This window comes from Balaenoptera acutorostrata, chromosome 8 (assembly GCF_949987535.1).
Source record: "Balaenoptera acutorostrata chromosome 8, mBalAcu1.1, whole genome shotgun sequence".
Taxonomy (NCBI): domain Eukaryota; kingdom Metazoa; phylum Chordata; class Mammalia; order Artiodactyla; family Balaenopteridae; genus Balaenoptera; species Balaenoptera acutorostrata.
The window spans coordinates 22852201-23097741 of NC_080071.1; the positions used below are offsets into that span (position 1 = coordinate 22852201).

Consider the following 245541-nt stretch of genomic DNA (forward strand, 5'->3'; position numbering starts at 1 on the left):
AACTACAGGCCAACATCACTGATGAACATAGATGCAAAAATCCTCAACAAAATACTAGCAAACAGAATCCAGCAGCACATTAAAAGGATCATACACCACGATCAAGTGGGGTTTATCCCAGGAATGCAAGGATTCGTCAATATATGAAAATCAATCAATGTGATACACCATATTAACAATTTGAAGGGTAAAAACCATATGATCATCTCAATAGATGCAGAAAAAGCTTTCGTCAAAATTCAGAACCCATTTATGATAAAAACCCTCCAGAAAGTAGGCATAGAGGGAACTTACCTCAACATAATAAAGGCCATATATGACAAACCCACAGCCAACATCGTTCTCAATGGTGAAAAACTGAAACCATTTCCTCTAAGATCAGGAACAAGACAAGGTTTTCCACTCTCACCACTATCATTCAACATAGTTTTGGAAGTTTTAGCCACAACAATCAGAGAAAAAAAAGAAATAAAAGGAATCCAAATCAGAAAAGAAGAAGTAAAGCTGTCACTGTTTGCAGATGACATGATACTATACATAGAGAATCCTAAAGATGCTACCAGAAAACTACTAGAGCTAATCAATGAATTTAGTAAAGTAGCAGGATACAAAATTAATGCACAGAAATCTCTTGCATTCCTATACACTAATGGTGAAAAATGTGAAAAAGAAATTAAGAAAGCACTCCAATTTACCACTGCAACAAAAAGAATAAAATACCTAGGAATAAACCTACCTAAGAAGACAAAAGACCTGTATGCAGAAAACTATAAGACACTGATGAAAGAAATTAAAGATGATACAAACAGATGGAGAGCTATACCATGTTCTTGGATTGGAAGAATCAACATTGTGAAAATGACTATACTACCCAAAGCAATCTACAGATTCAATTCAATCCCTATCAAACTACCAATGCCATTTTTCACAGAACTAGAACAAAATATTTCACAATTTGCATGGAAACACAAAAGACCCCAAATAGCCAAAGCAATTTTGAGAAGGGAAAATGGAGCTGGAAGAATCAGGCTCCCTGACTTCAGACTATACTACAAAGCTATAGTAATCAAGACAGTATGGTAATGGCACGAAAACAGAAATATAGATCAATGCAACAGGATAGAAAGCCCAGAGATAAACCTACGCACATATGGTCACCTTATTTTTGATGAAGGAGGCAAGAATATACAATGGAGAAAAGACAGCCTCTTCAATAAGTGGTGTTGGGAACACTGGACAGCCACATGTAAAAGAATGAAATTAGAACACTCCCTAACACCATACAGAAAAATAAACTCAAAATGGATTAAAGACCTCAATGTAAGGCCAGACACTATAAAACTCTTAGAGGAAAACATAGGCAGAATACTCTATGACATAAATCACAGCAAGATCCTTTTTGACCCACCTCTTAGAGAAATGGAAATAAGAACAAAAATAAACAAATGGGACCTAATGAAACTTAAAAGCTTTTTCACAGCAAAGGAAACCATAAACAAGACGAAAAGACTACCCTCAGAATGGGAGAAAATGTTTGCAAATGAAGCAACTTACAAAGGATTAATCTCCAAAATTTACAAGCAGCTCATGCAGCTCAATATCAAAAAAACAAACAACCCAATCCGAAACCGGGCAGAAGACCTAAATAGACATTTCTCTGAAGAAGATGTACAGATTGCCAACAAACACATGAAAGGATGCTCAACATCACTAATCGTTAGAGAAATGCAAATCAAAACTACAATCAGGTATCACCTCACACAGATCGGAATGGCCATCATCAAAAAATCTACAAACAATAAATGCTGGAGGGTGTGGAGAAAAGGGAACCCTCTTGTACTGTTCGTGGGAATGTAAATCAATACAGCCACTATGGAGAACAGTATGGAGTTTCCTTAAAAAACTAAAAATAGAACTGCCATACAACCCAGCAATCCCACTACTGGGCATATACCCTGAGAAAACCATAATTGAAAAAGAGTCATGTACCACAACAGTCACTGCAGCTCTATTTCCAATAGCCAGGACATGGAAGCAACCTAAGTGTCCATCGACAGATGAATGGATAAAGAAGATGTGGCACATATATACGATGGAATATTACTCAGCCATAAAAGAAACTAAATTGAGTTATTTATAGTGAGGTAGATGGACGTAGAGTCTGTCATACAGAGTGAAGTAAGTCAGAAAGTTAAAAACATATACGGTATGTTAACACAGTTTACATATGGAATCTAAAAAAAAAAATGGTTCTGAAGAACCTAGGGGCAGGGCAGGAATAAAGACGCAGACGTAGAGAATGGACTTGAGGACACGGGGAGGGGGAAGGGTTAGCTGGGACAAAGTGAGAGAGTGGCATGGACATATATACACTACCAAATGTAAAATAGATGACTAGTGGGAAGCAGCCGCACAGCACAGGGAGATCAGCTCGGTGCTTTGTGACCACCTAGAGGGGTGGATAGGGAGGGCGGGAGGGAGACGCAAGAGGGAGGAGATATGGGGATATATGTGTATGTGTAGCTGATTCACTTTGTTATAGAGCAGAAACTAACATACCATTGTAAAGCAATTATACTCCAATAAAGATGTTAAAAAAAAAAAAGAGTCTAACATCCAGAATACATACAGAACTCTGACAACTCAACAACAGGAAGGCAATCCAATTAAAATATAGGTAAAGGACTTGAATAGACAATCCTCCAAAGAAGATATACAAATGGTCAACAAGCACATGAAAAGATGTTCAACATCACTAATCACTAGGGAAATACAAATCAAAACTGTAATAAGACACCACTTCACACCCAGTAGGATGGTTATAATATTTTTTTAAATGGAAAATAACAAGTGTTGGAGTGGCTGTGGAAAAAATTGGAACCTACTTACATTGCTGGTGGAATGTCAAATAGTGCAATCATTGTGGAAAACGGTTTGGCAATTCCTCAAAAATTAAGCATAGAATTACTGTATGACCCAGGGATTCCACTCTTAATTATATACTCAAAGAATTGAAAACAGGTATTCAGACAAAAACTTGTACATAAGTGTTCATTGCAGCACTATTCACAATAGCCAAAAGGTGGAAATAACCCAAACTTCCATGAAGTCATGAATGAATAATTATGTTGTGATATATCTGTACAATGGAATATTATTCATCCATAAAAAGAATGAGGTACTGATACTTACTACAACATGGATGAGCCTCAAAAACATTATACTAAGTGGAAGAAGCTGGACACATAAGATCCCATAATAAATGATTTCATTTAAATCAAATATCCAGAATAGGTAGATCTTTAGAGACAGAAAATAGATTAGTGGTTGCCAGGGGCTGGGGGAAAGGCGAATAGAGAGTGACTGCTTAATGGGTACACGGTTTCTTTTTTGGATGATGATATGTTTTGGAACTAAATAGAGGTGCCAGTGCACAACACTAAATGTACTAAATGCCACTGAATTGTACGTACACTTTAAAATGGTTAGTTTTGTATTATGTGAATTTTGTCTCAATTAAAAACAAAACCTGAAATAGCTTTCCCTTATCTGGTCTGCAGAATAAAGTACAAACTCCTTAGTTAATCTGGTATTCACTACTTTTCATTATCTGGTCTCTCCAGCCTCATCTCCTTCCACATCCCAAGCTCACCAGGGATGTACCAATTACCTGAATCTCCTACGCCCTCACTCACCTCCTTGTCTTTTTAGGTGAAATGCCCTTTCTTCCCCTTTCTTTTGCTTGATTAACTCCTACTTCTACTTCAAGATTCTGCTCAAGACTTACCTTCTCTGGGAAGCATTTCCTAATTCCCTCCCCCAGTCTTGTTCCTTAGCTCCAGCTGGAGTATGGATTTCTAACCGTGGGCTCCCATAACATCCTCTGCATACTGCATTTGTCACACTGTCTTCTAATTATCTCCCCTTCCAAACTGTGAGATTCTCAAGAGCAGAAATTGTGCCAGAAATAGCTCCTGGCAGTGGTCCTGGCACGCAGCACATGCTCAAAAGTGTTGAATTGTTAAACTGGATCACAACTTTCTCCAGCATGATTTTTGCTCATGTGCTTCCTTGTTTGGGCACCAATCTTCCTCTGCTTCTTTACTTCAGACCACGGTCTAACATAGTCAGTGCCCTCACCCCTGTGGACCATTGGTTACCAGGAGCCCCAGGAGACTGTGCGACTGCGTTCTGACAAATACATAACCTCTAGAGCAATAGCTCAGCATTCACACCCTTTTTCTGGTGGATCAGAAATTCCATCTTTATTCAATGACATACAAGGGGAAGAACATGAGGGCCTTGGAGTCAAAAGAACAATGTTCAAGTTCCTACCGCACTATTCACTTGTGCAACCTTGGCCAAGTCACTTACGCCCTATGGGATTCATTTTCCTCATCTATAAAATGGGGATAAACATAACTGCCAGGATATATTACAAAACGTTTTGAGGATTAAAATGAAATCTAACAATGTATTCACATAGATTTTGTTTTTTAAATGGTACAGGCCTCAAAGCTTTTCAAATCCATTCATAATAGAAATTTAGAGTCAACCAAAATTGATCACCTTCCCAGTCATGGCCAGCAATTTTTCACAGAATACATATAAGTAAATAAAAATTCTGATGTGATATAGCAATGTGAGTGATTGTATATTCATCATTTCCCTAAAGCAGCATTATTGAGGCTTATTCTTAGAAAGAGTAATGTTATGGGGAGTCTCTATCCCACATACTTGAGTAACTGGGTCTATTGGAACAAGCTGGATTCTGGTTAATCATGATATACTGGTACCTGATCTATGACATCATTGTTAGGAAACAAGACGGTGTGGGGCACTCATGTCCATGTTCAGCACAATGGAAGCTGCTTAAACTCTTGCCCAGACTTGACCATATTTTTTAAACGTCCCAATAAATAGCTCCCTGAATTGAGATTGGAATTAAAATTCTTTAGAAATGGAGTTGTTTGATTTTACCAAATTGGGGAAATATTGCTATATAATTTTCCAATGAGCTATATTTTCTAAATGTTATTCTTGCACTGAAATACCTTATGACCCCATTTTGTAACTTCCACTAGTGATGATTCAAGGGTCACTTTAACCTGTCCCTTCATCACAGAAACTTAGAGTCAACTAGAACTTATCACCTTTCCCAGCCATTGTTGGTAATTTTTTTCCTCCCTATTCATGGCTAGCCAATAACTATAGTAAAATGGATAAATAAGGACAATAATTAAGTAAGTACTTTAGGCTCCTTTTGTATTTGCTTGCTATGAAATAAAATTGAATCCAGTTTAAATAAAGTTATTCTTATCATACCTATCATAGAGCTTGAAATGGTCTAAGAAAAAGTTATAGGCCATGTGATTCACAAAAGCCTAATAAAGTGAAAAGGCTAAAAAATAGCAGAAATATTGCCTTCTACTTTCAGGTACAAAACAAAAATCTGAAAGTTGTTCTCTTTTTCATCAAAATTATGAGCTGCTTATATAGCTTCCCTCTTCCCTCAGCCTGTCCCTATAGACAAAGCAAAGCGTAACCAGAGAGAGAAAAGTAAAAGCGACCTAGAGACAAACCTTTCCTGGGCAGGAGCAGCTTACAATTTACAGGGAATATTCTGAAAAAAAGCAAACTTGCTTAAGTTCCAGCTTTGCTTGAATCTGTGCAATAGTAAATTGGAGACAGCAATAGCTTGAGCAAGGGAAAGATGATTCATGAAGGCTTAACTAAGCCTAATCTTAGATCCAAGTCTAAACATTGAGCAGTTACTGACTCTCTGCAAAATTAACACTAAATTCTTATGCAAACTGGCATGGAGCACAGAAGAATGATGGACTAGTATGACCAAAGAAGATGAAAGATATTTATTTCCTAAATGAGAAGAGATTGGAGGTTAACATTAAAAATGCATTATGTATTATGTTTAAATTAAATGTTCAAGATACTCCAAAATAATGGCAGATAAGGAAGCCTTTTCCCACTAGTCCCAATTGCTTGGTCTCTGGCCTTCTCTCCTAGCGCCCCACCCCAACCAATCACAGCCACACTAGCCCAAAACATGCCTTTACCCAGGCCCTTCCCTTAGCAAATCCCTACTCTTTTTCCATGACCCAGTTCATTTATCATCTCTTCTGTGAATCCTTCTTTGGTTCCCCAGGTGCTCCACTTCCTAATATCACAGGGCATTATTCAGTTCTCTATTAGAGCACTAATCGCATTAAGTTGCAATTCCTTGGAGGACTTGTCTGTTTCCCTTGTCTTATATCTTTGTGTTCCTTGGACTTAGCAAACTGTCCAGCATTGAGCAGGGGTTCATGAATGTTTGTTGAACAGTTAGTGACTCTCTCATTCCTCTTCCAGCCAGCCAGCTATTTACCTCCACAGTAGCCTTGAAATCCCAGTTCCTATTTCCTACACAAAGTCCAAGATTATAATCCTCTCTGAGATACTAACATAAAGGACCAATGAATAAGTTTTGGTTGCAAGATCTTAGCATCGTTAACAGTCACTATAGAGTACATGCTTATTGTCTAGAAAAGACCAGAATGGGCAGCTTTGCAGTCTTTGCTCGCAGTGAATTCATATCAAAGGAGACCAACAGGTAGACAGGGAGGTCTGAAAATGTGCTCATGCATGTCGTGCTCTGCTCATGTGTGGTAGAAGAAAGTAAAGCAACTGGAAGAGAAGTTCTACCCTGAGTGCTTTAGGATTCTTTGGCAGGGTTGTTAGTGAAGATGTATTATGAGGATTTATAGTGAAGAAAGGGAATAAATATCTGATTTAAGTTGCTTTTTTAAAAAAATAGCACATATACACTGTACTCTGCTGTCAGGGTTTGTTGTTCCAAAGTGTGAGAACAACAGTTAGTTTTTCCTCATCCCTGTTCTACCCTGTTCTCTGCTTTGCTCTCTGCTCTGGGAGGCTGACTTGGATTGACTGCATCATCAGCTGCTGGCCCGCTGGCTTCCAGGGGGTTCTGACCCATAGGAGTCACCGGCTGGGCTCAGAGGGCAGGGATAGAGACTGATGTCTATTCCCCTGCCCCTCTCCCCACTCAGGGCTCTGGCAGTGGCTTCAGCCGTGGCAGCCCCTCTTCCATGCCTACAGCTCTCCCCAGACTCATAATCCTGTTCCCGGCTGAGGGTGCCTTCTGTTTCCTGGGAGGAGCCTGACTGATACAATAGTCACCCACCCACAACTGAAAAAAATATGTGAATAAAAGAAATGCTGCTTGGGTGTCTCCATTTCTTGCTCTTGTGTGTGTTCCACTGAGCAATTCCTCTACTAAGACTTGTAATAGTGAGGGAAGAGTGTAAAGTTTGAGAAGGGCAATGCTAAAATTTCAGTTATAATCTCATTGATTTTCGCCCATTTCAGAAAGATCACAAGTTTCCGTGGAACAACAGATGCTTCCTCCCGGTGACTGTTTTGCACACTGACAACTAGACTTCACCAGGAACAAACGTCTGAAGCTGCCCCTCTCCTTACTCCTACAAATGACCTCCTTGGGAAAGAGCTGTGCAGCCATGGCTCACTTCCATTCAATTCAATAAACTTGTTTTAAGCATCTTCAATGGTTCATTGGTGTCATTTTTCTTAAAAAAAGTGAATTTCTAGGGAGGCTTGTATGGCCATGTGCTATGTGTTATCTGTGTAGGTTTTACTTGTGTTCTTTTGTTTTAAAACCCTCTGGATTCCCTTGAGATGATAACTGATGCAGAACCGCATTTTCAAAAAGATTCTTTAATTCTTGGCAGTAAAAGTAGCTCAGCTGATCTTTGCACATTTTTCAAAATGGTTTGAGTTTCCTGATTACTTGCACCACCTCATCCTTCCCTTTCCAGTTGCTGAATGCTCCTAGCAGATCCCACAGGCCTGAGGATGATGTCGTCTGTCACTTCTAAGTGACAATTCTAAGTGCCTTTCTCTAGAAAGGCAGATTCTTCTGGGAGTTAAAGGTAATGAATGCCAAAAATTGTTTTTCAGATGTTCAGGGTTTAATAAAACACAGGATGTGCACTGCCAGGTAGCACCAATGTTCATTTTTTAAGCTGTCCTTATGTTATCATATATTTGCCGAAAACACTGCCGTATGTTCCTTTGCCTTTCTGTTTGGCTACATTTCTGTGCAGAATTCCTAGGACTCCAGACTTTTTAAAGCCCATTTTAAAAATAGCCACCAACAAAAGAAGGATCTAAAAATTTTTTTAAAGTCCTCAGGCAATTGCATTCAGGTAGGAGCAAAGAATTTCATTTGAGGTTCAGAAGTAATGAGGTTTATAGGAATTTCAAACATGGCCCAGTACTACATGCTTGAGAATTTTTTTGTATAAATGTCCCTCATGTCCTTCTCATTGTATTAAAATAGCAGTTTGAAGAGAAATGGGTGAACTGTTTTGGGTTTTGTTTTTTTAGTTTAAATAAATTGAATTAAAAAAAAAAAAAAAAAGAGCAGAGGAGCCTGTAGCCTTAGCTCAGCATCATTGTGCTGGCCTGGGAGACACCCGCCCAAGTGTGGGCCTTGGTGGTGGGTGCTCCATGTAGCTCAAGGATATTCCTACAGGGCTTCCCTGGTGGCGCAGTGGTTGAGAGTCTGCCTGCCAATGCAGGGGACATGGGTTCGAGCCCTGGTCTGGGAAGATCCCACATGCCGCGGGGCAACTAGGCCCGTGAGTCACAACTACTGAGCCTGCACGTCTGGAGCCTGTGCTCCGCAACAAGAGAGGCCGCGATAGTGAGAGGCCCGCGCACCGCGATCAAGAGTGGCCCCCGCTCGCCACAACTGGAGAAAGCCCTCGCACAGAAACGAAGACCCAACACAGCCAAAAATAAATGTAAATAAATAAATTAATTTAAAAAAAATTCTTACAAAGAGGCCTCTACCACAGGAGGACACTGGGTAGAGAGGAATATGGGTGACAAAAAAAGGGGCTCATTTGACAGTGACTCTAAAAAATAAAAACAGTTTGAGATAAAAATAATCTCTATAATATCAGTTGTATCCAGAGCCACAAACACTGGTGTTATGGAGGTGAATATCTGGTCTCATTTCTGGGCCCTGAAAACCTGGTTTTTGGAGGCTGATGGCTTTGAGTCAGCAGATGCTCTCTGGGTTTCTGCACTAACCAGGGAGGCCATTGTCCCCCACCTGCCTCAGGGGGCCAGAAGACAACATTTCCTCAGCCCTCGCTCTGTCTTGAGTTCGCCATTAACATTGCCGACGGTGTAACAAGAGGGAAGGAAGAGGCACCACCCCTGCCCTTGGGAACATCCAAGAAGTCACGAACAATCCAGACAAAGTGAGCCCACAAAAACTAGGTCCATATAAAGAGAATGTTTGCCAACACTATTAGAATGGCCAGCGATGCAGCCTAAACGAGTTTGTTTTCACCCTCTGTATTGTGTGTCTAGGAGAGGAGTGTAATCAAATGATTTTGAGTTCACTCTACCACGAAGCCCTTCTCCATGGCCATGCCTAGAAGCATGTTACTTACAGTCATGAAATCCATGTTATTGCCTTTCAACCGTAGTATAGTGTAAGTTAATTTAGCAGTTAGTGAGCCTATAAAACTTATCAACTGAGCACTCTACCAGGTATCTAGGTGGAGGAATACAGATAAATAATCAAGTATGGTTCCTTACCTCAAGTTTGCCACCTGGCTGAGAAAAGCAATCATAATCAGATAATATGGTTGGAGGAAATAAATAAGTTCATGTCCCAAAATACAAGATAACACAGTACATGTCAACTTTATTGGAGTCAAGATAGGCAGCCATGGTAGTAACGAGAATGGGATTGAGGTCACCAAAATGCCTGTCATCTAATCTTTTGGTGATATGACTTGTGTCTCTCAAGCAAAACCTCCTACCAGACCCTTCCAGAGAGCTGCAGTTTTATTCCTCTCTTTCATTCCTCTTCTAAACTAACTGGAATGCTTAGTTTAGATAAATAGTGTATTGAGGTTTAAGATATAAACAATTTCTTTTTCTTTTTTTTAAATAATTTTACTTTAGTCCGGACCCAATGTCTTTCAGACCTGATACAAATTCATCCAAAAGTCAGGAAATAGTTTTCAAAGTGTGCTTTAAGGGCCTCCTACATCAAAATCAACTGGGTGCCTGTTAAAATTCAGTTTTCTGGGCTTAGTAAGCCTAAGACAACTAAAATACCTGGTGGGACAGCCCAAGGATCTTAATTTTAATAAGCATCCAGGTTATTATTCTGCCTCCACCACCAACAGTTTGAGAACCACGGGTTAAGGGCACGTACTGATTTTTTTGGCATCTTCCTAACCCTATTCTTACTGATGAAATCTCTATTAAGAATCATCCCTTCCAGTTATATTCTTCTGTATATTGCAGGAATTCTTAGTCCCCTGCCCTCCCACCCCCACCCAGGGCTCATGGATTTCTATGGAATCCCTAGATGGGCTTTAAGACAGGCTTAAAAGCCTCTGAATGTGTAGGCAATATGGTGGGCAGGTATATGCTTTTTTCTGGGGTAGGAATCCATAGATATCTTCAGATGATCAAAGAGGCTCCAGAACATAAAATGATTGACCCACTGCTTTGTAGGAATGATTATATGTAAACTCTAGGTCCCCATTACTGAAATTAGTTTTCCCTCTGACACACATGGATACTAAGCATGTATCAGGATTATCAAGCTAAGTAATAAAATGAATAGGCATTTATTGAGCACCCTGGGGGACGATGATGCAGTAAATACATGTGCATTCCTCACACAACTCTATAGCTCTTGTTTGTTTTTTAACATCTTTATCGGAGTAAAATTGCTTTACAACATTGTGTTAGTTTCTGCTGTATAACAAAGTTAATCAGCTATATGTATACATATATCCCCATGTCCCCTCCCTCTTGCACCTCCCTCCCACCCTCCCTATCCCACCCCTCTAGGTGGTCACAAAGCACCGAGCTGATCTCCCTGTGCTATGCAGCTGCTTCCCACTAGCTATTTTACATTTGTTAGTGTATATATGTCCATGCCACTCTCTCACGTCGTCCCAGCTTACCCTTCCCCCTCCCCATGTCCTCAAGTCCACTCTCTATGTCTGAATAGCTCTTTAGGGTGAAAAGTAGCGTTATCTCCATCCAGGTTTCTAGTAACAATGACAATACTTTATTGAGCCCTTACTAGTTGCCAAGTACTATTCTAAGCGCTTCACATATAGTAGCTTATTTAAATCTTACAACACCTCTATAAAGTGCGTTCTACTGTTACCCCCATTTTACAGCTGGGGAAACTGACACTTTTCATGAAGTCCTCTTCCCTCATCTCTGCACCCTAATAACAATAATATAACATCAATAATAATAATAGCTAACTTTCATTGAAACTCATTACATGCCGGGCACTATTCTAAGCATTCATTTTATAGAAAAAGAACCTGAGGCGCAAAGAAGTTAAGTAACTTTCCCAAAGTCATCCAGCCAGTAGTAGACAGAGCTAGGATTCAAACTCTGGTCTGGCTAGAGAGCCCACACCCGTCATGCTCTCTAACTGCCACAAGTTCTAGCCTCCAGCTTACTGAAAAATTACCGATTCTGTGGGCCTTAGTTTCTGTGGATGCCCACCTCTAATCTAATGAATTCCTTTTCTTTTCTCGTCTTAAAGCTCCATTTCCAACACAGGCTTCTGGGAGTGGCCCCCAAGTTTCCACAAGCATCCCTAAGGCCAGCTTATGCTGCCTGAGGACCCTGGGTGACAGTGTGCCTGGCCACCCTAGCTCTGTCCCGGTTCCCAGACCACACAAGGTCACACCAGTTGCTCAGGGGTATCAGGGCCCTCAGATGCCTTTACAATCACAGACACAATAGGACCCGCAGCTCTGCTGGCTGCAGAGGAACTGGGCAGTATCACATTTCAAGTATCGCCTCTGCGTAATGCTGAGACCATTCAGAACCCGGTTAAAAAAACACAGTCACGACTCTCCTCGGGACCTGGGCTGTTGATTTTGTTAGGTGAGATCACTTGAGGAATATAAAACGCAAGAGAAAGAGTAGCGAAGAGGAAAAACAATAGGTGGGTAGAAAGGGTCATATAAAAGTCACGAAGTGGTAGAGCAGTAGCCTGGCCGCAGCGTTCCGCTCGGTTTAAACCTGGGGTTCAAGAGGTGAAGGAATAATCAATCCTTGTTTGAATTCCTTCCCAACTGTAAAATGTTTACTTGCACAGTGGCTTTTAATTCAGTGTGCGTGTGCGCGTGTGTGTGTATCTATAAAAGAGGCTAAACTATGACCCTCTTAAAACTCCTGACAGCTGCCAATGCTCAGCACACACACAGCAAAGGTTTTGTGTTCAAAGCACACACTGTCCATACAGCTAAGCATCTATTGATGCTGGGCTTTTAATGTTATGCAAGACTTTTTCCTTCCTTTACTTGCCACTGAGTGACTGTGCTGATGCAACATTTTATAGACGCATAAATTTCCCTTTAGAGGCTGTACCCAGAACGTGTGCCTCCCTGGTCCAGTTCCTTACTGCAATCAGACGATGCAGAAAGTATCCTCTTGCATTTCAGTGAGAGGCTGCCCCCTAGTGAAAAATTTCAGCTACACATGCAACTGACAAATTTATTGTTGAAAATACTGCAAAGGTTTCTTGACACAAAGGAGAAACGTCCTTCAGTTGCCAAGGAAGTGACAGCATTGTGTAATTTAACCATCAGTCAGATGTTTCTTTCCTTTCAACTTCCCCCCAGCCTATTTTTGGTATGTTTCAGTGTTCTGTAAAGTTTTCTTTGATAATTCAAGATGGCTCTGATTTTTAAATATACACACAAGATATATTCTTTTCTCAGCCAATAAAAATATTTTCAGGGAACTAAGGGTAAGATGCTGATGACCAGACTCCATTCCTTGTTGCTTTGACATTGAATTGTATGTGTATTTCCACTTCCACTTATTTTATTTGACTATTTTTTGGTATTTTTTCCTATCTAGGATTACTACCCAAAGTAAACAATTTTTGGTTCTAGAAGGTGAGTGTATGAGTATTCTAAATACTTTTTAGTGTTGAATGCCTCAATTTTAAATTAATGTCTAATATTTATTCTCATGCAGATCTAAGAGATAATTCAGATGAAGCGTTTTGAATAGTGCCTTACATGATAAGCCTTAAAAGTAGTTCATTACTACTATTATTACAGAATTATCCATTTTAGACAAAAATTATTTTGAACGTTAAACAAGAATACAGTTAGTATTTTGTCTACAAGTTTTTTCTCCATTGTCGTACAGAAGTGAAATAGTTACCTTGACAAAGATAAACAGTCTCTCCATTGAAAGCTGGTATTTAGAAACTTGAAAATAGTGGCAAATTTGTGCTTCTTTGCTATTTTATTTCTCCATCTCCCACCCCTCCCATCCATCTAACATCACTAGAAGGTATAGTATGTTGTCTGAATTAACCTTTTCGAAACTTGTAAGACTTAAAGGTGAAAATTCAATGACTGTGAACAATTGTTATAACATCTGGGTGTTTGGAAACTGACTTCTCTCTGCTCTTCTTCTCATTTTGGAGAGATGTCATTCGAGATTAGAATGAAAGAGTGCTCTTCATTTTATTCTGGTGATTCATCCACGGATTTCAAATTCTCTAGAATCAAAGTTCTTTTCGTTTCTCCTACTCGTGAAAACCAATGAGTACCCTCCATTTTGCAGGTAGCTGAGAACTAATCTGTGTGAGACTAACGACAACGCTGTGAGAGAGGTAGTAGTATATTCTCGTTAGGGATTTGGCTCAGAGAAGTTGTGTCACTTTTCCAAGGATACACAGCTTGTTATTGGCCTCCAAATTCAAACCTTAGCCAACTTAGGCCAAGCCCTGTGCTCTTTCTCATCAAGGTTGTTCCACATCCTGCCCTTGGCTTGTTGTTTATTAAATCTTAAAGACACGGGCCATGTTGTCCCCATTTTAAGAGAGAAAATTACCTCAAGAAAGAATCAAAAGCCAGGAAGTACATACAAACGTCAGCATTTCTCCACTAAATCTATTCAGATGTTCTAAATTAAGGAGAGCTACTCTCATTGATCCTTGGGAAGAATGAACGAGAGCTGTCCCTAAGGAAGTGAGAACGACTGGTAATGCTGCTTTGCAGTGATTCTCACCAAGGTTGGACCCTTATCCCAGCCATGAATAAGTTATGAAGGTGAAATTTCTCTACTTACACAAAGATGCTGCCATAATGGGAAAGAAGGGGACTTTAGGTAGACATTGCTAAGAGCAGATGGTATGATCTGGAATGACAAACAAACAAACTGCCCCTTGTGGGATTACCGCACCATGAGAGCTCAAGAAAGCTGTTTGACAACAATATCCATAAACTGTGATTCAGAATTGGATTTGAAATTTCATGGCTGAGGGAATATTGGCAATATTTTTTCCTTCAGTTATTAAACTGAGTTTGTTTTTTTTCCTTTTCTTTTTGTTTTGTTTTGGGGTTTTTTTTCCTTTGTTTCTGTTTGGTTTGGGGTTTTGGGGTTTTTTTTTTTGGTCCATTATCTACACTCTTAGGATGAACAACAGCAAAGAATTCCTCCTCTGGAGGTTTTGGAATCTTACTAGGATGCTTAATCTGCCTTTTTTAAAATGATAGCAAGGTGATCTGTAGTTATTTTTCTTTTTTAAAAAATATGAATTCACTTATAAGAAGGGGCAGCTTGGGGTCAATTAAGTAATTGTTAAGCAAATATTCACTTGCTTTCTTTGGGAGGATATATATATTTACTACCCTTCCCCATTGTTGTTGACCTTGACCATGTGGTTTGCTGTGGCCAATGGAAGGTGGGTGGAAGTAAGAATATGTCAGGGCCACGCCTAAGCCATAAGAGGCATCCTGCATCTATGTTCATCCCTCTTGTCCTCTTATCTTTGGGTTCAAATAGCTCCTGGACCAAGAAGAAATATTAGGGGAGTCCTGTATCCAATCCAGAGTTTTGAACCAAGCCCAACTAAACCCACCTGGATTAACAAAGCTCCAGCTGACCTGCAAACAAAGAAAAACAAATGCCTATTGTTGTGTGTCACTTAGTTGTGGGATGGTTTGTTATGCAGTATTATTGTGGCAATAGTTGACTAATACAAAGCCTAATAACATCCTACTGAACTCTATATTGTATAAACAATATATTTACCTACCTCTCAAGAGTCAGGTAATCATTAACTGGTCAACTTGGTCATCTAGACCACAAGTAAAGAATGGGAAAAATGCAAAGCTGGTCCCTGACTTAAAAAAAGAGGTGCCCCATAGTCTGTGCACCAACACCTGCACACTTTATTCACAGGAGAGACTTTCACTAAAAGCCTATTTAGTATTATTCTAACAAACTCTGTTGTCTAATTTCCCAGCACTTTGCAGTAGGCTGGGAGAAATTCCTGGAAGCCCACTTTTTGGTAACAAGAAAAAGGTAACTGATGCATCAGGGAATAAGGAGACAGAAATACCATTAAAAAGCAAGGATAAATTAATAGAAGAACAATATCTCTAAATGTGTCATTTTCCCAATAGTTAGCAAATAAAATAGGAAAGTTAGATCAATTTGAAAACTTTTACTTCAAGAATTGCTTAAAACAGTAGTTCCTAGGGTTTTTTGGATTACAGTCCATTTTGGGGGGTTTTTTGTTGTTGTTTGTTTGTTTTTATTTCGCTATTTTATTAGCAAACCAGTATTACAACAAATCATTACACTCAGAATATCACACTTCAATTTTCCTAGCTGTGAAAAGACTTTGCTAAAAGAAAACTTTGTGAAAAGATTATCTTCAAATAGTTGCTGTATACAAAAGCTGGGGAAGGGGGTGTTTCTGTCCTATCAGTTTTGAAGAACTTGTAAAAATTATGGATTCTCTCTTCAGAAAAATGCATGTGAGGGAAAAACACCACAAAATCTTCTATATAATTTCAGGCAGTTCAAAAACTCCCTAGAACTGATTTATGAACCCTGGGTTATAAACCACTATTTTAAAATAAAAAATAGTCTTACTTCCAGGTGGGGTATAATTTAATTATCTGAAATTTTTTATTTCTGTGAAACAGCTTATTCCTGTGAAACATAATTCCAGATAAATGGGGTGTCCTGGAATTCATAAACCTATAAGAGGGCTTTGCCAAGCACCACCCTATTACTGACAAGACTGGCCTTGGAAGAGATGAATGATCTTTATATCTCCTAAGACTCCATGATATCCTTTAGAGATACATTTCCTCATCTCTATTTTGTTTTATGAACTTGAAGTTTACGAGAGCTTAGTAATTAGATCATTGTTCTATATTCTTGCAATCCTAGCCTTCATGTCACTGGTCCACTGCTTGTTAGAAAAACAGAAAACCATCGGATCCATTTTATTCTTTTTAGTGAATCAGTAAGGGATTTTTTCTATATCTGCCCCTTAACTGTAATTCCTTCTGTGAAATATGAGGCATCCATCTTGCCTTTGCTTATAGAAAGTACCACTGTATGAGTAGTTATCAAGTTTTCCATCTCAGGTTCCTGAACATTTATTTCTACAACCCCTTATTCTCTCTTTCAAGAAAAAAAAGGAGCCCCAAACTGGCAGTTATTGTTATAGATACCAAAACAGTTCAGGGTTCTGCAGCTACAACTGGTAGCTCTTAGGATCAAATTTACAGACTTTAAAAACCAAGGTGGAAGTCCAGCAATGATTCTTAAAATTATTGATGTCGTGGTGCTGTTATGACTAATAATACCTTATTATTGCCATATTTTCAGAATACATTTATATCCTGAGAGAAATTATGAGCAATTATGACATTTTCCAAAAAGGAAGAGAAGTAACATTTATTGTATGCCTACTATGTGCTTAATTTGATTCTTTAAACACATATATCATTAAATTCCCCAAACACCTTATGAGGTAAGAATTATTATCCTTATATTACTCAGCCATAAAAAAGAATGAAATAATGCCATTTGCAGCAACATGGATGGATGTAGAGATTGTCATACTGAGTGAAGCAAGTCAGGCGGAGAAAGACAAATATCGTATGATATCACTCATATGTGGAATTTTTAAAAATGGTACAAATGAACCTATTTACAAAACAGAAATAGAGTCACAGATGTAGAAAACAAACTTATGGTTACCAAGGGGGAAAGGGGGGGAGGGATAAATTGGGAGATTGAGATTGACATATACACACTACTATATATAAAATAGATAACTAATAAGAACATACTGTATAGCACAGGGAACTCTACTTAATACTCTGTAATGACCTATATGGGAATAGACTCTAAAAAAGAGTAGATATATGTATATGTATAACTGATTCACTTTGCTGTACAGCAGAAACTAACAGAACATTGTAAATCAACTATACTCCAATAAAAATTAATTTAAAAAAAAGAATTATTATCCTTATTTTACAGATGATTAACCCGAAATCAAAGAAATGAAGTGACTTGCCCAAGGTCACAATGCAAACACTTACACCCAAGTCTGTCTCATTCCTATCATATCATGTTTTTGGAGAATAGAAGTGACAGAGAGGTTTTGATACACCTTTTGAAAAGGACTTTTATGTAGAAAAGTCCTTCTACATAAAGGACTTTTATGTAGAAAAGAAAATGGGATTGTTCTTTTTAAATCTGAAAGATGAGAGTGATACCAATGTGTGAATATAGTGAGAAGTAGATTTGGGTTCAGTATTAGAATATTGATGAGTGTCCCTGAGAGGGTATAGGATGCCCACCAAGTACTGAAATTGATAAAAAAAAACAAACAAACAAACCAAAGAATGCACTCATACACAAAGCTGGGGATCTGAGAGTTGGTAAGACTGCCTTTTAATGACCTATCTACACAGCGTTCCTGCACTACAACAGCAACAAAGGAACAGAGACTGTACCAGGAGGAGCCTGATTCCTAGTGTCCCCGTCAAAACATGGGGTACAAGCCAACACCTTCCCCCGAGGCCGAGCATTTGAACACAGCTCAGGAGGCTGAAAAACCTATGGGAGCCTCAGTAAGAATGAAGAGAACTCTGTGTCTAGGCCAGTAGCTATCAAAGTGTAGTCCACAGATTCCTGGAGGTCACTGAGACCCTTTCAGGGCATCCGTGAGGTTAAGACTATTTTCATAATAATTCTAAGATATTGTTTGCCTTTTTAACTGTGTTGACATTAGCACTAATGATGCAAAAGCTATAGTGAGTTAAATTCCTGGTGCCTTAGCACGAGTCGTGGCAGTGGCATCAAATGGTACTAGCTGTCTTTGTAGTCTTCATCACCGCACACTTGTATTTTTTAATGCCAATTTCACTGAAGAATGTCCTTGATGAGACAGCACAAGTTGTTAACTTTATCAAGTCTAGTCCCTTGAGTATAAGTATTTTTAATATCCCATGTAGTAAAATGGAAATTATGCATAAAGCCCCTCTGCTGCATTTCAAAGTGCAATGGTTGTGTCAGGAACAGCATAGGTGCAACTGAGTTGCCAGCTGAACTAGCTGCCTTTTTCATGGAACATCGTTTCTATTTCCTTGAAAGACTGAAAGATAAATTATGATTATTCAGACTTGAGCATTTAACAGACTTGAGTATTTTCTTGGAAATGAACCAAGTGAGTCTGGTACTTCAAAAAGAAAAATTAACAGAATGTGTTGCCCATCATACAATTCAAGAAAAAATTAGAATTTTGGAAAACTTGTATCTACCACTGTGAGCTTGACGGCTTTCCAGGAATTTGAGTTTTCTTATTAAATAAGTCATGATATCATTGAATCTGAGTTTTTGATGTTGTATATTAAAATATATCAACATTTAGAAGATCTGATTAACTCAGTTGATCAGTTTTCCAAATGACCAATGCATGATGTTATGAAATCATACAGAGGTAGAAGATCCATTCAGAGTGCAAATAGAAAAATGGATTTTTAATCTGGAAGAATATGAAAAGCTCATTGCTATAGTTTCAGATTCCACATTGCAACTAACCTTTGAGAAACTACCACTTGTTGAGTTTTGGTATAGTACTAAAAAGAATATGGATGGTTATCTGAAAAAGCTGTTAGATACTCCTCTCTTCATCAACTACATATATCTGAATGAGGCCAGATTGTCTTTACATGGTTCAACCAAAATAGCATATCACAATAGGTTGAATGCAGTAAGAGATGAAAATCCAGCTCTCTTCTATGAAGCCAGATATTAAAGAGATTTGCAGAAATGTTTTTAAAAGCTACTCTTCTCACTATTTTTTTATTTTGCAAAATGTGGTTATTTTCATAAACAGTATGTCATTTAGGTTAATATGGAATGACTTCTAGTTTTTGAATGAAGAAATAAATACTTCCAAATTTTCTGTTTTAATTACCAGTATAAATATTGATAGACATGACCCACAAGAACAAAATTATTTGGGGTTTCAATCATTTTTAAGAATATAAATGGCTTCTGAGACCAAAAAGTTTGAGAACCACTGGTCCAGGTTGATGACCTGAGATAAATGGGGACTCGGATATTGTAGTGGGTACCAATGTGAAAAGAGGCTCCGCCCAAGAAGCAGGCAGGATTGTATATTGCAACAGATGCCAACACAGTGCATCCTCCAGAACCAGATGCTTCTCAGATGTCTTGATATTATGGCGTTAAAGCCTGCCACCAGAGAGATGAATTTGACTGAAATGCTGAGTTTAAAGCCTGAAATGACTAAGACCCTGCAATTAACTAGGTTAATTTTTCTGTCACTAGGTAGAATGGGGACTTGAAATACCCTCCTGTTCAATCATTGAGAAACAAACAAAAAAAAACTTACATTGTTTGCAGACCTAACTTTATGGCTTTGAAACAGCTTGGCCACTGGGACCACTAGCAGCCCCTCAGGAGAAGCCAAATTACTACCGGGCAGAGATGATGTAAGGGGCTTTCAGCTTGCGGGAAACTTAGGACTACATACAAGTGCTCAAAGTCCTTTCCCAAATCTTCAGAATTCTACGTGTTCTCATATTTGATGTTACAAGAAAGCCTGTTAAATAGAGAAGGTGTGATTATTCCCTACAGAAAGAGAGACCCAGACCCAGGAGGCACAAGGGTACCAGAGGTAGCCAAGGTAGGAATCCATCAAAGGCCCTATTAACTAAAGAGAAAATGTGTGATCAGCTGGGGGACCGTAAAGTCTGTGAAATAACTTAATTCCTTCTCACTTCAACTGAACAGATGTTCACTCTGCACCTATGAAGAACAGAGAGAATATTAAGATGAACCAGGATGGCCTCTACACCCCCAGGGACTCTCAGTTGAGGCTGGATGGAGAGCGTGTTCCACTAAAAGTAGAATAATGTGTTACAGGAACGTGGAGCAAAGAGGAATTAATTCTGACATTAAGAGTTAATGTCAAGACCTCCAACCCTCAGTTCTAGGTCAAGTAGAAACATTCGATCACTTCTCCTTAAGTCTCCTCCCAGAGGGGGAGGCTGGCCACTGAGCTGGTTTGAAGATGCACACCAGTTTGGATGGAATCTAGCAGAACACAGATCTTTCCACTGTGTGTCCCGGGGTGGTGGTGGTGGGGCGCTCCACAGGACTTCACTGCCACCCATCATTCACAGCCCACGATGACATTGGTGCCCAAAGTTATTGGGCAAGTGGTTATTTTTCTTTACATGCTCATGAGATTTGGCAGCAAGGCCATGTATTTTGCATGAGGAAATAACAAGTTTATTAAACCAAATTGCCCCAGCAGTAGTCTGTTTTCCAGGAGGACTCCTGGCTTTGTGACCTTGGCTGGTGAGTGGAGTGTATTCTTTTCCTGGGATAAGTTGTTTCTCAGATCCATCTCTCTACACACACCAAGGGTAACCGGTGGCTTTGTGTTCTGAAAATACGCCTCCCAGCTGCTCTGTTCCACCCGAAGGTTGCTATTCTGCTGCTTTTCCAAGTGCAATTAATATTAAAGCCATGAGTGCTATAGATGACTGATTATGCTAAGCTTTATGTTTGGGTCCTAGACACAATAAATAAATCATGAATTTTTCTTTTGTTCACTCAGGCATAATTTGTGTTAGGAATTTCAGTCAGTCATCTAAAACACATATATATTTTGCAACAGCTGTTATATTTTATATATTGATTGTCCCTACCAATCCAGCCCTCCCCTCCCTTGGAAGAAAAATAAAACCCTGAGTGTCAGCAACGTAGTAAAATGAAAAACATATGTCCATGGTTAATAGTATACCAAAAGAAAACTATGTACATCTGTAAAGAAAAGAAATAAAAAAGAGAACACAAGCCTTAGTATTTGGCTTTAAATGAATATTTGATTCCCCAAAAGTGTGAACTATGGTTTAACAAATGGAAAGAAAGCACTTCTGGGAATGGTGCCCTCTTTCTCCTTCAGATGTGTGAGAACCTAAATGGTTCATTTATACACAGTGCTATGTATTGATTACATTATGTTAAATAATACGTGATACAGTAACAATTAAATGCATTCTGATTTCTCCGGTTCTGTATGGTTTTAAAATAACCTCATTTTTCAGATTGTGAAGTAATGCTATCAAAATTGAATTATATAGTTGAGCTATAATTGAATATTTGGTTCCAACCCAGAAAGAAGTAGTCCAGAAAGACTGTGGTAAATGACAGTTGTGTGTGAGAGAAGAGAAACTGGGGGTCTTATTCGTCTAGGTTGAGGTGCTACCACTCTAACACCCTCTCAGGGTATCACTGGGCAAAACGTCAGAAATAGAGAACTCCCTTGAGAGGTTCTGGAAGTACTACTTCAGTTAGGGAGAGTGGGAGCTCTAGGAAGGTGGACACCATGATTGTATTGTTCATCATTTTAACCCCAGAGACTAACACAATAGTTTATAAGAGTTTCTCTATAACTGTCTGTTGAGTGAATGAATGAAAGGAACAATTTAAATGATGGGGCAACAAACTCTAGCAGATCATTGACTCCGACGGTTCTGGGAGAGTGGCAGGTAAGGCAGGCAAGGTGCAGATGAGCTCTGAACAAAGGAGGCACACCAGTGGCATCCTGGAGTTGGCTCCCACCAACTCTCAAGCCTCAGATGTGTGTATTTTTTCCCAACTCCACATTCAGTGACTTTAAGCTGGTAGCTTGAAATTGGCCACGGTGGAAGGGAAATCAGCAAACACCACAAATCAGGCTTTTTTCCCCTTTTTGAAGAGAACCAGTTTACCAGCACACTGCTGGCATAGCTACTAAACTTGTGTTAGCTCAGAATTCTAACACAGAAAGTCCTCTAATTCCTGACCAAAACAGGGAGTGGAAGAAGGAAGCTTAGCCAGAGGGGATGATGTATCTTCCTTACAAGGTTGTGGTTGTCCTCTGATTTATAATTAGAGAAGTTAGAATCATCTGAGAAGTTCTCAAATACCTCAAGGAATCCTGTGTTCCTTTTCCTTCCAGTCTGTGAAATCTCATAATCTCAGATGTCAAATTGGGACCCCAGCTCCTCTTCCAGCCTAAATTCAATGACTTATTCATTAATTGAACAAATACTTGTTGAGTACTCACCAAGTGCCAGGCATAAGGATAAAATCTATGGTTGCAAAATAGCCCAGATTCTCCACTCCCTCTATATCCATACCCCTTGTACTTTGACTTTTCAGTCTCCACCAAACGATAGTTCATTTCCCCACCCCTTGAGTCTGAGCTGGCCTTGAAATTTGCTTTGACCAACTGAATGCAGAGGAAATGAATGTGCTAATTCTGAGCTTAGGTCTCAAGAGGTCTTGCTCCCCTCACCTCTGTCTCTGCCTTGAGAATAAGCCCAGGGTAACCTGATGAAGAATGAGAGACCACATGGAGCACAGCCAAGTCATCCAAGCCAAAGTCAAGAGATCATCCAATCCCCAATCGACCCCCCAACTAACTGAAGACACACCCATGAGCCCATCTGAAATCAGTAAGCCTCATCCAGATTAATAGAACTGAGTCTAGCCGACCATGCAGATTCTTGTGAAATAATAAATGATTAATGTTGTTTTTTAAAATAATTTTTTGAGGTGAAATTCACATAACATAAAAGTAACCAGTTCAAAGTGAACAATTCAGTAGTATTTAGAATATTCACGATGCTGTGCAACCACCACCTCTATCTAGTTCTAAAACATTTTTGTCACCCCAAAAGGAAACTCTGTACCCATTAAGGAATTTCTACCCCAATTTCCCCCTTCCTGCAGCCCCTGGCAACCACCAATCTGCATTCTGTCTCTATGGATTTACCTATTCTAGATATTTCACATAAATGGAATCATATAATAAGTGCCATTTTTGTGTCTGGCTTCTTTCACTCAGCCTGATGTTTTCAAGTTCATCCTTAATCAGTAGTATTCATCAGTACTTCATTCCTCTTTGTGGCTGAGTATTATTCCATTGTATGTATATACCACAGTGTGTTTACCCATTTATCTGTTGATGGACATTTGAGCTGTTTCCACATTTTGACTGCTGTGAATGCTGTGAACATGTGTGTACATGTACTTGTACAGCTCTTTTGTGTATATTCCTAGGTGTGGAATTGTAGGGTTATATATATTATATGCTTAACTTTTTGAGAAAACATCAAACTGTTTTCCACAGTGGTTGAACCATTTTACATTTCCACAATCAATGTACAAATGTTCCAACTTCTCTACTAGAGGTTGACACCTGGGTTTCTACTGCTTGCCAACACCTATTTTCCATTTTTTTAAATTATAGTCATGTTAATGTTTATAAAGTGGTATCTCATTGTGATCTTGATTTTCATCTCCCAAATGGCTAGTGATGTTGAGCATTTTTTCATGCAGTGATTAAACGTTGGAGTGGTTTATTATGTAGCATTACCTAATTGATGAACCAAAAAAAAAAGTAAGCAAAGTCAGATTGCCATCAGATTGCCCTGCCCTCATGGGGCAAACAGTCTAGTAGAAGTGACAGACTATAATCTAATAATTGTACAAATAAAGGTAAAGTTAGAACTGCAGTTAGTGCTGTAAAGGAGGGGTCCTTAGCACTATGAGAACACACAGGAGACCTAGGATGGAATGTCATAGAAGACTCCCCTGAAGAAATGACCACTAGAATAAGATCTAAAAAATGAGTGGAACTTAACAGTATCAAGGAGGGAGTGAAAGGAGCACATAAAAATGCCTATACTGGGAAGAAGCATGGCAACAGGGTTGAATGAGGGCCAGTATGACCTAAAAAAGAGAAAGCTAGAGAAACCAAAAGATGCAGGTACAGATAAGGTAGGAAATACAGGTAGAGGCCAGACCATGTAAGGTCTTTAGGTTAAGTTAAACAATCTTAACCGTTGTCCAAGAGCAATGAGATGTCATTAAAGGCTTTTAAACAGAGTTCTTACACAAAACAAATTTATGTTTTGAAAAGATCACTATCATTACAGGGTGGAAAAAAGATTGGAGGGGGGAAGGAGTGTAAGCTGGGAGATTATTTAGGAGACTCTTTTAGTAGGGGAAAAAGTAAATATGGGTAGATGAGAAGATTCAAACACTATTCCTATAAATTCAACTGGATTGAATATCAGGGAGAACAAGATATCAAAGATGACACCTGGGTTTCTAGCTTGAATAAATGGATGTACTATGGCACTCCTCATCGAGACTGGGAACACAGATTGAGGACTAAGTTTGAGACAGAAGAACTAGAGTTTGGTTTTAGCCATGTTGAGTTTGAAGTGTCATCTAAGTAGAGCTATTAAGTAACAATTATACATAAAAGTCTGATGCTTAAGAGAAAAGTTGGGTTAGCGACACAAATTCACGAGACACGTACTTGGTGGGAAAAAATGAAGCCTTGGATGTGGATGAGATCTTGGAGGTAGAAAATGGAAAATATCAACAGAGGAAGGTCAGGACTGAGGCTTGAGTGTCCAATTGTCTGTGTAAAGGGATATGAACCTGAAAAAGAGTCTGAAACAAGGCACCTGGAAAAGTAAATGTAAAGCTGGGAGTCACAGAAGACAAGATTGTTTGAGATAGGCAGCAGTAGTCAGCATTGCAAATGCTGATGAGAATGCAAGTCAAACGAGGACCAAAATATGTCTATGGATTTGTGGCAATCATGTATTGATGAACTCAGCAACAGCTGTCTGTGTGGAGGTGGAAGGGGCCAGTGGGAGTGGATTGAAAATGAGTGGGAGGTGAATACCTCTCTAGAAGTACTGTGTTCATCATAACATTATCTTCCTGAACTCATCAAATCCAACCACTCCCAAGCCAACTGATCAAGGTCCACTCTGAGATTTCCTGCCAGCAACTCACTCTGAGTCCGTCCTAGCTTAAACCCGTCTGGAGGCTAATGCGGACTCCCACACCCAGACTTACTGCGCAGAAAACTATGTCCTGGGGAGGAAGTAATTTTAATATAATAGAGTATTAGGGCATCTGGATATTTGAAAGGGCATTTGCTCTAGATGGTATCCGGACTAGAGAAAATTTCAGCCAAGTACGAGCTGTATCTATTTATTCAACAAGCATTTATTGCATCTCCTAAGAAGTAGGGATGCACAGTAAAATAAGATATAGTCCCTTTCCTTAGGAAATCTTGAACCGAAAAAGGAAGACAGAAATAGACCAGTGGTTACAGTGTGGAGTGATAAGTGTTCTGAGAGAGCAAACACTGGGAAGGAGCAACTAGATCAGACTGGGATTTCAGAAGAGACTTCTGAGAAGATATCGTTCTCCAGTGGTATTTTGAATGGTGACTAGAATGAGATAAGAGGATGAAGAAGAAGAGTAGGACAGTGAAAGTCATTCTAGGTAGAGGGTACAGCCCAGACCATAAAGCACTTTGTATGTTAGTGTGTTAGTCAAGAATCTTCTTAAGTCATAGAAAAATAATTCAAAAAGCTTAAATAACAAAATTTGGAATAGAATGACTCCAGTTACTAGGAAGTTCAAAAGGCAATTGAGTTTGAGTTTGTTACAGGTCTTAGCTGATGTCATCATCTTGTCATCAATGAAGGAATTTCTCTTCAGCTCTCCTTGGCTTGGATCCTATGTCCATCCCTAAACCAGTCTCTACAATTTCTGATTAGCCAGGCCTGGGTCATGTACCCACTCTTAGTTCTGTGTAATTTAGTCAAGTCCACCCAAGTTATGTGGAATGAGAGTGGGGCAGGAAAAAATAGTAGATGTCTACCCCACCACGCAGAGGGTTTTAAACTTCATCCTAAGGACAAGGGAGGTCACTGAAGGATTGTAAGTAGGGCTGTGTAATAATCAGATTTTCATTTCAGAAAAATCTATATAGCGGCTGTAAAGGAAACGGGTTAGAGGAGTTCAAACTCGAGGCAATTAGAACTCCTGTAGTTGTCCAGAGAATGGTGGTTAGACATGAGCAATGGCCCTGAGGACAGGAAATCATCTTCTCTTCGTGGGATCATTAAGTAGCCCATCAGCCAGCGACAATGACATGGGTTTTTTTCCACTTTCCACCTACGTTTTAGTCAGCAGGAGTCTAAGAAATCAGTGACACAAATCAGAAATGGTTCTCCTTTGCTGGCAGTCACTTCCAAAGGAATAGAACAGATCTTAAGTCCTGTGGATCCCTTGACACTATATGACTCTATGTGTATCCGGGACAATTCAACCACACACACTTATGTTTCATGTTACCAGTGTGAGGATCCTTGATATATAAGACTACGCTGTGTTTCTCTACACACAGTGTTGGAAGTGTGAGCTTCCAATTTATTCAACTGGAGATAGAAATCGGAATAACTGAAAGTTGTTGCCTGTCCCACACTATGCCCACCAACTTCCTATTTAGGGCATCAGCCCACGCAATGCCGCCTTAGATTTATGGAAAAAGCCCACAGATGATGGTCTTAATTATGTACCGCATCTTCAGCTTACAAAAGCCCTTTCTTATGTGTTAATTCATTGAATACTTCCAACAACTCTATGAGATAGGCAGTAGCACCTCCATTTTATACATAAAGAATCAGAGGCTCAGAGAGGGAAAGTGAATTGCCCAAGGTTACATTCTAGTGAAGTAGCTGGGAGAGGGGGGCAGATCTTTGGTCTAGAATCCTATATCTTCCGTGAAACCTACTTTTGAGTAATGGTTGTGAGCAAAAACTCTGGAGCCAGATTCCCAAGTTTGAAATCCTGGCTTGCTACTGATTAGCTAAGTGCTTTAAACAACATGTTACTGTATGTAACAGTTTTCTCAACTGTAAATAGAAAAAAATTTTTTAATCTACTTCAGAGTGTTATTGTGAAGATTAAATAGTAAATACAAATAAAGAAGGTAACCTTATAATTTGTCTTAAAAAATATATTTCTGGAAGTGAAAAGGAGCCCTAAAAATAAGTAAAATATATATTATTTTTGAAATACTTATTTACTGACCAACATATTTTTTAATTTATTGGTGGATCTATAAAATAGTTCTATTCAAAACCTATTTCAGAAATCATTTTTTCCACAAAAATAAAATAATATAATTCAGTATACATTAAAGCTAAAAAATTTTTTGAACCTTATTATATTGTTTTCCCAAACATTTGAAAAAACAATATAAGCATAATAATCATTCTTGGTACCTATTCAGATACTTTAATCAGTTTCTTACCCGTATTTGTCCCCAAAGGCTGTCTTGCAGGCTGTGTCTCACAGGCCTCGGCACAGCTGGCTGGTCATCAAGCAGCCAGCAGGGACAGCAAATGGACTCCTCTTCCTAACTCCACCCAGCCTGGAAGGAGTTAGCTGTCCCACGTTGCTCCTGCCCAGGGGCACTTCTTTCTAACAGCATTCTGAATGCAGATCATGAAAAGTAAGTGTTACTTACATTGTATCTTGAAGGGATTGCAAAACAGAAATGGGTTATCATGGTTGATTCTATCGTAGGGTGGGCAAAGCAATAAGAGAAACTTACTCCGACTTATTTTAATGCAACTATTAATAAAATTCTGCTAAAAAAAGAAAAATTGAAGATCAAGGTTAAATGAACAGGATACCCCAGCGCTCTTCTGGGCCAGCTGGCCATATAGTCACCCTAAGAATAAAGCACCAGAATATAGTCTGGCTCACAGAAAGCACTAGCTATTTTTATTGCTGTAGCCCTCCTTCTTGTTATTACTATGATACCACTTTTGTACATTTACTATAAACAATACACTGTGCTTTATAAACATCATCTCATATAATTTTCTCCAAACTCCCACCTGCGGCATTCGTTTACTTACTGGCATGGCCCTTAAAGTCATCTGAATTGGGACTTTCCAAATCTAATCTGGAGCCTAAATCATTACATTAGACTTTCTCTCCTATTCTCTATTCCTATAGTATTTTAAGTATAAAGCACAAGGTAGTGGACATAATCTGAGGCATTATCTTATATATTCCAGATGTTTCACGTGTGTTAGTCACCTTGGACCCAACAAAGACTATAAATTCCTGAGGGCATGGGCCAATGAATCAATGGTGGTTTTCAGATGCAAGCATAGAAACCAACTCTGGCTAATGAAAGCAGAAAAATAATTTATTTGAATGTATTATGTGGCTCACAGAATCTCCAGGAGGGCTGGAAAACTAGGTTCAGAGGCTCTGCAGGCAAGATCAAGGCCCTGTTCACACCACAGAACTGGCTGCTCCTGTGAAGACAAACTAGCAGCATCACTGAACCTAGACCTCCCAACTTACACCTCCAACAGCCCCACAGCTGGACACTGAACACTGCAAATAGAACAGTTGCCAGAACCACTGCAGAGACCCCTGCATACTTGCTGCTGTGACCACCATCCCCCTTAGGGTAAAACGGGAGTATTCTTGAGTTTCTTTGTTTCATCAGTTTCTCAGGAAGGGGTGAGTGCACCCAGCTGGTAGGTATCTATGTCTGCTTAGGCTGCTTTAAGAAAATACCATGGACAGGGTAGCTTAAACATCAACATTTATTTCTTACCATTTGGAAGTTGGAGAATCCAAAACCAAAGTGCTGGCAAATCTGGTCTCTGTTGAGGGCTTTCTTCCTGGCTTTCAAACAGCTGTCTTCTTGCTGTGACCTCACAAGGTGGAGAGGGAGAGAGAACAAGCTCTCTGGTCTCTTCTTATAAGGGCGCTTATAAGATCCCATCATGAGAACCTCACCCTCAGGACCTCATCTCAACCTAATTACCTCCCAAAGACCCCACCTCCAAATACCATCACATTGGGAGTTAGGGCTTCAACATACGTTTTTGCAGGAGATACATTCAGTCCAAAGCACCATGTCACTTGCCCATGCTCTGCTGCAAGGAAGGCCAGGAAAGCAAATATTTGACATTTTCACCTTCTTTGATAATAGAGACTTTACCTCATAGGATGAAAATTCCCCCAAACATAGACACAGTGTCCAGGTACTGGGCAGTCAAAAATCATGACAAATGTCTACTCCAGCCAGAGCTTGCATTTCTTTAGTATCCTTCTCAAAGCTGAGCAGCATTGAACCCTGAGGTCTTGCTCCCCACTGATGTCATCCATGATCAAAGTGATGCCATGGGGACAAATTTAAACAGCAGGACTTCAGACAGTTGGGAGAATGAGAATGTGAATATTAGCATTCCAGAGCTCCTTCCACTTAAGGTCTCTTTAGCCATACAGGGGTTCAAAGTAGGCAACAAATTCACTGATAAACTTAGAACAAAAGGAGAGGACTGTACCTACTATAAATTGCTTTGGTCTCTTGACTTTAAAGCAGAGTAGGAAACAATAGAAGAGAAAATGTGTCTCTCTATCTATTAATCAAGTGATGGCTTCCCAGGAAAACACTTGACACCTTAATAGTCATTGTTCAGTTAAACCTCAAATCTTTGCTACCAAATCCCCCTAATTTCAAGACTGCTGAGTTTATAGCAGTCAGTGTGTGGTACTTTAGTACCATAGTGCTGGGCAAAAAAATACGAGGAAAATGTTGATTAAAAAAAAAAATCCCAGGACCATAATCCAAGGAAAAGCTGAAGAACACAAAACATACAAGTTGACCCCGCACAACCTGAAATGAAAGATTTCATCTATTACTCATCAGACCACCCAAGGCTGCAATACTGACTGAGACATGTGACCTTAACAGAGAGCTGGGAATCATTCCCAGGCACCAGGCACTTGCCTTGATGGGGACAGTGTTGGCTTTTCGTGACCCCTACGCTGGACACTGAGAACCCACGAAGAATTTACGTGCCAGGCACTTTGCTTAGTACTTTGATGAAAAATCAAGGTGAGAAAAAATGCCATCTCTGATACCGCCAAGTTTATAATCTATAGGAAACTAGACAGCAAGAATTCAAATTGCTGTAAGGTAGAACGTGATAAATGTCCTGAGGGCGGTGTCAAGTGCATGAGGATTCCGCGGAGGGAGACAGCAGGGAACTCAAAAAAGGCAAAGGGCAGGAAAGAGTAAATGCAACGTCTAAAGCCTCCTTCATGACTGCAAGTCATTTTCACAGATTATTAAATATAGTTAAGGCTGCAACAGACCCTGCAGGTCATCCAGAACAATCTGTTCTTTTTGTGCTTAAAGAAAATGAGGCTCTCAAGAAGGTGAGAAGCAGAGTCCAAATTAGAACCCAAGTTTCCTGACTCTGAAACCCATTTGATTCCTCTATAGTCATGAGATATTTATGAAAAGAAAAATTTCCTATCCATTCTTGTGCCCTGAACACCGCTATGCCCTTATACCCTAAACATTGAGAGAGGCCATTTGATCTTGTCGCTTGGTGGTGTGTCACTGAGGTGCACATGTCTGGGGAGGAGGGCGATCACAGGGACCCAGCAGAGACGCCTACTTAGCTTAGCTGAGGCGCTGATAGACCCACTGTTCCATGAAAGCCCTTCAGCACATAGCCTCCTGGAGACAACCGGGAGAGGCACAGAGATTGCCAATATCTGATCCAGGGGACTGAGGCTCTGAAGGGACAATTGAAAATTCAGTCTAGATTGAGCCGGTTTGGCTGTAGTCGTGTCTGAGCAGGTGTGAACTCAGATGTCTCAGGTTCAGGATGTCATCAGGTGACACCTAAGGACACAGTGCAGAGCACACTTGGCAGCGGCAGGGAAGAGAATGTGAACACTGCACAACTTGTCCACAGCCAAGAAATCAGAGCCAAGGGGGCCTAATTAAGCTTTGAAATGATCGCTTCACAAAGAGGAGGTTGATTCCTCCTTGGTTCTGTCCCCTCCCCCAACTCTGGCAAAAGATTCCACCTAGTAATTCGTTGGTAATATTCCACATCATTTCCTTTCCAGGAAGCTCCAGAGTTTCATATAGCCTTGATACACCCACGTTAATTTTTCTTTTTCTCTATTTTCTGGGTTTCGTGCTTTTGTTCTTGTTTTGTTTTGTTTACTGTTTGGTTCTGGTCCCCAAAGGAGACCTCATTATCTAATCTAGGGGATACCCCTCTTGATTTTCAGATATTTTCTTCCCTTTAATGTCAGGACCATGAACCAGCTATGAGCAAATATCTTGACCACAGGCTGGAGTCTCTGGGTCTTCATGGAATGAAGTAGACATAGAAATGCTCATGATTGTCACCCTAATGGCACTGAGGCTTTCTTGTGGGAACTTATTTCCTGCAAAAAAATGGACCCTCTGGAGTTAGCTGTGACTGGTTTGGTCTCACTAGCATTTTTGCTGCCACCAAAAGCAAAACGATTCTTGGTACATTATAACCTGCTCCAATTACCCCACCTGCCAGCTCCCAAATCCTTAACTATTACAAACTTTGTGACGATGACTCTATAATAACCTCTGCCACGCGCTGAAGTCTGCATGGCGTGTCTTTTCATGGAGGATTTCCTTAACTGGGCATCACGGGCAAGTTTTCTCTCCTATTGACCAGATCAAGCGAGTTGCGGCTGGGTTCAGAATCAAGACGAGAATGATGAGAAGCACTTCACCTCCCTCTGCCAGCCCTGCCAACAAACGTAGTTTATCTTGCTACCAAAAGAAAGTGCACCAACTAGGCTTCACTCTGCATGAGCTTTATGTTTTCAGCCCCGACATCTAAGCCTTGGGGAGGCAGCCTGATCAGCATAAGAATCAGTTTTTTTCACATTTTACAGAATAAATTAAAACAGGAAATACTTGGATTAGATAACAAGTTAGCGTAAGGAAGAATTTCCTAGTTGGGAGTTTGAATGCTGAAACATTAATGGGATGTTCCTCTGGACTCCTTTCAGATTAAGGTTGCTAACATCCCGTCATGTGCAATGAAACTAGATAATAGAAGGAAGAGAAACTCACATTTCTTGCTTAGATATTCCTAATGGCTCATGTCACTTATACCCTCTGCACTGTGAGGGAGGTATTAAGGTACCTACATTTTACAGATGAAGAAACAGTAACTTTCTCAAATTCATACATTTTAAAACAGAAAGTCAAAGCTCTACCTAAAGCTGTCAGATATCAAAGTTCATAATTTTTCCAGTACAGCAATTCATCCAAAGAGGGCCACGTTATCATTTCATTATAGCCCTCTGATTCCACAATTCCATTCTTTAAGCCCCTTGTCTAGCACCATCAGACCCTTTAATTCTTTGTCAGTAAGTCAGTATTTGCCTGTAGAAAGACTTTGCCTTGAAGAAAAATATCAGATATTCTAAAATATCTTGGGAGATAGAAACACTTTAAAAAAAATAATAAAGTAAAATAACTGTCCATGTAAAATCCATGGTGTAATAACACCCTATGGCCTGACAAGGGTGACAGGACATGGCGGGGGGCGGGGAGCAACTTCCTGAAAACTGTCTCAGCCCCAGATGCCGGGTCTGTTTCATAAAAATGGGGAAGAAATGAGGAACTGAGCAAGATGTCGAAAGCCCTGATCAATTGGTAATTGTCCTCAGTTCTACACCCATAATAAATGGTGACAAATTCATTCGAGAAATCCTGTCTTGTCAACAGAGATCTTGGGAGGTCAGAAATCGAGTTCACATACCCTGGTGCAGAGAGTTTTCTGATCAGCTGGTCCCGCTATGGCTCTCTTGAGTTCTAGGATTTGGAATAAAGAGCTGTGGTTCAGTTTAAGAAGCCCCCAAGTCCACGCTGGTACAAACAGGACTTTCTCATTGTCATCTCAAAGCAAAGGTACTCTTTTGAAAGTTCGGTAACCCAGTATTTAAGATCTCTGTAAAAGGACTGTTCTTCATTGACTGTCCATCCCCCTCCAACTCCATCCTTGATTGGCTCCGGAGATGGCTGGTAGATAGGATTCTCCCCAGGGCAAATGCAGGTCACAGGATGCTACCTCCCACTCCCTTGCCCCTGGCACCCACCACTAATTGATTATAGTGCTCTTTCCTGCTGAGGCCAGATGCAGCCTCAGAATCCTTCTCAGCACAGCTCCAGGCAACCACTACCAATCATTTGGAGTTGGCACTCAAAAGGAAATCTATTTTGCTAAATTGCCCTAGGCACTTCTCAACAGTGTTTCAAAACCCCTTGTCAAATGTTGTGTGCCCATCCTCCCAGAATCTGAGCCATTGTTCAGAGAAACACCCAATAGGAGATGAAAGAAGAGTTTTGTTAATTACTACCTTAAAAAAAAAAAGACTTGAGAATAATTTACTCAAGCATTTAACAACACCAAAATGTCTGCTTCTATGTTCTAGGCCCTGTACTATTCTTTACAGATACAGAGAAGAGTAAGACATATTTCTTATTCTCAAGATGCTCACTGTCTAGAAAGAGATAGAAACAAGTAAATCCTGATGTGTTCTCTGATAGCTACACCTCAATCAGCAAGGCCAAAAGGAGGCACAACCCTTATCTACTTACACACACACACACACACACACACACACACACACCACCATTCCTTACAGTCACACCTAACTGCCTGAGGAAACTCATCCCTCTTTCTTGTTTCACAAGAACTATTATTCTTGCATCAGAAAGCTACTTGGGCAGACTGAAATATACAGAAGCTGGGGAATGTGTGCTCCTCTGATTAATTAACACATGATCTGGTAAAGAGTTCCACTTGGTTTTCAAGTTTCCAGATTTTTCTCCCAGACTTCTTGAAACTTCAATAAGAAAATTTTTTTTCTCAGCCCAAGTATTTTGGTTTCAGCATCACCAGCTGGGACTAATTACTTAAGCAGTCTTCTTTTTTTTTTTTTTTTTTGGCTGCGTTGGGTCTTTGTTGCTGCACGCCGGCTTTCTCTAGTTGCAGCGAGTGAGGGCTACTCTTCGTTGCGGTGCGTGGGCTTCTCACTGCGGTGGCTTCTCTTGTTGTGGAGCACGGGCTCTAGGCATATGGGCTTCAGTAGTCGTGGCTCACGGGCTCTAGAGCACAGGCTCAGTAGTTGTGGTGCACAGGCTTAGTTGCTCCGTGGCATGTGGGATCTTACCTGACAAGGGATCGAACCGTGTCCCCGGCATTGGCAGGAGGATTCTTAACCACTGCGCCACCAGAGAAGTCCCTTAAGCAGTCTTATCGATCTTTCAAGTGCCCGTGAATCACCGGGGATTTGTTAAAATGCAGAATTTTATTCACAAGGGCTAGGATTTATTCCTTGTCTCTTAACTTTTTTTCCATCTCTTTATCTCTTTGTGCTGTATTTTGAGAAATTTTGAGAGTTGGTATTATAGTGCAGTGATTAAATACAAGGGCTCTCCTTGAATTCAAGACTAGTTGTATGACTTTGGATAAATTACTTATCTTCTCTTTGTCTTGGTTTCCTAATCAGTAAAGTGGGGACATATAATTCTTGTAAGAATTAAATGAGATAATACATGGTAAATGCTTGAATAATACCTGGCACATAGTAAGCACTCAGTATATATTAGATAATATTAGTTTTTCTTCAGCTCAATTTTATGCTTCACTAATTCACTCTTCAGTTATGTCCAGTCCATTATGTTTAGTTTTGTTCTTTCAACAACCTTATTTTTCACTAAATTGGTTCTTTTCCATAATACTCTATTCTGGACTCATAGAATCTTATTCTTACTTCATAAGCTCTTGCTCTTGTTTTATACATACTTTCACTCCTTTATCTCCTCAAGGTTATTAAATATATTTACAGTTTTTGCTACTGCTTCTTTACTTCCTCAGGTGTAAATTCTCTTTTATTATGTTTTCCCTTTATATCTGGAGGGTGTTAGCTATGGACTCATTACGGTCAGGAGATTTTTCAAGGCTCTCTGCTGGATTACCATTTCCACATACAAAGTTTGAGCAGGGCATAGCACCGATACACAAGCTTGCTCAGGTAGCTGTGGAAAGGACACCCTGCCAGGAGGTACGGTTCCAGACCTTGTTCCTGCAGGTGCAACACACTCTAGCGCTAACACAGGTGTTGCTATTCTGACTCCTGGCCTTGTGCTGGCTGCCCAGCTCTAGCTTCAGCTGGTTCCTGTTGGCAGACTGTCAGGGCAGTTCCACCCCAGCAGCCTCTGGCCGCATGCAGACCTACCTTCTTGGACTCTTTTCTTATGTCTTCCAGTTCAGCCATTTATTCATTCAAGTGCTCTGAGCCTGACCTGGCATTTTTCTCTTTGGTTTCATTCTCAGGCTCCTCTCGTATGCTTTACCTCTTCCCACCCTCCCTTGTTCCAAGTTTTCCCCTTAACTCTGTCCTTAACATTATACTTTCATTTAACGAAACAAGATAGTCTTTATCAGAAATACTTAGGGACACATTTGTTTTCCCCTCTTGACCTCCCTAGCCCCAGGTTGCAGCTTACAAACCTGTCATGCCATACGCTCAAAAACCTACAATCTCTCGAAGCCCCTCATTTCCTTCTACAGGAATCCTTGCAAGAGACACCAATACCAGAAGCTATTTGGGCTTTGGCACCACCAATCACTTGGCATGACAGCAAGTCCTGAATCCAGGAAGTGGGGGTGGGGGGCAATAGAAGTGCCAGGAAGTGAAGGAGATTACCATATTCATACAGATCTCAGCTCTCTTCAACCCCTCCCCTTGCTATATGGCTTTCTCTTCATATTTACTGAAGAATTCCCCTACAAGATATAGGTTAGATATAGCGCCACAGAGAACATTAACCATCATCACAACTTCATGGTAGACACATTTTTCCTCCCTCAATAGTATGGACTGGACTTAGAAACTTTTTCTTCCTCCAATCACATATATGTGAAAAAAGTTAACTTGTGTGTGTGCACATATGTGTGTATGTACACACACACACACACACACACAAGTCTCAAGATGAAATAAATTGTACGGTAATACTGGCTGCCTTCTTCCATGATTCATTTCCTCCTTTTCCATATGCTCTCTGCCTACATAAATACCTTTAGCCTGTTCATTAATTCCTTGGTAAATATATTCAATTCTTCCCTCTGTTCCTTTTCTCCAACACTCCAGTTGCTTTTTAGAAGTTTTAGCTCTAACCTTATGCTCTCTGTCTCTCTAACCCCACAGTGATTGTCACTATCTTTCTGTGTTTCTCTTTCCTCAAAGTCTTGTAAAATATAACATACTGCAAAGCAGTGGTGTTCCTGGGATTTAGCATTTGGGGTGGCAGATGGGGTGGTAACGAATCTGCTCATGGGGGCTGGTACATCCCCCAGCAGTCTCAGCCCATTGCATACATTTTGAATTAAAAATATGAACGATAATGGAATTAGAAGCACATTAATGTGGCATTTAATCTATTGAGGAGTAGGTGAGAAAACAAACTCTTTACTAATACTTAATCCAACACAACTAACATATAGCTAAACATAATCTCCTTGATAGCAAACAGCTATGAAGATTTAGCTTCTCTGGTCTCACTACAACTTAGCCATTGGTGGAGAAGGCAAAGGAGTAGCTCCAGCCCAGGAAGTTGAGGTTGGCTGCCAACCATGTTTCCTTTAGACTTTCTTCTTGAACCCTGGTTACCCCCTGCTCTTTCCACCCCAACTAGCCACAGACGCATTTTATGATAAGCCAGGACAGCTGTTGCTTATTCTTAATGTTATAATGATTCCTCTTTATGTATCCCCCATCTAGATTTTGTAAACTCTTTTGAGGACAAGGACTACGTTAATCTCCTGCCATGGGATGCATGGTGTGCATAGTAGGTGGGAAGTAAGCTATGTTTGTCGAGCAATACACTGTGCAAGCATTTCACTTACATATTCTTGGGTATCCATCACAGCAACCTATGTCCATAGATGTCATCATGTCATAGATGTCATAAAGGTGAAGTAATTTTACTGAAATCACAGGGCTAGTAAGAGAACCTGGATGCGAACTCCAATTTTCTTAACTCTAAAACATGTATTCTTTACACCACATTATGCCACAGAGTGCTGAACAAATGCATGCTGAATGATCAATGGATCCATCCATCCTGGATCCAAGGCACTTCAGTTCTGCCAGCTCAACTCTCTGATTGCAAAATAAAGAGTGGTCACTTAACTATGGATATGAAACAACATGAGTGGTCTGTGAAAAGAACAACACTGGGTTCTAATTTAAACTGTCAGCATTTAGATATGGAAAAACCTGCACAGCAACAGTTCTCCCTATAAGGCTAGAAGGCATATCACTTTTATTATCCCATCTGACAATTGACTGAATGGAAACAGAGAGAATTAGAGATGAGAGGCCTGGGTCAATGTCACATGGGCCGTTGTTGTCAATCTAGAATTAGAACCAAGAGCTTTTGCAAGCTGCATCCTCTGCTCAGTCACCCATAATTTTTCAAATACTAATGTACAGTTATTCACCCCAAACACTAATGGAAACTGTGCACCAGGAGGAAACCTTTATTATCAATTAACCAGTATTGAATCCCTATCTAGGACAGACACTGCGCAGGTGCTTTTGGGTTTTCTAGAGTAGAAAAACAGACCTCAGCCCCAGCCTCCTTTGTGATGTAACCATAGTGAAGCTAGAGAATTACATCAAGCACTGCAGATGGTATAGAATATCCTAATTACAATTCCAAATTGCACTAAATGCTTTTCTAAACAGCCAAAACCCCAGATAAATTAATTTGAAAGGACATATAAAATTGCAGTCATAGGGAGATAAAGCTTTCATTAGCAAATCTTTCCATTTCGCCTGACCACTTCCAAGTAACTTTTAGATCACTAAGGACACACACACACACACACACACACACACACACACAATTTTCTATGGCTTATAAAAAAAGAAAAAGCATTTCCATTATGTTCTGTTGCCTTTGAAGAATTCCCTGAGGAATTCTTCTAAAGTTGAGGCAAATCAGCATACACAGATACAGCCATTTACAATCTCCTTGGAAACTAGAATTCCTGGCCAATTCAGGCAGCAAGCAGCAAAATGTTTTCTCCAGGTTTACTTGAAGAGAGAAAAATATTGTGAAAAATGCAAAGGAAGGTGTATGTTGGGTTTCAGGGTCTGATGTGCTCTCCTCCAGGGGCCTACGTTTCCATGCACCAGGAAGACTGCACCAGGAAGCTTCATGCCAAGTCTACCAGCTGTGCCATCAAAATGAAATAAGCTAAAGAAAAATGATGATAATAAAAATGACTACCATTTATAGAGCCCTTAGCAGATGCAGGCACTACACCGAGAAATTTATTTACATTCTCACAACCACCCTAGGATGGCGGCATCATTTCCCTCATTTTACACACTAAGGAATGGAGGCTCAGTGATGTTAAGGAACTCACCTAAGGTCACACAGCTAATATGACTGGATGGCCATCAACCCAGGTCTATCTCTTCCCTGACTCAAAAGCCATGCAACAGTGCCCGTGCTCAGAACACACACTATATTCTCACAGGCACAACAGCGTTGTCAATAAGACCACCTTGACTGTCCCTCCACAGTTCAATGATGTAGTTAATGCCAAGCTTCAGGGGGGATTTTCCACTGAAAATGCTTAAAAGCAACCACGGGTTTTCAGTGCAGACACAGAACCGCTAAAGTAAAGAGAGAGGAACACCCCATTGTAAAGCAATTATACTCCAATAAAGATGTTAAAAAGAAAGACAAAGGAGATGTTTCCCCAGATCGTATGGCCATCTACCTATTTACCTATTCTTCCTGACGCCCTTTGGCACAGATCTATACCATACGGGAAAATCCACAATAAGGAAAGCAACTTATTTGTGCTCTACCTCTAGATGGACACAAAGATTGAGACGTAGTGACACACTCACGCACACACAAATGGGAAACACAGATTTGTTTTGACAATCTATGATACTACAAAAATATTTATGAATATAAGCTGCAGCAAAGTGCATCCATCTTCCAAAAGCACACACACCCCGCCAAAGACTGCTTAGATGTGGGGAAGGTGAGAATACCCCCTCAGAATCAACTGCCCTCGGGCTAAGAGGGTGCATAGGAGGGAAGCCTCCAGTTTTCTATGATCAAGATTTCTCATCATGGCGTTCTTTTCACAGAACACTTGTGTTCTTCACATCCACGGTTAAGTGACCACCCTTTATTTTGCAATCAGAGAGTCGAGCTGGCAGAATTGAAGTGGCTTGGCAGCTGCGGAGATGAAGCTCAACTGAACAAACAGATTCTTAAGTGATGCTTAGACGGGAGAACTTGGACACGGTTCAGATTTTTTTTTAATTCATTTAAATGTGTGATTGAATCCTACTCATTACCCTCTCGGCAGTATATTATATATTCAGCTCTTTATTGTATAATAATGCTGAGGGTGGAAAATAAGAAAGGTACAATATTACCAACTCTTCTTATTATAGAAAGAAGAGCAGCTTTGTTTATGTCATAAACAATAGTCAATAAATGCACATAACAAGTTAATTTTTCACAGCAATCCGTACCCAGAACTTGAAATATGCTATTTTGTTCTTTGGTCCAAATTTCTTGAGACAAATAAATCCTTCTGCACAGTAATCATACTGAAATCTTGGAGTAAACAGCATATAAGAGCGTACAGGCCCGGTTTAGAATGGTGCTTAGTGCAGACGGGTGACAGATGACTTTACCACCGCACCGCTCACACCTCTCTGACCCCCTTTCTCAGCACCCTCCTCTACTCACTCTTGCTGCCGCAGCCATGCGGACCCACCTCCTTCCCGCGAGTGGCCCAAATACGCTGCCTCTGCTTGGCCTCAGGGTCACTGCACTTGCCCTTTCTTCTGCCTGAGACCTTCCTGCCCCAGGTAGCCACGTTAAGCCCTCACTTCTTTCAAGCGTCTGCTCAAATGCCACCTTACATCTTCCTCCAGCATTCTCTCTCCTCCTAACCCACTAGTTACTTTCTGCATATTTTCTGATATATATTCATTTGATTCTTGACTCTCTTTTCCTACTCGAAGATAAGCTGGGGGCGCAAGGGACTTTGTTCACTGCTGTAACCTCAGCACCTGGAATGGTACTCGCACAAGGTAAGTGCTCGGGAGGGAATAAATGAATGGATGGTACCAGAGCCAGTTTAGGGCTAGGGGTACAACAGGGGTGGCTGTCTCAGGTGTCAGCCGATAACAGGTGGCACAGACACCCCTGGAAAAGTAACGAGATGGAGAGTATTTATCTTAGAGCTCTCAAGAAAAATCTTGCAAATTTTTTTCCTTCCACATTTCTTTAATTGAAGTATAGTTGATTCACAATGTTGTGTTAGTTGCAGGTGTACAGCAAAGTGATTCAGTTACACATATACATATATCAAATGAAGAATTGGATTCACCACATGGGGCTGGGGGAGAATGAGCCTCCCCCAATGGAAGCGTTAGATAAACTACCCTCTAAGGAGGGTGAGTACAATTAGCTCTAAGGGCTTTGCTTTCACAGAGTGGATTTCACAAGTTTGGGTCAGAGCAGAATTGCCTGGGTCTAACTAAGAGAGACCAAAAACATCCACCAGTGGTTCTTCTTCCCCTCCCTTCCCCATGTTCTGCTCAGCCCCTCCTCTAAATTAATGCTGCATGAAGAGTTAAATAATGCTGGTTTGAAGGAGTGCCATGTCATCCGCCTGCCCTGTGTACCCACCTACCTCTCCTCTGTTTAAGGACCTATAGTACTTTTCAGTTACCTTTTGGATCCCATTCAAACTCCTCAGCTTTGGCACTCAATTCCTGGAACCCGACTGTATTCCTTTACATGGCACAAGGGACTTTGCATATAGAATTAATATTACAGACCGTAAAATAGGGAGTTTAGGAGATTATCTGATTAGGCCCCATGTAATCAATCATATGGGCCTTTAAAAGAGGAACAGGAAAGCAGAAGAATCAGAGAGACATAGCAGAAAAGGGAGGCATAAGGGTGATTCAAGGTGTGAGAAAGACTCAAACTGCCACTGTCGGCTTTGAAGATGGAGGAAAGGGACCACAAGCAAAGAATGTAGGTGGCCTCTAGAAGCTGAGAACAGCTTCCCTCCAACAGCCAGCAAGGAGAGCGATACCTCAGTCCTAGAACCACAGCAGGTTAACTCTGCTAACAACCTGAGTGAGCCTGGAAGTGGGCTCTCCCCCAGAGTCCAGCCACTCCAGACCTTCACCTTGGCCATATGAGCTCAAAACGGAGAAAGCAGTCGAGCCCACTGGACTTCTGACCTACAAAACCACAAGATAATAACTTTGTGTTCACATAAAACTGCTAAATTTGTGACAGTTTGTTATGACAGCAATAGAAAAATAATTCAAGACCTTTAGCAAACTGTATCCAACTTATACACCCAAAACATCCCATTGCTCTGGAACCTGTATCCACTGCTCTCGCCAACCTGTCTGCCTTCAGTCCATAACATGCTCATTTGTTGTTAATCCGATACTGTCCCTCCACTCAAGATTTCTCTTGCCACACCAACTCAAAGCCAGTCCTTCAAGGCTGAGTCAGACCCAGGTCCCACCTCTTTCATCTTTTAATCTTGTTGTCTAACAGGATTTTCCACTTAGGGACTTCATATAATTATGTATTTTTGTCAAATATCTTATCATTTTCTTTCCCAACAAAACTCTGAGCCCTTCATAAGCTGAAATCGTGTTGTCTTTGTGTCTGGCAAAGCACAAAACAATGGATACATAGTGAACGATTCCCAGGAACGTAATCACTTCACTTTAAAATGACCACTGGGAGATGTTTTCCATGTAGAATATTTCTAATCTACTCATGTGACAGGATTAGCAAATTTTTTGTGTGTGTGACGGTAGTTGATTTCAGCTAGTATCAGAGATCAGATATGCAGATTTGATCCAGTAATAGTAAGCACTTAATTTCATTTATTTCTATCTTGCCAGCACAGCGATCTCACCTGATGCCTATTTTTCCACTCCATCCTGATTCCATGGAATTTGGTACTAACAGCATGTAAGTCACAATCATACCATGTGGGGAGAGCTCATCTACCTTAGTTTGAGCAGTACTGCGTCTCATTGCCTAAACAACATTTCCATCTTTCATTGCAGTAAATAGACAAGATAAACAATGACACCTACTTTCTCTCAAGAATAAGTGCTTATAATAAAGAGAATTTGAAGTTTTTGTTTTGATACTAAGAGGTTTTGAATCAGTACACATACAGTGAACAAACTTACTCTATGGACCTTGTAACAGCAATCTGAAAGTAGCAAGTTGTAAAATATTCATTGTTCTGTCCTATGTTTAAAAACATGTATCTGTACATTTTATTTACCTCATATTTATCCTCACCACATTCTCACACATGATAACGAACAGGTTCAGACAACCATTCAGTAAAAAAAAAAAAAAAAAAGTGTATTTTTCATAGTAATACTAATAGCTTTCATTATATATTGTGTCCATTTTAATATAAAGTCATTCAGGGAACAGCTCCTAAGTACCACCTATATGGTTAAAACCTCCTATCCACTCTGTATGATTTAACTAAGATTAAAACTGTTGGTTTCTCCCCTTCATCTTAGCATATGAAGCCCTCTTTCATCTGGCTTCTCCCGAACTTTCCAGCTTTGGTTCCCACCTACCTCTGACCCCACTGTTTCCAACAGCTCTGTAGTTTCTCACACGTGGACACGTAACATGAAGTATGGCCTCTGTGACCCGGCTCAAATGGTTTTCTTTGCCTAAAGTTTTTATCTCTTAACCCCCCAGCCTAGTTAACCCCAATTCAACTTTCAGAACTCAGTTTAAATGTCACTTCCTCCAAGAAGACTTTTTTACCCCTCTCCCCACTTAGACTTCTTTACCTCCTTAAAATCTATGACTTTCTTGAGGACAAGAATGAGATCTGAATTGTTTTCATAGCCTTGGGATTAAAAACAGTACCTGACACCCAATAGTCTCAATAAATAACTGTTGAATGAAAAAGTTTCAAGTACAGTGGTTGTTAACAACTCCTCAAGTAGCTCATAAGAAAACCGAAACATGGATGCAAATATTAAACATTGATATAAGATGTATCACAGGGGGCTTCCCTGGTGGCGCAGTGGTTGAGAATCTGCCTGCCAATGCAGGGGACACGGGTTCGAGCCCTGGTCTGGGAAGATCCCACATGCCGCGGAGCGGCTGGGCCCGTGAGCCACAACTACTGAGCATGCGCGTCTGGAGCCTGTGCCCCGCAACGGGAGGGGCCGCGATAGTGAGAGGCCCGCGCACCGCGATGAAGAGCGGTCCCTGCACCGCGATGAAGAGTGGCCCCCGCTTGCCGTAACTGGAGAAAGCCCTCGCAAGAACTGAAGACCCAACACAGCCAAAAATAAAGAAATAAATAAATAAAGTAGCTATAAAATTAAAAAAAAAAAAAAAAAGATGTATCACAGGATGGGATAAGTATATTAGCTTCCTATACCTGCCATAAAAATTGCCACAAATGTGGTGTCTTGAAACAGAAATTTATTCTCTCACAGTTCTGGTAACCAGAAGTCCAAAATCAAGGTGCAGCCCACACTCACTCCAGGGCCTCTGGAGGAGAATTCTTTGCCTGGCTCTCTCCTAGCTTCTGATAGCTGCTGGCAATCCTAAGTGTTCCTAGCTTTTAACTACATCACCCCAATCTCTTCCTCCATCATCACATTGACTTCACCTCCGAATGTCTTCTTCTCTGTGTGTCTGTCTTACAAGGATATATGTGATTGAATTTAGTATCCACCAGGTTAACTCAAGGTAAACGTCTCTCTCAAGATCCTTAACATAATCATATTCTTTACCTTATAAGATAACATTTACTCTTTTACCATATAGTGTAATATTCACAGGTTCCAGGGATGAGGATGTGGACCTGTGTTTTCAGAGGTACCATTCAAGTACAACAGGTGTCGGTTAGTGGGGTATCCAAGAAGAGTCATGGAAATTCAGAGGAAGGAGGACAAAGGATTGGAGTGATGGCCACAGAGCCTTAACACTTCAAAGTGTCAAGGTAATTTGCTATCATGCATATGAACCCTTTTGTTTTGGTAATGGCCCCTTTGAGGTAGCACAGTGATGCTGATCTCATTGAAGAAACTAAGGAATGGAAGGAACATGTGCATGTTACAGAAACACTAGTGATGGGGTTGCCATCGAAATTTAACTCTCCTCTCCTCTATCCTTTTTTTTTTTAACATCTTTATTGGAGTATAACTGCTTTACAATGGTGTGTTAGTTTCTGCTGTATAACAAAGTGAATCAGCTATACATATACATATATCCCCATATCTCCTCCCTCTTGCTTCTCCCTCCTACCCTCCCTACCCCACCCCTCTAGGTGGTCACAAAGCACCAAGCTGATCTCCCTGTGCTATGCAACTGCTTCCCACTAGCTATCTATTTCACACTGAGTAGTGTATATATGTCCATGCTACTCTCTCATTTCGTCCCAGCTTACCCTTCCTCCTCCCTGTGTCTGCAGATCCATTCTCTACATCTGCGTCTTTATTCCTGTCCTGCCCCTAGGTTCTTCAGACCCTTTTTTTTTTTTTTAGATTCCGTATATATATGTGTTAGCATATGGTATATGTTTTTCTCTTTCTGACTTACTTCACTCTGTATGACAGACTCTAGGTTCATCCACCTCACTACAAATAACTCAATTTCGTTTCTTTTTATGGCTGAGTAATATTCCATTGTATATATGTGCCACATCTTCTTTATTCATTCATCTGTCGATGAACACTTAGGTTGTTTCCATGTCCTGGCTATGCTTTATTATCTATACTTTGTTATCTTCCAAAATGAATTTGAGAGATTAAATGACAGACACACCACAGAGCTTCTTCCAATTATTTAAGTAACAGTTTTTCATTTCTTCTTTCACTCCTGCTGAAGTTCTCTAGTGCAGATGCTAATGCGACACACTGGACAAAAGGAACAGAGTAAGAAAAGCTGGGTGCTGCCCATAGTCAACAAATATTGACTCAGCATCTGCCCTTTGCAAAATATTTTGAGGAATATGATGAATTAGACATGCATTCATACTCAGGGAGCTAGCATCTCGTAGATGATGCAATCAGGTGACAAATTCAAGGCAGTGTGTCTTTAATGGTCCAGAGAAGATGCTGTGGGGAGTTAGAGCAAGAGAAAGCATTCCTGGCTAAAGGCATCAGGAAAGAATTCATGGAGCAGATGGCATTTGAACGGGGCATTGAAACGAAAGTTCTTTACTAAGTAGAGCTGGAGGTGGAGAAGAGGGGGAACGTGGGCAAAGGTAACGTAAGCAGAAAGGAGAATATATACAAAAGTGTGGAGGGAAAAGACTATGAATTGTATTGGGAAACAACAAGAGATACAGGGTATAGGCAAGAGAACAGTGGAAGATAAAAATGAAAAGGGAAATTGTGATATGTGGTCCTCGACTATCAAGGAAATGATAAGGAATTTATTAAATAGGCATGGAGCTGTTGTTAAAGATATTTTGAATAAAGAAAAGACATAATCAGAGTTGTTTGGGAAGATTACTCCGGCAGGGGTGTGAAAGATGTATTAGAAGGCGGGGGAGGCTAGATGCTCAAAGATCACTGCAATAGTACAGCCAAGAGCTAAATAGGGGTCTTCATTAGGAAGGCAGCCATGTGAAAGCCATGTGAAAGGAACAGAAGAAGTGAGAGCAATTTCAAAGGAAAACTCAATAGGACATAATGACTTACTGGGTATAGGGGACTGGAGATATAGGAGGAGTCAGAGATGAGTTTAAGAAACGATAATGTGATCCAGTGATGCCAGTGGAAGAATTTGGAAAGTCAGGAGGGGGAACAAGTTTAACAGCAAAAATGATTAACTTCGTTTGCAGGTGTTAAATTTCAAGAACCAGCAGGACATAAAATAAAGATGCTAAGAAAAGACATGATTGGAATATAAATGCAAGAAACATTCCATGGAGAAAATAACTGAAGTCATAGAGATTTATGACGTCACAAAGGGAGAGAGAGAGAATATCCTAAAGCTTAAGGAACATCCATAATTAATGAATGGTGGAAGGGTAGAAGCTAGCCAAGAAGACCGGGACCAAGAAGTGATTTCACCAAAGAAGTAAGAAGAGTCCAAATGCTGAAAAAGAACAGAACTCAAGGCAGAAGGAGATATCATGGAAGGGTCATCAATATCAAATATTGCAAATTTCAAAAATGTATTATCAAGGCACAGATTGCATCTGTGTTTAGGAGGTCGTTTTTTTTCAATGGACACAGGGGCCAAATTGCAAGGGGATAAAGACTAATTGGTAATGAATAAGGCTTGTAGATAAATGATCAAGAAGTTTAAGGGTAAAACACCAGAAGCCAATATCCGAGGAGGAATGGAGTCAAAAGAACGTTGATGTGTTTAGGTGTTTATTGCTTTTTTTTTTTTCTTTTTAGAACAAATGGTTATACTCCAATCAGTGTTTAGTATCTAGTGCCTACCTTGTGCCCTTGTGCTCGTTGGTGAAATCCACAGATGATTAGAACTTGATCCTATGCTCAAGCAGTAAACAATTTAGTGGATAAACTAGAAATTTACATACCTTGCTCAACACAGTGTGGTAAGGACGGGGATCAAGGTAGGTGGAAAGCTGTGGGAGCACCGGGGAGAGGCTTAGCCTGGTCTGGGACAAGGGAGGCGATGGTGCCAAAGGACCCCCTGGACAGGGGCTGCCACGTGAGTCTTGAAGGACTAGGAGTTAGATTGGCCCGTTTCAATAAAAGAGTGGGAAAGAGAATACTTCATATGTTTTCTGCAAAGACAAAGAACTTTAACAGGAAAGAAAAGCAGAAGCTGATGAGAAAGAGAGTAAATAAAGGCAGTTGAGTTCTGAGATGGGAAAGGATGAGATCAAGCAGGCCAGTAAAGGAATTTGCCTTTCCTGGGAAAAGACAACAGGGAAGGAGACAGAAATTGATGAAGAAATGGGGTGACGTTCAAGCAGTAAGGAAAGAGGCGGGTGAGCCAGGGATTCTGCCTCGTTCCTCTTTGAACAATGGAAGGTCAACCATCTGCTGAGGGCAGGGTGGGGTCTGGGGAGGGCAGAGAGGTGATGATTACTAGATTAATAGTCTTTCATTCTTTTTAAATAAAAGCATTTATTTAAATCAAAGGTGGTGCGGGGCTCAGTCTCTTCCTAGTGCATATAGGGTGAGAAACAATTCAGCCAGAAGGTGCAGAGCTTGGGGTCTGAAGCCAGAGTACCTGGGTTGTCTTGTCTGTTCCTCATATTAGCAGCAGATGTGCAAAGCTTTATGATATAAATAATCTCTCTGTCTCTAGGTTTGCTCATCTAGAAATAGGACAAATAATAGTACTTAACTCATAGGTCTGTGATGAGGTGTCAAAGAATGAATACCTCTAAGGTGCTGAGAACAGTGTCTGGCACATAACACATACTCAAAAATGTTAATTCTTATTAATATTAGACCAGTGCTATTTACTAGAACTTTCTGAAGTGGTGGAAATGTCCACTGTGCCCTCCCACACGGTAGCCACTAGCCACAGGTGGCCATTGAGCTCTGGAACTGTGGCTAGGGTAACTGAAATATTAATTTTTACTCATTTCAATTAAAAAGCCACCTGTGGCCCTGCAGAAGAAGAGCAACCATTTTAAACAGGGTTTTATGGGTATGAAAAAAGACACTGAAGTCCATCCTCCAAGGACCCTAGTCCTCAAATAGAGTAGAACAGACCCAACCAAATAAAGATACGTTGTAACTCCTAGGACTCAGCCTTATTTTGTTGGTGCTGATGATCTAAGATAGTACGGAGAGAAGATGTGCTCATGGCCCCTGTAATTCCAAAGGAGGTTTTAGTATCTGGTAGGATATTTGTTAGATAAACAAGAGGCAAGTGGCATATCCCCAGGTGAACAGAACAGAGGTTCAGCCAGCTTTCTGCTGAAGTGTGTCAGTTGAGAGCCATTTAGAAGGTCGACTGGAGCTCAAAAAGAAACCGAGAGCTGCTGCCAGATGTAGTCTTGAGCCCCGTTAATATCTGATGACAATGGAGTCATTTCACATCAGAGCCACTAAAAGAACCAGTATCATACTCTGTGCGACAACATAAAACTCCAGTAGTCTGCAGTATTGATAAAACACAAAAGGAGAGAGGAGAAAGGTTATCAATGAATAATGCATTTCCTTTTGTGGAAGCAGGAGGAGAAGAAACAAACGGATCATTAATGGACTAAATGCGATTAGGGTCCACGGTAGAAGGGGGGCCAGCCCCGGCTCCTGCCAGCAAGGTCACCAGCAAAGGAGGTTGCTGTGAAGTGGAAGAGGGGGCGGGGCAGTTTGGGATGGAGCTTTTTTTGAGCTGCTGCTTTTACTTTCCAGTATTTTCAAAGCCTCTTCTTGAATCCAAGATTGGTTGTGTTATCTCTCTGTTTCTAGAATAAAATAGCATAGTGGTGAAAACAGTGGATTCCTAAGAATTTATGAGAAGGTATGATCACATACGAAAAGCTTAATTAAGATGGTCGTGTGGGGAAATGAAGGATAAAGCAACTCAAATAAAAGGACTGGAAGTAATTAAATAAAGAAAAAACATTCTTGAGCGTTGTCAAGAAGACAGACATGCAAAAGTTGCAAGTTGCCATTTGCTTTGTGCAATAAGGCACTTTCCTGTAGAGTGGCATACCTTGATCCTTTCAAAATGAAATGTTTGAAATTCACTAATAGATTTCACTGTTTAGGGGAATTCTGTGTGTTTCATGTGTATGTACATTAAAACAACAACAACAACAAAACAAAAAATCCCTCTTTCTGGTATAAATACTGCTACCCAATCAAGGTCTCATTACAGGAACTTCTCTTCCTGTTCCGTAGAGCAGTTACAGGCTTTGGAGGCCAGCAGACCTGGATTCAAACCAAACTCCACTTCTTATTGCCTATGTGATCTTGGGTGAGTTATTTTACGTCACTGAGCCTCAATTTCCTTAGCAGTAAAATGGTGGTGATAATACATATTCACGCAATGTTGTAGATTTGAATTCGATGAAGCAGCCTGTACAGAATACCTAAGTGTGCCTGCATCCTAGTACGGGCTTAATAAATGCTAGTTGCTCCTTCAGGAAGGGGTCAGGGCGTGCATTCCCCTGAGAGGCATCAGACTCCAAGGAAGCACGACACAGCAAAGAGCTGACTTGACTCCCATTTAGACACAGAAACTAAGAACTCTAGGATTCCTTCTCCCAGGAACCACACTTGTCCTGGAGGTTGTTTTAGGCCTTCAGGATAAGCCAGAGACTGGGAATAAAAGGCTCCTTCTGCCTCAGGCTCCAGATAAAGCCCTAAGTCCTAGGAACTTCCCCTGAGGCTCTTAGGACACTTGCTCAAGGTGGCTAATGCTAGCGTTGAACTGTGACCCACTCTGACCCCACCTGCCATCCCAACCTCCAGCATCAGGCTACTGGTTCACACCTTGGATTCCCAGCTGCTCAGCTAAGCTTATTGTTCCCGCCTAGAACAAGGAGCCCTGCCTAGGCCATCAGATTTTAGGCTTTGATTTTCAAATGTCATCTTTCCTGACATTGAACAAGATGTGTGTGTACCATAGCAAAAGAAAAAGGAGCATGTTTAAGGGAAGCAAACTGCTAGCAAACAGCCTGAGGCAGGCAATGGGTTTAGACAGGAATTGAAGCTGGTTAAGGGTGGCACAGGGGTCTGGCATAAGTCAAAGGAGGTTGGACATAGTTTGAGATGAGTAGTTGCCCTGGAGTTAGTCCAGCCAGGTAGGACATGGGTTGCAGTGGCCTGACCTCAGAGCACACAGAGGCCGGATCTCAGACACTGGCCACCAAGCAGGGAGAGCTCCAGGCTCTGTTCTTGTTCTAGGTTTTTGTTAGAGAAGGTGACCTGGAAGATTCATTAGCTCAGATTCCTCCTGGAACACTCTAGGTCTTAAAGGAACCACCATCTTTGTACCTATGATGTTGGAAAGCATCCCCATACCCCCATGAATCTCTGGTTCCCCCCAGGAGGGAGAACAATCTTCTAGCCTGACAAAAGCCCCCAAAGAAGAATTGTATCTTCATGGAAATATATTCTCATCATCCTTAGAAATTTTGTGAGAACTCAAATTTTCCAGTCTTTCCTCTTCCTGGGGCAGAAACTTAGCATCAGGCTAGAATTCCAAAATATTTAGAAAATAGGTGGTGGAAGGATGCTAAAAACTGGCTTATCAATGCAAAGCAATTGCCAGGATTAATACGGGGAATGTTGGAAAAGATACAGAAAGTGAAGCCCCCTTGAATATACACAAGGTCTCTCTACAGAGCAGCCATCAACATGCATGTGTGGCTGTGATGCTGTAATGGCACAATGGCATGTCCTGATTTTAGGATCTGACCCTCAAGGACAAGCACAGTCTCGGTGATACAGATCCATGGGGAGAAATTCCACTGGCCTGACCCTTGAGGATGAAACCTGGGGTTCTCATAAGAGTTCCATTAGGTAGCTCTCTTCCAGAATAGGACTCACTTTTAGGCCTTGGAATTCAGTTAGAGATGCAAAGATACACTTCCAGTCATCTAGGGCCTCTGTTCCATTTCTATCCTGTGCCTCCGCGCATTCTTCATAAGCAGCCAAGAGGATCATCACCTCCCCAGCGGAGAGAATGAACAAGATGCTGAAGTCTAAGCTGCCTCCCACTCCCCACCTCCCGTCTAGAAAATTAATAAGAATCTGAGCCTTATGGGGATCCCACCACGAGTTATATGAGCGGGAAGAACACACTCATTTCCCTTTTTCTCCAAGTCCTCTTGGAAAAATGCATACAACGTCACAGCTGGCTTATCCTCATCAAGAAGACCTAGAATTTCGAACACTCTTGAGTTCCTTGTAAGAAAGCCCACATTCCCGTGAAATACAAATAACGACAGAGAAATGCCCTGAACTAAAACTTGTTTCCATTTGAAGGGAACTAGAACAAAAGGTCACTTTGAAATGTAACAGCAAGATAAGAAAAACAAAGAGCAGTCCAGATGTTCTATTTCCCTCTCAGTGATGAACGCTTACAGCACTTACAGCAGGTCTGACTGGACCTGACTGCAGGCCAGGGCTGAATCACAATAACAGAAAGCACCTGTTGATTCAAACCACCTGTACTCTAACTCGCTAGCCCTCCGGCCCCAGCTGGGCCTTTATCCCAGAAACACTGCCTCTTCCCCTTTGCTAATAGGATAGCATCATGAACAGCTGTGGTCAGAGTGATCTCCCGAAAAAGGATTAAAATGAAAGCCTCCAGGCTCTTCCAAGGGTGTCTTGCTGTCACCCCACCGTCTCTGTACCCTAATAAACGCTCCTTGCCGCTTCTTCCAATCCTCATCTCCTTTCCCTTGCTTTGCTCTAGGAATTACAGTGGGACTTGTAGGGAGAGGGAAGCCACAGCTCATATTCCAAGGGGTTTGAGCTGGAAGAAGACACCAGCTGCGTCCCACCCACTTTCCCCCAACAGAAATCGTCTCTTTCCTCTACATCTCCGTATTTATTGCAATTAGTATCTGTGATGCACTTCATAAGCGCTCTGTAGTAGAGTTCCCTAAGAACCATCCCCTTGAATTCATTGTTTTAAATACACATTTACAGAGATCTATTATGCCACGTCAGTGTATTAAAATGTTTCCCTCCACATGTAGTTTTCTAGAACATACGCACAGAATCTGCAAAACCTGTTCTCTGAATATTACTCATCTCTGGGCTCTAAGAACTCAAAACAGCCCCAAGGGCGACTGACAATTTCTTACACACAGCTCACCTGCAAAATCATTTTGTTTTAGAAATGAAACAGGGCAGTCTAGCCAGCGATTAGCTCAGAAGTGAATTATGTGTCTCTTGCCAAAGCTTGGCCCAATATCCCCCTTCTTACATTTCTTGGCGTTGTGTTTTTGCTGTTTTCTTTTCTTCTTGAAAATTATAGACATGGTAATTCACTTGCAATGCGCTGAGAATCTGAATCTGGCACCAGCGTTCCCGGTAAATTGCTTCCTTTTAGCGTGAGATAGGGCAGCTCGCACTTGCTGTGATGGATCAAACAGCCATTTTCATGCCTCTCCACAGTAACAAGCGGGAGCTTGAATTTTCTAACAGAACAACCATATTTCTGTCTCAGAGTAACAATTGAAAAGCACAACGGCTTATTTGGGAGCTGGAGGAGACAGAATCCCAGCAAACCACCAAAGAATCCCAACAAATGACTCCAGTTAGCTTGGGTATTTGTGTGGATAGGGGGAAAGGGAAGTACACAAAAGAAATCGTCACCTGTTTATTCTCTCTCCATCAAATTCTACCAATTCACTAGCTGTATGCAGGAGCCCTGAATTCTAATTGACCTCAGATGCTGGGCAGTGAAGGCTGGCCAGGATTGCCATCAGTCAGGACATCAGAAGAAGATGCCATAACTTGTATTAATTCTCTTTTTCCTGTTTCTTAGTTTTTCTAATAAGAATGAGGCTAGTTGAGCAACTTCTTTAGGGTCACTTGATGTTCTCATGTAGGGGGGTTGGCTGTTGTGATGTTCGTCTACTGGGGATGTGATTGTAAGACCCAACCAGTCCTGGTAGACAGGACTCCCCTTGGTCTGCACCCACTTGCCATGTGTTATTTCCCAAGGAAATGAGCAGCCTGTATCTCTCTCATTTAGAGCAAACTTCCTGAGCCAAACAAAGGACAAGCCTCTTGTTAATCAAGGGCTCCACAGTCTGAACAGCTGTGCTGATAAAAAAGAAAACACTTTTTGCATCATACGCCTAGTGTAAGGGCCTATGTGACATCCGTGCAAAGGGGCCTCTTTCCAGCGTGTCCTGTATTTTCAGCAAGGCAATGAGAATCTCAGACAGGACAGGCTGTGCAACAGGCCAGCGCAGTGTATCTCTTACGTCATCCTGAGTTTTTCCAAGCAGCAGCTATTTCTAATGTATGAGAGATAAGCCTTTGACCCTTTCTGCTTGTCATTTATGATGTTTTGATTCTGGTTACCAAATTAGCAATTAGGCCACCTTAGGAGGACCTGCTATTGCTGTGGTCCCCGACTTTTTTTGGCTTGCCTGTTCTCATTATTCTCTAGGTTGCCAGATAGAAAACTGCTGGGGTTTCCTCTGAGCTAGACAATGACCTAACGTGTAGTCACTGCCCATCCTTGTTCCCTCTCCCATGCAATGTTTATTGCTGCCCTGTTGGCACACCCCCAGCCTGCCTCTACTATTACTTATTCTGAAAGCCAGTCAGAATCTTCACATTTCCGAGAGAAATGCCCCCTCTTGTGGTGGCTGCTGAATACTGCAGTTCTAGCTTCCAGCAGGAGCGCGTAAAATATCAGACAACCTCCTGCACATAGACCTGTGAGGATACTAGGAACTCTAGTCAGCCGAGAGTGTAGAAAGTTGTGACATCTTGCTGTGAGAGCTAAATCTTCTCTAACTGCATCAGGCTTTCAGATATATTTTGAACCACATGAAATTGCCGATAGTCAAGCTTTTTTATTCTATAAAATGGCAATTTCATACAGCTCAATGTAATACATAAAGATAAGCCAGGCAGGGAAACTTCTGCCAGCTTCTATGGTTTTAACTGAGCCCTATGAATACCAGCCAAGAATGGAAATCCTTTCTATTCTAGTAACTACAGTGAGAATTTTTAAACACAATAAATAAATACTTTTCAAGCCCTGAATGCTAGATATTTTGCCAAGCTCTGAACGTAACCTTCTCATGTTTCTTGGTCATTTGGCAGTGATTATAAAAAGCAGGCATCCCTAGATCTGTCATTTATTTGTTAAGGAGCATTTGCCAAATAAATGACAAAACTACCTCTACCCCAGCACAAGTAGCTGGTATTCTGAACAGGCTTCTTTACCTGAGGCAGAGCAAATACGGTAATGCTAAATGGAGTGCCACATCTTTCTCATAGATGTGATTATGTTTGTAAGTGCATGATTTATTTAGGCACTTTATTTAGGCTTTTTAATATGAGAAATTAAATAGTGTGTGATGAATTATGTTAAGCAATCTTTTTCATCATGCTAACAAAATCTTAAAATAAAATTTTATGTTTAATTATTCAATATTCAAAATCACTGTTGTCAGTGGAACATCTGTAACCTCATATCAGACAGTCTTTACAATAAATAAAAAGCTTCTAGAAATCAATGAGAAAAAAAGACCAAAAACTCAGTATGGCAAAGAAAATGATCAGACAATTCATGTGTTTTTTAAAAAATGGCTATAACACATGAAAAAAAGCTCAACGTTACTCAAACTTAGAACAATGAAAATTAAACCTACATTGAGATACCATTTCCACTTCTCAGAATGGCAAAAATTAAAAACTTTGTTGACAAACTCTTGGCAAAGTTATGAAGAAACAGGCACTCATAACATTTCTGGTATAAGTATAATTTGGGGTACACTTCCTAGAAAAGTCAAGTAAGCAAAAACTATCAACTGCATAAATATATATACACTCCAGGCCCTGACAACTTTCATGTCTGGTAGATATAGTCTACAGATAGGCTTGCACAAATATAATATAATATGTATAAAAATGATATTATTTGCAGATTACATATAATAGCACAAAATTTCAAACAACATAAAGTCAGGAAGAATACAGTTACATCACTAATCATCAGGGGAAAGCAAATCAAAACCACATTGAGATATCTCACATTTATTAGGATGGCTATTACCAAAAAGACAAGAAATAACAAGTGTTGGTGAGGATGTGGAGAAAAGGGAACACTTGTGTACTGTTGGTGACAATGTAAATTGGCGCAGCCATTGTGGAAACAGTCTGAAGCTTCCTCAAAAAATTAAAAACAGACCTACCAGCAATTTAGAACTAATCAGCAAAATAGATTTAGAACTGATCCAGCAATTCCACTTCTGTGACAAATGAACGGATAAAGAAAATGTGCTATAAATATATGCAATGGAATATTATTCAGCCTTAAAAAATGAAATCTTGCCATTTGTGACAACATGAATAGACCTTGAGGGCATTATGTTAAGTGAAATAAGTCAGAGAAAGGCAAATACAGGCATACCTCATTTTATTGAGCTTCATTGTGCTTTGCAGGTATTGTGGGGGGGGGGTTTGTTTTTTCTTTTCTACAAATTGAAGGTTTGTGGCAACCCTGCGTCGAGCAAGTCTATCCGTGCCATTTTTCTGGCAGCATTTGCTCACTTCATGTCTCTGTGTCATTTTGGTAATTCTTGCAAATTTCAAGCATTTTCATTATTATCATATTTGTTATGGTGATCTGTGATCAGTGAAATTTGATGTTCCTATTGCAAAAAGATTACAACTCTCTGAAGGAAAAAATGTTGGTTAGCATCTTTTTTGCCATAAAGTATTTTTAAATTAAGGTATATACATTGGTTTTTTTAGACATAATGCTATGTCACACTTAATAGACTACAGTATAGCGTAAACATAACTTTTATATGCACTGGGAAACCAAAAAATTTGTGTGACTCCCTTTATTGCAATATTCACTTTATTGTTGTGGTCTGGAATCAAACCCACAATATCTCCAAGGTATGCCTGTATATACAAATATCAAATCATTATGTTGTATACCTGAAACTAATATAATATGTCAGTTATACCTCAATTTTTTAAAACTCTTAAAAAAAAGAATACAGTTAAATAAAAGTACCTCCATATAATGGAATATTATGCAGCTAAGAAAAAAATAGAAAGCTCTCCATGTAGAGCCATGTCCAAGATAAATTACTTGAAAAAACCAAAAACAAGGTAAAAAAATGTGCATAAAATGCCACTTTATAGTTACAGAATTTTTTATTTTTGCTTTATAAACATAAATAAACTCTAGAAGGATACCCAAAAAAGTAATAACATTGGTTAATGAAAAAGGCAGATTGTGGGAAGAAAACATTTCACTACACTCTTATGGGGAAAGGAGGAATATATGAAAGCATCACATATACAAACATTAAATGTAATAAATCATTTATGCCAGTAGGTTCAAAAAGAATCCCTTCTTTTATCTTCAACAAATGTAATGAATTGTGTGTTGATGTGTAGGAAGAGTGTAAGTTAAACTGTTTAAAAGCTGCATTAATACCTATTCCTTACTGCCAAACCCCTTGTTTGAGCCCAACAAGCTAAGGGTGTTGCCTTCCCACACACCGACGATAGCAGAATTTGAGATGAAGTAGAGGCCCTGACCCCAAGATAAGAGCTCTGCTGAGTGCCTGGCTTTTCTTCAAGACCTCGGGCCATGTTTAGCATGAGCCGATGTCCAACAGCAGGCTAATGAGTCAGCATTGCTTCTTTCCGTGTGAAATGAGTTTAACTAATACTTAAATAATTTAAAAGACACACAGTACTCGGTCTTGCTGAGCCTTTTTCTTCCTTTACTGCCAATATCCACACATTCATTCATAATTATGAGTACCTACTGCTAGGTGATATTCTGGGGGTGTCGGAATAGACAGTCCATGAGTACCCCAAAAACACAGTAGCTTGAACGGTGTACATTCTAGGGTCCAGACTTACCCCCGGGGCCAGCTCACTCCTTGTTGACCACCAAGAAGTTGAAATTTAGTTATTTATTGCTTCAGGGTGAGATGGCATAAATAAGCCCACCTACAAACACAGAACGGAATCAAGTCAAAGGGAAGGACATCATAAGGGGATTGTTGAGCTTGGCGGTGTAATAAGTGGTTCTTAGATCTTTTTGTTCCTAAGAACGGTGGATTTTTAAAACTAAACACGTGCACGTACATCACCGACTAGCTGTATGACGGGGCAGCTGTTTTCACTCTCTGACTTCCCTTATCTGTCCTCTGAAAAATGAGGGAGCTTGAGTTAGAGCAGCGTTTCTCAACCTTTTTTCATTATCACCTCCCCACACCTCCCCCCAAGAAGCCTCTTTAGACTCTTTTTTTCTCCAATTACCTTCCACCATAAAATGTTGATACCACACGTATACTGCATATAGTGTATGTACCGTATGTATACCTGTGCATTACATGTAAAAAGTCCCTTTTTGCCCCCTGTGATGATTAGTTTTAATGTGGGAACTTGACTGGGCTAAGGATGCCCAGATAGCTGGTGAAACATTATTTGGGGGTGTATCTGTGAGGGTGTTTCTGCAAAAGGTTAGTACTTGAATCCTTAGGCTGAGTAAAGAAGGTCTCCTCACCAATGCAGGTGGGCGTCCTCCAACTCGCTGAGGGCCCGAATAGAACAAAAAAGGCAGAGGAAGAATGAATGTGTTCCCTTTACTTGAGCTGGGACGTCATCTTCTCCTGCCTCATATGTTTACGCTCCTGGTTCTCAGGCCTTCAAACTAAGACTAAGTTACATCACTAGCTTTCCTGTTTCTCCAGCTTTCAGACAGTAGATGGTGGGACTTCTTGACCTCCATAATCACGTAAAGCAACTCTTGTAATAAATCTCCCTTTATAATTATCTATCTACCTATCTATCTACCTACCTCTCTTTCTATCTATCCATTTGTTCTGTTTCTCTGGAGCACCCTGATTAATACAACCCCTAAGAACCAAATTTTGCCCAGATTGAAAATGCATGAATTATATCCCCAAGAAGGATCCTCAAGATTCCTTCTAATTGTAAAACTGAGGAAGCGGTGCAATGCAGTGGGGAAATGTGTGTACCTAGGCACCAGATCCTGACTCTACCACATCGTATCACATGACCTGAAATAAGTTATGTAACTTATCCTCACTTGTTAAACAAGTGTAATGATATGTCTCATGGGGTATCTCACTGGCTACAGCAAAGTGGGTAAAACCCCTAGCACTGGACCTGGCACACTGGAAGCAACCAATAATTGGCACCTTTTCATTTGTTTGATTAAAACAAATCTAAACAGGACATCTGTATATCTAAAAGATGAAACACTGATCACAGTAACACATGCAATACTTGTAATCAATGAGTCAAAAACCTATAACATGCTTTCGCATGTGCCAGGAATGTAGCCTTACCCCAAATGCTAGCCTTACCATGACTTCAAAATTCTCTCCGGCTTTCAAGACCAACATCAAATGTCACCTACTTCAATGAAACTTTCCCCAGTTTTACCAAATGTAAATCGCCCCATTGTTTCAATTCCTATAGTGTACTCTGTTCACAGCACAATTAAGGTGTTGAAAACATTCTGCTTTGTAGTTTATATAGATTTTAAGTATCTTAAGCATGGGAACTCTGTTTTATTCCTCTGTGTTACACACACACTCACACACACACTCAACATAATAGATTTTCAGTATTTGTTCAATAAATGAACTAATGCTGCAAAGTTGGATCCCAAAGATCAAATGTAACAGTAGCACGTACAGACAAAAGGAAATTAATCGAATTAATATCTATGTTAACACGATGACCTAGAAAAGGAACTAAAATATAGATAGAATTGAGTTTGGTTTTGTCATTATTTATCCCTAAAATCCTAAACATGAATCCCAAGTAAGAGCTCATCTTTTCAAATTGCAGAAATTAGTGAAAAGTCTTTCTGCTAATAGTCAATTTATGAGACACATGAATTAAAACAGGCTATTCCAGGGAGGGTTAGGCTGCTTCTTAATATGTATCGAACTTGATTCCTACTAAAATTGCACAGAGTATCTGTGTAACATGCAGACAGTTTTCTGGATCTCCTATTCTATTACTATTACTAATGGTCATTTTTGATCACACTCCTGCTTCAGGTGGAGGAAATTCTGTGATAAAAGAAGCACATACGTCAAATGTAATAGCAGAAAGCAAAGAGAAGCCAGAAAGAGAGAGTGACTATGTGAAGCATTTGTTTTTTAGACCCTATGATGTTTTAAGCATATACCTAATGCTTTTTACACATGCCGAATAACCAGGCTAATTAAAAAGCCCATACAGTTCTTGTTAAAATCTGTTCAAATTTTTTGGAGCACCTGTTACAACAGAATGCCCACAGACTTGATAGTTTAGAGCCAAGACACCTGCCACCTTATGTCTCACAGTATGTTCAGTTTTATACTGTTAGCAAAAAAAAAAAATAAACACTTTTTGACATTAGCAATCTCATACAAATGATATGAAATAGTCAGGAAAGAGTGATAGTTTAACCCTTCCGGTGCTGCTCTGGGAAACCCTACCCTTTCTCCTCTAGGAAATGGATTGCGATGGTTTGCCCATGAAACTTTTAAAATCATCCCTAATCATGCAAGGTTTTCTAAAGAGTCCAGTATCTTCTTGGACGTATGGAACAGTGGAGCAGGGAATTTTCTAGTTAAAAGAAGTTCTCAGTGAAACCCCCTAAAAAAGCATATCACTGTTTTGACTTTGTAAAATTCCAAGGCAGGTTTTACTATTATTATTCCTGGTGAGAGTTTTACTAGAACATTATTTGAAAATGCATTTCATTTTGAAGGAGAAATATTATAATAATTTTCCACAGTTAAGGAATTTTCTTTTTTGTTCTTTTTAATTAATTTATTTTATTTATTTATTTTTGGCTGTGTTGGGTCTTCGTTGCTGCATGCGGGCTTTCTCTAGTTGCGGCGAGTGGGGGCTACTCTTTGTTGCAGTGTGCGGGCTTCTCATTGCGGTGGCCTCTCTTTGTTGTGGAGCACGGGCTTGTGGCTTGCAGGCTCTAGAGTGCAGTCTCAGTAGTTGTGGAGCATGGGCTTAGCTGTTCTGAGGCATGTGGGATCTTCCCAGACCAGGGCTCGAACCCGTGTCCCCTGCATTGGCAGGCGGATTCTTAACCACTGCACCACCAGGGAAGCCCTAAGGAATTTTCATAGTCCAGACATGTGCATAGGAACATTTAAATATCTCTTTTAGATTCAATTTTATCATTTATAAACAAATCTTATAAGGATAATGTAAGAACGGTTTTCAAGATTCATAATTTCCAAATGCCTGCCATTTCATCTAAAGTATTTAAGTCCCTTGAGGTCCAGAACCGTGTCTCATTTGACTGCTAGCCCAGAGTTGCACAACAGAGTGGACAAATATTTCACCTTGATAGAAAACTTTTTCAATTTTATGCTGTCACAGTTTAGAATTTAATTCACGTTAATTACATTTCCATTAAGAAAATCTGCCTTTGATCTGGCAATGCCACTTCTAGAATTACGTCCTACAGTAAAATCACACATATATAGAAAGACTTAAATACAAGAATATTATTTCCAGGACTGTCCATAAAACAAAAGATTTGAAACAACGTGAACACCCATTGATAGAGAACCAGGTAAATAAATTATGATAGATCAATACAATAGAATACTATGTAGTTGGTTAGTGAATAAAGCAGATCTGTATATAATGATTTGAAACAATCTCCAAGATATACTGTTAAGTGAAAAACAAAGTGTAAAAGCAGACAAATACACTCACAAAAACACATTTGAAAATTCATAGCAATATGGAATATCTTTGGAAGGAAACACAATAAACTGACAAAGGTGGTTATCTCTGGGGGGAGGAATTCAAGGATTAGGGAACAAGGATGGGAGGAACACTTTTCACGAAAACATCCTTTTGTAACTTTAGCTATTTGTATTACATATACATCTTACCTATTCAAAATATCTTAAGATAAAAATTAAAATAATCCATTAAATTTGGGAGAAAAAATGTGATACATCACAGGCATACTTTACTATAACATAATACTTTAAAGTATCAATACTTCTAAATTTCCAGACCGTTACATAGTTAACTCTAAATCAGTATTTAACAATATAAATCACAACTTAATGTCTAATTATCATGACGAAAACTGCTTTTGAATGTTGAATGTGTATAGCTGTGTTCAAATACAGGCTGTGTTGACTTTTACCCAACATACCAGAACTGGGAGTGATTTTGTTGCATAATTAGAAAACAACCTAGAATATATTTTTCTAAGATGTTTTTAAAGATAATGGGAAGCATTCTTAAATGTTCAAGAGAAGAGATGTTTTAGTTCCTGGACATCTATCAGAAGAGAAAAGCAGAATTCTGCTTGTACTGGGCACCATAGTTCAGCACGCACCTTGTCGTTGTGTGCTGGAAACATCCCAAACCAGGGACTCCTGGGGCCCATTTCCTAAAATGGACAGGAATGGATCCTGTGACTTCTCCAAGGCTTGCAACTGCAAAGCCATACGTGGTGCAGAGCCCTGTAAATCCCCATACCCATAGTCAGGACCCGCTCTGGGCAATATATTGAAGCAGATGACTTACCTTCAGCCATCTTTCTTCCCTTCATAGAAAGGGGTTTCAGTCTTTCAAAAACAACTTTTCCACCCTCAAGAGCCCTGCAACAACCAGCTCTCCAAAACCATCAGATGAACACGCTAAAATTATAGTATACTTAATGTCTCTTTACATTTGAAAAGAGAAAATAAAATTATTTGGAATTAGCATAAGAAGTAGATTCTGATGAAGAAATGTCAGGCTTTAGTCAGACAGTTTGAGGAGGATGAATGAGGAAAGACAATCGCACCAAGTCAGCCACCCAGCCTTCTTGGTCAACGAAGGATTGACTTGAAGAATTCACATTACCCTCTCATGCAAGTAGCAATGCCACGCTAGACATCAGTAGTGCTTACCGGACAGTTTCTCTTACCTAGGTGTTTCCACTTTTTAAATTACCCCCCCGGACTATGAGTAGTGTGTATCTCCAACATTAATAGTGATTCAACCTATACACCTGCGTGCCATTCAAACAGTTGAGTTTTGTTTTGAGAACATCCAGGACATTTAGAGAAGCGCTCCTTTGGAGCCGGGATGGTGTTAGTCATGAGAATGATTGTTTAGCATCAGCAAGTGATAGAGGCACCCATGTGCTCTTTAATGACTTTATTTTATGTGTAATACAAGGGGCCCTCTACAGCGTGGAACCTGCACGGAGGCCACTTCTGCCTGGGCTAAGAGCTGTGCTGCTGAAGACCCATTGCAGTGATGCTGAGAGACATTCCAAGAGGGATTAAGCCACTTCTAGAAATTCTTCAGGAGACGTTTTGCCAACCCCCTTTTCACTTTACCTGTTCATCATCAATTATTTATATTGTAAATATAATAAGGTAAACAAAAGAAAATAGTAATAGTACTATTTAGCACATATATTCTCAAGCTTTGATACAAGTATTTTACATGCATTAGCATATTTAATCCTGACAACAACCAATGAGGTAATCTTACTAGTCCCCCTATTATAAATGAGAAAATTGAACAACAAGGTCCTACTGTATAGCACAAGGAACTATATTCAATATCCTGTGATAAACCATAGCTGAGGGCTTCCCTGGCACAGTGGTTAAGAATCCACCTGCCAATGCAGCGAACATGGGTTTGATCCCTGGTCCGGGAAGATCCCACCTGCCGCGGAGCAACTAAGCCCGTGCACCAAAACTACCAACCCCGCAATGAGAAGCCCGCGCACTGCCACGAGGATCCAATGCAGCCAAAAATAAATAAATAAAACAAATAAAATTTTTTTTAAAAGTTATTAAAAAAAAGACATAATGGAAAAGAATGTTAAAAAGAATGCACATATATGTATAACTGAATCACCTTGCTGTACAGCAGAAATTAACACAACATTGTAAATCAACTATCCTTCAATAAAAAAGAAAATCGAGACACACGAAGGTTAAGTAACTTGCTTCAGGTCACAGAGCTGATAAGGTGGAGCCAGTACTTAAAATGAGGACATACTAGAGCATTCACTCACAGGACATAAATTAGTCACGATCTTTTTATTTTACGACGTTCTCCTTCTTCAGTTCTCAATTTTGATTTGCTTTTTGATCACTTATAAAATAATTTTTTAAAGTAAATTTTGAGGAGCATGTAGAGAATGTTGAAAGCGCTTGGGTTCAAATCCTAGCTCTACCACTTACCAACCGCATGACCTTGGAAAGCTCACTCTGTAAAGCAGAGAGAGTCATAGTACGGCTCTTATAGTGTTAGGATAAGGAATAAATGAGTTATTCATGTAAAGCACTCCTAATAGTAAGTGCCATGTAAATATTTGCTTTTGTTGGTATTGTTGTTAGGTACGGTTTATTTTCTGAGCTCTCCAATAGGATAAAAATAGTACCTTCCTCAGAGGTTTACTGAGTATTAGATGAGTTGAAATATGGAAGGCATTGAGCACAATGCCTGACACCAAGTAAATTCTGTTTGCTATTATATCATCACCGTTATTTATTATTCTTATTCTTATTACCTGTGGTGTATTTTCTGAGCCTCCCAACACAGGAGAAAAATCCTTTCATTTCTTTCACTCACGAATAAAAATTCAGCTGAGTATGAACAGTTGGGTTACTGCTTTGCATGCTTCAAAATTTTTACAAACAAGTGGGGCTGGTCCCGACGTTTTGCTTTTGTTTTGCCCCAGCATGCTGAGGCATGAGGCACACCCCCAGGAGTAGCAGCAGGGCCTATTGATATATTTGAGACTATGTAGATGGTGAACAAAAAGAACAAATAGGGGAGAGAGGGGAGAGAGAGTTAAACACGAAAGAGAAATAAAGAAGGATGAAAAGAGTGAGGTTTGGAGGAGCTGTGAGGAATGAAATTCCTAGCAGCTGTTAAGGAATTAACTTTAGCAAGGACGAGGAGCACATCTTCCTCTGTAAAATGAGGTAAGAAAGTGCTGAGAATGTTGGGAAGTTGGCAGGTTTGCTGATGGAATGTGCGGAAATTTCTCTCCCATGACCTCAACTTCCCCTACAAAATAGGAAGTGAAGTCATCTGCTGGTAGTGAGGGTGGAAGTGGGGAAGTCTGGGTTTTGAAGAAGAGAAGAGAGGAAGTTTGAAATAGTGGTTGTGGGGAAGGAGAGAGACGATGGGCAGTGCTGAGGGCCTATATGACTTTACTGTGGCTCAGCAGACACGGTGTGGTTGTGTGGTTTCCTTCAGCCATGCTCAGAAATGCTGTATGGACACGGCCAAGACAGCTGGGTGGGGATTTTGCAAGGCTGTTGCAATGGAAAGAAAATAGAAGTTTGAAGATATTGACAAGACATAGGATGAAGTGATAAACCATCTAGATTAAGTGGAGAAGGAGGAAAAAGGAAGGGAATTGGAGGGAAGGAAGTGGGGTTTATCTGGGAATGTCAGTGTGATTAAACAATGGATTAGGTGGGAATAGCCTAGCATGAAGTTGCAAGGCCATGTAATTACAGTCAGGGATTAGTAAACGGTACAGTTCAGGTTTGAATATAATATTTCAGAAGTTAGCAGTTCTGGATAATGACAACATCGGGGTGCTGACCTGGGGGGTTGGGAGGGAGTGTTGATGAGGAGCAAAAGTGAAGGTTCCTGGAGATGAAAAAATTTTAAAAACCAAGAGTCCAGGCAACTGGATGATGTATTAGTTTCCTAAGCTGCCATTACAAAGCACTAAGACTGGGTGGCTTAAACAGCAGAAATTTATTTCCTCATAGTTCTAGAGGCTAGAAATCCGAGAACAAGGTGTCAGTAGGGTTGGTTTCTTCTGAGGCCTCTCTCCTCAACTTTTATGTGGCTGTTTTTCTCCCAATGCTCTCACATCGTCTTTCTTCTGTGCGTGTCTATGTCCTAATCTCCTCTTCTTGTAAAGACACCAGTCATACTGGATTAGGGCCCATCTCTATGATCTGTATTCACCTTAATTACTCTTTAAAGACCCCATCGTCAAATACAATCATATTCTGACATACCAGAAGTTTGGACTTCAACATATGAATTTTGGGAGGACACAATTCAGCCCATAACAGATGGGCCACCCACAAAAGGCTGAAGGCACTCAAAATGATGGTACACTGCAAGGTAGAGATGAAGAGGGTGAACGAGGTACTAAACTCTTTAGCGATTAAGGGATTGGCTAATCGGTTCTGCTGTTTCATAGAGGCCATGTCTTCTTACGTATTACTTAGGCTTCCAAACCTTTTTCTTCTTGCAGTATTTTTTTCATAGACCCAAAACCCATGTTAATTTTTTTGTTGTAGTGTTCATGCTTGTCTTTTGCCAGAAGACAAGCTGTGTGGCTTGCACAGTCCTATCCACTTGGGCATTGGTATGATCCCCTCATTGACTATGTAGCTAGAGATGTGGCTGATGTGAAGAGTGCCTGGCCATGGCCGATGTCTGACAGATATTCAACTTGTGTGACGGTGCTAGACTGAGCGAGAACCACTCTCATCCCACGGCTAGACTCTCTGACACACTGAACATAGAGAGGGCATAAAACAAAGCCAAATCTACGATGCACACACACATACACACTTGTTAGAACTGTTCAAAATTTCCCATTTTCTGCCCTTCTTGGTCATAATAAAAATAATATCTACCTTCTATTGAACAAAGCATCATACCAGGCCCTGTGCTTTGAGCTCTACATTCATTATCTCATTTAATACATATAGCAACCCCAAATAAGGAAATTGAGTAAAGACAGGTTAAATAACCTGCCCAAAGTCACCCAGCTGGTAAGTGGCAAGTCTGTCTTGCCCTTAAGTACCTTACACAACTACCTTGCTTTATGTGTGAGGGCCGGACCTCCCTAGGTGCAATGACATACCACCAATCCCATTTCCTGCCAGGATGTTTATGAACTGATATAGCAAGTGGGAATGAAGGAAAAATGTATGCCTCAAAAAGCACTTATGCTGTCCTTTTTTTTTTAAAATACTTTGCTTCCAGCATTTCTTTTTTTTTTTTAAAGGAATTCCTTTATTTTTATTATTTATTTATTTATTCATTTATTTTTGGCTGTGTTGGGTCTTCGTTTCTGTGCAAGGGCTTTCTCTAGTTGCGGCAAGCGGGGGCCACTCTTCATCGCGGTGCGCGGGCCTCTCACTATCGCGGCCTCTGTTGTTGCGGAGCACAGGCTCCAGACGCGCAGGCTCAGTAGTTGTGGCTCACGGGCCCAGCTGCTCCGTGGCGTGTGGGATCCTCCCAGACCAGGGCTCGAACCCGTGTCCCCTGCATTGGCAGGCAGATTCTCAACCACTGCGCCACCAGGGAAGCCCTATGCTGTCCATTTTTTCCCAGTTGTTCTAAACCCCAGATCAATTTACCTGAGGTCAGTGGAGAAATACATTGCTTTTTACCTTCTTTCAGCTTAGCTGTAATATTCTATTGCAGGAGGCAAAGATTAGTTAGGTCACAAATTGTTTTTTTCAATTTATTTGGCTTGTGATAATGGGTAAATTCTTCACAGGTTTTAGCAATAGATTATCTGTCAGTTTTAGGTTTTTTGCATGAGGTAATGTGAGGTATTGTCTTTTTGTCAATGTTTCACAGATATTTTAGTGTGAGATTTAGAGAAACTGAATCTGGGGCTAATATTTGCGTGCCAATTTGTCATAGAGTTTATACCCCCCTTTTTAAACTCTTTCTTTATTAAACTTTCTACAGTCTCCAAAAATCACTGAGTCATTGGCAATTCAGTATTTGAAGATGCTAAGCTAAGGCTGGGAGGGACATTTCTGTTAAATTATAATGAGAATCCACCTACCCATTAATTAAGTAGGTTTTTCCTCTCTGCAGACACTTTGGACTTTAGGGATTGGGGATGAAAGGATTCAGGCAGAATACAGAGGATAATTTCTTGCTCTGGTAATTCGCCTTTTCAACACTCACTCTGTTTGACTTGGGTTCAAATTAAAAAACTCATGAGACACAGAAGACTTCACCCATTTCTAAACTTACTTTGTTTTAAGAAAGCATCAGGGGCTTCCCTGGTGGAGCAGTGGTTGAGAGTCTGCCTGCCAATTCAGGGGACACAGGTTTGAGCCCTGGTCTGGGAAGATCCCACATGCCGCGGAGCAGCTGGGCCCGTGAGCCACAACTACTGAGCCTGCGCGTCTGGAGCCTGTGCTCCGCAACAACAGAGGCCGCGATAGTGAGAGGCCCGCACACCGCGATGAAGAGTGGCCCCTGCTTGCCGCAACTAGAGAAAGCCCTCGCACAGAAACGAAGACCCAACACAGCCATAAATAAATAAATAAATAAATAAATAAATAAATAAATAAATAAATAAAAAGAAAGTCTTTCTTTAAAAAAAAAGGAAAGCATCAGAACAAGTAACAGCACAGTATACAAATAACATGTAGCAGAGGTCTCATGGCTCCTGGGGACAGCTCCCAATGTCCCCGTCCCTAGATACTTGGGACAGGCATGGTCACGGTGACAGATGAAGTTGAGTAGACACTGACTCACCCTCTCAGCTCAAGGAAGCCATCAGTTCTGAGGTGGCTTCGGCGTTTATGCCTAGCTAATAATGCAGCCCTCTCAGGGGGTCGGAACTCATGCTCATTCCCCGGTACAACTGCATCTCATCAATACAGGATACCCGCTACTTGAACAATCTCAACCATGAGGTGCAGGTGCCCGGTTTGGTATGTAACAGGATTCTCGTTTACTTGGGATCTGGCAGACGGAAACTCCTAACAGTTTCTTGAGTCGCGTTGCAAGAAGGATAAGACCAAGGGTCCAAACCACAGGCATCCTGAAGTTAATGAGCAAGAACTTTCTGTGAACCCTTTCCCCAAGCCTGCAGAGCCAACAATAAAAACAAGTTCCCATTATCCAAAAGTTAACTTACTTTACAGGAAGCACTTTTCATTTTTCAAAAGACAAATACACCTCTTAAAAAAACAGAGGGAGAGGAGAATTTCAATTCCTGAAATTCATTTTCCTTTTTTTAAATAAATAAATATTGGCTCTCTAACCCAAGACACATTTTATTCTAACTAGTGTTCTCCCTATCAAATGAACATCCAGAAACATTGTAATTGAGATACAGTTTGAGGGAATCTAATTGATCAGAAAAACCTATGAAAAACCAGACACATACATTCATTAACAACTCATTTCTGCTGTTTTGCTAATCTTATATCAAGGAAGATATTGCCCATGATATAGATACTTTTATTTCTATATGCATGTACATGTGGGTATGGGCAAGGAACATTATATTGTTTAATCTATAAAGCATATAATAGCTTTCTTTTATAACCTCTTGTCCTCAACCATCTGTTACAATTATTTATCCTGAAAATAATGTAATAATTATATATAACCTAAATTTTAAAAAAATTCTTGGGGAAAACTTCATTATACCTTAAAATTCTTATTATTTTGACACATTTCATTGCTAAATAAAACTTTTAATTTAAGCTAAGAAAACTAATTGGTATCAGATACTAAAAGTTCTTGTAAGTTGTTGAAAGTGTTAGTTCTGGGAGTAGCATTTTTATATTTTTTGTATTGATTTGCCTTTGAGACAAACTGCAACAAGAAAGCAGGTGATAAGCCTTTGTTAATGCCTCTGGGAGAAAATGCTGTACCTACAGACTACTGTTGATAAACAGATTTTGAATTAATTAGTTCTGCATAATTATGTGAGCCATCAAGTCTCTAAAAGCAAATGTAACTGGTCTTATATTGCTTTATATAGAAAGAAGAAAAGAAAAAAATTCTGTTGCTTTATAATTTACCATTTTTAGAGTGTAGTTCTAATTTTTTTAAAGGAATAATTAAAATTTTAAATGGCATATGTTCCAGGCATATTATATATTTATAAACTCAGAATTATAAAATGAGATAAGAAGGGATTCACTTTTTATTTATTGTTACCGTTAGTGGTAGAACTGGGACTCAGAGCATGCTCTGATTCCTGTCTCATACTTAGTAGAAGTTACATTTTGTTACCAGAAAATACCAAAGTGAACATCTCAGGAAAAATAGCCTGTGGAATTCCCTGGCAGCCCAGTGGTTAGGAATCCGCGCTTTCTCTGTCAAGGGCCCGGGTTCAACCCCTGGTCGGGGAACTAAGGTCCCACAAATTGTGCAGTGTGGCCAAAAGAAAAGAGAAGGAAAAATAGCCTGACAATAAAATGGTAGAGCTTTCAGTAAGATACTTTTAAGGATTTTGTCCACAGATCTACAATTGCAACAAAAAAAATTTTAAAGAAAATCATTTGAAGAAAAATACTTAAAGAGTAATAAGCAGGGGAAAACTGCAGATATTTCTGAGAGACAAAAAAAGAAGCCTCAATAAATGGAGAGATGTATGAGGAAATGAGATAAGAAGATTCAATATTGTGGAGATGTTAATTATCACCAAGTCAATATATAGGTTTAATACAATTTAATCAAAAGTCCAATAAGATTTTTTGGAATTTTGACCAATTTTTAAAAAATTATCTAGAAGAATAAACATGGGAATAAGAAATATACTTAGAAGATTTCTGTGGGGTAACTTGCTCTATTAGAAACTGACATACATTATAAAATAAAATAATTTTTTAAAAGTGATCCTGACTAATGTAAGAGTATGAAGAAAATCAGTGAAACAGAATAGATGGCCCAAAGACAGACCCGTATAAATTAAAATTTACCCTAAAGACATAATCCAACATTTGTACCCAAATTATTGGCTTTCACATTTTCTTAAAAATCTTAAGAAACACTTGAAATAGCCAACCAAAGAGAGTGATGCCATCAAATGATGGCATGTCTGTCTAGGTGATAGAGTATTATATAACCATTTAAAAACATAATTTTGACAAATAAATAATTGCATGAAAAAAATGTTCATAAAAATATTAAGTGCAATATTAATGTTAATGATTCAACTCTATGTATATGCTCATGTATGTTTTCATATATGAGTATACATAAAGAATAAATATATATTCATTTATATTTATATACTTGATTTTTAAAAGATTTGAAGGAATACATCAAAGAATAAAATTAGTTAGCTCTACTCTGGTTTCTCTTCAGAACGCATAAATCTTTCGCCTTTTAAAATTAGTTAGCTCTGTATAAGAAATTTATATGCTACTTTTTACTTTCTCTTTTACATTTGTTGGTATTTTCCAATTTTCCTACAATTGTTGGCATCTAGGAGACTTTCTGGCTACCTTTACCTCAATAAAAGAATGAGATACTAAAATATTTTAAAAGCTGCTTTTCAAATTAAATTAAATTTAATTTTTATAGTCAGGTTATGACTTATCCAACTCTGTTAAGACTGACTTCAGCAACTTAAAATTCAAAGTCTGGTTTCTCTGTCACTTCAAATTCCCCAGACTCAAATGTCATGTTTTCCTTTGGGTACTACAGAAACCACCAATCAACCTGACAAGAGCATGTAAATAAGATATATGCCAATTTATCAACAATAATAATAATAATTTCCCTTTAATAATAATTTGCCATTCCAGATCTGACAATTGTACAATTGTACAATTATATTAAGTCCAGTGTTATACTTCTGAATAGAGCAAAGCTTACTTTTTTTATACCAGGATAATAATTCTTAGTGGGAAGAGGCCTATTTATAATTCATCTTTGAATCATTTCTTGTATACTTGGCTACAAATAACAGGGGTCCCCAACTCAAATTTATTTGAACAATGAGGAAATTTATTGCCCCACGTAAGAAGTCTGGAGCTTGGGGGGCTCCAAGTAGTATGATCAATGGCTCAGTTATGCCAAAAGAAGCTCAAATCCTTCTACTTCTCATGCAGGCATTGCTAATGCGTCAGCTTTGTTCCCAGGCTGGTTCCTTTCATGGGAACACGAGGGCTACAGCGGTTTTAGTCATAAAAATATCAAGAAGAATAAAATGAACTATCTCTTACTGGTCTCTTTCTAAGAAGCAAGGAAACTTTCACAGAAGCTCTCATCAGACTACTCCTCAAACCTCCTTGACCAGAACTGGGTCATGTGGCCATTCTTAAATCAATGGTAAGGAGAAGGAGATTAACATAATTATCATAGACAAATCAGGCATGGAGTTGCTTCCCCTGAAACACTTAGAGGATGGCTATGTGGACACAATCTGGGTTCTGCTGTGATAAAAGGAGATTAGGAGTGGAGACAGGGCAGGGATGAGGGTAAGAGTGGGGTGTGCGGCATGAATGTTGGGTAGGCAATCTTCTCTGCTCCAATTCCCATGTTGTTAATGACATGAGAAGAGGGAGGATTCTTTTTTAATTGAAGATAGTAACAGACACTGTGATCGATGCTGAGGATATAATAGTGGACAGGACCTAACCTCTCTTCTCCAGGAACTTACAGTATTAAGCGAGAAGAAACACAAGTAAACAGGCAATTACAACATAGAGTGTTACGTCATGGTGCCAGGGAAGCTCCTTGGATGGGGCACCCAACCAGCCTTGAGTCCCAAAAAAGGCATCATCGAGCTGGGTCCTAAAAGATGAGAAGGAGCCAGTCCTGTGGCAATTGAGAGCATGGCATGTCTGAGGAACTAGAAAGCATTGAGGGGACTTCCCTGGTGGCGCAGTGGTTAAGAATCCACCTGCCAATGCAGGGGACACGGGTTCAAGCCCTGGTCTGGAAAGATCCCACATGTCGCAGAGCAACTAAGCCCGTGTGCCACAACTACTGAGCCTGAGCTCTAGAGCCCGCAAGCCACAACTACTGAAGCCTGTGTGCCTAGAGCCCGTGCTCCACAAGAGAAGCCACCGCAATGAGAAGCCCACACACTGCAACGAAGAGTAGGCCACACTCACCGCAACTAGAGAAAGCCCGCGCACAGCAATGAAGACCCAACGCAGTCAAAAATAAATAAATAAATAAATTTATAAAAGAAAAAAATGAAAGCATTGAGGCTAAAGATGTAAGCAGAATAGAGATCAGGTAGAGTCTTGAAGGCCAAGCTTACATTTGGACCTGAAGACAACGGGACTCCATAAAAGACTTATAAACAAGAAATAACATAATCTGATTTCCTTTTCAGAGCATTCACTTCATCTGCAGAGTGGAGAATGGATCAGAGGTGGTCAAGCCTAGATTTAGAGAGACCATTTAGATACTTTTAGCGTAATCCAGGCCAGAAACCCAGAAATTAGAGGATAAATTCGTGGTTTAGGTAACTAAATAGATACTGGTAGAGAGATGGAGAACTCAGAGGGTATAAACAATAATGGGGAAGATTATGACTTTAGTTTGGGACATTGTAATCTTGAAGTGCTTATGGGACATCTAAGGGGAAATGTGCAGTAGATAGTGCTATTTGGTTAGGCTGCTTATGATTATAAATAGCATTATTAATTTGCTATTAAATATTCCCATGAAAACCTCATCGAATAATATTAGTAATTGCCAGATTATATCAGGCTTTTATTTTTCTTTCTAGCTCTGACATGATTTGAGTGATATGATGAGAAAAAGTCATAGCAAATGTTTTACACGCTGACAATTTAAACTAATAGATATTTTTAGATGTTGTGTAAGAAAAGAGCTCTGGGCTAAAAATGATGCTGACATTTAAAGGCTCTCTATAAACTTCAGAAATGTGTAGCCTTAGACATCAAGGCTAGTAGTTTAGAAATAATGCTTAGCATCTAAACTTAATGCTTTTCCAACTTGGTTTTCTGTCTTGGGCTCAGATGTTCCCACCCCTATGCACTTTTAAGACGTTTACTCTTCTACGTTGTGACCTAAGAGCCTCACTTATATTGGGTAAGGGCATTTCCATCAGGTCTGTCCAAGGTGCTTTGTCCCTCTTTTCAAGTCCCTCTGGAGGACAGAAAGTCTAGGTATTTTCCCCTGTTTGAGACAAATGTTCCTCTGTCTAAAGAATGTGGCTATAAATCCTTTTAAAGGTCCATCCAAACTATATTTTCAATAAAATTTTTGTTTTGCATATTTATGTTATATAAGTTCATGGTAGAAATTTGGAAAATACAGAAAAGTGTAAAGAAAGTAAAATTGGATCATAATGGTACTACCCAGAAATAACAATGGTTAACATTTCTCTATCTTTATAATCTTCTTTCTATGTCTGTAAATAACAATGGTTAACATTTCTCTATCTTTATAATCTTCTTTCTATGTCTGTATATAGTTTTCTTACAAATTGGGATTATATCATACATAATATTCTGTAGATCTGATTTTTTTTGTTTACCATTTATCATGATGTTCTTTCAATATCTTTAAGTATGCTTCAAGAACATGATTTTTTTAATGACTGGATTATATTCCATCATATTATATGATGGAAACAGTATTTTACCAAGCAGTCCCAGCTTCTGTGGACATTTAGGCAATTTCCAATTTTTTATAATATAAATAAATGCTGGGTGAACATCCATAACCACGTCTTTGTGACGTTCTCTGATTATTAGGAAAATTTCCAAAAGTTGACTTACTGGGTCAAAAGCTGTGAACACTTTTAAAGCTTTTGGTGCCTATTGCCATATGTTTATTTCCAGGAAGTCTAGACAAATCTGCACTCTCACCACTGGTTTATTATACCATCTAGTTCAGAGTAAATGGCCTGTGCTTTTCCCTCTCTAATAAATTCCCAAAGAACAAGTCTTTTTAATATTTTCATAGTTCCTAATCAGCTTTCTTAAGCTGTGAGATTGACCAGTGAGGTTCTTCAATTTATTCTGAAACTACAGCCCTCTGGGAGAAGGAAAGAGCCGTGGATCTGGGGCTAGAGAACCAGGTTCTAGTCTCAGCTTTTTTACAAACTCACAGTTTGATTTTGGCAACTTAACTTCCTTAGGTCTTGGTTATCTCTGCCCAAATGACAAGATGGTACAAAAGGTCTCTATAGTCTCCTTCACTAAGTAGAACAATAACAATAGCAACAAAATGTTTACAAGTAGAGCGAGAATTTGGCAAATACACCAATGGTCTCAGTAAATAATGTTGTAGAATCTGATCTAAGAACATGCCATGATGGTCTTCTCCAAGTAAATTTTCCTTTCTTTGACAAGCTAGTCTCCTTCCTCTGGAAGCAGATTCTGAGGCTTAGGCAGGGCTGAACTTAGAACTAGTGGGGTGGTCAGCCACTCAGGTGATGTGATAGGGAGAGACCCCATAATCTCCAACTCGCTTCATTTATTTTACCTTTACAGCTTAATCCTTACATATTTAGTGAAAATAATCCTAGGAAGAAATTCATAACCATGGCCTTCAAGAGGCTAGGCCTCTACTGGGAGTAGGAACCCCGGGTCCATTTAAACTAGCTGGTAGTGAGAGCCAATGATATAAAAAACACCACCAGGGATTTCCTTGGTGGTCCAGTGGTTAAGACTCTGCCTTTCCACTGCTGGGGGCGTGGGTTCGATCCCTGGTCGGGGAACTAAGATCACACATGCGGCGCGGCAGGCCAAAAATAAATAAATAAAAATAAAAAAGAACACTAAAGTCCCTTAGAAATCACCACAAGATAATGTCTATAAACATTCAAGAGGATTTGATAGCACAACTAAAAGTCACTAGATTCCATTTCTTCTACTTTTTTCCTCTATCACCCAAGGGCAATCGAAAGTGTTTTCCAGCCATTTTTCTTCCTGCCAGATTTTTGAAGCTTTTAGCTCATCCATATTTAAATCCTAAGAGGCAATATATGTGTTGAGCACAATATTTCAGATATGTTTGGTTGACAGATTTTGAACAAAACCTTATTTTTCTGGAAAAGGAAAGGCAAAGCATTAACAACACAAAAACCTTCAAATGATTCAGTGAAGTACCAAATTATCTTACAGATAATAGGGTACCATAGCTATCTTTGGTTCCTAAGAACACTTGCTTTGCCCACTATTTCCTCATCATAAGCAAGCAGATATGCAATTGCCAAGTGTCTTGTGACTCCAGTGAGAGAACATAGGATTACAGCAAGGGTTTGAGGTGAGAGGCAGGCAAGCATCTTCATGCCAAGGCTACCCAGACTGGATCCCAAAGGAACCTGACCCTGGTTTGTTACTACATTTCAAACGTGTGTGACTCAACTCTTAAACCTCGGTAGCTATTGAACCCCAAAATATTAGTGCCAATTAACTTTGATTAAATCAATTTGTTTTACCTTCTTAGAGAAAATGAATTTTAACTTTTTTACCTAAATAGACTAATGAAGGTGCTTTTCAACTTTGGCCGTCCATTAGAATCACCTGGAGAATGTTTAAAATCCGCCCCCCAATCCTGTGCTGCACCCCTAAACAAGTAAATCAATATTCCTAACAGTAGGCCCCAGGCAACAGTGTTTTTTAAGGCTCCCCAGGTGATTCCAAAATGTAGCCAAAGCTGAGACCCACTAATATAAGATTTGCCTCAAGTAATTATGATATACACTTGAGTTTATTGTGCTTACTTGACCAATATAGAGCCAAAAATTATGGGAACAATTAATGAAGAGAGTTCCCCCCTGAGCTCCCCAGCCCTAGGAGATCCAACTACTTTTGGCTCTTACCTTCTTCATAGGGTACCAGCTGTGGTGTTTATCATATCCCAGCCTGAATCCGCAGTCTCCTGCTTGGGAATCCTAAGGTTATCCCAGGAGCTCTGACACACCTTATAACATCTTTCGTCTTCTTCTCAGCCTACTCCCAAACCACTTAGCTCAGAACTCCTGAAAGGTCCCAGAACCACCTCTCCCCTTGAAATGCTAAAGTCAGCTAAGGTGGATGGATGTAAATTGGTATGACTCTTCTGGGTTCTTTTAGTTCTCTGAAGAAAAGTCTAGGACATGGCAGCTTCAAGAAATGATTGGGGGAGAGGGAGGAATGAGGGAGAATCTCTAGACCCTCCTCAGCCTTCACCTCCTCTGTTACCTCTATTCTTTGTGATATGAACAATTCACATTTTCTCTATGTCTCCTATAGCTTATATAAGGTGACGTAAGAACACAGCTTCTAAGTACTAGAAGGATTCTCTTGTCAAAAGGACAAGCACCCACTCAACCCCTCTACTTAGTCACCTGTGCTCTATGCTTGGCTGTACACAGGTTTCCCACTACCAAAAAAATGGTATATTTGAATTATCCTGTTAGGATTTTTACTCATAACCAATTTATAAATATTCAGTATGATTTCTGCACAGTCGGTCTTCCAAACTCGAGGCCAAAATTTTTAAATGTTGTGGGGTGGTTTTTTTTTAACTTAGATTGACTATATTTACACCTACACATTTAGGAAGTAGATAAATGCTGTTTGTGTGCTACAATTGTGATAAGCATATTGAATACAATGATTGTCAAGCAAAATTTCCATGTGCAATTTTAGACAACACTGTCCGAAATGGGACCATATATAACCACCCCTTTCCTACTGAGTTATGACAAATCATGTAGTTAAAAATCATGGTTAGTCCTGTCTCAGACTAAATATAAGAATCTTCTTAGCAAAAATCTGTTTTGCTTAAAGAACAACTTCAGTTTCCTCGGAGAGTCACTGAACCCAAATTTGTGGTTCAAACACAGCAGCTCCCTACTTCTATCAGGCCTTTCATTTTTCCTAGCTTTGTTTGCAGCCTGAGGTTGCTGCAATTAGGTCTCCTCACTTCATCCTATAGTTCTATACATAGTATGTACTCTGAATCATCTGGTAATATAAGACCCAGTTAGTCCAGTTCCTGCCAATTTACCTATTTTGCCTGTGTGTTAAATTTCATTATCTCTGGGACTGCATTGTGCTTCCATGATTATGACTCAATAAAATACAGCTCAGTTCGAATCTCAACAACAGGAAAAGAGGTTTGCAGGGTTTGCTTACAAGTAAGAATGCCATATGCTCCTCTAAGAAAAAAATATGCTAATTACCAAGGAAGAAATCAGATAAGAAAAATACAGAATTGTTGCAGACCTACTACGTAAACAAGCAAGATACTTTCTGTGCAATGGGAATAAATGTGGTAAAGCCACCCCTCATGCTTTCTTGTTCAGCTGAATCTACACTGAATAGGATAAAGAGCAAGAAAAAGCCACTTTCTAGCAGTAATGTAGTATATATGTAGATTGACATATTTCATATTTTAAGTCCAAACTGTCTCACATTCCTTGTTTTGGTCCTGGTAAGGTTAAAGATAAAATAAGATACTGAATCAAAATCTGTGGACAAGTAACCTGAACTGAGTAATTACAACTTACCAAATAAAAGCAGATTCTTTTCCTGTACTTTGTGTTTCTTGAACTTGCTGCCCTTCTCCAACTTCATGTCTTCACCCTAGAACTTGTTGCTGGAAGGAAATGTTAAGTTCAGTCAATCGTTTGTCTCCAAAATAACTGCTGGTGCTTGAATTCAACTCTTCAGGGTTTTTTCTTTCCTCCAGCTGGTTTGTGATTATAGTTAAAGCTTTGTTTAAGGGGAAAAAAAGAAAAAGAAGAAAGAAGGAAACCATACAGCTTTTCCATCCAAAAAACACATGGGCAGGACATTCTGGCACAGTGACCTATGCCTCAAAGCAGAGCTTTCATACCAAGGCACCTTCCTCCATGCCGAACACACTACCCAAGACTCTTCAAACACAAGCGTACACACGGAATTTCCTCCAGAAGAAAACTGAGGCAATGTGTCTAATAACCACTTATAACTTGGTATTTCCAAAGATTAGGATCTGTACTGGCAGTTTAGAACAAAGGCTAGCCCTCAGCAATTTTGTAAAATAGGCAATTAGGTTTGGTCTGTTTTGCTGGCAGAAGTAAAATAAGAAAAATACAGGCAAGCTTTTAGCAAATGACCCCTTAATGAGGCAAAAACTTCGGGGGGCTAACTCCACTTCTCGTCAGGTTAGCCTAACATTACAAGAATTCCAAAGGGGTGAACACGTAACATTTAGCCATGCTGTTTCCCAGGACACAGGAAGATCCCCATCGCCTTAGTTCTCAATATTTTATCCACCAAGGAGTCAGGAAGGTCATAACCACATGGGGAAATCAGATGAGTCTGGACAAAATATCACATCACAGCTAAGAGGTCACAACTGTTGAACAATCCACATGCCACATGCAGGTAACTTTCCACGCAAGACCCTCACAAGAGCTAGAATATGGAAACAGCCCAAAACGGTCTCTCAGCACAGGCTATGGGCGGTGTCCTCTGGATGGCGACAGATTGTCTGCACTGGTAGACTCCCTCAGGGGTCCCCGCTGCCCGAGACTGGCAGTACTCAGCTGTCTGCAATGGTGACTGCTGCTCTCCATATGATTCCCACAAGTCCAGTCCCCTCACCTTAGGTCTCACCAGCATCTTTCAAAGTCCTTTTCCACCCAATTTTCTTCCATTTCTACCATCCCAAGTGAATCTCAGCTGCTCGTGTCCATTGCCTAGTTCTCTATTGGGTTATTCGTCTTTTTCTTATTGATTTATAATCATTCTTTGCATATTAAAGGAATTTGTTCCTTATTTCCACCTTTGCTGAAGTTATTTTTTCCCAGTACTTGTCTCTTAACTTTTTTAATAGTGTTTTTTTTTCTTTTCAGAAGTCTTAAATTTTCACTAGTCCGTCTTTTCCTTTATGATTTCTAGATTTTATGTCATGCTAGAAAAGAAAGTCTTCCCTGCTCCAATTTTTTTTATTACTCACGTTTTTGTCCAGCGTTTCTTACAGTTTTATTTTTCACATTCAATATTTGATTGGTCTGCAACTTATTTCAGCTATGGAGTAAGTTAGTGATACAACTTTATATTTTTCAGATAGCTAGCTAGAACTCCGACATTTTTGCTGAATAATGGATATCTGTTCCTCTAATTTGAAATTCCAACATACTAAATTCCTTACACATTTGGGTCCATTTCTGGACGCTCATTTCTATTCCTTTGGTCTGTCTAGTTTCAAAGTTTTAAAATTGTTACAATCTTATTTATTTTTTTTTTGGTGTGGCTGTTCTCCACTCCTAGCCCCGCCCCCACATTATTACTCTTTTATCTCATAATTTGCCTGGTTCTTTCCCTAACCCAACCCCTAAACTTTAGAATCATTTTGAATGATGCCTCACCTCAGGAATGCAGAAAGAATTGGAAAATGAGAGGCTAGTTCCTGCTAATGAGATATCATATAGACTATAGACCTTGACCCACAGACTCTAATTAGCTTCCTTCATTTTTATAACTTCTGTAGAACAGGAGGGCTAGGACTCACAATTGAACCTGGCCAATTATTCACCAGCCAGTCTAAGCATGTGATATAATTGCTCCTCCAATTGTTGGCAAACAAGATGGCCATATGAAACCAGCTCTTAGCTAGACTACGGGCAGCGGGGAAGTCCGGGTATATTGCTCCTGCCACTGCAACCCTGGTGGGCAACACAAGTGGATGTGAGAGGGAACAGGCAATGAAGAGTACATTTGCAATTGAGAAAACATAGGGCTAAGAGAAACTACATTCCTGTTCTTATCTCCAAGGCAAAGAACCAAAGTCATTTCCTTGCTTCCTACATTAAAGGGCAAATAGATGGGCTATCCTATGAATTCAGAATGGTTTAAACCAACTTGGAGTGGAGGAAGTGGAGAATTTGTCTTGCATACTCCGAAGTAGGTCTGGTGTACATTTCCTAGGAAGTTATCTCCTTTCCTGCTATGAGGAACACTTACAGTCATTGGAATAATACAGTTTTACTAACCAAATCTTTTACTTAGAAAAAATAAAAATATAAAATTTGGGTTTTTTCCATTGTTTTAAAATAAAAAAAAATAATAAAAAAAAAATTTGGGTTTTTTGTGAAGTGTGGTTGGAAAATCTCATTGCGAAATCCACCTCAAAGGTGATTCTGCAAATCGTAATCTAAAATAGGAAAAAAATATCAGGAGTAGGAGCAAATGGCACATCTGTGCAATGGCAGCAGTAATGCCTTCCCCAGGCTACAGATTTCATCTGTGAAACTGAAGCCTCCAATGTCACTAACGTTGTTATGAGCTACCAGAACTAGGGCTGCTTCCCCCCATACTGAGCAAAGTTTTACTTAGGTTTTCTCATCACCGTGAAATGGAAGTTTTAAGCCAAATGCTTTTGTTCTCCCCTTATTCCCTAACACATACAGCACTAAACAATATTCAAATAATACCTCACAACTCCTAGGCATCCGTTGAAGGTGGGATACTTTGCATCTAAGACCCCCTCTGGACCGCTACTCTTGGTCTTAGGAATGGCTGTCCGGGAAGCATTTGACCTCAGACCACAGCCAAGCTCCAAGGTGGCAGGTGTGCAATTGCTTCCAAAGGGAAAAAGATTATTTCCTCTTTTATTACCTCTACTGAAGCAGAAATTGAGAGATTGCAGGGGTCTTATGTCATTTAAGCCGAGATCTATGGTAATATCAATCTCAAATTTCTTGATTTGTTCAATGCACTGAAAAGCAAGTCCCACTCTGTTCTTTAATAGAAACATTAGAGAGTTAACAGGCATAATTTCTTGATAACAAGGGGCTTCTTGTGATCCTTGTACAAACATTACATGATCTCTTCCCTTGCTGCCATATGTACAATTTATCTTTTAGGAAGAGACTTACAGATCCATCCCTAGTACCTCACAGTTGTGGTCACAGTTTATTAACCCCCCAAATATGTTAAGAGTCTTTAAGATGCATATGCCCTTTAACCCAGTAATTCCAATTCTAGCATTTTATCCAAAATACAAAATTAGTAAGTTAAAGAAAACAAAAATTAAATATATCAAAAATTATTTCTAATAATAAAAATGGAAAACAACTAAAATGTCCAATAAATAACTGTTTATCTATATGGTTAATTATTACACAACTGTTAAAGGGTATATTTTCAAAGAATAATTAATGATACAGAGAGATATGTGCCAAAACTAATGTACTTATTAAAATATTTACAGAGTATATATAAATGTATAGAGTATTCATAAAAATATTAATATATAAATCCAAATTTCCCCTAGGTCCCATCAGCTTATTTGTAGGAAAGGCCACTAAATCCAAGGGATCATTAGCTCTTTTTTTTTTTTTAATATCCTTTATTTGGTTTAACAGATTGTTTACACCTTAAATATTTTTTTATCTTTTTTCAAATTGAAGTACAGTTGATTTACAATATTGTGTTACTGTCAGGCATACAGCAAAGTGATTCGGATATATATATATATATATATATATATGTGTGTGTGTGTGTATATATATATATATATTCTCTTTTTTCGATTCTTTTCTATTATAGTTTATTACAAGATATTGAATATAGTTCCCTTTGGGGATCATTAGCTCTTAAGATCCAAGTTACAAACCCTCAGGCTTCCTTCTGCTGAATACCCCTTAGGAAGTCCCCAGAGGGCACATGGGTTCTCCAAGTTGAAGACTGTGGGCAGAAACCAGGCTGAGGTGGATGCACGTGCCTTTCCCTCTTAGCCTGGAACTCCTGCTCCATCATAGCAATCAAGCCCTGTGAATGGGAATAAAATGGAGGAACAGGGCTCCAGCAATCACCTTACAGAAAATGACCAGAAATTCCACATATGACTTCTGCACATGTCTCATTGATAAGAAGTTTGTCACGTGGCCACACCTAGCCTCAAGGGAACCTGGGAAATGTAGATTTTAGTTGGATGGCCATGTATCCAGGAAGAAAAGCAGAATGAATTTTGAGGTCAACCACTAGTCTACCACATCACATTATACACACTAAAAAAAAAAAAAAAAAATGCAAGAAGGAAATACACCCAGAAGTTCACAGTGGCCATTTATAGTGGGGTTTGGCGTAATTTTTCTCTTTCCACTTACTGAATTTTGTAAACTTCCTACAATGGCTATCTATTTCCTTCATAAGATGATGAGAAACATTATTAATTTAAAAGAAAAAAAGACTAGAAATAAATATTCTAAAATATTATCAGAAGTTGTCTTTGGAAGATGATGCTACATGTAATTTTTTCTTTATATTTTCTAAATTTTTTATAATCTATTTGGAGTCGTAGAAAGTAGTTCACCAAATGTCTTAGTTCCTGCAGGGGCAGGTAGAAATAGTGTTATGGCCTATATATGAGTTTCACACATGGTCACAATTACAGTGTGCTTCTGTCAGAGCCCTCTGTTTTCTTTGTTTTAAAATAGAAAGTAAGCCTGTTTGTATATCACTCTCTTTAAAATGATGAATGACATGAAATTCTTCAACCTGCCCCCCAAAGCAACCATTTTAAGTAACTCATCTGTTCAATTCTAGAATGGAAGCTATATTTAACTGCTAACTAGTTTTCTTCAAAGTAACTTACAACTCTCCCATCTACATAACAACTTCTTACCTCCCTGCTCAGCTTCCCTGCTGGAACATTGCTGTCCCTTCCATCCTCACACTTAGCCTATATTACATTCAAGCAGGTTTATCTCACTGAACTAAGTCCACCCTCACACACCCACCCTGGTTTCCACTGTCAGAAGCTCAAGATGTTATCTTACACAGTACAAAGAAATTTCAATGGGACATTTTTGAAGACCTGATGAAGTCAATTCTGAATAGTCAAACCATAGAGGCTGAAAGAGTAAGAAACTAAAATATTTGGGAAGAAATAGGATTCTCCCAGTAACAATTAAATCATATAAGAAAAGTAACACTTTATTCAAAGACAGCTCTGTTTAGGAATGTGTACAACAGAGAAAAATCAATTAAAGTAAACTTAAAAATAAAAAAGGAGACGTCAGTGTGCTGGAAATGTTACAAAACTGCAAAATACTTCTCCTATATTTTCCCCTTCTTGCTTATCTTCCTACCTCTGCAATACTCCATACCTGAACATCACACAGAATGCAAATATCATTGTAAAAAACAAGTACTAATAGAAACACCATCTCTCAGTATTTACAAGAACAAAAACTCTACCTTCACTTTTTCAGGGGACAACTGATATGGTTCATCATGTGGCATTTTACCCTGTGATTCCCACCAAATGATTTAGTTGAAATGGGAATATGTATTTACTTAAGCACATTTATCAAAACTCACTCTGCATAAGCGATATGACCTCCTGGATGACTGGTGTACACCTTCATGAGAAAGCAGTCCCAATTGACAGGTTTCACTGACCTTCTACGTGATGATTGGGTGGGGAGGACGGAAGCGAGGAGAGACAATGACAGACAGGAATACAGTTCTATTTCACTTCTTATCTTACATTAAGGTTCCAAAGTGTCTTCTTTCTTTCCCACCTCCCACTTCCAAAACTTACTGACTGCTCTACTCTAGCTCATTTATTTTCTCGTTCAATTGTTCTCCTGATACTACAGTTTTTTTAAACTTCACAGTAGTGTAATTTCTTAATCGTTTGCTCTGACATAGTCCTTATTTCCTTCAGTTTTTCTTCTTTCTCTCCTGAGAAACATAAATTACATTGATTCCTGACGGCTGTTCTGCATCTCTCTTTGTAAAGACTGAGACAAAGAATTAGCTAGGTCTGATACATTTGTCAGCCAAATTATCCTGGGATTTTGTATTTATAACTATTATTTCATTTATAGTATAAAAAGAGTAAGGCTTTATTTTTTCCCCTACTTCCAGGTTCCATTTTCCTCACCTAGACTATCATCTATGATATGCAATAGACGACTAAGACATAAATAGATAATTTACTTATTTTTAAAAAAGAAAGATGAAGAGGAGGAAGAGGGGAGACTTACTTGAAACATCCAGTAACTCAAGATTTTGTAGAATAATCTAAAGCTTATTGCTATCTTTGTAGACACAGCTTTTTATAATCCCTAACCCTTTACACTCTGCAGGTCTTAGAGTTTTTGGACTTCTGAATTAGGAATTGTAATGTTTGCATCCCTATCAGTAAATTCCCTTTAAAAAGTTGGTCCTAGTAACTGTGCTAGCTAAAGTCATCATTGTCTAGAAAGCATTTTAATAAGAGCCTTTTTTGCAGTCTATTTTTAGCATAAGCTGATATACCAGGTCACTGCCAATTTTTGACTGAACTAGGAATCCTTTCTTTCTAGCAAATAGGTCTTCCAGAAGAGAATAGCATATCCAGAATGAATATTTCTGGATATGCTATTCAGAAAAGAAAGAACATAAAACAAAGAAATATATTTCTTTATTTTACTGGAGCTCACTTCCATTGTCTCCCCAAAAGGGGAACAGTCCCCACAGGTTTGGGGAAGCAGAAAAGCAGAGAGCTAAGACACAGAATAAGGCTAAGTCATTTAAGTGGTAGCCTCCTTTCTAAAATGGAAAGCATCATTGCTATTTTTTTTTTTTTGTAATAAGGAGGGAGCAAATTCTTGATATAAATTTTGCAAATCTGTAAACTGATAATAAATTATTAATCAGGGCTAAGAGTTTTTTTAAGATAAGCTCTATGAAATTATGAATACAGAACATGTAGAGGAAATTTAGTTGCTATTGCCATCTGGAAGGCAAACTAGGAAGGTCAAAGACATCTAAGGCCTGGAGAAATGTAGATGAGGCGACAGGATGAATAGCTGCTCCTTTTGCGAAAGCTGTTGATCTTCTAGACAACTAGAAATTCTAGACTTTTTATTGGATGTTTTATTGATTATTGTTTATAGCAGAATATGATGAAAGAATATAAATATGCAGATGGGTTCTGAACAGTGAATTCAAGGGGAAAATGTCAAATTTTAAAAACAAATCTGCACAGGAAACATACATGGGATAATTCATTTTGACATTCAAAACTAATTACACATTATGAAATAAAATAAAATTCACATTGGCCTCTGTGTAATAAATGCAGTCTAGATTTGCATGGCCCTAATACAATAAGATTAAGAATATTCTATCACTGTTTATCCTTTGTGATCAGTTGTTTATCCCGTGTTAAACAAATATTGTGGGAAGAATAGATGGGAACAGGCTCCAAAACCATTCCTTGGATGCTCATCAACAGAAACACAGAGAGACAGCAGAGCTCAGAACTTGGACAGATAAAATCCAACAGGAAAACCAAAAGAAAACTGACTAGAATTTTAAATCTTTTAACAATGACTAGAGTCACGGTATTACTGGTATCAATGCAAACCTGATGCTGCAGAAAATAACTTTGGATTTTTGTTATTCCAAAAAAATAAATATATCAACTTGACTTCCCAAGGAGATCCTTAATGATACATGTGCCAAGGAAATATATGCATGTATATATATATATATATATATATATATATATATATATATATATATAAAATGTATTTTATATATAGTCTTTTTTGAAAAAAGCAAGAGAAAAAAAAAACATGAAGAACATATAACATATGGCATTCCCTATCGCCTCAGCTGGTGTTTGCCATTTCCTGCTTGTAACTTTCTTAATTTTACATCTTCTCCTCAATTTCAATATACTAGACATTTTAATCAGATTTGCAAGCTGGCCTTCCCGGTTTCCTCATTTGCTGCTCCAGCTCCTATTAATCTTTTCAGTTCTATGACTAGGCCTACTCAATTTGAAGAAAAACTAATACTTACAATTCCTAGGGTGTCTTCATGAATTATCAATAATGTGCTCATTGTGATGTAGCTGTCTGGGTAAGCTATGCTCAGATGCAAAAAGCAATAAAATAAAAATGTATTCTAATATTTTAATCAAATTTTATGGGATGAATATACGTGATGTTAGTGAGAGTAAAAACCAATGAGTGGCGTGTAGGCAGCCGTTGAAACAAAAAATATAACTGACTTCGAGCAGCTCAAGCATTGCCCCTCGGAGGTGGGTCTCAATTTTATTAACTTCTAGCTCCAGCCAAAGCTAGGCTACATAATGAAGCAGTTCTCCTTCAGAAAAACAGGAAAACAGAACTGGTTATTTACCTTCAGGCAAATGCGCTGAATGTCCACTGCCCAAAAGCAGCTAACAAGGAGCTCCAGGCCACTAGGCTGGCAAAACCTTCCTCACCAATTCCAAGGTCAAAAGTGAAAGCAAACCATGGGAATTCCCTGGCAGTCCACTGGTTCGGCCTCCGCGCTTTCACCGCCGAGGGCCCAGGTTGGAGCCCTGGTTCCGGGAAGTAAAATCCCGGCAAGCCTTGCGGTGCGGCTAAAAAAAAAAAAAAAAAAAAAAGTGAAAGTAAGCCAAAACAAGACAAAAAGTGAAAGCCATACCACTGATTGTAAAATAAATGCCAAGTTGTTCTCAACTAGAAATCAGAGTTACTGGGAAAGGTTAGCAATTCAGGGTGATGCCCCATTCCAAGCTTCTCACTGCAGTCCGAAGAACGCTCAGGGTTCCTTCAGCAGTTAACTCTGCGCCTCTAGACGCCCCAAAGAGTATTGCTGGCAACTGCACAGAGCAACCCACTCGAAACACATTCTTTCCCATGCTGGCAGCAATGTCTAAGATGAGGCAATACCAGGTAAGGAATTAATGTGATCAGCCAGGGCTTGATGTTGATATCTGAGACGTTAAGGTTTCCTGAGGGATTCTGAGCTAATTTCCTAAAAGTATACACACGTAAGCAGGAATTGCCTCACATTTTCTCAGATTCACTAATCAAGGTGGTTATTAGAGAGTCTGGACTTCACTTTATCCTCAATGTCCCAGCACATGTGATTGCATACTCACCCCAGCACCTTCCTGGTGTGCGTCCTCACAAAATTGTCTAATGGAGGATATGATTGATTACCTCTTCACAGGTACTTCTCCCCATGGGGATGATCAGGTTTTAATGAAACTTTTACCAACACTACTAGAGGAATCTATAAAATTTGAGAACTGGGAGATAAGAGGAAAAAAAATACACATTTTCTAGGCAACCAGTTTTGATGTAGTATTGTCAACAGTCGTTTTCAATTTATCATCTAGCTCTTGATATAAAAGTTCATACATCAAAGCATGAATCCACAAATGCAGAACCAGGACTCCATATATCAAACAGCATAGACATACTTCCTCAGTTATAGAAATTAAAACTCTCTTCTGGTCATAAACATCCTATTTAGAATTTTTTAAATTTACTCATAAAAAGAGCCTTCATTACATTATAACAATGTAAAATTAATTTCTCTACAAAACAAAATCAGCAGACAAATTCAAAATTAAAACATCTGAGAATCTCACATGGATCAGAGTTCCGAAACTGGTAGCTGTAATTAAGACTAGCGGTGTCAGAAAGCAATTTTAAGGCAAGAGAATCTTTAAATCTGAAAGCAATGCCTGAATAATGCTAGATATAAGAATTTACATTAGCAAAAGAAACACGAGGCACGAGGATAAAAATGACACAGTTAAGGAAGGCCAAAACTTAGCTTGTCCTCACATAAAATTGAACATATCCATTCCTTGCCCTAACGCCTTGCCCTAGCCTAGAGAATTCACAAGAGACTAAGACCTAAAGCAATTAGGTACAACCATCTGTAAATCACCCAGAAAATGATTGAAAGTGTAGTATCAAAAGACTGACAAGAAGGAAACTCTTAGGATGAGAATTTACAGCATTCAAAAAAAAAAAAAAAAAGCAGTGAAGCCAGATGTCAAAATATGTATTTAGTGACTCATAAAATTTCATTGCCCCAAAGTGAAAAAAATGAATACCACAGCTAGGCAACATTTTCAGCAGATGCCCCTAAAATACTTCTAACTTTAAAATAGTTCTTTAAATCTTCTTGAAGTGCTTGCTACTCATTTATATTTCTCTTAGTTTATTAACGTTTTCCTACCAGTGTCCTACAGAATTAGGGACTTGGATGCAGGAGCAAAAGAAATCTAGGTAAACTGAAGATCAAGCTCCCCATACTCTGCTTACCCAGATCTAAGTCAAACTAGCTTCAAACATGTCATCAGATGGGATAAGCTGGGGGATAAAACGAGAGAAGGAAATGGATCCATTTTCATCATAGTCTTACCCTCCATCTTTAGAAAAGGCAATCTACAAGATATACCTCTTACATTTAATGTTTTAACACTGTTTTCAAAACCTGAAAAAGAAAATAGTACTGACTGTTCCACACTGGAAAAGCTGAAGAAAACTGCAGGCATGAGAAGAATCTCCCCAACACCTCAACCCCCAGAAGACTTTATACTCAGGTAAAAGTGGAGACCGAAGGGCCAAATCTGTCCACAGATGTGTTTTGCTAACTGGAGTGCCTTTCCACAGAGGATCACTCTTCAATATGCCACAACCCCACCGCTTCACATTATATTTCACAGAAGCGCTTCACAATCCACTTTATCTATTAGTCCCCGTATACATTTCAGATTTTGACCCCTTCAGATGAAGATTTATCTTCATACTTTCACGTAAGCTCAGCATTAGCACCAGCCTTAAAGTCCATCTCCGAGAACAGTCATCCATTAGGTAATTAGATTATCTAATACATTTCTGCCTAGTTTTGGGCACATCAGAAACATCAGAAGGACTTCTTACAGGTATAGATGCCTGAACCCCATCCCTGATCTACTGAATGAAATATCTAAGGGTAGAGGTGGGATGGGGGTTGGTGGGTGGAGATGGTCTAAACATCTACACAGGTGAATCTGATGAGCTGTGAGGTTACAAACCATTTCTTCATTATACCCAGTAATGAAGAACTCACGGCCTCCCAACAGTTTTTTGGATAACAATGTAAGAAAGTTCTTTCCTCAGGCAAATCTTAGTGTTCAGACTAGAGATGGAGAAGCGTTACCTGCCTCTCAGCCTGGGGTGGTTTGACAGTATATCAGAGAGCCTTGTCAAAACTCGCAGGAGTTTGTTACAGAAACTAGTCTTCACTTCTTCCACTTCCTGCCATATGTTTCATCCCCTGCTGGCTCCGTTCTGAGAACGTGTTCCACCTCTATGTCCATATGAAAGCTGAAGCTACCTATTCAGGTGCTGCAGCTGTCACCAACAATATCCTGGTGATGGGATGAAATAGATTTTGCTTCAGAAACTATGAAAAGAAATCCGGTGTGCAGAAATGACACGTTATGAAATGATGAAGTACAACATCTGGCTCCAAAGTGAGTCATACAGGTGCCGTTAATGAGATAAACAGGAAGCTTCTTTATTAAATAGCAAAGTTAAATTTCCGGGCTATTTTGGACTTTCTCTATAGGGGTTGGGGAGATTCTTCTCATGCCTATTAATCAATTCAGTCAAAATAACATTACAATGGATTTGACCAGATGTTTGGCTGAATTAGGTGAAATAGCTGGTTATTATAATACAATAAAAATTCATCCATGTGATTTCCTACAGAAATTTGATAGACATATGTTAAAAATACATTATTATAGGGGACTTCTCTGGTGGTCCAGTGGGTAAGACTCCACCCTCCCAATGCAAGGGGCCCAGGTTCCATCCCAGGTCGGGGAACTAGATCCCACATGCATGCCGCAACTAAGAAGCCCACATGCTTCAATGAAAAGATCCCACATGCCGCAACAAAGATCCCGCGTGCCCCAACTAAGACACGGCACAGCCAAAATAAATAATATATAAAGAAATAGATACTTAAAATATAGATATAATATTATAATATCAAGTCAAACTGTACAGCACTTTATACCTTTCAAAGCACATGCTCACAAATAATCTCTTCAAAACTTTAAAGAAATCCTTAAATCCATATGATAGATGAAGGAACAGAGACTTCTGTCAAATGATTTACCCAAATTTACTCAGTTAGGATTAGAGCCTGCCCAAATCCCAGATTCCCCACATCTAAGGACATGGTCAAGTTCTGGGGAACTTCAGGTTCTTAGATTACAAAAGGAAGCTAAAAAAAAAAAAAAAAAAAGATACAAAACAACAACCAACATAAACCTAATCATGATTATGGAAAACATGTAACCGAACTGGGAAAAAATGCAGTAAAGAAAGAAAATGTTAGCATCTATCTCTGACTGCTTAGGTTACATGTCAGTTTTCAAACTTGAGCCCTAAGATGCTGCTGGTGGCATAAACATATGCAACCAATTCCCAGGCCCTTAAGGAGCCAGCTGTCAAAGGCACAGATGTAGGGCAGAGAACAGAAGAATGAGGCCACTTTATAGATGTGCAGCCCTTTAGACAGTCGCAGAGAAGAGATGAGACTTATTTCCCTGCCAGGTAAATACTGGCTGAAGAATATTGAGACACAGGAGCATTTGGGGAAAGAACATGTGAAGTGCAGCTGAAAGGGCTCTATGAACCGCAGCCACTACAATGCTGATGGTCAACCATGATGGGAGGTGGAAGTAAAGTCCAAGACAGGGGGCTTCCCTGGTGGCATAGTGGTTGAGAATCTGCCTGCCAATGCAAGGGACACGGATTCGAGCCCTGGTCCGGGAAGATCCCACATGCCACGGGGCAACCAAACCCGCGAGCCACAACTACTGAGCCTGCACTCTAGAGCCCGCGAGCCACAACTACTGAAGCCCGCGCGCCTACAGCCCGTGCTCCGTAACAAGAGAAGCCACCGCAGTGAGAAGCCCGCGCACCGCAACAAAGAACAAAAGCAGCCAAAATAAATAGGCAAAATAAATTTATATATAAAAAAAAAGTCCAAGACAGATACTCGACTCGGTAAACAAATAACTTTGAAAACATAGTATGTAATGCATTGTTTTATTCCACCACATTTGGGTCAGCATGCAAAATTAAGTCATGGTAAAATGAGGAAGAATGTCTCTTAAATATCAAGATCTTAATGCCCTAAGTAATTAGGCCCCTGGATCATTAGTCTGAGACAAGGAAAAATTGACAGTGAAAACAGTGGCACCCACTCCATTAAAATATATGGGGATGACATTAGATATGGAATGACTCCTTCTTCCTACATAATTCCTTGTTATTTAGGACATTTTACTAGAACTCTGCTATGAAATTGTTAGCAGATTGTAAATTTTTTACAGGTATGAACCACATAGTTCATTTTATTTTACTGTTTAAATTTTATTAATGTTCACTGTTGATTTTTAGGATCAGGAAACTTCCTCAAAATGTTCTGTATCCCTATACTAATACCATATATATATCTATCATATACACGTATAGATAGATATATTTCTCCTAGACCAGCTATAAGCCTCTCAGAGAAGCCCCACAGTCACATGGACCCTGAACAGTACAGGAGTGACTAAAACGAGGCGCCCGACCAGAAGGGCCTGGGAGAGCACTTTCTTCCCCAGGGCCAGCACGTGACTGGGTGGTCACAGAAGATTGTTCAGGGTGTTGGCTGTCCAGCTCATGGGCAGGTCAGTAAGATCGTGGGTGAACAGACTGTAGCAGAGCCACTGCTAAGCCAGGGATCACAGCCAGACCCCAGACAGTTTGTCTCACTACAACGAAGGGGTGGGCCAATGTTTCTTAAATAAAAGGAGCTACTGTTCTCCCTATAGTTTTTCTTGTGAAGCATCGTGGTCTTGCCCACAGCCAAGGAGATGTGGACCTCCAACTAGGAATATTTTCCATCAGTGGGAGATGACTCGCAACTGCATATCCCAGGGAAATCTGCTGGAGTGCATCTAAGACTGACAGAACTTTATTACATATTTATCTCTTATCAGATTTACTGTTGCTTTTTGTCTAAATTTGTTATAATAGCAGTAGCTCAGATTTGACCAGCATACCAAAAATTCCATACCTAAACACACATCCAGAAAGAACTGAACTCAGGCTATGGTAAACATACATTACCATCAAAACAATAAATTTGTCCTAGAGAAAGGCAGTTAAGAGACAGTCCTTTAAGTGTTTTCACCCAAAGGACATTTATTATGCATTTACAAAGAACACGTATTACTATGCATGCAACCATCATCCCCTTAAGCAGAGGATCTGATCTTTGCCCACAGTTAGCTTATGAACAATGCTGTTCAGGTCATTACATTACATCTGGGTCTGGGTCTGCATAGATCTAAACAATGTAGCTGCTACAAAGATGTACCATAGTCACGGCATATGGTCCACATCCTCTAACTGCCCTGGCGAACAGCATGACCTTGTTTAAATCACTAACCCCCTGTGCCATGGTGTTTCTATTTGTAAGACATAGAAAATAATTCCTGTCCCGGGTGCTCCTATAAGGAAGTTGTAAAAGATGAGATTAGTGATAGCAAAGCTCTTTGTTTGAAAGGTGCTATTTAAATCACAAGTACTATTATTAGGGCTCTCTGAAATTTCTCGGCTAATGGACGATGCAACAGATGGGACTTAGAAGATGCTTGATATTATTGATATCTCCCTTGGATTTTTCTTCTTCCGACCTCTCTTATTTATTATTTATTAAAATTCTAGCTCTGGGCTTCCCTGGTGGCGCAGTGGTTGAGAGTCCGCCTGCCAATGCAGGGGACACGGGTTCGAGCCCTGGTCTGGGAAATTCCCACATGCCGCGGAGCAACTAGGCCCGTGAGCCACAATTACTGAGCCTGCGCATCTGGAGCCTGTGCTCCGCAACAAGAGAGGCCACGATAGTGAGAGGCCCGCGCACCGCGATGAAGAGTGGCCCCCGCTTGCCACAACTGGAGAAAGCCCTCGCACAGAAACGAAGACCCAACACAGCCATAAATAAATAAATATTTAAAAAAAAAAAATTCTAGCTCTGATCTACATGACAAGAAGAAAACAGAAGGCTTCTGTGTTCGGGCTGAATTTGTGAAGATCGCCTTATCCAGACAGTTTAAAATGTATTACTCCTCTGCATTTTTAAATGCATTGAGGTCTTACCAGCAGGAACAACTGATACAACTGGATTAAGAAGTTACTGATGTGCTAGGATTTCTTTCTCTTCTTTTAAAACCTCCTTTTTAGGTGTTTGATGTTTACAAAATAAAAATTGAAAAAAAATTTTAAACCCTACCTGTACTAAAAATGCTTATCTGGAAGGTCTAACATAAATACTAAGACTAAACTAATAGAGTAGCATTAACTACTGGCCAGAGATATACTGAGCATACTGAGAGATATACTGAGCATTTACAGTTCCATGAAGGAGGGGGATCAGGAAAACTGGGTAATGAGGGCACTGGCTGCCAGGAGACAGGAGGAGGGGGGTGGAGGGTTAGATCTGGCCGGTGGAGGTGCGCCAACAGGTATACAAAAGGTTTCAAAAAAGCACCTTGATTCATAGACCTATCGTAATCACAGTATCATGCCCGGCAGCCTCCACTGCCTGTTTGCTTTCTGCCGAAAATCACCTCTGGCCAAACCAATTCCATTTTGAGTGTGATCGAGTCTTCCTTTCAATACAAGTTATTTCAACAGTTAACTCACTGCCATGATGCACTTTCAACTGTAAAACACACCTAAGACTAGAGAGAGAGAGATGCCTAGCAAGATACTTTATTTGGCCCCAATTTGCTTTAACCCAGGCACCTAAAGGATGCTGCTATTGCTGCTAAAGCAAGTGTCCAGTGAGCAGCTGCTGCCCGTCGGCATAGGAGAGAAAGGAACATGTTGTGCCTGTTTATTGCTGCTTGGTGTTGATCCCAAATAAATGGACGCTAATGGAGAGGGAGTGCGGCTTCATATTTTATGACACCCTGAGTGTATGCTAGGAAGTCTCGGGAGGGCCGTTTTAAATTAAAGCTAATGTTAAACTCGGCTCAATTAGCACTGCTGTAGAGGATTTCACTTTTCCCTAACAGGGAGAAGAATGTGGTATGTTACAGTTTTTCTGCTGCAAAATACTAAACTATGGGATAGAGGTGAAGAAGTGATTTGGGAACTGAATGACTTGCTGGCAAAGGAGAACCGGACAGGATGGCATTTTACTAATTAAGATGAGAGGTGTACTCACCAGATGGAAGGAATACAGAGTGGAACAATGGAAAGAAATCCTCAGAATGACACCATTATTTTGGAAACTATTATAAATCAGATGGGGGTTGGGGACCTATAAGCAATTCCCAATAAAAAAATGAGCCAGTTACTCTTGAACATTCTGAGCTAAAAAGCATTAAGGATACTGAGAATTGAAACTCTGACTTCCATATAATTCATCTGTACCTGATGGGAGTATAATAGGAATAGCAGAGGTGGGAATAGCCCCTACTTTTGTCAAATATCACTGCCAGTCAGCACACTAATTGCTCTGCCTTTGACCTCACTTAATCTTATCCCTGACACTTGCTTTTGCTTTGTTCCCATTCACACATAAGCTATGCAGGCTTGATGCATTAGTTCAAGTTCCCTCCTCGAGTGCCAGAGCAAGAGGAACCACTTAGGCTGCCAGTCACCCAATCTGTTGGGGACTTCATCTGCAGTAAACATGGAAGCACAGGATTGGTTGTCTCTGGACTGGCCACCAGACATGAAGCGTTGGGCATTGCATAAAGTACAACCAGGTCAGAGGGGCTTTCACAGATTGCTACAGCAACAAGTTGACCAGAGAGAGAAATCCAAGCTTGTAGCTTTACCTAAAACGGTTTACTAAGTGAGCTGTCCTACTCAGAGTCTCAGGAGGATAACTCTTTTGACCACTACACAGCTGCCTACCTCTGCCAAAGACAAGTATTGTCATCCCAGAATAAAGAGATGATTATTCAGCTCTCTGATGCAAGTCAAAATACTCACATCTCCTGCTCACAAGGAGCCAGCATAAAATGGGTACTGAGCTGGGAGAACAGGTGTGTTTGCGCTTGGAGGAAGCAGCTAGGGATATGAAAATGACTTGGCAGCTGGTGAAAAAGAAGATTGAAATTGTGCCAGGCAAAGGGTGTTTTTTCCCTAATTATGCAAAAGCCTTAATTTCATTGATCATGTTGTTCTCTTCTTTCTCCATCTAAATAATATAAAATCTAGTAACAACTCTTTGGGGAAGTCAAAAACATTGCCAGGGATGCTTACTAAGGGAATGTGGGTCAAAAAACACTCTTTAGTGGATAACCTTGCTATTTTCTCAGGGTTTGTGAACCCTGGTAAACTTAATTAGAAAAAAAAGGAAAGACGTAATAAAATGAGATGTTGTCATTAGAGCTGAAAAAAATGGCCTAGAAAGAGTAACCTCTGAAAACAAGACCCAGGAAACCCGAAAGGCTCTTTTTTTTTATTTATTTATTTATTTATTTATTTATTTATTTATTTATTTATTTTTGGCTGCATTGGGTCTTTGTTGCTACACGCGGGCTTTCTCTAGTTGCGGCGAGAGGGGGCTACTCTTCCTTGTGGTGAGCTTCTCATTGCGGTGGCTTCTCTTGTTGCAGAGCACGGGCTTTAGGCGCGTGGGCATCAATAGTTGTGGCACGCGGGCTCAGTAGTTGTGGCTCACAGGCTCAGTAGTTGTGACGCACGGGCTTAGTTGTTCCACAGCATGTGAGATATTCCTGGACCAGGGCTCGAACCCGTGTCCCCTGCACTGGCAGGCGGATTCTTAACCACTGTGCCACCAGGGAAGTCCAAGGCTCTTTTTTTATTTGCATGGTTATTTAATTGTCGGCATTCATTCCTTTACTCATTTGACAAAAATTTATCAAACATGTATTTTGTGCCAGGCACTGAGACACACTTTTAGAATACAAGGATGAAAAATGCATTTTCTGCCTTCCACAATGGCACATAATCTAGGAGTGAAAAAATGTTTCATCCTAATTCCGTTGAGCTGGTGGTGCGGGCAGCTGCTTAGAACTTCACTCTAACTGAGAAGGTTAGTTGAACCTTTCATTCCAGGTGCAAATTCCATTTTTTAAAGTTGAAGCTTAGATGAGTTCTTGTGATGATTAGTGAGCAACTTAGCAAATGATTTAAATTGAGGACAAGGAGCTTGTTCACCCACGTGCGACCGTGCGACCCAGAAGGCTTGCTCCATGAGCCTGTAAGTGATCCTACATGAGCATGTAACCCAGATATGCTCATCTTCTCCAAACCAAACACAATAAAAGATCAAAATCAACAAAAGAAGAAACCACCCCCCAAACATTCACATTTAAAAAAACAACTGCTTGAAAATGTGCTTGTGACATCACTGCACTCTGCCTCGGTTCTTTCCCACTCAAGGAAGCAAGTGTGCCAAGCGACCGAGGAGTGGAAGCTACCTTCTGACTCTACAGCTTGTGGTCGTGAACCAACACAACACATCTCTCCACACTGTCAGAAACAGCATCAGCCATCCTCAGAGCTGGAAACGGCAGTCCCAGGCTGAGGTTCCACGTCGCTCTGTTTGACTTAGAGAGTGTCAATCACTGCGTGGTCTCAGATACATTGACTTGTTCACTGTTTGGTAACATTGCAATGACAATGTGTTTTAAATATATGCTGGAAGGACAATTTAAACACTTGACAGCAGTGAGAGTCAAGACAGACCATATTTTCCTTTCTGAATCTAGTATGCAAGAGAATCTGCACATACTGCCAGTGTTTTATTGTCATTTACATAGTCTTCAAATGTAGAAGGGTTGGCTAAGCAGGCATTCTGCTAGTTGGTTTTACCTTGACAGCCTGATAGAGGGAGGAAGGTTACTAGTTGAAGAGAACAAAGAGGACTAGAGCCAAAGGCACCAACCCACAGGTTTCCTATTCATTTTGCTTGTTCTCTGTAGGTGCTGCCTCTTTCCTTAAACCCCGCTCCTACCCCCAGGTTACTGTTTTGGAACTTACACCCTTAAAACGGTCCATGCAACACTTTAAAACTTGTCGTCCACTTTTTTTTTTTTTAATCTATGTTTCTACAGAAAGTTGTGATCCAGTTTTTTTTTTCATTTTATTTATTTATATTTTTATACAGCAGGTTCTTATTACCTACCTATTTTATACATATTAGTCAATGTCAACCCCAATCTCCCAATTCATCCCATCACTACCACCTAGTCATCCACTTTCATTAAAGGAAAGGATCCAAGGAGAATGTAAAGAAAGAAAAAATATAAAACATAGTGTGGCAGGATAATTTACTGAGATATTAAATCATGCTGTATTCTCGAATTACACTTCCCTCTTAAGCCTTTTTCCAGAAAAAGAGCCATGTCCTTTGGATTGCTTTGCTCCAAGAGCCCAATGTTTCCTTTCTTTTTTTTTTTAATACATTTATTTCTTTATTTCTTTATTTATTTTTGGCTGCATTGGGTCTTCGTTGCTGCGTGCAGGATTTCTCTAGTAGCAGCGAGCGGGGGCTACTCTTAGTTGCGGTGCGCGGGCTTCTCATTGCGGTGGCTTCTCTTGTTGCGGAGCACAGGCTCTAGGCGCATGGGCTTCAGTAGTTGTGGCACGTGGGCTCAGTAGTTGTGGCTCGTGGGATCTAGAGCGCAGGCTCAGTAGTTGTGACACATGGGCTTAGTTGCTCCACGGCATGTGGGATCTTCCCGGACCAGGGATCGAACCCGTGTCCCCTGCATTGGCAGGCGGATTCTTAACTGCTGTGCCACCAGGGAAGTCCCAATGTTTCCTTTCTTTCTTTCTTTTTTTTTTTTTTAAATATTTATTTATTTATTTATTTATTTATTTATTTATGGCTGTGTTGGGTCCTCGTTTCTGTGCGAGGGCTTTCTCTAATTGTGGCAAGCGGGGGCCACTCTTCATCGCGGTGCGCGGGCCTCTCACTATCGTGGCCTCTCTTGTTACGGAGCACAGGCTCCAGATGCACAGGCTCAGTAATTGTGGCTCACGGGCCCAGTTGCTCCGCGGCATGTGGGATCCTCCCAGACCAGGGCTCGAACCCGTGTCCCCTGCATTGGCAGGCGGACTCCCAACCACTGCGCCACCAGGGAAGCCCCCAATGTTTCCTTTCTGACTTTGTTTTCCAATACTTGAGAGCTCCCTGAAGGTAAACATTATGGTATTATGTTATGAGGGTGATGAGAAAGAAGTTGGCCTGACAGAGAGAGGAGGTTTCCCCTCATCTGGACGGAGATTGAGGAGCCTGTGACCTGCACTTCCCTCCCAACGTAGAGCTTCAGGAGAGATGATGTGGACGGCCAGGTGTCACAGAAGCAGCAGGGTCAGCTGCTGATTCAAGGGGAACCTCACTGGTTTAGACAAAGTGCATTTCAGTGGTGACCATACTGGCTCTGCCTCTATTTTCTGGGCAAAATTTAAACCTCTGGAAGGAAGGAAAAGGAGCACAATGATGACAAAGATTGGATTTTTTTTTTTACCTGCTTAGTAACTCACAGAAAATAAAGTAACACAACATTTCTTGGTCATACATATTTGTGATTCCAAATTCAACAGTTTCAAGTAGAAACGAAATAGATTGAGCATATTTGTTAGCAGTGCATTCTACTTAGGTGTCTTTTTCTCCCAGAGAATCTGTGGTTGCCGTTATTTCTTCTTTGGCCATACTTTGTGGGGCAGTGCCAACTTCTCCATGGACCATGAATTTATAATCAGAAGACCCAGAGTCTACTATCTGGGCCTTGATTCTCTTCCACAGTCTTTAACTGAATGCCATTTTGTGGTTGTCAAGAATTGTGAAGGCTGTGAGATTGTATCCTATTGATTAGATGACAAGTTAGCCTGCCATAGTTTCATGAATGTTGGCTGATGACATGAGACTCTTGGGTCAGAGATGAAGGACTTATAACTCACGGCACAGCAGCAAGCAGCATGGATAGCATATTTCTGTCAGTTCTTCCTTGTCTTCAAATCCCAGGGAGGCAACACAGATGGGTCCAGATGGATGTTGGCACATGCAGTGGGTTGCATTTCAGAAAAGGATCTTTGAACTTAGGAAACTTAGATCTTTTATACTGGACAGCAAGGATGCCTGCCCTTTGTTCTGGTGGGAAATACTCTCTCTGTCTTCAAAGGCTGTTTGCTATAAAAACCTTCTTGAAAAGACATTCCATAGCAAAGGGCAGTCTGTGTCTCTGCTCATGCAGAAATGTGAGAGACACACAGAAAACAGTGCTAAGCCTACTGTAGCATTTATAAAGGCCTCAACCCTCAGATAATCCAGGAAAAGAGATCAATTAGCTGGTATGAGATTCTAAGCAAAAAATTTCATTTTCCAGTGCTTCTCTTCCTGTGATTATAAAGTATGAAAGATATCTGCCCACTCACTGCTTATTTTGAGAAATAAAGGAAAAAGAACAGTCTGACAAATGTGTTGAGTTTCATGATGGACACACTAAAATAGAAGAACACCATATAAAAACATACTGGGTTCTAATCACAATTTTATTCTCTGATGCCTTTGAAGGAAGTGTGATAAACATATAGATATTTCATTCTGAGAACGTGGAGATATTAATTTTTTAATGCTGAACATGAATTTAAGCCATTAATCTCATCAAACTGTAAAGCTGATTACATGTATTTCAATATTCTGTTTTCATTTAAATCACTATTTAGATTTCTTAAGAAATCCAATAGGTGTGCTGTCTCTTTATCACATCACTTTGTAGCTCAGGGATCCCTGGGTCCTCCTTACAACATCTTCCCCACACCCCACATCATCTCACTCACACAGTGGGCAGGACTGCTTCCTGTCTGTCTTCCAGCTCAGGGGTAGCCGAGCTCCTTCTCATTCCCTCAGTCTCATTTCCTCTCTACTGCCTGGTGAGTGATGGCATAAAGTCAAAACTAGATTTTATGCTTATAGGTATAAGAATCACTAGGTTATACAGACTATATTTAAAAGTTTACTTAAGCTCAAATATAGAACCTAAGCATTCCATGGTTAATGGCAATTGTGTTAAAAGATGTCCTTGGGGCTTCCCTGGTGGCGCAGTGGTTGAGAATCTGCCTGCCAATGCAGGGGACACGGGTTCGAGCCCTGGTCTGGGAAGATCCCACATGCCGCGGGGCAACTAGGCCCGTGAGCCACAATTACTGAGCCTGTGCGTCTGGAGCCTGTGCTCCGCAACAAGAGAGGCTGCGATAGTGAGAGGCCCGTGCACCGCGATGAAGAGTGGCCCCCACTTGCCGCAATTAGAGAAAGCCCTCACGCAGAAACGAAGACCCAACGCAGCCATAAATAAATAAATAAATAAAATTAAAAATAAAATTAAAATAAAATTAAAGTGAACTAAAATTAAATAAATTTTTTAAAAAATGTCCTAAATTTTCCTGAAAACAGTGTTTACTTATCAAATGTGCTCTATAACCCCTACACAAGAAAGTCTAGGCCCACACTCTAGATCTAGTTAATCAATACATCTAAGGATAGAGCCAGAAATGTGCTTTTTAATAAGTCCCACAAGTGATTCTGACAGTCACTAAAGTTTGAGAACCAATCCTTTAAAATAATCACCAAGAGAATTTTAGTAATTACATTCATCTTCTAAATTACAGAATACAAGACAGGAGCATAGGCCAAGCAAGAGACAAGCAATGTTTTTTAATTAAATAGAATGATTTCTAAAGACCAAGTATATCTCAATTTTATGCGTATATATAGATATATATAGTATACGTAAATAGCCTGATTACCTTTATTAAAAAGCAAAGATGGCTTCCCTGGTGGCGCAGTGGTTGAGAATCTGCCTGCCAATGCAGGGGACACGGGTTCGAGCCCTGGTCTGGGAAGATCCCACATGACGAGGAGCAACTAGGCCCGTGAGCCACAATTACTGAGCCTGCGCGTCTGGAGCCTGTGCTACGCAACAAGAGAGGCCCGCGCACCATGATGAAGAGTGGCCCCCGCTTGCCGCAACTAGAGAAAGCCCTCGCACAGAAACGAAGACCCAACACAGCTATAAATAAATAATTATTAATTAATTAAAAAAAAAAAAGCGAAGAGTCTAAAACGATTAAATATCCAACAATAGGAAAAGAGTTAACTATAGTACATCCACTCAATGGAATATTTTACAGTTGTTACAAATGATCATTATGAAAACTATTAAGCAATATAAAAATGTCTATGAGAAAATACATCAAAATGTAGAGCACAAAATTGCATGTACATAATTACTACAACTAAATATATGTATGTGTTTAGGAAAATCTAAGAGAGAAAAGGTCAGAGTTATAAGATTACGGATGAATACACCACTTCATTTTTTTTTCAAAAATATATTTAATGTATTTTTTCTACAATTTAAGCTAAAGAAGAAGATTGTGATAGAGCTTGGGAATCCAAATTGCAGCCTCTGACAATTCTATCAAGTAGATTAACAATGCTATTTTGTAAGTATGATGAAACGAGAATAAGTGAAAGTGACTAATTCTGTTAACCTTGATTTCTGATGGGGCCTAGATTTCACATGAACATATTATGGTCTTTTCATTTCCATCATCTTCCCACTAATATCCAAACGCTTATCATCAAGACTTTTAACTCACTTCTCAAACTAGAAACCCAATACTCTCCTTCTTCTCCTCTCTCCCTCCCTCAATGGCTTCAAGTTCCTACATCTGTTCACTGTTTCTCAAGGGGTAGCACCAAGATCCACCCTCCAGAAAGTACCTACATTTCCCCTCTCTGGAAACCCACAGTAGAATCCACAATAAGTTTTGCTCTGCAGTACAAAAGCCACTGACTGACCTATGAAAATTGGACGTATTTGGGTTTTTTGTTGTTTTGTTCTTCTTAGAGTTTCAACTTAGGAGGGGAGAAGTTTTTCCCACTACATACAAGTTGAAAACATATGATACTGAGACTCTGAAGATGAAATACTTTTCTTCAACCATCCCCTTATCTTATAAGCAGTAAACTAATATAAATAAAATAAAATCTTGTGTCAGGGATGCCATGAAAGGTTATTCAGGAGGTACACTACACAAGAGCTCAGGCAAGAGATTAAGTGGCGGCCAACATCGAGTCAGAACTCTGCTCACTGCGTCCGTTCTTTTGTTGATGTAACACCTGGAAGGGAGTGTACATTCTCCACTGGGAGAAGAAATCTGCTATGTTTGTCTATTTTTAAACTCCTTGATTGCATGATTTTCGCTGCATCAAAAATGCCTGCCCAGGAAAGGCTTCAATATAGCAGACAACCTGTGAATACAGACTTGTTCCCTTTCTTCATGCTTTTTTTCCCCTGTACTTTTAACTATACTGGGAAACAAAGGAACTGGATGAGACCCTGCCAAGACTACTCCTGATGCTCAGTTTCTTCAGGAAATACAGGCTCCTGAACAGAGCATGACTTCTGTTTCCCTGACTTAACTCTAGCATCTGTCCCACCCAAGCACAGTTCCAGGAGAGCTCAATAATAATGTTGATAGTGTCCCTGAAAATGCTATAGCTCCTTCAGAATATGGAGAACAAGATGGAAGCTGGCACTTTGTATCTACAGTAAGTCCTTTCTATCAAAAGGTACAAACTTCCAGTTATAAGATAAACAAGTACTTGGGATGTAATGTACAAGATGACAAATGTAATTAACGCTGCTATATGTTATATATGAACGTTTTTAAGAGTAAATCCTGAGTTCTCATCACAAGAAAAAAAATGTTTTTTTCTATCTATTTAATTTCGTACCTCTGTGAGATGGTGAACATTCACTAAACTTATTATGGTAATCACTTCATGATGTATGTGAATTAAATCATTATGCTGTATACCTTAAACTTATATAGTGCTGTATGTCAACTATATCTGAATAAAACTGGAAGAAAACTTTTTAAATAAAGAAATAAGTCCTTTCTATTTATGAGCTTTAACTTCAGAGCTAATGTGTGCATACAAGTGCCTAACACAAAACCTAGAACCATTGTGTACCTAGTGAATCACAAATATTCTCATCATTGTTGTCTCTCTCATCTAAACTTTGAGTAAAGAGGAAATCAGTCAAACACTAAGTTGGAGGTGGGGAGATCCCAAAGTAATGCACTGGGTAAGTTTCAGACTAGTCCCAAAACTGTATTTTCCACTTAGCTAACTCTTACCCAGCTTAATGAATGTTCACACCATATTTAGTGTTGAAACCATAACTTGTGACAATCATGTGCCCTTACAGCTGTCCCAAACCACCACAAGACTGCTTCTGCTGCCAAACCAATCTTACAACTGTTATCAATTCTTTAACCACCGGTACTTTTTTAATAGAATTGCTTATTTTTAGCACTTTCTCTCATTCAAATCTAATGAAAACTACAGCTTTCATTTTAGGTGTTTAATATTTAGTGTCCATTTTGCGGAGTTGCTATCAAAAAAATTTTCCCATGAGCTCACCTCAGTGATTCAAGCAGTCTTGAATACATCAAATTATACAGAAGAGGCAGCTCCAGAATTACCTTTGACAATAGTTTTATTCAGTTCCATCAATAATTCAGAAATATAAAGAGTCTTAGAAAACCATAATGTTAACTATTGAGTGTTAAGCCTGAATGAATCTCTGAATTAGAGTATTTGAAGTTATGATTCTGTCCCAATTCCACCTGGATCGAACTCAAATCAAGGCTCAAGCACCATGCAACTCGTTGAATTCTCTTGGGTGTCTCCAGACTTGGTCCAATCTGACCCTCCACCTAAACTGGCAAAGACTGTCAGGCCAGAATCATCAGTTACAGGATTTATAGAGAGTCTGGGAGTTAGTCAAGCATTTGGCTCTTCAGCTCTACAGGGAGAGAAGGAGTATAGCATTGGATGGGAATAGTTGAAGATTTACCAGAAAGAGAATGATGGGATGTGATGGGAAGTGAGAGAAGCCAGGTCACAATCCATCACCACGATGTAAAACACAGCTGGACACATTACTTAACATGTGTTTCACATGCAACTTGGCTGTGGATTCTTAAAGAAATACTTGTCAGCCATCTATCATGTGTGGGTAATATCTTTATGGATATCAAAAAAACACGATCTAACAGGCCCTTCTGCCCTCTGGGGAACACAGCATGTGTGCAATACAAAGACCGCAGGCCCTAGAGACAGACATACCTGAATTCAAATCCTGATCTGCCATTTACTATGTCCAAGTTACTTAGTCTCTGGGAGCCTACTTTATCCTCTGAAAAATATCTAATTCACAAGGTAGTTGTGAAAATGCAATGAGAAAGCCTAAGCCAGCACAGAATAGGCTCCCAATAAACATTAACTTCTTGCTCCTTTCCTTCATAGGAATTCTCCAACTAGGTGTTAAGGTAATAAAAAGAATCTCTGCATTTCCAGGATTAGCCTTTTGTGGAGCTGCTCCACTTCAAGGCAGTCTAATTAACACCCACTCTTCACCTTCACCCACGCTTTCATCAGTGTCAACATGGTTCATCACTAGCGGGAGGACACATATCAGATCCAGGCCTCCCGATTCTTAATCCCAATTTAAACTTCTGAGTATCTGTTTGCGACAGGAAATTTAAAGTACGAAGACTTTATTTGTAGTTTTAGAAAAATATTTAGCTCTTCAAATTCATGCCCCTGCCCCCATCCTTCTAGGTTCTAACACAAATAAAAAGATGTTTCTAATTAAATGCTTATCTAATTTTTTATTAATTTATGTGAGCATGTATTTATGCTATAGGAGAGCTGCTTTTTTATGGAGTGTAAACACTTATTATTCTTTCCCCTGAAGGTCTTTATTTTAAAGGTCTTTAAAGAAATAAAATATCACAGACTTTGCAATGCTGTTCGCACAAAACAATCAACTGGGGAAATTTTTAAAATACTGACACTTGGGACAGACCTGAGACCAATTAAATCAGAATCTCTTGGGGTGGTACCCAGGCACTAGAGGGTTTCTAAGGTTCCCCAGATGATTTTAATGAGCAGCCTGAGGGAAGTAGGATGGAAAAGACATGACTAGTTCTCTCCCCTTTTGTTTATTATACCTCTCCCCACTGATTAATCTCTGAGTCCCAACTCCAGCCAAGGCACTCGTTGGGATTTTAGAAGAGCCACATCATCTCTTCCCAGGAAGGAGCCCGGTGAGTTTGCGCTGACTTTCCAGGCACAGCCCGGCAGCATTTCCTATGACGCAGCTCTTCCTTTCAGCCCTCCTGATGACTTGGCCTGGTCCTGTGTCCCCGCTGCCCTGGGCTCCTCTTTTAAAACTTGTGCTAAGAATGTCCTCATCCTGTGGTCATGATAGACTTTGTTCGGTTCGCTACTCTGTCAGGTTCTGGTTTCCTTGACAGAGCAAGAATCACCTGGGGATCTTGTCAAAAGGCAGAGGCAAGGCCCTTAAATTTTGCATTTCTAATAGTCTAATGGTGTTGATGCTGCCGATCTGTCAACCACACATAGGTAGCAAGGACATGGATGGTCTTTTTTATCTCTAAATTCTAAGGAAGAAAGCAATTCTCTTGTTTCAAGGCCTTTTTCCTTTTGTGGGACATCCTTTGTTTGCTATTTCTGGTATATTTGATGTTGAGTCTGTGGGTAGAAATATATCCCACAATTAAAGCGTTGCTCCTATGGAAAAGCACAATCCATTTTATGAAAACCCACTTTTATATTCAGTTCACAGGAAGCACCATGGTGACAAGAAAGAGTGTCTCTGTATAAATTAACTGATAGCTACAATTTAGAGCAGTATATGCTACGTATCAAGTGAGGGTATCGATCCAAGTTGGTAAATACACGGCCACCACACATAATGTCCCACTACCTTGCCTCTGGAGCCTTTGGAAGATATCAATGACCACTGATAACATTCTTTCTCTTTGAGCACATATTTAGGCTTAGAATCCTTCCCAACACAGCGACCTAACCCAATGTCCAGCATTTGCATCCCTGACATGGATATGATGAGAGTTTAGACGAAGAAACAGTCAATTCCGAGAGGAGCATTTCCCAAAGGGAGTGGATTTTGATTCAGCCTGGCCAGACAATTTGACAGCATCTCTTTGTGACACTAACCTGACAGTGAATAATAAACTAGTATGTTTAAATGGTCACACACTTAAGATAACATTATATATTCATTTTATCTGTAACTATGTAATTATATAGTTTGTGCTTTATCAATACTTCTCATGAAATCCTTGATTTTCATCTTCCTGATTTACTATCAGTAATAACCAAACAACAGCAATAATTTCAAATGGTACTCAAAAATAGCTTTGACAGAAAACCCATAGATGACATTTAGGATGGTCAGCAGCTCCTACTGCTGACTTGGAGAATTGGGTCTGGAATTCGATGCCATTTTTGTTCCATACTCTGTTTGCTACCATGCAAAAAGCATGGTCTCTCCCTGATTAGGTTTCCTGTTTCCTTGTCAGTTGGTATATATCTGGAGAGTGTGTGGCTTACATCAGAACTTCCAAAATGTTTGGATTTTATGAACTAGTAATATTTTCAAAAAATATTTTGGAGACTAATATAAGGTTGTTCATCTTTAATTTGCTAAGCAAAGATATAAAAACCAATAATGACCATCCACTAACACTGTTGTTTTATTTTTTAAAAGCACATATTAATACCAAAGAAAAATTAAGTAGGAGGGAACAAATCTCAGACTAAAAAGCAGTTCTTTTTTTTTTTTTTTAAAGATTTATTTATTGATTGATTGAGTGAGTGATTGCTATGTTGGGTCTTCGTTTCTGTGCTAGGGCTTTCTCTAGTTGCAACGAGCGGGGGCCACTCTTCATCGTGGTGCGCGGGCCTCTCACTATCGTTGCCTTTCTTGCTGCGGAGCACAGGCTCCAGACGCGCAGGCTCAGTAGTTGTGGCTCACGGGCCTAGTTGCTCCGCGGCATGTGGGATCTTCCCAGACCAGGGCTCGAACCCGTGTCCCCTGCATTGGCCGATGGGTTCTTAACCACTGCGCCACCAGGGAAGCCCCAAAGCAGTTCTTTAAAGTGACTAAATTTAGCTTTAGAGGAAAAACCACTACATTATCCTCCTCATTTCACGTGGTCTGATAATAGACAACAGTCCATATACTGTTCTTTGGGTACTACAGGCTTAGGTAACTGAACTCTGGGCAGCAGGTAATGTTTTCCTCATCAACAGCAAGGACTAGGGTCTTCTTTTGCTCAGGGAATGAATTGGCTCTTTTTGAACCAGGCTAGAAAATCAGTACCTGCCAAAACCAGCCCTGTGCAGATCATGCTTGTTGTGCTCTGTGTGGAGGACACCCAGTCGTCCCTGGAAGGGCAGTTCTGTATCCATCTTTCCCATCTCAGCTTCTTTCCCTCACCTGCTTGTTCATATTGATAGGTTCTATCATGTCGAAGTATGGCAAGCCTCTCTCCTATCTACTGAGGAAACGCCAGGTTATAGACAAAACAATCTTGTCCTGTCTTCACTTATTCCAGAATGTGAATCTCTGATTTCTATCAAGTTGCCACAGACTGTTTTACACTGTGTGGGCTGCATTTATGAGGCAGCCCACACAGTGTAAGTACTTAGAAGAGGAACAGGTCTCCAAGTCTCTGTCAGGTTTTAATTCTGTCATTACTTTTAAGAAGTTATGCTGGCTTTGAAGAAAAGGCAAAGCAATTATGTTTTCTCCCAGTCTTAAACTGACCTCAATGACAGTAAAGATGAAATCAAAGAAAAGATTTGGGGGATTAGAGATATGTTAACTTCTTAAATCTTTACTAGCAGGCAAGCTGTGAAAGCAGTGGCAGGATCTTTCCTGATGAGTCACAACAATGGGATGATTCATACCCAAGCAAATTCAAGGCCACAGAAACCAGAACTCTAGCAAGGGAGAAGCAGGAATCAGGCCAAGATTGTAATTTCAAGATTGGAAATATGATTATTGAAATCAAGAGTAAAGTTTAGAAATAGCATAGGTCACAGGCTGTTTGAGTCTGTTGATCATGCCGAAATTAGGAACACAATAGATCAGAATTGGATCATAATTTGAGGATCAGGAATGTAAAAGACCAGAGGTAGATGGATACTAAGTGACGCCCCTTGATTCAGGCTTTCTGGGAAAGAAGGCCTAAAAGACCTTAAATAGACGTTTTGGAAATCTGCTCCTCTGTTGGCTCTAGCCTAACAAAATAACTCTCATTTGTTCAGTCTATTCATTGCCTGTCTGTGGGAACCACCCTGAAAGAGTGATGAAAGCCTCTGAGGCTAATTCTACGCACCAAACTGGGTTCAGCCATATTGACTGAAGCAGTACTTCAAGTAAGTCTATAAATTAAGCCATTGTCTTGTTGATAGATATAGCCCAAATCTACACTTTGTGTTTAAATTGTCTCAATAGTAAAATTACTGATGTGTGTAGCAGTATAAGTAGACTTGTTCCTGTTGCCTCTGATTTTCTTTTTTTTTTTTTCATGTTTTTTTAGAATTTTTATTTTATATTGGAGCATAGTCGATTAACAATGTTGTGTTCGTTTCAGGTGTACAAGAATGTGATTCAGTTATACATATACATGTATCTATTCTTTTTCAAATTCTTTTCCCACTTAGGTTATTACAGAATACTGAGAAGCATTCCCTGTGCTATACAGTAGGTCCTTGTTGATTATCTATTTTAAATATAGCAGTGTGGATTTTACATGTCAATCCTAAACTCCCAGTCTAATCCTCCCCCACCCCCAACCCCGGTACCCAAAATTTCATTCCCGAAGTCTGTGAGTCTGTTTCTGTTTTGTAAATAAGTTCATTTGTACCATTTTTTTTTAGGTTCTGCATATAAGCGATAGCATATGATACTTGTCTTTGTCTTGCTTCACTTAGTATGATAATCTCCATGTCCATCCATGTTGCTGCAAATGGCATTATTTTATTCTTTTTAATGGCTGAGTAATATTCCATTGCATTGCATATATGTACCAAATCTTCTTTATCCATTCATCTGTTGATGGACTTTTAGCTTGCTTCCATGTCTTGACTATTGTAAACAGCACTGCAATGAACATTGGGGTACATGTATCCTTTCAAACCATGTTTTTCTCTGGGTATATGCCCAGGAGTGGGATTGCTGAATCATATGGTAGCTCTATTTTTAGTTTCTTAAGAAACCTCCATACTGTTCTCCATAGTGGCTGCACTAGTTTACATTCCCACCAACAGTGTAGGAGGGTTCCATTTTCTCCATACCCTCTCTGAAGCCCAAGAGCAGAGAACAGTGTTAAGAGCCCACATTATCTGTACATCTGCTCAGGGGTCACCAAAAAAGCTAACCCAGAAACTCAACCCCAAAAATAAAAAGAGGCAAGGTGATGCATCCTGACAAGATTATAGCTGGCCCAGGGAGTGGAGTTTGGGTTGGGGGGTTTGGGGACAGGAATTGTTCAGAGAGAGTAATTATTTGTCAAGAAGTTTCAAAAGGGAATGGTAACAAAAAGACAAAAGATAAATGCTGGTGTGGATGTAGAGAAAAGGGAACACTTGTGCACTGTTAGTGAGACTGTAAATTGGTACAGCCACCATGGAAAACAGTATGGAGCTTCCTCAAAAAATCAAAAATAGAACTACTATATGATCCAGCAATTCCACTTCTGGGAATATATCTAAAGGAAATGAAAACACTAACTCGAAAAGATATCTGCCTCCCCATGTTCATAGCAGCATTATTTTTTTTTTGAAGGAGTTAATATTTTGTTTTTATTTTTGTTTTGTATAAAAAGTTACTATAAGTCATTCAAGGCTACATTTTATATATTTTTTTAAAACATCTTTATTGAAGTATAATTGCCTTACAATGGTGTGTTAGCTTCTGCTTTATAACAAAGTGAATCAGTTATACACATACAATATGTTCCCATATCTCTTCCCTCTATAGCAGCATTATTTACAATAGCCAAGACATGGAAGCAACCGAAGTGTCCATCAGTGGATGAATGGATAAAGAAGTTGTGAGATATATACATATTATATTATTCACCCATACAAAAACATGAGGAAATCCTACCATTTGTGACAGCATGGATGGACGTTGAAGGAATTATGCTAACTGAAATAAGTAAGACAAAGAAGGAATAAGATCTTACTTATAGGTAGAATCTAATAAAAATCCACACAAACAAATAAATACACCAAACTCGTTGAAAAAGAGATCAGATTTCTGGTTACCAGAGGCAGAGGGGAGGGGAAGGGGGAATTGAAGGAAGGTGGTCAAAAGGCACAAACTTCCAGTTATAAATAAGTAAGAGGGATATAATGTACAACATGATGACTAGAGTTAACACTGCTACATGATAGATAGGACAGTTAAGAGAGTAGATCCTAAGAGTTCTCATCACAAGGAGTTTTTTTTTTTTCCTTTTATTTTTGTTTTATCTTTAAGAAGTGATGAATGTTAATTAAACCTAGTATGGTAATTATTTCACAATATTTGTAAATCAAACCATCATGCCATACACCTTAAACTTAAACAGTGGTGTATGTCAATTATTTCTCAGTAAAATTGTGGGGAAATGGGGAATAATGATTGAGATACAGAACTTCAATTCCAGTCTCCTCAGACTCTTGGTAGGATTTACCACCTTAATACTTTATGAGTGAATATAAATCCTGGCTAAGATATCTCCACATGAATGCTCAATTGCCTCCTAAATATCAATTTCCGTAAAAGTGAACAACTCTTCTCCACCACCATGGTCCTGTTCTCTCTACATCCTTCATCTAGGTTCTAGCGTGATTATGAAGATTCAGTGAAATGAGATATTTTCACGCAGCATCTAGAATGGTGTCTGGCACAGCATTCAGCACTCAGGCACCGGCATTACCAACTTTCCAGTCATCTACTTAGAAACCCAGTAGCATCGTCAACAACTGCCTTTCCTTGGTTTCCCACATTTAATCAATCCCCATATTCTGCCAATTGTACAGTCACATAATCATTCCTAACTGATCTCCCCGCCTCTAACCTCTCTTCTCTTCATTAGATTAGATTATAATGTTTTATACCTCTCTGTATCCCATATACTAGTACAAAGTTAATTTATTCTACTCAGAGCTTTCAGCTATTAAATAACCGTTTCCTCAGAAAGAGAATGTGTGTATACAAAAGCTGTCTCCTCTAGATGACAGAAATTTTAAAAGTGTAATGGGAAATCCCAACAAATAAATATTTGAGGTACTTTTAGCTTCAAAAATTTACAAGACTCCAAAGCTATCCCATCTGTGGTACTACCTGTTTCCAGATCATGCCCCCTCATTTCGGCAAATGGAAAAAAATCTTCCCCGTCACACCCCTGCCCTGCTGGGCCACCAATTGGATTAAAACTGTGGTCCTTGTCTAGGCAGCTTCCCTGACAAGCCCCACTTCATTCTAGCCAATTTCATTCAAAGCTACAAACCTAATCCTCATGGAAATGTTCTCTGCTTTTAGAGGAGACCCAGGTCATGCACCTAAACTAAGTAAGTGAATTTCCCACTCATTCTGATGATTATAGATTCTCTTCTCAAGAGAGACTATGTCATGTGGTAGAACGAGCCTGGGCTCCAGAGTTAGACAGGCCTCGATCCAAATCCCGGTTCCACGTCAGTGACTGTGTGACCCTGCCATCTCTGTTTTCTCATCTGCAGAGTGAGAACAAAATCTACTTACTAGTGTGGTTGAGATGAGTCATTAAGATAGTATGGCACGTGGCACAATGAAGTTACTTAATAAATATGTTTCTTTATCTTTTTTATTAATATTTATTTTTGGCTCTCTCGTCTTATACCTTGAATTATTTTGAGGATCTTGGAAAAAAGCTTGGAGTCCTGCCAGCCATGACTTTAGCTCGTACTGAGCATTGTCATAAAGTTTCTTTGTTTTATTTGGACCATAATTCTTATAAATGGGCAGGACCAAGGTATTCAATTGGGTGGTTTCCTTAAGTTTCTGGGTGGGACTCAATTCAAGAAAAGAGTGAATGCCCAAAGCCTTTAGTCTATTGTTTCTGTGAATAAGAGTCTTGTTGCTATAGGAAGTTTTTCTTAACATGTAATGCCAAATAGGAAATTCTCCCTTTGACTATATCATTAACTCATAATATATCATAACTGAAACATATCATTAACCTCATAGCACTTCTAGGTGCCGTGAGAGTATAAATTATGTGCAAGTCATGGCCTCTGCTTTCAAAATACGCGGAATAATTCTACAACAATGAAGGAATATGTGAGATATAGCTAAACTGTGTGTTTCAGAATCTTGTTGCTTAGAAAAGTTCAGAAGAGACAGGAAAGTTTCCCTAATGATAGGGGAAAGTTTCAGCTTAGGGCAAAAAAAAAAGACTTCTAATTCAAGAACGGAATGTCCACAATGAATGTACCATCAAATACTAAATTCACTATATTTGTTCCAAGTTGGATAGTTTCATTTTTCTTCTCAAGAACCCCACCTTCAGCCTTGCACACTGGGCAAGAGTCATCTCTGGAGCCCACCTGCCTGCAAACATCCTGGCACACACTTTCACTCCCCACCTTTACCTCCACTCCACCTTCTTTTCTTCTCAATTTTCTCCCGTGTCCTGTCCCCTCATAAACAAGCTGTGTGTTAGAAATTCGATCATGCCAAGGAATAGAATGACAAATTATTGACGTGTTGGAGCCAGATGGCATCTTAGACATCATAGACTACCCTCCCCTTCATCCACTGTATGCAGTTGAGGACTTTCCATCTCCTACTATTGTTCAGTTATTCATTATTTCCCTTCAAAACTATCTAAGCCATCCTATCATATACAAAGTTCCCAGTAACTGTATTTACTGTTAAATCTCCCTTATCCTTAAGAGTCTTATTCCCTGTCTTTTCTCTATGTGATCGGTTTAGACAAAACTGAGAAATTGACAAAACTGTCTTTTGTACTCCTAGCCTCTTCGTTCTTAGCCCATGTTCCTCTTCAGTGACCACCCCCATCCTAGTTCCTCAAAAATTTCTCATTTCCCTTATCAATGGTTATCATTAGAGTCTTCAGTCACCCTAAGGTTTAATGGCCCATAACAGTATAACAGTTCTCTTTCATGAGGTAGTTACATTTTAATTGGGGTCAAAGTCTTATATTACAAATAAAAGTCTAACCTATTTTGGACGTTAGTCAAGGAGGATTTGGGGAGCCCCAAGACTTTGGTGAGGACCGGAAGAGACATTTTATAAGAGACCTGTTTTACCTACCTTCAAGTAATATAGATGATATACTTAAATAAAAGCTACCGTTGAATACTGACATAACAGCGTAAAATGAAAACGAATCCCCTACATCAAAAGTGTTCCAGCTAAAACTGTATTGCCTCCTAGTTCCAAAGCCACCTTTGTTGTCTGCCCTAAAAAAATGGAGCTGGAATGTTGGAATATTTCTTCTTTGCAATGAGCACGATGTTAAGCTTTGTCAGTAAGACAACTGGAGAGACACTACAAGAGGAACAGGACTTCTCCTACTGGTTCTGGTATCTTCCATTTGCTTCTTGTTCCTATCTCATGGCTGCCAGCTTCATGCTTGGGTTTCCTCCAGTGGCACTCACCCTCATCAAGTTTCTGTGGTACATGTGCAGACAGCTTGTCATCAAGTTTCAGTAGCGTCTTGATTGACAGCTTCCCAATGAGTCTCACAGGTATCCCAGAAGCCAGTTTCCCAGCCTTGGCCCAGCTGCACTTTGGAGGAGTGGTTCCTGCTTGTCCAGTATCTATGGATCAGTCCTAGTCTGGGCAACTGGATTGCAGAATTCTCTGCAATCCAGTGGTCCACAGCCACATCTTTTCCAATGTGGCCTTCCTTAATCTCAGCCTTGGGGAAGAGAGATCTTTTCCACATTTGTTCCCTCCTTGGGTACCCTCCTGAGCCCTAGAGTATTCTTTTGAGTTATCTTTACCCTTCATAGATCACCATCTGTTACAGTTAGTTATTCTTGATATAAAACTTACCCTGTTTAAATTACTCTGTGGTGTCTGTTTCCTGATTGGCTTCTCATTGATATAAGAGAGGGGAGAAATGAACTTCATTCCTGAGGAATAAACCTTCAAAGCATTTGTTTAAAAACCCAAAGAATGCAAAGAACCAGAAAGATAGTTTGACTTTCTGCCAGAGTAATCTATTGCAAGTGAGCCCAATATCTTGATTACAACAAATGAGATAGAAGAAAAGGCAGTGAACATTCAAATTTTAGGAAAAAAAAACGATTTTCATATTAAACCTGCAATAAAATAAAGCTAAATGAACAAACAAAATTAAAAATTCAAACCTCAATACACAAGGGCCTTAATTGTCAAGTTTCAGTATTGCTGTGCCCAAATGATTATCTTCTATATTTAGTTTAAAAAATTATCTGGGAGATCAAGGAAGAGGAAGCCTGACTAATTAGACTTTTACATTTGTTTTCTGTAAAAATATTAGCACAAAAATATGGCACAAACAGGACCTGCTGGAAGTATAAGGTCTGCAGTCATGATACTTTGCACATGGTGTTCAGAGTTTCACTCTTTGACTCACAGAGAATGAGAATCATAATACCTGTCTCATGGAGTTATTATAAAGATCAGTACCTAGGACAGTGCTTACGGCCTAGCAACTTCCCCAAAAGTCTATTTTTTGCGGTTATTGCTTTATTCATGACTTCTTTTTTACTATATTGAGTATTATAGCAAGAAGATTTCAGTTGCTAGTAACAGAAAATCCAACCCAAATTAGCTTAAACAATAAAAAAAGTGCTTTGGGGACTACATAATAGGAAAGTCAAGAGGCGAAGGGAAAGTGAGCTATGTATTCCAAAGCAGAGTCCTGAAATTCACTCAGATTAGATTGGCTTGGGTCACATGCTCACCCCAATAGCAAAGTTCAGAGAAATGTAATGTGCCTACTGGCTTAAGCCAATCCTAGCTTACCCGTGAAATCAGGGGTGTTTTCCCGAACTGCACATAGGCTATAAGGGGGAAAAGGAAAAAGCAATATGGATGTTGCATAGAAAAATAAAAAGATCCTGCTTAAATAATTTAATTTCCCTTGTCCATTTTTCCTGTAAAGCTTGTATAAATTCACATTATTATTTTATAGAGACAGTGAATACAAATATAACAAAGAATAAACAACAACAAAAATCTCACATAGTCTCATCATGCGCTCAGTGTTTTAAATGCTTTAGATATACTCCTTCATTCAGTCCTCAAAACTACCACAAGATTTAGGCAAGGAGCTATCCAAGAATGGAATCAGGATTTGAAACTTAGACAATAAGGCTCCAGAAACTGTGTGCCTAACCCTTCCGTTAGACTGTCTCTCAACAAAGCGGTGATATTTAATTCCTCTGGTGTGCTACAGAAATGTGATGGAGCTTGGTTCTATGGTGCCCCCTGTTTAGGGGTGATCAGCACAGAGCAATTGATGAATGAAGGACTAATGAGTAAATGAATGACTTGGGAAGGAGGTGTTCTAGAAAGTTTTTTTTTTTTTCCATTCAAACAATATTTTAAAACCTGAAACCCAATGACAAGAGACAGAGCACATAGGCCATTCACCAACAGAGTAATCTGAAGTTCTTCAGTCACATTCCATTCAGCTTCCAAACCTTAACAGCATCCTCAAATTGTAAAGTCAGAGATGATCTTGGATCTAGGATCTCTAATTCCAAAGATTAGAAAGCTGTCAACACCATCAATTGAGAAAATCAATCTGAGTCTCAGATTCTTCCCCTGTGAAGTAAAGGAATACAAGGTTATCTAAAGAACAGCATGTACACACACACACACACACACACACACACACAATTACTCCTACACTTCTAGCACTACCTCAATTTTTCCCCCTCAAACAATAGCTTGTGATTTTACTTGGAACCCATGTTTATTAAATCTTTCATCATGCCTCTGGCATCCCTCCAAATATGATCAAACTAAAAAGGAACTTAACGGGTAAACCAAAGAATAAATAACACACAAGAAATCTTGAAATCTCTCTGCAAGATTCAGCTGGTTAATCCTCCCAACATCCCCCTGGAGTCAAGCTAATCATTTTCAAAGGCCAGATCTTTGAAAGACTGACTAATTTTATTAAAGCCATAGAAAAACCCAGATTTTAAGGATTATCCTTCCTGTCTCTCCCTCTTTTCTCTTCTCTCACTGCGTTGTGTTGTAGAGGCTATAGATGGGCTAACATGTTTTTTATCTCCTTATTTATATAGAATTACAAATTGGAACTATTAATCCTGCTAATGTTAGAAACTATATCAGGACTAAATTACTGTACTGTGTGCTCGTATAGAAAATTATTGATGACCTAAAGCACCTCAAAGCAATTTCAATTTCATAAATTTATAAATCCAAAATAAATATGTTTCAGGTAATGCAAAAGCACCATTCATAAATTCTGGGCCTTTGTGAAGGATCCAGGTAACTTCTATTTTTTCTATTCTAATAGCTAAATCATTTTCTGGGTTTCTCAGCTTAGAAAGAAAGTGCCTATGAGACTCATTCTTCTGGGTGGTAATTCTCATTAACCTCAGACGAGAGAAATCCCAGTACATAGATCAAAATGAAAGGGCCATTTGGCAATAAACTATTGCTACCTTGGCCACTAAAAGAGAAAGTAGAATATATAATACCTGAAACAAACCTTTCCGTGGTGAGGTACCTTCATTCCCTGATGAAATTCTGTCAACTTATAGAGATTTTTTTATGGAGACCTAGATAGTTCACCTTGTATCCTGTAGAAAGTATCATGGATTTTTTTTAATGAGATTTACTTAGCAATCCATAACAGATTAGAAAGGAAAAAAATTTAAGGTTAAGTAAATCTGCAGAAACAAAATGTGCACTGTCATCTTCCTTAACTAATGGCATTGAATCTGCTCCAAGGTTGCCCTTTTTTTCTAAATTGACACTTGAGAAAAGGCAGCAAGTCTAATACCTCCTCCACTTCTCCACAGGAGCCCAACTTCTGCCCCACCCTCCTTTTCCTTTCCCATCACCTTGCTGTCTCCAATTATACCATTCTTACATGCCTATCCTAAGACCAAACTGGTAGATGTTGGGCAGGGATTGGAGGTGGCATATGCTCAGTTCATTTACTTCTTGGCAGGCTGGAAGCTTTCAAAACTGGACATAAGGAGGAATAAAAAGTGACAGAGAAAACATCTGAATTTCTTTTCACTGCCTCTAAAATGTGCCCTCAGTAAATGAAGGAATCTGTATTCAATAAAGTGCATTATAATGGACATCCCAGCTGCACTATAGTGAAGTTCTTAAGAGCATGGACTTTGGAGACAGATGTCTGGGTTTCCACTTAATAGCTACATGCACTTGGATAAATTAGTTAACTTTCTTTATGCCTCAGTTTTTGTATCTATAAAAGAGCACCTTCCTCATAGGATACTTCTAAGGATTAAATGAGGTGATACGTGTAAAGCACTTAGAATTGTGCCAGGACCACAGGAAATGCTATATAGGTATTACTCATTATTATCTCATCTGAGATTTTAATAACCTTTCAATATTCCCAAGCAGCGGTCATTTATCCTATGCTTGATTTTTCCCCAGAACATGGAACTCATTATCTCCCAAGGTAACTTACTATTGTTCTTACTATTGTAATGTTGATCTTTCTACAGTGAACCAAAATTTGTTTTCCTTTTATCTCCTACTTACTGGTCTGAGGTTTACCTTGGAGCTCTACAGAAGAATTTAATTCAGATATAAATACGGTTATTTCCTTCTCATTTTCTTTAAGCTAAATATTTTCCATTCCTGCAATCATACATATATAATATGGATGAGTATTTAATAACTAGTTTGTCTATGGTCTTTTTAAAGCATGGTACCTGGAAAGATGTGTCTGAAAGCAGAACTAGTGCTTCCCTCATTCTAGAGGGAATTCAAAGGTCCTATTCATTTTGGAATTTTTTTTAGCATCCCCGTATTACCACCTCAAATGAAACTCTTAAGTCATTTTTGTATGACTGCTACAAATTGCATCTCACCATCCCTTTCTGGCCTTATGCAATTTTTTCGTGTTTTTTGTTTGTAGGATGGTGGATGGTTGTAGGGTGATGTAGGCTGTAAGTGAGGGTAGTGATTACTCCTGTTATATTTCATGTGGCAGCAGCCTACAACATGAGTTTGTCAAGATATTTTTGGATTTTAGTTTTATCAACCTTCATTTCATCATACATCACGAAGTGTCCTCTTCCTTTTGATAGTCAAAAATATGTAGCCATCATACAATGAGGATGACAGAGTACTGTGGAAACCAGGGTCGTATTTTTATTCCTAGTCTCAAAAATAACAGGCCTAACATACTTCTTAACTGCTCAGGCTATCTGTGTACTTCGCAGCTTTGTTTTGTAACGAGAGTTACCCAAAACACTAAAATGGTATCTACCTATCATCAGACTGTAAATAATCCTCTAGAATGTTAAAAACCAAATTTAGATTTTAGAAAATTTTTACTTATAAAGCTATGGAAGTGAGCAAAAAGCCACAAGGTTAGCCTAAAAGAAATCAGAATGAATTTACTGAGAATATGCAGAAAGGTACAAAATTGATTTTTAACCCTTGATCTTTTGCTTGCTCAGTTCCTGGATGTCTAGGCATCTCCTCATGAGTTGCTCTAGCTCTGAGAACTGCCTCTCTGCCCACACGGCACCTTGTACGTATCTCTGCTCTCATTTTGGCAATGGGCGGAGGAAAATGTTGTTTGCCTGTCTGTCTCTTTCTTAAGATCATGAGCTCCTCAAAGGCAAGAAAAAGCATTTTAATAATTCCTACACCCAGCATGGAACCTAACACATAATAGATAATACATGTTTATTGAAAAAGCATGCTAAACGCATGTACCTACTGATACGAGGCCCGTCATTAACTTAGGTTACAGCTTAAGTAGAAGAATTGTAAGAAGTAAGGACATTTCCCCTTCCCTACCTCCTCCCTCCTTCCACCAAATCCCCTTCCCCTGTTCACTATGACCAGAAATTCAGTTAAATAAGGACATTTTAATTCTACAAGTCTCTAAGACAGAAAATGTAAGTATCCCCACTGGAGCAATACTTTGGAATAAATTTATGTTAAGTTGCAAAGTAGTGATACCAACTACTCCTCACGGGGCACTTTACAGAGACTGAGGTGGTAGCAAAAGAGAGTATCCATCATCCCTGCAGATCCCAGCCCTGCTGCGGCCATGGGCCAATGAAATCCTGTAGCATCAGCTCACCAGCAAGTAGAGGCTAGAAAATTCTTTTCCTCCCACAAATACTATGCCTGGAACATGGATTTATACTGCAGGTGTCCTTGTAATAGTCTGAACGAAGTTTCCCAATTAAACACCTACCTCATGCAGCCCAGCTGCCTAACTAACTTCTTGGCCAGAGTCACAGGCACCTGGGTCCCGTTCTAAAGGAGGAAGTCTATCTCTGAATCCCAGTCAGCAATGAAGAACACAGGCTTCTGTGCCTTCCGCTATCCCCAGGGAAGACTCTGCTTTCCAGGGATTCTTCTTCGGGAGGTCTTTCACCCAGACCTGCCTAGAGAACCTTGTTGTCCCTTGGTGGTGATTTCTTCATTCTTTGATTAGCAAACCCTTGGCCATTCACCTCTGCCTGAATGGGAACCTGACTTGTGCCTCCCATCGTCTAATTTGGGCTTGGAGCTCCCCACCCTCTGAATCCCCTTCTCCTCTAATCATTGGGCCCTAATCCTTGCCAATCCCTCAGTACCAATTTGCTTCTTCCTCCCCTGCAGGAATCTCTGCATTTCTATCTGCTCCGGTCACATGGTTTATGACCCTGAGAGGAAAAAAGGAGGGGGAGGGAATAGGAAAAGGAACCACTAGAGACAACAAAGATAAAAACTTCCATCCGCCTCACATGTTTTGCCTAGAGCCAGAACCAGTCCGTGACAGAGGTTCTAAATTCCATGCACGCAGCCAAAATTTCCTCCACAAGCGTCTCTAACTATAGCTTCTCTGTCTTGGCCTCAGGATCTTCTTGCAAACAGTGCCCCGCCAGGTTGAGACCAATTACCCTGGATTAGCCAGTTCTGCTGGGGCTTGGGCTCATGCCAAGCTCACATGCCAAAGTAAATAGAAGAGGGAGGGAGCACAGAATAAAGAGATCAAAGGGGCATTTCCCAGTTAAGACATCAGCACTGCTTTAAAAAATAATAATAAAAATTAAAAATTTTTTTAAAACCTATGTTTTTAAAATCCAATTCAAAAGTGTAAATTCTTGACAAAAAAAGTTTTCCTTCCACCAATGGCTATCTCACTTTTTTGTTTTGATTTGCTGTATTTACAGTATTAGATAGGTTTTATTTTCCCATTACATACAAGAAAGTTTAATGTTTGATATCAGTAAGCTAATTATAAAATGTAAGGTGCTAAAGGAAATTAATACTTCATGATACGTTAGATGAGTAAATGGAATGTTTTTAATCATAAGCTTATTCATCACTTTAGATTAATTCAGAATTATTTCCTTTTTATAGAATAATTTCTTCAGGAATAGAAATAACTCAGGTTTATTTAACATCTAATTTAACAGAGGTGGTGTTTTAAAGTGGAAAAGAAACTACACCAAGAATCCAAAGTTCTAAATTCTAGTTCTTTTGCTAACTGTGAACCTTTGGGTAAGGTCTCAAACTCCTCATCTATAAAATGCAGGAGTTGAACAAGGAGACTGCTCAATCGCTATAGTCCTTTTCCTGTTCAATAACTTGCTACACTGAGAAAAATACACTGAGATTCAAAAGATTTTAATCTGAGTGCTGCCTCTAACTTTCTTGGTGACTTTGAGCATTTACCCTCTCCTGTTTCCTCATCTGTAATAAAAAGGAAATGGAACAGATGGTGTCTAAGGACATTTCCAGCTCTAAAATTTTATAACAAAGAAAAATGTCTGGGGTGCATATGCCGCCTTCCATTTGCATGTAGAACTTGATGTTTTGCTCCAAGTAGCCTGAGAAGAATATATGTATTTGTAAAGCATTTCCCCAGTGTGCTGGCATATACGCTTATCCACGTGAAGAGAGAATCTTAGGTCCCAGGGAGAAAAGCTCTTAAGAGCCTTTTATGTTTCACCTCTCTTCTAAGTACATGAGGTCACGCTCTGGAATCCAGCATAAACTTTAATATTACTAGGCTTCATCCTAGTGATCTCTGTAGGCCATGAAGCAAGGACAACTATACTCAAATCTAGTCTTCACCTACTGTTTATAAATATACTGCTCAGGTCAAAAAATGACTTCTTAAAACCTAAAAAAAGCCATTTATCAAATAAGCTTACTTTAAAATTTTTTTACATGAAAATGTGCTTAATCCAAATATAATTTGGGGTTTACAATTTCTGGATTTTTGTTAAGACGTCCTAGCTCTTCAAGTAGAGTATCTTTGCTTCAAAAGGAAGTCAAAGCTACAGCCACGGTGGTTTACAGAACATTTTCTGGTAGTCTTTGCTTCATTTCAGTATCTTGTCACGATTGGCTGTTGAAAGTTACAAAAAAGGAAGTCTTCAAGGCGGGGGATTTCTCAGTGGAAGTTCCCAGTTTAACACAAGGGAAATCTCAGAACAGTTTGGGCGGCACTTGCAGACTCTGTAACCGCCTACTTCTTTAAGGGCAATAGTCTATGAAGGAAGCCTTGTAACCTGGAGAAGAGGTAATCAAAACTTTAGTAGTTCCTACCGATTCTCAAACTAGCAAGGTGGCCTGGATGCCTTAAACTGAAGTGTTGCAGATTTGCTCTACAATTTCCTTCTGTTAAGTGAGTAATTTATGACATGATTCAGTAACGCCTTTTATTCATTGCCACAGTTGGAAATTCGGCCTTTTAAAAATGGGGTCCCTAGCCAAGACTAAAGGAAAATTTTTTAAACTGTGATCTTTTTGCATTCTTCTCAACTTTTAAGGTAGAATTTATGTCTTTATTTGAAATGACTTTTTTAAAGTTTATATCTGGAATATAGCCTTCTCCAGTGAGTGGTTTTTATAACATAAGACTTAAAAGATATATATTTAGCATAAGTTAAGTTGTATAGCGCTTACTAGGTTGAAAAGTAAATACTGTATATATTCATACTTTTTTTGGTTAAATTTTTAAAGATCAATTCTGGCCTGATCCAGTGTGTTCATTCAAACATTAACTCACATTTACTATTTTTCTACCTTCTAAGAAACACATGTTTATGAATATTTCTTTACAGTAAAGTATTAACCTTATAGAAAACTTTGCATTTCCTATCTTTGAACATTTAAATTTACACAATAATAGCAATCCAGTCTTATTCTATTACCAATTGGCCTTTATTTTCACAAAAAGTGAATATTAAAGATTGTATAGTATATTATTAAGAATAAGTAGATAGTTCAAAAAGATTAAACCTCAAGGATCATCACTATTGTTATATTAATAGTTGCCATTATTGAGTGTCTGCTACAGGGAAATGGTCACAGGATCTTCCAGCTAGTAAGTGGTAGAGCCAGAGCTTAACCATAAATCCACATCATTTCTTTTTCCATGGCTCTCTGTTACCACTGCCCTGCCTTCTTACAATACTGAAAAAGTATTTTGAGTTATCTTATCCAAACTGCAAACGGACGGGGGGAAAAGGACAATACTTGACCAAGATCACAGAGAAGCCAAGTCCTTCATAGAGGCTTAGAATTGATTCCTAGGTCTTCCTTGTCCTCACTTGCCCACCCCACCTCCTCACTCCCTCCAGGGCTCACTTCCACCTGGGCACAGGTGCACACATTAGTCTGCCTCCCTGCAGGAGGGGGGACCTAGTGCTGTATACCAGGTCTAACCTGACTGAAGTTCCTGCTAGCAGCCAACTAGAGCAATATCCAATTATTTCTCTTAAACACTTATGACAATGAAAGAGATGGCCAACTGGAAGATTTAAAATAAATATGTTAAATTCCTCCCCAAAAGAGCTGGCTGGAACTTCATGAAACTTATGCACTAATTTGAAGAAAATAATCATCCTTACAGGAGAGAACCTTACTGTCTGCAAACATTCTTTCTCTCCATGTGTTAAGGCCTCAGGAAACATAGGTTGTTTGTTTATTATAAAATGTATTCCAATATATTTTATCTTCTTCATGTGTGTCATAGGGATGCTATCTTGATAGGGGTACTCTTCCCACTATATTTTCTAACTAATTACTGCTGACATTTAGGAAAGTTCTTGATATCATAATTTTATCTTGCGTCCAGTCATTATATTGATATTTTATTTATTCCTAAATTATTCTAAATTATTTTAGGTAATTCACATGCAAAGCCTAGATAGGAAGAATTTACTTTTGTCTTCTTTTTTTCTTCTGGTGGTGACACTGGCCAGAACTTCTAGAACAGTGTTTAATAACAGAGGAGATAGCAGCCAACCTCAACATGTTCTCATCTCAGTGGGAATTTCCCTAGTGGTTAACATTAAGAATGACGTAGGCTGTTGGTTTGAGATAAACACATTAATCATAAAGACCAAATAACTACCAAATATGTTTCTAACCCTAGTTTGCTAAAAGTGTATCAAGACTTCATGTTAAACTATATTCATTGTCTTTTTGATATCATCAGAGACAGCTGTATGGTTTTTCTACTTTATATAGTGCCCTGTTGTTACACAATACAGTAATTGCATTTTTTAAAAATTACATGTTGTTAAAAATCATCCCTCAGTAATAAAAGTAGGTTTATAATTATAAAGTATATTTTGTTATTGCCCTGGTTAAGATAATAAATTGGTTGATCAAAACAAACCAAACCTACACATTTCCTCATTTTCTCTTCAATCCACATGCTTAAACGCTTCTCCCCTATTATTTTGGCTTCACAATTCAGTTCACAACTCAAATTAACAGAAAAGAATGAAAACAATGTGGCATAGCCAAGGAACCCTATCAAGGCAGAGCAACCAATACTCAAACAAAGCAGCTGTTCCTACACATTGTGCAAAAAGCTTTCTCCCTATTTTAACAGTGCTAGCTGCAGACCACAATTCAGTTACAACCAACAGTGGTGTGCAAAATGTGTGTCCAAATTGATTTATCTTACACCAATTTATATTAAGAAAATACATACTGAAAAAGAATTAATGAGAATTTTTGCATTCCTATTCATAAGTGAAATTCATCTGTATTTTTATTTTCTGATAAAAATACCAAAACTCTCCATGTTCTAAAAAAATTTCATGGGACTTATCGGCTCCTTGAAATGTTTAAAGAGCATATCTTAGCACTCTGTCCTTGGCACGCACTTTTGGAAGTAATTCTTTAAAAGCTTTTCAACTTTTTCTATTGTTATTGATCTATTCAGGTTTTATGCCATTTTTTCCCACAGTTTAGGTTATTTGTTGTTTATAAATAAAATTTTATCAAATTTTTCAAATGTATTAGTATACATGGTATTGTAATTTTTACCGTCTCCATAACCATATGGATAACCCTTTTCGTTATGTTTTTTCTCTCTTTTTTTCCTGATTGGACATGTTAAAGGGTTAATCGCTTGGATGTATCTCATTTATGGTTAGCTCTTTTTTAAATAATTAGTTTTTGCTTTTATCTTTATTACTATTTCTTACTGCCTTTCCTTCCTTTTAGATTATTTTACTTTTCCTTTCCTCAGTTTTAGATTTGGATGCTTAGTTCGTTTATTTTTTTTCTTTCTTATTTTGTGATGAAAGTATTTAAGGCTAGGAATTTTCTGAGTACCATTTTAACTGTTCTTACATGTTTATATCATTTTCACATTATTTCATTATTATTTTATGTTTTTCTAATTGCAGTTTTATTTCCTCTCTGATCCAAGAGTTATTTAGGACAATAAAGGTTTTTCTTGTTTTTTGGATTTTTTTACCTAACAGAATTTAGTTTTTTAGAACAGTTTTAGATTTAGAGAAAAAACGAGTAAACACTACAGAGAGTTCCCATGTACCACCCTGCCTCTTCCCCCCTACCCCTGCACCCCAACATAATTTCCCCTGTTATTAACCTATTAGTGTATGGTACATTTGTGACAATTGAGGAACAATATTGATACATTTTTATTAACTCAGTTTATAATTTATTCAAATTTCCTTATTTTTTCCTTTTAAAAAAATTGAGGTAAAATTCACATAACAAAGTTAAACATTATAAAGTGAACAATTTAGTGGTATTTAGTCCACTCACAACGTTGTGCAACCACCACTTCTATCTAGCTTCAAAACGTTTTTATCACCCCGAAAGGAAACTCTTTACCCATTAAGCAGTTGCTCTGCATTTCCTGCTCTCCTCAATCCCTGGCAACCACTAATCTGTGTTCTGTCTATATGAATATACCTATTCTGGATATTTCATATAAATGAAATCATATAATCGGTGACTTTTTCTGTCTGGTTTTTTTTCACTTAGCATAGTATTTTCAAGATATACCCATGTTGTAGCATATGTCAGTACTTCATTCCTTTTATGGCCAAATAATATTCTGTTGTCTGTGTATACACCGTTTATTTATCCATTCATCTATTGATGGACAGGATAGTTGGGCTGTTTTCACTTTTTGGCTATTGTAAACAGTGCTGCTATGACCATTCATTTACATTGTATGATTACCTATTTTCAATTCTTTTAAGTATATACCTCACAGTGGAATTGTGGGGTCATATTGTGGGCTAATTCTATGTTTCACTTTTTAAGTAACTGCCAAATTGTTTTCCACAATGACTGAACCATTTTACATTCCCACCAGCAATGCATGAAAGTTCCAGTTTCTCCACATTTTTGCCAACACTTGTAATGTTCTGGGTTGTTTTGTTTTGTTTTGTTTTTTGTTTTTTTGTTTTTAGCTACCTTGGGTCTTTGTTGCCATGTGAGGGCTTTTCTCTAGTTGTGGCAAGCAGGGGCTACTCTTCGTTGCGGTACTCAGGCTTCTCATTGAGGTGGCTTCTCTTGCTGTGGAGCACAGGCTCTAGGCGCATGGGCTTCAGTAGTTGCAGCATGCAGGCTCAGTAGTTGCAGCATGCAGGCTCAGTAGTTGTGGAAGGTGGGCCCTGGAGCATGCGGGCTTCAGCAGTTGCAACGCATGGGCTCAGTAGTTGTGGCTCGCAGGTTCTAGAGCGCAAGCTCAGTAGTTGTGGCACACAGACTTAGTTTCTCCACAGCATGTGGGATCTTCCCAGACCAAGTATTGAACCCACATTCCCTGCATTGGCAGGCGGATTCTTAACCAGGGAAGTCCACTTTCTGTTTTTTAAGTTATTATTATTATAGTCATCCTAATGGATGTTACATGATACCTCATTGAGGTTTTGATTTGCATTACCCTAATGACTAATGATGTCAAACATCCTTTCATGTGCTTGTTGGCCATCTGTATAGTATCCTTGGAAAAATGTCTTCAAGTCCTTTACCCATTTTTTAATTGAGTTGTCCTTCTGTTGTTAGGCTAATATATAAAGAGTTCTTTAAATATTCTGGATACAAGACTCTTATGAAATACATAATTTGCAAACATTTTCTCCCATTCTACAGATTGCCTTTTGATAATGTCTTTCAATGCACAAAAGTTTATTTTCAAAATTTTTTAGAGAGTTCAATTTATTTTTTTCTTGATTGTATTTTTTTGTTTATGATTTTGGTATCATACCTAAGAATCCATTGCCAAATTCAAGGTCACAATGATTTATGTCTTTTCTAAGTTTTATAGTTTTAGCTCTTATATTTAGATTACTTTTTCACTTTGAGTTAGTTTTTGTATATAGTGTAAGATAGGGGTCCAGTTTTGTTATTTTCATTATGGATATCAGTTGCTCCAACATCATTTGTTGAAAAGACTATTCTTTCTCCATTAAATGGTCTTTGTACCCTGCTCAAAATCAACTGGCCATAGAGGTAAGGGTTTATTTCTGGACTCTCAGTTCTAGTCCTGTGGTCTATATGTCTGTCTTTATACTCTTATCACACTGTTTTGATTACTGTAGCTTTGTAATGAGTTTTGAAATGGGGAAGTGTGAGTCCTCCAACTCTTTTAATTTTTTCAATATTCCTTGGTTATTTAGGGCTCCTTGCAATTCTACATGAAACTGAGGATTGGCTTTTTCATTTCTGAAAAAAAGTCATTGGAATTTTGATACAGATTACATTAAATCTGTAGATCATTTGGGGAGTATTGCCATTTTAACTCTTCCAATTCATGAACACAGAATGTCTTCCCATTTGTTTAGGTCTTCTTTCATTTTTTTCAGCAATATTTTGTAGTTTTCAGTGTACAAGTCCTTTGCCTCTTTGGTTAAATTTATTCCTAGATATTTCATTCTTTTGGATGCTATTATAAATTAAATTGTTTCCTTAATTTTCTTTTTGAATTGTTCATTGATAACATATTGAAACACAACTGATTTCTGAGTGTTGATCTTGTATCCTGCAACTTTGCTAAATTCATTTATTAGCTCTAGTAGCTTTCCTGTGGATTGTTTGGGATTTTCTACATGTAGGATAATGTCATTTGCAGATATAGTTTTACTTCTTCCTTTTTAATTTAGATGCCTTTTCTTTTTCTTGTTTAATTGCTCTTGCTAGAACTACCATGACAATGTTGAACAGCAGTAGTGAAAAGAAGCACCCTTGTCTTGTTCCTGATCTTAGGGACAAATCTTTCAGTCTTTCACCATTGAGTATGATGTTAGCTGTGGGTTTTTCATAAATTCAGAATGTCTTAATTTCTCCTTCATTTTTGAAGAATGGTTTTGCCAGATATAGAATTCTTGGTTGGCACCTATTTCTTTTTTTTTTTTTTTTTTTTTTTTAAATTTATTTATTTATTTATATTTATTTTTGGCTGTGTTGTGTCTTCGTTTCTGTGCAAGGGCTTTCTCTAGTTGCGACGAGCGGGGGCCACTCTTCATCGCGGTGCGCGGGCCTCTCACTGTCACGGCCTCTCCCGTTGCCGAGCACAGGCTCCAGACGCGCAGGCTCAGTAGTCGTGGCTCACGGGCTCAGTTGCTCCGTGGCATGTGGGATCTTCCCAGACCAGGGCTCGAACCCGTGTCCCCTGCATTGGCAGGCAGACTCTCAACCACTGCGCCACCAGGGAAGCCCCCCTATTTCTTTTTTTTCCCCAGCATTTTAAATATGTCATCCCACTGCCTTCTGGCCTCCATGATTCCAAAGTGAAATTGGCTGTTAATCTTACAGAGGATCCCTTGTAAATAAAGCGTTGCTTCTCTCTCGCTGCTTTCAAGATTCTCTCATTGTCTCTGGCTTTCAACAGTTTGATTATAATGTGTCTCAGTGTGAATCTGAGTTTAGCCTACTTGAGTTCATTGAACTTCTTGAATGTGCAGATTCAGTCTTTCATCAAATTGGGAAGTTTTCAGCCATTATTTCTTTAAAACTATTTTCTGCTCCTTTTCTTTCACCTCTCCTTCAGAACTTCCATAAAGCATATTTTGGCTTACAAGATGATGTTTCATAGGCCTCTTAGGCTCTATGCACTTTTCTTTATTCTTTTTTTCTTTCTGTTCCTCTATCTAGATAGTTTCAATTGTCTTATCATCACATTCACTGACGTCTTCTGCCTGCTCAAATCTGTTGCCCCTCTAGTGAATTTTTCATTTCACTTATTGTACTGTTCAGCTCTAGAATTTCTATTTGGTTCCTTTTTACAATTTCTATCTCTTTATTGATAATCTCATCTTGTTCATAGATCATTTTCTGATTTGGTTTTTGGTTTTTTGGTACACAGTTTCCTTTGGCTTTTTGGGCATATGTAATACAATTGATTTAGAGTAAGAAATTTTTCTAGTAAGTACAATCTCTACACTTCCTTAGGGTGAACTTTTAAAGACATTTTAAATGATAATTCTGACTACTTACTTAAATTAGAAATCAACTGCATGCAGAACCACCTACTTAAGTTACAGATATTATCTATACAACATGGGTTTGAACTGCATGGGTCCACTAATACATGGATTTTTTTCAATAAACATGTACTACACAATCTGCAGTTGGTTGAATCTGCAGTTACAGAACCATGGATACGGAGGGCTGACTGTAAAGTTATATGTGGATTTTCAACTGCATAGGGGGGTTGGTGCCCCAACCCTCTCATTGTTCAAATGTCAACTGTATTAGCTAATATTTATTGAGTTCCTCCTATAATCCAGGCCCTGTTCGTATATTATCTCACTGTACATACACACATACACACACAACTTTAACATACAGAAGAAACTGAAGCTCAGGGTTGGTCATATGGTTAGTAAATGGCAATACCAACATATAACTGGGGCAAGTTTAATGAGAACTCTCATTTATAGCCTGCTTGCATTAGCCTATGTCAGCTTGAGTTTGCCTTTGTGAGGGCAATGACCATCTAGGCCTCAGACTGTGTTACAAGTTTCTTTAATATCAGTTGTAATAGCCTTCCTAACTTCAAAAACATCCAAATATGTGTCTTGGAATTTCAAGTGTGAGGCATGTCATAAAGGGGGAAGGACAGGGTGAAATAGGATCCCATAGTTCTAACCTGGAAGAGAAGTCAAGTGGGGCCCTGCTTTGAATTAGACCATTCAGCTGAGGCCTTAACAGACCAAGCAAAATGTGAGGGAAACGTGTTCTAGGATAAGGAAAACACACTAGCAAACACCTGAAAAAGACAGAACAGGGAGCATTTGAGGTGTTGAAAGAAGCCAGAAGAAGAGGCAGGATATGAGTCTAGAGAAGTAAGAAGAAACCTCATACTATGTTTAGAGTTTGGATTTTATTCTAAGGTTAATAGGAAGTGACTTTAGGTGCTAAAGGAACATAATAAAATTTAGAATTTGACAAGAGAAAAAGTTAGGAGAATAGTTAGGAGATTGTATGGTAAATATGAATTTGATGATGGCCTGAACAAGGGGTGTCAACAGAGTCAGAGTGTGACAGTGAGGACAGAGTTGACAATGAGGACAGAGTATATGCATGCAAAAAAAATGTTGCAGAGGAGTGCTCACAAGAGTTACCTTATCAGATGATTGATAAAATGCTGGGAAGGAAGAGTTTTACATCTCCATTACATGAGCAATGTTTTCCTTTCTTTCTCCTCTATTGAGGAGCATGAAAAAATGGGGAATTCTATGGTGGTCCAATGGTTAGGACTCCTTGCTTTCACTGCCAAGGGCCAGGGTTCAATCCCTGGTGGGGGAACTAAGATCCCACAAGCCATGAGGTGCAGCCAAAAAAATAAACATAAACAATAAGCATATAATTTTTAATGGCTTTATTGGAGTATAATTGCTTTTAATTCTACTTGTAGTTATTTACCTTTATATTTTTTTTAAAACCTAAAATAATATATGTTCCATTATAATATTATTGTTAGAATGAGAGACTATCATTTCCTTGTTTTCACATATAGAAGATAAGAAAATGAGTAAATTAGAACTTTTTCCTTCCTGCCACCTCTCTTCTACCCACTTGAGTTTTTGTTGCTATAATCAGGAAATTTAGAACAAATTATTACTAAACTATTTATTTATACTTGGACCTTATATCTTAAAGATTACTTTTAATATTCTCATTATATTTGCAACAAGTCTTTACCTAATCCAATATTTAAATTATTTCAAATATTTACAGATATTTCTTTTATATCAGAATTTCACCTTTCTTAGTTTTTGCACTTTGATTCCCTTCCTGACTAACTGAAGTGTATGTCCAGTTATTTCAGGACATAGGTGAAATATCTCTGAACTATAAGGAATCTAAGAATGTCTTAGTTTTCCTTTCCTATGCAAATGATAATTCGAGTGGGTATAGACTTTGTAAGTCAAATCTTTCTCAGGCTGCTGTACATGTTATTCTATTCAGCTTCTGAAGTTTAATGTTGAAGTTAAGTCTATTTTTTGTTTTTTATCTTCCTTTGAAAATAGTTTCATTTTTTAATCTGTATTCTTATTGAATTTTTTCCATACTTTAGATTCAGAAAGCTTTCTCTCACCCCCTCATGACTAGACTAAGGCCTCTCCAATGTGTTTTTTGAGTACCCTATTCTTACCCTTATTGTTATGGTGTAATACCACATTGTATAGCAATTGCCTGTTTCTTGTATGTATATCATCCACAATAGACAGTAAGTTCTTTCAAGGTAGAACTGTGTCTTGGTAATCTTTGTAGCCCTAACTTTTAACATATAGCAAGCACTCACAAAATAGTTCCTGAATAAATGAATGAGTTGATACATCATTTAACATTACAATTTTTATCAGGATGGGTCAAAATGTTGGGCTCTTTTCATTAATACATTTCAAAACTCACTGAGTTCTTTTCATCTCTGATTATCTTATATCAAAGTATTACTTAGGATATATTCTGATATATCTTTAGTTGCTATTTCTGTTCCATTTACTCGGATCTCTTTTTCAGAAGTTGGAGCATTATTTTCCACTATTACGTTTAATGGTTTTCATCTATTTATCCTTTCCATTCACATTTTGAGAGAGTTTTTCAAGCTTTTTCTCTAATCATTGATTTAACATTCTGCAGTATGGATTCCCTTTTTTATTATGTTCAAATAATATTTGAATTTTGATGTTGCATGTTCTGTGTCCTTACAGCCTTAACTTACCCAACTTTGTTTTTATTTCTCCCTTCTAATCTTAGTTCAATATCATGTCTGAGATTTCAACTCTTGTATCACAGGAAATACAAATTGGATTCTTTCCACTTACTTATGCTTCTGGCAAACCATTTTCTAAAGTGTTCACTTTCTCAGGATTTGGGGAGACTTTGCTCTTCTTCCTTTATGCAGCACAGTCTTTTCAAAGGGATGCTTTATCTTGTATTACACTCATTAATACAAGTATATTATATCTTACATTAAACTCATTCCAAGGTTTGTGTAGCCCTTACTAACCAGATGTGTGGATTTTATTTGGTTCTTCTCATTATCTGCCTGATTTCTACTAGCTCCTCAGCACAGATCTTGAGCTGGGAGACATAAAGACATGCATATTTCACAGCTAACTTTTGGACCTAAAGCTAACATTTACCAACTTTGTCACTATGAGTACTGGCCCGAGGCAAGATCCCTCACCCTTATTGCCTAGTTGTTTTAATATGAAGAAGAGAATTCCTGGTTAATCAGAAAAAAATCAATGGTCTTTTCCTTGATAGGAGTCATGTATGAAAAACTAAACTCCCAGAGAGTCAAACACACAGCTCTGTCTGCCCAGGCCCTTCCATTATTTGCTTCACATATACTTAGATACAGAGTATCACATCTGTCCACTCCCATTGGGATCATGTTTGTATACTCCAAACCAGAGCTCCAAAATATCAATAGATAATAAAAAAAGTACTAATGGGGGACAATGGGGCAACAAGATGTAGCATAGTACTTGCAGGTAACACGTAGTAGTGGGGTTACTGTCTAATTCACTAGTAGGTGCCATGAGGCAGATAGCTTTCTTACTATCCTTCAGGGTCACAGGTTTGCTCACCTTCAAACAACAAAGTTCATGTCCATTTCAGCCCTACAGTTCTTGCAAATGGTGGAAAATCTTGTCAAATTCTATCAGTAGGATGCTTATCAGCGGGGTTATAGCAACTCTGGAAGACTCAAGGCCAAGGTAGCAAGGCTTGGCAAGTGAGCACCTATTTCAGCCAAGTGCCCTGTACAGGGCACAGCCTCTCAGCCATATGTGCTGGGTCTGGTCATCAATCCTGCCTTTTGATGGTATTATGAGTTCTCATATTTTTCTGATTTTTCATTAGGCATTTAATTCAGAGAGTCTGAGACAAAAACAGCTAGTCCAGATGTCATTCTAAATCAGAAGTCAACCAGATTCTATTAATAGTGATATTTCACATCAAAGATTTGACTAAGATCATTGATGCATACCTGGCATTCCAAGTTAGTTGTAGTAAGTGTTTATACTGGCAGCTTTCCTTGTTTCTAGATTTATATTCAGAACTCTCAATAAAATATTAAGCAGTTTTGAAAACAGGTCCTGAAACAGTTTTAATAAAGCTGCAGTTCTCATTTTCATTCCACCCTACCCTCCAGTACTACTTGTTAACCTGAGGTATATAATAATATAAGGAAAATTAGAGTGAAATTATGTCATTTTTAAAGAATTATTCCTCAAATGAATATCTCAACTCAATTCCTAACCTTAATAAAACATATCGTATGTCAATTCTAAAACAATTCATCATCATTATAAAAAAAGGAAAATGTTTGACACCGTCTTAGCACAAAACTCATCCACTTACCCCAGCATTTATGCATGTTTCAGACACTGGAGCAGTATGCAGCCACTTCTCTTCATGACTACAACATCATGGGAGTGGAAAGAGATAAAAATATATAGTTAAGAAATGTGTGTTTAATTTTTTCTTTCCTTATTTAAAGTGTTTAGCACTTTCATATTTCAAAATGCTCATGAATTCAGTTTTAGATTCTGAGTGTATTATTAAATTCTACTATTTAAATTAGAGATAGTCAAAGCAGCTCCTTCAATTTGCTCAAAAGCAGTGCTGGATAAGTTAGACTTTGTTAAAATTAAATTTTTCTGCTCTGCAAAAGACACTGTAAAAAGAATGAAAAGACAAGCCACAGACTGGGAGAAAATATTTTCAAAAGATACATCTGATAAAGGACTGTTATACAAAACATACAAAGAACTCTTAAAATTCAACAATAAGAAAACAAACAACCCAATTTTAAAACAGGCCAAATACATTAACAGATAGTTCACAAAAGAAGATATATAGATTGCAAATAACCATGTGAATAGATGCTCCACATTATATGTCATCAGGGAAATGAAAATTAAAACACAATGAGATACCACTTCACTCCTATTAGAATGGTCAAAATCCAGAACACTGACAACACCAAATGCTGATGAGGATGTGGAGCAAAAGGAACTCTCATTCATTGCTGGTGGGAATGCAAAATGGTACAGCCACTTTGGAATACACTTTGGCAGCTTGTTACAAAACTAAACATACTCTTGCTCTACAGCCCAACAATCACGCTTCTTGGTATTTACCCAAAGTAGTTGAAAACATGTGCACACAAAAACCTGTGCACTAATGTTTATAGCAGCTTTATTCATAATTGCCAAAAGTTGAAGCAACCAAGGTGTCCTTCAGTAGGCAAATGGATAAATAAACTGTGGTCCATCCAGACAATGGAATATTATTCAGTGCTAAAAAGAAATGATCTATCAAGCCATGAAAAGGCATGGAGGAAACTCAAATGCATATTACTAAGTGAAAGAAGCCAATCTGAAAAGGCTAGCTACTGTATGGTTCCAACAATATGACAATCTGGAAAAGGCAAAACTATGGAGACAGTAAAAAGATCAGTGGTTGTCAGAGATTAGGGGGAGGGAGAGATGAATAGGTGGAGCACAGAGGATTTTTAAGGCAATGAAATTATTCTTGTATAGTATGATACTATAATGATGGATACACATCAGAGTGTATAGAGTATACTAGTATCCTCCAGTATATTGTAGTATAATACTATAATGATAGATACATGGCATTATGCCTCTGTCCACACCCATCAAATGTACAACACCAAGAGTGAACCCTAATGGAAACTATGGACTTTGAATGATAATAGTATGTCAATGTAGGTTCATCAATTGTGACAAACGTATCACCCTGATGGGAAGTGTTGATGGTGAAAGAGTCTTATGCATGTTTCAGGGTAGGGAGTATGTGGTAAATCTCTGTATCTTCCTCTCACATTTACTGTGAACTTAAAATTACTCTTAAAAATTCTTTTTAAAAATGTGCTGTACTGTCATGTTTAACTCAATTACTTATTACAAGAAAACTGTTCAGCTGGTCACAATGCTATACACAAGAAGTTTCTGTTTTTAAAAAAGAAAATGTTTTTTAAATTATGTTTTGGCCTTGACTTTAAAAAATAAGCCCAATATTCAAGTTAACCAAGTAGAATACACTGCAATTTGGCAAGTTTTTAAATTCTTGGACTTACTGGCCTAAGGAAAGAAGTATAAACGTCCATGATTCAGAAGTGTAGGGAGAAACTGAGGCATTCAGAACCCCATCCTTCTGCTCTAACAGAGAAAAGATACTATCCTAGGAGCAGCAAGATCCTGGACTCCCCTGGGGAGATCGCAGCTTCTAAGTTATATGGGACAGCATGCCTAGAAAAAAAGGAGCTCAATATTCCAGGGCTAGGCTTGCAACTTTCAGGATGAATAAAGATTCTTGGATGGACTGAAGACCTGTCCAGGTATGGCTTAGCCAAGATCACTAGGACAGGAGAGTTCTCAACTTTGGAAATTTCATCAAGTCTGTGGATATAGAGCTATGTTCTAGAGCAGGCTCTGCCTGACAACAATATATAGTACTCATGGTCATTTTAATCTTTGCTGTGAAATCATTATTTCAGCACCCTTAGTATGCTTGTGCTTGGTGATAAAGTCTTTTTCAAACACCATTAACCCTTGTCAGATATATGCAAAAATAGTGAGTTTTAAAAATAATGTTTAATTAAATAAATAGTAGGTCATCACCATGGAAGCTTCTGAAAGTGCTACATACATTCAGCCAGATACAGTTATGCTCCAGTCCATGTGGAGAGTCCCAGCCTTCAGTGCTCTCAGGAAGCTTCCACATGTGCTGTGGATTTGACTGCTCTTTTCCTGAAAGGAGTCCTAGGGATGACCTTGGTGGTGGGAAGCAGTCAGCATGACATGAGTGACTCCAGACGACATCTTTCATTTACAGAGCATTCTGAACTTTACCACGACTTTTGCTTACATTATCGATTGATTCTGCAACCATCCATCCAGTGAAGTAAGTTATCATTGTCATTTGTCAAATTTTAGAATATCAGTGTTCATTAGGTTAAGCAACTTGCCTGAGGTAGTAGGTATCCGAGCTAAAACTTTTCTTGAGGTATCTGTCTAAGCTTTCTCTCTTGGAGAATATTCAAGCATGGCTAGGAAATGGAATAATGGGGAATCGTTAAGTCATGGGAAATGTTAAAGGTCTACTTGCATGTAGCAATCATTCAACTTTAGCAAGTACTTTTAATGAAAGGTGTTACTAGTTGGGGGAAAAACAAATGGGGGGGTGTGTGGGTGTAATTTTTCTCAGAGTGTGGAGCTTAATCACCTTAATCACATTCATATAGGGATATGTTGGAAATTCGGGTTCCTGGGCTTCACCCCAGTTGCTCTGAACTCTGGGAATCTCTAGGGGGTGAATCTACATCTTTAACAAGCCTCTCAGGTGATTCTTGCGTAATTCTCAGGTGATTCTCAGCTCACACACTGGGTGATGCTAGACCCTGTTATTTGTGGTTTGGCAAAAAGCTAGCCAACACACTCAGGTGACCTTGAAACTTGACATTGTATGCCTTTCCGTGGCTGTGATTTTCCCTGCGAGGAGGGGCGGGGCTGCGCTGGGCGGGGCTTGGATGAGCGGGGCTCGGCTTGGATGAGCGGGACAGGGGCGAGAGTGGGCGGGGCGGGGAGGGGCGGGGCCGAAGAGGTCAGGCCTGGAGAGGTGGAGGGTGAAGGGTTAATGCTCCGCGCGCAGGCGCTGCCCTCTGAACTGGAACGGAAAACAACTTCCGGTTGGAGTCACTCCGCCGGGCGCCGGCGACCCTAGGCGTGAGAGACTGCCGCGGAAGCCCTGAACTGTGAGTAAGAAACTTCGCGAGCTAGTTGGTGTGTCCGAAGCCGTCGGGCACGGCGACAGAGAACTTGTGTGTGTGAGCGAGAGGGATACGCTGGCCGTATGGGAGCCGCAGGGAGAGAAGCCGAGGAGCTGCAGAGACAACCAGTTCTGAGTGGGGAGGGACTTTGTGCGAGAGAAACCACCTGGGTCCCCATCCCCTAGCGGACCCGGGAGGGGCTTTCCGGGCCCGCGACGTCAGCGCAGCAACGACGGCCCCCGCTGCGACGGCAGCAGGCGAGGAATCCTGCCCGACTCCGCGTCGGCTGCTCTCGGTGATTTGACTTCTTGGCTAGCCACCGGGAAGGCAGGGCTTGCGATGTCAGGGTGAGCAGTGGACCCCGCCTGGAGGTCCCAGCCTCCTTTGAGGATGCGGGCTGCCTTCCAGAAGCTAGTACTATCGTTGTTACTCTTCCGAAAACTTCGTCGGTTCTTTCTGTTGTTTTTTCCCCAAGATTATTGCACAGTTCCGCTCTCAGCTTTCCTGTGGGGTGGCATCATAGCCTTGTCAATGAGAAGTTGGGTAACTTCCCCGAGGGTCACGGAGAGAATAGATGACTGAGGCGGAAAGAGCAGAAGCAAACCCTGCCCCCAGTGGGAACCGGGCGTTAGGTGGAATCCCCAGCGCGGCGTAAACTGACTAGCGACGAGTTACGGGTGTCAGAAGCTGTGCTTGTCACGAAGTGAAGAAAGAAGGGGGAAGACACTCAAACCAAAGAGTCTTTGTGTCTCTTATTATGCTGTAACAAGCAGAAGTAGTGCAGCCTTTGCTATGTAAAGTATCATTTATCTCACAGATTCTTTTGACAAGTTATATCTTAAGAGAGAAACGGTAGTAAAGGAAGTGAAATGACATGAAAGTGAGGGAAAATAACGTGATCTGCTTCCCTACCACGGTTGGAATACACATTTCAAACGAGAGGTAGCAGAGAAGCAAGCTCTGTATTCTGCTGAAAAATTATTTTGCCCCTCTCATTAGGGAGGGGAGGAGAACCCTAAAGTGATAGTCATGTATAAAGCAGAAAATGTAACTCTTTCACAGCCCTCTCCCCAACCACAGGTACTCCAACGCCTTCCACATCTCTCTTATGTGTACGTAAACATGTTGTTTCGCTTTCTTATGAAAATGAGATTATATACGCATACAGTCCTATTATCTGGTTTTTCAGATGAAAAATATATGGTGGAAATCTTACCACATGTAGCTCTACTTTATCTTAATGTCAGCATGGTATTCCTTTGCCTGGATGTACCGTATGTAGTTAACCGCTTCCTGATATGGCCTGTCTGTATATTTTGCCCTTGTTCTACAAAATTATCTGTATTTCATTAGGATACAGACATATTAATCCTCTGTGAATTATATGGCAAATATTTTCAAGAACTATCCGTCTTTGGTTTAAATGCCCAGGTTTTGTATCGCTTAAGAATGCTGTCCTTACTCAAAAATTATTAAAATATTTTCCCGTATTGTCTGTTAATTCTTTTTATAGTTTTGTATGCTTTACTCATTAAAACGTATGAAAATTATTTTTGTACATTGTATAAGATAGGGTTTAGCCATTTTTCCTGAAGTCATTTGCTGAAATCAATTCTTTCCCAACTGACTAGAAATACTACCTTAATATAGTAAATTTCCATCTGTATATGAGTCTTTTTTTTTTTTTGGATTCTTCTGTTGCTGTGTTCTATTTGCCTCTTCCTATACAAATACCAATCTCTTTGATTAGCCACTTCTTAGTAATTCATAAAGCAAGTCCCTCTTCATTTGCTTCTTTCAAAATATCCTTGGTGATTGCGTTCTCTTCTCAGGTAAAATTTAAAGTAAACTGTTTATGTTTCATTAAAACATAACTTTTGGGGGGGGTTTAGCCATCCACTAATATTTTGTGACTGGTATGTAGATAATTTATATATCTGGCCAACTTTCTAAACTTATTAGTTGTAATAAATTTTTTCTCTTGAATTTTCTAGGAAAACAGTCATCTAAATATAATCTTATCTCCTTCTTTATACTTCTTTCTTTCTTTGGTTTAATAAATTTCTAGCTTCTCCAGAACAGTGATATATAATAACATTGATTCAGGCCATCCTTATCATATTTCTTAGTTTGTGGATGTTTTTACTGTGTCATCATTAAATACGAATTTTAGAGTAAATTTCAAATAATTATATTTATCAAGGAAGTGTCTTTAATATTTCTAGCTACTGGGATTTTTGCAGGGAATGGATTTTGGATTGTGTCTAAAGTTGGGTTTTTCTGTTTTTGTTTTTTCTTTTGGTCTGTTTGCATTGGCTAGCACTTGGAGAGCAGTTTTAACTAACAGATGTTGAGTGTTCATTTGGTCTGTATATTTCTTGTTGTCAAGATGATGTCTTTTCATTACTACTTAACTAAACATTTTTATCAGGAGTAGAAGTTGAGTTTTGTCATACGGCATTTTGGCATCTATCATGGCCTATCATGTGCTTTTCTTCCTTGACCTGTTAGAATGGCAAATTGTTTTAGTAAATTTTTAGGGTTTTTGTTGTTGTTTTGTTTGTTTTTTGTGTTTTTTAAAATTTTTATTGGCGTATAGTTGATTTACAATGTTATGTTAGCTTCAGGTGTACAGCAAAGTGAATCAGTTATACATATACATACATCCACTTTTTTTTTTTTTAGATTCTTTTCCCATATGGGCCATTACAGAGTATTGAGTAGAGTTCCCTGTGCTATACAGCAAGTTCTTATTAGTTATCTATTTTATATATAGTAGTGTGTATATGTCAATCCCAATCTCCCAATTTATCCCTCCCCCACTTTCCCCCTTGGTAAGTTTGTTTTCTACATCTGTGACTCTACTTCTGTTTTGTAAATAAGTTCATTTTTACCCTTGATTTCTAGTTTTGTTTTGTTTTGTTTTTTTAATTTTTATTTATTTATTTATTTATTTATGGCTGTGTTGAATCTTCGTTTCTGTGCGAGGGCTTTCTCTAGTTGCGGCAAGCGGGGGCCACCCTTCATCGCGGTGCGCGGGCCTCTCACTATCACGGCCTCTCTTGTTGTGGAGCACAGGCTCCAGACACGCAGACTCAGCAATTGTGGCTCACGGGCCTAGTCACTCTGCGGCATGTCGGATCCTCCCAGACCAGGGCTTGAACCCGCGTCCCCCGCATTGGCAGGCAGACTCCCAACCACTGCACCACCAGGGAAACCCGATTTCTAGTTTTTGAACCAACCTTACACTTGGTCATTGTGTAATATTCAAGCATATAGGTTTCTTTTCGGTCACATTTTTATTTAAAATCAGTAATTGAGTTTCATCTGTAGCTATCTTTTTACTGTTATCTTTGGCACAGTTTGATGTCAAGGCTATGCTGATTTTCTAAAAAGAATTGAGAAGAGTTCCTTCTTTCTCTGCTCTGAGGTAGTTTAAATACAGTCTTAAGAGCTCTATTTGAACCCATCTATTTGATGGGTTCACTCATGAACCCATCTGAAAGTACAGTGGACCCTTGAATAACACTTGGGGGTTAGGGGTGCCGAGCCTACCAGCAGTTGAAAATCTGCATGTAATTTATAGTCAGCCCTCCATGTCCGAGGTTCTGCATCCTCAGATTCAACCAACTGCAGATAGTATAGTACTGTAGTATATTTTTAGTGGGAAAAAAATTCACCTGTAAGTGTATCCATGCACTTAAAACCCATGTTGTTCAAGGGTCAATTGTACATTGTTCTTAAAAACAGCAATAATATTCAGCAAAAAGGTCCAGAACTTTAAAAGGTGAACAAACAAAAACTCCTTAGAGTAAATCCTTATAAAAGAAAGGGTGTGAAACACCAATAATGTCAAGAAAGAAGAACTGCTGTACTGATCCTGGTTATTTTTGTCCCCCATCTTTTTTTTTTTTTTTCCCCCTGTTCTGGGAAAATGCTGTAGGTAGACTGAGGCTGATAATAAAGTGTTTTACTGTTTTTTCTCTTCTCTACTCCAGTTTATGAAGGAAAGAGTGTTGCTTCTACATGGGCAAGCTCTTCTATGCCCTGAAAGAAACCAAGAGGGAAACTCAACTGAGAAAGCATCAGTTTCACTTTGTTGTCATCAGCTTCCCAATTTTGCCAGGAAATTTCTTGCTTTAGAGGTAGTAACCAAGCTGACATTCTACTCTAGCCAAATCCCATAGAGGAGTTTCAAAATGAGTGGTTAAGAAAATATGCAAGCTCAGCATGCTTTTACTTATTTAATATGAAGTGAAAATCAGTAGCACAGTCTAGGTATGTACATGGCCTGTGCACACACGTAAGAACAGGGCTGGCTTCTAAGGAATACAAACCATCCAACCAAAGCCCACCGTTTTACTCAGCTAACGGTTTACTGTTAATATGTGGATAGTACTGTATTATGTAATCTTTGGTAGAGTTATTAACTTTTATAAATGATTATTTCAAATACTTTTTGATTACTTTCAAGACTATTACCTTAGATAATGCAGTTTAGCAGTATACATCTGTGAACTGTAGAGGAGACTTCAAGACACTCGTAAATGTTATTTACAGAAGAATACAGGCATTATGTCAATGCTTGGATATTTGAGTATCTTAAATTATTATCTATTAATCTAGAACAAATAATTATTGGCATAATTTGGGGGGCGTGCCCTAAATAAATAAAGACTTGCATGTTTTTTAAAAGCATACCTATTATCTGTAAGGAAATGGTAAAAAATAGATAGCCTGTTGATGTAAAACTTCACTATTCTAACTACAGTTGATCCTTGAACAACACAGGGGTTAGGCATGCCAACCCTTTGCTCAGTTGAAAATCTGCGTATATTTTACAGTCGACCTTCTGTATCCAAGGTTCCTCCGTATCTGTGGTTCCACCATACTGGGAGTTCCACATCCAGGGATTCAACCAACCACAAATCATATAGTACTGTAGTATTTACTCTTGAAAATATCCGTGGATAGGTAGGCCTGTGCAGTTCAAACCTTTGTTGTTCAAGAGCCAACCGTATTCTTATGCTTTAGCTGATTAGCTCTTCCTACTATTTATCCTTTTGTTTTCTAACACCTTTCTAAGCATGAATAAATATTACTGTTCAATTTCAACTTGGTTGTGTTTAATTATGTCAAGCCAAATTTTAGTTTCTATTTTCTATTGGATTTGTGTTGTGGCTGCCATTCCTCCCATGCTATCTCTCATGCTTGCTGCTTTGGTTTTCAGTCATGGGTAGAGGGAAAGAGGAGACTATTACTGAGAATAGGTAACCAAATTTCATTTTGGTCCAGGACCAAGATTCTGAATCATTTTCAAAAAAGGATAAGAGAGAATATGTATTGAACTCCCTTGTGGGTGGGTGACTAATTAGTGTACAGAGTCTTTTGAGCTACATGCAATGTTTGACAGCTGTTCAAAAAAGTTGAGGAGGATTGGAACAGGCCAGTGGTACCAGAGCCTTTGCAACTGAAAACAAGCCTTTGGGACCTATGTAATGCATATGTTATAGGTTTTCAATCCCTAGTCTATAAAAACATTTTTTTTAATTGTGGTGAAATTTACCACCTTAGCCATTCTTAAGTAGTGTTGAATGTATTCACATTGTTGTATTGTACAAGCAAGAAAAACATCCCTAAGAGACTTACTTTTTTTTTAAGAAAAAAGTTTGGGAAGTAAATAACAATGATAATTGTTTGTCTCATGGGGGAAATGTCCTGGACAGTAACCTGAGTTTTCTTCCTTTTACCTTCAGAGATACACTCTCTATGATGGTAATTATCATTACTAAATTATGAGAGTAAACAGTTTGAGCACCAATGATCTGTAATAACTTTCACTTACCACCAATACTTTTTCTTTGCGAAAAAGAAGGGTCTATTGAAAATAGGTCGTTAACAGTGAAAACAGTCTGTCTTTCAAGTCATTGCTGTAAGGAATTATAGAAAATAGAGTGGACTAAGAAAAATAATATGAGTTCCATTTTGATGGTTACTTAGTCAGTTGAAGTTATAAGAATGCTTGAGATATTTGCAGTAGAATGAGGTATGGAGAATTGTTCTCTTGAGCAGCAGAATAAACGCACTCAGGTAATTTTGCTGTGGAGAATGACTTGCTCTAAGGACAGAAATCAGGGACTCAGGTCCCTTCAAGATAATATACTATTGTAAATTGCTTGAAGAAAATCAACTGTTCCTGTGGGATATTTAAGTGGTTTTACTATTTGTAGTTAATAAATATGTGGCTTTTACTTTAATGTAATTTCATGATTTTATATATTTGCTTTCCTTAAACTAGAAATGCCTTTCCCTTGATATCGATGTTTTTCAACCTTTTTAAATCCATATTTCCTTTTTTATAAACATTAAAATACCACAAATCCTAGGAGATATGTGCCCTTCCTTCCCACGAAGTCCTCTCTTACACCTCCTCATACTGAATATAAACTTTCTCTTGCAGTTTTCCCCATCCAAGAATATTCTGTAGAGCCTTTCTTTATATGATTTATGAAAACAGATTTTTAATATTAAATAGCCATTTTTAACTGATAACTCCCCCTCCCCCATCTCCAGATTCTAACATGGCCCCTACTCAGAAGAGAGGATACCCCTTACATGGGCTGAGCAAGCAAACTGAGCAATGCAGTGTTTATGTTTACCTCAGATGGGTAGAACATCACATGCCTAATTTCCTTTTTGGTGTTAATACTATTTAGTTTTGCACTTCAACCCATAGAATTTGATAAACAGTTTGAGAGAGGTCCTACTGGAGATAAAAAAGGAAATGAGGCAAAGCTGAGACTCATGGGTGTGGTCTTTGGCTGTAAAGTCTTCTTTTAACTCTTAGAAGATAACACAAAAAGTTTCACCAAGTTTTAACATCCAGCAAAGTGGAGAACCTGGTCTGGGGAGCTTTTGGTTTGATCAGTGGGATTGTCTTACCTTGTTTATCCTGATGCATTTAGCAATCCAGCTTATGAAAAAAATACAAAATCCAAATTCTGACATCGCTGGATCTATGATATTTAAGTTTCTATTATTTTAGCTGCCTGATTGGAACACAGTAACAGTGTAGTGCAGTGTGCTATGGGTATATCCATAACCGAAGTTTACAACCTGGAAAGTGAGAACAGAAATGCAAGCTGTCATTTTGGGGAATTGGCTGCTTGTGTTATGGAACTCTCTTAAAAGTGGGAAATGATCGTAAGTAAATGTCAAGAGTGACAGTTCTTCTCTTCCATTTCCTTTCTTCAAGCAAGGAAAACACACATACTTTTTAGTGTCTTTAAAGGTTTACCTTAACCATCTAAGACAGAGGATGTTATTTTATTTATGTGTATATACTACATTATTGACTTATTTTCTGCTTTTTGCTTCTGTTGCTTTTTGTGAGGGAGGAGGCAAACATAGAGCTAAGATAGAGAAAAGACAGGATGTATCTCACTTATTCACCTCTTTGTTTGCTAAGATGGCAACTTTTCTGAAATAGAATATGAACTCTTATTATTATTCATACCCTGAGGGGTTGGGAAAAGCAGGTGACTTTCTTTTCTAGGGCAGAGTGGAAGACGTCATAGTTACTCTATGGGATCCTTCCCCCATCCTGAAGCTTCTGTAGATTTAAACTGGCCTCTTACCACAAGTGTGAACCCTGGTAGAACACTTACCCAGAAGCAGAATAGTCTCAGCAGTGGGGGAAACCCAGCAGAGGACCTTTTTCTACTTACTAAATCACCCACACTTGTCTCTACTTGTCCCCAAAAAGTAGACTTGTTAAAGATTTATAAATCATTTTAGGGGTGGAGGTGGTGGAAATCTACGTTTAGGCCTGTGATTCTTTTCAAACTTGAAATCCCAATGTATATAACTAATCACAGTTGAGCTGCTCTGGTTGAACTGGGCAATTGGTGGTAGAACATTGTTTGGCTCATACACCTACAGCCTCAGTGGAGCTCCAAAGCACCACTACTTTCTTTGATTATTACTTTTTTTCAGGATTGGTTAGATATCATTTGGTATCATAATGCTGGTTGTCAAAGACAACAGGCTTAAGATATTTTTATCTGTAAAATAAGGGAAGAAATGTTTGTTTAAAAAGAAGGAGGAGGACTTCCCTGGTGGCACAGTGCTTAAGAATCCGCCTGCCAATGCAGGGGACATGGGTTCGAGCCCTGGTCCAGGAAAATCCCACATGCCGCAGAGCAACTAAGCCCATGCGCCACAACTACTGAGCCTGTGCTCTAGAGCCCACGAGCCACAACTACTGAGCCCGCATGCCACAACTACTGAAGCCCGAGCACCTAGAGCCCATGCTCCACAACAAGAGAAGCCACCACAATGAGAAGCCTGTGCACCTCAACGAAGAGTAGCCCCCGCTCGCCACAGCTAGAGAAAGCCCGCGTGCAGCAACGAAGACCCAATGCAGCTAAAAATAAATAAATAAACAAACAAATAAAGAAGAAGGAGGGTGGGAGGAGTTAGAGTACCACTTCAGAAAATTTAACATCCAGATAGTAGGAGTCCCAGAAAGGGACACAGAAAGAATGAAATTGCCCAAAAGTTATTCAAGAAAATTAGCAAGGACTGAAGGATGAACTTCCACATGGGTTAAGTACAAGATCAGAAATCAGAATGGCTCTGGACTTCAACAAAAACAAAAGGGAGCATAGTAAAACTTACAAAATTCTGAGGAAAAATTACTTCCAACCTAGAACTCTTAACCTGGCAAACCATCAGTTAAATCTGAGGGTAAAGATATTTTCAGTTATGCAGGGTCTCAAAAAATTTACTTTGCAGGCACTTTATCAGGAAGCTACTAGAGGGTTTACTCCACCAAACTGGGGAGTAAAACAAGAAGGATGAAGATTTGGGATGCTGAAAATGAGGGATTCAGCTAGAAAGAGAGGTGAATAAAGGGAATCATCAAATTCAAGTTGAAAGAGGGTCTCAAGATGAAGACTTTCCTCTAGGCATAGAAATCAACAAATCTAGTCTTGAGCAAGTCAGAAAGCTCAAGGAGAGATTCTTCTAAGTAGATGAAATTGATAGAATAATTGAAGTGTCTCAATGGATTGAGGAGTTGTAGTAATGATAATAAGAAATAAAACAAACAAGAAGTTTTTTCAGGAAAAATGTTTTTCAGGAAAGGAAAAGGAGTCATAGTATATTATATGGCTCAGCAGTGAATAGCATTACGTAGTCATAAAAAAGTTAAAGTAGGATGCAAATCTAACCAAAAAATAGGATATAACTATATGAGGAGAATGGGGAGGATATAAAGGGAGGGGAGATTTTAAAGAGAGCTGAATCCTTATTTTGCAGAGTGGGAAGACAAGTAAAACTAAAAAATCAGTAGTGGCAATATTAGCATGTTATTTAGAGATACAGAGATAATACCAAAAAGAATCAACCAAAAGGGACTTCGCTGGTGGCGCAGTGGTTAAGAATCCGCCTGCCAATGCAGGGGACACGGGTTCGAGCCCTGGTCAGGGAAGATCCCACAAGCCGCGGAGCAACTAAGCCTGTGTGCCACAACTACTGAGCCTGCGCTCTAGAGCCTGTGTGCCGCAACTACTGAAGCCCACACGCCTAGAGCCCGTGCTCCGCAACAAGAGAAGCCACTGCAATGAGAAGCCCGTGCGCCGCAACGAAGAGTAGCCCCCGCTCGCTGCAGCTAGAGAAAGCCCGTGTGCAACAACGAAGAGCTGACGCAGCCAAAAATTAAAAATAAAATAAAAATAAATTTATTAAAAAAAAAAAAAGAGGAGTCAACCAAAAGAGCTGAAAATTGTTGCCAAGGTGAAGGTGAAGCAGGAAATGGGAAGGGAGGAGAGTAAGGTACTACTGTTTTTCTTAAACCTTATAAAGTTATTTTACTCATTAAAATGTAGATATGTTATGCTTTGATTAAAAATAAAATAAAAACTAAATTAGGGTGAAAAGAGCTAGGATGTTGGACTCTCACATCAAAGAGACCTGGATTTATCTTGGTCTTCCATTTTCTAATTCGTTGACCTCAGGCAACGTATTTAACCTTTTGGAGCTCAGTTTCCTTATCTGGAAAGGGAACATTAAAATCAGGTAGTTTATGTAAAGCAGCAAGCAATTTTTACCTCAGCAGGTGTCAGTCTCTACCCCTGTCCCTAATGTTTCCCAGGAGGAAATAGGGAACCACCACCACTGTTGGGAAGCTTCCCATTCAATTATAAGACTAAGATGGTCCTTCTGGCTCATAGCTGTGTGCCTATTCAGATTGAAGGCATGACACTGGGATCTATGTTCTTTCTAAACTATCTGTCGATAGTTAGAGAATTTAAATAGAATTGAGATGATTTAGAGTATTGGTAGGGGTAGAATCAAGTTATAAGGACTGCTTGGTGGGAGAAGAGCTCTGGTCACACTCAGATTTCTCTTTCAGCATGAACTTCAGTGCAAATGCCATTAATGGTGTCTCTTCCATTAATAGAGAAAACAGTTGTCACATAGACTGATGAATTGTGGAAATTTCATGGAACCAAGATCAACAAGAGTGCTGTTGCTCTGGACCATCTGCCAAAGTATCAAAATACCTTTTTTTTTTTTTTTTTTTTTTTTTAAGAACATCTACCTTAGCAACTGCTATTTTTGTTTCTCAATTCTATACACTTCTTTTGGAACAGTTCATAAAGCAGATCACTGTGGAACAAAAGGACCCTTTATGAAAGCCTATTTCCCTGCCTTGGTGCGTATTTGTGTAGTGTTTTACAGAGTACAGTGCTTTCCCAGTTATGACTTGATCCCCTATGGCAGTGATTCTAAATCTCTCACACTTGCTTCTCCCTCTTCCTCCTCTCACCGCCCCCCCCCCCACCAAAAAAGATTATGATACAAGAAGTCTTGGACAGGTATGGCTGATCTGTTTTTTGAAACTGCTCTGGGTTATTCTAATGTACTGACAGGTTGGGAACCCATGTCCTACAGCATGCTGTACCCCAGGCATTCTAAACTGGGGCAGATGAGGGAACTGAGGTCCACAGAAAGGTTACAGCTTATTCACTCTCACCCATCAACAAGCATATCTAGACTGGACATGTTTTCTGCACTTCAACTCTGATTTTATCTTTGGTTGACTAGGCTTTTTAATTTTTATTCTCTGACTTGTATTAAGAGAGAAATTAACACATTTTACACAAGATGTGCTCTCAGTTAAAAATAAGATTTGGAATCTTTATTTTATAGCATCTTTTTATTTTTTCCAGATGCAAAAGGAAATGAAACAGAGAATCAAATTTTTTAATAAACTCTTGCTCCTCCACAGTAGGGTAGCATAACAAGTGTTGGGACTTAACTAGATCTGAATATTCACATTTGAGGAAAACTGGAGTGGCCCTCAAAAGAGTAGAGATTTGGGTAATTTTGGCACAGAGGCAGGTTTGAGAAGTTGGTTTGTCAGGCTACCCAGGGATTTTTAGTCCTGTCTTCAAGAGTATTCAACAGTAGGAGTAAGAAAGTGTGTTGCATGGTATAAAAATGTTGTATCTGGTTTTAAACTTTTATCATATTATACATTTAAAGTCACAACCTAAACATCTTGGGAATGACTATGAATGGAGATCTGGATATCTCTGAAACCTTATTTATTTTCTCACTGGAGTTCTCTCAGTTACTTCTAATAAGACAAGTTGTGACTTGCAAACATTTGCCCAGCAGCCTCTAGGTGTCCTCAGGGAAATTAAAAGCAGGGGTATGAAGAGCCGTAGAGTTCTGTGCTGGTAATTAAGAGCACAGAGTACAGCTTATAATTATGTAGGCTTTTGCCTGTTCCCATTTATCATTGGTAATATTCTCAAGGCTAAATGACTGCTCAGCAATTTCAACTGCGATTTAAGAGAAAATAGGCCTTTTTGTGAAAAGGTCCTCTGTCTCCCGAAGTTTCATTCTCTTTTCATAGAAGAGCTCTCTCCTTTCGTAGTGGTTATGATTTAGTAAATGACTCAGAGATGCTGGAGGGGCCCCTAATCTATTAACTCATGAGATTTTAACTACTTCTTTTTCAAAAACAACTTTGCCCTTTATGAATCTGGTGCAACCTGTGTCATCTCTTCTGGTTGGGGGGACCTTTTTAAGATTACTGAAAATATTTTTTCACACTTTTAAAATTAAAACCAGAAGATAGGTACTAACGTTCTACTCTTGTGAAAGATCATTAATAATACTATTTCATTATCATAAATTTGGTAGAGTAGAAGAGAGAGACTTAAGAAAAATAACACATTCAAACACTCTACCAGAAAGTTATTTTTCTTGTTATTTAACACTGTATAAAGGTTAACAGAACAGAACGTTAGATAATATTCCTACCTGTTTGGCTAATAATGTCTTCATATAAGGTAACAGACTTATACTAAAATGCCTTACTATTTTATGCATATCCTAGTTTTCCTTCTGACATTGTCCAGTGGGCCTATTCTCTTTTTTGGTTTATATTTGGGAGAAAAAAAGTGTACATCTTGTGACACAAAGTGGTACAATTACAAGTATTGCTTCTTTCTCTCTCCACTGTTTTCTTTTTAAAAATGTAAGGGTTTTGTTTGTTTCTTTTTTGGTAAAAAGATGTTGGCCTGGTTGACTGTCAACCAGTATCAGAGGACATTAAAAACTTTAAGAATATAAGCAGGAGGGAAGGCATACTTAGCCATCATTTCTTCCTTTAGATTCCATTATCACTCAATTGGTACATTTTTCCTGACTGTTGTTAATTATGTCTCTGTTAGCACTTTTGTTCAAAATTGAATTCAATATCCTCTCCTCTCCCCCTCAGTATTTCTTCCTGTTTCTCTGTGGCTGACTAGCATCACTGTTTGCCTAATTTTTGAAAAATATGGCTGGTAAACTATCTTTAACAAAATAACCTGGTTACTTTACTTATTAAAATATAGATTATAGGACTCCTTCCCAGGCCAACTGATTCAGAATTGCTGGGCCCTGAATGCTTCCTTCTTGTCTGTTGTACAGACCCAGTTGGCCAACAAATCCTGTTGATTCTGCCTTTAAAATGTGTCTTGAATCCATTCATCTTTCATTTTCCCTACTCTAGTTTAAGCCTCATCTTTCACCCAGAATACAGCAGTAGTTTCTTATGGATATCCTCACTTTGTCTCCCTCATTAGTTTATATTCCCTGCTGGTATCCAGTTAATCTTTCTAAAACATATCCATCTCCTGCTTGACAATCCTCCATTATTCCTTAATGTTAGCAAGTTAAAGTCTAAATTTCTTAGAGTGACATTCAAGGTCTACTGCAATCTGGCCGTATCTAAATCTGCTGTGTATAGTTTAAGTAGTTAGTGCACTCTGTAACTCTAGGGTGTAACTTTCCTATTATGGCCTACATGAATGGTACCCATAGGGTTCTTTCAGTGCAGCACAATCACACATGGTGGCCTTGACTATGCACCTGTCTTAGCACCCTGACCTCTCCATCCTCTCTGTACATACACCTTACTTTCATAAATACAATACTCACCACCAGTCCCTAAATGCACTATACTAGTGATTTCTCAGAGCCTCTGCTCTTTCTGAGTGAATGTTCTTTCCCCTCTCATTCTCTACTTGTTGAAATCCTTCTCATATTTCAGGGCCCAGTATAAGCGTCAGATCCTCTGTGAAGCCTTCCACAGTTCCTCTCATGTTAATTGTTCCTTCTATTGAGCCTTTTTCCTGCTTATACTCTTTATTTAACAGTTCTTTCTTTTCTTCTTCTTTTGAGATAAAACTTAAATACAATGAAATGTACAAATCTTGAGTGATCCTTTGGGTCAGTTCCTACAAATGCTTCTACCTGTGTTTCCCAGATACCTATCAAGATATGCTTATACATTTTTACACATTTATAATTGACCTGCTAATATGGTTAATCACTTCCATGTGTTTCTGCCTTACTAAATTATAAGCTCTAATTAGAGCTTAAAAGGCAAAGACTATGAGTTTGTCTCTTTCCCCTACTGTGTGTTCAGCACTGAACCAGTCTTGAATATTGTACCAGTTAGGGTACAGCTCAGCTCCTCTCAGTTAGGATACAGCTCAGCCCCAAAGACAGTGGCTTAAACAAATAAGACAGATATTTTATTTCTCTCACGTATTAGAATTCAAAGTATAAGATGTCCAGAGCTGATCTGGCAGCTCTGTTACAATTCAAAGTATAAGATGTCCAGAGCTGATCTGGCAGCTCCACAGTGTCAAGGACCTGGGCATCTTCATTCTTGTTGTTCCACATCTCCTTGTTCCACCATCCTGGAAGTGTTGCCCTCACCACAGTGTTTCGGGTGACTAACCACAATATTCCATCCAACTGGGAAAGGGAAAAAGGAGAGAGCTTGTCTTGGAAGTTACACTTACTTGCTGATGACCAGAACACAGTCACATGACCACATCAGCTAAAAATCAGGAATACTAGAAGAGGAGAGAATGGATATTGAGGAACAGTTAACAGATATTGCTTCATATATGATCTCAATCTTCACAATAAACCTACAAACTATGTATAAGAAAACTAATACTCAGAGAAGCTAAGTAAATGGCTAGAAAACTGCAGATCTGAGATCTGAATTCAAAGCCTGTACTTTTTTTTTTCATTCTACCTAGTAAAGTGTTAGGAGAGACTATATAATTGTTATTAAATAAAGTCATTAATTTTCACAGTTACATCATGTATTTTCATATCACATATTTTCACAGTATCATATCTCTTCTAGGACATCCCATATAACTTTATTCCATACTTCTCACTATCTTTAAATGAATTACCATATCAACTGGCTTGTAACTTTTAAATCTATGATATCATTTATGAGGAAAAATAAATCACTATATTTGCCAAGCAAAAGCTTCTATACTCTGTATTTGTTTAGAAATGCTGTCTAATCATAAAGTTGAAGGAGATTATGTCTTGTAACCCCTTCATTTTAAAAGCAAGGAAAATCGAGGTCCAGAGCAGATATAGGACTTGTCCTTTATTTCATTACTACCCTTGCTTCTTTTCAAGCATCATGGACAAGCACTAGCCTAATTAATCACTTCTATAAGTAACCGTAATTGTTATACTTAAGAATTGTCTCAGGTTTGCAGAGTTGTCCTGATCTGGAAGTTCAAACTGAACGATGCATAAGAAATGTATGTAATCCTGGGCTGTTTTGGTGAAGAATGGATATTATCTAGCACAAAAAAACATCTTTATAGCTGTCAGGAACCTGTTTTAGAAAGGATGACTGCTATTTGACAGTCAAATAAAAGGAATGGGTGAGGTCATCCCTACCCATAATTCAAAACCCAAGTCAAATGCCATCTACCTCTCAAAGCCTTTCCTAAACCTTGTAAATAGATGTGAGCACTTCCCTTTCCAAACTCTAGCCTTTAAATATCTCCAGGTACTCATATATATTCTTTAGGTTACAGCTAATGGTGCCTTGGTCAGGGTAGGTTTCATGTCTGTTTTGTTTTCACTACATCAGTGGCACCCAGCCCAGGCTTTGTTTTTTGTTGGCACTCAGTAAATGTTTTATGGAATGAAATATCCATCATGGCATTCTAGGAGAATACTTTGCAGCTGGCTTTAATAAACAATTCTTGAACTAAGAGTTTCAAAGATTTAGTCCCAGTCACTTGCTTATAGCCTTGTAGCTGTATGCAGGTCATTTAACTCCTCTGAGCCTTATCAGTCAGATTGGAATACGAGTAACAGGAAATGAAGAGCTGGTGAAAAACTTTGTAAAAGGAACACAACATTAAGGTGGCACTATCCCTAAAGCCCCTTGCTGCATCCCACATAGTGCCTTACATGTATTAAGCGAACAAGTACTTCAGTTTTTCTAATTTAATTGAATCATAATGGCATATATGTTATTGAAATCAAAGTTTGGCCCTAGTAGTTGACACACCTTTGTTGGAGCTGGGAAATTTTACCAAGGGAAAATAAAATTATTGCCCTCATGCAGGCTGATTCTCCTATCCTAGAACAGTTTCATTATGAACCAAGGATCAATGAAAGAGGAAGCAGCCTGATGCCCAGGGATTTTCTTAGTACTTCTTCCTGTGCAAGCACATGCTGGACCTGGGAGGCAGAATAGGAACTTGCCACCCTCCATTTTCCATCTTACAGGAACAACCCAAAGGAAAAAAGGAACTTCTGTCAGAGGAATAGAGGTGGGTGTGACAGGACTATCCTGAAGCCAGGATTACCCTGGGGGTGGGATGCTTTGTATTCTGCCCACCCAGCTACTGTCTTGGGCATCAGTGAGTTAAGTTTTTCCTTGTGGAGGAAACCAGTAAACCAAACCCAGAAATAAAGAAATTACCACTGAAGGCTTTCCTTAAAATACATTTAAAAGAGTGAAGCCATAACTAGAAGAATGTTTCCAAGGCAGAGCTGGCTCTAGCTTGGACCTCCTGGGTTTAGGGGATGAGAGTGGCCATTTGATTTGAGTTTGAGCATGTTTATTATAAATAAAACCATTTCCCTGGAGCCTGGCAAGTTTTGCAGAAGGCATACCAAAATGTAATGGAATTGTGACTGCCTCTTAAATTGTGAAATTAATTTTACACTTAACAAATGCTTTAAAAAATAGAGGAACAAGTGGCTTTAAAGTTCAGGGTGTTAATATTTGAAATCTGTCCAATTTAATTAGCTGGGTCCCAGAGACTGTTTCCTTTTTCTCTGGTCAGTGTCACTGATCTAACACCCAATTTTCTTGGTTGTGAGATAGGAATTAAATGTATCATTTATTTAGTTGTATTGACCTGAATCATATCTCCCCAGCATACATTCTTATTTCAGGAAATAGGATGCATCCATGTGGAATTTACTCAGTAACTCTTCCTAGTGACATTTGTGTGATCTAATTCAAGGAACTGAAATGAAGGCTGCACATGATTTACTTGCATATGATGCAGCTGTTTTTAGTGCTGTATTTACATTTTTAAAAACAAGAATGCACCTTCTTGATGGAACAGACATACATTTTTAGATTCACAGACTCAAGAACTGTAGAACAAAGAAGTTTCTTAGAAATTGAATCCAGACATCTTTTTTTTGTTTTGAAGAGATAGAAACTTGAGTCCAAAAAGATTTAGTGGCCCTGAACTAAGCTCACAGGGTCAGTCAGTGATAGAACAAAACAAGAAACTAGATAGGTTCCCAATTCAAGCCTCTTGTTTGTCCCAGATAAATATAGGTGTGGTTTACATTGACAATTTGTTATGACATCTGCAGCTTATTAAGACAGTGATAGACAACCTAGCCACTTAGCTAATTAAATCATCTAATTTCTGCATGAGCATATTACAGTATACTATAGTCCCTGTAGCTACCTACCCTTATTTTTCTTTTCCTGCTTATATACTTATTTTTAATCTTGTGTGTTTTTTTAAGCCACCCTAAATCAATTTTTTGAATGATAATAGTATCTAAATAAATACTCAAAGTGATGCTTTGTGTTCATGCTAATTACTCATGTTTCCATAGTGTCTATGGTATGTCAGAGATCCTGGCAATGTTAATTATCCTAACAGTATTTCATCTTTTCCATCTATCAGAGGTAGCAGTAAAAACAAATTTCAAGTGGAGTGCCTAAAAAATATATCATTCTTTCATTGCTTCACAAGGTAAAGACACTGTAATCCCCATAATAAAATTCTTGAAATTGTTTTTATCAAGCCTAGAAAATAACTTAGGAGTGTATTTAGTATCTTAAAGTGAAAGACTGGCTGATGGGATTGGAATGTTACCTAGGTATTCAAAAGGGCATTGTGATTTATGGTCAACTGATTTTCACCAAGGCTGCCAAGGGCATTCAGTGGGAAAAGACTAGCCTTTTCAACAAATGATACCAGGACAACTGGCTAGCCACATGCAGAGGAATGAATCTGGAGCCCTACCTCATACCATATTGTACAAATTAACGCAATATGGATCAAAGATCTAAATGTAAAAGCTAAAATTATAAAATTTCTAAAAGGAAATGCAGGTGAAAATCCATGTGATCTTGGGTTAGGCAATGGTTTCTTAGATATGATATGAAAAGCACAAGAACAAAAAAAAAAATAGATAAATTGGACTTCATCAAACTAAAAACTTTGTCAAAGGACACTATCAAAGAAATGAAAAGATAATCTATAGAATGGGAGAAAATATTACAAATTATATATATATGTATGTATATATGACAAGTGGGCAAAGGACTTGACTAGACATTTCTCCAAAGAAGATATACAAATGACCAATAAGCACTGTAAAGATGCTCAACATCAAAACTGATGAGGTATCACTTCATACCCCCTAGGATTGTAGCATATAATTTTAAAATGGGCAACAATTATTGGTGAAGATGTGGAGAAATTGGAACTCTTGTACGTTGCTAGTGGAAATATAAAATGGTACAGCTTCGGGCTTCCCTGGTGGCGCAGTGGTTGAGAATCTGCCTGCCAATGCAGGGGACACGGGTTCGAGCCCTGGTCTGGGAAGATCCCACATGCCGCGGAGCAACTGGGCCCGTGAGCCACAACTGCTGAGCCTGCGCGTCTGGAGCCTGTGCTCCGCAACAAGAGAGGCCACGATAGTGAGAGGCCCGCGCACCGCGATGAGGAGCGGCCCCCGCTTGTCGCAACTAGAGGAAGCCCTCGCACAGAAACGAAGACCCAACACAGCCAAAAATAAATAAAATAAATAAATAATAATTAAAGGTGCTAATAATTTAAAAAAAAAAAAAAAATGGTACAGCTTCTGTGGAAATGTCTGGAACTTTTGTGGCAGTTCCTCAAAAAGTTAAACATAATTGTCATCTGTCCCAGGAATTCTGCTCCCAGGCATATATCTAAGAGATTAAAAACATATGTTCACACAGATATGTATACACAAATTGTAGCTTTATTCAAAATAACCAAAAAGTGGAAACAACCCAAATGTCCATTAACTGAGAAATGAATAAACAAAATGTAGTATATTCATAAAATGAAATATTATTCAGACATAAAAAACAATGAAGTACTGTTACATGCTACAACATGGATAAAGGTTGGAAATATTATGCTACAGGAAAAAAGCCAGACACAAAGGCCATGTATTTTATGACTCCAAACGTCCAAAGTAGGCAAATCCATAGAGTCAGAAAGTAGATTAGTGGTTGTCAGGGGATAGAAGGGAGATGTGAATTGGGACTAACTGCTAATAGGTACAGGGTTTCTTTCTGAGGTGATAAAAATGTTCTGTGATTAGATATTGGTGATGGTTACACAACATTGTGAATATACTGAAAACCAAAGAAGTGTATACTTTAGAATGGTGAATTTATGTTATATGAACATCTTAATGTAAAATACTGAAAGTTTTTTAAAGCATGTATACCCGAAGATAAAATAAAGGTGTTATAAAAGGTTAGAGACTGTTATGAAGGATTTCCAATCATAAGGGAGTGAAATAATTTGGTACCCCCCAAATCCCCTATGACTGATAGAGAACTTTGTCTACTCTGTGGCTTTCAGAGGATTAAGAGAAAGGCTCTGTGGTGTGGTTTTTACAGCTTGACAGGAAGAATCAGTCATTAGATGACCCTCTGCTCAGAGTCAGGGAATGTCGTTAGAGCTGTTATGCAAGTTGAGACGATAAAAGTAAATTACCTCCACTGAGTAAATCACCTGTAGTTCAGAAGTAGCAAAAAAGTTGGAAAACTAATAGAGCATAGGGGTAGGACTGATGGGATGTGATTTTTCTTTTTTAATGTACAGTCCAACGGCAGCTCTCTCTAGATTTTGTGCTAAAATAAGAGCATTTTCACATATTTTAATTGCTCTGTGATAACAACAGTGTGAACTCCATCCACAAACATTTATCTACTTAATTTTGCTCTAATTTCAGTGTAGCAAGCATTTACCTTGTAAGTGGGAGTAACTGTCCGTTTAGTAAAAAGAAGTCCCTTCTCACATTGCTAATCCTGTTGTGCATTTCTGTAATAAAGATTAATAACAAATGGCCTTTTATATTTTTCCATTTTTAGCTTGCATTTATAGAATACCATTTGCAAAGTAACATCTTTATGAACTGGAACCCTAATTGCTCCTTAAACATTAGTAAAGAATATTTAAAAATTGTAGAAGTTAAGGCTTTACAATTTTCTGATCAGGATTTTAAATGAGGCTTTTTTGCCTTTATAAAACTTTATAGTACTTGGTGCTATAATGTTCATGATAAACCATATAGAACTGTCTTTGAGGTACATTTTTTAAATGAGATTTATATAACTTAATAGCTATCTAAATTTTTCAATTATTTTCCAGACCTGTCATTTACTCCATCATTTATAGTGATGCTACAGGACGGAGAGGAATGGATAAAAACATTGGCGAGCAACTCAATAAAGCTTATGAAGCCTTTCGACAGGCATGCATGGATAGAGATTCAGCAGTAAAAGAACTACAGCAAAAGGTATGTGGTTTTGGTTTTGAAAGTTATCTACCCTGGTAAATGGAATTTGAGTCTTGTGCAATGGAAAATATTATATTGTTAGAAAGTGCCTTGAAGAACTAAAACACAGTGATATATTAATGGATGAAATTTGAGATTTTTATTTGCTATCTTTTTTAAAACCATTGTGACCTGTGGGAAGAATTCATTTTAAGGTGATTGTATTGAGGAAAGATAAGAATGTTATCTTCCATAAATAATTTTTAAATAAAATGACAAACTGAAAGTCCAGAAGTATTACTATCTCAGCTAGTTTTATTTTTTGGTTTTTTTTTAAATTGTTGTTTGGCTGGTGAGAGGACTGTACAAATCTTAAAATATCCTGGAACTAAATTTGTTATTAATTTATAATAGTCTTCCATTCTTTAAATGTAACAGTTAAAAATCAACTATTTCAGTGAAATCTTTAGTGGCTTACCAGAATGTTCAGCTTTTTAAAATTACTCCTGTACACATAAAACTTCTGTTTAGTGCTTTTAGTTTCAAAAGAAAGTAAATTGGAAGAAAGGTATACCCAGGCAAAAATTACTTGGTCTAGTAGTTACCAGGCACATGTCTGTTATTGGTCCATTATAAGGTTTTCACTGGTCTACAGCAAAATGAGAAAAATGAGAATAATGTAATGAACTTCTTACAATGCTGAATTTATTCCGTTTAAAATTCTGTCCTTTATTCTGATACTGTTTCCATGTTTCTGTACTGTCAGAATAAAGAGCAAAATTTTATTAACATATATATTCATTGAATGATGATCATAGAGTTTTTTGTTCGCTTGTTTAATATCATTACTTAGTGTTTTGGGGGTCCCCAATACCACCCACACATTCTGCGATTCTCTAGAAGGACTCACAGGACTTAGTATACTGTCATACTCAGAGCTAAGATTTATTACAGAGACATTGTAAAGATACACAGCCAGATCACTAATGGAAAAAGACATAAGGTGGAGTCTAGAGGAATCTGTGCGCAGGCTTTCTACGCTCTTTCCCTCCTGTGAGAGGTCACACAGAGTGCACCCTCTCTCCAGCTTCAAAAATTCACTCAACACACTTGCAGTGTTTTGGCATGGGGAACTCCATTTGAGACTCAAGAGCTTGGGTTTTTTTTAAGGGCTGGTTACATAGGCACCCTCTGTCAACCAAAATTTCAGATTCTTAGAAAGAAAGTAGTTATTCACCATAAATCTCATGGTACAGTCTAAGTAGGCTGGCACAGCATTTAGAATCTTATCACTTAAATGTTTTCAAAAATCAAGTTCCCAGATGCCGTCAAGGGCCAGCCTTGCAAATAGGCCTTTCTGAAGATAAACAGCCTAAGGCCTGCTATGTTAAATTATTCCTGCACAGGCAGTTGGAAGTGGAGGATCTCATGTTGGTTCCCTCAATTAAAAAAAAAAATTTACTAGCCTGTGAAATTCTGAAGTCTAAGAAATATGCTAGCCATGCGGTTCTTAGTTTCTTCCATAAATATAGGAACTACACAATTCCCTTCCTCCTTTCCATTTGATACATCTACTATAAAGCTAGCTGTTATACATACTTCACTGCATTCCTCAGAAATTATCATTATTCTTTGTGATTCTCCTTTTGATTTACAAAAGAATACTCACAGTTATACAGGTAAACTTAATGGGCTAGAGGTCTTCATTAGGGGTGCATAAGAGAAACAGAGATGGGATAATGACAGGCACTTTCTCGATTATTGAAATGAAGTTTGGATTTCTTTTCCTTTCCAGTTCATGTATAAGGCATAATCACTTTTTAAAAAACAAAACAAAAACTCCCAGCTTTTATTCTTCTTATTTTCCCATTAGGTTCATTAAGAAACTTCAACAATGCTGTACTTGTCCTAGGAAAGTTAGGAAACACAGAATTAGGGAAAAGGAGTATTGAGATATTCTTGGGTTAAGGCAGACACAGGAATTTCTCTGTCTCCTCCTCTTTCTGCACTGGCCAGTGGTAAGCAATTGAAAACTTCTGTAATTTAATCTCTTATCTGCCATGGAAGAAACCTTCACTCACAGCAGCAATTATCTTAAAGAGGGGAAAGGGAAATATTTTTTTACATTTCTCAAGAACAGGGGAAGAAAAAATGTATACTATATATTCTTATATGTTAAACTCTAAATATCCTGATTTATTTAAGAAACATTATTGAGTTTCTGCTGTGTACTGGGTCCTTAATGAGGTTCTGAGAATACTGAAATAAAATATAGTTTATGTCCTTAAGGAACTTTCAATAAGTAAAAAAGGAAGATCAAGTTATTACCACAGCATACTAAGTGCTACAGTAGAGATCTGTGCAGGATAATATGTGAGCACAGAGAAGAGGCATCTGTCTCAGTCTGGAAGGATCAGGTCATAAGCCCACTACTAAGCCCAACCCTTTAGCTAAGATTAGGAGGAGTTGGGTAAATTAGGGAAGACAGATCCTGCAAGCAGAAAGAGAATAGTATATAATAAAATCTTAGAAATGAGGGAATGTATGGTATGTTTTATGTACCATAAGGTGATCCTATGGCTCCAAAAGGAACTATAGGGCAGTATAGGAAAAGAAGCTGTGAAGGTAGATTAGAGCCCTATCTCGATGATTATGACTATGTAGTTTGTACTGTATTCTTATTCATTCAGAATTTATTGAAGGATTTAATATATGCTTTAGAAAAGTCTTCCTCACAGTGGGATAGAGGATAAATAGGATCGAGAATAGTCTGGAATTCACTCAACAAACATATATTGATGCTAAGCAATGGTCTAAGATCCAGGAATATAAAAATAAGTGGCAACCATCAAGTTGCATTTTTATATATATATATATATAATTATATTTCTATTAATACACATATATTAAATACGTATGTACATAGGCTTCAATTTACAAAAGAAAGAATGAATGCAATCATTTCAAGCGATCAAAATGAGGACTTAAATTAAGCATTGGGAATAAATTTGGGAAGAAACCTAAGATTTATTTAGGAGATAGAATGAAAAGCAGGTGGCATCTGAATGTAGGCCACTTCTGAGGGTGATGGCATAGATTCTAAGATGATACCCATGTATCTGGAAGAGAAGACCGGATTAATCGTGGTGCTGATGAACTGAAACCAAGAATGGAGAAGAAGGTTCAGATTTAAGGGATTGGGAAATAAGATGTATAATTAGATTTTAGTTATTAGGTTTGGTTACCTATGAGACATGCAGGTGAAAATGTCCAATGGATGGTTGCAAATATGGACCTAAAAGCCTAGGTAGAGTTCTGAATTGGAGATTATAGATATAGGTTATAGAACAACAGATTTCATCATAGCCTTGAATGTTTATAACATTTCTGAGTTATATGTATGGGGTGAAGGAATATATGAAGGACAGGAGGGTAAGAGGAAGAAAATAAGGAAAACCAGTTGGTCGCTGGAGATTCAGAAATAGGTTAAGGAATTTACTATGAACAAGAGGAGAAACACCCATTCCTCTAAGAATTGGAGGGAGCAAGAGAGAGAAATAGCTGCAAATGAAAATAAGTTTGCAGATAAGAGGTGGAGGTGGCAGGAAGTTAAAAGGGTTATCATGAATCACTTATATCTGGAATCCAAAAAAAGTCAAACCTGTGAAAAACAGAGAGTAAAATGGTGGTTACTAAGGAATTGGAGGGGGGCAGATAAGACTGATGGTATTTAAATTTGTAACAAGTAGTAAATAAGCCATAGAGATCCAATGCACAGTATAACAAATATAGATAATAGTATTGTACTATAATTATTTAATGTGATAAATATGACTACAACAATCCTATTACAATATATAAATGTATCAAAGTAACACACTGTACACCTTAAACTTACAAAATGTTACATGTCAAATTTATTCAATTTAAAAAATCAAATAAACAAAAAATAGTAGGGTTATCATAAGAGAGTCCATTTTTTTCCTGTGAAATACAAGATAAGGTCATCTACTGAGTGAAATGACTTTAGGATATTCTGAAAGTCGTAATAAAGACTTAAAGCTTCAGTTAAGAAAAGAAAGAAGAAAAATTTTGCATCCAGCCTTTACCATGAATTTTTGGTGGTGTCAATCCATGTTTGCTGGTTATTTTTTCAGCAAGTTTCTTGATATAGAAGTAGAACAAGTGGGTGGCCAAATTCAGGATTAAGAGATTGTAGAGTTAAGAGCAGAAGAATTTCTGGTTAGGTGGCCAGAAAGTGCGTACTAAAGCAATTGAAATATGTGCTTTGCAATATAAACTAAAATCAGAAAGAAGCTAATCTAGGAGGAATCTAACAGACTAAGAACAAAAAGAGGGTTTATGGCTGAAGTGTTCATGAAGTGAGAGAACAGATACAGAGGGAGTAGAAGAATGTGAGAGTTCAAAGGATAGGTTATTGTCAATGAGTAAATATTGATGTTGAGGATCTTCTGTCTTCATAATGAGTCATAAAAGTGGGTAGCTGGAATGAGATTGAGGAATTCAAGAAACTCTAAGACTAGGGCAATTCTCCTAGAATGGTGGTAGGTTTAGGAGCGTTTAGAGGGACTGTTGTGAAAGGAAGAGCAAAAATTCTTGAATGTGAGGAAATGACTAGTATCTTGGAAGATAACTGTTTTGAGGAGAGACTGGTATAATTGAATGCTTTGTGAATGGTCTTTTGCTTAAGTTTAAACGAGTAATGGCCCAGAAGTGGCAATAATGAAGCAAGATCATACTTATCTTTTTGTTCTCCCACATCTAACTCCATCACCCAACCCCTGTGGTTTGATATGACACTAGACAGCTTCATAGGAGGGGGTTACAGAGGCATCTGTATCCTCAAGAGACAACATAATTATTCCCATTTTAATGTGAGATGCCAGGCTTGCTGAAATGCACATTCTTAACCACTTAACCACTGGACCACCGGGGAAGTAACATGGCCCTTTCAAAAGAACAAAATAAATTTCCAGAAACAGCCCCTGAAGAAACGCATGCATCAGACTTAATAGACAAAGACTTTAAAATAACTGTTGTAAATATGCTCAAAGAGCTGAAGGAAGCCAGACTCAAAGAACTAAAGGAAATCAGGAAAGCAATAATATGAACAAAATAAAAATTTTACTAGAGGGGTTCAAGAATACACTTGAACAGGCAGAGGAAAGAATCAATGAACTTAAAGACAGGTCATTTGAAAAAATGGAGCCTGAGGTACAAAAAGAAAAAAGAAAGAAAAGTCAACAGAACCTAAGGGACTTATAGGACACTATCAAGTGCAGCAATATATGCATCATGGGAGAAGGAGAAGAGAGAAATTCTTTTGAAGAAATAGATTATTTGAATAAATAATAAAACTTCTCAAGTTTGAGGAATAAAATGGATATACAAATCCAGGAAGCTCAACACACTTCATGTAGGATAAATCCAAGAGTCCTACATCAAGACAAATTATAATCAAACTGTTGAAAGGCAAAGGTAGAATCTGGAAAGCAGCAGGAGGAAAGTGACTCATCATGTACAAGGGAGCCCCAGTAAGGCTGTCAGTGGATTTCTCAGCAAAATCCTTGCAGACCAGAAGACAATGGGATGATGTATTTAAAGTATTGAAGAAAAAAAACTGTTAACCAAGAATTTTATATCTGGCAAAACTGTCCTTCAGAAATGAGGGAGAAATTAAAATATTCCCAGACAAACAAAAGTGGAAGGAGTTCATTACCCCTAGACCTGACTTACAAGAAGTGCTAAGGAATGTCCAAGTTGAAGTGAAAGAGTGCTAGAGAGTAACTTGAAGCCAAGTAAAAATATAAAGTCCTCTGGGAAAGGTAAATACATAGACAAATATAAAAATCAGTATTATTGTAATTTTGGTTTGTAACTATGCTTTTTATTTTCTATAGGATTTAAAAGACAGATGTATAAAAAATAATTTTAAGTCTATATTAATGGGTACACAGTATATAAAGGTGAAATTTGTGACATCAATAACAAAGTGGGGGGCAGAGCTGTAAAGGCATAAGGTTTTTGTATGCAACTGAAGTTAAGTTGTTGTCGATTTGAGATAGATTGTCATAACTTCAGGATATCATATGTAATCTCAGTGATAACCACAAAGAAAATATAAAATATGCACAAAAGGAAAGGAGAAGGGAATCAAAGTGTGTCACTACAAAAAACCAACTAAATACAGAGGAAGGCAGTAGCAGAATAAATGAGGAACAAAATGCTATAAGACATACAAAAAATAAAGAACAAAATGACAAAAGTAAGTACTTCCCTATGGGTAATTACTTTAAGTGTAAATGGGTCACACCCTACTCAAAAGACATAGATTAGCATAATGGATAAAAAAACAGGATTCCACTATGTGCTGTCTGCAAGACTCACTTTAGATTTTAAAACATGCATAGATTGAAAATGAAAGGATGGGAAAAGACTCCATGCAAATAGTAACCAAAAGAGAGCAAGTGTGGCTATACTAATATCAGACAAAATAGAGTTTATGTCAAAAATTGTTACAAAAAAAAGGAGGGACATTACATAGTGATAAAAGGATCATGGTATCAAGAAGATATAACAGTTATAAACATATATGCACTGAACATCAAAACTCAAAAATATACGAAGCACACATTTATAGTATTTAAGGGAAGAAATAGATGACTCTACAGTAACAGTAGGCGGCTTCAATATCTCACTTTCAACACTTCCATTAATGGATAGAACAACCAGACAAAGATGATCAATAAGGAAATAGAAGATTTGAACAACATCATGGACCAATTGGAAATAGCAGACATATACAGAATATTCCACCCAGCAGTAGTAGAATTCACATGTTTTTCAAGTTAACATGAAACATTCTCTAAGACCATATTTTAAGCCATTAAGAAGGCACATAAATTTAAAAAGATTGAAATCATACAAAGTGTCTTTTCTAATCACAGTGGAATGAAACTAGAAATCAATGGCAGAAGGAAAACTAAGACATTCACAAGTATGTGGAAATTAAATAACACACAAATAACCAATGGGTCAGAGAAAAAATCATAAGGGAAATTAGAAAATATCTTGGAGACAAATGAAAATGAAAGCACAACATACCAAAACTTATGGGATGCAGTGAAAGCAGTGCTGAAAGGGTGAAGAAAGATCACAAATCAGTAACCTAACTTTACACCTTAAGAAACTAAAAAAAGAACAAAATAAACCCAAAGCTACCAGAAAGAAGGAAATAGTAAAGATTAGAGCAATGATAAACAAAATAGAGACTAGAAACTAATAAAGCCAATGAAACCAAGAATTGGTTCTTCTAAAAGATCAACAAAATTGACAAATCTTTAGCCAAATTGATTAAGAAAAAGAAGACTCAAATAACTAAAATCAGAAATGAAATAGGGGACAATACTACCAATTTTACAGAAATAAAAAGAATTCCAAAAGTACTATGAACAATTGTACACCAACAAATTAGATAACCTAGATAAAATTGACAAATTCCTAGAAACACACAACCTACCAAGACTGGAACATGGAGAAATAGAAAATCTGAATAGGCCTATATCTAGTAAAGAGGTTGAAACAGTAACCAAAAAGTTTACAACAAAGAAAGCCCAGAACTTAATGGCTTCCCTGGTGATTTCTACCAAACATTCAAAGAAGAGTTAACACCAAACCTTCCCACACTCTTCCAAAATATTGATCAAGATGGAACACTTTCCTAACTCAGTTCTATGAAGCCAGCAACCCTAATCCCAAAGCCAGACAAAGGCACTACAAGAAAACTACAGGCTGATATGTCTTATGAATATTAATACAAAAATCCTCAACAAAATACTAGCAAACGAAATTCAACAGCATTTTAAAAGGATTATACACCTTGACCGAGTGCGATTTATTCCTGCAATGCAAGGATGGTCAAGTCAATCAATGTAATCAAAATCAGTCAATGTAATACACCACTTTAACAGAATGAAGAGGGGGACAAAAACCACATGATCATCTCAATTGATGCAGAAGAATTGGTAACACCTTTTTTTAAATAAAAGCGCTCAACAAACTAGGACTAGAAGGAAACTATTGCAACGTAATAAAGGCCATATATGAAAAACCCACAGCTAACATAATACTCCATGGCAGAAGACTGAAAGCTTTTTCTCTGAGATCAGGAACAAGACAAGGATGCCCACTTTCACTACTTCTATTCAACATAGGACTGTAAGTCCTACCCAAAGCAATTAGGCAAGAAAAGCAATATCCAAATTGGAAAGGGAGAAGAAAAATTATCTCCATTTGTTTGCAGATTACTTGATCCTGTATGTAGAAAACCTGAAAGATTCCATCAAATAAACTAGTAGAACTAATAAACAAATTCAGCAAAGTTGTAGGTTACAAAGTCAACACTCAGAAATCATTAACATTAAACAAACTGAAAAGGAAATTAAGAAAATTCAATTTAAAATAGTATCAAAATGAATAATATACTTAAGAATAAACTTAACCAAGTAGGCGACAGACTTACACACTGAAAACTACAAAATGTTGCTGAAAGAAATTAAAAGAAGAGGGAGTTCCCTGGTGGCTTAGTTGTTAGGATTCCAGGCTTTCACTGCAGTGGCCCGGTTCAATCCCTGGTGGGGGAACTGAGATCCTGCAAGCTGCACAGAGCAGCCAGAAGAAAAAAAAATTAAAAGGAGAAACATATGGGGGAAAGTCTGTGTTCTTGGTTGGACCCTTACCTTTCACCATATACAAATTAACTTAAACCTGATCAAAGACCTAAATGCAAGAGCTACCATAAAACTCTTAGAAGAAATCATAGAGGGAGAGCTTCATGACATTGGGTTTGGCAATGACTTCTTAGATATGACACCAAAAGCACAGACAACAAAAGAAAAATTAGATAAGTTGGACTTCATCAAAATTAAAACTTTTGTGCATCAAAGGACGCTATCAACAGAGTGAAAGGCAACCCAAGGAATGGGCGAAGATAATTGCAAATCATTTATCTGATAAAGGATTGATATTTAGAATATATAAAGAACTCCTACTCTCAACAACAAAAAACAACGTGATTAAAAAATAGGCAAAGGACTTGAATAGACATTCTCCAAAGAAGTTAAAACAAATGACCAATAAGCACATGAAAAGATGCTCGACATCATTGGGGAAATGCAATTTAAAACCACAGTAAGACACCACTTTGTACCCATTGGGATGGCTATTATAAAAAATAAAATTTAAAAAAAAACCAAAATCAGTATTGGTGAGGATGTGGGGAAATTAGAACTCTCGTACATTGCTGATGGGAATGTAAAATAGTGTATCCACTGTGGAAAATAAATGATGTTTCTTCAAAACAAAACATAGGATTACCATATAATCTAGCAATTCCACTACTGGGTATATACCCAAATGAACTGAAAGCAGGGATTCAAAGAGATATTTGTATGCCCATGTTCATAGCAGCCTTAATTAGAGGCCAAAAGGTGGAAACAACACAAGTGCCCCTCAGTGGATGAATAGATAAACAAAATGTGGTATATACATACAATGGATAGACTAGTTGGATTCAGAGAGACAGAAAGTAGTAGGGTGGTTCCTAGAGACTGGGGGAAGGGAGTGGGGAATTAGTGTTTAAAAGGACAGATTTTCAGTTGGGGAAGATGAAAAAATTCTGGAGATGGATGGTGTGATGGTTGCACAACAATGTAAGTGTACTTAATGCCACAGAACTGTACACTTAAAAATGGTTAAAATGGCAAATTTTATGTTACATATATTTTACCACAACTTTCAAAAAATCTATTACCAAAAAACAAAAATCAGTGTAGCCTAGATTCTCCTACTATCGATGTTTTATTGCTGTTCACCTGTCATTCATCAGTTTGTACAGATTCGCCTGCCTTTTACCACTTAGCTGTCCATACTCCAAGTCAGTTCTTCTCACAGCATTTCTTCTAGTTCACTGCAGTTTAAGACTCAGAAGCTCCTCTTTGAAAAGTCAGTGTGCTACATCCATTTAAGAACATTCTGTCAAGCAAAGACATCTGAGTATTCCAAATCAATAAAGGAGACAAAGACAAATAAGGCAGGTAAGTGATTTTTTTTAATACTATTGGCCAAAATTACAAAAGCAGCACATCTTATTGAAAAAAATGCAAATAATCCAAGATACACAGAATATAAAGTGATGGTCCTCTCCCTCACTTCCCAGAGGTAGTCATTGTTAGTAATATATGTATATCCTTCCAGAATATGTGAATCATGTTTTTTCAAAAATGGAGTTATGCTAATTTGAAAAAGGTTTTAAATTTTTTTAAATGTCTTTATCTTCACCATCATCATCACTAAGATTTATTGAGGCTTACGTTTGCCAAAGTGCTTTACAGTCATCTGATTTAATCATTATACAGCTCTTATGAGGAAGAATTATCTTTCATATGAGGAAACTGAAGTACAAAAAGGGTGAAATAACTTGCCCATAACCACATCACTAATAAGTAGTAGAACTATGATTTGAAAAAAAAAAAAATTGCTTGACCACAGATTTCATGTCTATGACTTCTTTGCCTAAAATTATCCATAGTCTTTCAAGTTCACACATACAGAACTACCTCATTCCATCTAATAACTGATCATATCTCTTGTACTACCTCTTACTTAAAGCACTGTTTTTCTTTAACATTTCAGACACCATATTTGATTTTTCTCATTCCTTTTTGGGTTGCATTTCCTCATTCTTCTCTGTAGGTTTATTCTCTACTACCAGGTCACTAAACATTAGACTTATTCAAGGCCTTCTTTGCATCTTACTTTATATTCTTGTATGAGCTATTTCATCTTCTCCTGTGGCTTCAAATACCTATGACAGTGACTCCTAAATTTATCTCCCTACTCCAGATTTACCCTCTGAGCTCTAGACCCATATATCTTATTGTCACTTGGAAGGCACATTAAACTGAATGTCAGACCTGAACTTATATATCCACTATTTTTTTCCCACCTATACCATATTAATAGAGTAATGAGTTTTATAAGGTACTGTGTGGAATAATACTGCCTTTTATCCTAAATTACCTCACTTAAATTTCAAAGGATGATCCTTCATACTGCTACTAATACCCTACTATTGATCATCAAGTATATTTTCTTTCCCTGGCCCCTAAGAGGTGTTCTTCTCTATACCAAATTTTCCATTGTTACATCTAGGCACACCTACCACCATGACATTAAATTGTTTGTCTTAGAACCTCTCGTCTATAAGAAAACATGAATATTTTTAGCTCTTCCTTACAGTATAGCCTTTATTCTAGACCATAAAAAAAATGTCAGGTAATCCCAGAAAATACTGAACGAATTGTATCCTTTTCCCTCCTTCAATCCTTAAATTCATATTACTTCAGAAAGCGGAAAGGAGAATTAACTTTTTATGAATGAGCATATTTTACAAGAGTCACATACTTTATATGTAAATACTCCCAGCCCTACAAAGTTGGCATTGTTAACCCCGTTTTTAAATGAAGAAACTGAGACTCTCAGAAATAAGTTAATTATTTAACATAAGTGGCAGAATCTATACTGAAACAGTTTATCTGACTCAAAAGTCCATATTCATTATACTAACCTAGTTAAATCACAGCCCATTCCAAGTTTTCAAACTGTTTTCTTCCCATTGCTATAAATAACCAAATATAATCTTCCCTATCCTTGGATAAATCCTTACTTTGTTATTTATACATCTCTTACTAAGAGAGGCTAGAGTATAAAGTTTGCCATTCATATTTCTTTTATTCATCCTACAAATAATTTATGATGTTTCAGGAACATAATAAATGCTAGGGATTCAAAGATACATAAAACATAAAATGTACCTTTTAAAGGATTCACAGTCTAATATGGCTTATTCTGTTTCTTGCTTTGTATAAGCACTTAGGTATACCCAGACTAAAAGGTCTTCTGACTGTTGCAAAGTAGAGGAATATTTTAATCACAGTAGCCCCTGACATAAACAACTTTTAATGTGCTTAAAGAATAAGAGAAGAGATTATTATATAGGGCAGTGGTAGAGTTGGCTTGGCCCCTGAATTTTGTGCAGATAGAATAAGCTATTGTTACAAAGAGATCAGGAAATACCATGCTTAAATAAGATAGAAGTTTATTTCTCTCTCATGTAACAGTCCAGAAGTGAGTAGCCAGGGCTAGTCAGGCAGCTCATTCACCCCTAAATTACAGTTTCCCTCTCTGGAATCACAGTGGTTGCTCTACTTGTTATCATTTCCCTGCCAGTAAGAAGAGAGAGAAGTGGGGAAGAGCAAACAACTTCCTTTTAATGATGTAGTCCAGAATTTGGACAGGTCACTTCTGTTCATACCCTGTTAGCCAGAACTTAGTTACATGGTCACACCTAGTAGTGGGGAAGGCCAGTAAATATATTCTCTAGCTGGATGATCATGTGCCCACTTAAAAGTCTATATTACTAAAAGAAAGAATGAGAATGCATATGTGGTAATAATTAGCAGTCTTTGCCATATCTTGTGACTGACTAGTTAAGTTGCCTAGGGAGTTTCAAATATCACAAGATTCCACAGTGTGGAATTAAATATTAAATCAGTTTTATTATACCAAGTGGCTTGTCACTCATTTCTGCCACTGTCTTGTGGGAGAAACCAAATATAGTTTTAAAAGACGTTAGTACCCTCTATTGTTTCTTTGACCAAGAGAAGAATCAGTAATAAAGTAATAAAAACATCTGAAAATTTAAAAACTGATTGCCAGTTTAAAAGTCAGATTACCATATTCATAAATGATTGTTACAGAAAACTTCCTGCATTTGATCTGCTTGTCCCCAGAGCCTTTGTATTATGTAATCAGAAAATATCTGCTTGTTGAGAAAAGAAGTATTTGTCTCTTCTTGCCCAGTTCTTGATTAAAAGAGAAAAATCTACAATAACTTGTATAGAAAGGAAGAAATTTTCTTAATTCTAAAATAGTTCAGATGCTGTGCTATAAACTGCTTTTTCTTTGTACTGATAAATAAGGTGAAGGATATAAAATATTTCAAATCATCCTGTGTGCTAAGCAAAGAGCCTTATTGACTAACCAGTGGGTATAAGGTGAAAACCTCAAATAAGACTAAATTTATGCTGTCTTTTTATCATAAATTACAGATCTAAATGTTTTTCTGACAATAAATGTAAAGCCATAAGGATTGTGTTGTCAGATTGCTTTATTCTAGAGCTAGTCTTGACCCATGTGAAATGTAAACTCTCAAGGCTTATGTTACCTATAAAAGCTTGTAAAACATGTTTTAAAGGAATGCATAAAGGCGTAACATGCCTTTATTTTACGTACTACTTTATTTTAAAATGTCTTTACTTTCACTTAAGATGTGAATGGCCTCATTATTGTGTACTACTCTTCCTTTTTTCCTTTCTTTGCTCCTCAAAACATTTATCTTGATGTAAAGTGTCGGTAGGAATAAAGTAGTTCACTCTTTTTTTTTTCTACTGAAGCTACTGGTATTAGAATAAAGGTGCTTCTGGCTGTTTCTGATCGAAGCCTTATTTCTTCTATTGTACATTGTGAGTATTTTGCCATAAATTTGTTTTCCACCTATTAGAATTTAAAATGTTTGTATCCTTTGTTCCAGGTCTTAATTTTCAGAAATATGTCCTGTCAAAACTTTTAGGCAGGTATGCTAGGATATATATTCAAGAAGATTCATTAATAATTAGGAACATTTAAATTATGATACCCATTCAAAGATTATTTTGAGCACCTACTCAATGTATTGTATCAGGAACTGCTCTAAGTTACTGGGTCTACAATGAGCAGCAGAAATGCTCCCTACTTCATGAAATGGTGGCACAGACTAGTTAGGCAGAGACTAGTCAAACAATCCTGTAAATGTAAAGCTTCAAACTCTGCTAAGTATTAGGAAGAAAAGTAAACTGCTTTTAAAATGTCTATTAGGAATTTGACCTAATTTAGAGAAGACAATTTTTATGAAGTGATTGTAAAGAGCAGTTAGGCTGTTGCAGTAGTTCATTAATGTTTGCTGCTTGAACTGTTACGTCTACATTGGAAATGAACAAGTGGATAGATTTGAGAGTATTTAAGATTAAAATTGACACTTGGTGGTGGATTGGCAATAGAACAAGTAAATGTCAAGGATGGGTGTAGCTTTCTGGGTAAATAGCGGTGCCATGTATTGAGAGAAGGAATACTAGAAAAGGACTGATTTGGTGGGGTTGCGGGGGGTTTGAGGGGTTTGTTAGTTGGAGGGAGGAGATCATCGGATTTGAGTAAGTAAAATTTGAAATGCTTTTTCAGTAGCACTTAGCCGCATAGATATAGAGTTCAAAGGAGGGTTCTGCTAGAAGGAGAATTTGAAAGTCTGGGAAATAACCAACCACTGGGAATGAGATTGCCTGAAGGGAGAATATATAGCAAAAGAGGACCTTGGTAGAGCTAGATAGACTCACATGAGTCTAGCCATGGTGCTTATTTAGGGACTTGGGCATTGTGGTCAGGCAAACCTGTATTCAGATCCCAGCTCTACTACCTACTACCTACTGAGAAACCTTGAGCAGGTTATTTTGTAACTCTTTGTGCCTCAGTTTTCTCATCTATAACATGTGGGAAATAATCTCAGAAGGTTAGTTTAAGGATTAAGTGAGATAGAGAAAATAAAGCTCTCTAATTTCTGGAGCATAGTAAATAGTGAAATGATCATATGATGATAATGTGTTGATGAAAAATTTGGTTGCAGAACAGTTCACATTTTTAAAAGAAGATACATACACATGTACACAGAAGTTTTGAAAGGGCAAATGCCAAAGTGTCAGTAGTAATTACCTCTGAGGAGGAAAGGAGAGCAAAGTAAAGGAAGAGACTGTCACTTTTACTTTGTACATATCTGGGGTTTTGTTATGGTGGTGATGGTGGCCATTTTGTTGTTTTTTGCATTGTTTTCAACAAATGTGCTACTTTTGTAGTTTTTAACGACAATTTTGTTTCTTAATTATTTCTGAGCCTATTTTGTCTCTTTGTAAACTTTGAACAACCAGAGTTTGTTTTTTTGCTTGACAGAATGTTTTTGATTCAATGGAGATACCACACTGATTTCTTGAAGAGAAGCTTCTGAGTCCTCGATTACAGTGAACTAGAAGGACTGAGAAACTGGCTTAGAGCATGGGGTGGTTGTGTGGTAAGTCTGGTGACAAATTGCCTATGTACAGTGATAATCAGAGCTTTAGTTAATGGACATATGCACTACATGCTATAGTAATACATATTATGTGGAAACGTTGTTCATTATTACAGGAAAGTAACTAATGTTTGCAGAGAGCTTATTATGTGCCATAATAAGCAATCTCCTTCAATCCTGTAAGTAAGTATTATTTTCATTTCAAAGTGAAAGAAACCAAGGCTCACAGAAGCTGAATAAATTAAACAGGACCAAAATGCAATATTGTAAAATAAAAATAGTTTACCATTTGGCATGCAGAGAAATTGGTGACAGCACTGTCACTTAATAGTAGATAATCAGATTGATAATCTGATCTGTCAAATTGCAGCTCTCCTAGGTAAGTCTTGGTATCAGGAAGGTGGGAGAGGGCAGGGTTTATAACTCCCTAGTTATAGGAGAATATAGCAGAGAATGGTTTAGCAATGAGCTGTGTAAACCAGATCTCCGAGTTGCTAATCCTATACTGTCTCTTTTTTTTTTTAACCTAAAATTGAAGTTGGTTTTTAGTTTACCAAAGTTTCAAGATAAGACAATTAGTTTGCGTCTGAAGTGTTATGTATTGGAATAATTAATATTTAATTATCTTCCTTCATGAACTGTGGAGCTCCCTATTGAGAGCTTTTGTGGTAGCCAAGCAAATCCTTCAATAAAGCTTTTGTTCTCTTTGTTCATCTTGGAACAGTTTGAAAGGTTTTTAAACCAAGGCTTTTTCTTTTAATCCATTCAATATTTACTAAAATTTTTACTCTTTTTATACTTAGAGGAAAAGAATGGTATTTCTGAATATTGGGATTAGTTCTTGAGGATGAGAAGAGATAATGGTTGACCTATTTAGAGAATTATGGATGACTTAAGGACACTTGAACTTTTTTTGCCATTTAGGAAATACGTGCTTTGGAAAATATGAAAAATGAGAATTTTTAGTATCAGCAGTAGAAAAAAATTCAATTTATAGAACTCTATATTAATATTTATGAAACCCATGAAAACTTGAGCAGCTGTATGTCCAAACTTATAGAGACTATGCTGCCTTAGTTTTGAAGATGGATTGAAATTTTGCCTGGATAAAGGAACATTTCTTAAGATAAGCTTTTTGCTTTATTTATGATAGTCGAGAGTATGTCTGGACAACCATTTTTAGTAAATTCAAGATGTGTACTGTATTTAATCACCATTGTTTTAAGTTTTGCTTTTGAACACTGAGAAAGAATACGAAGTACATTCTGGCACCAAGTACCTAAGTACCTGTTTACCTCTTTAGATGCTGGTAGACCACTTGTTTTGCTAGTCTTTGGAACTGGAAGGAGTGTCAAATACACAGAAGCCAGAGTCATGTCGGCCAGATGGTGTTTGATACAGATGGATGGTTAGTTGTCATGCAGAACTCCTAGTTGGTAACTTGTTGCTGCCATCTGACTCAAAGAATCATTCACACACACTGGCTGTCAAAAGCATCTTCTCTTCTGTCTGTTTTAGCTGTCATGTCTGTGCTCTGTACAGAAGTGTTGACAAGACATTGCTGTTGTACATTTTCAATGTGGTTGTTAGTGATTTTTCTGTTTTGTGGGGTCTTTGGTAGCGCTGGAATGTACTTACTTTGTAATTGTACTGGTTTTTTTAAAAAATACTGTGACAGTGCAACAATTATCTGACCTTTTAAAAGGACTTTTCAGATAGTAAGTTTGTTAACATCTGTTCAGTGAACAAAAGCATTTACTAAAAAGAAAAAAAAAACCAAACTTCTTGTTCCTGTTAGTTTCCAAACATAGCAAGTAAACTGAATTCTGCTGGTTATTTCCCAGTTTGATACAGTATCCTCTTCTGGACTTCCCCTCTCATAGTCTTGTGGTCAGAAGCTTTATACTATTTTCTAAATATGTATTTTCTCTTCTTGAATTAGTACGTTTTTTTCTGATAGTATAAGCTTCCCTTTTTTTCCAAAAAAAGAAAAAGAAAATCTTCAGACATGGCCTATTTTTTTTGCATCCGTCTTCTGAAACTTAATTTCCTTTTGTCTTATTTACCTACTGACCTACTGTCTCTATTTTTCCTATTTTCCTTATAGAAATGTAAGCAAAACCTTATCTCCATTCCTTCAGGTTACTTCTGAAGGCATATCTATTTCTCTTATATTTCCTTATAAAACTTAATTAGTTTATTTATTCGACTAATATTGAGCATCTCAGTGTGTGCCAGGTACTCTGCTGTACTCTGGAGATGGGGTACTCAGGAGAAAATAGTCTCTGCCCTTGAGGAGGTCATAGTCTAAAGGGAAATCATACGTATAAACATTAGGCTAGACTACTGTAATTGATATAATGTAAGTATGTGGAAAGAACAGTAAAAGAACATGGGTCATTGCTGTTCTATTTCCCCTGCTATACTTCCAGAGTATTGGTTTTTAAATTATTACAGAATTTGCTTAAGTTTATAAAGTACTTTGTTAAGTTGTTTAAGAAATAGTTCAAAACTTCAACTTGAAATTATTGTTGATCTATAGATTTTTTTTTCCAGCTAATGAAAACATTTTCAGCATTATTCATTTATTGTAATATGTTATATGCAGATGTGCTAAAGTATGTTTTTAAGCCAGAAACTAGAAGATGAAAATTACCTGGCAGAGGCTTTCTGAGTTGGTTCCAAAAGAAAATACAAGTCATTTGTTTTTTCAGTAAGGTTGGGGAAAAATATATAGTACATGGAGAATGGACTGAGGCTTGCATAACTTATACATTTATTCTGGGCCCATCTCTAAGTTTTTTGTACTGGTTACTTAATGCTGGATAGTAGAATATATGTAGCTCTCAAAGAATAGTGAAAGAATGGGTAATTTTTTGTTGATATTTATGAAAAGCTTTGAGTTCTTTAGAGAAAGTTCTAAATACACAGAAGTAGATAGTACAGACTGTGATATTAGTGTGTTTGCTGATTCCTCAGCCCCGGTGGCTCTGTGTAGCCAGGTAAATTTAAAGTATTACAGAATTTGCATTAGAGGTTTAAACCCTTCTTACAGTCAACCTACCCACTCTTTCTAGGGGCTTGGATGTAAGTTTATGTAGGAATAAGAAGTCTTATTTGGGGAAGCCTGGCCCTCAACTGGAATTTGGTATCCAAGGTTCTGTTCTCAGACTCCTAGTCATAGGACATATGGTTCAGACAGATTCAAAAGACTCATTCTTTTATTCATAATAATAAAATTTACTCGGGTTTTCTTTTAATTGGATTCTTTATTTCTTTTATTTTTTCAATAAGCATGTACTGAATTCCTCCTATGTGTAAGTTACTTTGCAGAGTTCTATGGGAGTATCAAGTTATGATACTACCCTCAGGCAACATGCAAAGACAACACACCACTTGGGTTATTTACCAGCTTTGTCAGTTACTCATGTTTGAAGTGTAATACTTACAAAATTTCACCTTTTATTTGGGAAAATGTGGTATTTTGCTTTCATTTCTTAAGCTAATTTACTTTGGGAATCTAGGAGCAGCTGTGTAATTTATAAAGAACTTTAGGTTTATAGATCTCTGAAAATAATAGAGCTTCATTAATTTTGAACTTTGATTAAGTATCAATTCAAAATCGAATATTTAGTATCTATTGAAGGACAGTCCAAGATTATTAGAACCCCATTTCATATTTCAAGGAATTTACAATTTAGTCATTTATATGTTCTTCTAGTGATAGAAATTGTTAAAGAATTCTCTATTATTTTTTGGTCATATATTTTTCAGACTTTGTGCTAATTTGATAACTGTAATGGAACGTTTTCAAATTTCGGGTTTGCAGCATTTGTATTCTCTAATGCAAACTCGTGTCTTCTTTCATTGCTTAATTCTCACAGCCACTGCAATGAAATAGTGAGGTGAATGGATTAAAAATATAAGGGAAATTGAAGTATTTAAGATATCCACTAGAGATTAACCATGTGTTCTCTTGACTTCTTAAAACTTAATCTTAGAAGTTTCTGATCAATGTAATTTTATAATTTGTACATGTCCCTTTGATTTTCATAGTGTTTTAGCTATAGCTACTTCCTTTGTGTTTTTGTACTCTAAAAGTAAATTCAAAAGTGTGTTTATTTAAAAGACATGAAATCTTCACTTTTTAAAGTTAGTGGGTATTTTTATAGAATAACTTTATATAATATCCATTTTGTCATTCATGCTTTTTTTTATTATTAAGGATTAAATTCTAAATTATTTTTATCCAAGAAACTATACATTGAACTCTTAACTGAAATTTCTTTAATTAAGAAGATTTTTTAAATTTTACAGTGTTTAAAGCATTTTAAGTCACTTATGTTTGTAATGATTATAAATGCATTATTGGATCCTATTTTTAGCTCATAAATAAATGCTCCAGTACCTGGGAAATGGCAATATGGGTAACTCATATCTATATGTAATTATTAAGGGACAGTAAATATATGTACATGTCTGTCAGTAAATATCAGGCTAACTGGTTTTTATGTCAGCAGACTGAGAACTATGAGCAGAGAATACGTGAGCAACAGGAACAGCTGTCCCTTCAACAAACTATTATTGACAAGCTAAAATCACAGTTACTTCTTGTGAATTCCAGTCGAGGTATGTTCATGTTAAATTTTTATTTATTTCTTAAACCTCTGGGAGAAAAGAAAGATGGAAGTGAAGTTTTTCTATTTTATTTCTCCATTGTTTCTCAGTAGTTCTGATATTTTAATAACTGTGGTACAGTTACGTTTATTTAAGAAATGAACAGTTGCAGGAAATGGGAAAATGGACATTCACATATATTATCTGGTGGAACTCTTAAGTTGATAAAACTTCCTAGAAGACAGTGTGTCAATAAATAGCAAAAGCTTTTAAAATGTCTGTGCCTTTTAAACCAAAAATTCAAGTCCTAAGAATATATCATAAGAAAATATTTCTTTAAGTACTCAAGGTATATATGCAAGGATGCTCATCACAGTATAATTTCTAATAATGGAAAACTAGAAATAAATAAATGTTCAACAGTTAAATTACAGTCATTTGTGTAGTGAACAGCTATGTAGCCAAGAAAAGTGATAACAGGTGTTCAGTTATAAACATGAGACATATTCATGATATATAGCAAACTGAGCAAAGCAAGATAAAAAATAAATGTAATTTTATCTATGCAAAAAAAAAAAAAAAGGTTCTTTTGTGAATTTATGTGTATTGGAAAAGAAAAATTCTGATAAAATATAAACCAAAATGTTAACAGGAATAATTCATAGATAATAAAAACTGTGGGTAGCTTTTATTTTTTTCATTCTTTTCAGCATGTCTGCATTTTCTAATTTTTTAATAATAAGCATAGAGTATTATGCAAATAATTATCATAAACAAGAAAGCATACCTGAAAATATGACTTAAATAAAAGTTTAATTACATTGCTGATGATAACATACAAAGAACATACTTCTAGTTTTCTAAATTCTACATATTTTATATACTACTGATATTGGAAGAGTAGGGGTTTTGTGTGTTCAGTGGGAATGAAAGTAAAAAAATATTAATCAAATATGCCAAAATCTAAATGGGCAAATCTAAATTGTCAAAGTAACTATTATCTAAAGAATTTTTAAAATTCATAGTTTAACATCTCTACTCTAAAATTAGGGGTTTGGGTTTGTATTCTTTTTACTTTTCCAGGTGGTACCAAAAACAAGGATTTCCCACTTATTCCTAAGAGGTTTTTGTCTTACAGATAACAGTTATGGCTGTGTTCCCCTGCTTGAAGACAGTGAAGCAAGGAAGAATAATTTGACTCTTGATCAGCCACATGATAAAGTAAAATCGCGAATACCAAAAGAAAAAGAATCAAAGGTAGACTGCGCTGCCGGTTTATTCCCTAAAGGAAATAAATGAGAAGTCGGGCTTCTTGAATTATTTAGTCAGTATTCTATCACATTTGAGATGGGCAGGAATGGTGGAGAAAGTGGATAAGATTCTTTTCAACCCTAACACTGCTATTGCAAGAATCAAAATTTAAATGGTGGTACATAACACATTTTCCCCATTTTATTTTCCTGAAATGGATCCACCACTGGAATTCTAAACAGAAGTTATTTATATACAAACAAGTAACTTACATGTTCCTAAATATATTTGAAGCAGTATTTCCAAGTAAAATAAATACTTAAATTTCCTGTTTCCTAGTATTCTCTTTTCTATCTCACAGGTGTTTACCAGAGAAATAAAAGATTTTACACAGAAAGAAATAAGATAGTAAGACAGAGATGATTCTGGGCTAGAAAATAGCATTCTAGTTTTTTCATTTGCCTGTGCTTAATTAAAAAACAAAATCCACCTAACTAGCTTAAGCAAAAGTCTTCATTGAAGCAATATAAAAAGGAATATTGCATATCTGCAGAGAGATGTGTACAAAGATGTTAATGGTACATTGGTTAGAAACAACCTAAACATCTGTCAGTAGCAGAATGGTACATCTTTACAATTAAACATTTTAGAAAAATTAAACTAAATATTTATATATTAATATACCTAGATTTCAAAAGCAGTGTTGAGTAAAAAATGGAAATTACAAAATGAAAAAATGGGAATAATTTATTTAGATTTTTTTAAAAATATAAAACATTATGACATCATTTATAAAAATATAAATGTGTAGTAGGAGTATAAAAACATATGCAGGAAGGATATTCTTTAGACAAATGAAGGTGGGGAGAAAAGAGACTGATTCTGGGAAAGGAATAAAGAGGGCTTCAGGTATATCTGTACCTTTTCTGTTTTTAAAGAAAAGTTCTGAAGCAAATATGGCAGAATCTTAATGCTTGTTAAATCAGGGTGGTCAAGATATAGATGTATATTGTATTATTCTCCATGCTTTTCTGAATCATTGGAATTTTATGTTTAAAAATGAATTTTTTTAATTAGATGAGTTGGGTTTTAGTGAGATGAAACAGCTCTTGAGTGAAATAATATCTCCTAACAAATGAGGACACTTAACAACCACAAGACAATTAAGTCAAGAGTGCTATATTTATTTATTTATTTCCTTCTAAATCAGGTAGGAGATTTTAACTTTGTGTGTCAAGGTTATTCAGTTACTTATCCCATAACTAAGACTATCTTAACTTGTTTTTATTTAACATCAAATCTGAGAAATCCAGTTTGACAGTTCCCTATAAATAAAAATTTTAGAATGAAAACTTCCCTACAGTATCTCCCAGTTCATATTTCTTTATTTAGAATTGTTATTGGTTTTTTTATTTGAATCATTCAGCTCTCTTCACCCCCACTCCAATTTCCGTTTATCTAAAACTGCTAGTAAACACAAGAAACTGTGCCACTGGAACATGTTCAGGTTTATTTTGCAAAAGACAAAATTCAGAAATAGTGATTCTGACTTTTAGAATACAATTTTGTGATAGAGCCTATTATAGTACATTTTAAAATCATTGAACTACTATAAAATGCTGACATAAATTTAGTGCTTAAGTAAATAATATTTGCAGACCATTTTCCTGTTTCAAAGACTTCTAAATGTCATGATTTATCATCAATTTTTAGTCAAAATTCTTATATTATTCCAATTATAACATTTCTCTGAAAATAATAAAATATCTCCAGTTCAAGTACATAGAAAGTATTTTTGAAAGTAGCAGTCTTGATTAGAACAAAGGGGATAATGTGAAAGGCTCTAAGATATATTAATAATTTAGTTTATTTTGAATTTGGATAATTTGTCATTATGAAAGTTTTAGAGTTTGTCAATTAGTGTTCAAAGAGAACCTTCAAACAGATTTGTTCTTTTTTTTTTTTTTTTTTTTTTTTAAGGATTTTCTTATTTATTTATTTATTTATTTATTTATTATTTTTGGCTGTGTTGGGTCTTCGGTTCGTGCGAGGGCTTTCTCCAGTTGCGGCAAGCGGGGGCCACTCTTCATCGCGGTGCGCGGGCCTTTCTCTATCGCGGCCCCTCCCGTCGCGGGGCACAGGCTCCAGACGCGCAGGCTCAGCAATTGTGGCTCACGGGCCCAGCTGCTCCGTGGCATGTGGGATCTTCCCAGACCAGGGCTCGAACCCGTGTCCCCTGCATTAGCAGGCAGATTCTCAACCACTGCGCCACCAGGGAAGCCCCAGATTTGTTTTTTAAATTGTTTGTTTTAATTTTGTAAGATGTCTTTATGTCTCAAATATATATATATATCTGAACAGCTGCGCTGAAATTAAGTGTAAGTAACAGAAATCATGTCAAAGGTAGCTTATTTCCAAAAAATTAATAATGTTGCATCAATTATAACCTTATTTTTGGACAGACCATAAGAAGGAAAAATATAAAGCTTCAAGTAGGAAATAAATCTAAATTCAGTGAGTTCTCTTAATTATCTTTACTAACAGGGGAAAGATTTATTTGACAGCTACGTATTTAACTCTTTGAATAGCTCATCAACTCAATCTTCTTGTACTATAATAAAAATTAGCAGTTTTATATTTCAGTTTTCTCATCTTCCTTTATATATCTAGAGCCAAAGTGCTAATGAGCACTAAACATATAAAGGATTAAAGAGAAGAAATGTATTCTAAAAGAATGGATAAATTGGATTTGTTGAATATTTAAGAGCTGGCTATATATGCGTGCAAAAATTAGTCCTAATTTAGAAAAATACTGGCCAGTTGAAATTAAAATCTTTTCCATCGGCATATATGTTGATCTGAGCTAATTAAGTTATAATTAAATACACTTTTAGGTAATACAAGTGAAATCCTTTCCTGAAGGAGTTTGATTGGTATGGATATCATTAAGGTTTTTCCAAAATGAAAAAATTCCATATTGGTTGCTTGCAATTTTGTCAAAGTATACATGTATACACAAGACAAAACCTAGAAGGTAGTATGCAGAAATGGCTAAGATAATGGTACAATTTTCTGTTTTCAGTATGCTTTTATTTTATTAGCCTTCTCAAAAACTAATTGATTTTATTTTTTTTACTGAAGTATAGTTAATTTACAACATTGTGTTAATTTCTGTTGTACAGCAAAGTGACTCAGTTATACATATATGTACATTCTTTTCCATTATGGTTTATCGTACTGAATATAGTTCTCTGTGTCATGAAAAACTTAACTGATTTTAGAAATTACATTCCCAATCAGTTGGCTTAGCCTCTGTAATGAATTAGTGACTTAATAGAAATGTTTTGAACCAACAACAGAAGGAGGCTACTGCTAACCACTCACAGTCCTTTCCTCCTCCTATTTGGTGGGTAGTTTGAGGACTGTTTACCTTGTTTAGGACTTGGTTAGGATATTTGAAAAGGGAAAGACCCCCAGACATTATGGCAAATGGCAACTATGGCTGCCTTGGAAAATGAGACACATAGAGTGTAGGAAAAAGGAATATGTTGAGGGAAAAGAGGACCTTTTAGAAAATTGTATTTGAGAAACATGAAATTTATAGTTTAGTCTGTTCATAGAAATCCTACACAAAGAGCATGCAAGAGTCCTTTGATTTCTAAAAGGACATAAAAAAGTCAAGGTCGCAGAACCTGTATCATTGGATGACCCTTAGTATTCTGCTTATAGTTTAGCGACATTAGAGGAGAAGTACTCAATTTAATGGAAAACTTGAGTTTCACCTCTTGTACACCACTGTAGTTTGTACAGTATTTCTTGTTGAGATAGGATTCATTGTATTATCTATCATGTAACAAAGTACCCCAAATTTACCCCAATATATAGCAACAACTATTTATTAATCACTTTTTGTGGGTCAGAAATTCAGGAGTGACTTAGCTGGGTAGTTCTGATTCAGGATCTTATGTGATTGAAGTCAGAATGTGGTCAAGGGTTTCCAGTCACCTGAAAGCTTAACGGTGGTTGGAGGATCCACTTCCAAGATGGCTGTTGGCAAGATACCTCACCACATGGGCCTCTCATCACAGTGTCCCAGCTATCTTCCTCAGAGTAAGAAAGAAAGAGGTCCAAGAGAGCAAGGAGGAAGCCACAGTGCTTTCTACAAGCTAGTCTCTAAAATCACACCTTTGCTTCCACTTTATTCTGTTCATTAGAAGCAAGTCACTAAGTGCTCCAGAGATAAGAAAATAAGTTCTTCTTCTTGAAAAAAAAGATTATCAAAGATTTTGTAGACATACTGTATTTAAAAGCATCACAGGGGGACTTCCCTGGTGGTCCAGTGGTTAAGACTCTGCGCTCCCTTGGGCTTGCCTGGTGGCGCAGTGGTTGGGAGTCCGCCTGCCAATGCAGGGGACACGGGTTCGAGCCCTGGTCCAGGAAGATCCCACATGCTGCGGAGCAACTGGGCCCGTGCACCATAACTACTGAGCCTGTGCTCTGGAGCCCGCGAGCCACAACTACTGAGCCTGTGTGCCACAATCACTGGAGCCCGTGCGCCTTGAGCCCGTGCTCCACAACAAGAGAAGCCACCGCAATGAGAGGCCCTCGCAGCGCAATGAAGAGTGGCCCCTGCTCGCCCCAACTAGAGAAAAGCCTGCACGCAGCAACGAAGACCCAACACAGCCAAAAATAAATAATTAAAAATAAATCAAGGGGGGCTTCCCTGGTGGCGCAGTGGTTGAGAATCTGCCTGCCGATGCAGGGGACACGGGTTCGAGCCCTGGTCTCGGAAGATTCCACATGCCGCAGAGCAACTAGGCCCGTGAGCCACAACTACTGAGCCTGTGCGTCTGGAGCCTGTGCTCCGCAAAAAGAGAGGCCGCGATAGTGAGAGGCCCGCGCACCGCAATGAAGAGTGGCCCCTGCTTGCCGCAACTAGAGAAAAGCCTTCGCACAGAAACAAAGACCCAACACAGCCAAAAATAAATAAATAAATAATTTTAAAAAACAAAATAAAAATAAATCAAGGGCTTCCCTGGTGGCGCAGTGGTTGAGAGTCTGCCTGCCAATGCATGGGACACGGGTTCGAGCCCTGGTCTGGGAAGATCCCAAATGCCGCGGAGCAACTAGGCCCGTGAGCCACAACTACTGAGCCTGCGCGTCTGGAGCCTGTGCTCCACAACAAGAGAGGCCGCGACAGTGAGAGGCCCACGCACCGCGATGAAGAGTGGCCCCTGCTCGCTGCAACTAGAGAAAGCCCTCGCACAGAAACGGAGACCCAACACAGCCAAAAATAAATAAATAAAGAAGCTTCCATTTAAAAAAATAAAATAAATAAATAAATCAAAAAAAAAAAAAAAAAAGACTCCCCACTCCCAATACAGGGGGCCCGGGTTCGATCCCTGGTCAGGGAACTAGATCCCACATGCCGCAACTAAAAGAGCCCGCGTGCCACAACTAAGACCCAGCGCAGCCTAAATAAATAAATAAATAAATATTTTTAAAAATAAAAATAAAAGCATCACAGGGATTGTAGATTGTGGTATACAGAAGAGGGTACCAAAAGATCAAGGGTGTGTGTGGGGGCAGCATAGTATATCATTTACCATAGGATAAATATTAATGAGAGTTAAAGGAACCTGGCAGAATTTAATAATGAATTTGACTCTCCTGAATCCTATTGTTATTCATCTCAGAGGAAAGAAATAGTCATAGCTTATTATCTTGAGAATAATTTCAAAAATTCTAATATGAATATAGACTTTCCAGAGGAGATTAGCTGAGCAGTGCTTTAGAGAACCAAGAAACTGTCGCATGTTATTACTTTAAAAGTTAAAAATTGTAAGAAATCAAGTAACACAAAAATGCATACACTTATTCTTGGCAAAGACTACTATCTTGTTTGCAGGACACCATTGTCAGACATAGTAACATATGTCATGATAGCAGTTATTATTTAGCAAATTTTATATTTTAATATAAATACAAATTCTGAGCAGGGATCGAGCCCAGGCCCCCTGCAGTGGAAGCGCAGACTCCTAACCACTGGACCTCCAGGGAGTTCCCCTGGATCATTTTTATGATCTTGGAAATGAGATTTTTTTATAATACGGCTCTGGGAACCACTTCAGTTGCAAACTAAATGCTACCCTAGGTGTGTAGGGTGTGACAAAAGATTTTGTCATCTTTCTATCTCTTTTTTTTTGTGTGTGGAAGTTATACAAAAGTCTATAGTGTTTTGACACAAGAAAATATAGAGAGCAAAAATGTAGAATACATAAAAGAATTTAGTGATGTTGGTAAATTTTCTTCACTCACTCATTCAATAACTCTAAACTGCCCTCTGACTTAAAGTCCTGTTTTAGGGCTTCCCTGGTGGCGCAGTGGTTGAGAATCTGCCTGCTAATGCAGGGGACACGGGTTCGAGCCCTGGTCTGGGAAGATGCCACATGCCGCGGAGCGGCTGGGCCCGTGAGCCACAGCTGCTGAGCCTGCGCGTCTGGAGCCTGTGCCCCGCAACGGGAGGGGCCGCGATAGTGAAAGGCCCGCGCACCGCGATGAAGAGCGGTCCCCGCACCGCAATGAAGAGTGGCCCCCGCTTGCCGCAACTGGAGAAAGCCCTCGCACGAACCGAAGACCCAACACAGCCAAAAATAAATAAATAAATAAATAAAGTAGGGGGGAAAAAAAATTATATAAAAAAAAAAAAAAAAAAAGTCCTGTTTTAATAACCAAAATAGACATTACTGAATGTTGTAAAGTTTTTTCAAATTCTAGGATCCGAGATACAAAGTATATATTATATGAGTTTATTTGAACTTTTAATTATTTAGAGACCATGTGTTCATGTGTATAGAAATGTTTTTATGCTTTATTTCTGATTTTCTATATATAATTTATTTTTTATACATCTTTTTTCATCTAAGTTATATGCTTTAAACAGAAGTTTAAAAATACAAAGAATGCAGTTGTTACTGAAAGATGCCAGTTAGACAGTTGGCAAATTTCTAATGTAGCTATCATTGTGATTAGATCAGCACATACATGGTAGCTTTGAGGAGCAGGAAAGATTTTATAGGTTTAAAACAGTAAAACAGTGATGGAGCTGTGGAGCTGCCATCAGTGCTAACATTAAGAAAGTAGGATGTGCTGTACCTGGCAATTGCAAGTAAACCTAGAAGCTCTGACATGTTTGAAGAAAGCTGATGTCTAAAAATTCACTTGTCAATCAGACAAGAAGTGTTTTTTTTTAAACATCTTTATTGGAGTATAATTGCTTTACAATGGTGTGTTAGTTTCTGCTTTATAACAAAGTGAATCAGCTATATGTATACATATATCCCTATATCTCCTCCCTCTTGTGTCTCCCTCCCACCCTCCCTATCCCTCCCCTCTAGGTGGTCACAAAGCACCGAGCTGATCTCCCTGTGCTATGCAGCTGCTTCCCACTAGCTATCTATTTTACATTTGGTAGTATATATAAGTCCATGCCACTCTCTCACTTCGTCCCAGCCTACCCTTCCCCCTCCCCGTGTCTTCAAGTCCATTCTCTACTAGGTCTGCGTCTTTATTCCTGTCCTGCCCCTAGGTTCTTCAGAACCATTTTTTTTTTTTTAAGATTCCATGTATATGTGTTAGCATGTGGTATTTGTTTTTCTTTTTCTGACTTACTTCACTCTGTATGACAGACTCTAGGTCCATCCACCTCACTACAAATAACTCAATTTCGTTTCTTTTTATGGCTGAGTGGACAGAAGTATTTATTGAACTCCTCCTATTTTCCCAGTCTTGGTAGTCCTTGATAGGAATACAAAAAAAAAAAAAGAGTAAGATCTTTCCCCTTTAAGGAGCTACAATCTGGTCGGGGAAACAAAGATTTGGAGACCCAAAGCAGTTAGCAAGCAAATTAAAAGACAATGTGAAGTCCCGATTACATGACAAAATGAAATCCTAATTATCATTTTACGGTACAGATAAAACATATAGGACCTTAATTTAAAAATAAAAATTCCCAGTGAGCTGAAGGTAGGCTTGATCAGGCACTCAACATTTAGTTTAAGTAGGGGAAAGAAAACAAATTCTTAACTTGCTTATGTGGTAGTATGTGCATAGATATGTAAACTTAAATGTTGTGCAGCATTTTAATAGAAAAAGAATAATCTCTAGGCAAGAACCCATATTATTCCAGGCTACTTTGGAGAACATTAAATAAACTGAAAGCTAAAACTGAGGGTTTTGAAAGAGCAATTTCATTTACTATAACTTTATAAAATTACGTAATCATGACTTCAGAGGAGAGAGTGCTTCTTTTTGTTTCCTTATTCTTTATTTTTGTTTCTTTATTCTGTAGACGGTTCTTCAGTGAAAGGCATTTGCCCATGGTGTATTCCTCCAGTTATTATATATGACAGTTTTGGCAGACACTGTATGAACTTTAACTTGTTCTGCTGTCTGGCCTTCTGTAGCTTATAAAATCCTAGCCTCACAAGTCTAGGTCTTGGATGACCTCTCCATCCTTAAACTGTTCATATCTCATATACTCTGGACTTCAGGTGCACCACCCACTTAGGGATCTCCATCTGAGTTTCAGGCCCCCATAGCTTCTCTCAACATCTAGATACTTTCTCTATTGCAAGTCTCTTAAACTATATTTATTTGTAGGTTAGGTTTATTGTCAGGTACCTGGTTTTATATACATTGTAAATGCTTTAAAATAGAGTATTGTATACAGGTATATGATAAAAACACCTGTTTTTAAATATGTTTTTATTATTTGAACAGAAGTTAGAAATTATATCATTAGTCAAGATATGTAACTATCAACTGATTTCCTTGGCAAAGTAAAATATGGTTTACATTATCAAAACACATAGTACCTTTCCTGAGAGAGGAACTTTAAAAAAAATATGACTGCTTATGTTCTCACCTTTGTATTACTCACCTTTGTAAAAAAAAAAAAAAAAAAAAAAAATTTATCCCTGTATTCCTTTAAGGCTTGATTCTTTCTTTTCATCATCTCTTATTAGATAGAAATGCCCATTATACAATGGCACATGACAGCCTAGCCTGGGGATTACAGAGGATTGGAGAAAATGTGTGTACGTAGCAACTTACCTTCTTCGTCAGAGCAAATGTCCCATTCCCCCTGGTTTTGTTTTTAGAGATTGGATCAAATATACCTTCTTTTTATATGTAACACTTCTATATTACTTTTCTCTGGAGATTAGTCTTTGTTTATAGACTCTCTGGTAGAATAATAATTAGAAGGAAAAAAGTTATTCAACAAGTTTATTCATTAAAGTTCATAGTTTTTCCCAAGGTGTCATAATAAATATATCACAAACTCTAAGAAAATTGATATCCAAATCATTTTAATGTTTACATTGAAACTTCCGTTGTAGAAATGTTTCCAAAACTGAATTATTAATTCATCCTAACTCTTTCCTGTTCTGAGACTCTGGTTTTGTTTTTGTTTTTTTTATTGAAGTATTGTTGATTTACAGTGTTGTGTTAGTTTCTGGTGCATAGCAAAGTGATTCAGTTATACGTATATATACATATTCTTTTCCATGTTCTTTTCCATTATGGTTTATTACAGGATATTGAATATATTTCCCTGTGCTATACAGTAGGACTTTGTTATTTATCTATTTTTATATAGTAATTTGTATCTGTTAATCCCAAATACCTAATTTATCCCTCCCCCACCCCCTCTCCCCTTTGGTAACCATAAGTTTGTTTTCTGTGTCTGTGAGTCTGTTTCATAAATAAGTTCATTTGTGTCATATTTTAGATTCCACATATAAATGATACATGGTATTTGTCTTTCTCTTTCAGACTTACTTCACTTAGTATGATAATCTCTAGGTCCATCCATGTTGCTGCAAATGGCATTATTTCATTCTTTTTTATGGCTGAGTAGTATTCCATTGTGTATATATACCACATTTTCTTTATCCATTCATCTGTTGATGGACATTTAGGTTGCTTCCATGTCTTGGCTATTGTAAATAGTGCCACAGTGAACATTGGGGTGCATGTATCTTTTCGAATTATGGTTCTCTCCGGATATATGCCCAGGAGTGGGATGGCTGGATCATATGGCATCTCTCTTTTTAGCTTTTTAAGGAACCTCCATACTGTTTTCCATAGTGGCTGCAGCAATTTACATTCCTGCCAACAGTGAAAAAGGGTTCCCTTTTCTCCACAGCCTCTCCAGCATTTGTTATTTGTAGACTTTTTAATGATGGCCATTCTCATCAGTTTGAGGTGGTACCTCACTGTAGTTTTGAATTGCATTTCTCTAATAATTAGCAATGTTGAGCATCTTTTCATGTGCCTGGTGGCCATCTTACGTCTTCTTTGGTGAAATGTCTATTTAGGTCTTCTGCCCATAGTTTGATTGGGTGTTTTTTTTTCTGTTAATGAGTTGTATGAGCTGTTCATATATTTTGGAAATTAAGCCCTTGTTGGTCACATCACTTGCAAAGATTTTCTCCCAGTCTGTAGGTTGTCTTTTCATTTTTTTTATGCTTTTCTTTGCTGTGCAAAAGCTTATAAGTTTGATTAGGCCCCATTTGTTTATTTTTGCTCTTATTTCTATTTACTTGGGAGACTGTCCTAAGAAAACATTGGTATGATTTATGTTGGAGAATGTTTTACCTATGTTCTCTTCTAGGAGTTTTATGGTGTCATGTCTTATATTTAAGTCTTTAAGCCATTTTGAGTTTATTTTTGTGTATGGTGTGAGGGTGTGTTCTAACTTCATTGATTTCTATCTAGCTTTCCCAACACCACTTGCTGAAGAAACTGCCTTTTCTCCATTGTATATTCTTGCCTCCCTTGTCAAAGATTAATTGACTGTAGTGTGTGGGTTTATTTCTGGGCTCTCTGTTCTGTTCCATATGTCTGTTTTTGTGCCAATACCATGCTGTTTTAATTACTGTAGCTTTGTAGTATTGTCTGAAGTCTGGGAGGGTTATACCTCCAGGTTTGGTCTTTTTCCTCAGGATTGTGTTGGCAATTCTGGGTCTTGTATGTTTCCATATAAATTTTAGGATTGTTTGTTCTAGTTCTGTGAAAAATATCATGGGTAATTTGATAGGGATCACATTAAATCTGTAGATTGCTTTGAGTAGTATGACCATTTTAACAATATTAATTCTTCTAATCCAAGAGCATGGAATATCTTTCCATTTCCTTGAATCATCTACAGTGTCCTTTATCAGTGTTTTGTAGTTCTCAGCTATAAGTCTTTTCACCTCCTTGCTCAGATTTATTTCTAAGTATTTTATTTATTTTTTGATGCAATTTTTTTTTTTAATAAATTTATTTATTTATTTATTTTTTGGCTGTGTTGGGTCTCCGTTGCTGTGCGTGGGCTTTCTCTAGTTGCGGCAAGCGGGGGCTACTCTTTGTTGCGGTGTGCGGGCTTCTCATTGCAGTGGCTTCTCTTTGTTGCAGAGCACAGGCTCTAGGCACGCAGGCTGCAGTAGTTGTGACATGCGGGCTCAGTAATTGTGGCTCGTGGGCTCTAGAGCGCAGGCTCAGTAACTGTGGAGCACAGGCTTAGTTGCTCCGCGGCATGTGGGATCTTCCCAGACCAGGGCTCGAACCCGTGTCCCTTGCATTGGCAGGTGGATTCTTAACCACTGCGCCACCAGGCAAGTCCTCTTGATGGGATTTTAAAAGGGATTGTTCTTTTACTTTCCATTTCTGATACTTCATTGTTAGTATAAAGAAATGCAACAGATTTCTGTATGTTAATCTTGGTGAGTCTCTGTTTCTTAATTTAATACATAATTTTAGTTTTTGCTTTGTTATTATACTAGAAATAATTTTTGAGGGGAGAAGAAACTGAGAAGTGGCATATCACTTTTTAAATCCTCTTCCCTGGCTTCTAAGCAGATTTAAATAGCTCTAATATTGTATATTTCCCCTTTTTGTACCCTTTCTCACATTTCCCATTTTTCTTTTTTCTACTCTTCTCCAGAGCCCACTAAACAGAGTTACTGTATTCTGTTCTTCCCTGATTTATCTTGACCAAGGCCTGAAAGGCTGTTTTTTCAACCTCAGTAGGTTGGGGCTAGCCCTCCAAAACAATCTAATTTCTCTTATTAATATATTATATTCTGTCATCCTAAAAGTTCTCAAAATCTGTTTTAAAGATATTTGTTTCTTCATACTTCCCTGGCGGTCCAGTGTTTAAGACTCTGCGCTTCCAATGCCGGGGGTGAAATTTTGATCCCTGGTCAGGAAACTAAGATCCCACATGCTGCGTGGCGTGGCCAAAAAAAAAAAAAAAGATATTTGTTTTTTAGTTAGAAATGCTTTTTGCATTTGATCTGTTGTGACATGTTGTGGTGGGTGGTTTGGGGGGGTGGTTGTGGGGTTTTTTTGTTTGTTTGGTTGGTTGAATTACATGAAGAAAATCCAGCTTCACACAGATATGTAGTTGGGAAAGGGAAGAGTATTTTAATAACCTTTTTAGAAATTGTAGATATTTTCCTTTGATACTATTCCAAAACTTGGCAAGTGGTCATTTCTTAATGTTAGTTGCAGTATGAAAGCTGAAACCAGTGAACTCTTCTGATACATTAAAAGCCATTGGTCTGTCTTGTACTTTGAATGTATCTTTTACTTATGTATGATTTTGTAGCATCATGAATTGGTCATTTGGAAAATACCGGTTCAGGGAACTATGCACAACTTCCAAATATTGACTTATTTCATGATATAATATTTTAACTCACATTTAACATCATCAGTGATCTCATCAGAAAAGTCTTTTTACTGGGCAGCTGTCAAGATTACTATAACAGAAGTTTTCCAAAATTTGCACTTGAAAACTTAAATTTTTTCATAAACAACAAATCTTTTCAGTTGTTTTCCTTAAAGTGGGAAGCTAGCTTCATTTGCTTTTGAGAAAATGTCTGAATAACCATAGCTTGCATGATAATCATTCTTTCAAGTGAAAATGGCATTCCATTAAAAAAGTGACTAGTTCAGCTTGCAGCTCGAACACTTGCACAAGTGCTTTTCCCCCTGTACTTCAGTATGAAATAGAAGTCCTTTGTGTATATTTCCCATTTTGTCACACAGAATACTAAAAAATGTTAGCTTGGGATCAAAATTCAATAAAATTAATAGTTTTTACTGTGTCATCATCAAGGATATTCTTAGGTGAAAATGGCTTCCTTTTTGATCGAGTATACGGCATTGAAGAATACAATGAGTACAGTTTGGTAACATGGCCTTGGTCATACTCAGGCACCAGCAGTTTTACTCACCATTGCTTTTGTATCATCAGTATAAATGCCAACACAGTAAAAAAGGCAAATAATATTTAATACTATTGTGACAATTGTTGACCCCATGAGTTTCAGGGTCTGGGGTTTGATTTTACCCTACCTACAAGCTAATAAGTTACAACTTCATGAATGCTGGAAGAAGACATGAGACTCCTGGATGAGAGAAAAAAAGGTCTCTGTTATTTATAGAACAGCAAGCAGCTAGAGCATTGTATTTGCATTGGTCTCATGGTGGGGGACACAAGGTGGACCCAGGTGCATGCCTGCACATGCAAAGGGTTGCATTATGCTGTTAAAAGATGGTGTGGTGCCTGATGCATTTCTTGAGCTATTCCACAGAACGCTAGACCTGTGAAATGTTGCATAGCATGTATTCTTCGTGGTAATTTTTAAAGGCACAGGAATGTATTATAGGATCCAAAATCAACAGTAAGAAAACTACTTAGCGGGAATTCCCTGGTGGTCCAGTGGTTAGGACTCCACACTTTCACTGCTGAGGGCCCAGGTTCAATCCTGGTTGGGGAACTAAGATACCGCAACCTATGTAACGTGGCCAAAAAGAAAAAAAATAAAAGTTTAAAAAAAAAAAGAAAACTACTTAGCTTCATTTTACCATAGAATCTCTAGCTAGCACTTTTCCCAATATTGTATTTTAACAACTCTTATTGAATTTGTAGTCCCCTTTAAGATATTGCTAGAATTTGATGGGGGAGAGATGGGGAGGGCACACCTAATTTATCATTTGCACCTAATATGCTATGTTCTTTCAGTGTCTTTGTTGCTTGCTTAAGGCACTCTTGCCATGTTATGAAAGCTTTTTCCCTGAAAGATTTTTTTTCTTTGCCAATTAGACATCTTTCCATACACTTGATACTTGGCTCTAAGATAAATAGATAGATCCTAGAATCCTGATAAAACTATTGTAAAGTAGTTCCCAGGCATTCTGTAAGTCATTAAACTGTGATTTTTTTTTCTTTTCTGATAAGTTCCTTTTGGAAAACCAAATAATTCCGAGATGGGTATCTTGTTTTCTCTCTCCTGTTGTGCTTATCAGTAGTGGTGTGATTTTTATATTCCTTATTGGATGGGTTTACCCACCGTTATTTCTACCTCTAATTGCTCTTCACTATTGAACATTAAGGCAGCATGTTTCCCTCTACATTTCATCCAAATAATGATGTGCAGGAGGTCACTGACTTGTCCAGACTCCCTGAAAGTGTCATCTAGAATGTATTCCTGCTGGGTGGCCTGTGGCCACGGTAGATGTTGCTTTCCTTCTTGCTGCTGCTGATTGAACATTTTCTCTTCCTCCTCTTTCCACATGCTGCCACCACAGAATCCCTGTTCTTGTCCCCGGCTCTTGTTTCTCATCTTGTCCTGAGGACAGAGTGAAAACTTTTTAATAAAGCTGAGTCTAAAACTCTCCCTTCTACTTTTTTGATAAATGTCCATTTCTCTTTTACATGAAGAAGATAATAGATCTTTATAGTTAGTTGTTTTTACTAAGTTTTTTCTTGGCAAAGTAAAAAGTTGGTAGCCCTTTATCAGACCCCTAGTTTTGTTTTGAATTTTGCTGTTCTAGGAATGCTTAATCTCAGTTTCTTTAAGGTTTTATCTTTCCCTAAGATTTTTTTATTTTAAGGAGAATGACCTCGCATTAACAAAGGAAAATGAAGATTAGAAGTGTGAACCAGATTTGAGGAAAAGGTGATTATGGGTTTTTTTTGTTTTTTTTTTTAAGATTTATTTATTAAAATTTATTTATTTATGGCTGCATCAGGTCTTTGTTGTGGCGCGGGCTCTTTGTTGCAGCGCGTGGGCTTCTCTCTAGTTGTGGCGCGCAGGCTCCAGGGCACGTGGGCTCCATAGTTTTCATCACGCAGGCTCTCTAGTTGAGGCACATGAGCTCAGTAGTTGTGGCACGTGGGCTTAGTTGCCCCGCAGCATGTGGAATCTTAGTTCCCTGACCAGGGATCGAACCCACGTCCCCTGCAGTGTAAGACGGATTCTTTACCACTGGACCACCAGGGAAACCCCTGATTATGTTATATTTTAAAATGTGGTGCTCTACAATAGACAGCAGAACAAGTGAAAATATATTGGATTGAAAGAGAATTGAGAGTGGCTATCAAGAGAGAGGGTGGTTGGGGCTTCCCTGGTGGCGCAGTGGTTGGCAGTCTGCCTGCCAATGCGGGGGACGCGGGTTCGGGCCCTGGTCTGGGAGGATCCCACATGCTGCGCAGCGACTGGGCCCGTGAGCCACGGTTGCTGAGCCTGTGCATCTGGAGCCTGTGCATCTGGGGCCTGTGCTCCGCAACGGGAGGGGCCGTGATAGTGGGAGGCCCGCGCACCGCGATGAAGGGTGGCCCCCGCTTGCCGCGGCTGGGGAAAGCCCTCGCACGGAGGCGGAGACCCAACACAGCCAAAAATAAATAAATAAATAAATAAATTTAAAAAAAAAAAAAGAGAGAGGGTGGGCCTGAAGATACAGATTTTAGGAAATGAATACTCAATAGACTTAACACGAGAATGAACAATAAGAAAGGTGTATAATGAGGGAAGAACAGTGTACCCATGTGTGAACCTTAGAGAATGCCCACATTTTTAGTCTAAGAACAGGGACCAATGAAAACACCAAAACTTAAAAAGCAAACCTAAATATTATACTGGTAGCCAAAAAGGTATCAAGAAGGAGGAGCTGCTCACTAGTGTGAAATACTGTCACTAATGTGAAATTCCCAGTTTTCTGTGGTTTTGTCCTGAGGGTGGCCACATCCCAGTGGCTAAAATTCCAATTGAAAGCCCACCACCATTCTGGCTGGAAGAACCAGAAAGGAAAATGAGCCCAGAATAACCACAGTCACCAGAGAAGGAAGGAGCCCCATAAAGGAGAGAGCCAGAGAAAGTAAACCTGAAGTTCTGTGTTTAAACTCAGCCCGTCTCTGGCTCTCCCTAAAACCAAGGATGTGTGGGCAAACTGAAAGCAGTTTGCAGCTGAAGCATAAAGGAATGAACTGAGAGCTGAGCTGCTGCTCTTCAGAGGAGTGACAGTTTGGAGTCTGAGTCTAACCAACTTAATTTCCTGCAAAAACAAAAACATCAACACTCTTTGGCACCATATAACAGAGTATCTCCCCAACATAATATTCACAATGTTCTGGGTACAGTCCAAAATTATTCAACATATGGCGAGTCAAGAAAATATGACCCAGTTTCAAGGGAACAGATACCAACCCTGAGATGATGCAGATACTGAGATTATCAGACAAGGATTTTAAGTCAGCTGCTATAACTATGCCCAGTCATCTATTAGGAGGTAGTTAGGAAGGCAGGAAGAGAATTAAGGTTTTGAGAGGATAGCATTTAACAGAAAGGTACTCCACTGTCATGCTTTGTCAAATGGTTAACTTTTAATGACAAGTTTGAGAAATACTTGAACTGTGAAATGCTGGTTAAGAAGCTATTGCCAAATCGCCTCTGTTAACACGTAAACTGGTTTGGCAGAACTTGAGTAAGTCTATCTAGGGTGATTTTGGGGTGTAAATTTCTTCTTGGACATTCTTGAGCACAAAAAGGGCCATACCAAAGGTTTTTTCCCCAGGCAGTATTTAAACATCAAAACTTGGCTTATAACTATGCCTCACTGAGAAATATATTTGTTGTATGACAGACAGGTTTTAGAGTCTTAAAAGTAGTTTGCATTGGTGCACTTTGTAAATGTTACCCTTCTATATCTTCCTCACCATGCTAGATAATAACCCTACTACTTCACCTTCTCTAGCAGTGGGGACCTGTAAACTGAGAGGTTAAGAGCCTGGGGCGGTAAGGCTTGGGTTCCAATTGCAGCTACTCCACCTACTAGACTGTAGACAAATAGTTGATCTCTCCAGAGCCTTAGTAACTATAGTGAACATTAAAATCAAATCAAAGTACTTAATTCACAAGATTATGTGGATTTAGTTAAATAATATATGCAAATTGCTTAAATAACAACCATTTTCATGAAGATATTTTCTGCTCACCATGGTAGTGGTATGACAAAAAAGTAGTAGTTAATGAAAAGGATTTTCCCAAATCATTTCATTTTAAAGTAGTGTTCAGAGAAGGGGTGAAGGAAGTATGGGAAACCTTACTTTTTAAAATTAGTCACTTAAGTTATTTTTCTATTTTGCATAAAAAGGCATTCCCACAATTAGATATTTCTTCCTATTAAGCAAATTAATTCAGAAAGATAACTTTTTTTTAATGTTTTATTGTAACATTGAATTGATAGAAGTTTTGGGGGATTTACGTTAAATCAAAACCTTGTAAAGAACTTGGAAGTAATTGGGATATTTAATTTTATTTTTATATTGTTTATTTTCTTGCCTCTTCCTTCAGAACTCTGGGATGGATCCCATTTTGCCCTGGAATTGTTCCCGCACTGGCAGTGGATTTGCCTAGCACACTGTGTCATGCGGAACAGACAAGGCTCCTAGGATTTGTGTTCCTCTTGCTTTTCTAGATTTTCAGTAATATTATTGAGGGTGAGAGAACTACAGATTTCACATGGCCATAAGTTCTTATAAATACAATTTCTGTGTATTTTTTTTAAATTATCTTTTGTCCTCAAACTTCTTTTTTAATATGCTTTTATATCCTTATCAAATCTCTTGTAACTTTTTTCTGTTCCTATTTTCTACCTTAAGCTCTTCACTTTCTCAGCCCTTTTTTCACTTTCTCCCTAATTCAGCCATATTCAGTGCCTGACTTCACCATAACATTTTTGTCTCAATATATCTAAAACTGGTAAATTCAACCTCAGTTTCTCCTTTAACATTTCATTCTTAGTTTCAAAAATCTAAGTGATAAGTGAATCCTTATTTTCACTTTCTTTTTCCACTACTCATTTTTTCTTTTCCTGTAGTAAATTTTATTAAGTTAGTATTTATAACTATTCCACAGTTTATATTCCCTTTACTAATCCATCCCATCTCACCTGGGCTAACTTCTTGGCTGACATTGTTCCAAGTAAGAACATAGCTCTTTTCTGTTTTAAAAGCGTAATCTCAGAAATGAAATCAAATATTGGCTACACTCAGTTGCCTGAGCCACCTGAAAATAAATATTCCTTTTGCATGGAAGGATCTCAACTAAATTTTAGAGAGAATCTTTGATATGAACCCTGGAATAAAGCGATAGTCATTGCTATAAGTTAAATATGTATCATTGAAGACTTACCACCTTTATTCAGTATTAGCCTTTTAAAGTTTAGATTCCGGAAAAAAAAAAATGGAAAAAATAACTAAGAGTTTGTTTTATATACCATAAAGAAGAGAATGTTTCTGGTTTTAATTTCCTTTTGAAGTATATGGCTTCAGGCAATCAAATAAATTGGTACAATGTCAAAATAAAAAAATAAATAAAGTTTAGATTCCTTCCATATGAGAGGTATTAATGAGTTTGAATTGAATTATCTTTAAAAGTTCCATAACTCAATTTAATTTTGCTGACTTTAGTTGCTTAAAATTTTTAAGAAAAAACATGATTCTGATTAAAAATTTTTATTGCATTTCTTCTTCTCCCCTAGCTTTTTGGAGCTATAAATTGACAAATAAAAATTTTATATATTTACAATGTATAGCATGATGTTTTGATATATGTATACATTATGAGATGATTACCACAGTCAATCTAATTAACATACCCATCACTTCACATGGTTATTTTTCTTTTTTATTGTGGTAAAAACATTTAAGATTTATACTCTTAGCAAATTTCAAGTATACAATACAGTAGTATTAACTATAGTTGCCATGCTATGCACTAGATCTCCAGAATTTATCCATCTGCGTGACTGAAACTTTGTACTCAACATCTTCCCACTTCCCCTACCCCCCAAACCCTGGCAACCACCGTTCTACTCTGCTTCTATGAGTTTGACTTTTTTAGGTTCCACATATAAGTGAGATCATGCTATATTTGTTTTTCTGTGCCTGCCTTATCTTATTTTACATAACATAATGTCCTCCAGGTTCATCCATATTGTCTCGAATGACAGGATTTCCTTCTTTTTTAAAGCTGATGTGTTCGGCCTTAAAATGTGTGTGTGTGTGTGTGCGTGTGTGTGTGTGTGTATACACACACAATATTCTATTGTATATATACCACGTTTTCTTTACTCATCCATCATCAATTGACACTTAGATTGAATTCATATCTTGGCTATTGTGAATCATTTCTGTATTTTTCACATTGATTTATAAAAAAAAAAAAACTTTCACTTTTAGTACCAAATATTAAAAAGGCAGGTATTGAGGAAAATATACATTTCTTTCTTTGAAATGTTGGTATCTAACAGATCTTGGATTCCAACACAAAAAGATTTCCCATTATCGCTGCATTAAGAATAAGAAGGGTTTGGACTAATTAAATATTAGCCACTTTTTGTATTTTCTCCTTCTTAAATATCATTGCATATTCAACTAAGTCTTGAACAGAACATTTTTTATATATAATACACATCTATGAGAAGCTTAAATTGATTTACACTAAAACAAATTCTCCCAATTTACATAAGAGGAAATTTAAGGAATCATTTCACAACGTCTTCCAACTGCTTCAAATGGGTTTATCTTAATGATTTAGTTGAATGACTTATCCAGTGCCATACTGGAAGTGTAAATGAAAAGTACGACGTGTAAAACTCTTATTTCAGTATTCATTCCACAAGTTCGCCATTTCCAAACTAGTACTTGGAACAGTTTATAATGTTAAGTATTTTAAGTTTTAGTACCTCAAAATAAATTCATTTGTTGAATGATTTAATGTTAAAATCTCCTAAAATATAATGTTCAGAATTCTCTTGCTTTCTTATTTGAAGTTGTAATAACTTCAACTTCCTGCAGTGCGGGGTCCACCTGGATAATATTTGAAAATAGAAAAATACAAATTATCTCTTTTAATGTTTACTTACTCACTGGGATGTTCAGCAAACTGAGTAGTCTTCATTAGGTAAGATCATTTAGCATTTAAAAGAAAGTCTGAGTTTCTGGGGAAAGTGTTGGAGTTGCTGTTAGCTATACTAATCCTAAATCCTTTGAAAAAATAAATGATCTTTTTCAGAAAGTTGTGTTCGATTGCTACAGTGGAAAATAATATTAACATTCTATACCCATTTTAGATAAACCTTACTTCAAAATGTTAGAGAACTGCTTTGCTTTTTTTTTGAACTAACACGTTATGGTCTCTTCCGAAATTTTTTCTTAGGATGTGGGGACATAAAACTTTCATTTGAAATATATCAATAGACTTATTTGGTGCAAATGATAGAAGGTGCAATGCATTGCTCAGTACAATCAGTAATACGTCTCTTCAGTAATGATAACAAAAATGATAGTAAGCAGAACTGTTCCTAACCCCAAAGAAGCTTGAAGTCCTTAGTTTAGATACTTCATAGAAATTCCTCAATAAGTCAGTCCTCCTTTTAACCCCTGCCAACACAAGCAAGAAATCTTTTCCAGATAAATTCACCCACACCAGTTATCAAATCTAAACATCGCAGAAGTAAGTCAATACCAGTTATCTGGCGAGCCAGCTAAAATTTATCATTCTTCTCCTGCCTTTTCCTTCACCTCTTTCCCACCCCCACCCCCACCCCTTAGTTTTTAGGCTTCTTTAACTTCAGAAGCAATCATTCCTACTTTATGTCAAATTCAGTACTTTGAAAACCGGAGTAGTCTTCATTACTGTTTTCTGTAACTACCTTCATTTTCAGACTAAAATTACAGAAGCACTTCTTTTTGGTTCTTTCTAGCTCCTAATAGAATATTTTTATTTCATGTTGAGAATTTCAAATAGTAAGTTTTAAAAGGAGGCTAATTACTCTATTAATCACTTGTTTTATTATTTATTTAATATCTTAAATTGTCAAATGTTTCTATTCTCTTAATGTTACCTCTTCTCTGATTTTGTTGCTATAGATTTAATATAATATAACCTTTTAAGAGTTTGTTTTTATACTTGTAGCGTCCTGAATGATTGGTTAGCTTTAAAATGTTGCCTTTTTTCCTAGTCCACACTAAAATCCATTGAGTGTTCTAATTGCACATAACACTAAAGCCTTGTCTACCACTTTTAAAAACAAACTGTGAATGTGAAAATGTCTTTTGATATGACTACTTTATAAAGCTCAGTAAAGCAGTTTTAATCCAGAAGAAGACATGGCCTAAATATTTGTCAGACAAAAAGTATGCAGCAGCAAATGATCTTTATTTTACCTAAGTCTAATGACATAATATATAAAAAAAATTGTTTGGGTTGCTAAGATTATATTTTGCTAATTACTGTAAAGTAATATACTATTTTAGAAATGGTAAGCAAACACTAGTATTTAGAAAAAGCTGAAAAAGTAGAGCAATAAACTGAAGAAACTGGAGAAGATACTAATTTTAAGAGAAACAAACTGGAATCAGGTTTTTTCCCTAAAGAACAAATAAGACTCTTAAGAAATTGAAAGAACCTTTTGAAAAGCAAGATTATAAGGGAGATGTACTCAGATGATAAGAAACAATGAAGTAAAATCATCCATTTTAGTAAGAGCTACAATGACCTTAATTGAATAAAATCTAAAAAGTCACCTAATATAAAACACTGGTTTGAATTTGAACTTAAATAAGACCCTATACAGTTTTGGCCAAATTATAAATGATTGAATAATATTAGGACTTCTTCAAATATTTGGATTTATCAATTTGTAGTTTTAAAAGGTACACAAAGTTCTCTAGGTATGACTGAAGATTTTTTAAAAATCTAAATGTTGACTTTTGTGTCATGATGAATGTAATACCAGTGTAAGCCACAGGGTGGTGGCAGGAACTTGTGTTAAAGGAGCTTAAATACATAATTGCACTATCTTTAAAATGTTTGTTAAATGCTAAGGAGCTGTAGCTTGGTTTTCTTTATTCCTCTAATACAGCCACATTTCTCAGCAAAGAATCTATAACAAAATACAAAGACATTGATTTAAATGTATAGGCCAACAATGGGAAAAAAAGGAAACTCACACGGATATTTTTCTTAAAGTTTCTAGTCATGTCAGATGCTTGGTGATCAGAGTAGCAATTTCATCAAGATGTGAATTTGAGGAAATTTCTTGAATTAGCAATACTGGAAATAGTAATTGAAGAAGTTACCAGAAATACTTCATGTCTTCATCTTATTTTTCTACTTTCATTTTCCTTTTTCCCTGAATGTTCTCGTTGAAAAAAAAAAATCTATTGTACCATATATATATATATATCTGTAAGCTAACTAAACTTATTTTTCATTGAGGAAGATAAATTTTCTATTGTATTTTCTGTTAACCCATTCTCATTTGAGTTTAGAAGCAATTTAAAGTGGTAATCATTTTATATCTTTAAGGTAAGAAGACAAGAGGTTTCTTCTCCAAGAAAAGAAACTTCACCAAGGAGTCTTGGCATTCCTTTATTCCATGAAAGGTAGTTCTATATCCTTTTATGCCAACCCTACAAATTATAAATATTGAAATATATTTTTATGTACATATTTTAAATTTTTAGCAATTGTAAGAAAAAGCAGCCTTTTAAAACTAGAAGAGAACAACTCAAGGCTCCTCCATGTTAAAATGACCTAAATAAGTCATACAGTTAATAGCAGAGATGGGTCTAAAAACTGAATTCTCTGAAGTTCTCCTATTTCAGTAGAACAAGTACTATGGCCACATTGTTTTGTATGGGTGGCTCTTAATGTTAACCTTATCAAAGTGAGGAATATTTAATTTTTTCTATTTAAGATGTTCACAGAGGACAAAAAGTCAATACACTGAAATTTCTAATGTAAGAATGAGACAGCCAGCATAAGTGTGATATATGAATAAGTAGGTATGCTAGTCTTTGCTACATTTATGTATTAGAACTTTAATTTATCACTTACTTTGTACCTGACTCTCCAAATATTAAAGTTGTTTTAGGAAACATTTTCTAGGAATTTAAAATGATTTTTTTTTAACTTTAACCTTTCAGTAATTATTTTGTGGTGCATTAAAAAGTGCTATGTAAATTCAATCATGATTTTTAAAATTTGAAGATATAGCCTTACATTTTAAAATGTTGATTTATTTTTAGAGGTTATATAGAGAAGACTTTCTGGGATCTGAAAGAAGAATTTCATAGAATATGCATGCTAGCCAAAGCACAAAAAGACCACTTAAGCAAACTTAATGTACCAGCCACTGTAACTGGTAAGGTTTGATTTAATGTACAGTAATATTAATTTTATTGGTTGAAACTGATTTACTTTTGATTGTGAAAATATTTCTAAATGCTTATTAAGTGCTGAGGATCTATAACTTGTGCCTCTCACCACTTATAATGGGTAAGTACTGTTTAAATTCTGTAATGTATTGCATTATATAATTATTGGCCTTTTCCCTCTCTATGTGGCACTGTGTAGATTGAACTGAATGACATAATTACTAATCATCTTAATGAGAAGTCCCACCTTGGAAAAATAAATATAGGATATATCTCTCAAAGTCTTCAGTTGCTATTTGGGGGTCTTATTAAACATTAATTGATATATTAGTAAGCAACCTTGAAGCTACACTATCACATATGAGGTAAGTAAAATTATAATATTAGGTTTGTTTTTAACTTCTGCCTGAAAGTTAATTGGACACCATGGATAGATTCTTGTAATTTGATTGAAGAAATAAACATTTCACATTTCATGAGGCCAGTTCTGTTGGAGGTACAAAGTACAAATTAAGTATAAAATATAACTTAAAAGGAATATCTGTTTTACAGATATATTGCAATGTGTTTTTTAAAAGCTCCACCCTTCCCTAAAACCCCAGACCGGCTTCCTGGTATTTGCCTCAGTAGTTCGACATGAATAGCAAAATACCAGGGATTGAATCTGGCTACCATGCACCCCTGTAAACAAAAGGAAGGTAAACTGATCATTTATAATGATAAATTCTCCTTTACCCTTGTGATTTGAGATATTCTGCCTACAATTCCCAAGAGCTGTGATTTACAGTTTTTACTCTGAAAGATGTTGCAGCAGTGCTAACACTCCTTTAATTAAAGATCACTTTCCATTTCTTACAGCTCTTATAGCTAGGCTATTTAAAAAATCATTTTATAGTGTAAATTCACTTTTTGCTTACTACTACCGTTTTATTTTCAGAAAATGTACACAGTGTGCTGTTGGAGAAGCAAAACAATCTTTGTAGACAAACATAATTTACTTCTTCCCCTCCCTTCCCTCTGCTTCCCCAAAAGGAACTCTAATGTTTCCACCTTAATTTTTGTCATTTTCTTGAGAATTTGATCTTTTGTGCAGACTAAAGACACTAGGTACTTCTGAAGTACCAATAAAAGAATTATCTTTATTTAAAATCTACTAGCTATAGAGATGTAGTACCTAGAATTAATCGTGCTTTATTGAACATCAGCGTAGTATCAAAACATTGTAATGGTGACATATTCATTGTTACACAAAGAACCTACCCCGTTAACAATGGCTTAATACTTTGACCATTTTTAAATTGCACAAGTCTAAATCTGAGTATGTATCTGTCAACTAGAATACTGAGTGTTTAACTTCAATTTCCTTCCCACTAAAACTGCTTCCTAACATTATTCTTATGTTTTATATTAACTGTGTCACAAATAATAAATACAACATTATTCTTGAAATGTTTTAGGTCTTTTGTGCTACAGACTCCAGTGGAGTTTTGCTGGCTCCAAACAAACCACAATATCAAATATTATGCTTCTGACAGTAGTAGATCAAAGGGGGAAAGAAAGAAAAAGAAATATTTTGGAAAAAGATGCCTATTCAGGTTTTTTAAGAGTGAACACTACATTGAATACAAATGGAAAGGAACTACTTTAAATGTGATTTGCATAATACAGCTGGAAAGAGTTTATTTAACATTATTGTCCCCTGTGTTATTTTTTTGTTAAAATTTGATTTTTACTTTTAAGTAAACAGATATAATTCATAAATTGCTGAGTTAGTAGAATTGTACATTTTCTTTTTATTTTTTTGCTTCTCATCCACATGACAATAGCCTTGAGAAAGGACAAAGGTAAAATGTATGTTTAAGTAATTGTGGCTTCAAAAAGAAGTACTATTTGGTCCATGAAGTAGGATCATATTTCAGTGGCGATCAGGAGACAAGGATATAGGACTAGAGGTTAAAATAACCCTCAGATCTTTTTCTTTTGTCAATATACAAGGTAATTAAACTGAAAAGTCATCCAAATGGACAACCTATACTTAAAATTTAGAACCTAAAAAATTTTCTCATTTTACTTTTTTTTCCTTGCAGGAGTACACGTCTTGAAGTAAACAAAATAGAAAGACAATTAGCTCACCTGATCATGTTTCTTAGTATAGTGTCAGAATGACAAGTGCTTTCATGCACCTTGTTTGATTTTTAAGTTTTCTAAGCTTGGATTTCTAGTAACCTTAGAAATCTTAACGTTTAAAAAAGAAATTTTTTTTTTGTAAATAGTAACTCTCATTGCTTGAACAGATTAATTCAAAAGATTACTTTAATGTGCTGAGATATGCCAGCTAGCTATACTAAAAGAAAATATATGCTTTATTACACCTGTTTGGGTTTTCCATGTTTTGTTCACAAAGGGGATATCTACTACTGGAAAAGAAATTCAAAGCACATTTCTGTCATTTTGGAGACTCTTCTCTATAATGTAGAAACCAGCACGTTCAATTTATCATAATGGTTCAGAGCACAGGCTCTAGGCTGCCTGGGTTCCAGTTCCAGATCTGTCACTCATTCATTAGCTGTGTAGCCCTGGAATTAACCTCTAAATTAATGCACAAACAATGGTTATAAGTGTGTGGCACATAGAAGTGCTGTATATGTTAATAGTTGTCATTATCAGCAGCAGCAGATTCTTTATTCTCCTGTTCTACTGAAGAACATTTTGATAAGTGTTTCCTCCTTCTCAGGTGTTAAAGAACTTGGTTACATCAACAGTTGGTTTTCGTGATTTGTTATTTGCAATTATTAAATGTAATCTACAAAGAAAGTACTGTTTCCTAGAATTTCCTGCCACTCTTACGTCTGCTACCAGGAAAAACGACAGCAATTGAGCTTGGTCTCAATTACTGTACCACTCCTAGTTACAGACAGATTATCTAGTAAATGTACATTATTATGCTAGGCTCTGTGGGAAAGAGAACACAGATTCATTCAGAATGCATTTATTGAGGGCATACTATGTGCAGGCGCTGGGCAGGGTACTGGAGATAAGTGGGAAATAAAACATAGTTTAGGACCTCAAGAAACCTACTTTGATGGGAGAAAGAGGTATATTTGCAAATACAATGCAGTGTATAGTCCTCAGGGCACCCAAGAGTCATGACTAAACCAGCCTTGGGAAACCAGAGAGAACCATCCAGAGAAATTAATGCCTAAGCCAAGAAATGAAGGACAAATAAGAGTCAGGCAAAGAGTAATGGAAGGGGGAAGTTCAGGCAGTCTGCACAGCATGTGCAAAGGCCCAAAGACAAGAGAGCATGGCTGTTTGGACAACTGTACCAAAGTTCATTATAGCTGGAGTAAGGAGTAGAGCAGATGTGGTGAAAGATGACAGCATGGAGAGGTGACAGAGGGCCAATCATGCACAGCTTTATATGAGTTTTAGGGCTGAAGGTCTTGGAGAACCATGAAAAGGTTTTATTAAGAAGGTAACACGACCAGATTTGTATTTTAGAAAAACTAAGAGAGGGTTGGGGAAAGCAGTGTAGACAATAGAGTGGATATGAGAAAAATTTAGAGGCAAGGAAGTGGTTCAAAGGCTGCTGTAATCCAGTAAGAGAAGATGGTACATACTAAAGAGAGGTTAGTAGGCATATAACAGGGTGAACCAAAGAAGCTGTTGGCATTGTACTACAATCATGTCCAAACAGAAAACATCTGTGTTGGAATGTGCTGTGGCAAAAGAGAGAAAAGTGTCACGAGACTGCAAAGACCAAAGGAAGGGAAAAGAACTGACATTTGTTAAGTGCCTACGAATCTGGACACTGTGCGCAGTGCTCTGTATAACGTGTCTGCTCAAATAGGCATCGTTGGTTAATGTACAACTTCACTGATGACTACTTTTTTAAAGTGCTAGTTTAAAATAAAATGTTTACCCTTTGTCCATTTAATGAAAATATACACATTACCAACCTCCAACCTGTCTTCTTTTTTTTTTTTCTTTTTTTTTTGGCTGTGTTGGGTCTTCGTTGCTGCCCGCAGGCTTTCTCTAGTTGCGGCGAGAGGGGGCTACCCTTTGTTGTGGTGCGCAGGCTTCTTATTGCAGTGGCTTCTCTTGTTGCAGAGCACAGGCTCTAAGCGCATGGGCTTCAGTAGTTTTGGCACGCGGGCTCAGTAGTTGCAGCACGTGGGCCCCAGAGCGCATGGGCTTCAGTAGTTGACGGCACACAGGCTCTAGGGCACGCGGGCTCAGTAGTTGTGGCTCAAGGGCTCTAGAGCACAGGCTTAGTAGTTGTGGCACACGGGCTTAGTTGCTCCACGGATGTGGGATCTTCCCGGACCAGGGCTCGAACCCATGTCCCCTGCATTGGTAGGTGGATTCTTAACCACTGCACCACCAGGACAGTCCCTCACTGTCTTCTTGAAGTAACACTGTGGAATATAATCTAGCTTTTTCTAATGTCTCGGTATCATCAACATGGAGAGTGCTTTGATCATTGTTTTTTTGCATTGAAAAATGTAGCCCTTGTTGGCTCTACACTAGACTGTAGTGTTTTCTGAGTTCTTATATCTGCTTTTTTGTTTTTCTTGTCTCCTCTCGTGCTTTCAGCTCTTATTGATATCTATATCTGCTTTCAACTGCTCATATCCATACCTTGTAGTTTGCTGCTTGTTACCAGCTATGAACTAGGGAGACATCACCGAGCTTGTTAGAATAAATCTAAAATGAGAATAAGAGCAAAATTCATCTGTGGGCCTTGTGGCTCTTAGCCTGACTCCTCAAAAGCACTATTTACTTTCTAGCTTTTGCCTATGTCCTAGAGAGCTGAATTTGTTGGATAAGTGGCTTCTAGATAAATGAGCTACAGAGGTCCTGGTATCTACCTGATATCTACCTGTTATCTACAGAGGCCTTTTTCTAATAAGATGAGAAAATCATATATTCACATAGAGCTTTCTGAACATGTATCCTAAAATTTCATCCTTCTTTTGCCTCCAGTCTTCTCTCTCCCAGCACCCACCACCACCACGCCCTCACATAGTATTAAGAGAGTAGACAGTGGCTAAGCTGATTGGTGATACACTTTGTCACACAGAGATATTAGGGGGAGTAAATGACCTAATTCATATAGATTCATAACCTGTATACTATATATATGCCTGGTAAGGGTTTTCCCTTTTAATAACTTATCTGTCTAAGCAAGCTCACAGTTGCAGCTTCCATTAGTGACAAAATGTTTAGATGTATACACTACAAGCAAATGTTTTTTAAGTGTAGAGCAGTATAACTGTGAACAAGATGCAAGGCTTACAGCACAAGGACCTAGGAAAAGACAAAGTAGTTAAACTGTGACTAATAAGCTACGTTCCAGTTCACCTGCTGGAGACTGCTAATATTTCTGTGTAAGATGGTAGCAAATGTAAAAAACTCCCAGTTGTCTTCAGTTGCTGTAAAAGCCAGTAGAAAAAATAATACTCATCTATCCAAAGCTAATTGAACGTTCAGATTTTTAAGAAGGATTGAAATGCGACTGTTTTCCTTTTGTTTTTTTTCCCCTGCAGAGACACAGTGCTCTGTGCCTATACAGTGTACGGATAAAACAGATAAACAAGAAGTGCTATTTAAGCCTCAGGCAAAAGATGATATAAATAGAGGTGCACCATGCATCACATCTGTCGCACCAAGAGGATTGGGCCAAGATGAGGAAGACACCTCTTTTGAATCACTTTCTAAATTCAATGTCAAGTTTCCACCTACGGACAGTGACTCTACTTTCTTACACAGCACTCCAGAAAGACCCAGTGTCCTTGGTCCTGCCTCATGTGAGGCTATGTGCCAGGATCAATTTAATATGGAGCCCAGAGACAACCCGGGAAACTTTGTCAAAACAGAAGAAACTTTATTTGAAATTCAGGGAATTGACCCCATAGCTTCAGCTATACAAAACCTTAAAACAACTGACAAAACAAAACCCTCAAATCTTGTAAATTCTTGTATCAGGACAACTCTGGATAGAGCTCCGTGTTTGCCACCTGGAGACCATAATGCATTATATGTAAATACATTCCCACTTCAGGACCCATCTGATGCACCTTTTCCTTCACTCGATTCCCCAGGAAAAGCTATCCGAGGACCACAGCAGGTAACTGTTTTGCATTAACAAATATATTAAGTGTGAACACACATTTTGCCATGCATGCACAGATATGCATCTTTCAGATTATCAGACATCTTTTTTAAACTAATGACTAGCCGAAGTTAAGCTTTCTAAAAATATCCAAGTCCTGTAATAAATGACATGGAATTTAAAAGATGAATATGATGAAGCTCCATTTTAAAGTACCTTAAAATTTAAGGCACATTTTAAAATACATGTAAACCTTATCCATATCTAGTGTGTGTCACTTTCTTACTTAGTCCCTTATTCAAAGCTTTTAACTCAGTATCATTGTTATAATAGGATTCTTTATTAAATTCCATTCTGTGAAGCAGGTGGCATTTTTTTATCAAAAAGTTTGTGTGTATCATACTTATCTTTACAAGAATGCATGATTTTTTTTATAAGTAAATAATCACATTGTATGTTTCTATTTCTGAAAATAAGCGAACTGTCTTTCAAATAATACTTCTATTACATTCTCAGTTATACAGTACGTAGATCTGTAGGGCTTGGTTTTGGTTTTGGTTTTGGTTTCTAATCTGCAGCCTAATATATTTTTTAAATAGTCTCTACATATGTATGATTCTAATCAAATACTTTCATGTTTCTAAAGCTTGCAGACTACTTACAGCCCCCCACCCCAATCCACTCCTACCCTCCCTTTTATTCAGGTTCTATTACAAAATGATTCTTTAAGTTTAAAAAAAAAAAAAAAAAGGTGTTTAATGCCTGAAGGCAAATGAAAAGTATGTAATTGTTACAATAAACAGAAGCTCATAAAAAATGCAGATTGGTACAAGTGTCTAATATAACTTGCAGACATTTGTTTGATTTCTCTTTGCCTTGAGATATTTAATTTACCAAAAACCAAAAAACACCAACAACTTGATTAATACCCTTTGGCTTTATAAGTACTTTTATAGGTTATAGACTTTTAAATCAGCATACAAAGAAGGCAATAGTCAAGCTGTGGTATATTTTAGTAGTGGAGAAAACTAGGCATCTCTGACAATAAGCTTTAATTATAAACTCACTTATGTTCTACATTGTACCTTATTTCACATCATAGTCACAGTTACAGTTACTACTTAATGAAACAGATTAAACAATTTCATTTATTGCAAGTAGAATTCCTGTGGAGCTGTGAAGTGCATCAGTTCTAATGCTTGTTATTTTTTTCTCCATTACATCTCTTGCTTGTTCTTTTACTAGTCTGTGCATTCATGTTTCAGTAGATGGCACCCTGCATTGTGCATTTGCTTTCTATGCTACAGCAAGGGAAACAGCTGGTATGTGATTACAACTTGATGGAAAAGTATTCAGCTTAAAAAATGCAGGAGAATTGGTGTTGAGCTGTCACAAGACGTGGGGCATAAGGTTAGATAATTGATATTTTGGCAGAAAAGGCAAAGAAATTCGTTTGTTTTGAAGGCCATGTTACAGTTTAGGATTCAAAGGATATTTCTTAAAATGGGTTTTTTAAAACATTTTGTTGTTTTATTTGTTTTAATAAAGCTACTATGAGGAATACAAAATTCTTGAGCTGTCGATAATAACAAAGGGAAGTGAAATTTTGTTTGCGTATTTCAAATTCTTACTTTTATCTCAATCATTACTACTTAACACCATTTTTTTATACATTCAGCTATCATAATAAAGTCTAAAATATATCTGCTTATTTTTGCTCTATGTGATTTTCTTTTCTTCCTACTTTTGCTGAGTCAGTGATTGGGGTCCCAACTGAATTCTATGAAAAGCTCAAATCCGAACTAATAGCTCCTAATAGAGAAGGATAAGTATGGACTTTGAAAATAAATTGGCAGTAGAAGATTGGCTCATCAAATTTAGAAGCTAAATTGCTTCTGAGTCTATTACTATTTTATAGATCTTAATTAAAAGTATCTTTAACATAATAATCTTTTATTTATATCCATATCAATTTCCCATTAGAGTGGTGCATATTAATCAATTGTACTTTTTGTTTAAACTGCCAACACTAAAATTTAAATCTAGTTAACTCTGTTATATACTCACAATTATTACTGCTTTTCTTTTATCATGGAAGAGAGGAAATTATTTTACTCCAGATTTCAAATATGTATTTTAAATATTACTGTTTTTTGTAATAAAATTGCCACTTCTCACAAAAGTATTTGTCAGTGTTATTATACACCCTCTGTACTGATATTTGAATGTATCTTGGTGCTTAGACAGACTTTGTATATTTACACCAACTGTACACAGCTGTCCAGTAAAATGTTTATAAGAAGACAGTGATGTCGTGAAACCCAAATGCTTCAGTTAGTAATATACTGTTTATGTAATGATTGGTTAACTAGGATGAAAGAGATTGGTTAAGGGAATGAAAACTAACACTATGTCAGGAGTTGAACTAGATTGTTATTTTAAAAGCATATTAGTAATAGGAACACAAAGGGGTCTCTTTAAGTTGGCATTTCGAGGTGATTTTCCTCAAAGTGCCAGAATTTAGATATGTCAAGATAAGAAAGCAAATTTTAGAAATAATTTGGTTTACAACATTTCAGGAAAATAAGATATTCCAGTCAACAAACATATATTGAGCACCTACTCTTGAACTAAATGCTTTTTCTGGCCCTTCTAGATATTTTTTAATAATAAGTACAGTTAAGCGTATGTAGGTGTTGCTTATAGTAATGGAGGTAGCTCTGTAGAATTATGCTTCCCATAATCCTTTAACTGGCAACTGTTGACAGGCTTCACTTTAGTTAGCCACAAGAAAGGGTAAGAAGGCCAAAGTATGCGCTTGTAACAGGAGCAAAATAAGAAGTCAAAAGAATGCATCCAATTTTGGACTTTGTTGAACGATTAAATATTTGAGGTTTCAAAAAACAACTGATCAATAGAATTTGTTTCATACTTTAAAAAAATTATTTTCAAAAATTAGAACACTTATTTCTATATGATTTATTCATTGTGTATTTGCTTATACATAGTAGCGAAATTACATTGCTCTTGATCAAAATGCATGTACACACACATCATGTCTAATGTGCTGTGTATTAATAAAGGTCCTATAACTTAAAGTTCCAATATAAAATAGAAAAGATAGAATTTAATTTTTTTAAAGTCTCAATTATTGACTGTTGTTCCAAAACTCCAAAACCCATTGGGATAAGGGGTATTAAAACATGCTGGTGTTAAAGCTGAAAGATGTTTTAATGTGTGAAGATAAAGTGCATGAATGTGTATTTTAAGTGATTCCTAAAGTTAAATTATGCCCTTTATGAAAAAGAGAATTGAGTCATGTCCTCATGCCAATTCTAAAGGAAAGGTAATTCGCTTTCATATTAGGGAATTTCATATATACGCACATAACCCGTTCAAAAAATTTGAATTTGAAATTCAATGCAAGTTGATTTTAAATACAAATAACAGAAGATGTTTTTATTTGTTTCCTGCAGCCCGTTTGGAAGCCCTTTCCTAATCAAGACAGTGACTTATCGGTACTAAGTGGCACAGGCTCAGAACTGCATATACCTCGAGTATGTGAATTCTGTCAAGCAGTTTTCCCACCATCCATTACATCCAGGGGGGATTTCCTCCGGCATCTTAATTCACACTTTAATGGGGAGACTTAAGACGCATTTGAAAACAGACATATCAAGTTCTATGCGATGATTCTGGGTTTGTAATATTATGTACTTGATTGCAAACTTAGCTCAAGATAATTTATTGAAAAATCCAGTGTCACAGCTATTTGAATTTTTTTCTAAACTTATATTGTAACTTTCTTTTATTACCTTTTAAAAGATCATTCTGTACAAAACTGTAATTCATTGTATTCATGTTTACAGTGTTTATTACCATAATTCAAAATTATGTATGTGACTTATGGAATTGTATAACAGTAATTTATGTTTTTTTTCAAATGTCTAAGCGTATTGCTTGGATTTCTAGTTAGATCTATTGAATTTGGTGATGTCAAATGTTTATAGGGTTCTTTACTTGTTTTCATTTAAAAGATTAGATTATTTATGCTGTGGGTGTTCTTTTTGAATAAACCAATAATAGAGAATAGCAGACAAGATAAACATCTGAGTAAATACCAAACCTAAGACATTTGTTGCTCAGTGATAAGATCACTGGTAGGATTATTTAAACACTTTATTATTTTTTTTTAAATAATAGACATGGTTTTAATTTTTACTATACGTAGAGCAACATGATGAAATTAGTTACATGATTAAAAGAGTTACTTATGTTGTGATAATTAATGTGTTCTTTGTTCCTAAATAAATAAATAAATCACATTTGGGGGAAATTCATAAAATTCATGTTTCTTTCCAGTAATCTGATAGAAGGGTGATACCAGATCTGGTGACATTTTATTATAACTAGTAGATCACTTTGAATTTTAAAATTATTTTTCAAACTAAACTTACTAAAGAAAAACATTTGTCTTTAATGGGAGCAAATCTAAAACCCTGTAAGGATTATCCATATTAATTAATTTATATTAGAAATGTTCACATTCTTGTTGAGAAATTTGTTAATTCATTGGTAGCATCCTGCCTGATGACGAGAGGAAGATATTTAAGAGAGAGGATACCAAATTCAGAGGGCTGCAGAATTTTGTTTAAAATGAGACTTCCCTTTCATTTTTCTTCCCTATGATTCTTGTCTTTTAGGTTTCTCTTCCCTCCCCCACCCCACACTTAATTTTTAAAAATGTTCGAGGCATGGCTTCCATTTTATGAAGTAAACACTGATTTGCAACTCTCAAAACAGAAATTTAAGCCTTCTTGGGAAAGAGTGTTGTAGAAAGCTGGAGGGTTTCAGATATGGGATTGGAACAATTTGTTCAGGTATCACCTGTGCCACAGTGAAGAGCCTTAACTTGTGGAAGAATGAGAGTGGTGCTTCGACTTCTCAGGGTGCCAAGCACATCACACTGACATCTTCCTCACCAAGGTGACATAGCCATTATTAGGCATTCACTGTGAAGGGTTCTGAGGCATGTACATCTTTCTTTCATTGCCGCTGGGGCTGAATGGAAATGCCTAGACAATTATCCAAGTCTCTTCCCTTCCCCCCTACCTCCCGCCCAGCCAGCCTCCCCTCTCGCTCACTCCTCCCACACACACGCAAAATTAAACATAAAAACTTGCCAGCGTGTTCCAGCCAGAATATACCACTGTACCTATCTCATGAAAGGGGATTCTTTTTCCTTCTCTTTTCTAGGTGAGGAAGAGTTCCTCTCACACAGTTGACATCTACTAGCCTGCTGACAACCAAAGGAAATTGTGGCCCAGAAAGTGACTCGAAGTGGATCACTGACTCCTCTTTTCCAGTCCACCCTTTTGACACCTCCACCACTTTTAGTAAGCGGGGAACTCTTGTTTTCTATTGGGTTCCAGCGCTACCCCAAGCTCCGGCTTCCGAGGGACAGAGGCCCTCTCGGGCCAAGGGACAGGCAGCCTGGAGAACAGGCTCCGGGCCCGCACTACAGAGGTGGTGCTGGCTGCAGCTCGAAAAGTGGAGTTGGGCGCCCGCCGGGTCTCCCCTCTGTCTCTTAGTTCCGAGTCGTGTAGGGGCTGCATCTTGGCATCTGCTACGCGTGGCCGGGTAAGAACAGCTCCCAGGTAAAAAAGCTTCACACGCGAAACGCTGAGTCTGAAAAAACCACCCCCGCCGAGGCGAGGCAGTTGTGAGCGGGATGCCTGAGAAGTGGGAGGTGAATGTCCTCGGGAGGGCCCCCCCGGTGCAGCTTTCCCCGGAGGCTGAGGCTGCTGCCAGCGGGGACATCTGCTTTCTTACTCTCCAGCCTGGCTCACCCCGCCCCCTCAGCCCCGGGTTGCGTGGTTATTTTACCAACACGGGGGGAGGGAGAGCTCGAGGAGGTAGAGAAGGGGTGGATGGAAGCTCGGGAGATGTTCTTCCCACTCCCCCACGTCCCCTCCTTTTTTCTTCACATCTTTTAACCTTCAAAGTAAAGACTTTATAAATATGAAACGATGCGCGTGTCCGCTGGCTCCCAGGCCCGCCTTCTGCTCGCGGGGCTCTCGGGTGCGGGGCCTTGCCCTCCTCTCCAGCCTCCCCGGAGGCGGCCCGGGTTTCGGCGGTTCCGCCGGGCGCAGGGGCAGGCCGGGTGCGCTCAGCCGGTGGCGCCTTCTCTCCCGGGCTGCTGCCTCGACAGCTGCTTGTAGCTACAGTAATTAGACTGTCAGTGCTTGTTAGAGGAGAGAGGGGGAAACACGCTTATGACAGCAGATTCCGAGACTCCCCAGTTTGTTAATTTCTAAGAGATCTTTAAAGCATTAATTGAGGTCTCCCTAACTCTCCCCACCCCCGTCCCTCTCCTCTCCCCAACTCCTCCCTTCCCAAAAATATCTTTAGGGGAAGAGAATTCTCTCCGCGTGGAAGCAGTGTTTCCCGCAAAACTGCAAGCCCGCCCCCGACTCATGCACACGCACACTATTTTATATATACATCTATATGCACACATGTATACGCGGAAGGTTAACTCGGCAGAGGCCTCGTCCAAATAGGAACCAGGATTGCATTTAAAATAATAATAAATAAATAAATAAATAAACTAGGACGGAAAGGCGGGGGGGGGGGGGGGAAGCAGAAGTCGGGAAGAAAAGAGAAAAGCAGCAGGCTGATTACGAGGTGTCAAAACTGCCAGGAGCAAGAAGGTGATAGCAATCAGGGGTGAGAAGAGTGCGGCATTCGTGCGGGGCAACTAATTATCCGTCTCATTTGAGAAGAGCAGCATTTGAGGCAGCAGCGTTCGCCTGCTGAACGGTGACAGATTGGCGCGGAGGAGAGGGGAGGTGTTAAAACAATGGAGCCGGGCGCGCGAGCGCTGCTGCATGCTAATCAGCCCTCCCTCCGCCTGCCTGCCGCGCTCCCTCCTTTCTCCCGGCCTCCCTCCTCCGCGCTCCCCCTCCCGCCTGCGGCGCTCCCTCCTTTCCAGCGGGCCCGCCGCCGCCGCCGCCACCCGCTTCCTGCTCCCTCTCTTTCCCGCGCGTCCTTCCCGCCGCTGGCAAGTGGACCCGGGGCCGGGCCACTGCGTCCCCCGCGGCCCGGGAGCCCCCGAGCTGCCCCCGGCGGGCGCCCTCCGGGGTCCGGGCCGCTGGCGAGCCGCTGGCGAGCGCTGCCCCGCGCGGTACTCCGAGGGCCGGCCCGCTCCCCGCGCGCCTCTTGAGAGTGGGTCTTGGAGGAGAGGCCGGGGAGCCTGCATTCTCGCGCCCACCGCTTTCTGCTGGTGAATTGAACGCGGTGGGCAGCGAGTCGGAAGCCAGGCGAAGTCAGGAAGGGCGAGAGGTGGGAAGAGAGTCGGAGCCAGGAAGGCGGAAAAGGTCCCCCGGACCGACGGCAGTCCCCCCGACTCGGCCCCAGCGCCGCCGCCGCCCCGAGCAGTCTCGCCGGCCGCGGGCGAGGTCACCGCCGGCAGAGTCTCCCGGGTCGAGCCCCGCAGACCCCAGCAACCTCCCCTCGCCAGCCAGGCCCCAGCTGGACTTACACGGTTTAGTAAGCACCGAGAGGAAGACGAATACAGGGCCTGAGCGTTCGTTGTGCTTCCAAGGCTTGACCTCCTGACCCCAAGACTAGACTAAGGGGCTTCCGGACCCCCGGAGATCATACCATTCAGTCGTTGCGGGGGAAAGAAAGCCTTTGAGAAACCGGCCACCCGCGCCCTCCGCCGCGGTGACCAGAGGCAGGACCGGGCCGGGGCATCTTCGGCAGCACAGCTCCCCGCCTGAATGTTCCTCTCCGCGTTCTGGCCTTGGGAAAGCTGGTCAAAACCGCAGGGCCGTGGCTGCCCCTGGACAGATAATCCACCAGAACCTGAGTCTCTGCTGGAAAAGGTCTCCTTATACCTGTTGAGGCAGGCCCAGAACCTGAGGTTCTGTCTACTTTTTGAATTTAAAAGCTGATTGTTGAGCTTTTGCTTAAAACACACTTTAGCTCGTACGTTTTTACTACTACAGATTTACATAAACTACCCTTAGAGATTAAAAAACATTGAAACATTGACGTTCTTATGGCTTATGTAGGTTAAGTGAAACACAGCTACAGAGAACTGGTAGGAATTTGGACGGAAGGAGAATGCAACTCCTTCTAACGTGTTCCGTACTATTTAGTTAACCAGGTGTCTAAATTAACATAATAAAACTTCCTTCCCTCAAGCCAGACATGGAAAAGGAAAGCAGTTGAACGATAATCCATTCAGTATCATTTTTGTTCTGCTGACCTTTACCATTGCATAACTTCACACACAATTGTTTGTTTAAAAAAATCAATATAAAATGTGAAAGTTTGATAAAACTGTCATATATATATGACTGTTTCATTTATATTACTCTCTCTACCCTTCTCTGTTTGAAATGTTTCGTAACAAAAGTACAACACAAAAAATAAAATGACCTGAGTAAATTTTGGCATTTTCTATCTTCATCCCTGACCTAGTCCTATGAAAAACTACACAAACACACAGAGTGAATAATTTTTCCTTTTAGAATATGCCCAGGTATACCCATACAATAGCTGAATGCAAAATTGTTAGGATCTACTGAAATCATACAGAATGTTTAAAAGTTTTAAAATTGAAAATTCTTAAAAAGAGTTGTATAAAGAATTGTGTGTAAATAAATGTTAATGCTTTTTGGTTTCCACTCTTGGGAAAACCACTAAGTAGGCCTCTCTGCCCTTAGTACATCACAGACTTTTTAGTGCTAGAGTATTATCTGGCATTTGGAAAATTCCCTGGCATCTCAGTCTGTTAAATATCAACCTATCTAACAGAAAAAAAAATCAACTTTACATTTCTTAATGTAAACTTGGAGATTCAGATGCTCCATCAGCATCAAAATTAAGCAATTTATTAACTATTCATCAGCCTTTTCTCCATTAACCAGTTCTGTGTAAGCAAAGTGTCTCTCTCTGATGCGGTAAACCTATAAAGTTCAAATAAATTTAGTTCAATTCCATGTTGTGTTATGTATTTCTAATATATAATCAAATCCTTTACCTTCCAACACTTGGCTATTATGGATTTAGTGTAATTTCTTCTCAGTCTATAGACTTCACAAATTTGCATGATTGTTTTAATGGTGTATTTACAGATAAGTTTTTATTTGCACATAAGGACAAAAAGGTGAAGTGAAATTTGGTCCCAATGGAAACCTGTTAGGTTCCCTGAACATATGGCTCATTGGGCTGTTACTTCCTTTTTGAGATCATTTTCCAAGATTTTTTAATATATACATCAACTTGACACCAGTTATAAAGAAAATATATTGGCTTTGAAAGTGCTTCCACCTGGGACATATCTCTCAATAACAAACCATATAGTCAGGTGTACCTCTGAACGTACAGGTGTCCAGTCTCAAGAACGGGGCATCATTTGAAACTAGTCAAAACTGACAGTTGATTTTACACTGTCTTTGAAATTAGGTAGTTCTTTGTATTCTTAGAATGCCACAATGACTTGATTAATACAGTTTAGGGGTGACTACTTAAAACTCTTTTTACGGAAGGCTGTGCATTTGGAATCCACAGTATTACAATGATGACTCTCAGTAAAGACAAGTGATGTTAAGTCTCATTTATTGAAAGTGTGTGGTGCCAGCTTAAGACTTAAGGGGGAAATCACAGCACTTTGAAAAAGATGTAAATGTTCAATTGGTAAAAAGGGGGGGGGGGACCGTGCTAAAACATGTGCCTCTTTCCATTATGCTTAATTTACTATTCAAAACAAGTTTTTCCTAATAAGCTCTATTGTTTCTTTCCGTTTTGTAAAAGTTAATATGTGTGAGACAAAAACCTGATTCAGAATGTGAATGAAGTCTGTTTAGCAAAAGCTTGTTGGCGCTTACAGTTCAAGGAGGGCCTCAAATTAAAAGACACTTCACCTAATGACACTGATAATATATAAGGAAGCAAGTCTCTTAGGTCGTTTCTAGAACCAGTTACAATTAGATTGCTAATCTCCTCCAGTCTCAGAGTGAATCCATACACTTAAAGTGCAGTGAGCACTAGAATATTCGGAATCATGATGATGCATATATTTATTAAATAACTTTAGCTTTTGCTTTATTGCAGTTCTCTTCTTTCTGAGGTCAAGGTTCCCAAATAGGACTGAAGTATAAGTTCTCAAACACGTTATCCCTTTGTCCTGTCTGTACAGGGTTGTTTGTCTTTAAGTCACTCACACTTTTCCAGAGTATTTGCACCTGATTATGCAAGCCCTTGATGTTGAACGGGTCTCCCTCATTTGAATATCCCCTTGGGATCTGGAATGCCCGGATAACCTGGAGTCTGCCCATGCTTCCTTTGTTGTTTAGGGCCATATCATGAATAAATTTTAAAAATATCTTGCTTATATCTTTTGGAAACAGTGTACAAAAGATGAGTTATTGCTTATTAATTCAAGTAATAATTGTTTTAGAAATAAAATCTTATAGATTGCCTAATCCAACTTTCTTTTTGTGTGGACCAAAAGAAAAAGAACCAACCCAGAAAACAGCAAAACAAAGCTGTGTCTAAAGAGAATGAATGAGTCCTTCAAACCCACTCAGAAAGCTAGAACCCAACTCAAGCTCTCCTGCATTTCAATCCACTATTTTTCCCATAATAATCCTTTACCTCAAAAAAGATATACTTTTTCATTGGCTTTGTACTTGACTTCATAGGACGCTTAAATTACCTTATATGTGGAATCTTTTGTACACAAAGATACTAACCATTATGCTAAACCACAGAGACAGTAGGGAGTCTGACATTCCCTGACCATGGGATGGGGTGTACTATCGGGGGATTATCAATTTATCACCACCCTAACACAGGGCCCCAGAACGTGTCTGCTGGGAGAAGAAGCATCTTAGCGAACTGAGTGTTGAGATACCTCATGCCTGCTCCAATGAACAAACAGCAAGTGTTGGAATGTATTTTGCAGCGTGAGACACAATCTGAGGTAGGAGAGAAGGTAAAAAGGATTTGTACCTCTAAAGCATGGGGTTAAAACCTCACCGTGACACCCAAACCACAATGCTAACCGTTTAATAATCCAAATTCTAAATCAAAGATTATAGTTTGTATGGGAAAGAAAAAAAAAAAAGTAAACCAGTATGAACTGGAAGTGAGCCTATATATTTTCTAAAACTATTAATCTGGAACTAAAACATTTTCTAAAGCAAACAGAGACTTCATTTTCTTCAAGAGGTGGCCTTCACTTGTCTCTATGGACCCGAGACTCACCAGGAGGTCTCAGCTTTACACTGTCTTCCCTAGAGTGTTGGTGAATCAACACTGAAAACAGCTCTCATTAGACAAATAGTTTCTCCGTTTGCAGTTGTTAAATAGCACTAATCGCCAGCAAGAAAGGGGCATCCTGTGTGGGTGTATTCATACAACTTCAAGCAACTGGCTTAAAAGGAAGGCAAACTCACTAGGAATCCGAAGTATCAGTAAGGGTGATAAAGCTTCCTTGAAAAAGCTCTCTCCTACCAGAACTGAGGAAGAAATGCAAGCAGCAGGCAGCTTTGTGACACACTTACACACACACACACACTCACTCCAATATCCTGAGGTTTTCCCACTGGCATTTTGAAAGTCTTTTCCTTCAGCATCTAGGAGGCAAGGCCTGGATAAGATCTACTTCTTGTAGGTTAGAGTGCTTGATAAATTTCAAAGCAGATTTTGCTCCACCCTGCCATCTTTAAAGTTGTCAAGTCCCAACTTAGTTTCTTTCGAAATACAATTAATACCAAGGAGTAATGTGGCTCTATAGTAAGAAAAAAATTAGAAAAAAATACACGATCCCAATATGGGAGTGCCATTGTAAGTGACACTCCACTTCTAGACGGTGCTATGGTACCCTGGACTGGCCTGGAAAGAAGCCAGCCTCAGGGAAGGGACACTGGTCCATTGTCCAGATAAGAGTCAACAAAAGTCAAAAAACTCTGCCACTTCCTCCAAAATATAAGGACGTTTCCAAGTGTTTCAGTCATTTCATCCTCTTCCACCCCACCATGTGCTTGGGAAAGTGTGCTGTGGGGATGACTCATTTCCTCTCTAAGGCAAAGTCCCATTAAAAATGTCCCAAATATCCTGATTAACATACATCGGAGAAAGAGCCTTGCTTCTCGTACAGTTTTCCTCAGTAAAGTATTTTTTAGTTAAGATTGCCCGGTTTAGCAAATAAAAATACAGGATGCCCAGTTAAATCTGAATTTTAGATAAACAACAAATAATTTTTTTACCGTAAGTATGCCCTATGCACCCCTATTTGTAAAATCTTGTTGACTAAAAAGATGTGAAGTCAAGCCTTACCTAACAGATTTTCCCGTACTTTTTTGCTTTTTTGTGCATGGTCGGGGGTAGGGAATTAGGGGTAGAGCAAATACCCTTATTGTGCCCGGAATTTTCTTTCTTCCTTTCTCATTCCACAAGGAGAGTCTCGGTGCCTCTTAAATAGCTCTCAGTCTTTGCTGTACACACTGCTCTCCTCGCTTTTGATTATACAATGTTTTGCGTTGTGTCGAAACGTGTGTGTGTTGATCTAGTCTCCTCCAGCATAATGTGAGCTTTTCAAATGGAGAGAGGGCGCGTATTGCCTGCCTTCCTCCCTCCCCCTGGGTTCTCCGGAGTCTTGCTAACCTCTGCTTCCAGGCTGCCCAGGTGGGCGAGGAGGCGCAGCGGGAATTCTTCACTCCAACCTCTGACCCAGGTGCCAAGGGAAACTGAGACTCGGGAATTGGGCCCCTGGAAGCGTCGGGAAGAAGGGAAGGGAGAGGAGCCAGGAGCGCTAGGTCCTTCCAGCCCCGCCCCGGGAAGGGGTGAGGGCCCGCGCAGGCCCTTCCGGAGGCCCGGCCTGGAGGCCTTCTCTCGCCGCCCGGGGCCTGCGCGGGCCCTCGAGGCCTGGAGCCGGGCGCCTGGACCCGTGGCCCCTGTGGGCGGCGGGCGACGCGGGCACCGACGGCTGGGGGCGCCCGGCGCCGGGGAGGCCGGAACCCTCGACCCCCCGCCCCGCCCTTCCCGGCCCGGTCGGCCGCTCGACGCCTCGCTTCAGCCGGGCGTTTCTTCCCCTCATTTGTTGCATTGTTTGCATTAATATGAATATCTTGTTCTGTTTGTTTTGTCTCCTGGGAGCCAATAAAGCTGTGAGTTTTTTCTTTACACCAAATGCAGCTCTACGGGCGATCAATCAATGGGTAGTCTTCGGATAATCTGTGAGAGTGAGAAATCTAATAAAGCGAGCGACTAAAAAAGGAAAACAAAATCTATTTTTCTCTTAGGTTCACGACGTCAGGATGAGTGTGCCCCACTTCTGCTGCTTGAGGCGGGTTTAACTCCTTTTTTGGGGGGCGGGCGGGCGTTTGCTTTAAACAAATGGAGTTAAATGTCAGATGGGAGGGGAAGAGATTTGAGGGGAGACTGAGAAGAAGAGGGATGTTTGGGGGCTTCTTACATTTTCCGATGATTGGGTTGTTCTGGCAAGAAGAGGGAAGAAGGTACTTTCTGACCTCCCAGGCGATGAGAGACATGCACTTTGCATCTGATAAGACGCACTTTGGCAAAGAGGTCTTTCCTCAGTTTTCCAAGCAGACAGGGAATGTAAATTAATAAAGAAGTTTAGTAATGATAAGAAATCCAGTTATTTTAGTGTCCCCTGCCCCTATCCCTGGTTTCCTCCTGCTAGATGCTAAACTCCCCAAACGCATTTGGGGAAGGCCCCTCAGCTACCCTGAGCACTGCAAGGAGGATGAGAAAGACTTGCCTCGGCTGCTGCAGCCCCCTCACAGCACAGTGCAACCCCAATCATTTATAAACAGATCAAAATAACCATCTGAATTATCTAACATTAACAGCAGAACTGAAGAGCCCAAGATTATGTGATGAATTGTTAAATTGCAGTAGCATTGTTTTGGATTGCTAATTAAAAAAAAATAAGCAAACCCCATGACTCTAGATATGACAACTGAAAATACCCACAAATTATTTAATAAATGAAGCGTCTAACAACTTTAACACTTCCTGGTCGCCTTGTTAATAAATGTAATTTGAGGTAGATTTTTTAAATCTTCCATCTAAACAGTGAATTCATTACGCGCCATTCAGATCTCTGGATGCCTATGGACTTCTTGGAATTAGGTGTTAAATAGACAAAAGTGAACCAAACTGCCTTTAAAAGCACAGCATGACCATGTAATTCTTTTTCCAGTTTGTGGTAAAAAATGATGAAACTTCTTTCCAAGTAGCTATCACCCAGATTTAGTGTGAAAAGTAGTGTAATTGTAATTCACGCCATCAGGGTCTATCGCTGATAGACGATCAGCTGTTCTGTAGTGGGGAGAGGCTTTCTTTTCAAATAGGAAAGCTGCCAAGTGCTCTGCGATACCTCCAGCAAGCTTATCGGATTGAGTTCAGAGCCAAAACAGCAGCTGCACACATATGCAAATTGGCAATTAATAGTATAACATTCTGCAAAAAAAAAAAAAAAAAAAAATGTTTAAAAAAATTTTTTAAAGAAAATAGAAAGAAGCTACCTGAACATTAACCTTAACTGTAACTGGGGCTTCTAGGATGAATGGCTAAGGATTAATTACCCTCTGGAGAAGACTTGCTCTGCATTACCTTTTCTCCTACAGATGAAGTCTTTGTTGTCTTGCTGAGTTTTGTCTGTTTCATGGAACATAACAATAGACTCTAAAGGAAGAAGTTTAAAAATAACTAAAACCCCTTATATTTTGATTCCAGAAAAGGGTGGAAATGAAGCCCTTTCCACTGATCATTCTTTCTCTGCCCAGAGAACACAAAGCAAGAGCTTTAGCATCCTCGTGGAAAAGACATTTTGTTCTGGATGTCATCATCTCTTTCCACTACAGCTTGCAGTAGGAGCAGACTTCACGTCCTGGGGGTGCTGCCTGTCTGTGTCTTGATTTCTGTCTGTCTCTTCCTCCCATTGACAGGAATGCCGTTTGTGGGCTTCACGCAGCAGTTTGCAGAAATCCAGCAAGATTTATGGTTTATGTTGCCCAGCATGTATAAACACAACACTCTCAAATGTTTAAAGAAAAAAAAAATCGTATGAATTTGTTAAATTTCTTAACATTCTGGTCCCCCAACTGCACCCCAATTCTCACACACAAGTACTCTGTTTCCCCTGATACAGTCATATAATAGCTGTGGCTGGGAATAGGTTGACAACCTAAACCCCAAGAAGGGCCTGGCGTTTTCACAGCAGGCTTTTCCCAGTGCTTTGAGTCTTTCTCTCTAGCACGGGGGTGGGGTGATTAGCAAATGTTTCAGATAATCTGTGAATTCTTAATAGTCATATTTCCATGGTTGAAGATCTGCCTCTTTCTGGGATGTGGCAGGTTTCAGAAATGTTGGTGTAGGGGGTCTTACAGATATTTCCAAGTTCCAGGAGTTTGAAATTTGGGTCAGGATCCTGATTCCCTTCAGTGTGTAAGGGTGAAGTAGGTTTTATTTTGCTTTATTTTCAAGATGTCTCAGGGTGAGATTGTATCAGTCCTAGCTGTAACATTTACCATAAACGCAGAATTGCGACCATTATTTCTGCCTTTTTCTCCTTCTATCACCTATGCTTCTGGCATTAGTACTTTCAGTTTTATTGCAAATCAAGTGTGCCTTTAGCTTAAAAACATTCTTTTTCTTACACCCTAGAAACACTTCTTTTATAATCTGAGGCAAGTTTTGGATTATTAACATTCCAGTTAGAAGGATACTGTACATTTTCATTGCCAATATGGGCTTGGAAGTTTGAATATCAAATTTTTAATAGGAACTTCACTCATGTAGAATTTAAATATGTTTGTTTATACTACTTGGAAAAAAATTTTGGATAACAGTCAATTAAACAACCAATCCCATTTGAGGTACAGGAAATTTTTAGCCCTTAATAAGAAGCACAAAACTCCTTTCCTCTGGGTCGGTAGATTGCACTTTTCTAAATGTTTATGATTAACAGAACTTTTTTGGTCTGATTCCAATAAAAGTATCCTGTGTTCTGGAGATTATAAGGTATAGGAGAAAAATTATCAAGCCTAAAGTATTATTTTTTCTTGACTTGTGATCCAGTTAGAATGCATTCTTAGACTTTTCTGTTTTCTTATGACTAAATGAAAACTGGTTTAAAATGATATATAGTCAATTGACAAGTTGCTTTTGAATAAAACAGAACAATGGAAATGCCAACTTTCTTTCCTTCTCCATAACTTCATTAACATGGTTGTATAGACATTTGCATGTAAAATGTAGTTAACAAAAACTACACAGAAGTAAATTTAGTCCTTTAGTGCGTACCTCTATGGTAAAATCAGACCATTTGGCATAGTTTGAAGTCTTCCAAGAAGCCTGGTTTCCACCTGGAAAATAAATTACTAAATTTGAATGTGTTACTTATACTATGATGATTTGTCTATCTGTTACATTTTATTTTAGTACATATACTAGAAACTGTACTTAGAGTTTTCTAAAATTGTCATCTGTTAAGGTAGAGAATTATAATAATTATATAATTATACCCAGAAGAAGTGTTCTGACTTTAGATTATTTTGATACTGTTACAAATATGATGCATTTTTTAAAATTCAAGATGTTTGTCACAAATTCATATGTTTCATTGTCGAATTTTGAGATTAATTTAGATTAGCTATAACTGTTTTAACCAAAGTTTATTTTCTTTGCATTTATTGATATACAGATCAAGCTTATATATGGGCTTCAGTGTAACACATATACACTACTGCAATATCTAGCTGTACTTACTTTGCTCCATCTTTAAACGAAACTTCATCTCAAAATTTTCTGAGTTTGATAGATATAAAATATTTATTAAATCACTGTATTCTCCATTCAATATATCCTACTATTTTAAATCATAAACAATTTGCATTATAAGAGCTATATTGATTAATCAAAATTCTATGTTGTATGACAGAGCATCATGAGATGATTGGTGAGATGTCATGTACAGTGAGGAGAGCACTCAAGTAATTTCTCCAGCTAGAAATCCTGTTTTCTAATGCTGCAGGTGTGCACAGTGGGAGGAGAGGGAGATGTGGGACCACGGCTCAGTAAAAACTCTTTACAACAGCCAGTGAGAAGTCTTATTAAAATGTGTCTGTAGGTTTTTCTCCATCTTAAAGGAAAGTGCATTAATCTCTGAAAGAAAGCAATATTTCTTTCTGAAGTGTATATTTTCTCAGTTGAGTTAAATAACCAGAATGGGTGTGGTTGTGGAACTCTATATTCTCAAGCCCAGAAACTTTATAATTCACTACAATATACCCAGATATGTCTAATTCCTATACCACCTTCATAATAATTATAATTTTTACGTTTGACTTTTTTTTTTTAAACTCTAAAGCACTTTGTGAATCCAGGTGAATATATAATAGACACCACCTTTTGTGGGAGTGAAAGGAAGAAAAACTTGATTCATATTTAAAGGTGCTATATTTGAACGCTATGATGCTAAAATATTTTATCTTAGCACAGGGTATTTGTTTTGAAGAATTTATCTGGAGGACTCTATAATAAATTGAATGAGGAGTCTTTACTCAACGTGCTAAAAGAATAATATTTTTAGGAAATCATGCCTCTAGGTAATCTACTTGGCCATTGGATTAATAGTCTAGGAAATGATGGTGATAGAATAATAATAATTTCTTGGTTCTCTGTGCTAGGTACTTCACATACATTCCCTCATTCAATCGTAATAACCACCTTATGAGACAAGCATTATTATTTTACTGATGAGGAAAATGAGGCTAAGTTTAAATCAAATAGCTAGTAGTGGATGAGCCCCTATGGCCGTGGAACCCTGACGTCTGCACTCTCATCATGTAAGGCACTTCCATTCTGATGTCTGAAGGATAGAGGCATGGAGGTTAGAAAACCATCTCTCCCCTCTTAAAATTCCATTTTTCCTTTCCTAAATCAAAGAGAGTCAATGAAGTAGTTCAAGAATTTAGCAGTGTAGTCAAGGTCCATCTGATTGGGAAGTCTTTATATGACTAGGAACAGGATTGCTTTGGCACATGCATAAAGACTCAGGCGATCTACACATCCATCCTCAAATTTAGCAATTCGAAGCAGTTAGCTACACGGACAGTTTTGTATGCATTACTAAATGCAGACACAAAAACTGCATTTGCAAAAAGAGGAAACCCAGTTAAACTAGGTTGCAAATTTGGCCCTAATTTAGCGTAGCATTTGTGATACATATAGGTTAGAGTGACATTTATATAATGGTGTGAAATACGAGAAAGTTCCAATGCTAGACACAAAGACTTTTTAAAATTGCTTTTGCCTAGTTTGGTTAGTTTAAGAAACAGGAGGAAGAATTTGGTTTTTCAAGTGATGGGAAGCCTTTAAGGATGTTGGAACACTGTTCGGTCCCCTGGGGTTCTGCCTGCTGTACAATTTTAAATGTCTTTTAGCTAAAAAATTGGCCAACAAGGGAAACATAGAGATGAAATCTCTTCTCCCTTATCTGGGAAGTGAGAAGCTATAGGTGGCTAACATAATCCAATTGTGATAGTCAAATAAATGGTCAGCTTTGGCGATCATATGCCATAATCATTCCTCCTAGTTAATATTTCTATTTAACTAGAGTAACTACCTATATATTAGAATTTACTTTGGAGATTTTGTCCTTATGCTCGGTTGTAGACATAGGCTTCAGCTTAAGAAATATAGCCAGAGATGAGACTTGATAAATACTCACAATGTTTTACATAAATGCTGCAGTCATGGTACCTGAAACTATTTCCATTTTTCCAGTGAAGACCACTGGAGGGCAGTGTTTTCTCCTTTGGGACCAACACCAGTTTTCAGATGGAGAATGCATTGATGTGTTAAAAAGGCGTCTGGGATATGGAAAATGAGTTGCACTTCTCATTCAGACAGTGCTTGGAATTTACCCCCTCCTATTTACCTGTCATTCAGGTTGCTGCTTATCATACCGCCAGCCAAATTAGTCATACCTAAAAATCAGATCCTAAAAGAAGATCATGCACAGTATTTGCTATTTGGGAGTCTATATTAATTTGCCATTTGAGGATTGTGCAAAGTTTGTTTTATTAACATAAATAGAAAATGAAAGGGTATATGAGCAAGAATGGGTCGTTTTAACGATGAAGTTTTAACTATCAAGTGCTTTGCCCTTCATAATTTCAATATTTCATTAAGTTTACATTAATTTTATTTTCAGTATAATATATGTACATATGCTTGTCACGAAATCAGTTGTCAGCAGTTTCTAGAAAGAACAAATGAAGACTTTTCCTAGAAGTTATTTGCCATATTTTATGGTATGACTTGTTCTCTAGCGATAGTATATGGAAAAATATTTAGAAATTTTTTATTTAAAAAATCTGCTACTGTCAAATTATAAAATTATACTTATTTGTGTTCCCACTAGTTAAAAAATGAAGCTGAATTACATAATATAATTTGAGGGAGAACCATTTAATCTTTATTTAAAGGCATATAATGCTAATTGAATTCTTTTAATTATACTAATTTGAAAATATATTTTACCTCTGAAAAAAAGATTCCTATTTTTTACAAAATCAACATACAATTTTATTATAATGATTTATTTGATTTTTTTTTTCAATGAAATGCCTAGAAGCTGGACTCGGATCATGCCTAAACAACACAAAGCAACCCAAAACCACCAGTCTCTTGAGGAAAAACATAAATTTCAATGTCTACATCTTCAATAATTGTTTAACGTATCTTATTTTTGTAACATTACTTCTGATTATAAAACTAATAAGTGTTTATTTTGGAAATTATGGAAAATTAATATAGTGAAATAAAATCACCCATAACTTAGCCAGTTAGAGAGAGAACCACTGTTAATTTTTTAGAGTATATCCTTACCGCATATTTTCCTATGCACTAACATATGTTTAAAATAACTAGGATACATGAGCTACACTTTTCACTTAAAATATGTCATAAATATTTTCCCACGTCATTAAATATTTGTCAGCAGATTTTTTGAATGCCTATCTAGTGCACCATAATTTATCTAAGTTCTCAGACACTGTACTTGGTGGTTTCTAATTTTCCTGCATTATAAACAATGCTATGAGGAACATGTCTGTAGACAATACTTGCATACATCTATAATTATTTCCTACAGATAAATTTCCTAAAGAAGAATTTCAGGGTCAAAAAGTTTGTTTGTTTTTTTTTACAAGTTTTGATACTTACGTTCAAAGTGTCCTTCAAAACGGAAATGTATGAGAGTGTCCACTTATCCATACCTTCACCAGCACTAAATGTTACCAGGTTTTTAATCTTCTTTAATTCGATGTTTGAAAAACATTTTGTTCTTTTAGTTTTTGTTACTTTGGTTACTTGAAAAATTTAATATATTTTCTATGTTTATTTGCCATTTATATTGTTTCATTACAGCTTGCTTTTTCCTAAACCTCATCCATTTTTTGTTCTCTTGGGATGTTTATATTTTTAAATTAATTTATGATAGCTCTTCATATAATAAGGATACACTGACCCTGTTCCATACATTTTACAAGTAGTTTTCTAAGCTAATATCATATTTTGTTACTGACTTTATTTTAAAATTCTCATTCAAATGTTTTTATTAAAATTTCTATCCTTGCTTATTACATTTAAATAATATTCCTCACAAAGATTATTCACTTATATTTTTCTCTGATACATTTGATTACTTTGTTTTACTTCTGTTTTGTTTTTTGTTTTCATTTCATGCATTTAATGCTTTAATCAATCTGCAATTTATTTTAGTTTATCATGTGAAGTTAGGATTTGATCATTTTTTCCAGTTGTTAAGCAATTGTCTCTGGATATCTATTGAATAATACTTCTTTCCTACTGATTTAAAAAGACTTTTTGAATCAAGATGAAAGCTTTTATGTTCCAAGGTCCAATCCTTAGATTAATTTCTGCTCCACTGATTATCTTCCACTTTTATCACAATATTTTATTTTATTTATTATTTTTTTTAATTTACCATACTGTTTGTGTGTGTGTGTGTGTGTGTGTGTGTGTGTATGTATGTATTGTTTGATTATTTTATCTGAGGGACCACATTGTGCTGTGGATGTATTTAATAGTATGTTTCTCTATTTTATTTATTTATTTATTTTTGGCCACACCGCGCAGCTTGTAGGATCTTAGTTCCCTGACCAAGGATGGAACCCATGCCTATGACAGTGAAAGCACAGAGCCTTAACCACTGGACCGCCAGGGAATTCCCACAATATTTTATACATTTTTACATCTGGAATTGCAGGTCCCTCTTAAGTAGTTTGTTTTTTTTCCCCCGAAAGTTTTCTTTGTCATCCTTGCCTATTTATTCTTTATATCCTTCAGAATTACTTTATTAAGTTAAAAAATTCACTTGAGAACATATGTTTTGCTATGGAAAAATGCCCAGGATATATTAAGTGAAAAAAGCAAGTTGTAGAACAGTGTATATAGTATTATCCCTCCTAGAATTAAAAAAAAAGTAAGAAAGAGCGTAGAAGTGTGTCTGCATGCCCATGTGTATGTGAGTACATGCCTTATAGATACGTACAAAATTTCTGGAAGAATAGACAAAAAAATTGTTAACAGTGATTACCTTTGACGAATGGGAATGGACACTGTGGGAAAGCGGAACTTTTGTTTTTTACTATAAAGTAGTCTTTTTTAAGCAGTTTGTATTCAAAAATTTACCTGAAATTCTAAACAGAATTATAATACATTAAATTTATAAATGAAGTGGGACATCCTTATAATATCGTCATTTTCCCATATAAGAACACTTTTCAAAAAATTTTATGTTCCTCAGTAAAAGTTTTGTAATTTTCTTCAGATGGGTACTACACAAGCCCTGTAGTTAATTTAGTTGTAATTTTCTTCAGATGGGTACTACACAAGCCCTGTAGTTTATTAGTTTAGCCCTGTAGTTTATTAGTTATATATCTATAACTATATGTAAATTATGTATCTATAACTATTGATTGATATATAGAAATATAAAGATATGTTTCATAAATAATATTGCATAATTGGCATTGTAAAGTTAATTTGTCTCATGGAAGACTATTTTCTAATTGTTTTTTCTTTAAATGAAAGAAATGGTTGATTTTTAATTTTCTTGACTTTAAAAATAATCCTAAAGTAGTTAGTCAGTTCAAGTTCAGCCTAAAATTATTGGTTTAGGTAGAAATATTCTAATTTTACTTAATATAATTGTTTTCATTTATATGATTTTTTGAGTCATAGAAACATGGCTTGAGAAAATACCAATTATGAAGAATCCCTTGAAATATAAATGACTGCAGAATATAATACCTGTCATTTTCTGAAAAGAAATGCAAAGGAGTAATGAACAAAAATGATTATTAGAGTATAGATAGGATTTCTATGAATAATTTATGAGAACCTAGACAAGGAAGAAACAATAGATATCACCTATTTTGAGTCCCGTTGACTTTTTGCCATATTTGTAGTAGAAGATACTGCTATTTTTTATATTTTTTCTTTTCAAAAGTATAGTATTTTATTCCTGTTATTCCTGACTATAAATATTTAATATTCTCATTGTAAAAAACATTCAAATATCATAGAAAAAATCCTTTCTTTTTTTGAAGATCAACCATAACCCTATCATCCAGAAGAAAACTACTGTCAATATTTTGCCTACTCTTCAAGAATTAATTCTATTCATATATATTTCATATATTTATAAATGAGACCACACTATACCTACTGTATTATAGCCTCTTTTTTTCTTTTAATGTATAATCTCTGCTGCCTTTTAATGTCCATAAATGCAGATCTTCATAATTCTTAGTGGTTACCATTGAAATGTGTATTTTATTTCATGACGTTCCATAATTTATTTGATCAATCCTCTATTGAGCAACGTTAAGTTTTCAGTATTTTACAATGAACGTTCTAAAACATCTTTTTACATTTGACACATTATTTCCTTAAGAAACAGAAATACTAGATCAACGAGTCTGCATAATTTTAAGACTTTTGATTTCATACTGCCTCTCTTTCCTCCAGAAAGTCATAGTGATTTTATCTCAATCCTTCCCAATACTGAGTGTTATTATTATTTTTAAAATCTTTTATAATCTGATAGGTGGGGAATGGTATTTCATTGTTCTTTTAATTTCCAGAATTTGATTAGCAATGAGGTTTATCATTTTCTTATATATTTATGGTCTATTTTATCGTGTTTTCATATGTTTTATGGTCTATTATTATTTCTATATTTGTGAATTAACCTATCTGATTCCTCTTTTTCTTCTGGAGTATATATATCTCACTGTTTTGACTTGTAAGTAGTTCCTTAAAGATTGAACATATTAATCTTTTGTTTGTGATATGTATTTCTTTCAGTATGTCTTTAGTCTTTTTACCTTGTTTGTGTCATTTTTGCCAAAGTTTTTTTAAGTAATCAAATTTACAAAGTATCACTGAATTCAATGTCTTTGGTATCAAAGACATTTCCTATGACAACATTAGTAAGAAAAAATTCTCCTGTGTTTTACTCTAACTATATTTATGTTTTCATATTTTGCACTTGTATTTTTAACCTATCTAGACTTTCTTCTCCAAGATGTAAGTAGAGATCTAACCATATTTTTTCCCAAATGGTTAGTTAATATTTCCACACCATTTTTGAGCAACCTACATTTTCTCCACTAAGTTCTTGGATATATTGTAATCTAGGTCCAGATTTTATCTTCTGTTTTATTCATCTGTATTAGCATGATCTGTATTAGTGAGATTCTGAGAATATTGTTCGGGTTTTGCTGCAATAATGCTGTGTAACAAACACTCCCCCAAATCTCTATGGCTTACAACAACAAACATTTATTCCTCTCTCATGGGTATCTGGGCCAACTGTGACATTACAGTGTTCTGCTGGACACAAATGGACTTTGCTTGGCTCCAAGTCAGGTTTACGACTTTCACGTGCCTCTTTTTTTGAGCTGAAGTAGCAACAGCTCGCTAGAACATTTTCTTCCCATGATTAAGTGGCAGGAGTTCAAGAAGGCTGGTGAAAACTTAGCCACACTTCTTAAATCTCAACTCAGCACATTCTCTTTTCCATCCACACTCCATTGGTCTGAGAAAAATCACCTGGCCAAGCTTTAAGTGAGTAGAAAAGGAAAGTATATTGCCTTCACAGCTCAAGGACTTGGGGGAAAATGATGACTTGTAAACAAATGATACTATCTACTGGATTGGGCTAGTTATTTTTTTTAAATCTCTGGTTCCTCACTGTTAAAATGTGGTTAATGTGAAGATTCAATAATGTAGACAATAAATGTCAAACACATTGCACCTGGCATCTGGTAATTCAAAAAATGTATATCTGCTTCTTCACAGTATACTTACTATAGCTCTGCAAGATACTTTAATATGTGGAAAAGCATAATAGCTCCTATCCCATCACTCTTTCTTTTACAGGATTTTTCTGATTATTCTCTACCATTTTTTTCCAAATGAATAAACAGACTTTTGATTCCATCACATATATTCATCTCATTAATAACTGAGGAAAATATCTTCTCAATCATACTACTTTTAGAATGATGAGCAAGTTGTTTCAGGACCTTACCAAGAGAGGGCTGAGGGGTTATTCTTGGGACCCATAATAATCAACGTATTTTCTGTTTATTCTAAAAAGTCAAAACTATACTGCACAAATTTTCAAATGATATTAAATTAATTGTGGTGGTTAGTATCCTGAAAAAATAAAATTGAATTTAGGATAATGATCATATAACAAATGATACTCAGAAGAAGCAAATGGCCATAAATGTTCAGTGCAGTATATGATTATACAACAGTGTCTAGGCAAAAAGGACCGAAGAAAGAACTTTAAGGTTAATCGACAAAGTACAAATAGTCAACAATGTGGGATAAAGCAAACATAATTTTTATGATTTCCTAAATAATCTTAAATAAGCAAGGGACAGTTTCTCCTATTGTCAAGTATTAGTTATACTTTTGTTTGAAAATTACTTCCTGTTTTGAATCACATTTTTAAAGTATGTGGAGAAATTTATGAGAGTCGAAAGAATAACAACAAAAAAAAATAGCTGAAGATCTAATTCAGGTCCTTCAGGAAAGCTAAGGAATTGCCATTAGTCAGTCTTAAAAGGCTAAAGTGTGACTTGCTTGGTATTCAACTGTAAGATTTATTTTCAGAGAAAAGATGCTGAGCAGGGGTTCTTCATGTCTAAATAAGAAAAAGATGTTTATTAAAACAGACAGTTTTATGTGACTTTTATAAGGAAGTATTGTTTGTTAGGTCAAGGAAACACTACAGATAAATACCAAGAAAGATTTTAAAATTTCTATTTCTGGAAAGACAAATATTCTATTTTATAAGTAAGAGAATAAGCAATTATCAGTCTGGTTAAAACTGTCATTCGAAGGTCAGTGACAAACCAAATGAACTCTTCTGACAGTGTGAGCCTATGAATTTATCTCAAGTTGCCTAACACTTTTTTTTTTTTAAAGAGAAAGATTTTTTTTTTAAAGCAAGACGTCATTTGAGAGGTTTATGTTGTTTTCGGTTTTTTTTTTTGGCCACATGGCACGGCATCTGGGATCTTAGTTCCCCATCCAGGAATCGAACCCGTGCCCCCTGCACTGGAAGCGCGGAGTCTCAACCACTGGACCACCAGGGAAGTCCCAAGTTGCCTAACACTTTAATCTGTATTATTCATTAATGAATTAACGCAAATATTTATTATATGGTTTCATCATAGCAATAAACTGACACATTTATGTACATTTTGAACATAAAACAAAATAGCACAGTTGTCTAATTTACTCTTATTTCCTCTTAATAAATAGCAATGAGTATATTAGAAATACATCAGTTATGCTATGTGGATCATTTTGGGCTATTATACACAAGCATCCAATAAAATGCTGCTAAAACTATACGCATTCATTCTTGATTATAACATAGAAATGTATTTAATGGTTTTAAATGTACTTTTAAGCATCACTTTGAGGCTTAGAGCCATATATTCAAAGTTGTCCTCCAAAGACCCAAGTTTTGAAAATAAAAAGCCCTCTTAAATGTTATTTGCTAGTTCCGAAATACTGAATTTTGAAAGGGGGCATCTTCAAAGCATTTAAAAAGGGGTATGTAATATAAAACCCAACAAATTCCCAGTAAAAAGGCGATTGGGAGGAGCTGAAACATCCTTTGCTTTTAGTCTTATGAGGCACTGACTGTTTCTTGTGTGTGTGTGTGTGTGTGTGTGTGTGTGTGATATATATGAGATGAGAATTTTTAAGGAAGAATAAATGTCATTTTTCAAAAATATAACACAAACCTGTCAATTAATTTAGATCCAATCATAAGAAATGTGTTTTGGTAGAAAGCAAGAATGAAGTAAAGTTGTTTTGTTTTCATTTAATCATATGCCAATGATTCTGAGAAATGTGTATATGTACATGGAAAGCATATTAGTTTATTCTCAGGTCTCAGCTCAGTGGTGCAACCTTTATGTAAGAAAGCAGTGCATTTGCATATTATAAATGGGTCAGTTAATCTTGCTCAATTTTTTAAAAATATTCTTTCCAAACTACTGATATTATTTGCCATGATTTTATTCTGGCCCAAGTGAAGGCCTGCTTTCATGTTTTACCACTTTACTCATCTCTGTCTAATTAAACAACCTTCACTCCTTGAAAGCCTTCCAGTGGGTTCCATGTTTTTTTTCACTGCATTTTTCCAACTATTGATAACTTCATATTTGCATAACTAATAGGCTGTCAAAGTGTGTTGATGTCTGTGTTAGTTTTGAATATCCCTTAAAGTTTTCTTTGCATTTGATCTAGAGAGATCAACCCATTTGGAGGACAGTATGTTCAAAAGTGATAACCTTTCTCTCTTGGTCATAGATTGCCAATGCATATGTATATGCATAAGTTGGAAATAATGTAGGATGCCTACTTCAATTTGAAAAATCAATTTAGTTTTATATTATTTTCTATTTTATTCAAACATTCATTCCTTTTTTGTAAGACAAAGGGAAAATTGCATCATAAGACTCCACTGTCAGAACTGACTGTGATCTTAAGGGTGAAGATAATGTTTATTCTGCCTTGTAACTTACTGTCCCGCCACTAGCCTGCACCTGAGGTATGGCAGCACTCAATACATACTTGTTGCTTGGATGAACTAACGATGTAATATAATAGTTAAAACTGGCCCTTTGGTTCTTTGAACGTCTACACAACTTTGTTGTTTTTAAAGCTACCGTTTCAAAGTGTTTAGCTGGCATTTTCATTCATTATGGTCAACAATTGGCAGTATTTATCAAAATTTAATACACATGCATTTGATCCAGCGTTTCCAGTTCTGTGAATCTATCTTATAAAATACTCAAGCATAGCCACAAAGATAGGTATACAAGGCTACTCACTGAATCATTGTTTTCTATAGAAAATACTTGAAAGAACCTGAAAGTTCATCATTGGCAGGGTTAAATAAATTGGGGTACATCTTTACTTTGGAACACTACACAGCAGTTTTAAAAGAAGGAGGTATATCTATACATAAGTACATGGAAAAATCTACAAGATGTATTGTTGAGAGTTAAAAAACCAAACAAATAAAACTCTCCAAACAATTTATGTGATGCAAATGCATAAGAATATGTTCTGAAATGATAGACACCACACTTTTAATCTTATTTCCCTCTGGGATAGGGAGGTATAGTGATAATAAAATGGTAAGTTTTAAAGGTGCTGAGAAGTGCTTTCACTTTTTACTCTAATGTATTGGTATATTGTTTTAAATTTTAACAACGAGCATGCACTTGTATATTCAATAATTAAATAAAACCTGTGATTTTTTTAAACAATACTTTTTTATACAAAGAAACTTTTCCTTCTTAAACAATGGTTAAAGTATGATGTATTTATAATTATTCTCTACAGCTCTGTCTTTTCTGCCATTCCTCTTTTCACACATCCCACCCATTACAAGGCTACAAAGAGTAAACAAAGAAAAATCTCTTAAAAATGAAAAAGAGAAATAAATCAAGATATGCCTAGAAAATGCCTTGTACAGATTATGTCCCCCTCTTTGTTTAGAGGCAAAATAACAAATTTCTATTTAATCCAATGGATACTATTCATACATGTGGTGTTGAGACCACCGTGAACCTGGAGTGTTGGTCCCTCCTGGTAAACTTCTAGGGAGATGCAGCTGATCATTTCTACCAAGATTCAAAGATAGAATAGTTCTTAAATAGTTCTTTGAACGAGTAGATACATCCCATGTTAGGATTTTATCTGATTGTCTTATATTGATTAATATCTGACTAGATTAATATTTTTCTTTAAGTCTATCTTACATTGCTTTAATCCCACTAGGTATTAATATTTATTAATGTATGTTCCGTTGTGATATATTATTTCCTATTTATTTGCCTCACACATGGTATTTATTGCTGAGACTAAGTCTTGTCCATGCCTTTGTAATTCAAATACAAAAGCATTACTTATCTCTTGTCATTTCTTATTCTCTACTTTTACATATACTTGTATACAATCTAATGTTTTGTTATAAAACTATTTTCCTATTTCTATATTATCATATGAGAAATATTTTAAACAATGAATAAGGAAGAGAAATTCTCACATATAATGAGAAATTGCCTTCGAAAGAAGGTAAACTTTTTAAACGTTATGAATGCTTAAACTTATGCTTGCTCTATGTAAACTCTCACTTAGATTTCAGCTACAGGTTTTGATCTCCACTTTTTAAAACTTCTAATATCTAAACCAAGTCTCTCATTATTTTCTCTGAAGCCTAACTTAATCTGAACAGATTTCTTTCTTGAAGAGACGAAAATTTTTTCATGATTGAGGCCTGAGGTTGTCTCATTCAATGATCTTTTGAGCTGACTTCTAACATAAGATTATTAAGAAGCAAATTTAGGCATCACCTGTCCCCTTAGCCTCTACAGAATCTGATCTAGTCAGTAGAAGAACCACTAGCCAAATAATCATTTCATAAAACTTTCACTGTTTTTCAAATTAAAAGGCATTAAGGTAGTAAAATGATACAAAATCTAATGATGGCTACCCTCTTCTGCTCTAACTATTCAAATTAAGAAATAGCCACCCATTTTATCAAGAAGAGAAGAATTTTAACTAAATAAGTAGAAAATAAGCTACTTTCATACATTTTTCTATTAAAATATTCCAAGGAAGAAAGAGACAGGTAAAACCCTTAAAGCAGGAAAATACAGCAAGAAATAGTGTGGCTTTTTGTTTGTTTTTCATCATTCATATTATTTTCTTTATTCTTTAAATCTAATTCTCTCTCCTCTCCTCCTAAAAGAGTTGTATGTCGGAACTTCTCTGTCTGGTGTTCCCACTTGCTGTGAGGCACGGCCAAAAAAAAAAAAAACAGTTGTCTACAATCAATGGAAAACTGAAGACGTTGTTGTAGACCAAGTAATAAGAGATATATTAATGATTTCTAAAAATATGGAAAATCCCACTGAGGTCTTTACAGTCCTTCAGGACATTGGCCTCTCCTTACATTCTATTTTCTTACCTCCCTCCACCTCCATTTTTAATCATTACTGACTGAGGCCAGCAGAATAAATGATACTGTGAGAACTAGAACCTTCATTTAAATGTAGTTCAGATTTTGAAACAGTTGATGGTGTAACAGGATAGACAAGATAAGCCCAAAATGAATTTACTTAAAATAAGCTAGTATGGATTAATTAGTTATTCTAGTTATCTTTATAGGTTTGCTTATTATATAGCTATTTATATACATCCATTACATACATTATTACATATGAACACATGCACACGAAAGGAGGAAGTGGTCAATTGTTATGCATTAATCAGAAATGGGTTTTAAGAGAAGGGAACTCCACATATCTCAACATACGGTTGGCTGATAATTTCATGCTTATGGAAAGCTTTAAGATTATAATGGACCAAAGGACTACCTGAACTTTTTACTTCTAGAAATTGCAGTGTTGTCACAGGAATGATTGTTCCTTATGGAACAACTAAAAAATATATATTGAATATATAGAAAATTATTATATACAATTATTATTATTGGCCTGTTCACCTTAAGATGAAAAATTTCCCTTCTTTGAGCTTTTTTTCAAAGTTTTGTTTCTAATGAACTGGAAATAACTTCACATATAAAGAAGAAAATTATCTGTTTTCCATTTCTGTACACAGAACAACAAACATGCACAACAGACATAGACAACAAACAAACACAGTTTGATAACTGAATTCTACTTTAGGACTATTTTTCACACAAATCTAAATAATACACATTGAAAGAAATGTCTGTTGTCAGCTGGAATGGAAATTTTAAATTGTTTTACTAAAAATATAACCAGTCCTCATGTAACCTTCACTCAAAAGAGCCAAGAGCAAGATAAATGCATCCCATGTATTGAAACCACCATTCATCTTTCTAACATTGATGATTTTAGTAATTTTATACTTTGAAAAAACATAACAGACTGAAAGGATTATATTTCCCTGTACCTGTATGAAGAAATTAATGAGACTATAAAAATAATTTTATCTATTTATTAGCTAGCATATGTTTCTATAGGAATTGAGCTCCAACAAATCTGCTCTTAATGATCTTTCTTCTTGTCCTTGTTGGGGTGAGTTGGGATACCCTTCTGATATTTTTTGTACTGACGATACTTCTGTAGTACTTCAAAATCCAAATAATCTTGAAGATCCCATCTAGCATAATTTTGGTTAAGGATATATTATCTACCTGTAACTGAATGGCAAAAATAAATTTTTGTTCAAGAATAAGGTGGGAAAAGTATGCTGAGTTACGTCTCAAACTTGGTCCATTTCTCTATAGGGTACACTGAACAATTAAACAACTTTTTCCCCCCAATTTTCTTGGTTAAGGGAACTTCTCACAGTAAAACAAGCCACCTAAATGGTTTTCTTTTGAGATATGAAGTCCTATAGAGGTATTGGATTTTTTTTTTTTAACATCTTTATTGGAGTATAATTGCTTCACAATGTTGTGTTAGTTTCTGCTGTATAACAAAGTGAATCAGCTATATGCATACTTATAGCCCCATATCCCCTCCCTCTTGCGCCTCCCTCCCACCCTCCTTATCCCACCCCTCTAGGTGGTCACAAAGCACGGAGCTGATCTCCCTGTGCTATGCGGCTGCTTCCCACTAGCTATCTATTTTACATTTGGTAGCGTATATATGCCCATGACACTCTCTCACTCCGTCCCAGCTTACCCTTCCCCCTCCCCGTGTCCTCAAGGCCATTCTCTAGGAGACATTGGATTATTTTACCCAACACTTTTTGCCGTGACCAACACACGGTTACGTTCTGAACTAGACTGTTACACGCCTTTCATGGTCTAATTTTATAGGTTCTGAGGAATGGCACTTCCACTACTTTCCTGGGAAGACAGTTCTCCAGTGCAGTCCCTCTAATTATTTAAGGTAGGTCTTCATTTCTTTAAAGGAGCCGAGTTATTCAAGTTGGAAAAGCAGCTACTACGTAAGCAGCCTGACTTAAACTGACAAAAGCAAGGAAATTCTGGATCCATAATTCACCTTCCACCCCTTGACCTCGCAAGCCGCCATATTAGCGTGATCACACCAAAATACCAGCTTGTGTTTACATTTTCAGTCCTCCTGATGGCGGACGGGCGCGTGTACACGAGCACTCGCTCTGTGTGCACTGAATAGGATCACGATCCGGAGAGCTGAAAATGTAAACACAAGCTGGTATTATGGTGTGACTGGCGGTTTGTGGTTCTTTGTTTGAACACTTTAAAAATGGGCACCCTGGCAAGAACAAAAGAGGCAGAAAGCAGAACTGCTCTGAAATGGCTTCTCTCATCTTTGTCCCTCTGCAGGTACACCCAAAATAACTTATCCACTTGACGGGGTCTCCAGCAACCATTTGTTTTTGCCTAGTTGGCTACGCTTCAACGCAACAGTTTTGTTTTCAAAGCCAGGCCGTTCATTCTTTGCCTTTCGTAATTTTAAATTCGCTTCTGAGTATTTGCAAGCACTATACTTCTGTAGTCATTATTTGCATCAAAATCTTCCACGTGGCAATTTCATTGCAAGGTTTGATGGGTTTAAGCAAGAACCTAAATGCCTTCTGTGGCCTCGTTTTCACACTTGCAAATCAGCAGTGGTTCTTTTACCTCAAATGAGTATTGGCATCAACATAACCCTATCAGACAACATATCTACCTACTGTTCTTGCTTATGCTACTTTAGTCATTGATTTTGAAGTGCAGAAGTTGACCTTAAGAGAAATGTAAAGGGTAAAAAAACCCAAAATTATAAACTTTATTTTAGCATAACATCTACTTGCATTGGTGGACCTTTAGTTTTCTCTGCAGTCTTTGTCATGTCTCCATTTTTACACTAAATATGTTCAATCATTGGCTCTCTGCTGTGCACTTTGATTCTGAAATAGATTTACTTGTGGGATGAAGAGATGATCGTATCCTTTCAGGGAGAAAATTAAGACATATAAAGAAGGAAGGCTTAAAAAAACTCATTTCCTGAAAAATGTCAAGGTAGCTCATGATATGCTTGGTAAAGTACACTATCTTGTTTTTTAAAAAACAAAATTTTCTCTTTGGTATTAGGTATACCATCACTACCAAAAATCGGTAAGCAAAGGAATAGTGGATAGTATGGCAGGTCTCTTTTCTTAAATAAAAATTACAAAATCTGATTTTACACCTATTGAGGCAGCCATCCGCCACTGTAAACTTATTTCTGACAACTGTTTCTTTTGGAATCTGATAAGTAATTGAAAAACAAAAGTGATTTTCTCAATATAATCGAAAGGCAGTTAATGCAAAGACATAAACACAAGCAACTCATGGTTGTAGACAGTTTTGATGTAGACTGCAGTACTTAATAAAGGAATAAGAGGGATCCTAGCTTGGGATTTTTAATGAAATGCCACTCAAATGGAAGCAAGTGATTTCAGAAGTGTTGTCAGTCACTTTAGACTGAAAAGAAATAACAAGAAATAGCTTTTAAAATATCAAATAATTTGCACTCAAAGACTGTACTAAAGCACCTCACCTTTGAATAAGCCAACAATTTGCCTTGTTTGTTTAAAACTTATTGTACTTGATCACTTCACGAAACTGCACAACTTGACTGACCTTTGCCATCTTGTATCTTTCTTATCTCTCTCCATGTGAGAATGCTCACCAAGAGCGCTTGCAAGCATTCCACAAATTATAATAGAGGAACCATCTACATATACACCAATACTGACAGATCTGGATCATCTTATTTTCACCTGATATATGTTCAGGCTCAATTGAAAACTAAATTATAGAATGAATAGATATACTGGAAGAGTGAGTTTGGCCTTATCTTACACATATGTTTTGAGAACAGCTGTATGAAGCTATTTTGGAGGTTCAATATCTATGGTAATATGTTGAGATATACAAATAATTAATGTACAAAGCATTGACATTTTCACAGATTTTATCCCCAATATCATATAATTTCATATCTTGTGAGCTGTATTTCATATTCTGGAGGGAAAAGTCTGTGCTACAGGATATCATAGCTTTAAACTTGAGCTTTTAGTTTTATAGTTTTTTTAAAAATTCTTTATTTCAAATATATGATTGTAATTTTACAGAAAGTTCAAAACATCTTGGAGCCTGTAAACATTCTTATTACTCCTCATAATTTGTGTTGGCCCATCTACTTGCTAATGCGATCACTTTCCTTAGCTACCTCATGCTACTAGTATCTGTTGATAGTAAATACAAACAAACGCAGCCTTTAGGTTAGAAGGCCTTTGGCAAATTTATCTTGTGGAAGCCAGCTAAGGAAGGGAAAATGGGGGTCAGAAAAGCTGCAGCAATGATCCAATTCTGCATCTGTAGCAATAAGGGTTAAAAAAAAAAACAAGATGGGCGGATGAAGATGGATGGTGGTGATGACTGTTCAACAACGTGAATGTACTTAATGCTACTGAACTGTACACTTAAAAATGGCTAAAATGGTGAATTTTATGTTATGTGTATTTTACCACAATAAAAAAGTAGAGGTTAAAATTGACTCTAATTAGAAATTAGGGACTGACTCTAAGAACCTACTTGCCCAACAAAAAAGCAATTTTACTGCAGAAAAGATATAAACATATATGAAAGCAGGAAAACCAAACTTTTCGTTCCCATTCCTTGTAGCAAACACTTAAGAATTCTTTGCCATTGGAGTTTATTCAAACACAAATTATCATGTAAAATAGCCAAAAGATAATATTAAAGTAAGACAAAGTTTATCAAATATTCTTTAGTCCCTATTCTATATTTTTTACAACTGGCCATCTTTTTTTTCCAGGTTATTTTTTTAAAGCCCATGCACATAAGCATATAACTTATCTGTATGACTGTTTATAAAAATGAAAAGGAATGAAGTTAAAAGAAGTGAAAAAATAACACTGCCTTAAATACTAATGAATTTTAAGTAGTTGAAATATTTAAAAGTAAACTATAAGTCATACTGTAGGGCCTACTTTCCTAACTTTTAATAGATTTCTAAAAAAATTCAAACCTTGAGTGCATGCAATTAGAAACATGCAACAGTGAGGCTAGGCTTAGTCACAGTACTATTTCAATGCAAACTGCTTCTATTTTTGGTGTCCTACAGAGAAATAGAATTAGAATGTTCTAACCTCTGCTCATTCTGTAGGTGAGAGTATAAAGCTGACTGCTTAAAAAATTGGGGTGGGGGAGTCCTTTCTAACCAATTCTTTCTCATGCTTTATGTATTACGTGATTGTTTTACTATGATGTGGACGATTAAGGACAAACGATTAATTTTGTATGCATAATCAGCTCCAAACTCTCCTGGACAGATTGCCATGAATATGGCCTATCTATGAACATCAGAACATGGTTGCTTCCTCGTATTTGTACTATCCTGCTGTTTTTTAACCCTGCTGTATGGTTTTTAAGGCTAAAACAGAGCAGTATTACATAAATTTATAGAATCTTAGGGTTGGATGAATTTTAAATTCATCCAGTTCAAGCACCCATTTGATGCCTTAATCTCTTCAAGTACTTACACAGCCTTAGCATTAATAATTCTAGTGATGGTAATGCTTACTTCCGCTGGAGCATATATAATTGAGAACAGGAAAACTAAGAAGTCAGGAATAAATTACAATTTCTTCATCTGTAGAAGATATATACAATTGAGGATTAAATGAAATAACCTATATGATCAGGCCTAGCACAGTGCTAGAAATATAATACATACTAAAAAATAGTTATATTTAAATTTATTTATATCACACTCACTACTCTTTATGTTTCAAGTGTCTAGTGCTTGGTAATGTCACGTAATTTGGGGGGGGGGTTGTGGTACCTGGTGGTCTGTTATTATGTTAAGGTTAGGGTCACTGAAGTGTCATTAGACTAATATTATGATATAGAACCAGGTCACAATTTTTTTAACATGAAAAAAATAAAGATACTTCTACTATACACTAGATTCTTGTTGTGTTAGGGTAATGGCTATGTCATGTTATATTTACATAAATACTTACCTGTTCACTTAATTTACCTTACCACTCACTCACTAATGCTAAAATTTCATCACGAGATTTAAAGTTCACCAGAAATTTTATAATAGCCTCAATAATGCTTGTCTTCACAAATACAAGGTTGCTTTTTTTGCTTCATTCACGTCTTGATTGACTAGATATTGAGGAGTACAAAAACCTACTAACTTCTACATCTAAAATATCTCACATGTCTGTTTCTTAATTTTATATTCAGATACTTTAAAAACCCACAAAACTACCCTCTGGTAAAAGTGCATTCAACTACCTATTATCGTCTTTGAGCTATGTTTTTATTATTTTTTTAAAAATTTATTTATTTTATTTATTTATTTTTTGGCTGTGTTGGGTCTTCATTGCTGCCCGCGGGCTTTCTCTAGTGGTGGTGAGCGGGGGCTACTCTTCGTTGCAGTGCGCGGGCTTCTCATTGCGGTGGCTTCTCTTGTTGCCGAGCACAGGCTCCAGGCGTGCGGGCCTCAGTAGTTGTGGCTCGCAGGCTCTAGAGCGCAGGCTCAGTAGTTGTGGCGCACGGGCTTAGTTGCTCCGTGGCATGTGGGATCTTCCCGGACCAGGGCTCGAACCGGTGTCCCCTGCATTGGCAGGTGGATTCTTAACCACTGCGGCACCAGGGAAGCCCTGCTATGTTTTTAAATGTTCCTAAAAATTTCTAGTTCTATGATCATGATTATTATTAAAGCAATCTAAATATAAGCAGTTTGTTGAAGATAAATTAATTCAAATTATGAATATGTAACCTAAAATTTCTTAAGTAATTAGCAGCTCTGGTTTACCTGAAAGATGCAGTTATCAGGAGCATGTAGTTTAATATCAGCACATCTCTAATATCGATGTTATTTAAAGCCATACATTAAGAGTCATAAGCATCTGTAGTGACAGAAGAAGCATGCAACAAAGTACTGAAAAATTGGAATAGAATTAATTGGTTTTGGTCTACCCACTTCAAATTAGAAAATAGCAACAGAAAAAAAAAATTAAACACTAAATGTATTCGTTAGGCAGGATCAGCAATCATGCTGCCCACACGTGATCTGCAATTAATTTGTAAATAAGAAGATTCATCACCTGGAGGATAATAAACTCTAGTTTTATGGCCCAAAAGACTAGACAAGTAAAAACCACTAATGAATGTACTATATAAACACAGGGGCAGGAATGTGCATTGGTTGAGCAAGTGAGGATAACAAGGACACTCTGTTTTGTTATTAACGTAGACCAAAAGATACATGACACATATCTGGAGATTTTTCTGAAGTGTTAACACTGCTCAAAACAGGGTCACTTAAGAGACATGGAAAAGTGTTACTACAAGGTAAGAAGGGAAAAAGTTGATTTTTAGAAAGAGCATTTTTTAAAAAAGTAAAGATCAGTGTTTAAAATACCCTGAGATCATTATGTTAATATTAATTAATTTTTCATAACTGCATATTAGAAAGTCTTACTAGTAAATAATAATCTGAAGTGATTTTAGTTTAGATCTTAGTTTAGATTTTAGCTTAGATTTCGTTTAGATCTTCAAATGTGACTTGGACTATGAAAAGATGTCTTCAAACACTATTTATTGAGAAAATAAGTATTAAATGACATTTCCAGTATTGCCCTACTTTGGAAGAGGCTTTGATGTGAAAACTAATTTCCTTCCTGTAAGTTACAATTGTATAACACACCTTAATTTTGAACCCAAAATAAAACACTCGAGGTTACATCCATTCAAATGAGAATTTCTTCTTTAGTGCCAACTGAGAACTCTGAAACACAGAGCGGTAAAAGAATCAGTTGGGATGTTTATTTAAAATACAGAGTCCTGGTCTCCACCTCATACCAACTGAAATACAGTCTCTGGAAGTGGGGACTTGGAATCTGTATACAATCATAGCAAAATCTCTAGTTGATTCTGATGCATACTAAAGTTTAAGAATGACTTTATTGTTAGTAAATATTTATTATCATCAAATATTTCCTTTTCATAAACGAGATTATTTTTTCAATAGGCATAAGAAAATACTTTTCCAAATAGTAAAAAATGGACCTGAAATTACTTTTATGAAATAAATTCTCAGACCTGGAGTCACCTTAATGGGATCAATAATATTATTAGTGCTAAAATTAAAAGGAGAAAGAAGCCAAGGGAAGTGTTAATATAGTAAATAGCATTCAAATTTTTGAATGCTCTAGAACTCAACTATTAATTATACATATAATCAATATATTAAAATATATCACTTATTAAGCTGCTTCAACTATCAAAACATCTCAGTACTCAAAACAGATGTCATAGACTATTCAAAATAGATGCCATAAAACATACTAAGGTCTATGTAATTCATCAATAGCATTTATATTTGACCCAATTCTAATAATTTTATTTATCTGGTTTATTTGATCATAAAACATTAGCTATATTTCAAAACAAAGTTTGA

At 37.8% G+C, this 245541-nt stretch overlaps 1 protein-coding gene across 6 annotated transcripts; it reads left to right on the forward strand.

Moving 5' to 3' along the window:
* Nucleotides 1–107770: 107770 nt before the first annotated feature.
* Nucleotides 107771–211739, forward strand: TANK (TRAF family member associated NFKB activator). 6 transcript variants are annotated; one of them, XM_057551700.1, is made up of 8 exons: nt 107771–107789; nt 156499–156646; nt 176375–176486; nt 177613–177731; nt 200438–200514; nt 201160–201275; nt 206838–207418; nt 210880–211739. In XM_057551700.1, the coding sequence occupies exons 2-8, from the start codon at nt 156548–156550 to the stop codon at nt 211054–211056; spliced, it is 1281 nt and encodes a 426-aa protein (XP_057407683.1). In that variant the 5' UTR covers nt 107771–107789; nt 156499–156547; the 3' UTR covers nt 211057–211739. The 6 variants fall into 6 exon arrangements, with proteins under 6 accessions (XP_057407683.1, XP_007183229.1, XP_007183233.1 ...); XM_007183167.2 differs by lacking the exon at nt 107771–107789 and adding an exon at nt 136044–136180; XM_007183171.2 differs by lacking the exon at nt 107771–107789 and adding an exon at nt 136044–136180 and having other exon boundaries at nt 176378–176486.
* Nucleotides 211740–245541: the final 33802 nt, after the last annotated feature.

Excerpts from the sequence above, each read along its gene's own strand:
- TANK (XM_057551700.1), top strand. The coding sequence starts at position 156,548 with ATGGATAAAAACATTGGCGAGCAACTCAATAAAGCTTATGAAGCCTTT. Across the intron at positions 177,732-200,437 it reads CAAAAGAAAAAGAATCAAAG|GTAAGAAGACAAGAGGTTTC; the intron begins GTAGACTGCGCT and ends TATATCTTTAAG. Across the intron at positions 200,515-201,159 it reads ATTCCTTTATTCCATGAAAG|AGGTTATATAGAGAAGACTT; the intron begins GTAGTTCTATAT and ends ATTTATTTTTAG.